The following is a 286,364-nucleotide window of genomic DNA, read 5'->3' as shown; positions in this document are numbered from 1 at the left end:
AGAGGTCTGTAATTTTTATCATAGGTACACTTCAACTGCGAGAGATGGAATCTAAAACAAAAATCCCAAAAATCACATTGTATGATTTTTAAGTAATTAATTTGCATTTTATTGCATGACATAAGTATTTGATACATCAGAAAAGCAGAACTTAATATTTGGTAGAGAAACCTTTGTTTGCAATTACAGAGATCATACGTTTCCTGTAGTTCTTGACCAGGTTTGCACACACTGCAGCAGGGATTTTGGCCCACTCCTCCATACAGACCTTCTCCAGATCCTTCAGGTATCGGGGCTGTCACTGGGCAATACGGACTTTCAGCTCTCCCCAAAGATGTTCTATTGGGTTCAGGTCTGGAGACTGGCTAGGCCACTCCAGGACCTTGAGATGCTTCTTACGGAGCCACTCCTTAGTTGCCCTGGCTGTGTGTTTCAGGTCGCTGTCATGCTGGAAGACCCAGCCACGACCCATCTTCAATGCTCTTACTGAGGGAAGGAGGTTGTTGGCCAAGATCTTGCGATACATGGCCCCATCCATCCTCCCCTCAATACGGTGCAGTCGTCCTGTCCCCTTTGCAGAAAAGCATCCCCAAAGAATGATGTTTCCACCTCCATGCTTCACGGTTGGGATGGTGTTCTTGGGGTTGTACTCATCCTTCTTCTTCCTCCAAATACGGTAAGTGGAGTTTAGACCAAAAAGCTCTATTTTTGTCTCATCAGACCACATGACCTTCTCCCATTCCTCCTCTGGATCATTGGCAAACTTCAGACAGGCCTGGACATGCGCTGGCTTGAGCAGGGGGGGACCTTGCGTGCGCTGCAGGATTTTAATCCATGACGGCGTAGTGTGTTACTAATGGTTTTCTTTGAGACTGTGGTCCCAGCTCTCTTCAGGTCATTGACCAGGTCCTGCCGTGTAGTTCTGGGCTGATCCCTCACCTTCCTCATGATCATTGATGCCCCACAAGGTGTGATCTTGCATGGAGCCCCAGACCGAGGGTGATTGATCGTCATCTTGAACTTCTTCCATTTTCTAATAATTGCACAAACAGTTGTTGCCTTCTCACCAAGCTGCTTGCTTATTGTCCTGTAGCCCATCTCAGCCTTGTGCAGGTCTATAATTTTATCCCTGATGTCCTTACACAGCCCCCTGGTCTTGGCCATTGTGGAGAGGTTGGAGTCTGTTTGATTGAGTGTGTGGACAGGTGTCTTTTTACAGGTAACAAGTTCAAACAGGTGCAGTTAATACAGGTAATGAGTGGAGAACAGGAGGGCTTCTTAAAGAAAAACTAACAGGTCTGTGAGAGCCGGAATTCTTACTGGTTGGTAGGTGATCAAATACTTATGTCATGCAATAAAATGCAAATTATTTACTTAAAAATCATACAATGTGATTTTCTGGATTTTTGTTTTAGATTCCGTCTCTCACAGTTGAAGTGTACCTATGATAAAATTTACAGACATCTACATGCTTTGTAAGTAGGAAAACCTGCTAAATCTGCAGTGTATCAAATACTTGTTCTCCCCACTGTTGCTGAGAGATATTTAAATAATTTAGCAGCTGCTTTTTTCCCAGAGCATCTTACAGGATGAACTAGGGTTAAGTGCCTTGTTCAAGCGCATAGACAGATTTATCACCTCGTCAGCTCAGGGATCCGAACCAGCAACCTTTCGGTTACTGGCACAAAGCCTCTTAACCGCTAGGCTACTCTGCCCCGGACTTGGATCTGCTACACTCCTCCTCTCACCGGACATCAAGGGTGTCTGACGCACCGGCTCCTTCGTCAGCCACAATGGGTTTTTCCTTCCAGCAAGAGGCACAAAAACTGCCGGACCTCCTCTGCCATCTCACCAACCGTTATCATTGGCAAGTCTATGGTGACAAACATCTCAGTTTTCAGGCAAAAACCTTGTGCTCTCCTGGGGCTCGGGTACAGGACATTACTGGGCTGCTTCCTACTGTTTCTTGCCAGAACACGGGGGATGTCGCTGTCGTAGTCCATGTGGCATCTAATGACATTAGGGTGGCTAGCTCAGAATGGCTGAAACAGGATTTTATAGAACTGATTGGAACTCTGAAAGACTCCAAAAAGCGTCCAATTATTTCAGGCCCAGTGCCATCGCTGAGTCGTGGCAGCGAAAGATTCAGTAGGTTGCTGGCATTACATGAAATGTGAGGACAGGGTCCAGTACAGTAGACTCACTGAGACATTGACCTTTCCACAACTCAAGTTCCGGGCAGGTAATCCCAACCATAAAGGATCAGCATTATCATCATACTGCAGGCCCGCAACAGGTAACCCTCATTGACTCTTGTTTTAATCCACATCCTCATTCAAAGCAAAGTCCCAATTGTACAATTCTAGACAATCTTGTATCTATACCAATTCAAGCTAGCCCTATGGTATTTTCAAATAAAGGGTTACCTACCGATTATGGTATGCTTGTATTAGACTCTGTCTGATCTGAAATCCCATGGCATTGGACTAATTCATGTAAATGCCAGAAGTTTGATATCGAAAATGGATGTTATTATAATTCTGGCCTCTTAAACCAACATGGACATTATTGTAATATCTGGCTAAATAAGACTGTACTGAAAACTGATGTATCTGACTGGTTATAATGTTTATAGATCTGACAGAGTTGGCGGAGGTGGAGCTGTCGCCATATTTACAAACAACAATTTAAATGTTTCTGTAGCAATTTGAATGTCTAGTCCTAAATCTGGGCCTTGGTAATAATGTCCAATTTACGCTAGTGGGAATTTATCGCCCTCCCTCTGCCTCAACATGTGCTCTTAGCCAAATGTCTGACTTGCTATCTAACTATGCTAAATCGGAATTATTAATTTTGGGTGATCTTAATCCTGATTGGTTGATGGCAGCTTCTGATATGCTGAAAAATATCTACATTGAGCTAAATCTAACTCAGATGATAACTGAACCAACTCATGAAGTATCAGAGAAAGTTAAGGACAGAAATGTAGCTTGGGCTAAGGCTGACTGATTTTAAGTCAGACTGACAGTCCTTTAGAAATAGATGTCGATCCCTGGTTAGAAAAGCAAAATAGACATACTTCTTGAACTGTGCATCCGAGAATGGTGGGAATCCAGCTGCCTTCTGGAAGGTATCCAATCTCAAACAAACTCCATCCCCTCATTACCCCAACAGGTTATGACAGTCTCTGGTCCCATAACAGATAATATGGACATTTGTGGTGCTTTTAATAACCACTGCCTCAGCGTACCTACTAAACTCAGCAAAAACAGAAACGTCCCTTTTTCAGGACCCTGTCTTTCAAAGATAATTCGTAAAAATACAAATAACTTCACAGATCTTCATTGTAAAGGGTTTAAACACTGTTTCCAATGCTTGTTCAATAAACCATAAACAATTAATAAACATGCACCTGTGGATCGGTCGTTAAGACACTAACAGCTTACAGATGGTAGGCAATTAAGGTCAAAGATATGAAAACTTAGGACACTAAAGAGGCCTTTCTACTGACTCTGGAAAAACAGCAAAAGAAAGATGCCAAGAGTCCCTGCTCATCTGCGTGAACGTGCCTTAAACATGCTGCAAGGAGGCATGAGGACTGCAGATGTGGCCAGGGCAATAAATTGCAATGTCTGTACTGTGAGACGCCTAAGGCAGCGCTACAGGGAGACAGGACGGAGAGCTGATTGTCCTCGCAGTGGCAGTCCACGTGTAACAACACCTGCACAGGATCGGTACATCTGAACATCACACCTGCAGGACAGGTACAGGATGGCAACAACAACTGCCCGAGTTACACCAGGAACGCACAATCCCTCCATCAGTGCTCAGACTGTCTGCAATAGGCTGAGAGAGGCTGGACTGAGGGCTTGTAGGTCTGTTGTAAAGCAGGTCCTTACCAGACATCACCGACAACAACGTCGCCTATGGGCACAATCCCACCATCGCTGGACCAGACAGGACTGGCAAAAAGTGCTCTTCACTGACAAGTCGCGGTTTTGTCTCACCAGAGGTAATGGTCAGATTCGCGTTTATCGCCGAAGGAATGAGCGTTACACCGAGGTCTGTACTCTGGAGCAGGATCAATTGGGAGGTGGAGGATCCGTCATGGTCTGGGGCGGTGTGTCACAGCATCATTGGACTGAGCTTGTTGTCATTGCAGGCAGTCTCAACGCTGTGCATTACAGGGAGAGGTTGCATCCTCCTCCTTCATATGGTACCCTTCCTGCAGGCTCATCCTGACAATTCCACCAGCCATACTGCTCATTCTGTGCATGATTTCCTGCAAGACAGTAATGTCAGTGTCCTGCCATGGCCAGAGAAGAGTCCAGATCTCAATCCCATTGAGCACGTCTGGGACCTGTTGGATCGGAGGTTGAGGTCTAGGGCCATTCCCCCCAGAAATGTCCGGAAACTTGCAGGTGCCTTGGTGGAAGAGTGGGGTAACATCTCACAGCAAGAACTGGCAAACCTGGTGCAGTCCATGAGGAGGAGATGCACTGCAGTACTTAATGCAGCTGGTGGCCACACCAGATACTGACTATTACTTTTGATTTTAACCCCCCCTTAGTTCAAGGACAGATTATTCAATTTCTGTTAGTCACATTTCTGTGAAACTTTTTTTTGTTTATGTCTGTTGTTGAATCTTGTTATGTTCATACAAATATTTACACGTTAAGTTTGCTGAAAATAAATGCAGTTTAATTCCAGCAGAGGGAGTTCTTTACTCACCTCAAGCCAGGTTACAGAGAACAATACATTCCCAGATACACATCCTGATTTTCATTTCAACCATTTGATTAACCTATATTTTCACTTGACAATTGAGGTTCTTTCTGGGGTTATCCCTAAGATCTTGAAAACTGCTCATGTCCTCCCCCTACACAGAGGTGGAGATCCTTCTGACTTGGATAACTACAGTCCAATTTCCAAGCTATCTTACCTTGCTAAAGTTTTAGAGTCCCTAGCCAACTCGGCTTAGAACTTTTAAACTTTTCATTCTATTCTTAATGAGCACCAATCTGCTTTAAGACCTCCACATGACACTGTTTCAGCGACTACACTTAGATTATGTGCTATGTTGTTTAGTTTAGACCATACAAATCATTGTGCTGCCTTATTTAGTGACCCGTCGAAGGCATTTGATACGGTTGACCATTTCTTACTTGTTCAAAGGCTGTCTGAAATAGGCCTAGATCAGGCATCTTGCAATTGGTTCAAGAACTATCGAACGGAAAGGAAACAGTGTGTGCTTACTGATGGTATCAAATCTAGTTTCCTTAATGTTATGAAAGGTGTACCGCAGGGGTCGGTACTGGGACCTGTTCTCTTCACTATTTATATAAATAATATTAGTGTATCTGTTCAAATCTGTAACATTAATCTCTATGCGGATGATACAGTCATTTAGTCCTGTGCCTCCTCAGTACAGCAGGCCATTCATGACCTTCAGCATGGGTTTGATGTATTTCAAAAATCTCATATTGATCGAAAACTACTGCTAAATGCTAATTAACCAAGTTTGTTGTTCTCTTTGTCTCATAATATTGACCCTGAGGACCTGCATATTTCCTCATTGAAGGGATCCCAAATGGTGCAAGTTCCCCATTATAAGTACTTGGGTATTTAGATTGATGATAAGCTCTCTTTTTAAAACACACATTAAGATCGTTTGTTTAAATATATATAAAGAAAACGGTCTCGCTTTGGAAAGTAGAAGGAATATTTTTCAAGCAAAGCTTCTCTCAGTACTTGATTACGGTGATATAATCTAAATGCCTGCAGCAACCTCTGCTTTAAAACCTTTCGAATCAGTCTAAATGTTCTGATTACCAGAATGGTAGACAGCACTGTTTTTTTTTTTATCACTGGGGAACATTTTCGTTACATCACTGCATTTTGTCTACAATAGTTCTGTTGGCTGGGAGTCTGACTACCAGGAGGGCCCAGCATTGTCAACTTATTGTATATAAAGCGGTTCTTCGGAGACGACTTATGCTCACTTATTAACTGGAGATCCAGCAATTTTTAGACCCACTCTCTGATCTGGCTGGTTCTGGAGGTCCCGCGGGTCTCCACTGACCTGGGGGAAAATGCTTTTAGTTTGTATGCCCACAGCTCATGGAATAGCCTTTAGGCCATCTTGAAATTAGACTTGCTTGTCTCCATTGGACAGTTCAGATCGAGTTTAACCTGTAGTGACACCCCATCCCGTGAACGGGACCGTTGTCATCATCTGACACTAATTACCATAACGTAACAGACATAAATCTTCCTAGAAAATATTCCTATTCATGAAAATCACAAGTGAAATATATTGGAACACAGCTTAGCCTTTTGTTAATCACCCTGTCATCTCAGATTTTCAAAATATACTTTACAGCCAACGCTAGACAAGCATTTGTTTAAGTTTATCATAGCCTAGCATAGCATTATGCCTTGCTAGCAGCAGGCAACCTTGTCACGGAAATCAGAAAATCAATCAAATTAAATTGTTTACCTTTGATGAACTTTGGGATGTTTTCACTCAGGAGACACCCAGGTAGACAGCCAAAGTTAATTTTTTCCCAAAATATTATTTTTGTAGGCGAAATAGCTCCATTTGTTCTTCACGTTTGGCTGAGAAATCTCCCGGATATTGCGGTCACCACAAAGCTGAAAAATATTCCAAAATATTCCATGATATTGACAGAAACATGGCAAACGTTGTTTAGAATCCATCCTCAAGGTTTTTTTTCTAATATCTATTCGATAATATATCCGTCGGGACAATTCGTTTTTCACTAGGACCGATTGGAGTAATGGCTACCTCTGTATTTTACACGAGAATCTCTCTCGGAGCCAGCATGTGGCCTACGGCTATTCTTCAACAGGAATGCGTAAAATTACATCACAATGCTGTAGACACCTTGGGGAATACGTAGAAAGCGTAAGCTCGTTGATGGTACATTCACAGCTGAATAGGGAGTCATTGGAACGCAGCGCTTTCAAAACCTGGGGCACTTCCGGATTGGATTTTTCTCAGGCTTTCGCCTGCAACATCAGTTCTGTTATACTCACAGACAATATCTTTACAGTTTTGGAAACGTTAGAGTGTTTTCTATCCAAAGCTGTCAATTATATGCATATTCTAGCATCTTTTCCTGACAAAATATCCTGTTTAAAACGGGAACGTTTTTTTTCCAAAAATGAAAATACTGCCCCCTAACATCAAGGGTGTGAGAGTTGTGTTTGTTTTATTACCTGTGGTCTAATCAGATGGGATATTTACCTAAATCTAATGAATTCTAATAATAGCAGGTTTATATTTTGAATAAATTAATGCAACAGGTTGCAATAATTAGTTTACTGGTTATGAATATGGGTTAGTGCCGAGGTATCTTAAAGGAACACAAACATGGATTTTTTTATCTTTTAATTGAACACATGTAAATTCTTTGGATAGGAAATGTACTGGAAACTTACTGTACACCTGGGATACGATATGTATGAAATATTTGACTGTTTTTCATTAATTCGTCTAATTTAGTAAGAAACACTTCTTTGAAGGGTTTGTATGACCTCTGACCTCTGCCCTCTGCCCTGACTTTCCAGTGTGGTTTGATCGCCCTGAAGGAAATGCCATTCAGATGATGAATTTAAGGTAACTTGTAATACTGATTTGAAGGTGATTTATAATACTGATAATTCTGATGAAGTTTAGAGTTCATATCGATGTTTGTGAGTTGGACCAACAGGAAGAAGGAGAGGGCGTTTGAATAAGAGCAGGCTGTCTTGTCTATTTTCCTATGACCGTATGGGTGCAATATATATATTTTTAACCTTTTGACCCATTCCATACATTTGTCAGGAGGATGTACTTTGCTATAAAATGCTGTGGCTCTGATTATTTCCACGACAAAAGTGAGAGACAAGAATTAATAAAATAAATAATCACAGCAAAGTAGTTTGTGAGCTAGAAAATGAACATCCTGACAGTCTGAGGCAGGGTGCTCTGCAATCATCCTACTCCAACTATTGACAGGGATAATGTGGCATTTCTTATTTGTCAGTATGAATGAAATGAGTGTGTCCTGCCTTGATGACCGTATTAGATTTACACCACTTGTCCTTTAGATTTTTGTAATCCTGAATTATTAGTGAAAGCTAAAACGCTCCTTGTCCCAGAATGACATGCTAGCTATAAAGTTATCTGTTCCTGCTAGCTAGTAACAGATCAACTCATTGTAACTAGCTAGCTAACTAGCAAGATAGCTACATTACTAACGTTGCTGTGTTTACATCTTGCATTAATGGCATCACATTTCTATAACAAAATAAATTGATTACAAATTAATAAAAAATACTTTACATAATAGCAGTTTATCAGACGGAAATCTCTCTCTTGAGATGTCACCTGCTGTCTACTACCTTAGATATGGATAACGGGATTAGCAGATGTGATCAGCAGAGATAGTAACATGGATAGTACAGTGTAGTACTCTGAGGCATTTGCCTGTCCAGCTAGCGAACATAAAAGTAAGTATAATTTTTTTTTTGCAAGATTTGACATTGCCAACCAACTCAAATGTGTTCAGAAGAAATAAATATACACAATACGTAAAAAACAGCTTCTCCCTCAACAAAGATGGATCATCTCGAAAACTAAAGTAGATACAGTAGCTTGCAAAGGCCCACCACCTAAGGAGTTTACAGAACTTGTCTCAACCTGCCCTTCTGCAACCTGCGTGCAATTGGCATGCAGGAATGTCCCCCAGAGCTGTTGCCAGAGAATTTAATCTGAATTTCTCTACCATAAGCCGCCTCCGTCGTTTTTAGAGATTTTGGCAGTACGTCGACCAGCCTCACAACCACAGACTACGTGTATGGCGTCGTGTGGGCGAGCGGTTTTCCAATGTCAACATTTTCAACAGAGTGCCCCATGGTGGCGGTGGGGTTATAATATAAGGTAGGCATAAGCTATGGACAACGAATACAATTGCATTTTATCGATGGCGATTTGAATGCACAGAGATACCGTGATGAGCTCCTGAGGCCCTATTGTTATGCCATTCATCCGCCACCATCACCTCGTGTTTCACTATGATGTATTCCCAGTCACGTGAAATCCATAGATTGGGATCTAATGAATTTATTTGAATTGACTGATTTCCTTATATAAACTGTAACTCAGTAAAATCTTTGAAATTGTCGCATGTTGCGTTTATACTTTTGTTCAGCATTTGAATGTCTCCTTGCTCTTCTCCTCCATCATCACTCTCTCTCCACCTCATTTTTGTTCCTTTTTGTTCTCCTTCATATCCAATTTGACTGTCAAAAAATGTTGTCCTACTTTTTCCAATAGTGGCTCATTTTTTCAGCATAATGATAAAGATATGGATAATCTCATAAAGAAAAACCTACTTGGCCAAAAAAGATACATTTACTATTAGACTACATATCCCATAAGCCCACACAAGGTCGAAATATTGGGCTCGTTTGTGTAATAAGGTGAACACAACAGACTGTAGACGAAAGTCCAGGAGTGAAGTCGGGGGAGGTGCATCTGCGACAGCTGAAAGTCGGACACATAGTTTTCCAACAGGAAGGCTCAGTGCAACATGGAGGTGTTGCAGTTGTTTACAAACATTTTTCTTTGTAATGTCGAAATAACAAGTGTCCAACTTCCATATCACACACGCACAACTGTAAATATATATGTGTACATTGTAGGGTACTAGGGGGTAACTGCCCCCCCCCCCCGTAATTCACATCAAATTATTTCCCCAAAACTTTCTGTGGCTGCCACTGGTCTTGCTCAACAGAAAATGTACTCTGTGTCATCACAACTTTTGGAGATGTTTCAACAAAACTAATTTTTGGTAAGTATATCAAAAAATGTATCATTGAAAAAGTTGATTATATATTCCAATGAAGTTAGATCTATAATTGATTTTTATATATACAAGTAGGAAAGCATTAAGATAAATAATCCACTTGTTTAGAGAGAAAAATTTAGATTTTTGTTGTTGTAAACTAGTAATATGTTGCATGAGTGTGTTGGGGCAACTCACCCCCCCCCTACGGGGTAACTGGCCCCTGGGGGCTGGTTACCCCTTCATGAATATGAATGTGTTTCTACCTGTCATTAGACAATGACTAACCAAGTTAGGGCTAGTTTATGCTAACTTGGTAGCTAGCAACTTCACTGCCAGATTGTCTGAGATAGAATACTGTGGCGATCTGCAGAAACAGCTGTGTGTTATGAGTTATGCTGTTCGTTTGTTGTGTTGGTGGAGCGGCTGGGGGTGGAGCACCGCAAGTTTAAGACCATGCTTAGCCATTGTTCTCTCTCTTACTTTTTTTCTTAACAAGAGATGGTGACGGTTGTTTTATACTGTTATCCTTGGTTTATTTCGCGTGGGCTACACCCAAACAGTAGCCTGTGTTGAGTTGGGTTAATAAATGACTGATAGATTACAGTTAATGTTACTTTATAGCCTTTTAGCAATTTTACATAGCATTCCATGTCATATTCCTGGATAGCTAGCTAAACATTTTTAATGAGAGCTTTTCAATTGCATCTCCCCCTGTTTTCAGTCACAGGTGGCGACTGGATTAGGTGTGAGCAGTGCTGGAGGTGGGCTCATGAGTTGTGCTCCAATTTTAGTGGGGATAGCTTTATTTGTGACCTATGCTCCCGAATGTAATTTGAAAGTCTTGCATTATTCAAACAATATCTAGTGCAATTATACATTATACAATCCATTATATAGAAAAGGAACTACTAGAAAGAACAAAGAAAATGTAATTGCAGGTGAGTTAAAAAGACTACATCAAATAGCCCCATAGTGCAGCTACTAATGGTGATAACACCCCCCCCCCATATTTTATTTAAATAATTTAAATAAGACAACTAGACTTAGATTTTAAGCATTACTTACTAAATAATTTCCAAATAAAACTGATTCAATGGATTTTAACACACCACTTTTTTGTTTTTGTCCTGGCACTACATAGCTAATTCAAATAACCAACTCATCAAGTTTTGATTATTTGAATCAGCTGGGGAGTGCTAGGGTAAAAGCCAAAACGTGGGGCCCCAGGACCGAGTTTGGGAAACACTGCGCTAATGCGACACACTTTGGAAGGAGACTTGACAAAGTGTATTTGTAACGAACGCGCCCATTATCACCCCATTTCCTGTCCGACGGAATCAAGTATTTCCGCTGTTTTCGAGTGACAGTTTAGTCTTCCGCATAATATGCCAAAGACAGCAGGGTGTAAGAACAAAACGACAGGTAGCTAGCTATACAATTAAAGGTAAGATAACAATTTCACCACAGCCTATTGTCATTTGCATACGCTCATTAATCGTTATTAGAATATTTCCAGTTTCGAAAACATATGCACCTATGGAGAATCATTTTCTTGGGCGCAATACTGCCTGCTCACGAGCAGATATCGGTGGACTGTCTTGTTTTTTCCTCCAGCGTCGGTCGGGTCTGTATATGTTGTTGTTGTGCTGAATTCGATGCCATATATGGACATCTATTTAACCAGTTTAACGGATCATAATGATTTAATATCACTAACCCCAATTTGCATTAGGTAAAGTAACTGCACATTTGTGATTAGTTGATGTATTTGGAACAGAACTTGCAACAATGTAGCCAAATGGCCAATTACAAGAAACTCACATAGCAACATTAAGCACAACCGTGAGTGGTTAGTTCCAGTAGTCTCGCGTTGCGATAACTCAAATCACGTCGTTGCCTCGTTTTATAGACGTTGTCTATACTCAATATGCCCCAAACCTAATGCTAGATTTGCATGTTTTCACGTAAAATGTGGCATTTATAAAAACTGAACTAGACGTGAGAATTTGCTTGTCCTCCAGCAAACTTAGACCATGCTTAGGACAGTTTCTAGTGGTTGAAGTATTACATTGCAAGGAGGCTAAAGTAGCCCAGTTCATGAATATGACACTTATTCATAACAAAAACGGGTAGCTAAATTATAAGATGCAAACATTTGCCGTTAGAGAGAAGAGCGAAAATCGATGCATTCTAAAATAAAGGCATTAACGTTACATGTTATATTTCAGTAATTTGGCCTTATCCAGAGCAACTTAGTGCATTCGTCTTAAGATGCATAGGTGGAACAACGCACAGTCAAGTCATAGTATGCACATTTTTCCTCAATCAAGTAGACATCTAGTTCCAACTATTTATTTCATTTCCATGATCATTGCAGAATAAATGACTCACCTTTTCTGACTGATGGTTTCATACTCACGAAATAGCCTATAGCATATCTCATTTTTCCATTGATGTTTATAGGCTACGTCTGAATACTGTAATGTCATATTTCGAGTAGACTATCATTTATAAACATAATACATGCACTGAGTGTACAAAACATTAGGAACATCCCTTTTGGCCTCAGAACAGTCTCAATTCGTTGGGCATGGGCTACAAGCTGTCGATAGCGTTGACGCTTCACACTGTTGTCAGGATGTCCTTTGGGTGGTGGATCATTCATGATACACACAGGAAACTTGAGTGTGAAATACCCAGCAGCATTGTAGTTCTTTGACACACTTAAACCGGGGCACCTGGCATCTACTACCATACCCCGTTCAAAGGCACTTACATTTTTTGTCTTACCCATTCACCCACTGAGTTAACCACACACAATCTATGTCTCAAGGCTTAAAAATACTTAATTGACCTGTCTCCTCCCCTTCATCTACACTGATTGAAGTGGATTTAACAGATGACCTCAATAAGGGATCCTAGCTTTCACTTGGGTTCACCTGGTCAGTCTGTATTTGTATTTAATATGAATCCCCATTACCTGCTGCCAAGACAGCAGCTACTCTTCTTGGGGTCCAGCAAAATTAAGGCAGTTATACAATTTAAAAAAACATTACAATACATTCACAACAAATTTCACATTAAGTGTTTGTCCTCTGGCCCCTACTCTACCACACATATACAACACAAAATAATGTGTACCTGTGTGTGTATAGTGCATATGTTATTGTGTTTGTGTATGCATGTGTCTGTGCCTATGTTTTTTGGTTTCACAGGCCCTGCTGTTCCATAAAGTGTATTTGTATTGTTTTTTAAAATCAAATTTTACTGCTTGCATGAGTTACTTGATGTGGAATAGAGTTCCATGTAGTCATAGCTCTATGTAGTACTATGCACCTCCCATAGTCAGTTTGGGATTTAGGGACTGTGAAGAGACCTCTGGCTTGTCTTGTGGGCTGTGCATGGGTGTCTGAGCTGTGCATTCAACATGTCAATACCTCTCACAAATACAAGTAGTGATGAAGTCCATCTCTCCTCCACTTTCAGCCAGGAGAGATTGACATGCATATGATTAATTATAGATCTCTGTGCTGTTCTATTTTGTTGCACGTGACCAATTGACTAAACAGTTGTCCAGGTGTAACAAAACTAGGGCCTGCAGGACCTGCCTTGTTGATAGTTCTGTTAAGAAGGTAGAAACGAGGGCCTGCAGGACCTGCCTTGTTGATAGTGCTGTTAAGAAGGTAGAGTAGCGCTTTATTCCGGACATACTTCTCACTATCTTAGCTATTGTTATATCAACATGTTTTGACCATGAAAGTATTGCTCAATTTCCACATTATTTATTACAAGATTTAGTTGAGGTTCAGGGTTTAGTGGCACTTTAGTATTGTCAGTGTAACACTATAGCTTCCGTCCCTCTCCTCGCCCCTACCTGGGCTCGAACCACGAACACATCGACAACAGCCACCCTCGAAGCATCGTTACCCATCGCTCCACAAAAGCCGTGGCCCTTGCAGAGCAAGGGGGGAACAACTACTCCAAGTCTCAGAGTGCGTGATGTTTGAAACGCTATTAGCGCACACCCAGCTAACTAGCTAGACCTTTCACATCGATTACACCAGCCTAATCTCGGGAGCTGATGGGCATGAAGTCATAAACGGCTCAATGCTTGAAGCATTGCGAAGAGCTGCTGCCAAAATGCACGAAAGTGCTTTTTGAATGATTGCTTACGAGCCTGCTGCTGCCTACCATCGCTCAGTCAGACTGCTATATCAAATCATAGACTTAATTATAACATAACACACAGAAATACGAGCCTTTGGTCATTAATATGGTCCACTCCGGAAACTATCATTTCCAAAACAAAACGTTTATTTCAGTGAAATACAGAACCGTTCTGTATTTTATCTAATGGGTGGCATCCCTAAGTCTAAATATTGCTGTTACATTGTGAAACCTTAAATGTTATGTCATAATTATGTAAAATTCTGGCAAATTAGTTTGTAACAAGCCAGGCCGCCCAAACTGTTGCAAATACCCAGACTCTGCGTGAAATGAACACAAGAGAAATGACACAATTTCACCTGGTTAATATTGCCTGCTAACCTGAATTTCTTTTAGCTAAATATGCAGGTTTAAAAATATATACTTGTGTATTGATTTTAAGAAAGGCATTGGTGTTTATGGTTAGGTACAGTCGTGCAACGATTGCGCTATTTTTCGCAAATGCACTTTTGTTAAATCATCCCACGTTTGGTGAAGTTGGCTGTCTTTGTTAGGAAGAAATAGTCTTCACACTGTTCGCAACGAGCCAGGCGGCCCAAACTGCTGCATATACCCTGAGTCTGTTGCAATTTACCTAGTTGAAAGAAATTCATGTTAGCAGGCAATATTAACTAAATATGCCAGTTTAAAAATATATACTTGTGTTTTGATTTTAAGAAAGGCATTGATGTTTATGGTTAGGTACCCGTTGGCGCAACGACAGTCCTTTTTCGCAAATGCACCGCATCGATAATATGCAACGCAGGACAGATGGATAAACTAGTAATATCATTAACCATGTGTAGTTAACTAGTGATTATGATTGTTTTTTATAAGATAAGTTTAATGCTAGTTAGCAACTTACCTGTGCTTCTTACTGCATTTGCGTAACAGGCAGGCTCCTCGTGGAGTACAATGAGTCAGGTGGTTAGAGCGTTGGACTAGTTAACTGTAAGGTTGCAAGATTGAATCCCTGAGCTGACAAGGTAAAAATCTGTCGTTCTGCCCCTGAACAAGGAGGTTAACCCACTGTTCCTAGGCCGTTATTGAAAATAAGAATGTGTTCTTAACTGACTTGCCTAGTTAAATAATGGTGTAAAAAAATATAAAAAAATCTGCCAACTCGGTGTCCAAAAAATACAGATTTCCGATTGTTATGAAAACTTGAAATCGGCCCTAATTAATCGGCCATTCTGATTAATCGGTCGACCTCTAATCTGTATCGACACATGCTCCAATGATTCACTTAGCAACTGTTCTCTCTGCATGGTGTTTTGGGAAACGGCCGTTGTAGGAAAGATACATTGTTAAAACACTTGTAAGTTCCATCGCTATAGGGAAACCAGGCCCAAACTAGGGTTTGAGAAGTGAAAAATCCTTCCTTGTTAATTTTCTCTGAACACAAAGATTCAAGCTAATGTGTTAAGTAGTTGAACATGTTATTACTCCAACCTCTTGAAAGTGAAACACGTTTAAATTTGTTAAAAACAACTTTATATCGAAGGAGTGCCTTTTGATTTGATGACCGTTAGACCCGATGACATGTTTCTGTGCATGAGCTTAGCTAGCTAACATCAAAGACATCGCCAAACAGGGAAGCAGGTTCTGCCTATGTTTTGGGGGGCTATATCAGCTTTAATATGGCATATAGATTGTAGCTTCCATCAATGTAATTGTCTGCATCATGATGGGGTTAGGGGAACATAAAAGGAAAATATATTTGACATTATGTTCCCCTAACCCCACCACTAATTGGAGTAAACTAATTGAAAACAACACTTAGGCTTCTCCTTCCAGCTTATACACACTACACATTTTACGGACACATATTTTACAATAGTTATTTTTAATCCCATCCTTCAGCTGCTCTATTTCCCCTCCCATCTACAGTGCATTCAGAAAGTATTCAGACCCCTTGACTTTTTCCACATAATGACGGAACGAACAGGTTTTTGGAAATATCACATTTACATAATTCAGACCCTTTACTCAGTACTTTGTTGAAACACCTTTGGCAGCGATTACTGCCTAGAGTCTTCTTGGGTATGACGCTACAACCTTGGCACACCTGTATTTGGGGAGTTTCTCCCATTTCTTCTCTGCAGATCCTCTCAAGCTCTGTCAGGTTGGATGGGGAGCGTTGCTGGTTTAAGTCCGGGGTCTGGCTGTGCCACTCAAGGACATTCCGAGACATCCCGAAGCCACTCCTGCTTTGTCTTGATTGTTTGCTTAGGGTCGTCATCCTGTTGGAAGGTGAACCTTTGCCCCAGTCTGAGGTCCAGAGAGCTCTGGAGTAGGTTTTCATCAAGGATCCCTCTGTACTTTCTCCGTTCACCTTTCCCTCAATCCTGACTAGTCGATGCTGCCACCACCTTAGGGATGGTGCTAGGTTTCCTCTAGACGTGACGCTTGGTATTCAGCACAAAGAGTTCAATGTTGGTCTCATCAGACCAGAGAATCCAAGCAGGCTGTCATGTGCCTTTAACTGAGGAGTGGCTTCCATCTGGCCACTCTACCATAAAGGCCTGATTTAGTGGAATGCTGCAGAGATGGTTGTCTTTCTGGAAGGTTCTCCCATCCCCAGTCCCCAGCTCTGTCAGAGTGACCATCGGGTTCTTGGCCACCTCCTTGACCAAGGCCCTACTCCCCCGACTGCTCAGTTTGCCCGGGCAGCCAGCTCTAGGAAGAGTCTTGGTGGTTCCAAAGTTCTTCAATTTAAGACTGATGGAGGCCATTTTGTTCTTGGTAACCTTCCATGCTGCAGACATTTTTTGGTACCCTTCCCCAGATCCGTGCCTCGACACAATCCTGTCTCGGAGCTCTACGGACAATTCCTTCGACCTCATGGCTTGGTTTTTGTTCTGACATGCACTGTCAACTGTGGGACCTTATATAGACCGGTATGTGCCTTTCCAAAGCATGTCCAATCAATTGAATTTACAACCGGTGGATCAAGTTGTAGAAACATCTCAAGGATGATCGATGGAGACAGGATGCACCTGAGCTCAATTTGAGTCTCATAGCAAAGGGTCTGAATACTTATGTAAATAAGGTATATTTGTAATTCTTTTTCTACATTTGCAAACATCTCTAAAAACAAGTTATGCTTTGTCATTACAGGGTATTGTGTATAAATTGATGAGGGAAAAATGCACTTAATCCATTTTAGAATAAGGCTGTAATGTAACAATGTGGATAAAGTCAAGGGGTCTGAATATTTTCCGAATGCAGTGCATGTACATTATGTGTGCTGGGGTGTATGGATAGAATCTGTAGTATATCTGAAGAATAGTATATGTACAGCAATAGTTAAATATGTTATGTACAATATACATTCAGTCACACTTGAGGGAGGCTTTTAATGCAAGTAATGAGGATGAAAGGTTTTAAGCAGAGCCATAGATGTAAATAGATGGCTCTGGTTTCAAGTATTATTTTACATGGGGTAATATACTAAAGTAAATATAGGTCTACGGCCTGCATTTGAAGTAAAAGCAGGCAAGCAAATCGAATTGACCCTTTCCTTGATGTGAAATGTAAACCACATTTACTGAAGGCCTGGCTTTTTTCTTTTTCAGCTGAGGCAGGGATGCATCTGACATCCATCCGCAGTGATCGTCACTGGATGTGATAAGTAGGCGGGCCTTCTTCTGACCAGTCGACGGGGCCAATAGCTGCAAGCAGCAGTTGTGGGCACACCCCTTGAGTGGTGGGCGTTGCCAAAGCTACTCGGCCTTTACTATCATTGGCTGTGACTGGAGGAGCAACCAAGTAGCTGACTGACGCTTCATTAGTGGGTGGACCCAGTCCAGAGTGAAAGGCGTGGCCAGTTATGGAGAGCATAAGTGGTAGCAGCGTGGACTCGAGAAACACCCTTCGGGGCATAAACACCACACCTCTCTTGGCCCGCATAGAGTCTTATGAGGCTAGCGAGAAGAAGTGCATCTCCGATGTCAGGAGGACATTCTGCCTCTTTGTCACCTTCGACCTCCTCTTCATCACCTTGCTCTGGATCATTGAGCTCAATGTAAGTTGTTTTTTTAATGCATCATGAACACAAACTCCTGGTAAGTGCAGTCTGAACATGTGCGAACTCTTGCAATGAGGGTTTTCAGTCCCAATTCAATGACAACATGAATGAATGAATCGCTCCTGTTAACTTCATGCTCCGGTTTAGTGCACACTGTCACTACACGACAGTTGTACCAAGCTGTTGTATTTACCAGGCCCTTTCATAGCTTATTAACGTATTGATAGAGCTCAATATTGACCACTGTAGTTTAAGATAAATGTATCGATGTATGAATCATTTTGAAACGCTACCTTTTGTTACTAGGAAAATTTTTCCATTACTGCTAACGTGTATCCGAAGTGCACTTCATTTACTCTAACAGGATTTTAAAAGCTATATAGCTTTTTCTGAACTTCTACTTACAATATCAAAAGCACCCCCCCCCCCCCCCCATATTTTATTGTAGTCCTGCATATGGAGTTTACATAACACGGCCTTTTACTTCACAAACAGGCGTATTCATTATGCCGATTCGGTTGCAAAACGTTTTGCAACCGTTTACTCCAAATGGAAACCGTTTTGCAAAAAAATGGGAGTTTCAATTGGACAACTTCAATTTGGTCCCTTTTCATTCTGTTTGGTTCTTAAACAGTTTCCTTTGAAAGACTTATTGAATCCACTCCTGGTTTCAGTGTCTTTTCATTGTGGTAAGATAACACTTCTCATTGTTAAACAGAGTAGGCCAGTTGTAACCAGCATTGGCCACTAGACTATGGCCAGCTGATCTCTCCTTAACGTCTTGGATATAGGGGGCGCTCTTTTAATTTATGGATAAAAAACGTTCCCAAGATATTTTGTCACATTTGCTATCGAACTGAGTCTCCCCATTGAAAACATCTGAAGTTCTTCAAAGGTAAATGATTTTATTTGAATGCTTTTCTTGTTTTTGTGAATGTTGCCTGCTGAATGCCTGGCTTAATGCTATGCTAGCTATCAATACTCTTACACAAATGCTTGTGTAGCTATGGTTGAAAAGCATATTTTGAAAATCTGAGATGACAGTGTTGTTAGCAAAAGGCTAAGCTTGAGAGCTAGCATATTTATTTCATTTCATTTGCGATTTTCATGAATAGTTAACGTTGCGTTATGGTAATGAGCTTGAGGCTATAATTACGCTCCCGGATACGGGATTGCTCGACGCTAGAGGTTAAACCATCAAAACACACTAAAATCACCTGCACAGCTGATCTCAATTGCAACCATCATCTGCCACCGTTTCACCGCTCCATAATGCGAATGGCAAATTTACCAAGTTTACCATGGCAAATCTACTTGTAAGGCGTCTTTCTCAAACTCAACACTCTAATGTACTTGTCCTCTTGTTCAGTTGAGTGGGAGGCCCCGGTGCACTTTCTATTCTGGTTAGGGCCAGTTTGCGCTTTTCTGTGAAGGGATTAGTACACAGCATTGTACGAGATCTTCAGTTTCTTGGTAATTTCTCGCATGGAATAGCCTTCATTTCTCAGAACAAGAATAGACCAATGAGTTTCAGATTTTTTTTTGTTTCTGGCCATTTTGAGCCTGTAATTGAACCCACAAATGCTGATGCTCCAGATACTCAACTAGTCTGAAGGCCAGTTTTATTGCTTCTTTAAATCAGCACAACAGTTTTCAGCTGTGCTTACATAATTGCAAAAAGGTTTTCTAATGATCAATTAACCTTTTAAAATGATACACTTGGATTAGCTAACACAACATACCATTGGAACACAGGAGTGGTGGTTGCTGTTAATGGTTCTTTGTAGGTATTCCATAAAATTGGCCGTTTCCAGCTACAATAGTAATTTACAACATTAACAATGTCTACACTGTATTTCTGATCAATTTTATGCTATTTTAAGCACATTTTTTGTCAATTTTCTTTCAAAAACCCAAGACATTTCTAAGTGAAACTTTGGAACGGTAGTGTACATATAGATAGGGGTAAAATGAACTAGGCAATCAGGATAGATAATAAACTGCAGGTGTGTGTGTGGGTATAGTTTAGTGAGCGTGCATAGAGTCGGTCCAAGAGAGTCAGTGCAAATAGGCAGGGTGGCCATTTGGTTAACTTTTCAGCAGTCTTATGGCATTGGGGTTAACACTCTATAGGAGCCTTTGGGTCCCAGACTTAGTGCTCCTTGTGGTGCGGTAGCAGAGAGGACAGTCAATGGCTTGGGTGGCTGGAGTCTTTGAAAATGTTTAGGGCCTTCCTGCCTGGTCCTGGATGCAGGGAGCTCGGCTCCAGTGATGTACTGGGCCATATGCACTACCCTCTGTAGTAGCGCCTTGCGGATGCCAAGCAGTTGCCATAACAAGTGTTGATGCAGCCAGTCAAGATGCTCTCAATGGTGCAGCTGTTTAACTTATTGTGGATCCTAGGGCCCATGCCGACTGTTTCAGCCTCCTGATGGGGAAGAGGTGCTGTGCCCTGTTGGTGTGTTTGGACCATAATAGGTCCTTCGTGATGTGGACACTGAGGAACTTGATGCTGCCAACCCGCTCATTCATGTGAATTGGGGTGTGCTTGGCCCTACTTTTTCTGTAGTCCACAACACTGCCAGGTCACTGACCTCCTCCTTATAGGATGTCAAGTCATCAGTGATCAGGCTAATATATTCAACTTTTTCCAGCCCATGGTGTTGCGTGTGAATGTTTATCCTTTTAAGCTTGGAAAAGAGACATTTTCAGTCTGAACAGACTTGGACCACACAAAGTGATTGCTTTGTGTCACACACCCTCTCCACCAAATAGCAGACGGGAAGCAAAATAGTGATTGCTTTGTGTCACAGTTAGCCATTGATTCCTTCCTAACCACGCATGGTTGAATTAGCAATTTCCGCCTTGTGTAATATTTATGTCCAATGGCCGATGAGCACCAATATGTTTTATCAATAATTGAAAAGGATTTGCCAGTAGATTGTCAATGTGATAAATAATAACTGCTTGTCTAGTTAGCTAGCTAAGATTTTGATTTTGAAATGATCAGTCCAATCAAAGTTATGGTAAATATAACATTTGACGTCTTATCTGTGGCCAATTAATTCATGCTTTAGATGGGCACTTCTAATGTAAATCTATGGCAGCACCCAAGGGGGCTTGAACTGCCTAGTGCTCCCTGAAGATTCTGCGGCAGTGTAGTGTCCCCATGAGTGACAGAACACTGAGCCAATCACAGCGCAGCTAGAGAACATCGCCAACACCTACTCTCTGCTTCTGCTGGCTGCTCCTCCATCACAGAAAGCAGTGAGTTAGGTTGAAACGCCTGCATTTTGGAGCTGCCTTACTCGAGTCCATGTTTAAATGCAACTTTATTAACTCAACCATTTTTATTTTTTTACATTCCACGAATCGCTTTCTCCTTTGCTGGAGTCTCATTCTGCAGGAGTTTCCCCCTGAAATCATGTCAGTGGTAAGGACAACTTGGTTGCTGATCACATGTACAGCTGATTCTCAAGATCTTGCACACTAATGAGATGCTATTGAGCCCACAATACTAAACTGTCTGAGCCAATGACTACATGCTTTCTGGTAAATTTTGATTCTAATACTGGGTGGGGTGAATATATTTGAAATGACATGCTTTTTTTAACTAGTAAATAGTAGCCTACAGCAAAGTATTTAAGTCATTTCTATCTTGTTAACAATTTATGCTAGTTAGTTTTTGCTTCCATGTGGGTTTAGCTTGCTTGAGCCTGCTAACTGAGTGTTAATTCACCTGTTTCCATACATGTTTAATTTTAGAACATTTATTTTACAAAGAAGGAATTAGAATAAACTGCTTACCTATTTATCTGTACATGGAATTTTATATTTTTTTACTCATTTTTTTTTCTAGTCTTTACAGGAAAATGTCATGGCACTATCTGATGTGTGGAGACATTTCACTGCAGCTAATGTAGAAGGGAAAAGCTGTGTACATTTGCAAATACTGTGCCAAATCATATGTGAAGAATGCAACAAAGAAGCAGAATCATCTGGCCAAATGCATAAAGTTCCCTCAGCGCTCACAACAAGCAACCTCTGACAAAAATCCCTCTGCTTCTATTCGAGTTGAAAATGATGAATGACACCTTATCGATAGGAACAGCTCATGGTCCTCTTGGAATCAACGTTTTTTTGGCTCAATGGAAGAACGTAGTCAGAAATTATGATGAATGTCTTGCTCAAGCTGTGTATGCAACTGGTTCACCTCTGATGCTCACTGGCAATGTGTATTGGAAGAGATTTCTGAATGTTCTTCACCCAGCATACACCCCTCCAACCAGACATGCTTTATCTACTAATTTGCTGGATGCAGAGTTCAAGTGAAGGTCAAGCAAATCATATTGCAATCATCTCTGATGGGTGGTTGAATGTTCTACATCTCCACCCCTCAACCAGTATTCTACAAGAGCAAAGACACCGTGGACAACAGACACAAATGTCTCTACATTGCAGATGAGCTGAAGGCAGTCATCAATAACCTTGGACCACAGAAGGTATTTTCACTGGTGACAGACAATGCTTTGAACATGAAGGCTGCATGGTCTAAAGTGGATGAGTCCTACCCTCACATCACACCCTTTGGTTGTGCTACTCATGCATTGAATCTGCTCCTCAAGGACATCATTGCACTGAAAACAATGGATACACTACAAGGGAGCCAAGGAAATGGTTAGGTGTGTGAAGGGTCATTAAGTTATAGCAGCAATCTACCTCACCAAGGAAAGTGAGAAGAATTATAGCACCACCTTGAAGCTGCCCAGCAACACCCGTTGGGGGTGGTGTTATCATGTTTGACAGTCTTCTGGAGGGGAAAGAGTCTCTCCAAGAAATGGCCATATCATAGTCTGCCGATATGGACAGCCCCATCAAGAGGATCCTCCTGGAGGATGTATTTTGGGAGAGAGTGGTAAGCAGCCTGAAACCTATAGCAGTAGCCATTGCACGGATTGAGGGAGACCATGCCATCCGATCTGCTGTTCATACTCTGCTTGCAAATGTAAGAAATCCGTACTGCCCTGCCCACTTCACTGTTGCTCCAAGCAGAGGAAATTGCAGTTCTGAAATACATCAAAAAGCGTGAAGTCTTCTGCCTGAAACCCATACACACCGCAGCATATATGTTAGACCCCAAATATGCTGGCAAGAGCATCCTGTCTGGTGCAGAGATCAACAAGGCCTATGGTGTCATCACTACAGTGTCTCACCACTTTGGCCTGAATGAGGGCAAGGTTCTTGGCAATCTGGCGAAGTACACTCACAAGCAAGAGCTTTGGGATGGAGATGCAATATGGCAGTTGTGGCAATATATCGCATCAGCCACCTGGTGGAAGGGACTTTGGATCTGAGGCTCTTTCCCCTGTTGCCTCCTTCCTCCAAATCCCACCATCTCCCGCCTCAGAGCGCAACTGTTCCTTGTTTAGGAACACACACCAAAGCACGCAACAGGCTGGCCATACAAGGGTTGAAAAATTGGTGGCCATCCTCAACAAGGTTGGACAGTGAAGATGAGGCCTTGGAGTCTGATGTTCAAGAGGTGGACATTGAGGTCCAGGGAAAAGATATGGAAGCCTGAGGAAGACAACCAAAGTTTTTGTCTAGAAACTATCATTTTACAGATGTATGTTGAAAACATTTTTGGGAGATGCAATGGGTCATTGGGAATCATTCAATATTCCCTTTTGTTGTTCAGTGAAATCATCCCATGTGAAGAGTCAACTCATTTAATTAAAGTTCAATTCGTAACAAATATTTTTTCTATTGGAAGGATTTAATCATTTGCAATGTCTACTTATGATAAGGTGAAAGGTTTGTTTCTGTCTCCATATTATATATCCAATGCAAAAAACACTTTTTGAATGGTATGAATATTAATTCCTGTTATTTCCCATGGAAAGTTTCCACCTGAATATTCCCCAAAATGTGCAACCTTAGCAGCTGGCATGAGAGATGTTAGAAGAGCTTTACTGGTGTTCAGCGCTTCCTCATTGAGTTTGAAAAACAAAACCTTTTATCTTGTTTTCCCCCTTTACTTTTTACTCCATATTATACGTTTTTGTGGGTTTTGGTTGGATTTTCTGGGGCAAATTTAGTGGGCACACATGGTGGGTGTCTTTTAGGACCCACTTTCTTGTTGCTAGTCAACTTTCAGTGGACACCTAATGAACACTCCACTTGCTTCCTTTTGGTTGTTAGTGACTGTTAGTTCCCACTTCTGTTTTGAGCTGCTACATTTTTGGATTCTTTTTGGGGAACGTAACATGTCACAAGACTCGTGAATACAACCCTCATGAATACAACCAACTTATTGGGTCAGGGACCTCAACCCTCGAATTATTTTTATATTATCATTTTTTAAAACTTTGGTACTCTGGACTCTGTCCTGGCCTTTCAAGGCCGCATTGAGACAATGACTTATCAGTGACCCAAGACCTGCTCAGATAATCCCTACTATTGTGTCACCGAGCTGTCGTAGTACTGCTGCAAATGTAGATTTTCCCAGGAGTGTTGGCAGTCATAATGTAAGTAACCTAATTTGTTCTAAATGCCTGTCAATCCGACAGCTATTATCATCTGCCTATGATCCTGAGTTATACTGTTTAGCACGGAGATGTTTTTCCCTAGTAAGGTCGCCCACTGTGAGCAGTTCACCCTGTACTATCAGCTCAAATATAAATATCGCTGTCATATGTCTACCTCTAAACCTCCCAGTAAAGCAATAAAAACCAAGAATCCCAGAAAAGCGCCAAAAAACAACTATGTAGCCTAAAAAATAAGGTGCATTAAAGTGATCTTGCTAGCAACAGAACCTGCATATATTGGCTCTGAAACTCACTTGGATAATTCCTTTTGATACAGTGGTAGCAATATATGGTTATAACAGCTGCACTAGACACATGAATGCCAATGGAGGTATTGCTGTTTGAGTCATATTCCTGTAAAGATTAGAGGATCTCATGTCAAATGCTGTTGAAGTAATATGGCTTCATCTGCCTCGCCTAAAGCCTGTTCTTGTGGGAAGTTGCTATTTGACCACCAAGTGTTAACAATCCGTCTCTGGGTAATGTGTGTGAAATGCTTGGTAACGTATGTAATATCAATAGAAGCAGATTTTCTGGGTGATCTAAATATTGACTGGCTTTCATCAAGCTGTCCACAGAAAAAGCTTAACTGTAACCAGTGCCTGCAACCTGGTCCAGGTTATCAGTCAACCTACTAGGGTATTTACAAACGTCACAGGAACTAAGTCTATACAAGTGGATGATTACATCTTTACCAATGTTGTAGAAATCTGCTTTGAAGCAAGATCCACACCCATTGAATGCAGTGATCATAATATAGTAGCCATATCTAGCCATATCACAAAAACAATGTTCCTTGACTGGATTTAAAATGGTTTCTAAGCGATCATAGCGGTTTTAAAATGATTCCGAATGGAGAAGATGTGGAATATTTGTTGGTCTGTGTGTAATGAGTGACATCCTGATTCTGCACTTGAAGCATTTATGAAATTGCTTATTCCAGTTACTAATAAACTTGCACCCATTTAAGAAAAAGATTGTAAAAATTGGTTAAATTGTATGGTTGAGAAGGATGAGGCAAAAGGAATGGCACGCAAGTCTGGCTGCACAACAGATTGGCAAACGTATTGCAAATTTGAGAAATCATGTGACTGAACTGAACAAAAATTATACTATGAAACTAAAATGATATAAAGAATGATTTGTAAGAAGCTTTTAAATGACATTTTGGCCAAAAATGCAAACCCATTTTTGCTGTAGCGTTACGATTTCCCTTCACTGCAACTAAGGGACCAAGGCCAAACTATGTAAAACCACCCCAGACCATTATTCCTTGTCCATTGAACTTCATAGTTGGCACTATGCGGCAGGTAGCGTTCTCTTGTCATCTGCCTAACTCAGATTTGTCCGTCGAACTGCCAGATGGTGAAGTGTGATTCATCACTCCAGAGAACGCGTTTCCACTGCTCCAGAGTCCAAAGGCGGTGCGCTTTACACCACTCCAACCAATGCTTGGCATGGCGCGTGGTGAACTTAGGCTTGTGTGCGGATGCTTGGCCATGGAAACATTTCATGAAGTTTCCAACAGTTATTGTGCTGATGTTGCTTCCAAAGGCAGTTTCAAACCCTAGTGAGTTGCAACCAAGGACGGATGATTTTTACGCACTTCAGCTCTCGGCGGTCCCGGTCTGTGAGCTTGTGTGGCCTGCCACTTCGTGGCTGAGCCTTTGCTGCTCCTAGAAGTTTCCACTTCACAATAACAGTACTTACAGTTGACCGGGGCAGGACAAATGTTTCAAACTGACATGTTGGAAAGGTGACATCCTATGACTGTGTTGAAAGTCACTGAGCTCTTCAGTAAGGCCTTTCTACTGCCTATGTTTGTCTATGGAGATTGCATGGTTGTGTGGTTGACTTTATACACCTGTCAGCAATGTGTGTGTGGCTGAAATAGTTGACAGTGCATGACTGCGCAAAAATCAAGCCGTGAGGTCGAAGGAGTTGTCCGTAGAGCTCCGAGACAGGATCGTGTCGATGCACAGCTCTGAGAAAGGGTAAAAACAAATGTCTGCAGCATTGAAGGGCCCCAAGATCAGTGGCCTCTTCCATTCTTAACTGGATGAACTTTGGAAACACCGAGACGCTCCCTAGAGCTGGCCGCCCAGCCAAACTGAGCAATTGGGGGAGAAGGGCCTTGGTCAGGGAGATGATTAAGAACCTGATGGTAACTCTGACAGAGCTCTAGAGTTCCTTTGTGGAGATGGGAAAACCTTCCAGAAGGACAACCAACTCTGCAGCACTCCACCAATCAGGCCTTTGTGGTAGAGTGGCCAGACAGAAGCCACTACTCCAGTAAAAAGCACATGACAGCCTATTTGCCAAGAGGTGCCTAAAGGACTGTCAGACCATGGCCTGAATGGCAAGTTTCACATCTGGAGGAAACCTGGCACCATCCCTATGGTGAAGCATGGCGGTGGCAGCATCATGCTGTGGGGATGTCTTTCAGTGGCAGGGACTGGGAGACTAGCTAGAATCAAGGCAAAGATGAACGGCGCAAAGTACAGAGATTCTTGATAAAAACCTGCTCCAGAGATCTCAGGTCCTCAGACTGGGGTGACGGTTCACCTTCCAAAAGGACGATGACCCGAAGCACACAGCCAAGACAATGCAGGAGGCTTGGGGACAAGTCTTTGACTGTCCTTGAGTGGCCCAGCCAGAGGCCAGACTTGAACCTGATCGAACATCTCTGGAAAGACCTGAAAATAGCTGTGCAGCGACGCCTACCTGACAGAGCTTGATAGGATCTGCACAGAAGAATGGGAGAAACTCCCCAAATACCGGTGTGCCAAGCTTGTAGCATCATACCCAAGAAGACTCGAGGCTGCCAAAGGTGCATCAACAAAGTAAAGGGTCTGAATACTTATATTTAAAGTTTTTAATATACTGAGACTGAGGAAGAGAATGATAACCAAGAAAACATGTAGGCTAATTAACCTACCGTAGCAAAAATATTTGTTTAGTCCATGAGGAAAAAGTACAATTTGAGTCTTGTCTTAATCTCATTTGCAGCTTAATTTTGTCAATCTATTGGTTAAAGGTGTGTATCCAAAAATCACATTCCCATAACTATATGCATGTTTGTGGCATTGTTTTGTCGTATTCCAATCAAAACAATGTGAGAATAGTCTATCTACAGTGAGTGCTACACACACACATCACCTCACTATACACTATTAATGAACACAGTGATTACTTGATCTCTCTAAAGCACACCACAGGTCTTTGTTACAGGTGAGGCATTTGCGCGCAAAATTATATTATCGCTCGCTTTCTCTCCCAATTTTTTTAAAGTTCAATTTGCTTTATTGGCATGATGTAACAATGTATGTATTGCCAAAGCTTACTTTGGAGGCTTACAATATTAACATAATCAATATTGTCAACGGCACGAGTAACAGCAATAACCAAAGGTCAAAATAAGTATGGAGGACATGTGCAGGTATGTTGGTCTGTCAGACACTGTCCCTCAACTTATGGCAGGCAGCAATGTAGTGCGCTGCCAACCCACAGCTGTCTGCGTCCTCCCCCAACAGGACGGGTAACCTATCCTCATCAGAGAGGTCTGAGGAAATGGCACTCTTAATTGTTTTATATTTTTAGGCTCTGCTGTTGTGCAGTGGTTGCACAGCCTTTCCTCTAAATATCTAGCCATGGTGTACTGTCAATTTAGGGCCAGATAGCACTGCGCTTGTGTTTCCCTATAAGTAATGTAAACTCAGCAAAAAAAGAAACATCTTCTCACTGTCAACTGCGTTTATTTGCCGCAAACTTAACGTATAAATATTTGTATGAACATAAGATTCAACAACTGAGACAAACTGAACAAGTTCCACAGACATGTGACGAACAGAAATTGAATGTGTCCCTGAACAGGAGGGGGGAGGGGGTTAATCAACACTAAGTCATTATTTGGTGTGGCCATCAGCTGCATCACCAGATTTGACAGTTCTTGCTATGAGATGTTACCCCACTCTTCCACCAAGGCACCTACCTGCAAGTTCCCAGACATTTCTGAGGGAATGGCCCTAGTCCTCACCCTCCGATCAAACAGGTCCCAGACATGCTCAATGGGATTGGGATCTGGGCTATTCGCTGGCCATGGCAGAACACTGACATTCCTGTCATGCAGGAAATCATGCACAGAACAAGCAGAATGGCTAGTGGTATTGTCAGGATGAGCCTGCAGGAAGGGTACCACATGAGGGGGAGGATGTATTCCCTGTAGTGCACAGCGTTGAGATTGCTTGCAATGATGACAAGCTCAGTCAGATGATGCTGTGACTCACCGCCCCAGACCGTAACGAACCCTCCACCTCCAAATTGATCCCGCTCCAGAGTACAGCCCTCTGTGTAATGCTCATTCCTTCAACGATAAACGCGAATCTGACCATCACCCCTGGTGAGACACAACCGCGACTTGTCAGTGAAGAGCACTTCTTGCCAGTCCTGTCTGGTCCAGCGATGGTGGATTTGTGCCTATAGGAGACGTTGTTGCCGGTGATGTCTGAGGACCTGCCCAACAGGCCTACAAGCCAGTCCAGCTTCTCTCAGCCTATTGAGGACAGTCTGAGCACAGATGGACGGATTGTGCGTTCCTTGTGTAACTCGGGCAGTTGCCATCCTGTACCTGTCCCGCAGGTGTGATGTTCGGATGTACCAATCCTGTGCAGGTGTTACACGTGGTCTGCCACTGCGAGGATGATCAGCTGTCTGTCCTGTCTCCCTGTAATGCTGTCTTAAGCGTCTCACAGTAGGCAATGTATTACCTTGGCCACATCTGCAGTCCTCATGCCTCCTTGCAGCATGTCTAAGGGATGTTCACGCAGATGAGCAGGGACCCTGGGTATCTTTCTTTTGGTGTTTTTCAGACTCCGTAGAAAGGCCTCTATGGTCCTAACTGTGACCTTAATTGCCTACCGTCTGTAAGCTGTTAATTAATGACCGTTCCACAGGTGCATGTTCATTAATTGTTTATTGAACAAGCAGTGTTTTTAAACCATTTTTACAGTGAAGATATGTGACGTTATTTGAATTCGTAAAAATTATCTTTGAAAGACCGGGTCCTGAAAAGGGACTTTATTTTTTGCGGTGTTTTGTTTTGACTGCGTTTGTCGTTTTTGATCTGATTGGATGTTTTTGTCCTTAGGCTTCAGTGTGTTAGAGGTTTGAACTCAGGACCAGGTAGATGAGGGGACTTATTTACAATGACAGTCTACCGGGGAACAGTGGGTTAACTGCGTTGTTCAGGGGCAGAGCGACAGATTTTTACCGTGTCAGCTCGGGGATTCGATCCAGCAACCTTTCGGTTACTGGCCCAACGCTCTAACCACTTGGCTACCTGCCGCCCCATTGCAGGGTGTGGTAATGATATGAGAGGGGGTCACTGTTTTTTTAGATGTTTCCGAAACTTAATTGCTCTTCTTTGAGTTTGTATTATTAGTGGATATTGACCTAATTCTGCCCTGCATGCATTTTGTAGTTTTCCTTTGGACATGTAGGAGAATGGTACAGAACTCTGCATGCAGGGTTTCAACGGGGTGTTTGTCCCATTGGGTGAAATCTTGTTTTGCAAGTTGACACCACACCTCGTGCACCAATTTTGATGCTGCACGTATTACCAGTATACATTGATTAAATTATGTAATGTTTTACCCCCTACACCACTCTCAATAACTTTGTAGAACAATCCTGTATGCCAAATATAATTTAATGCTTTTTGGATGTTGATAAAGCAAGCATTTATTTTGGTGGACATGTTTTATCTTTCAAAGTGTGTAGGGTGTAAAATATGATCAGTTGTGAAGTTTTGGTATGAATCCATTTGGGCTTTTACTCAAGACATTGTTCTTATTAAGGAAGTTTATAACTCTTAATACTATAGCAAACCTTCCCCAGTTTACTGTTCACACAAATGCCAAATTTGTCTCTGTTCTAAACCTGTTGCGACGAGCAATCCCGTATCCGGGAGCGCAATTATAGCCTCAAGCTCATTACCATAACGCAACGTTAACTATTCATGAAAATTGCAAATGAAATAAATATATTGGCTCACAAGCTTAGCCTTTTGTTAACAACACTGTCATCTCAGATTTTCAAAAAATGCTTTTCAACCATAGCTACACAAGCGTTGTGTAAGAGTATTGATAGCATTAAGTCTAGCATTCAGCAGGCAACAATTTCACAAAAACAAGAAAAGCATTTACCTTTGAAGAACTTGAAGAGTTTTTCCAAAAATATTATTTGTGTAGGAGAAATCGCTCTGTTTTGTTCATCACGTTTGGCTAAGAAAAAAAACAGAAAATTCAGTCATTACAACGCAAAGTTTTTTCCAAATTAACTCCATAATATCGACAAACATGGCAAACTTTGTTAAAATCTATCCTCAAGGTGTTTTTCACATATCTATTCGATGATAAATCACTCCTGGCAGTTTGGTTTCTCCTTTGTTCAAAATGGAAAAATGCACGCACCTGGAGATTACGCAATAGTTTTGACGGAGGACACCGAGCGGACACCTGGTAAATGTAGTCTCTTATGGTCAATTTTCCAATGATATGCCTACAAATACGTCAATGCTGCAAACACCTTGGGGAAACGACAGTGTAGGCTCATTCCTTGCGCATTCACAGCCATATAAGGAGACATTGGAACACAGCGCATTCAAAATCTGGCTCACTTCCTGTATGAAATTTCATCTTGGTTTCCCCTGTAGCATTAGTTCTGTGGCACTCACAGACAATATCTTTGCAGTTTTGGAAACGTCAGTGTTTTCTTTCCAAAGCTGTCAATTATATGCATAGTCGCATCTTTTCGTGACAATCTTGTTTAAAATGGGAACGTTTTTCATCCAAAAATGAAATACTGCCCCCAGAGGTTCTAGAGGTTAAAGATTGGGGTTATGAGTCCTTGATTTCAGGGAAATAACCTACACTTGATCAAATTAAACAGTTTTTAATAAAGCCAATAGACATTTTGCACTAGTGAATTTGAGCATCTCATTTAGGGTGCCATCAGGTCCGCATGCTTTTTTAAATTTGAGAGCCTGAAGTTTCTTAGAGCTCCTAGTCAGTAATTGGGGAGTCCATTGGATTTTGATTGTCCTTTTTTATAGCCTTTTCTAATCCATTCAACTTCTCGTGAATTTGGCGTTCTGCGTTTGTCAATTTGAACGGTGTTGTAGAGTTTTAAAATGGGTTGTCCATATGTCCATTTTGTATTGCTAATTCCCCTTTTTTTGTGGGGGGGGGGGGGGGTTCTAATTTAGCCAGAAGTTGTTTTGTTTATGGACTCCTCAATTAGTGTCCAGCTGCTTGCTGTTGTACTGTGCTTTTTTGTGTACGTTAATAGTTTTTAATGTCTCACAGTAATGAAGGTGTAATTCACCATTTTTTGGGGGGGTTTCTGTGCTTTGGTTTGATAGTGTTCTGGTATTTTTTTTTCCCCCTCCTTTATTTTACAACTTGCATAAAACTAGCTGTCATCTGGTCTTTTTTGTTTTGTTTATTTATCAATTTCTGTTTTGCTGATTTTGTTTTTTTGCCTGAATATATGTATGCATTTCTGTTGTACAGTTTACTGGACTGTGAATGTGTGGTTGTTTCCAAGTCTGTTCTCTTGAGCAACAAGGTCATTTGGCTGTGATCAGACAGAGGTGTTAGTGGATTGACAGTGAATGAGCTGAGAGAGAAAGGGTCAATGTCTGTAATCGTATATTGTCTACTGTACTGTGTCCAAGAGGTGAGCAGTAGGTGAATCTCCCCAAAGAGTCTCCCCATAATCTACCATTGACAAAGTACAAAGCTGCAACAGATTCCTTTCTGTGTTTGTTGATGGTGCTGTCACTGTTGTTTCTATGGGGGAGATGAAGACTGTTAGAAACAGTATGGCCTGTAATAAAGCTGTCCCCTCGTGTGGTCGTTAGATCAGGTAATGTTCCTGTGCACGCATTTGTGTCCCCACAGATGAGCACATTTCCCTGCGCCTGGAAATGGCACGTCTCTTCCTCAAGGGTGGGGAAGATCTCCTCTGAATATTATGGGGATATATACACTGCTCAAAAAAATAAAGGGAACACTAAAATAACACATCCTAGATCTGAATGAATGAAATATTCTTATTACATACTTTTTTCTTTACATACATTGAATGTGCTGACAACAAAATCACACAAATGATCAATGGAAATCAAATGTATCAACCCATGGAGGTCTGGATTTGGAGTCACACAAAATTTTAAGTGGAAAACTACACTACAGGCTGATCAAACTTTGATGTAATGTCCTTAAAACAAGTCAAAATGAGGCTCAGTAGTGTGTGTGTGTCCTCCACGTGCCTGTATGACCTCCCTACAACGCCTGGGCATGCTCCTGATGAGGTGGGGGGTGGTCTCCTGAGGGATCTCTTCCCAGACCTGGACTAAAGCATCTGCCAACTCCTGGACAGTCTGTGGTGCAATGTGGTGTTGGTGGATGTCCCAGATGTGCTCAATTGGATTCAGGTCTGGGGAACGGGACGGGCCAGTCCATAGCATCAATGCCTTCCTCTTGCAGGAACTGCTGACACACTCCAGTACATGAGGTCTAGCATTGTCTTGCATTAGGAGGAACCCAAGGCCAACCGCACCAGCATATGGTCTCACAAGGGGTCTGAGGATCTCATCTCGGTACCTAATGGCATTCTGGCGAGCACATGGAGGGCTGTGCGCCCCCCCCCCCCCCCCCCCAAAGAAATGCCACCCCACACCATGACTGACCCAATGCCAAACCGGTCATGCTGGAGGATGTAGCAGGCAGCAGAACGTTCTCCACAGCGTCTCCAGACTCTGTCACGTGCTCAGTGTGAACCTGCTTTCATCTGTGAAGAGCACAGGGCGCCAGTGGCGAATTTGCCAAACTTGGTGTTCTCTACCAGTTTCTACACTGACCCTTTGACCTTTAAAAAAAATAGTAACTCACACACAAACTTCTCAGGCTTTTCAATCTATGATTTGAACTGATATCTTGTTCATGGGGCGGCAGGTAGCCAAGTGGTTAGAGCATTGGACTAGTAACCGAAAGGTTGCAAGATCAAATCGCCGAGCTGACAAGGTAAAAATCTGTCGTTCTGCCCCTGAACAAGGCAGTTAACCCACTGTTCCTAGGCCGTTATTGAAAATAAGATTTTTTTTCTTAACTGACTTGCCTAGTTAAATAAAGGTAAAAGAGTAAATATTACATATTTTTTATGTCTCCAAAGTAACATTTTGACTGGTTGCTCACCTACATTGCCAATGCCGCAAACACAGTTGTTAGAAAAATGCATGCCAATCATGGATAACATGGCAAGTCTCATATCTGAATGTTGGAATATTGAAAATGTTTGGTATTTTTAAGAATGAATTGAATCTATGACAAGTTAACTCGATATATCTTTTTTTTTTGTCTTCATAGGTGAATGGAGGAATCGAGACGCGGCTCGATAAGGAGGTCTTACACTATGACTACCACGCCTCATTCTTCGACATATTTGTAAGTCTGTTATGCTGCATCTTTGCTCAGAGTACAGTGCTCATTTGGTATCCAGATCAGGCAGAAATTATGACGTAAATTGCGACTGAATATTCCCTAGCTCCTGGCTGTGTTACGGTTTGCAGCCCTAATCTTGGCCTATGCTGTTTGTAAACTGCGTCACTGGTGGGCCATAGCGGTAGGTGAACCATCCTATGACTCAAACACATTTTCACATTTGCTACTCTTGAGGATGCTGTTTCCCCTGTGCAGGTCCTGTTTTACATGTTCATTGTGCCTGTTTTCAGTCGAGCAATGAATTGAATAGACAGTAATTGCATGGCAACACATTTTCTTTTCGTGATTTCATTTTTACTGATGTAATGTATTTAATGCCAACTACAAGTAGTAACTGTTTTCTGATCGGTCTTTCCATCACAGATAACCACAGCAACCACAAGTGCTTTCCTGATTGCAAAAGTCATTTTATCAAAGGTATGCATTTATTAAAGTACATCTGATGTAATTTTAACAAGAGGAATGAAAATATATTTCATAATTTGAATACAATAGGAGGGATATGCATCTTCTCTCTGACATAGTTGAAGGGTGGTAAGATGTTTTTGATTTTTCATGTTTGGATTGGGAATAAAATAATTTAAGCATTACTGTAGGACTTGGTGTTGGTACAGTGGTTCCTCCTTTAAAAGATGTGAGCTTATGCCGCGGGACTTAGAGGTACCCAGCGTCACGGCTTCATTGCTCCAGACCACCACAAGGGGGAGTTAGGGCACTCATTATGCATTTGGATCCCAAGGTTTTTATGACTTCATATTAATGAGGAATTTCACGCGAGCCACCCGTCCCTGGTGAATTTCTTCAGCAAAGTTGGCTGACATTACGGGGGAAGCAGATGTAAGTAGTTATAACGTCATAAGTTAAGCAAAAAATGTACAATTAAGAGAAATGGTAGTTAATGTAGAGACAAACGATTGTGCTTATTCTTTTGTCAAAGTAAATTTATGAAAATCGCTATTTAGCAATTTTGGTGTCATATTTTGGTGTCATATCTAATACCAGGTGTATCAAACTCCATTCTTTGAATGATGCTGTGTCTGCATGTATGTATTACAATTATACACTTCAACAGTGTTTACCGCTCCTGGGACGTCAATGATTACGCAGTGTAACTATGAAATAGACTAGAAACATGATTTAAGTAAAGGCTGATTTTGTAATTCATATATACAGAATAAAAAACAGCACAACCACCAGCATGCTGAATGACGCATTGGAGGAAGCGAGGAATTATATTGGAGTAACAATCCAGGCTATTTGCTCTGAGAACTGCATAATAATGTAATGAAACAAGCAGGGAGCAGGTTTCGAACCCTCAACATTCTAGCCCGAAGTCCAGTACGCTATCAACTGTGCCCAAATATATTAATTGGGGTTGGGGCCGACTGTGGCTAAAAACACTCAAGGGGAGAAAGTATTAGTTTTTCACAGGCATAGCAGGATGGGCTATTTAGCTGAACAATAGACTATTCAACCTTTTGAACTAAATTGTCTAATAGCTGAGCCAATATGCAACAAGTCATTAGGATCTACCTTTCCACATCTACCTACACACAGTTAATGTTCTGGGGGAAAAAATGTGTGTCATTGGTCCCGAGTGGTGCAGCGGTCTAAGGCACCGCATCTCAGTGCAAGAGGCTTTTTCTACTGTCCCTGGTTTGAATTCAGGGTGTATCACATCCGACCGTGATTGGGAGTGCCATAGAGCGCACAATTGGCCCAGCGTCATCTGGGTTTGGCCGGGGTAGGCCGTCATTGTAAATAAGAACTGGTTCTTACCTGACTTGTCTAGTTAAATATAGGTTCAATTTTAAAAAACTGGCCGCAACCGCAGCGCAATCAATAGGAGGTGAATAGTGGCTGGTGCTGAAAATATAGCAAACTTGTTGGTGTGCAATTGTTGCACACCAACAGATGGAGAAAACAGTCGAGCAATTCATTTCAACAATAATCTTCAATTAAGCCCTCTTGTTGTTTGTAGTCTATTTCTTCGGAGCCTAGACCTATATAAAATCACTTAGCCTACCTCAGCCAGTTATGAAGCTTAACAGCCTAATAGAAGTAGGATTTTTTTTTTTTAAGGGGCCTACTTACAATTGCAACTGGTCAAAAATGTGGCATATTAGCATTTAAAAAAGACTTCACTTTCAAACTAAAACAATGTAACTAATAATTAAAAGCACACATTTGTAAATCCCAAACTCTAAAAACAATTGGAAAGGTAGATACAAAACATGTGACATTTGTGGTTACAATAAAGAATGTAGCCCATCATGCAAATGTTTCCTATTAGCAGGACAATAACTTTCTATAGCCCGGCTACTGTCCCTCAACTTGCAATGTATTTGATGCTTAAGTACTGTAAAGTGTTATATTTCTAACTCAAAACACAATTTCTTCATCAACATCTTTATGCTTTCGTTAATCTTCTTGATCTTCTTTTTTTCCTGTAGCAATTTTGAGCAAATTGCTCAAGGGCCATGGTTGATTAGTCTGTGAAGATGACGTTTATTGAATGTCTCGCCAGCCTTGATCCATGCCGGGGCTTGCACGACGCAAAGTTCTTTGTTTGTCAGACGAGTTATTGGAATCATTGACTCACTCACGTGTTGAAAAGGGCGAGGAACAATCAATGCCAGGCACACCAGTGAGCTCTGGAACTCCACCTCCGACAGGCAGAGTCAACATACGTGATGGCTTCGTCAGGTCTTTGGTTCACACTGACATTTCCATTCCTCTTCTGACAACAGAACTTGACCAACTGCTTACCAGGCACAGCAAGGGCCGCCTGGACCGTTATGCTGTTCTGCCATTCCAAGGATGTGTAACCGAAGAGATGCCCGAGTGGGCACCGCTGTGCATGTCTATTTCAGCACCATTTCGCACTGCTCTGAGACAAGCATGGAGAAATGAAAATGTTCCAATATTCTTAAGATATGTGATGTCTGCTTTCTCCAGAAATCTAATGGAAAATGCCCCTTTAGATATTAATATAGTGTCCTCCAATCCTCTTAAGTGCAATTATTGTTGGAGAGTCAAATCATTGAAAATAATATTTGTAGATATACCGGTAAGTGGTGTAGGTCTTATTTATTTAAAGAGCATATTGAAGTTAGAAGCCTACAACTATTTTAGCACTGTTTTGCGTTGCTCTGAGACAAGCCTACTCCTTCCTCCCCATCGGCGATTTGAACCCCGGTCTCGTCTGCACGACATAAGGATTATTTAGCTAAATAGCCCAGTACTGTACTGCCGACCGCCATGTTGTACAGCGCCATATTTTCCATTCCAGCAGGTACCAGTCAAAAGTTTGGATACACCTACTCATTCCAGGATTTTTCTATATTTGTACTATTTTCTACATTGTAGAATAATAGTGAAGACATCACAACTATGAAATAACACATGTAATCAGTTAAGAACAAATTCTTATTTACAAGGACAGTACACAGCTTGTTCTCCCTTATGTAAGAAATTAGGCACTTTCCCATGTTTACTAAAGTATCTATTGTAGACTGCACAGTAGCCAAATAAACACATTTTGTAATAAAATAATGATAAATACTCTTTCAAAATGCAGATGTTATTTACTTATGGATCCATAATGAATTACTATGGGAATAAATATCACTGATTTACAGAAATATTGGAGCAAAGTTGAAGGCAAAAAAAATTCATCCTGTAGCCTACTCCCGACCGTCACGTTGTACAGCGCCATATTTTCCATTCCATCCTAACGGAAACCCTGAGGGTTATTATTTTTTTCTCTGAATAGGAACGCCATAATATTAATCAAATGAATTAAGCAATTTTTTAAAATCAATCCCATATACTATGTTATTACAAAAAAGGTTTTAAATTCTCTGGTAATGCCATTACGGAATACTATCAAATGCTTCTCAAAGATGCCCTCTGATGGTCAAACTAGCAATAATTTGCAGTAACAGAAAAAATGTCTGACAATTAAATGACGTGCCACAGACTGCTGCGGCAGCACGCAAGGTGTGCCGCAGTATGACGCAACTTTTAAAGGAGGAATCGCTGTACATGTTTAGTGTCTGTGCATGTCAGTTTTTTTGTCAGTATGCAAGTAACAACATACGTTTGCTTATGTGTGTTTTGCTATATGAACTAAGAGCAAATTCGTTTTTTGTGTGTGCATGTTCCAGCTCCTTTCCCAGGGGGCCTTTGGGTACCTGCTGCCCATCATCTCTTTCATCCTGGCCTGGATTGAGACGTGGCTACTAGACTTTAAGGTTCTACCTCAGGAGGCTGACGATGAGAACAGTGAGTATGGGAAACTCTCCTGAGGTGTACATCCGTTCACTACTTCCCACAAATCTAAAAGCATTGGATTGGTGGAGGTATGGGCTAGAGGGAGTCTTCACCAGATATTTCAACAAATAAGTAAATGAAGGGAAAGGAAAGTGAACAAGTACACACTTTGGGAGGAAGAGATAATTGGGACGGAGCCCTAGACAGTCTTCTAAATTGACTTATTTTGATTCATACTCACAGTTTACAGAAACGGAAGAAATACAGATTTTAAATCATAATGTAATATAAAAAGACAAATGGGTTACATATCCTTTTGTCTTGATTGGAGTCATTTGTATTGTTAAAAGCTCAAATTATTGTAGTGGGTCTCTTTTGAAAAACAAACGTGCAATTGTGCTTGCTGCCACAGTGTTTTCCTTCACCGCATTCAGCAAAACATGACCGCATCTGTATATACAGTGCGTCCGGAAAATATTCAGAATCATTCACTTTTCCCAAAAATTGTGTTACGGTACAGCCTTAAAATGTATTAAATACATTTCTTTCCTCATCAATCTACACAAAATACCCCATAATGACAAAGCGGAAAACAGGTAATTCAGACCCTTTGCTTTGAGACTTGAAATTGAGCTCCGGTGCATTCTGTTTCCATTGATCATCCTTGATGTTTATACAAATTGATTGGCATCCACCTGTGGTAAATTCAATTGATTGGACTTGATTTGGAAAGGCACAAACCGTGTCTAAGGTTCCACGGTTGACAGTTCATGTCAGAGCAAGAACCAAGCCATGAGGTCGAAGGATTTTGTGTTACAGCCTGAATTCAAAATGGTTTACGTTTTTTTTTCTCACCCATCTACACACAGTACCCCATAATATCAAAACATGTTTCAAGAAATGTACATTACTTCTAATTTTAATAAGTATTCACACCCCTGAGTCGATGCATTTTAGAATTACCTTTGGCAGTGATTGCAGCTGTGAGTATTTCTGGGTAAATTTCATGACAGCCTTTCTAAATTCTTGCCATAGCTTTTCAAGATGATTTTAAGTCAACTAACTAGGCCAATCGGGAACATTCAATGTTGTCTTGGTAAGCAAGTCAGGTGTATTTTTGGCCTTGTATTTTAGGTTATTGTCCTGCTGAAAGGTGAATTTGTCTGTTGGAAAGCAGACTGAATGAGATTTTCCTCTAGGATTCTGCCTGTGCATAGCTCTATTCTGTTTGTTTACTCCTGAACTTATTTAGGCTTGCCATAACAAAGGGGCTGAAGACATTTCAGCTTTTAATTTTTAGTTGATTTGTACAGATTTCAAAAAACAATTCCACTTTGACATTATTGGTGGTTTGTGTTTAAGCCAGTGACACAATCGCAACACATTTTTATACAGGGTATAACACAACAAAATGGGGAGAGAGTCAAGATTCGTGAATAATTTCTGAAGGCACTGTACAAGTGATACTATGTTACAGTGACACTTATGTGTCATTGTTTTCATCCCATCAGGATTTCTTTCTATAATGGACGTCCCTGAAAGGACCCCCTTCGTGCAACCAGGACCACTTTCAGATGGGCAGTTCTACTCCCCACCCGAGTCTGTGGCAGGTGAGAAAGATTCACACAAAGGTTTGAGTTGAAATTTTACAGGCCTGTTTGTGGATTGTTTTCCATAGAGAATGTTGTAGCTGTTTAAACTGGGTTTAATCTCTGTGTGGGATTCACAGTGTATAAGTAAGTGTCTTTTAAACAAAATTAATGAGAAATTTTGTTTTGGCACCAACGACTGGTATGACAAATATTGGAGAAGCGACCAAGACAGTATGAAGTGTCATCAGAATATATATTTTTTTCTCATATCCGTATACTCTGTCACCGCATGGTGATATTGTCATTTTCAAATCCATTTATTGCACAGCTTATTTACGCTATTTCCTATGTCTGTGTTTTGTAATTTTCTTAGATCTATTTGACTTTTTGGTGTTGCTCTTGCTCCGTTTGTAGACTCTGATGAGGAGCTGTTGGATGATAAACATGACCCGGAGAAGGCTCTTATTTAGCAGGTAACTATACTGTCGTTACCACTCAAACTAATGAGGCGGGTAACTGAATAAAATCAAAATAGTCTTGGTGTTTAGAATGGTGCCTATAACAGGTAGGATTTATTTATATCATTATAAATAAGCATTTATAACATTCAAGTGTTATGGATGTTACATTTGCACGCAATCACAACTTTAATCTCTCAGAGAATGGACAAACAAAATAGAAATGGACCTTTTGATGTGTCTATAGTACCATTTAGGGCAGTGGTATTCAAACTCAGCGGGGACCCCAGATCTAGTGACACAACCTTAAAATCTGTACATTTCGATTTTTACATCAACAAATAACCTTAAGAGATGAAAATGCAATGAATTTATCAAAATTAAAAGAAACAAGTAAAACATTTCTCTAAAATAGTATTTAGATATCTTTCTCAATTTTTGTATATGGTCCCATACAATCTGTACTCTAAATATTTTGTTCCCAAATTATTATTGTTATTTTATTTTTTGAAGTGACCCCACTGCAGTTCCCCCACACCCCGACTTTGAATGCCACTGCCTTAAGGCCTATGCATGCTTCCCAGCCGGAAGAGTTTGTGCATACACTGCTGTTAAAAGTTTGGGGTCACTTAGAAATGTCCTTGTTTTTGAAAGTGCCTACACACAATCTCAAACAGAGAGCAAACGTAGGTCATTCAAGTAGATACTCTTATCCTGACTCACAGTAAACGCACTGAGAAACAGTACAGGATTTTTTTTGTAGACAATTCTAACACTTACATCATAACGGATCTCAATCAATAACGCCAAGCAACCACACAGACTTAAGACTGGTCTTCTCCTTAGTGAAAGCATCCACAGAATTATGCTTGTTTTTTTTGTCCATTAAAATAACATCAAATTGATCAGAAAAATACAGTGTAGACATTGTTAATGTTGTAAATGACTATTGTAACCGGAAACAGCAGATTTTTAAAAATGGAATATCTACATAAGCGTACAGAGGCCCATTATCAGCAACCATCACTCCTGTGGTACATTGTTAGCTAATTCAAGTTTATCATTTTAAAAGGCTAATTGATCATTAGAAAACCTTTATGTAATTATGTTAGCACAGCTGAAAACTGTTGTGCTGTTTAACCTGTTTGGGCGCATGAACCGCTAGCGGGACACCTACGACAACATCCAGTGAAATTGCAGAACGCGAAATTCAAAATGCAAAAATCGTAATATTAAACATTCATGAAAATACAGGTGTCATACATCATTTAAAAGCTTAACTTGTTAATCCAACCGCATTGTCAGATTTCAAATAGGCTTTACTGCGAAAGCATACCATGTGATTATCTGAGGACGGCGCCCCACATCAAATACTTTTTCAACCAGCACAGGCGTCACAAATGGCAATTAAATAAATCACTTACCTTTGTAAATCTTCCTCTGTTTGCAATCCCAAGGGTCCCAGCTACACAATGAATGGTAGTTTTGTTCGATAAAGTCCTTTGTATCCAAAGAAATCTGTTTAGTTGGCGCCAATGATCTCGTTCAACATTCATACAAACAAATCCAAAAAGTTACCGGTAAAGTTCATCCAAAGAAGTCAAACAATGTTTCTAATTAATCCTCAGGTACTCTAATATCTAAATAAACGATAATATTTAAGACGGAGAATAGTATGTTCAATAGGGAAGATAAATAACGAAGAGCGCGCACACCTCATTCACGCGCCAACAAGACAACTTTTATGAGACAACTGGAAACTACAACTACTCACTAATTAAAAAAAAAAAACAAGCCTGAAACTCTTTCGAAAGACTGTTTACATCTAGTGGAAGCCATAGGACCCAGATTGCAGTTCCTATCGATTTGTATTTCCCATAGGCTAGCATTGAAATGGCCTGTGACTTCAACCCCAAAAAAATCCAGATGGATTGTCCTCTGGTTTTTGCCTGCCATATCAGTTATGTTATACTCACAGACATTTATTTTAACAGTTTTAGAAACTTCAGTGTTTTCTATCCAATGCTACCAAGTATATGCATATCCTAGCTTCTGGGCCTGAGTAACAGGCAGTTTACTTTGGGCACATCAGTCATCTGAAATTCTGAAAAATAACCAGTATGCTAATAAAGTTAAAGAAGCTATACGACTGGCCTTCTTTAAACTAATTGAGTATCTGGAGCATCAGCAATTGTGGGTTCGATTACAGGCTCAAAATGGCCAGAAACAAATACTTTCTTCAAACTCGTCAGGCTATTTTCATTCTGAGAAATGAAGGCTATTCCATGTGAGAAATTGCCAAGAAACTGAAGATCTCGTACAATGCCATCTACTACTCCCTTCACAGAACAGAGCAAACTGTCTCTAACCAGAATAGAAAGTGGGAGGCCCTGGTGCACAACTGAGCAAGAGGACAAGTACATTAGTGTCTAGTTTGAGAAACAGACACCTCACAAGTCCTCAACTAGCAGCTTCATTGAATAGTACATGCTAAACACCTGTCTCAATGTCAACCGTGAAGAGGCGACTCAGGGATGCTGGCCTTCTAGGCAGAGTTGCAAAGAAAAGCCATTTCTCTGACTGGCCAATGAAAAGATTAAGATGGGCAAGAGGAACTCAAAAAGACTACTGTATTTCTGATCAATTTGATGTTATTATAATAGATAAAAGCTGTGCTTTTCTTTAAAAAACAAGGACATTTCTAAGTGACCCCAAGGTTTTGAACAGTAGTGTATATCATGATGACGTTTATGTGCATTTTGTACTTCAATAAGGTTTTTTCTCGGTTGTTTGTGGGGGGTGTACATTTCTTTTCTCAAGGCCAGCTGAAGTTTTGGAGCTGACATATATGCCCCTTGGTCTGAGATTTGTTAACGGTAGGGATTCTTCAATAAAATGTATCATTCAATGAGAGATGACTCATTTTCATGCACCTTTATTCATTGAGAAATACTGCACCAACCATCTTAGTTAGATGTAGAATTGCACGACTAAGATCTCATCGGTAAAAATGTTAAATTTAATGACAACTTAAATCTTTCTTAGATTAAATCTGACTTTTTAGGAATTGTATACTGGCTACGGCATCTCAAAATGGACAAATAGTATTATATGCTGCTTTTTTTTCTCATTTTTCAAGAGAAGGTATTTAAGGGAGTTTGAGCACACTCGTCCGGTTTGCCTTGTAGACTTCGGCTGGCCAAACTGAAGCATGCTGACGCCTTTAGGGGGAGTGTATATCGAAAAAAGTTAACTTCAAAAAATATTGGTATGTTGGAGAAATGAAGCAGTATGGATGCTACATTAAATAGACAAGCTTTTTGAACATATTAGCAAAAGTCTTAGGTCAAAACATGGCCGTTCTCAAGGAATTCTAAAACTATAATATAAAAAATATGGCCGTTTCCATGATTACTTTAGAGAGCAAAAACAACCGTTATGGATGTTAGTCTGAAATCATGAAATCTATCATGTCATTTGGAGTGTTTTTAAGGAGACAGCATAAGGCATAGTACCTGCATAATTAGTTAGCCTTAATAGTATACACAGCCAGGCACCACACTAATAGGTTAACCAGTTGATTGTAGACCCAAAGATTTTTAAAAAAATTAAAAAATGTATTTGAAATCTGATATATTGTAACGCAAATGAGGCATTTGCCTGTACTGCCAATCCACTTTCTGGACACTGGATGAAGCCTGTATATTTTGGGGGGCTCATTTGAAAAAGACACTCCAGGACTATTCAGTTTGTTGATTAGCACTTATCTTTAGATCTAAAAAAAACTTGTACTGCCATGTATGAGATCAATTTCAGCATACGTTTTCCAAGATCTTACCTAGAACACATTTTCAAGATATCAACAATTGCGTCACTAAAAGTATGAAGAATATATTTCAGAACAAGCACATAAAATGTGGTGAATGCACAAGCTTCTGAAGCTAAGATATGATAATTCAATATCCATCACAACCATTATGGATCTCATAATGCTAAAAATGGATACGAAATTTCAAGAGAAACCAATTCCAGACAATATAAAATGATGGTGGTGATGATGAAAGTTGGCTTTACAGACAGTTTCAAGATCAGATGTAAGGTGCATGTTTTACAAAAACTTTTCCTAGAAAACGTGATGTACAGTTGACGTCGGAAGTTTACTTACACTTATGTTGGGGTCATTAAAACGCGTTTTGCAACCACTCAAATGTATTGTTAACAAACTATAGTTTTGGCAAGTCGGTTAGAATATCTAATTTGTCCAACAATTGTTTACAGATTATTTCACTTATAACTCACTGTATTACAATTCCAGTGGGTCAGAAGTTTACATACACGAAGTTGACTGTGCCTTTAACCTCTCTGAACCACCCATCCCGGATCCGGTATAATTGTCATCAGCAACGCTGAATAGCATAGCGCCACAGTCAAATAATATTACTAGAAAATATTCATGAAATCACAAGTGCAATATTGCAAAACACAGCTTAGCCTTTTGTTAATCCACCTGTCGTCTCAGATTTTGAAATGATGCTTTACAGCAAAAGCAATACAAGCGTTTGTAAGTTTATCGATCGCTCGACAAAACAATAAGTACACTTAGCATAAGGTAACTTGGTCACAAATCAGAAAAGCAATCGAACCAGAAAAGCAATCGAACCAGGCTATGTGGGGTGGCCAGTCCTCTTCTGGCTGTGCCGGGTGGAGATTATAACAGAACATGTTCAAATGTTCATAAATGACCAGCATGGTCAAATAATAAGGCAGAACAGTTGAAACTGGAGCAGCAACACAGCCAGGTGGACTGGGGACAGCAAGGAGTCATGTCAGGTAGTCCTGAGGCATGGTCCTAGGGCTCAGGTCCTCCGAGAGAAAGAAAGAGAGAATTAGAGAGAGCACACTTACATTCACACGACACCGAATAGGACAGGAGAAGTACTCCAGATATAACAAACTGACCCTAGCCCCCCGACACATAAACTACTGCAGCATAAATACTGGAGGCTGAGACAGGAGGGGTCATTTTCTTCAGGTTTTAGCAAAAATATAACTTTGTCCATAATGACCATTGTTATGTTTGGAGGAAAAAGGGGGATGCTTGCAAGCTGAAGAATACCATCCTAACCGTGAAGCACAGGAGTGGCAGCATCATGTTGTTGGAGTGCTTTGCTGCAGGAGCGACTGGTGCACTTCACAAAATAGATGGCATCACGAGGATGGAATATTATGTGGATATATTGAAGCAACATCTCAAGACATCAATCAGGAAGTTAAAGCTTGGTTGCAAATGGGTATTCCAAATGGACAATGACCCCAAGCATATACTTCCAAAGTTGTGGCAAAATGGCTTAAGGACAACAAAGTCTAGGTATTGAGGTGGCCATCACAAAGCCCTGACCTTATTCCTATAGAAATGTTGTGGGCAGAACTGAAAAGGCATGTGCGAGCAAGGAGGCCAACAATCCTGATTCAGTTACACCAGCTCTGTCATGAGGAATGGGCCAAAATTCACCCAACTTATTGTGGGAAGCTTGTGGAAGGCTACCTGAAACAAATAGTATTTGGTAGCATGTAAACTTCTGACCCACTGGGAATGTGATGAAAGAAATAAAAGCTGAAATAAATTCTCTACTATTATTCCGACATTTCACATTCTTAAAATAAAGTGGTGATCCAAATTGACCTCAGACAGGTAATTTTTACTAGGATTAAATTTGAGGAGTTGTGAAAACAGAGTTTAAATGTACTTGGCTAATGTGTATGTAAACGTCCGACTTCCAACTTCAATGATCCCTTATTGATGTCATCTATTAAATCCACTTCAATCAGTGTAGATAAAGGGGAGGAGATGGGTTAAATAAGGATTTTTATGCCTTGAGACAGTTGAGACATGGATTGTGTATGTGCCAGGCAAAAGATTTAAGTGCCTTTGAACGGGGAGTATAATAGTAGGTGCCAGGCGCACTGGTTTGAGTGTCAACTGCAACGCTTCTGTGTTTGTCACGCTCAATCGTTTCCCGTGTGTATCAAGAATGGTCCACCGCCCAAAGGACATCCAGCCAACTTGACACAACTGTGGGAATCATTGGAGTCAACATGGGCCAGCATCCCGGTGGAACGATTTCGACACCTTGTAGACCATGCCCCGACAAATTGAGGCTGTTCTAAGGGCAAAAGGGGGTGCTACTCAGTATTAGGAAGTTGTTCCTAATGTTTTGTACACTCAGTGTAAATTGTATTCGCAAAGAAATGGGGAAATTATATGATTTTATATCACCACAGTTGCTCATAGAAAGATTTTGTTCAAGTTAATAAAACAAAATCTCAAAACGGCAACTAGGCAAGTCAGTTAAGAACAAATTCTTATTAATGCTCCGGCACCTTCACCTTTTTGAGAGGATATAACCTTTTTTACAAAAGGTTTTATGAGATTGAAAAACAAATTTAGGAAGGATCGTAAGACCATTCCTCTGCATAATCTTTCTAGATAATTGATATCCTTGGTCTGCGCTTATGGACTACCCTCTTCAATCAAACCAACAGGTTTTCAATGGGGTTCAAGTCTAGAGACTTATTGCAGAATGTTTTTTTTTTTGTAGTCAATTGACCATTTCTTTGTGGATTTTGATGTGTACTTGTTTTTTGGGGTTTTTTTTGGGTGGAAGATCCACTGCGGCCAAGTTTCAGCCTACCTGGCAGAGGCAACCAGGTTTTAGACTAAAATGTCCTGGTACTGGGTAAATTTTTTATTTTTTATTTTTTTAAATGCCTTGACCATAACAAGGTCCCCAGGACCAGTGGAAGCAAATAAGCCCCATAACATCAAAGATTCACCACTATATTTTACAGTATGTATGAGGTACTTTTCTACGTGTGCATTCATGCCAGTGTTGTTTAGCAAATTCCAGGTGTTTCATGTTGGATGACATGAAAATGGAGCTCTTTGGCTAAGCACACCAGTGGTGGGTTTGGTGTTGAAAGAAAGATGCGTATGCAGAAAAGTACATCATACTTACTGTAAAATATTGTGGGGGATCTTTGATGTTATGGGGCTATTTTGCTTCCACTGGTCCTGGGGCTCTTAAAGTTAACGGCGTAATTAACTTTACCCAGTACTAGGATATTTTAGTCAACCTGGTTGCCTCTGCCAGGAGGCCGTTTCATAAAAATATAATTTAATATAGCAATATAATATACAATATAGTTAAGTATTTATTTTAAGAATGCCAAGAATTTTGGATCTGACTGTGTATATATGTTTCTAATTCCTAATATTGACTTACACCCCCCACCTTTGCCCTCAACAGCCTCAATTCGTCGGGGCATGGGCTCGACAAGATGTCAAACGTTCCACTGGGATGCTGGCCCATGTTAACTCCAAAGATTTCAGCAGTTGTCAAGTTGGCTGGATGTCCTTTGGGTAGTGGACCAATCTTGTGGGAAACTTCTGAGCGTGAAAAACACAGCAGTGTTGCAGTTCTTGACACACTCAAACTGGTGCGCCTGGCACCTACTACCATATCCCCCATTCAAAGGCACTTAAATCTATTGTCTTGCCCATTCACCCTCTGAATGGCACACACACAGTCCATATCTCAATTGTCTGCAAGGCTTAAAAATAATTCTTAAACCTGTATCTTCATCTACACAAATGGCGCAGAACGTCATCTCAGAACACACAACTCACCGGTCCTTGTCACGGATGGGCTGTTGCAGCAGATGACCATACCAAGTTCCACTCCTATCAGCTAAAAACTATAATCTGCCATAGTGGGCACGCGATCACCAACACTGGACAATTGAGTGGAAAAACATTGCCTGGTTCGACAAGTTCCTGTTTCATGTTGAGTCAGGATTTGGCGTGAGCAGTATAAATCCATAACCCCATTAAGCCTGGTGTCAACGGTACATGCTGCTGGCAGTGGTATAATGGTGTTGGGAATGTTTTTCTGGCACATTTTAGGTCCCTTGATACCAATTGAGCAATGTGTCCATGCCCTGAAGAATTCAGGCTGTTCTGGAGGAAAAGGGTTTTCTGACCTGGTACTAGATGGGTGTACTTAATAAACTGGCTGCTGAGTGTATGTGTAAATATAACATTTGAATGGCTATTGTCAAAATGTAATTTTGTGAATGTTGACATGAAAATACTTCCATAATACATTTCTGGTTTGATTAATTATGTAGGTCATAATATAATTGGTGTTTGTTTGCTTATAATATGCTTTGTTTTGTTTTTGAGAAGTACCAGTGGTCATCCTGGGAGGTGAAACCCATTTGAAGATTCACAACCCTGAGTGACTGCGTCTAAAGTTACTCAAGTGCTCACAGCAGCTGCCCCATCTAACCACGGGGAAGACTTACGACCACTGCATGTTCTTTATTCCTCCAATGAGAGCTCTGTATTCCTCAGCCTATCACCTTCTACACACCTGCTTCATGTCCCTTTGCCTCTTCACTCAAGCTTCCAAACAATTATTTTTAAGAACTGAGTGCATACTGATTTGTTTTTGTTGCCAGATATAAGTTCGTGATGTGCTTATTCTTGTATCTCTTGCTGATATGGTTAGAAGCTTCAAAATCAGTTCAGAATTGAAGTTTGAGAAGTCTGCATGGGCAGTGTGTGGCTATAGGGCTATTGAGCTCTAAGGATGGCACTTGAATATAAATAGATTACTCAGATTTTTTTTGTTGTTGATATTAAGCAAACTCCTTCGGACAGCTGTCAAGGGGGGAAATATAGACTACGTAACCAACACAGCTGTGCCTGCATATGTAACGACTTCAGTTGGTAATTATATATGTCTGAATGCATGACTTTGGGAACTCAATGACAATGTTTTTTGATTTCTACTTCTGACTACCCTCTCTTCATCATAGGAAAGGAAGAAATTGTATACAGCACATGTTTTTAATCACTGGAAAGTGTTATACCGTTTGTTTTCTCATCTGACCATTTGGAAGTAGAAGGGCATTAGCCCGGAAGCTTCTTAGTAAACTTTCCACTTGGCTTTGCAAAATGTATCAATACACACATTTTTTTTAAATGGCAGAATACATTTCCCATGAATTCATATTAGAGTTCAACACTGGTATATTTTACACCACCTGGAAGTTTCATACTTTTAATCAAAATATCTGCATGGTATGTTTTCAAAGTGAACCGTCCCAAAGCTTTTTATGCAGAAGCAGACTAATGGAGTTTGTGCTCTTATCATGGTGAATGCAGTTCCACACATGGGAATACACAAACAAACAGCTAACACAGAGGGAACCGTTTAATGTAGTTACTCCCACAATTTCCATTCACCATGACAAGACTATGAAAATGGCAATAAAACATGCTTCCTGGGACTATTACAGATCCCAGTTGTGTGTACATATCACCATGGAAATAACATGGGTAGGATGTAGATTTTACACTGAAATGTATATTTGATAACCTTTTATTAGGTTAACCTCTGAAAATGAATGTGTGTTGGCATGTAATGCTCTTAACTTGCATTCATAATTAGTGGATGCTGATGCATGGACCTGTAATCAAGAATTTCAATGCGATCAGTGGTAGATCCGCATAATAGTGTGCTTAACATTTTAAAGTGATTTCCGATTGAGCCTGAAAGAGTTTACCGCACTTACTATGCGTGATTGCAGTTTCTGTGAACATGGGAACATTGGCTTTTTATAAAAGGTGTAGACGACAAAGCGCAATCGGATTGAATACCCACGAAAGAGAGTATAGTCTTCACTTTTATTTAACTTTTAACTTGGCAAGTCAGTTAAGAACAAATTCTTATTTGCAATGACTGCCTACCCCGGCCAAACCCAAACCCGGACGACGCTGGGCCAATTGTGCGCAGCCCTATGGAACTCCCAATCACGACCGGTTATGATACAGCTTGGAATCAAACCAGGGTCTGTAGTGGCACCTCTAGCACTGAGACCGCTGCACCACTCAATACAGTAAAATAATAAGGTTCACCATTCAAGACACCCAAGTTCATTTTCACAGTGGCAAGCCTGTGTGCATTTAGGAATTAATGGTTGGTTACCACGTTTGATCAAGAATTACATTGCTTGTCAATTCAATTAAGCAATAATCTGTATCTAGCTTTATGAGTTATTGGTTTTACTCGTCTTTGTATTTAGTTTTGGATTAAAGTGAAAATTGTATGATTTGTTAATGATGGTATATGTTCTGTTTTGCATTTAATTCGATTTTAATACAAATAAATTGCACATTGTTAAAGGGCCTTCTTTGGGAGGTGTGTAGAGTTTTTGAAAATTTACATTTCAGTAGCACTTTACATTACAGCACGTAATAAATGCACGTAGCATGATATTAATATAGATTTACAGTGGCTTTCGGAAATATTCATCCCCCTTGGAATTTTCCTTTTGTTGTTGCCTTACAACCTGGAATTTAAGTAGATTTTTTTTGTATAATACAATACAATACTTTTGCAGCAATTACCGCTGCAAGTCTCTTGGGGTATGTCTATAAGCTTGGCACATCTTGCCACTGGGATTTTTGCCCATTCTTCAAGGCAAAACTGCTCCAGCTCCTTCAAGTTGGATGGGTTCCGCTGGAGTACAGCAATCTTTAAGTCATACCACAGATTCTCAATTGGATTGAGGTCTGGGCTTTGACTAGGCCATTGAAGACATTGCAATGTTTCCCCTTAAACCACTTGAGTGTTGCTTTAGCAGTATGCTTAGGGTCATTGTCCTGCTGGAAGGTGAACTGCCGTCTCAGTCTCAAATCTCTGGAGGACTGAAACAGGTTTCCCTCAAGACTTTCCCTGTATTTAGCGCCCTCCATCATTCCTTGAATTCTGACCAGTTTCCCGGTCGATTGCCGATGAAAAACATCCCCACAGCAATGCTGCCACCACCATGCATCACTGTGGGGATGGGAGTGGTTGGGTGTGCGCCAGACATAGTGTTTTCCTTGATGGTCATAAAGCTCAATTTTAGTCTCATCTGACCATAGTACCTTCTTCCATATGTTTGGGGAATTTCCCACATGCCGTTTGGTGTTCACCAAACGTCTTTGCTTATTTTTTTCCTTAAGTAATGGCTTTTTTTTCTGGCCACTCTTCCGTAAAGCCCAGCTCTGTGGAGTGTACAGCTTAAAGTTGTCCTATGGACAGATACTCCAATCTCCGCTGTGGAGCTTTGCAGGTTCTTCAGGGTTATCTTTGGTCTCTTTGTTGCCTCTCTGATTAATGCCCTCCTTGCCTGGTCTGTGAGTTTTGGTGGGCGGCCCTTTCTTGGCAGGTTTGTTGTGGTGCCATATTCTTTAAATTTTTTAATAATGGGTTTAATGGTGCTCTGTGGGATTTTCAAAGTTTCTGATATTTTATTATAATCCAACCCTGATCTGTACTTCTCTACAACTTTGTCCCTGACCTGTTTGGAGAGCTCCTTGGTCTTCATGATGCCGCTTGCTTGGTGGTACCCCTTGACTGTTTTATGTATGTCCATTACATTGAAATCCAAATAAAAATCCATTTAAATTACAGGTTGTAATGCAACAAAATAGGAAAATAGGAACTTGTACAAAGCACTGTACATAAATAATTACTCCAGCCATGATTTCATTTGATTTGTTTCAAGGTGAAACATAAACAAGCTTGTTTTGCCTTTGGCATACAATTCTGCAAATGTATGAACCATAAGCTCTGGTTATGTAAATACTATATTCTAGAGACTCGTACCCACAAATGGAGAAGAAAAAGATGAAAGCAAAAAATGAAGCATCCAGCAGCAATGAATAACCAACAACTCGTCACACGATTGAGCTGGGGTCACGCAGCTTTATCTTCTTTCCAGTAACTACCGTTTCACCTTTAATCAGAAAACCAAAGAAACATATTACACTAGACAACCAGTTCTTATAGCCTTTAGCCATACCCTTATCCTACTCCTCCTCTTCCTCTGGTGATGTAGAGGTTAACCCAGGCCCTGCAGCCCCTAGCTCCACTCCAGGCGCCCTCATTTGTTGACTTCTGTAACTGTAAAAGCCTTGGTTTCATGCATGTTAACATTACAAGCCTCCTCCCGAAGTTTATTTTATTCACTGCTTTAGCACACTCAGCCAACCCGGATGTCCAAGCCGTGTCTGAATCATGGTTTAGGAAGACCACCAAAAACCCAGAAATTTCCATCCCTATCTATTACATTTTCCGACCAGATTGAACTGCTAAAGGGGGCGGTGTTGCAATCTACTGCAGAGTTCAGAGTTCATACTATCCAGGTCTGTGCCCAAACAATTCGAGCTTCTACTTTTAAAAATCCACCTTTCAAGAAACAAGTCTCTCACCGTTGCTGCTTGTTATAGACCCCCTAAAGCCCCCAGCTGTGCCCTGGATACCATATGTGAATTGATTTCCCCCATGTATCTTCAGAGTTCGCACTGTTAGGTTACCTAAACTGGGACATGCTTAACACCCCGGCCTTCCTACAATCTAAGATAGATTATCATGGAACCTACCAAGTACAACCCTAAATCCGTAGCCATGGGCACCCTCTTAGATATCCACCAACTTGCCCTCTAATCTTGCCCTCTAAATACACATCTGCTGTCTTAAACCAGGATCTCAGCGATCATTGCCTCATTGCCTGCGTAATGGGTCCGCGGTCAAATGACCATCCCTAATCACTGTCAAACGCTCCCTAAAACACTTCAGCGAGCAGGCCTTTCTAATCAACCTGGCCCGGGTATCCTGGAAGGATATTGACCTCATCCCTTAAGTAGAGGATGCCTGGTTGCTCTTTAAAAGTCCTCACCATCTGAAATAAGTATGCCCCGTTCAAAAAATGTAGAACTAAGAACAGATGGTTCACCCCAGACTTGACTGCCCTTGACCAGCACAAAAACATTCTGTGGCGTTCTGCATTAGCATCGAATAGTCCCCGCGATATGCAACTTTTCAGGGAAGTCAGGAACCAATATACTCAGTCAGTTAGGAAAGCTAAGGCTAGCTTTTTCAAACAGACATTTGCATTCCTGTAGCACTAATTCCAAAACGTTTTGGGATACTGTAAAGTCCATGGAGAATAGGATCGCCTCCTCCTCCTCATTTCAATAAGTGTTTTTCTACGGCTGGCCATGCTTTCCACCTGGCTACCCCTATGCTTTCCACCTGGCTACCCCTACCCCGGCCAACATCTCAGCACCCCATGCAGCAACTTGCCCAAGCCCCCAGCCGTCTTCATCGACCTGGCCAAGGCTTTAGACTCTGTATATCACCACATTCTTATCGGCAGACTCAATAGCCTTATTTTCTCAAATGACTGCCTTGCCTGGTTCACCAACTACTTCTCAGATAGAGGTCAGTTTGTCAAATCGGAGGGCCTGTTGTCCGGACCTCTGGCAGTCTCTATGGGTCTGCCACAGGGTTCAATTCTCAGGCTGACTCTTTTCTCTGTATATATCAATGATGTCGCTCTTGCTGCTGGTGATTCTCTGATCCACCTCTACGCAGACGACACCATTCTGTATACTTCTGGCCCTTCCTTGGACACTGTGCTAACTACCCTCCAAACGAGCTTCAATGCCATACAACACTCCTTCCGTGGCCTCCAACTGCTCTTAAATGCTAGTAAAACCAAATGCATGCTTTTCAACCGTTCGCTGCCCACACCCGCCCACCCGACTAGCATCACCACCCTGGACGGTTCCGACCTAGAATATTTGGACAACCATAAATACCTAGGTGTCTGGCTAGACTGTAAACTCTCCTTCCAGACTCACATTAAACATCAAACATCACATCTAGAATCGGCTTTCTATTTCGCAACAAAGCCTCCTTCACTCATGCCGCCAAACTTACCCTAGTAAAACTGACTATCCTACCGATCCTCGACTTCGGCAATGTCATCTACAAAATAGCTTCCAACACTCTACTTAGCAAACTGGATGCAGTCTATCACAGTGCCATCCGTTTTGTTACCAAATCACCTTATACCACCCACCACTGCGACCTGTATGCTCTAGTCGGCTGGCCCTCGCTACATATTCGTCGCCAAACCCACTGGCTCCAGGTCATCTATAAGTCTATGCTAGGTAAAGCGCCGCCTTATCTCAGTTCACTGGTCACGATAACAACACCCACCCATAGCACACGTTCCAGCAGGTATATCTCATTGATCATCCCCAAAGCCAACAACTCATTTGGCCGCCTTTCCTTCCAGTTCTCTGCTGCCAGTGACTGGAACGAATTGCAAAAATCTCTGAAGTTGGAGACTTTTATTTCCCTCACCAACATCAACTATATAAATATCAACTATCTGAGCAGCTAACCTATCGCTGCAGCTGTTCATAGTCCATCTGTAAATAGCCCACCCAATCTATCTACCTCATCCCCATACTGTTTTTATTTTCTTTACTTTTCTGCTCTTTTGCACATCAGTATCTCTACTACACATCATCATCTGCTCATTTATCACTCTAGTGTTAATCTGCTAAATTGTAGCTATTCGCTCCTATGGCCTATTATTGCCTACCTCCTCATGCCTTTTGAACACACTGTATATAGACTTTATTTTTTCTACTGTGTCATTGACTTGTTTATTGTGTTATTGGCTTGTTTATTGTTTACTCCATGTGTAACTCTGTGTTGTTGTCTGTGTCACACTGCTTTGCTTTATCTTGGCCAGGTCGCATTTGCAAATGAGAAATTGTTCTCAACCAGCCTACCTGGTTAAATAAAGGTGAAATAAAAAATGAAATATTATATGACCCTGATGGTCATCTGCTAACGTTGGAACATCTTGAATAACAATAAGGGCCACATGTACAGTACTCTTAAATGTCCACTCAGCACAGCCCTTGGATCATGGTTCCTCTCTAATTTTAATTCTAGGTTTATGACGTTTAGGGAGTGCTTCCTAGATGCTGTGCTTCGGCATATGCATTGATGGGTCTTGGATTTTTAAACTGGGTAAAACACTGCTGATGCAAAAAGGGGTTTTAAGAAATACAGTTGGTTGGTTGACAGATTTGTATTATTAGAAAAATAATATAACAATATTATTATTATCATAATCATTATTATTATTATGTTACAGGTGAGACATACCCAGAAATGTCAACGTCTTGTCAAGTTCTCAAATCTTGTACAGCAGCCCCATATAATCACGTACAGTAGCACCAATTTACAAGAATGTGTTTACAAGGCAGTGATGAAAACAGTTTATATGAGTGCTAATTCAAACATACAATGATATATATATTTGATACAGTTACCCATTCAAAACTGTTGTTACAAAATCACTTCTCAATGTGTACATTTCATGGTTTCACAAACATAAAACAACTATCTAGTTAATGTTTCTCGGACTAACACATTGTTGAGTTTCCTATTTACTAAAGAACAATCATTAAGACAAAACACAAAGAGTTGTAATATAATCTGTATACAAGTCATTCTATACTGAAAACAGGTACATTCTGAAAGATTTTGTTGTTGTTGATGTGATAACACATGTTTAATTCATGTCTCATTTCAGGATAATACTGTTAATTTGTATTTTACTTCAATTGTATAATTTATGTTGTCTCATACCATGCTAATACACTACCAAGCAATGCAAGCAGATGTGGAATTAACCCCAAAACAGTTGTGTGTCCTTTTGGATCAAGAAAACCAATAGACATGATCAGATCCTCTTTCCTATTCAGGCATCATATAATATACAGAAAATCCATAAACTCCACCAATAAAACATTGAAAACCTTAACATGACCTCTGGCTATGTCATTATTTTCGTCATCATCCATCAATGATTGAATTGCGTGTTATCTTTCTTTGTACAAGCACTGAGCTTCCAATGGCTGGAGCCAATCAACAGGGTAAATGAAAAAGACCCAAATAAAATGTATGTGAAAAGTTGTGGTCAAAGTATAAATCAGTTTTTTGTGTGTTTTTGGTACAACAACCAGGTCTTCCTAACATTTTCCATAACTAGTAGGCCTTACATCCTGAATGTATATGTGCTATAAAATATGCACCTGGGCACACATGGGAGGGGTGGGACCACATGCCCTTCTAAGTAATTGCAGCGAGAAAATAATTGCTATATTCTAATTAAAATCATTGACCCATAAGAGAACACATATGACCATAGCAATGCATGACCCATATAGAATTAAAACAACATTATTCTTAATAGTAGTATAACTAGGGTACTGCACACACTACAATTACTGAGGTTTAAAAATAAGCTCAACTGGATACCTTAATGAGGCAGTGAATGAACTGAGAGAGAAAGCATGCAGGGCATTCTACACCATTAAAAAACAAATTCAAATTGAAATACCTATTAAAATGTGTCTAAAACTAATTGAATATGTCATTGAACCAATTGCACTTCATGGCAGCGAGGTTTGGGATCCACTTGCAAAAGAAGATTTAATCAAATTGGACAAACACCCCATTGAAACACTGCATGCAGAGTTCTGTAAGATTATCCTACATGTCCAGAGGAAAACTACAAACAATGTATTTGATGCTGCACGTATTGCCAGTGTACATTAATTTAATTATGTCATATGTTTTACCCCCTACACCACTTTCAATAACTTTGTAGAACAGTCCTGTATGCCAAATAGAATCAAATGCTTTTTGGAAGTCGATTAAGCAAGCATATTTTGGTGGACATGTTTATCTATCAGGGTGTGTGGGGTGTAAATATGATCAGTCGTGCAATGTTTTGGTATAAATCCAATTTGAATTTTACTCAAGACATTGTGCTTATTAAGGAAGTTTAGAACTCTTACATTTATAATACTACAGAAAACCTTCCCTGGGTTACTGTTCAAACAAATGCCTCTGTAATTGTTAGGGTCAACTTTGTCTCTATTCTCACAGATTGGGGTTATGAGTCCCTGATTCCAGATGTCAGAGAAATAACCTACACTCAGGATCAAATTAAACAGTTTTAATGAAGCCAATTGAAATGTTAAACTAATGATTTTGAGAGTCTCATTTAGGGATGCCATCAGGTCCGCATGTTTTTTAAATTTGAGGGCCTGAAGTTTCTTATAGAGCTCCTGGTCAGTAATTGGGGAGTCCAATGGATTTTGATTGTCCTTTATAGCTTTTTGTAATCCATTCAACTTCTCATGAATTTGGCCTTGCTCTGCGTTTGTGTCAACTTGAATGGTGTTGTAGAGTGTTTTAAAATGAGTTGTCCGTATGTCACCATTTTGTATCAATTTTGACAGAAGTTGTTTGTGTTTATGGACTCCTCAATTAGTGTAAGCTGCTTGCTGTTGTACTGTGCTTTTTTGGTTCTGAGTGTATGTTTCTAGAGTTTTAAAGTCTCATAGTAATGAAGGCGTAATTCACCATGATTTAGGTCTCTATGCTCTTGGTTGGATGGTGTTCTAAGTTTATTCCTTATAATTTTACAATCAGCATCAAACCAGTGGTCATCTGTGGTCTTTTTTTTTCTTTTTTTATAATAAATTTCAATTTGGCTTCTTTCGCCATTTGCCTGAATATATGTTGATGTTTTGTACTGCTAGATTGATGCCTTCTTTAGTGTTAGTGGATGTGGTATCCAGAAAGTTATCTAAGAGTGTTTGGATATTTTGGTTACAGGTTGCTTTCTGGTATTCTGTGCTGTTTTGGGCCCATCTGTATACATTTCTGATGTTGTACAGCTTACTGGACTGTGAACGTGTGGTTGTTTCCAAGTCTGTTCTCTTGAGCAACAAGGTCATTTGGCTGTGATCAGACAGAGGTGTTAGTGGTTTGACAGTGAATGAGCTGAGAGAGAAAGGGTCAATGTCTGTAATCGTATATTGTCTACTGTACTGTGTCCAAGAGGTGAGCAGTAGGTGAATCTCCCCAAAGAGTCTCCCCGTAACCTACCATTGACAAAGTACAGACCCAAGCTTCTACAGAGCTGCAACAGATCCCTTCCGTGTTTGTTGACGGTGCCGTCACTGTTGTTTCTATGGGGGAGATGAAGACAGTTAGAAACAGTATGGCTTGTAATAAAGCTGTCCCCTCGTGTTGTCGTTAGATCAGGTAGTGTTCCTGTGCATGCATTTGTGTCCCCACAGATGAGCACATTTCTCTGGGCCTGGAAATGGCACGTCTCTTCCTCAAGGGTGGGGAAGATCTCCTCTGAGTAATATGGGGATTCTGATGGGGGGGATATATATTGCGCAAAGGAACACATATTTTTCAGTCAGTACGAGTTATTTTTTCAGTTTTAACCAAATGTGATATTTACCCATTTTGAGGGGATTTGTACCAAATGATCAGTCCTCCAGAGTCTCTGCCTATATTGACAGAGCTGTGTTTCTGTGACGGCACAATTACCTCTCTGTAGCCTGTGGGACAGTGAGTGACAATGTCAGCCTTATACACCATGTCTCCTGCAGAATGATGACATCAACATCTTTAAGATTTTTGTTGAACTCCAGTTCTAAACTATTCAGTCCAAAGGTTGATGAGTTAGGCCCTGAATGTTCCACATGCTAACTGATAGTGATTTCATGTTGCAAAAATAAAGAATAGCAGTCAGAAATACAGTAACTACTAACTAATACGTTGTTAAGAGTGGGATAAACAGGATAACAGCTAACATTTTTCTGTTATATATATACAAATTCCTATTAGTTGAACAAGTAAACTTTTAGTACAATAGGTGTGTGTGTGTGTGTGTGTGTGTGTGTGTGTGTGTGTGTGTGTGTGTGTGTGTGTGTGTGTGTGTGTGTGTGTGTGTGTGTGTGTGTGTGTGTGTGTGTGTGTGTGTGTGTGTGTGTGTGTGTGTGTGTGTGTGTGTGTGTGTGTGCGCGCATGCGTCCGTGTGTGTTTAGTGCAGATGTATTGGAGATGAAGTTTAATCTCACTTAATCCTACAGGGTTCTCTTGTCCTCTGATGACCTCCGCGTAGCTGCGCTGTTGGGGCCTGTGGCGTGGCGGGAGTAGGACACACCCTCTGGTGATATCAGCGTTGACTTTCTGAATGGTATGGGGATGAAAGTCTTTGTGGGGCAGCAGAGTGGAGATGGTGATGTGGGGAACAACTCAGAGGCCCTCTCTTCTACTCTGTTGACCAGGCTGCCTACTCTCTCCTGCTCCACTCGCAGGTTGTTGGTGCCGGTGTGAATAATAATGTGGCCTGGTCAGGCTGGGACTCTCTATCCCTCCCTCCCGCCTGCCCTTGTAATGTCTTGAGGAATGAAGTGCCCATTTTCATAAATGTTCATGATGTTAGAAAAACTGCTGTACTTGTTTCATCATATCAAGACCTTTAAAATAATCTCTCCACCTAAAGCTAGCGACAGGCCCAAAATAGTTTACCTTAGTTTGTATGTATTTTCAAAAGCACTCAGGCAGACCTACCTATATACAAGGGGTCACAAGACACACAGCAGATCCATAATTTCACTACAAAATTTCCCAACTGTTTCACATTTTCTTTCAGTTCAACAAGTTCACTACATGTCAATCACCAGGACATTTTTATTGCAAACATTTGCTTTACCCAAAAGAAACAGCTGCACTATCATGTTACATAAGCAAACAGCTGAACTATAATTTTTACATAAGCACTCACTCCATAGCGTGAGAACATCCAGACCGGATGTCCATAAAAGGGCATAAACACAGGACACCCCAACAAAATCTTCAATAATTTTTTGACACATGCTGTCTACTGTATTCTCTCTATCTGCTGCAAAACTCTTTGCACATACAGTATTTGCATGAATTGAGTGTGAGATTGTGTTGAATATTGATATGGTAGCCTCCTTGTATTACAGGCAGAAAAGTTGGGACAACTTTTTTCACAGGGGTGTTGGGAAAATAATACACTTTTAAGCCAAATTTGTATATTTATCTGCTTATAATTTAAAACATGTGCTAACCGATTTAAGTCAACTTGTCTAGTCAAATAGGCCTTTCATTTTATCTTAAGTCATCATTTGTTGCCCTAGAAGACAAAAAATATATAATATATAATAAATAATCGGTGCTCACAAGAATAAATGTCTTAAATGATAAAATGAATGCATCAATCATCTAGCTGACATCTGTAAAGCTTTTTCTTTCAATGTTGCTGCTTTTGACGGGACCGGGGAGAAAACGCAATAGTTCTAAACGGTAGCAAACATTTTCATATTAAAAGCGGTGAAATTCTGTCAGCTGTTATGTAAAAGGATCAATCACTGAATAAGACACGCATTATTCACATTAGCTGAGATAGTAGCTAGGTTTCCATCCAATTGGCGACAGATTTTCTTACGAATATAAAAAGATCGGCATCAAATTTACTTGTTGCTGATAACAATTTGTGTGTGATGACGCACAATTTTAACTGCAAAATAACTTCTGCGGTTAAATTCCAAATTCCAGTGTAAGTTAAATGGGTTTCCATTGCATTTTCAACTCTGATGGTTTAGTCACAAAAAATGTTGCGTCAATTAGCGAATGTGCCCACTCTGGTATCGGCACTTGTGCTCTAGCCAACAGCTCACAGATTCAATGCGGGTATTATTATTATTTGTTCAAACGGCAGCCAAGCATCGAACATCATTGACTCATTGACTCTCTGCTAGACACTAACAAAAGACCCCCCTGTGCCCTCTCTGAATTGTGGCATTGAACGTTTTAGCAGGATTCTTTCTCTTCACAACTGGCTACGTGATTATTGCAGCTCAATGAGTGTAACGTTTGTTGACAATTTTGATACCTTTTGGAAACAAAACATGTTTTATAAGGAATCATTTGTGTACCTGGATCCTTTCACAGCATTATAAGGCTACATTGAGACAATGACTTATCAATGACCCAAACCCAGCTCAGTAAATCCCTACCATTGTGACGCAGAGTTGTCATAATGCTTCAGCAAATGTACATTTTCCCAGGGGCGTTGGTAGACACAATGTAAGTAACCTAATTTATGTCCCTCTAACAGTCCTGAATGCCTCTGTCGATCCTACAGCTATTGTATGAAGTAATCATGTGCCTATGAACCAGATGTATACTGTTAGCATTGAGCTGGTGTGCCCTGGGAGGAAGTCCACTGTGTGCAGCTCACCCTGCACTAACATAAATAACATGAGCATATCTACTTCTACTAAGTTTCCCAGTAAAGCAATACAAATACATAAGCATCCCAGAAGAAAAGCGCTCAAAATAGCCCACCTTAACATATGTAGATTCAGAAAGAAGATTAAAGAAATAAATAATTTGCTAGTAACAAATGACATCCATTTTCTGACTCTCTGCAACTCACTTAGATAATACCTTTGATGATACAGTGGTAGCAATACAAGGTTATAACATTTACATAAAATATAGAAATGACTATGGTGGAGGTGTTGCTGTTTATATTCAGAACCACATTCCTGTAAAGCTTATAGAGGATCTCATGTTAAATACGGTTGAAGTAATATGGCTACAGATTCATCTGCCTCACCTAAAGCCCATTCTGGTGGGAAGCTGCTATAGACCACCAAGTGCTAACAGTCAGTATCTGGATTACATGTGTGAAATGCTTGATAATGTATGTGATATCAACAGAGAGGTATATGTTCTGGGTAATTTAAATATTGATATAAATATAAATAAATATCAAGCTGCCCACTCAAGAAAAAGCTTCAAACTGTAAACAGTGCCTGCAGTCAACCTACCAGGGTAGTTACACACAGCACAGGAATGAAATCATCAACATGTATTGATCACGTCTTTACTGATTCCTATGTTGTTGATGCAAATAATATTTATTGGTCCGTGGTGTGTAATGAGGACCAAACAGACACTGCACTTGACACATTTATGAAATTGCTTATTCCAGTTTCTAATACGCATGGACCTATTAAGAAAATGACTGTATAAACTGTTAAATCCCCGTGGATTGATGAGGAATTGAACATTTGTATAGTTGAGAGGGATGAGGCAAAAGGAATGGCAAATGAGTCTGGCTGCACAACTGATTGGCAAACATATTGCAAATGTATAAATCCTGTGACTAAACTGAATAAAAAGAATGTCACGTCTGCTCCCGCTCTTCCCTCCCCTGGCGCTTGAGGGCGCCAGGCTGCCCTGCATCAAGCACTCCTGCCATCAATTACACCTGCCCTCCCTCGTCACTAGCTTCAGAGATATTGGACTCACCTGGACTCACTTATCATCTGTTTATTACCTCCCTTATATTTGTCAGTTCCCCTGCTCCGCATATATTGTTTTTTGTCTTTGTTTTCTTGTATGCTGATGCTGTTCCTGTCTCGTTCCATGTCCGTTATTTATTAAATGTACCTGCTTTGTCTCTCCAGCGTCATTCCATGTGACAATGTGACTCTGAAGGAGGATATGATCAAGTGATGCTCATTTCCCTGCATCTGTCAAACACAAGATGTGGCCATCAAATTGTCAATGGTATCTTGTCAGTAGTCTAACTCTTATTATGTGTGAAATTGGTTTCGGTGTAGTTTAGGTGTAGTTCTAATAAGCTGGCTGTGCAGGCTGACTGGAATCGTTTGTTTCCCGCTCATCAACTTGGATATGGTTTGTGTTATTCTAAAGGCCTACCCTCCCAAAAATCAAAAGATATTTGTCACGTGCGCTGAATACAGGTAAACCTTACTGTGAAATGCTTACTTACAAGCCCTTAACCAACAATGCAGTTCAAGAAATAGAGTTGAAAAAATTTGAATAAAAAGTAACAATAAAATAACAATAATGATGCTATATACAGGGGGTACCGGTACAGAGTCAATGTGCGGGAGTACAGGTTAGTCGAGGTAAGTTGTACATGTAGGTAGGGGTAAAGTCACTATGCATAGATAATAAACAGCGAGTAGCAGCAGTGTAAAAACAAAAGGGGGATTCAATCTAAATAGGCCATTTGATTAATTGTTCAGCAGTCTTATGGCTTGGGGGCAGAATCTGTTAATTAGCCTTTTGGACCAAGACTTGGCACTCCGGTACTGCTTGCCGTGCGGTAGCAGAGAGAACAGTCTATGACTTGGGTGACTGGAGTCATCGACAATTTTTTGGGCCTTCCTCTGACACCGCCTAGTATATATGTCCTGGATGGCAGGAAGCTTGGCCCCATTGATGTACTGGGCCGTATGCACTACCCTATATAGCACCTTATGGTCGGATGCAGAGCAGTTGCCATACCAGGCAGTGATGCAACCGGTCAGGATGCTCTCGATGGTGCAACTGTAGAACTTTTTGAGGATCTGGGGACCCATCCCAGGATCTGGGGATCCGTCTCCTGAGGGGGGAAGGTGTTGTCATGCCATCTTCACAACTGTCTTGGGTGTGTTTGGACCATGATAGTTTGTTGGTGATGTGGACATCAAGGACCTTGAAACTCTCGACCCGATACACTACAGCCCCATCGATGTGAATGGGGGCATGTTCGGCCCTCCATGTTTGGTAGTCCACAATCATCTCCTTGTCTTGCTCACGCTGAGGGAGAGGTTGTTGTCCTGGCACCACACTGACAGGTCTCTGACCTCCTCCCTATAGGCTGTCGGTGATCAGGCCTACCACTGTTGTGTTATCAGATAACTTAATGACGGCCACGCAGTTGTGGGTGACGCAGTCGTGGGTGAACAGGGAGTATAGGAAGGGACTAAGCATGCACCCCTGAGGTACCCCGTGATGAGGATCAGCGTGGCAGATGTGTTGTTGCCTACCCTTACCTCTTGGGGGCGGCCCGTCAGGAAGTCCAGGATCCAGTTGCATAGGGAGCATAGGGGTGTTTAGTCCCAGGCTCCTTAGCTTAGTGATGAGCTTTGTGGGCACCATGGTGTTGAACACTGAGCTGTAGTCAATGAACAGCATTCTTACATAGGTGTTCCTTTTGTCCAGGTGGGAAAGGGCAGTGTGGAGTGCGATTGAGATTGTGTCATCTGTGGATCTGTTTGGGCAGTATGCGAATTGGAGTGGGTCTAGTGTTTCTGGTATGATGGTGTTGATTTGAGCCATGACCAGCCTTTCAAAGCACTTCAGGGCTACCGACGTGAGAGCTACGGGGCAGAAATCATTTAGGCAGGTTAACGTCACTTTTTTGGTTACCTTCGCTTTTTTGGTCTGCTTGAAACATATAGGTATTACAGACTCGGTCAGGCAAAGGTTGAAAAAGCCAGTGAAGAGACTTGGCAGTTGGTTCACGCATGCTTTGAGTACACCTTCTGGAAGTCCGTCTGGCCCCGCTTTGTGAATGTTGACCTGTTTAACGTCTTGCTCACATCGGCTACCGAGAGCGTGATCACACAGTCATCCAGAACATCTGGTGCTCTCATGTATGCTTCAGTGTAGCTTGACTCGAAGCAAGCACAAAAGGAATTTAGTTTGTCTGGTAGGCTCGCGTCAGTGAGCTGCTCGCAGCTGGGTTTCCCTTTGTAGTCCGTAATAGTTTTCAGGCCCTGCCACATCAGATGAGCGTCAGAGCCGGTGTAGTAGGAATCAATCGTAGTCATGTATTGATGCTTTTCCTGTTTGATGGTTCATCTGAGGGCATTGCGGGATTTCTTAGAAGTGTCTGGATTAGTTTAGAATCATAAGATGTAAATGCATGAGCTATGTGATTCCAGGACAGAGTCCTGAAGTAGAAGCAAGAAAATATTCCTGTAGGTTAGATTTTTTTAAAGTATTATTATTTATTATTATTATTATTATTTATTATTATTATTATTATGAAAAATAATTAATTGATCAGTGGACTAGTAAGAGAATTGGATACAACACTGTGAAATAATAGTAACATAAATAATGGGTTAATAACAAAAAGAAAACATAAAAAGGTACACACACTATATATATATAAATATAAACTCAGAAAAAAAATAAACGTCCCTTTTTCAGGACCCTGTCTTTCAAAGATAATTCGTAAAAAATACAAATAACTTCACAGATCTTCATTGTAAAGGGTTTAACGTTTCTCATGCTTAAATGAACCATAAACAATTCATGAACATGCACCTGTAGAACGGTCGTTAAGACACTAAAAGCTTACAGACGGTAGGCAATTAACGTCAAAGAAATGAAAACTTAGGACACTAAAGAGGCCTTTCTACTGACTCTGAAAAACACCAAAAGAAAGATGCCTAGGGTCCCTGCCCATCTACGTGAACGTGCCTTAGGCATGCTGCAAGGATGCATGAGGGCTGCAGATATGGCCAGGGCAATAAATTACAATGTCCATATTGTGAGACACCAAAGACAGCGCTACAGGGAGACAGGACGGACAGCTGAGCGTCCTTGCAGTGGCAGACCATGTGTAACCTGCACAGGATAGGCACATCCGAACATCACACCTGCGGGACAGGTACAGGATGGCAACAGCAACTGCCCGAGTTACACCATTAACACACAATCCCTCCATCAGTGCTCAGACTGTCCGCAATAGGCTGAGAGAGGCTGGACTGAGGGCTTGTAGGCCTGTTGTAAAGGCAGGTCCTCACCAGATATCACCAGCAACAACGTCGCATATGGGCACAAACCCACCATCTCTGGACCAGACAGGACTGGAGAAAGTGCTCTTCTCTGACGAGTCACGGTTTTGTCTCACCAGGGGTGATGGTCTGATTCGCGTTTATTCGTCGAAGCAATGAGCATTACATCGAGGCCTGTACTCTGGAGCGGGATCGATTTGGAGGTGGAAGGTCCGTCATTGTCTGGGGCGGGGTGTCACAGCATCATCGGACTGAGCTTGTTGTCATTGCAGGCAATCTCAACGCTGTGCGTTACAGGGAAGACATCCTCCTCCCTCATGTGGTACCCTTCCTGCAGGCTCATCCTGACATGACCCTCAAGCATGACAATGCCACTAGGCATACTGCTCGTTCTGTGTGTGATTTCCTGCAAGACAGGAATGTCAGTGTTCTGCCATGGCCAGCGAAGAGCCCAGATCTCAATCCCATTGAGCACGTCTGGGACCTGTTGGATCGGAGGGTGAAGGCTAGGCCCATTCCCCCCAGAAATGTTCAGAGACTTGCAGGTGCCTTGGTGGAAAAGTGGGGTAACATCTCACAGCAAGAACTGGTAAATCTGGTGCCGTCCATGAGGAAGAGATGCACTGCAGTACTTAATGCAGCTGGTGGCCACACCAGATACTGACTGTTACTTTTGTGTTACTGTAATTTAATTATGCCAATGTGCTTCTATCAATTGAAAGCCCTTAATCTATTTTATGAGAATTTGTCAGATTTCTTGTTTGCATAAAATAGACGCAGACCAGTCTTTCAATAATAGGTAATAGAATTTATTCTCGGAGCGCGCTACCACTTAATCACGTGCAGCAGTTTATATACAGATCATGATGTCATTTCATTGCTTTAACAGAATCCCCTCCTCTCGACCGGGACAAAGTAAGGTGAAAAGTTCATTCTAACTTACTAACACACTCCCAGATAACTTTTGACCCCTCAACATTATCGATCACCACTGAACTGACAGTTTTAATTAACAGAAAACCTAGTAATGCACTCACTGCCTTATCTAAAAACCCCAGAGCTAAGTTTCTGTAGGGTCAACCATAGGCTAACGACCTTATCTGTTTTCACAGTCCACAACACATTCGTTTTATTCCTAGTTGGGATGGTGTTCATTAACTTTTTATTACTCCTTGTCCGTGTCACACGTTGTCACAAGTTAAAAACAATGTTAAAAAGCACTACACCCAACTTCAATAAAACCAAATGCTCATAATGGGGCAAATTGAAACACTGCATTCGATTTGTAAATTATTTTCTTTATTTTCCTTCTTATGAACTCATATTGTTAATCACTTATAAAACAGAGGATAAGTTTACTTAGTTACAATTCTATTTAAAATGGGGATATTGTTTATTCATTTATCCATAATAAAACCAACATTTTGATTTTGACCCTCCCTTTGTTCAGGGACACATTATTCCATTTATGTTAGTCACATGTCTGTGGAACTTGTTCAGTTTATGTCTCAGTTGTTGAATCTTGTTATGTTTGTCCTACAAATATTTACACATGTTAAGTTTGCTGAAAATAAATGCAGTTGACAGTGAGAGGACGTTTCTTTTTTTGCATTTATTTTTTATTTATTTTACCTTTATTTAACCAGGTAGGCAAGTTGAGAACAAGTTCTCATTTACAATTGCGACCTGGCCAAGATAAAGCAAAGCAGTTCGACAGATACAACGACACAGAGTTACACATGGAGTAAAAACAAACATACAGTCAATAATGCAGTATAAACAAGTCTATATACAATGTGAGCAAATGAGGTGAGAAGGGAGGTAAAGGCAAAAAAGGCCATGGTGGCAAAGTAAATACAATATAGCAAGTAAAACACTGGAATGGTAGTTTTGCAATGGAAGAATGTGCAAAGTAGAAATAAAAATAATGGGGTGCAAAGGAGCAAAATAAATAAATAAATTAAATACAGTTGGGAAAGAGGTAGTTGTTTGGGCTAAATTATAGGTGGGCTATGTACAGGTGCAGTAATCTGTGAGCTGCTCTGACAGTTGGTGCTTAAAGCTAGTGAGGGAGATAAGTGTTTCCAGTTTCAGAGATTTTTGTAGTTCGTTCCAGTCATTGGCAGCAGAGAACTGGAAGGAGAGGCGGCCAAAGAAATAATTGGTTTTGGGGGTGACTAGAGAGATATACCTGCTGGAGCGTGTGCTACAGGTGGGAGATGCTATGGTGACCAGCGAGCTGAGATAAGGGGGGACTTTACCTAGCAGGGTCTTGTAGATGACATGGAGCCAGTGGGTTTGGCGACGAGTATGAAGCGAGGGCCAGCCAACGAGAGCGTACATGTCGCAATGGTGGGTAGTATATGGGGCTTTGGTGACAAAACGGATTGCACTGTGATAGACTGCATCCAATTTGTTGAGTAGGGTATTGGAGGCTATTTTGTAAATGACATCGCCAAAGTCGAGGATTGGTAGGATGGTCAGTTTTACAAGGGTATGTTTGGCAGCATGAGTGAAGGATGCTTTGTTGCGAAATAGGAAGCCAATTCTAGATTTAACTTTGGATTGGAGATGTTTGATATGGGTCTGGAAGGAGAGTTTACAGTCTAACCAGACACCTAAGTATTTGTAGTTGTCCACGTATTCTAAGTCAGAGCCGTCCAGAGTAGTGATGTTGGACAGGCGGGTAGGTGCAGGTAGCGATCGGTTGAAGAGCATGCATTTAGTTTTACTTGTATTTAAGAGCAATTGGAGGCCACGGAAGGAGAGTTGTATGGCATTGAAGCTTGCCTGGAGGGTTGTTAACACAGTGTCCAAAGAAGGGCCGGAAGTATACAGAATGGTGTCGTCTGCGTAGAGGTGGATCAGAGACTTACCAGCAGCAAGAGCGACCTCATTGATGTATACAGAGAAGAGAGTCGGTCCAAGAATTGAACCCTGTGGCACCCCCATAGAGACTGCCAGAGGTCCGGACAGCAGACCCTCCGATTTGACACACTGAACTCTATCAGAGAAGTAGTTGGTGAACCAGGCGAGGCAATCATTTGAGAAACCAAGGCTGTCGAGTCTGCCGATGAGGATGTGGTGATTGACAGAGTCGAAAGCCTTGGCCAGATCAATGAATACGGCTGCACAGTAATGTTTCTTATCGATGGCGGTTAAGATATCGTTTAGGACTTTGAGCGTGGCTGAGGTGCACCCATGACCAGCTCTGAAACCAGATTGCATAGCAGAGAAGGTCTGGTGAGATTCGAAATGGTCGGTAATCTGTTTGTTGACTTGGCTTTCGAAGACCTTAGAAAGGCATGGTAGGATAGATATAGGTCTGGAGCAGTTTGGGTCAAGAGTGTTCCCCCCTTTGAAGAGGGGGATGACCGCAGCTGCTTTCCAATCTTTGGGAATCTCAGACGACACGAAAGAGAGGTTGAACAGGCTAGTAATAGGGGTGGCAACAATTTCGGCAGATCATTTTAGAAAGAAAGGGTCCAGATTGTCTAGCCCGGCTGATTTGTAGGGGTCCAGATTTTGCAGCTCTTTCAGAACATCAGCTGAATGGATTTGGGAGAAGGAGAAATGGGGAAGGCTTGGGCGAGTTGCTGTTGGGGGTGCAGTGCTGTTGACCGGGGTAGGAGTAGCCAGGTGGAAAGCATGGCCAGCCGTAGAAAGATGCTTATTGAAATTCTCAATTATGGTGGATTTATCAGTGGTGAGAGTGTTTCCTATCTTCAGTGCAGTGGGCAGCTGGGAGGAGGTGTTCTTATTCTCCATGGACTTTACAGTGTCCCAGAACTTTTTTGAGTTAGTGTTGCAGGAAGTAAATTTCTGCTTGAAAAAGCTAGCCTTGGCTTTTCTAACTGCCTGTGTATAATGGTTTCTAGCTTCCCTGAACAGCTGCATATCACGGGGGCTGTTCGATGCTAATGCAGAACGCCATAGGATGTTTTTGTGTTGGTTAAGGGCAGTCAGGTCTGGGGAGAACCAAGGGCTATATCTGTTCCTGGTTCTAAATTTCTTGAAGGGTGCATGTTTATTTAAGATGGTTAGGAAGGCATTTAAAAAAAATATCCAGGCATCCTCTACTGACGGGATGAGATCAATATCCTTCCAGGATACCCAGGTCGATTAGAAAAGGCCTGCTCGCTGAAGTGTTTCAGGGAGCGTTTTACAGTGATGAGTGGAGGTCGTTTGACCGCTGACCCATTACGGATGCAGGCAATGAGGCAGTGATCGCTGAGATCTTGGTTGAAGACAGCAGAGGTGTATTTAGAGGGGAAGTTGGTTAGGATGATATCTATGAGGGTGCCTGTGTTTAAGGCTTTGGGGAGGTACCTGGTAGGTTCATTGATAATTTGTGTGAGATTGAGGGCATCAAGTTTAGATTGTAGGATGGCTGGGGTGTTAAGCATGTTCCAGTTTAGGTCGACTAGCAGCACGAGCTCTGAAGATAGATGGGGGGCAATCAGTTCACAAATGGTGTCCAGAGCACAGCTGGGGGCAGAGGGTGGTCTATAGCAGGCGACAACAGTGAGAGACTTGTTTTTAGAGAGGTTTTTTAAAAGTAGAAGTTCAAATTGTTTGGGTACAGACCTGGATAGTAGGACAGAACTCTGCAGGCTATCTGCAACACCGCCCCCTTTGGCAGTTCTATCTTGTCTGAAAATGTTGTAGTTTGGAATTAAAATGTCAGAATTTTTGGTGGTCTTCCTAAGCCAGGATTCAGACACAGCTAGAACATCCGGGTTGGCAGAGTGTGCTAAAGCAGTGAATAGAACAAACTTAGGGAGGAGGCTTCTAATGTTAACATGCATGAAACCAAGGCTATTACGGTTACAGAAGTCGTCAAAAGAGAGTGCCTGGGGAATAGGAGTGGAGCTAGGCACTGCAGGGCCTGGATTCACCTCTACATCGCCAGAGGAACATAGGAGGAGTAGAATAAGGGTGCGGCTAAAAGCAATAAGAATTGGTCGTCTAGAATGTCTGGAACAGAGAGTAAAAGGAGGTTTCTGGGGGCGATAAAATAGCATCAAGGTATAATGTACAGACAAAGGTATGGTAGGATGTGAATACAGTGGAGGTAAACCTAGGTATTGAGTGATGAAGAGAGAGATATTGTCTCTAGAAACATCATTGAAACCAGGAGATGTCATTGCATGTGTGGGTGGTGGAACTAATAGGTTGGATAAGGTATAGTGAGCAGGACTAGAGGCTCTACAATGAAATAAGCCAATAAACACTAACCAGAACAGCAATGGACAAGACATATTGACATTAAGGAGAGGCATGCTTAGTCGAGTGATCAAAAGGGTCCAGTGAGTGGAGAGGTTGGTTGGGGGTCACGGCGATTTAGACAGCTAGCCAGGCCATCGGTAGCAAGCTAGCATAGGATGGAGGTCTGTTGTTAGCCACCTCTTGCGTTCCGTCAGTAGATTAGTGGGGTTCCGTGTGGTAGAGGGGATTAATCCAAATCACACAACAACAACAAAAATAAAAACAATAGATAGTTATAGAGGCCCAAGAAGAAAACATAATAATAATAAAAATAAATAAATTGTCCGATTGTCTATTCAGATAGCAGCCGGTAAGACAGCTAACGGTTAGCAGGCCGCAGATGGGTGTTCAGGTAACGTCGCGACGGAGGAGCCAGCCGGATCTCCTTCGGGTAGATAACGTCGGCAGTCCAGTTGTGAAGGCCCGGTGGGGCTCCGCGTAGGCAGTAAAACGGGTCCGGATAGGTGACTGCAGCCCAGGAGTGATTGATGGAACTCAGGAGTGATTGACGGAGCTGGCTAGGTCCGGAATAATTGATGTTTGCTCCGGAATCGACGAAAGTCACACGGATAGCAGCTAGCTAGCTGTGAGATCCGGGTATGAATGTCCAGAGAGCAGTTGAAATCCAGGGACATGGAGAGAAAAATTGGTCCGGTATGTTCCCTTCCGAGCCGCGCTGCGCCATACAAAACTGGCGATAGATTTTTGAGCTAAAGGATAGCTGATGACCACAAACCGTGGTTAGCTGAATACTAACGATTTGCCAGTAAAGAAGCTAACTAGCTTCTGAACTAGCTTCTGATTAGCTTCTGGGCTAGCTTCTGGCTAGTTTCAGGCTAGCTTCTTGGAGTTTCTGGCTAGCTTCTTGGAGGATTAAAGATTTGAGGTAAATAATACTTTTTTATAAATATAAATTGGTGAGGCGGGTTGCAGGAGAGTGTTTTGAAGATGAGTTGATGGAAAATAAAAATAAAATGTATGTGAAAAAAGTTGTAAATATATATATACAGGACACGACAAGACGAGGACAAAAGACGTCTGAACTGCTATGCCATCTTGGTTGTCAATGTAGAGCATGAATCAGGAAGCTATTTTAACTAGCTAGCTAGAGCGCTTCGGTGTCCTGACATTCTCATTGATAAAAAAACGAATCTTCATCAGATGATGACCCATTCCAGGACGTTCCTGTGAGCTTCCATATGTCCATGTTATCCTGAAATCATTTTCAGGTATGTGGGTTAATTCAGATAATTTCAGTCTGTCACTGTAGTTCATATTAGGGCTAACAATGTTAACAAGGTATCTTGGTCTTTTGCACAATACATTATAGCTTAGGCAGGTTTTTTAAATAGTAGCATGCCCCCTATTTTACAGCCAACATTTCCTTCCTCCTGTAGGGCTCAGAAAGCATATGTGATGGAAGACCTGCGCCTTTTTCGCATCCAAACAAACTGAGCTTCTGAAGAACTACAGGCTCAGGCATGGACACAGTCGATCACTGCCTTGTCTCTATTAACATTTTCTTCAAAACATGGAGTCACATTCGTCCAAACAACATCCAACTGACCAGTCAGTATGGCGAGGAGAGGTCTTCTCTTTTAGATGTGAAGTGTGCAACCCTCGCAGTTCCTCAACTTTTAGATGTAAAGTGTGCAGCCCTCGCAGTTCATCAACTTTTAGATGTGAAGTGTACAGCCCTCGCAGTTTCTCAACTTTTAGATGTGAAGTGTGCAACCCTCGCAGTTTCTCAACTTTTAGATGTGAAGTGTCCAGCCCTCGCAGTTTCTCAACTTTTAGATGTGAAGTGTGCAGCCTTTGCAGTTTCTCAACTGAGAATGCATATATACTGTCACACCCTGGCGATAGAGAGGTTTTTATTCTCTATTTTCGTTAGGCCAGGGTGTGACTAGGGTGGGCATTCTAGTTTCTTTATTTCTATGTTGGTGTGGTTCCCCATCAGAGGCAGCTGTCTATCGTTGTCGCTGATTGGGGATCATATATAAGTTATTTTTCGTTTGGTTGTTTTCTGTTTAGTGTCTGCACCTGACAGGACTGTTTCGGTTTCCCCTTTTTGTTATTTTGTTTGAGTGTTTTGAATATTAATTTATCATGAACACTTACCACGCTGTGTTTTGGTCCACTCCTTCATACGACCATCGTTACAGAACTACCCACAAAAAAGGACCAAGCAGCGTGTTCAAGAAGAGCAGGGATCCTGGGCCCGGGAGAAAAGAGAGTGGAGGACATCCTGGACCTGGAAGGAGGTTATGGCAGGGGACAAGACCCTGCCATGGAAACGGCAACGATACGAGGGGCCACGGCTAGCACGGAAACCCTCGAGGCAGCTCCCAATTTTTTTTGGGGGGGGGGGGCACACGAGGAGTCAGCGTTCAGACCTGAGCCAACTCCTCGTGCTTACCGTGGGAAGCGTGTGACTGGTCAGGCACCGTGTTATGCAATGATGCGCACGGAGTCTCCAGTGCGCATTCATAGTCCGGTGCTCTCTATTCCAGCTCCCCGCATTGGCTGGGCTAGAATGGGCATCCAGCCAGGACGGATTGTGCCGGCTCAGTGCTCTTGGTCTCCAGTACACCTCCTTGGACCAGGATATCCTGCGCCGGATCTGCGCACTGTATCTCTGGTGCATCTGCACAGCCCAGTGCGTCCTGTGCCAGCGCCCCGTATTTGCAGGGTGAAAATAAACATCCAGCCAGGACGTGTTGTGCCAGATTTACGCTCCAGACCTCCAGTGCGCCTCAACAGTCTCGTACGTCCTGTGCCTTCTCCTCGCACTCACCCTGAGGTGCGTGTCTTCATCCCGGTGCCACCTGTACCGGTCCCACGCATCAGGCCTCCAGTGAGCCTCCACAGTCCAGAGCTTCCGGCGACAGTTCCCAGTCCAGAGCTTCTGGCGACAGTTCCCAGTCTAGAGCTTCCGGCGACGTTTCACAGTCCGGAACCTCCAACGGCGTTTCACAGTCCGGAACCTCCAACAATGGGCCACAGTCTGGAACCTCCAACGACGGGCCACAGTCTGGAACCTCCAACGACGGGCCACACTCCGGAACCATCCAACGACGGGCCACAGTCCGGAACCTCCAACGACGGGCCACTGTCCGGAACCTCCAACGACGGGCCACTGTCCGGAACCTCCAACGACGGGCCACAGTCCGGAACCTCCAACGACGGGCCACAGTCCGGAACCTCCAATGACGGGCCACAGTCCAGAACCTCCAACGACGGGCCATCTTGGAATCCATCTTAAGAGGCACAAAACTGTCCTCTGCATATTTGACAAGTGTGTTTTTAGAACAAATGTTTATGTCACCATTGCATCTCATAGCAGCCGAAACACAATCCTCATAGTCTGAAATCTTGCTAAAATATGATGACCTGTCAAATACCCAAGATAATGACTAAGTCCTTGAAGAGGACGATACTTTAGAAGAATCAGAAGAACTGCAAAATGTAATTTTGCTGAAATTGGAGAGTATTTACAATGTGTCTAACAAGTGTATCAATGAAATGGTAGAGGAGTTGCAGTTCATATCAAATGTTAATGGTCACATACACATGGTTAGCAGATGTTATTGCGAGTGTAGTAATTCCGACAGTGCAGCAATATCTAACATGTAATCTAACAATTCCACAACAACTAACTAATACACACACATCTAAGTAAAGCAATGGAATAAGAATATTTACATATACATATATGGATGAGCAATGACAGAGCGGCATCGGCAAGATGGCATAAAATACAGTATATACATATGAGATGAGTAATGCAAGATATGTAAACATTATTAATGTGCCATTATTAAAGTGACTAGTGATCATTTATTAAAGTGGCCAATGATTTCAAGTCTGTATGTAGGCAGCAGCCTCTCTGTGTTAGTGATGGCTGTTTAACAGTCTGATGACCTTGAGATAGAAGCTGTTTTTCAGTCTCTCGGTCCCAGCGTTGATGCACCTGTACTGACCTTGCCTTCTGGATGGTAAGCGGGGTGAACAGGCAGTAGCTCGGGTGGGTGTTGTCCTTCAAAATATTGTCTGTGACATCGGGTGCTGTAGTGTGCCCCCTGTGATGCGTTGTGCAGACCGAATCACCCTCTGGAGAGCTTTGCTGTTGTGGGTGGTGCAGTTGCCATACCAGGTGGTGATACAGCCCAACAGGATGCTCTTAATTGAGCATCTGTAAAAGTTTGTTAGGGTTTTAGGTGACAAGCGCCTTCTACACCACACTGTCTGTATGGGTGGACCATTTCAGTTAATCCGTGATGTTTACACCGAGGAACTTTCCACCTTCTCCACTACTGTCCCGTTGATGTGGATAGGGGGGTGCTCCCTCTGCTGTTTCCTGAAGTCCACAATCATGTCCTTTGTTTTGTTGATGTTAAGTGAGAGGTTATTTTCCTGACACCACATTCCGAGTGCCCTCACCTCCTCCCTGTAGGCTGTCTCGTCGTTGTTGGTAATCAAGCCTACTGCTGTTGTGTCGTCTGCAAACTTTATGATTGATTTGGAGGCGTGCATGGCCACACAGTCATTGGTGAACAGGGAGTACAGGAGGGGGCTGAGCACGCACACTTGTGGGAGATATTGTTTCCTACCTTTACCACCTTGGGGCGGCCCGTCAGGAAGTCCAGGACCCAATTGCACAGGGCGGGGTTGAGACCCAGAGCCTCAAGCTTAATGATGAGCTTGGGGGGTACTTTGGTGTTGAATGCTGCACTATAGTCAATGAACAACATTCTTACATAGTTATTCCTCTTGTTCAGATGGGATAGGGTAATGTGCAGTGTGATGGCGATTGCATCGTCTGTGGACTTATTGGGGCAGTAAGCAAATTGAAGTGCGTCTAGGGTGACAGGTAAGGTGGAGGTGATATGATCCTTGACTAGTCTCTCAAAGCACTTCATGATGACAGAAGTGAGTGCTACGGGGTGATAGTCATTTAGTTCAGTTACCTGAACAATGGTGGCCATCTTGAAGCATGTGGGGACAGCAGACTGGGATAGGGAAAGATTGAATATGCCCGTAAACACATCAGCTAGCTGATCTGCGCATGCTCTGAGGACGCGGCTAGGGATGCCATCTGGACCTGCAGCCTTGCAAGGGTGAACACTTTTAAATGTCTTACTCACGTCGGCCACGGAGAAACAGAGTCCACAGTCCTTGGTAGCGGGCCGCGTCGGTGGCACTCTATTATCCTCAAAGCGGGAAAAGAAGGTGTTAAGTTTGTCTGGAAGCAAGACGTCAAGTGTCTGTGACGTGGCTGGTTTTGCTTTTGTAGTCCGTGATTGTCTGTAGACCCTGCCACATCTGTCTCGTGTCTGAGCCGTTGAATTGCGACTCCACTTAGTCTCTATACTGACATTTCGCTTGTTTGATAGCCTTGCGGAGGGAGTAACTACACTGTTTGTATTCGGCCATATTCCCAGTCACCTTTCCATGGTTGAATGCAGTGGTTTGCGATTTCTGGTTAGGGTAGGTTTTAATGGTCACAGTGGGTACAACATCGTCTATTCACTTCCTTATAAACTATTATTCTCTGAGACTACCCGGAACATATCCCAGCCAGCGGGATCAAAACAATCTTGAAGCATGGATTCCGATTGGTCAGACCAGCGTTGTCCTTATCACGGGTACATCCTGTTTGAGTTTCTGCCTATAGGAAGGGAGGAGCAAAATGGAGTCGTGGTCAAATTTGCCATAAGGAGGGCGGAGAAGGGCCTTGTCTGCATCGCTGAAGTTAGAGTAGCAGTGATACAGTGTTTTTCCAGCGCGAGTGCTACAGTCAATATGCTGATAGAATTGAAGTTGCCTTGCTCTCATATTTGATTTGTTGAAATCCCCAGCTACAATAAATGCTGCCTCAAATCAAATCAAATGTTATTAGTCACATGTGCCGAATACAACAGGTGTAGACCTTACAGTGAAATGCTTACCTACATGCCCTTAACCAACATTGAAGTTAAAAAAAACATATGAATAAGAATAGGAAATAACAGTAACTAGTAATTGTAGAGCAGCAGTAAAATAACAATAGCGAGACTATATACAGGGGGGTACCGGTACAGAGTCAATGTGCGGTGGCACCGCAGATAATATGTACATGAAGTTAGAGTATTTAAAGTGACTATGCATAGAAGATGATAACAGAGAGTAAGTCTGTATGTAGGCAGCAGCCTATGTCTGGGTGGCCATTTGATTAGATGTGCAGGAGTCTTATGGCTTGGGGGTAGAATCTGTTTAGAAGCCTCTTGGACCTAGACTTGTGTCGTGGAATTATCAGAATATGTTGTTAACATTTGTATGATGTTTAATATTCATCAAATGTGTGTAAGTTACTTCCCATCAGAATGGTATTTTTGTGTAATTCTGATGTGAGGTTGCAGTTATCTGTTCTATGTCAAAACTAAGTTGCCTGGGCCGATGAAAGGGGAGAGGTCAAAGTGTCATCATGTGTAAACATATCTTTTACTCCTTACCTTTCCCAGTGGGGAAAGGAGGGGTTGCAGTGTCTGGAATCATTCTATGCTCCCTCTTTGTTGACCTGTAGGGTCAGTCTCCTATCTGTGAGTTTGTCCAGGAGGTTGTATTTTGAGTTGGTTGTATATAAATGACAATTTGATATATGCCTGTTGATATCGAGGATTTGGTTTATGGTTCTGAGGTTTGCGAAAGGAGACAAAAGCTGAACGATGAATTATGTCTGTGCGGTCTGACTATGGGTGTCTTTGCTATTAAAGGAACTCAGTTGCATTGTAAGGGGACTCTCAGAGAATTCACTGGGGAGACACTGAATTTATCAGAGAGTCACAGGATTGTGATAGAGCTCATATAATTAAAGATGGAGTTTTATAACTAACTCTGACGTGTGTGTGTGTGGTTTGCTCCCATGATTTGATTAAATAGAGGAAATTTTCACGACACTTGGCACTCCAGTACAGCTTGTCGTGTGGTAGAAGAGAGAACAGGTGAATGGGTTTTAAAAAATTTTTTAGGGCCTTCCTCTGACACTGCCTGTTATAGAGGTCCTTGATGGCAGGAAGCTTGGCCCCAGTGATGTACTGAGCCGTACGCTCTACGCTCTGTAGTGCCTTGCGGTCGGAGGCCGAGCAGTTGCCATAACAGGTAGTGATGCTCTCGATGATGCAGCTGTAGAACTGTATTTTTCCTGTAGTCCAGAATCATCTCCTTTGTCTTGATCACATTGAGATAGAGGTTGTTATCCTGGTAACACACGGCCAGGTCTCTGACCTCCTCCCTATAGGCTGTCTCATCGTTGTCGGTGATCAGGCCTACCACCGTTGTGTCATCGTAAAACTTAATGATGGTGTTGGAGTCGTGCCTGGCCATGTAGTCATGAGCACAGGAGTGGACTGAGCATGCATCCCTGAGTGGCCCCTGTGTTGAGGATCAACGTGGCGGATGTGTTGTTACCTACCCTTACCACCTGGGGCAGCCCATCAGGAAGTCCAGGATCCAGTTGCAGAGGGAGGTGTTTAGTCCCACGGTCCTTAGCTTAGTGATGAGTTTTGAGGGCACTAAGGTGTTGAACACTGAGCTGTAGTCAATGAATAGCATGCTCACATAGGTGTTCCTTTTGTCCAGGTGGGAATGGGCAGTGTGGAGTGCAATAGAGATTGTCCAAGGTCATTGATGACTGCCTTCAGCTCATCTGCAATGTAGACTAGTGTGTCTGTTGTCTCTTGTGTTTGTGCACTTGTAGAATACTGGTTGAGGGGTGGAGATTGCATAGTTAATTATTCCCATCAGAGATGATTGCAATGCAGTGCTTTCTCTATGATTTGCTTGACCTTCACTTTAACTCTATTGAACTCTGCATCCAGCAAATGAGTAGATAAAGCATGTCTGGTTGGAGGGGTGTATGCTGGGTGAAGAACATTCAGAAATCTCTTCACCTCAGGATGGTAAGTTGGTGGTTGAAGTTATCCCTCTAGTGGTGTGGGGGCTGTGCTTTGGCAAAGTGGGTGGGGTTATATCCTGCCTGTTTGGCCCTGTCCAGGGGTATCATCGGATGGGGCCACAGTGTCTCCTGACACCTCCTGTCTAAACCTCCAGTATTTATGCTGCAGTAGTTTATGTGTCGGGGGGCTACGGGTCAGTCTGTTATATCTGGAGTATTTCTCATGTCTTATGCAGTGTCCTGTGTCAATTTGAGTATGCAACTTAAAGTATTACTTCAACTTGATATCGAAGGAGTGCCTTTGATTTGACGGGCTGCTCATGCGTAGGTCAGTGCGACACAACGTCGCCATAACATCACCTACAAGCGTGATCGGGCATTTCTATTGGAGAAGCCGTTTCTGGAGCTCTTTATCTACAGTGTATAGGCACTTTGATTTGGCATTGTCTGACTCTCGCAAGTGCAGTAAATTGAATGTCGATGACCCCGCCACGCTGTGCAACTCACAAGTTCCTGTTTTTCATGAACAACAAAAATCGTATTTGGATATTTTTCTTTGAAAAAAATACTATTTGTATTTTGGAATGTATTTGGAAATACACTTGGAAAGTATTGACATGTATTTTCAGATAGAAGTGTATTTCCAGATACAAATATTTAAATACTCCATGCATTTGTACCCCGGTCTGTTTGGTCCTCCAGGGTATTTGGAAACAAGTATTTGAAAATAGTTTCAAATAGTATTTAGTGGAAATGATTAGAAAAATACTTTCAAATACTTCAAATAGAAGTAGTTGATTTGGCCAGACAATAAGTATTTAAAATACAAATACTTAAATACGCATGTATTTGAACCAGATCTGCAAATAATTCCCAATCAACGAGGAGCTGTAACATATTAACTATTCTTTATTCACCTTTAGATAAATAATCACAGATATGTATATCACAAAAAAAGGTTATACAGTGAGGGCTAACTGTACGAAAACAGGAGTGACGTCATATTAATTGCTATACTGAACAGTTGGACTATTGTGACCCTACAGTATATAAACCAATTACATAAATTGCATATCTGATTTCTCTCCCAGCACCTTCCCAGTGATCTTAAACTTTAAAAATAAAATATAAAGTTAAATAAATACAATTTATCATAACATTTCATTCACAAATAAATAACTTCATATGTCTTTCCACTGGTTGACTTGGTTTCTTGTATATATGTAATTGCAGATATAAGGTATAAGGATATACACATTAACGTTTTATGTTAGGGAGCTACAGTGTTATTTTTTTATTTTACTTTGAGAAAGCTGCATCTGCCAGTTCCCGGATCTCAGCTTCATCACAAACATCATTTTTCATGCTGGAAACTCATCGGACGTCCCATTCCAATGCTCAGAATTTCAACGTCAATTATGTTGTTTCGGCAAGAGCACAGCATGTCTTGTCAATGAACAATGTCAACACTGAGTACTCCAAAAAAAGAATCACTACAGCCGCACACATACAGCCATGACACTACAAGAGAACACTAACAATGATGCAAGGTAACATTTATGGCTGAAATGTCAGAAAGAAAACACTTAAAGTAACACTCAAGAACAGTTAGATAGATCATAGCACTACAGATTCTTAGAAATTCCACTGCAGAGCAACAAAATCAATACAATACACTTGGTGCAGAGAAGATAAGGTAACTTTTTTTTTTTCTTCAGGAGGTATTTCTCATTTTAGTTTATCCTTGAAACAGATATGGATTTACATGTGGAGATCAAGGGATTTACATGTGGAGGTCAAGGGATTTACATGTGGAGGTCAAGGGATTTACATGTGGAGGTCACCACACTTCCAACAAAGCACACATCAATTCGCTGTTGCTTAAAGGTTAACAAACAAAAAAAGGGTAGACCATACTATCGCATCATGCTCATGTTATTTTTCGTTATGCTCCGAGCAGGTACTAGTGTTTATCCACACTTGGTTTGTTTTTTGTTGATTGTTTGTGTCCTTTCCTCTATCAGTGACGGCCTTGGTCTGTCTTGCAGACAAGGTCACAGACGGGTTAGCAGACGCTCGGCTAGACATTGTCTGGAGAACACAGGCCCCTTCACCTCCCCCACAACTCTTTTCTCCGGGCTCAGATGGTTACTCCAAGCGCTGTGTGAAGTTTTCTGGGAAGAGTCCTTTGTGGGCACTGGCCCCAAGGTGCGACCATTCGCTTTCCTTGATACCTGTAAGCCAACCCGCATCCTGGAAAACATAGAGAAAGTGAGGCAAGAGGTGAATTTCATTGGCCATGGATATGCCTGTGTACTAGGCTGGTAGCTAACATAAAGCTAAACTACTCTATTTGTGTATGTGTTAGGTAGACAAGGACCCAGCTCTATTTCGGTCCTTTTACTTCCTCAAAAGCCTATCCTTTCAGTGTTCACAGATCTATGAGGCATAAGCAATATGGTTATGGCTCCACCAAGTGGATCATCGGGAATACTGTTACATGGAATCTGGTCACTGTACTGGAGTGCTGTGTTAGTTTTTTTTACCAATGATCTGAGATCCACTCTATTTTACCATATTTATGATATTCTATGGACGTGAAGTGCTCAGTATTTGTACAGGATTAATATAGCATTTTTAGAATTTGAAAGCTGATTTAATACAGTGTGAATACAGAGTTTTTCCTCACCTGATCTTCTGCTGTAGCCGTGGGAACAACCAGAACCACGTCACCTTTCTTCAGCTCCAGCTCGTCTGAGTTTGCAGCTTCAAAGTCATGCAGAGTCTCCACCTACAGGATAGGAGTTCATAATACAGCATGAGAGCACGTGTGTGTGTGTGTGTGTGTGTGTGTGTGTGTGTGTGTGTGTGTGTGTGTGTGTGTGTGTGTATCCAAGTGTGTGTTGATAACGGTATACAACAAAATACAGTTATTCTATTTTGAGTGTTGCCAGTTTCACACTATAGGGCCAAACCTGGCAAAGCCCAGCTGTACTATGAATCCACCATAGTCGCTGGAAAGACCAACTGAAAAGAAAATATCCTACCTAGCCAGCACAGTGCAATTCAGGTCAGCCTTTTTGTGTGAATCAGGGAGGTCTTGTGGGTGTTTGTGTGCGTGTGTGTGAGAGGGCAAGAGTGAGAGGGAGACTGACACAAAAAAGGAGTATAATGGGTTAGTGTGTGTGTGTGTGTGGACCAGGGAAAACCTTGTAAAGGAAGCCAGGAGGGAGTCCTGGTGGGCCGTCGGAGGTGGTGATGTCTTTGGCCGTCTGGGTGTCCGCTGTCACTCCGTTGTCGCTGATGGTCGTTGGGGAAATGTCAATAATGTCGCGGTCATCGTCACCTTCGTTGCTGGAGGCTGGCTCAATCACCACTGAGGGAATAGGCATCTTCTCCTGGTGAGGAAAGAAACCCGTTAACGAGACACAATAACACACACAAATCCACACATTTATACATGCTAAAACGTAGCCATACAAGCAGTTAATATATTCTTCAAGAAATAAATAGAATGATTTTCACACCATAGATCCACATAGTTTCGAAACATGGTTTCATTGGATTAATATGTTGACATTTCAGTGTCTATTTTCATGAATACCATCCATGTTTACATCAATGGCTACAGTACATCCCAATAGTTCTAAAAAAGCTTCCTTTCCTTGTCTCTTTTCCTTCATGACCATTCATCACAAACATGATGACCTTGTGTAAACAACATGGTGGCAACCAAACCTCGAAGGTCATCAAGGAAAGTCGGTGAGGGATCAGGGGACATGACCAAGAGAAATTCTGGGCCCCAATTATATTTTTTCGTTGTATACTGACATACCGGTAAGATATTTAAAGTTTGCACCAACATTTTGTTACATTTACTTTTAAAAACATAATATGCAAAGGGAGTGGAGCTGTCCAAGGCCGCCGACAATAAGATGAAATAGGGGTGGGTAAGTTCAACAGCCGTGATGATGACCACCAAAAAGCCCTAATGCCAAGCAGTATTCTCATCCTGTACAATGGCGCCGGAGGTGATGGCTGACATTTTACAGTCCCCTAACCAATTATGCTATTGTGTGTGTTTTTTCGCGTTATTTGTAACGTACTTTTTTGTACATAATGTTTGTGCCACAGTCTCTTATGACCGAAAAGAGCTTCTAAACATAAGGACAGCGATTACTCACCTCGTACTGGAAGAAGTTTTTGTCTTTAACGAATTTACTTCAGACACCAGACAAAGCCTAAATCCCCGTCATTCACAGTAGAAAGAGAGATATCAGGGACGTAGGTCGGGGAGCCTTCTAAAGATCCGATGGCGACTGGGTAATCTGCCTTCATCATTGGTCCTATTAGCCAACGTACAATCTTTGTATAATAAAATTGACGAACTACGATCACGTACATCCTACCAACGGGACATTAAAAACTGTAATATCTTATGTTTCACCGATTTGTGGCTGAACGACAACATGGATAACACAGCTGGTGAGTTTTACACTGCATCGGCAGGATAGAACAGCCGCCTCTGGTAAGACAAGGGGTGGCGGGCAATATATATTTGTAAACAGCTGGTGCACAAAATCTAATAGTAAGGAATTCTCTAGGTTTTATTCACCGGAGTTAGACTATTTCATGATAAGCTGTAGACCACACTATTTACCAAGAGAGTTTTCATCTACAGTTGAAGTCGGAAGTTTACATACACCTTAGCCAAATACATTTAAACTCAGTTTTTCACAATTCCTGACATTTAATCCTAATAAAAATTCCCTGTCTTAGGTCAGTTAGGATCACCACTTTATTCTAAGAATGTGAAATGTCAGAAAAATAGTAGACAGAATTAATTATTTCAGCTTTTATTTATTTCATCACATTCCCAGTGGGTCAGAAGTTTACATACACTCAATTAGTATTTGGTAGCATTGCCTTTAAATTGTTCAACTTAGGTCAAAAGTTTCGGGTAGCCTTCCAAAAGCTTCCCACAATAAGTTGGGTGAATTTTGGCCCATTCCTCCTGTGTGATCATGCTCGCCATAGCCGATGTGAGTAAGACCTTTAAACAGGTCAACAGTCACAAGGTCGCAGGGCCAGACGGATTACGTGTACTCCGAGCATACACTGACCAACTGGCAAGTGTCTTCACTGACATTTTCAACATGTCCCTGACCGAGTCTGTAATACCAACATGTTTCAAGCAGACCACTATAGACCCTGTGCCCAAGAACACCAAGGTAACCTGACAAAATGACTAGCACCCGTAGCACTCACGTAGCACTCATGTCTGTAGCCATGAAGTGCTTTGAAAGGCTGGTCATCGCTCACATCAACACCATTATCCCAGAAACCCTAGACCCACTCCAATTTGCATACCGCCCCAACAGATTCACAGATGATGCAATCTCCATTGTACTCCACATTGCCCTTTCCCACCTGGACAAAAGGAACACCTATGTGAGAATGCTGTTCATTGACTACCGCTCCGCATTCAACACCATAGTGCCCTCAAAGCTCATCAATAAGCTAAGGACCCTGGGACTGAACACCCCCTCCGCAACTGGATCCTGGACTTCCTGACGGGCCGCCCCGAGGTGGTAAGGGTAGGTAACAACATTTGCCACACTGATCCTCAACATGGGGGCCCCTCGGGTAAGTGCTCTGTCCTCTCCTGTACTCCCTGTTCACTCATGACTGCATGGCTAGGCATGACTCCAACACCATCATTAAGTTTTCTGATGACACAACAGTGGTAGGCCTGATCACCGACAACGATGAGACAGCCAATAGGGAGGTCAGAGACCTGACAGTGTGGTGTCAGGATAACAACCTCTCCCTCAACGTGATCAAGACAAAGGAGATGATTGTGGACTACAGGAAAAGGAGGACCGAGCACACCCCCATTCTCATCGACGGGGCTGTGGTAGAGCAGGTTGAGAGCTTCAAGTTCCTTGCTGTCTACATCACCAACAAACTATCATGGTCCAAACACACCAAGACAGTCGTGAAGAGGGCACGGCAAAGCCTATTGCCCCTCAGGAGCCTGAAAAGATTTGGCATGGGTTCTCAGTTCCTCAAAAAGTTCTACAGCTGCACCATCGAGAGCATCCTGACTGTTTGCATCACTGCCTCCGACCGCAAGGCACTACAGAGGGTAGTGCGAACGGCCCAGTATATCACTGGGGCCAAGCTTCCTGCCATCCAGGATCTCTATACCAGGCGGTGTCAGAGGAAGGCCCTAAAAATTGTCAAAGACTCCAGCCCTAGTCATAGACTGTTCTCTCTGCTACCGCACGGAAAGCGGTACCGGAGGGTCAAGTCTAGGTCCAAAAGGTTTCTTAACAGCTTCTACCCCCAAGACATAAGACTCCTGAACAGCTAATGAAATGATTACCCAGACTATTTGCATTGTGACCACCCTCTTTTACTCTGCTGCTTCTCTCTGTTTATTATCTATGCATAGTCACTTAGACTCTACCTACATGTATATATTTCCTCAATTACCTCGACTAACCGGTGTCCCCGCACATTGACTCTGTACCGGCAGCCCTGTATATAGACTCGCTACCGCTATTTTACGACTTCTCTTTAATTATTTGTATTTATTATATATTTTTTTAAACTGATCTATTTTTTACTTAACATTAACATTTTCTTAAAACTGCATTGTTGGTTAAGGGCTTGTAAGTAAGCATTTCACAGTAAGGTCTACCTACACCTGTTGTAATCGGCGCATGTGACAAATTCAATTACTTGATTTGATCAACGAGATCAACGAGCATCTCAGCGCATGAGGACAAATGAGTTTGCTCTTATTCTTATACCGTTTGAAAATATGGGGGATTATTCCGTTCTATGGTATTCAGAAAAGAGGCATTTATAAAGGTGGGAATAGATTCCCACTCAAATGGAATTAGATTGTCATCGATCTACATGTGTGTATAGCATTTGATAGGAAATGTAATTTTCAACAAATACAGTATGGAAGTGATCACCACAAACGAATACACAGTAAAAAAATAAAATATATAAATAATAATAACACTAAACACCAGTGCAATAAGGTGACAACATTATTTTACAGTTCAGAATGTGAGAAGTTTGGGAGATTTTTGGTATTTTCTCTACTGCTCAAAGACTACTTGAAACTAGGCAAGTTATGTACATCTGTCTCCTAATCATTCATACCATTTATCGGTCTGTACATGAGACCGTCAGATCACAATATTGATTCTAGTCCAAAAAGTCTGGACGTTACAATTCTTCTGGCACGGGGAAAATTTAACAGTAGCTGGGGTCAAATGTCAAATAAATCAATCATATAAACTCACTTAACTTAAAAAAAACATTCAAGTTTATGAATGATCATATCATAGACATACAGTATGGAATGATTTTGCAATAAATATAAGTATTTCTATGTGCGTAACTAATATTTACCGTAACAACCCCATTCGGTTCTGCTCAAAACATCTTGAATAGTTTGATGTTGCACAGGTCATATCTGTTTTCAATTATTTGGCACTCTACAGAACCCCAAGGCTATTTTAAGTTAGTATTTGTATAATTGATACCATCTTAAAGTAAAATCCCTTGTTTTCAACATTTGGCTGCTTGTAATTACAATTGCACCCCAACCCTAGCAGCCATGACAAAACATTATGTGTCTAGCAAGAGACACGAATAGTGACACTTGTCAGTGTTAAGCCAACATATAGTGATGAATTATTGGACATTAATGCCCAGGAGAGTAGAAAAACATATACAGGTTGTGGAAAAAACGACTTTCACCCCTAAAAACCTATGTTCAAACAAGCTAATAGTGAGATGTTTGACTGAACAATTTCAAGCAGGGAGAGAACTTAAACATTGGCATATACTGTTTCATCACACTAGCTGGTTTCTGTTTGAAAAAATGTAATGTGTTACAATTACCCCTGGTCTCCCCTACTAGCAGCACTGCAAAAGATAGTTTAACCACCAGAAAACAACACAATATATACATTCAAAATATATACGGCAAAAACAGCACTATTCAATATATGAACATAAAATATGATTTAACAACAAAACCGTCGCGTGCGCAACTATAGGGCAAAACAGACGGGGTTGGCTTAGGTTGTTGACAACTTGTAAACTATATTTCGTCTCCAATGTTATTGTTGGTTAGCTAGCTAATGCATTTTTTTGCCATATTAGCATAGACGTGACATCAGTCAAGACACCTCAAAACAAGACATAGTATCAAGAACAAGATACAACTAGCTGGAAAGAGCCACCTACGATTCCCCACACGGGAGCTTCTTGTCATTGTTGCTATCTGGCCATACAGAATCACAACATACAGACTTCTGCCATTGGAGCGTACGCATCGTTTCCGTGACGTTGCCAGCTAACCCGTCTATAACGACACGGAAAACATAATTGTATCAGAACTGCTATTTGAATTTAAGGGTTAAAGTTATAAGTGATAATAACAATGTATGTATGAACAAACAGGATCTGGAAGAATTACACAACAAGGTTTATAACACACCATAGAAAATACATTTACTTCAAACATCGGAATCTACTATCTGCCCAAATCATCATCTCCCACTGGGCACAGATGTCATTTCAACGTCTACTCCATTTTGGTTCAATGTAATTTCATTGAAATGACATGGAAACAACGTTGATCCAAGCAGCGTGTGCCCAGTGGACTAGGTCTTTGATAGTGCTACTGGTGTAACACCCACACTTGTAAACCTACTTGCTACTGTTTGTTTCAAGTAAAGTCATGTGAAAAGGAGGCATTTGATAGAAAATATTAACAGCAAAAAGCTTGTTTTCGATGTGTGAAAACAGTATCCTATAAAGGAGATCCGTTTTGAGGACAAGTCTGATACCAAGCTTGTAGATGATATATTCATAATGTTGAGCATTGTGCAGCAATCCGGATACCATGCTGCTGCAACATTTCCATCATTCAGTAACACTTTACCTAACCTTCAAATTATATAGCAGCAAACTTAAATAACAGTACACCCTGTAGCCTAGTGGTTAGAGCGTTGGACTAGTAACCGGAAGGTTGCGAGTTCAAACCCCCAAGCTGACAAGGTACAAATCTGTCGTTCTGCCCCTGAACAGGCAGTTAACCCACTGTTCCCAGGCCGTCATTGAAAATAAGAATGTGTTCTTAACTGACTTGCCTGGTTAAATAAAGGTGAAAAATAAATTAAATTAAATTTAAAAAATCTCACAGATCAGGTAGCGGAAATCAGATGCCACAGCTTTTTGCGACGTTCGCTTTGTCATGTCATCATAATGATCACATTATGTAGGCAGATTCAAATAAAGTGTTAGCAATAATGCTGGCACTGGTATCAGATACATCACCACGATGAGGATAACGGGGATGCAACTTTCAGTAGTCAGTTTGTTACCAGTGTCTTCCTGAGGAGAACCTTTAGCATCCACAGGTGCCTATAGTTCAGACAAAGAGATGTTATTGATGCAGACCAACCACCATAAGGCTACGGATCAAAAAAAAAGAGTTAAGACAAGTGCCTGTTCTCCATTACAAAGTACAATGTCTGTTCTTCACCAAATAGTTATCCATCTGAACGCTCACTAAAGTTGCAACCTCCTACATAAGAAAAAAGATTTTGAAAAAGATTTTGTCATGGCGGTGTTAAGGCAGCATTCACAAGAAATGTGAGTTATGATTATTGCAGTTGTTTGTGGTTCAGCAACAATTAATGACAGTTCACAATACTAAATGGGAAGCAATTACGTAACGTCTACCGTGGAATGGGGGGCAAAAAAAAAGAAGCTAAGTGAACAATTGAAAAGCAGTTTCAATTTAAAACATTCGACTGACATCTGCCTATAGCAAATGCATATACATTTTAGTTGGCAGTAGAAACATTTATTGCGATGCGATCATGGTTGTGGTATTCCCATTTTTTTGTGGATTAACTGTCGCCTTGTTCGTTTGGCTTTGTTTGGTATAGCCCTTTTGTTTAATTTCGGAATAGTTAAACACCCACACCAGTAGAAATCCACTTTTTTTGAGCTGAGAGACGATGGCCAGAGCTTACCCAGGCTGTTGCACATCGATTTAAGACAATAAGTCATAATTTTAGTCAATGTATGATACAGTGGGGAGAACAAGTATTTGATACACTGCCGATTTTGCAGGTTTTCCTACTTACAAAGCATGTAGAGGTCTGTCATTTTTATCATAGGTACACTTCAACTGTGAATCTAAAACAAAAATCCAGAAAATCACATTGTATGATTTTTAAGTAATTAATTTGCATTTTATTGCATGACATAAGTATTTGATCACCTACCAACCAGTAAGAATTCCGGCTCTCACAGACCTGTTAGTTTTTCTTTAAGAAGCCCTCCTGTTCTCCACTCATTACCTGTATTAACTGCACCTGTTTGAACTCGTAACCTGTATAAAAGACACCTGTCCACACACTCAATCAAACAGACTCCAACCTCTCCACAATGGCCAAGACCAAGCAGCTTGGTGAGAAGGCAACAACTGTTGGTGCAATTTTTAGAAAATGGAAGAAGTTCAAGATGATGGTCAATCACCCTCAGTCTGGGGCTCCATGCAAGATCTCACCTCATGATCTCACCTCACCACTGATAAATCCACTATAATTGAGAATTTCAATAAGCATTTTTCTATGGCTGGCCATGCTTTCCACCTGGCTACCCCGGTCAACAGCAACTCGCCCAAGCTTTCCCCATTCTCCTTATCCCAAATCCAGTCAGCTGATGTTCTAAAAAAGCTGCAAAATCTGGACCCCTACAAATCAGCCGGGCTAGACAATCTTGACCCTTTCTTTCTAAAATTATCTGCCGAAATTGTTGCCACCGCTATTACTAGCATATTCAACCTCTCTTTCATGTCGTCTGAGATTCCCAAAGATGGGAAAGCAGCTGCAGTCATCCCCCTCTTCAAAGGGGGGGACACTCTTGACCCAAACTGCCACAGACCTATATCTATCCTACCTTGCCTTTCTAAGGTCTTCGAAAGCCAAGTCAACAAACAGATCACCGACCATTTCGAATCTCACCTACCCTCTCTGCTATGCAATCTGGTTTCAGAGCTGTTCATGGGTGCACCTCAACCACGCTCAAGGTCCTAAACGATATCTTAACCGCCAACGATAAGAAACATTACTGTGCAGCCGTATTCAATGATCTGGCCAAGGCTTTCGACTCTGTCAATCACCACATCCTCAACGGCAGACTCGACAGCCTTGGTTTCTCAAATGATTGCCTCGCCTGTTTCACCAACTACTTTTCTGATAGAGTTCAGTGTGTCAAATCGGAGGGTCTGTTGTCCGGATCTCTATGGGGGTGCCACAGGGTTCAATTCTTGGACAGAATCTCTTCTCTATATACATCAATGATGTCGCTCTTGCTGCTGGTGAGTCTCTGATCTACCTCTACGCAGACGACACCATTCTGTATACTTCTGGCCCTTCTTTAGACACTGTGTTAACAACCCTCCAGGCAAGCTTCAATGCCATACAACTCTCCTTCCGTGGCCTCCAATTGCTCTTAAATACAAGTAAAACTAAATGCATGCTCTTCAACCGATCGCTGCCTGCACCTGCCCGCTTGTCCAACATCACTACTCTGGATGGCTCTGACTTAGAATACGTGGACAACTACAAATACCTAGGTGTCTGGTTAGACTGTAAACTCTCCTGCCAGACCCACATCAAACATCTCCAATCCAAAGTTAAAACTAGAATTGGCTTCCTATTTCGCTACAAAGCATCCTTCACTCATGCTGCCAAACATACCCTTGTAAAACTGACCATCCTACCAATCCTCGACAAAATAGCCTCCAATACCCCACTCAACAAATTGGATGCAGTCTATCACAGTGCCATCCGTTTTGTCACCAACGCCCCATATACTACCCACCATTGCGACCTGTACGCTCTCGTTGGCTGGCCCTCACTTCATACTCGTCGCCAAACCCACTGGCTCCATGTCATCTACAAGACCCTGCTAGGTAAAGTCCCTCCTTATCTCAGCTCGCTGGTCACCATAGCATCACCCACATGTAGCACGCGCTCCAGCAGGTATATCTCTCTGGTCACCCCCAAAACCAATTCTTTCTTTGGCTGCCTCTCCTTCCAGTTCTCTGCTGCCAATGACTGGAACGAACTACAAAAATCTCTGAAACTGGAAACACTTATCTCCCTCACTAGCTTTAAGCAACAGCTGTCAGAGCAGCTCACATATTACTGCACCTGTACATAGCCCATCTATAATTTAGCCCAAACAACTACCTCTTTCCCTACTTTATATATTTTATTTATTTAGCTCCTTTGCACCCCATTATTTTTTATTTCTACTTTGCACATTCCTCCACGGCAAATCTACCATTCCAGTGTTTTACTTGCTATATTGTATTTACTTTGCCACCATGGCCTTTTTTTTACCTTTACCTCCCTTATCTCACGTCATTTGCTCACATCGTATATAGACTTGTTTCTACTGTATTATTGACTGTATGTTTGTTTTACTCCATGTGAAACTCTGTGTTGTTGTATGTGTCGAACTGCTTTGCTTTATCTTGGCCAGGTTGCAATTGTAAATGAGAACTTGTTCTCAACTTGCCTACCTGGTTAAATAAAGGTGAAATAAAAAAATTAAAAAAACATCATTCTTTGGGGATGCTTTTCTGCAAAGGGGACAGGACGACTGCACCGTATTGAGGGGAGGATGGATGGGGCCATGTATCGCGAGATCTTGGCCAACAACCTCCTTCCCTCAGTAAGAGCATTGAAGATGGATCGTGGCTGGGTCTTCCAGCATGACAACGACCCAAAACACACAGCCAGGGCAACTAAGGAGTGGCTCCGTAAGAAGCATCTCAAGGTCCTGGAGTGGCCTGGCCAGTCTCCAGACCTGAACCCAATAGAAAATCTTTGGAGGGAGCTGAAAGTCCGTATTGCCCAGCGACAGCCCCGAAACCTGAAGGATCTGGAGAAGGTCTGTATGGAGGAGTGGGCCAAAATCCCTGCTGCAGTGTGTGCAAACCTGGTCAACTACAGGAACCGTATGATCTCTGTAAAGGTTTCTGTACAAGATATAAAATGAGGCTTTTCTGATGTATCAAATTGATTGCAAATTAATTACTTAAAAATCATGCAATGTGATTTTCTGGAATTCCGTCTCTCACAGTTGAAGTGTACCTATGATAAAAATTACAGACCTCTACATGCTTTGTAAGTAGGAAAACCTGCAAAATCGGCAGTGTATCAAATACTTGTTCTCCCCACTGTAGTTGTACAATTTAAATAATGCATTGATATATAGCTAGCTAGCTTGCTGAAATGATAACAGAGAGAACAAACAATATAGCTATTTGATCATGTCCGTGTGCAGTGGTGGAAAAAGTACTGAATTGTCATACTTGAGTAAAGGTATACAGTGGGGCAAAAAAGTATTTAGTCAGCCACCAATTGTGCAAGTTCACCCACTTAAAAAGGCCTGTAATTTTCATCATAGGTACACTTCAACTATGACAGACAAAATGAGGGAAAAAAATCCAGAAAATCACATTGTATGATTTTTTATGAATTTATTTGCAAATTATGGTGGAAAATAAGTATTTGGTCAATAACAAAAGTTTATCTCAGTACTTTGTTATATACCCTTTGTTGGCAATGACAGAGGTCAAACGTTTTCTGTAAATCTTCACAAGGTTTTCACACACTGTTGCTGGTATTTTGGCCCATTCCTCCATGCAGATCTCCTCTAGAGCAGTGATGTTTTGGGGCTGTTGCTGGGCAACACTGACTTTCAACTCCCTCCAAATATTTTCTATGGGGTTGAGATCTGGAGACTGGCTAGGCCACTCCAGGACCTTGAAATGCTCCTTCATTGCCCAGGCAGTGTGTTTGGGATCATTGTCATGCTGAAAGACCCAGCCACGTTTCATCTTCAATGCCTTTGCTGATGGAAGGAGGTTTTCACTCAAAATCTCACGATACATGGCCCCATTCATTATTTCCTTTACACGGATCAGTCGTCCTGGTCCCTTTGCAGAAAAACAGCCCCAAAGCATGATGTTTCCACCCCCATGCTTCACAGTAGGTATGGTGTTCTTTGGATGCAACTCAGCATTCTTTGTCCCCCCAAACACGACGAGTTGAGTTTTTACCAAAAAGTTATATTTTGGTTTCATCTGACCATATGACATTCTCCCAATCTTCTTCTGGATCATCCAAATGCTCTAGCAAACTTCAGACGGGCCTGGACATGTATTGGCTTAAGCAGGGGGACAAGCAGAGTCCCTGGCGGCGTAGTGTGTTACTGATGGTAGGCTTTGTTACTTTGGTCCCAGCTCTCTGTAGGTCATTCACTAGGTCCCCCCGTGTGGTTCTGGGATTTTTGCTCACCGTTCTTGTGATCATTTTGACGCCACGGGGTGAGATCTTGCGTGGAGCCCCAGATCGAGGGAGATTATCAGTGGTCTTCCATTTCCTAATAATTGCTCCCACAGTTGATTTCTTCAAACCAAGCTGCTTACCAATTGCAGATTCAGTCTTCCCAGCCTGGTGCAGGTTTACAATTTTGTTTCTGGTGTCCTTTGGCAGCTCTTTGGTCTTGGCCATAGTGGAGATTGGAGTGTGATTGTTTGAGGTTGTGGACAGGTGTCTTTTATACTGATAACAAGTTCAAACATGTGCCATTCATACAGGTAACGAGTGGAGGACAGAGGAGCCTCTTAAAGAAGAAGTTATAGGTCTGTGAGAGCCAGAAATCTTGCTTGTTGGTAGGTGACCAAATACTTATTTTCCACCATAATTTGCCAATAAATTCATAAAAAATCCTACAATGTGATCTTCTGGATTTTCTTTTCTCATTTTGTCTGTCATAGTTGAAGTGTACCTATGATGAAATTACAGGCCTCTCTCATCTTTTTAAGTGGGAGAACTTGCACAATTGGTGGCTGACTAAATACTTTTTTGCCCCACTGTAGATACCTTAATAGAAAGTTACTAAAGTAAAATAGCACTTGAGTAAAAGTCTAAAAGTATTTGGTTTTTAAATATACTTAAGTATCAAAAGTATATGTAATTGCTAAATATGTAATTGCATTTGTGTTTAGTGAGTCCGGCTGACCATAGGCAGTAGGGATGACCACGTGTTCTCTTCATAAGTGCGTCAATTTCACCATTTCCCTGTCCTGTTAAGCATTCAAAATGTAAGGAGTACTTTGGTTTGTCAGGTAAAATGTATGTAAAAAGTACAATATTTTATTTAGGAATGTAGTGAAGTAAAAGTAGGCAAAAATATAAATAGTAAAGTACAGATACCCCAAAAAACGACTTAAGTAGTACTTTAAAGTATTTTTACTTAAGTACTTTACACAACTGTCTGTGTGCAGTCCAAATATTAATGATGATTAGAATCTGACTTGGTTTCACTGGAATTATCAAATGGCAAGAGTCAGACAAACGTCAACCCTCAACATTTCAACAGCTCGTATAGGCACAGTTTAGTTGAGATCTCTTGACCGGTAGGTTGGTCTTCTTATTATGAAATCATTATTTTCACCTGTGCTAACTGAAAATGGTGCTCACAATAACGTTCATTCGCTGGCTAAGGTTAGCATGCTAGCTAGTTAAACTGCCAGCTGTCAGTCAGTGACTTATTTGTTGTTATTTCTCTACTACATGTGGAAATCACCACAACGTTCCCACCCCCAATTTCTAAATATGTATTAACAGCCTGCGTCAGTTTTCGAGGTGGAACCTTAAACAATCATTTCTGATCTAGGACAGGAATTACTCTAAATAAGTGCGGCAACTTCCTCTGAGGTGGGCCTTTACATTCGAACACCTCATGTTCTTAGAACATATACCTTGTAATATGAAAGTATAACAACAATCACTACTATTTTCTGGAGCCTATTTCAGGCTTAAGTGACTCAATGGACTTTCGGACAGGTCCCAATAGGTCCCAGTTACTGAGCTTTGTTGAATAAGGCAAATGTGGGATCGTGGACATTAGGGTTTTGGGAATGGGGTTTGGGAATCTTGGGATAATAATTACCGGAGTCTCCTCCACAGGGGACTCCTTCATTTCCTCCGGGGTCGGAACGGATTCCTACGTACAAAAGAGAGTTGATTCACAATCACATCTGGGGAAAAAAATATTTTCAAGCCTCGAGGATGGCCTCTCTCGACTCTCCAGATTTAGTTTGGTTATTTCAAGTTATTTGGTATGTTTCCTTTCATTTTGTGTACTCCTATGTCACAGGTGGATAGCTCATAATAAATGGTTGGAATGGAATGGTATCAACCATGGAAAACATGTTTGACGTGTTCGATACCATTCCATTTATTCTGTTCCTGCCATTACTATGACCCTGTCCTCCCCAATTAAGCTGTCACCAACCGCCTGTGACCTATTTGCTATACTTCTAAATAAATATAGCATTTTGATATTTCAACTCATATACGAGTGTACGAGAGTATATAACATTGTTATAAAAAGGTTGAGACTTCTGATGGCTGATGATACATTTACATTTCACAAGGCATTGGTTCCTTTGCTATAGGGACCTGGGTCCTGCTTTATTTAAAGTGCATCTTATGAAGGCTTCATAAGCACTACATAGATGCTTCACAAATCATCTATAACCGTATATCATGCTCTATAAAGATTTGTAATGTGGCATAACTGTGTGACATAACTATCAATTTATGTTAGATTCTGGGATTTTAAAGCATGGAGCTTTATGTGGAATACATGGAACAGGGGTTTGGGGATATAGCCAAGCTCATATGAGACTGGGTGCTATTCACACAAACCCAGATTTTGGTGAATACTGTTGTCTGGAAAAAACATTATTTACCCTGCCACACGTTAATGATGGAAAGTGACAATTTATGTCACAGTATACATTGAGTGACATTTCTACAGTATAAATGCTAATTTCGAATGGCACATGAAATCCAAGGTTTGGGTTTGTTTTAATAGCATCCTCTGTGTACTTTGGAGTGAGTCAGACCTCAATGTCATACCACTCTGTCCTGTATGACTCAACCTTAAAGCTTGTCTGAGACACTGTGTCAAATACAATTGAATGTTTAAGATTCTACAAAACATTGTAAAATATGACTTGAGGTTCAAACTCACACAAGATACTCGGCCAAATATGATTTTAGCTTCCTTTTTTGCCAAATTTGGCATAAGTTATAGTTACCGGGGGAGCTGTTTCGCTGGGGAATGCTTTTTCAGCCTCTTCAACTGGGAGGATCTAAGCGCAGAAAGAGGTTTTAATGCACCTAGCTAGCTACCTAAGCTTTTTCAGTACAGCCTTTAGCATTGAGTTTGCATTTGATATATTGAGATTAATCTGCATAAATTACATACATAACAGCGGTTCTCCTTTTTATTAATATTGTTAGTATAGCATTCATGCAAGTGCAAAACGTAAAGTACTGAGATGCAGGCTTTGAGGAATCGTTGCATCCAGTCATTGCTGTGTTGGCAAGGAAATGTTTGGTCCATTCTTTCAAGGTACAGGCTATCTTGGTGTATCAAGATTCTGCACAGATTCTGTGGTTATTATATTATTATTATATTTAGTGGGATATACTCTTGTTCAAGGAAATTATTTAAAAAAAATGAGAATCTATATCAAGGAAATATATATATCAATCTAAAATCCAATGAATGAAAATAAGGCTACTCATCTTTTTTAAGTTGTTTTGATACATGGTTGGCACATGGAAGAAAGTAAATGGATATACAGACATTTCCTCCACTCCCATGTCAAGCATGACAATAAGAGTCATATACACACAGCAATTGTAATTACCCTTCGTAAATGAGCAACTCCCCAAGGCACATACCCAATATATACAAACGTATGTGGACACCCCTTCAAATTAGTGGATTCGGCTATGTCAGCCACATCCGTTGCAATCTCCATAGACAAACATTGGCAGTAGAATGGCCTTACTGAAGATGTCAATGACTTTCAACGCGGCACCGTCATAGAATGCCATCTATCCAACAAGTCAGTTTGTCAAATTTCTGCCGTACTAGAGCTGCCCCGGTCAACTGTAAGTGCTGTTATTGTGAAGAGGAAACGTCTTGGAGCAACAACGGCTCAGCCACAAAGTGGTAGGCCACACAAGCTCACAGAATGGGACCGCAGAGTGCTGAACCGCATAGCTTGTCAAAATCGTCTTTCCTCGGCTGCATCACTCACTACCGAGTTCCAAACTGCCTCTGGAAGCAACATCAGCACTAGAACTGTTTGTCGGGAGCTTAATGAAATGGGTTTCCGTGGCCAAGCAGCCGCACACAAGCCTAAGATCACCATGCACAATGCAAATGGTCGGCAGGACCAATCTCTGGAGTGATGAATCACGCTTCAGTATCTGGCAGCCCAACGGACTAATCTGGGTTTGGTGGATGCCAGGAGAACGCTACCTGACCCATTGCTTAGTGCCAACTGTAAAGTTTGGTGGAGGAGGAATAATGGTCTGGGGCTGTTTTTCATGCTTCGGGCTAGGCCCCTTAATTCCAATGAAGGGAAATCTTAACGCTACAGCATTCAATGACATTCTAGATGATTCTGTGCTTCCAACTTTGTGGCAACAGTTTGGGGAAGGCCCTTTCCTGTTAAAGCATGACATTCCCCCTGTGCACAGAGCAAGGTCCATACAGAAAGCCTTCCCAGAAGAGTGGAGGCTGTTATAGCAGCAAAGGGGAGATCAACTCCATATCAATGGCCATGATTTTGGAACGAGATGTTAGACGAGTAGGTGTCCACATACTTTTGGTCATGTAGTGTATCTCTTTGCCATGTGTCTAGTGCTTGCCCCAGGTTCCAACCTGGAGTAGGATTGAACAGCTCATACACTCTAATATAACAAGTATGTCACAATGTATAAAACTACACATACCAGCCTCATAGGAACAGAACATGAGCATATTTTGGAATACACAAGAATAGTATGTGCATGCATGACATCCCAACAGAAACATATAGTAGATCATTAAAAATGCCACCCTAATTCTTCAATCACATTCCGACACAGACACACACACATTTCCCACCCAAGATGACTATGATGCACTCAATACAATCAGTTATTCACAAAGTCTCGACACGGACAATCTCTCAACCTCATGACACTTTGACAATGGTGATGGTAGGGTTTGGGCCCGGCTACTGAAAGAAGATGGACTTCAATGTAACACTCACAGAACCGAGTCACAGAACAGTAATGGGAGGGCGTGAGTGGACAAAGGGGAGGATCTTACACATACCTCAGTTGGTGAAGCCCCCTCAGGCTCTGCAGATGTCACTGGAGACCCCACAGTGGACTATACCAAGAGTGAGTTAGAGAAGAATGTAATATTTAAGACTTGAATCCTGTCATAATGTACAGATGTGTTATAAAACAATAAATGGTTGTTGTGGAGTTGTGGAGTGGATTGAGGTCAAAACAAAAAGTACCAAGTTTAAAATGGTAAGTTTTAAAATCAAGGAGAACATAATTGAATGACAAGGAAGGTGTCGATAATTGCAAAGTAAAATTTTTAAAACATAGGATATCAGAAAGCATCTCCACGGATATAATGAATGGGATGATAACGATGATCATGATAATGACAAAGGTGAAAACACTGATGATGATGACGATGATGATTATGACGACGATGATGATGATGATATTGACAATATGAAAATATTGATGATGACGATGATGATGATAATAAATACGATGATGATGATGACGGTGATGAAAAGGTTCCCTTAAACAGAGGGATACAACTATGCCTATAAGGATGACTTGGACCATAGATGGCTGGGGAATGACCCATGCTTGTGATGATGAGCGTGCTATTTCACAGTTACTGTATATAATAGCTAACTGTCACTCACATCAGGCTTCTCCTCTCCAGGGCTGGTGGCACTCTCGGCTGCCTCAGCCTCACTAGTTGGGGAAGCAGGCTCCTGGATTTCCCCTGCCTCGGCCGCTGCCTCTGTGGCATCTGAGGTCTCAGTCCCAAGGACCTCCGGGGCCACAGCAGTCTCAGCTGTTGCCTCCCGGGCCACAGCAGTCTCAGCTGGGGGTGCAGCAGCTTCAGGGGCCATGGTGGCATTGCTTTCATTCTTTCCACAAAGACAGGCGAGGGAAGAACTGATCAACATCCCCTGTCTTACAGCAGCCCCCACAACCCCCCTGTCCCAACTCACCATACCTCTTTTGTACTTTTTGATTATGCTGTTGCACCTTGGGTGCATTACCGTTAAAATGAATTATTATCATCATCATCATCATTATTACCTGGATAGGTATGGCTGGTTAGCCCTTTTACCCTCTGTATAACTATACAACATAAACATTCAGAGTGGAACTGCAGCGCAGTTTCCTTTAATCTGCAAATAATTGAATCAGTTTCAACAGAGAATACAATGTGTTTGAAGCTCTTAAAGGCAGACTTAATAATATGACATCATACAAGGCAACCTTACAGATACCACAGTACTCAAATCAGAAAAGATTGTCACGGTTGCCTCTTTCCAGTGTGGAAATACCTCAAGGGAGGGCAGAAATTGGGAAGAGCTAATAGGGGCAGTCTTGACAGATTAAAATGTTGTTGTTGTTGAGGTCTGTATGCAGGAACTTGTTCCTCTATGTACAGTATGATGATTCAATATTGCTGGGTATAGTTTAAACGTTGCTTCAGAGTACAGTTTGAGCATTTTGGCAGCAACACAAAAAAACAAAAAACATAAGTGTGAACACATCCAAAACTGCACTTAAAGATGCACTATGCAGAAATCACTCAGCCATTTCCTGGTTGCAAAATTTCAGTCATTGTGTCAAAAAACATTGTACTGTCTAAACCGCTGTGAAATATATTTTCCATAACCCAAAATATTTTATTTTCAGCTGTTTGAAACTGGTGTACAAAATCGAAAATAAAAGTGGCAAAACATTACCGTAGGAACGTGAAACATAGAAATAGCGCACATCAGAACAGATCTAAAGCGTCATAGACTTGCTTTCAATGAGAATGACAGATCTATAACTCTCATTTCTATGTGAATTTGGAGGGGTCAACCAAAAACTAACATATTGCAGCTTTAACAAATACAACTGAATGAATGTGAAGATGGCGCCGAAGAACATGGCTGACGTTTTACATTCTCCCAACCAATTGTGCAATTCAGGTTTTTTTTTGCTTTTTGTGTCACTTATTTTTTTACTCATTGTGTACATAATGTTGCTGCTATCGTCTCTTATGACTGAAAATAACTTCTGGACATCAGAAAAGCGATTACTCACCACGGACTGGAAGAAACTTTTTCCTTTAACGAGTCTGACGAGAAGGATATCCTGCTTTCACTAGAACAGGCCCAGATCCATGCCTTTTACATGAAGAAAAGACGCCGGAAAAGAGGACGCAGATTGGGGATCCTTCTGAGAAGTCGGAGGCGAGCGAGTAAACTCCCAATGCCTTCCATTCTCCTTGCTAACGTGCAATCGTTAGAAAATACAATTGATGACCTACTATTAAGATGATCCTACCAACGGGACATTAAAAACTGTAACATCTTATGTTTCACTGAGACGTAGCTGAACGATGAAATGGACAATATAGAGCTGGCGGGATTTTCCATGCACCGGCAGAACAGAGACTGGTAAGACGAGGGGCGGGTGTGTGTGTCATTTTGCCAATAACAGCTGGTACGCAATGTCTAATATTGAAGAAGCCTCGAGGTATTGATGTATTGCTTGCCTGAGGTAGAGTACCTCATGATAAGTTGTAGAACACACTATCTAAAAAGAGAGTTCTCATCTGTATAATTCGTAACCGTCTATTTACCACCACAAAGCGAAGCTGGCACAAAGACCACTCTCAACCAACTCTATAAAAAGAGAGTTCTCATCTGTATTATTCGTAGCCGTCTATTTACCACCACAAAGCGAAGCTGGCACAAAGACCACTCTCAACCAACTCTATAAAAAGAGAGTTCTCATCTGTATTATTCGTAGCCGTCTATTTACCAACACAAAGCGCAGCTGGCACTAAGACCGCTCTCAACCAACTCTTGCCATAAGCAAAGAAGAAAATGCTCACCCAGAAGCGGCGCTCCTAGTGGCCGGGGACTTTAATGCAGGCAAACTTAAATCGGTTTTACCACATTTTTACCAGCATGTAACATGTGCAACCAGGAAAAATAAAATCCTAGACCACCTCTACTCCACACACAGAGAAGCATACAAAGCTCACCCCCGCCCTACATTTGGCAAATCTGAATACAATTCTATCCTCCTGATTCCTGCTTACAAGCAAAAACTAAAGCAGGAAGCACCAGTGACTCGCACAATACAGAAGTGGTGAGATGACACAGATGATATACTACAGGACTGTTTTGCAAGCACAGACTGGAATATGTTCCGGGATTCATCCAATGGCATTGAGGAATACACCACCTCAGTTATCGGCTTCATTTTAACTGCATCGATGACCTCGTCCCCACAGTGAGAGTATGTACATATCCCAACCAGAAGCCATGGATTACAGGAAATATCCGCATCAAACTAAAGGCTAGAGCTGCCACTTTCAAGGAGCTGGAGACTAATCCGGACGCTTATAAGAAATCCCGCTGTGCCCTCAGACAAACCATCAAACAAGCAAAGTGTCAATACAGGATTAAGACTGAATCCTACTACACCAGCCCTGACGCTCGTCGGATGTGGCAAGGCATGAAAACTATTATGGACTACAAAAGGGAAACCCAGACGTGAGCTGCCCAGTGATGCGAGCCTACCAGACGAGCAAAATGCCTTTTATGCTTGCTTTGAGGCAAGCAACACTGAAGCATGCACAAGAGCACCAGCTGTTCTGGATGACTGTGTGATAACACTAACTGTAGCCGATGTGAACAAAACCTTTAAACAGGTCAACATTCACAAAGCTGCTGGGCCAGACGGATTACCAGGAAGTGTACTCCGAGCATGCGCTGACCAACTGTCAAGTGTCTTCACTGACATTTTCAACCTCTCCCTAACAGAGTCTGTAATACCAACATGTTTCAGGCAGACCACCATAGTCCCTGTGCCCAAGGAAGCGAAGGTAACCTGTCTAAATGATTACCGCCCTGTGGCACTCACGTCAGTAGACATTAAGTGCTTTGAAAGGCTGATCATGGCTCAAATTAACAGCATCCTCCCGGACAGCCTAGACCCACTCCAATTCGCATACCGCCCCAACAAATCCACAGATGATGCAATCTCAATCGCTCTCCACACCGCCCTTTCTCACCTGGACAAAAGGAACACCTATAAGAGAATGCTCTTTATTGACCAAAGCTCAGCGTTCAACACCATAGTGCCCACAAAGCTTATTATTAAGCTAAGGACTCTGGGACTAAACACCTTCCTCTGCAACTGGATCCTGGACTTCCTGATGGGACGGCCCCAGGTGGTAAGAGTAAATCAAATCATATCAAATTTATTTATATAGCCCTTCGTACATCAGCTGATATCTCAAAGTGCTGTACAGAAACCCAGCTTAAAAACACCCAAACAGCAAGCAATGCAGGTGTAGAAGCACGGAGTAGGCAACAACACGTCTGCCACGATGATCCTTAACAATCTGGGGCCCCTCAGCTGTGTGTGCTTAGTCACCTTCTGTATTCCCTGTTCACCCACGACTGCGTGGCCAAACACGACTCCAACACCATCATTCAATTTGCTGACGACAACAGTGCCTGATCACCGACAATGATAAGACAGTCTATAGGGGGAGGTCAAAGAACTGGCAGTGTGGTGCCAGGACAACAACTTCTCTCTATATGTGAGCAAGACAAAGGAGCTGATCGTGGACTACAGGAAAAGGCGGGCCGAACAAGCCCCCATTAACATCGACGGGGCTGTAGTGGAACGTGTCGAGAGTTTCAAGTTCCTTGGTGTCCACATCACCAACGAACCATCATGGTCCAAACATACCAAGAGAGTTGTGAAGAGGGAACAACAAAACCTTTTCCCCTCAGGAGACTGAAAAGATTTGGCATGAGCCCTCAGATCCTCAAAAGGTTCTATAGCTGCACCATCGAGAGCATCCTGACCGGTTGCATCACCACCTGGCAACTGCTCGGAATCTGACCGTAAGGCGCTACAGAGGGTAGTGCGAACGGCCCAGTACATCACTGGGGCCAAGCTTCCTGCCATCCAGGACCTATATAATAGTCGGTGTCGGAGGAAAGCCCATAAAATTGTCAGACTCCAGTCACCCGAGATATAGACTCTTTTCTCTGCTACCGCACGGCAAGCGGTACCGGAGCGCCATGTCTAGGACCAAAAGGCTCCTCAACTGCTTCTCCCCCAAGCCATTAGACTGCTGAACAATTCATAAAAATCACCACTGGGCAATTTCCATGAACCCCCTCTTGTACAAAGCTGCTACTCGCTGTTTGTTTGTTACCTATGCATAGTCACTTCGCCCCCACCTACACATTACCTCAATTAGCCTGTACCCCTGCATACTGACTCGGTACCGGTGCCCCGAGAAGCCTCGTTATTGTGTTACTTTTTATTATTACTTTTTATTTTAGCCTACTTGGTAAATATTTTCTTCTTCTTGAACTGCACTGTTGGTTAAGGGCTTGTAAGTAAGCATTTCACTGTAAATTCTACACTTGTTGTATTCGGCACGGGGCAAATAAAGTTTGATTTGATGACAGTACACAAACACAACACTGTAATGGAATGGGGTCACCAAAAAATGTAAATAAATATCTGAAGTGAAGCCCTAATTGACTCATTAAAATACTATTCCCTCAACAGTATTACATATATATCTACAGTTGAAGTCGTACGTTTACATACACTTAGGTTGGAGTCATTAAAACTCATTTTTCAACCACTCCACAAATTTCTTGTTAACAAACTATCTTTTTGCAAGTCGGTTAGGACATCTACTTTGTGCATGACAAGTAATTTTTACAAAAATTGTTTCCAGACAGATTATTTCACTTAGAATTCACTGTATCACAATTACAGTGGGTCAGAAGTTTACATACACTGAGTTGAGTGTGCCTTTAATACAGCTTGGAAAAATCCAGAAAATTATGTCATGGCTTTAGAAGCTTCTGATAGGCTAATTGACATCATTTGAGTCAATTGGAGGTGTACCTGTGGATGTATTTCAAGGCCTACCTTCAAACTCTGAATTCAACTGTGTGTATGTATATCTATATAATGCTGTTGAGGGAATAGTATTTTAATAGATATACACACGCAGAGGCAGGTTTATTAGGTACACGCATCTACACTGAACAAAAAATATAAATGCAACAATTTCAAAGAATTTATTGCGTTAGAGTTATATTTAAAAAAATATGTCAATTGAAAAAAATTCATTAGGCCATAATCTATGGATTTCACATTACTGGGAATACAGATATGCATCTGTTGGCCACAGATACTTAAAAAAAAGGTAGGTACATGGATCAGATAACCAGTCGGTATCTGGTGTGACAACCATTTGCCTCACGCTGCGAAACACATATTTTTCACATAGAGTTGATCAGGCTGTTGATTTTGGATTTTGATTCTGGGGCCTCACACTCCTCTTTCTATTCTGGTTAGAGCCCGTTTGCGATGTTCTGTGAAGGGAGTAGTGCACAGCGTTGTACGAGATCTTCAGTTTCTTAGCAATTTAGTCTCACCAGGGGTGATGGTCAGATTTGCGTTTATCGTCGATGGAATGAGCGTTACACCGAGGCCTGTACTCTGGAGCGGGATTGATTTGGAGGTAGAGGGTCCGTCATGGCCTGGGGCGGTGTGTCACAGCATCATTGGACTGAGCTTGTTGTCATTGCAGGCAATCTCAACGCTGTGCGTTACAGGGAAGACATCCTCCTCCCTCATGTGGTACCCTTCCTGCAGGCTCATCCTGACATGACCCTCCAGCATGACAATGCCACCAGCCATACTGCTCGTTCTGTGCGTGATTTCCTGGAAGACAGGAATGTTAGTGTTCTTCCATAGCCAGCGAAGAGCCTGGATCTCAATCCCATTGAGCACGTCTGGAACCTGTTAGATCGGAGCGTGAGGGCTAGGGCCATTCCCCCCAGAAATGTCTGGGAAATAGCAGGTGCCTTGGTGGAAGAGTGAGGTAACATCTCACAGCAAGAACTGGCAAATCTGGTGCAGTCCCTGAGGAGGAGATGCACTGCAGCACTTAATGCAGCTGGTGGCCACACCAGATACTGACTGTTACTCCCCTTTGTTCAGGGACACATCATTCCATTTCTGTTGGAAAAAGTCACATGTCTGTGGAACTTGTTCAGTTTATGTCTCAGTTGTTGAATCTTGTTATGTTCATACACATATTTACACATGTTAAGTTTGCTGAAAATAAATGCAGTTGACAGTGAGGATGACTTTTAATTGCTGAATTTACACACACACACACACACACACACACACACACACACACACACACACACACACACACACACACACACACACACACACACACACACACACACACACACACACACACACACACACACACACACACTGTATATAACAAAGCAAATATAAGGACATAAAAGTTAGTAATGGAAGAGCAAAAACGTCTGTCATATTGACACTTGACTTACCAGCTTATCAAAATCCGCAACAAATGTTGGGGCTGTTGCTTCCATCTTTAAGATAAGTTGGTGGAAAGAGAAAGAGAGGGAGAAAGTTAAAACTACACTGGCAGCAAACCAGCAGTAATAAAATATCAGAGCATATAAAATGTTAGTTTTGAAAGGTAAGTTATGATGGGATCATTTTGGGTAGAGTATTAGTGAGGGATTGACAAAGTGTTTGTAACCGGGATAGAGTGGAGGGTAAACTCATGTAAGCATAGTTTATCCACCTTTTTAAACAGTGAAGAGTTTTTGCAGCAACTACACTATATTCGCGTTGTTAGCAAATTTGCCCAACTACATTATTGTTGTTAGCATAAGTTTACCCAACTTGTTTTTTTTACATACCTGGTTAGTTTACAAAACTGTAGTTTAGTTCTCATTTATTGTAATATCCCTAAATGCTACAACCATGTAAACTTCATACTATTCTACTACTAAGACAGTCTTTAGCTTCTTTATGCACAACAGGAACTGCTTTTTATATATCTGGAAGTTCTATGTTATGGGTCAATTGCAAACAGTATTCGTGGTAATGTGTTACATTAGTAACGCGTTACTTTTTCAAATTGGGGAATATTATTGAAGTTACTTTGTTATACAACGCGTGCGTAACTAATCCCAACAACTAGCAGCATCAGGAGATAAGCTTTTGCGGCCTACAATCTTCTAACGTCACTTTATACCTAATTTAAATACTTCAGTTGTTTAAACTAATCTGCAAGTAAGTAAACTACATGACAAAAAGTATGTGAACACCTTCTCGTCGAACATCTCGCTCCAAAATCATTGGCATTAATATGGAGTTGGTCCCCCCTTTTGCTGCTATAACAGCCTCCACTCTTCTGGGAAGGCTTTCCACTAGATGTTAGAACATTGCTGCGGGGAGTTGCTTCCATTCAGCCACAAGAACATTAGTGACGTCGGGCACTGAAGTTGGGCGATTCGGCGTGGCTTGCAGTTCGTGTTCCACTTCATCCCAAAGGTGTTCGATGGGGTTGAGGTCAGGGCTCTGTGCAGGCCAGTCAAGTCCTTCCACACTGATCTCAACAAACCATTTCTGAATGGACCTCTATTTTGTGCACAGGGACATTGTCATGCTGAAACGGGAAAGGGCCTTCCTCAAACTGTTGCCACAAAGTTGGAAGCAAAGAATCGTCTAGACTGTCATTGTATGCTGTGGAGTTAAGATTTGTCTTCACAGGAAGTAAGGGGCCTAGTCCGAAGCATGAAAAACACCCCCAGACCATTATTCCTCCTCCAACAAACTTGACAGTTGGCACTATGCATTCGGGCAGGTAGTATTCTCCTGGCTTCCGCCAAACCCAGATTTGTCTGCCAGATGGTGAAGTGTGATTAATCACTCCAGAGAACGTGTCCAATTGCGGCAAGATTTACACCACACCAGCCAATGCTTGGCAACACGCATGGTGAGATTAGGCTTGTGTGGGGCTGGTCGGCCATGGAAACCCATTTCATGAAGCTCCCGTCGAACAGTTCTTGTGCTGAAGTTGCTTCCAGAGGCAGTTTGGAACTCGGTAATGAGTGATGCAACCGAGGACAGATGATTTTGACGCGCTACGTGCTTCGTGAGCTTGTGTGACCTACCACTTCGCGGCTGAGCTGTTGTTGCTCCTAGACATTTCCACTTCACAATAACAGCACTTACAGTTGACCAGGGCAGCTCTAGTAAGGCAGAAGTTTGACAACTGACTTGTTGGAAAGGTGGCATGCCACATTGAAAGTCGCTGAGCTCTTCAGTAAGGCCATTCTACTCCAAATGTTGTCTATGGAGATTGCATGGCTGTGTGCTCGATTTTATACAGCTGTCAGCAACGGGTGTGACTGAAATAGCTAAATCCACGAATTTGAAGGGGTGTCCACATACTTTTGTATATATATAGTGTATAATATTTATGGTCAGTTTTAACAAGTAATTCCATTCACAGGATGAAAAATAAATAAATACGCGACACAAATGGAGATTATCTTAAACCAAAAAATGGTAACATCTCCTCCTAATGATCTGTTGCAACTGATCCAACTTGATCCTGTCCTCTACCATATTACATTTTAGTTTTTTAATGACAAAGCATCTGCTCTAACTAACAAGGCAGTGATGAATCCTTTTCTCAATATCATCTTGTGATCACTAAAATAGAATTTTGGTCGAGACTAATTACCTGGGGAAATCCGTTAAATGCATTGTTGGTCACCTAAATCAAATCACAGACACACAATTAGTATGGGAGGCTTTTGGCATGGCTGCTTTGAAATGCCTTTTAATTATGCGGCAAGTGATGGAATGTTTTTTTATAAAATTGACAAAGTGGAACCGACAAGCAGACAAGCAAGCAGAGGAGAGAGAGGAGAAGAGGACTGGGATTCTGTGGCGCTGCAGGATCCAGGTAGGGTTGCGGGACAGCACTTTTTATGTTATTATTTGTACATCTGTGGGAGGGAAAATAAGGAAGAGGGGATTCTGTTTGCTCTAGACTACTCTACGCTATTCTCTACGTAGAGGGGGGAGGAAGTCAGGTACCTCTTCCTTCTCTGTATCTATCTCTTGGTACAACTTTCCGTATCTCCTGTTCGCGACCTCGTCTTCGGACAGGTCCGAGTTATCAGGCTCTTTGTGAGCTCGGCGGACGACTCCTTCCTTAGCTACTGCTTCGCTTCTTGGCCCGGGAAAGGAGGCGAAGAGGTCTCCTGCCTGGCTGCCGTCACCCCCTGAGGAGAAGAAGCCGCTGCTGTCGCTGACTTCCTGCCAGGACCCGCTGTCGGTGGTGGCGCCCCCTGTCTCTGCGGAGGGAGCTGGGAAACCTGCCCACTGGACTGAACCATTGTTAGCGAAAGGGTCTGCCGCCCACCCTGCCCCAACTTCCCCGGTCGTCTCTGCGAATGGATCTGTCGCAAATCTAACTTCCCCACCTCCCCCTTGAGTTACGGCAAAGGGACCAGACTCAAATCCCCCTCCCACATGAGTTTCCGCAAAAGGATCAGACACAAAATCCCCTCCACCGCCTTCCCTCTGAGTCTCTGCAAAAGGATCTGAGGCAAATCCCCCAGGCGTCTCTGCAAAGGGGTCAGACTCAAAACCACCTTCCCCAGGGATCTCCACAAAAGGATCGGTCCCAAAATGGATCACCTGATCACCGGTTGAGCCCTGTTCTGGGACACTGGCTGGATCCGCAAATGCTGTTCCTGTGTCGGCAGACTGCGTTGGTGCCTGTTCTATTGGTTGGGCCCAGTCAGCTGCGAACCCTGCATCGCTTGCCAGAGCCTTCTCCTCCTGTAAAGGGGTGGCCCGATCACTTGAAGCCCAGTCTGCGAAGCCTTCCTGGGCTGTGCTATGGTCTGTGAAACCCTGGTCTGCGGCGGAATCCAGTTCATCGTCAGTGCTGGCCCATCCTCCGTTCTGCCCCACTGAGTCCCCCCACTCCTCCGTTGTCTCATATTCTGAGCCGAAACCTTCTCTGCCGGCCGGCCGGATCAGGTACAGGCCAGGTTCGCTGCCTTCAGGGGTGTCCTCAATAATCTGGCCATGCTCGTTGGTGATGCGCAGGCCCGGTGTGGATTTGCGACGATCTCTCCAACCTGCCTCGTCTCCCTCTGAATCTGCCTGACCTGCTCCCCACCCTGCCCCCCATCCCTCTCCTGACCCTGCCTCCCCTTTCCCTGCCTCCCCTGCCTCTCCCCATCCCCATGATCTTGCCTCTGGTGGCCCCTTCCCCGGCTCCTGCTGTTCGCCCCCCACTGCACAAGGATCACAGTTGGGGGTAAGTTGGGGGTTGGGATCCCAGCCGCTAACCTCGTCTCCAGCTGCGGCCGTTTCGGCCCCCTGTGGCTGCTCTGCTGCTGCTGCCTCCCCTGCCTCCCCGCCCCAGCCGTCCGCTGCAGGCCAGCCTTGGGCCTCGTCCTGCCCTGTGGTCGCTGGAACCTCGCCGGCTGCTGCCTCGGTGGCAGACGGGACAGAGTCTCCTTTTGCCGGGGCCGAGCCGAAGTCAGCAGCCCAGTCGGTGGCGAAGCTGGGGTCTCCCGCCTGCTCGGGGAATGCGGGGAACCCAGGGTTAAAGTCGGCAGTGTTCGGGGCCTCGCCACCGCCGCCCCCATCCTCCTCCACACCCACAGTACTCATAGACCCAGAATCCATCTGGAAGGACCAAGCCGGTGCGTGAAGGTAAGGTAAAGAGAGCACAGAGAGTGTTTATCACAAGAGGACAGAGAGAGAAGGTGAAATAATTGACAGAGGTAAAGAAAGAAGACAAGGCATAGACACAAAAGAAGACAATTGTGACTGTGGATTGTGGCTAATGGATTGGTCTGTGGTGGAGTCTAGTGAACAGTTCTGGATTGTGACGAAAAGAGTGAAAAACATACAGGTATCAAACAACTGGCTTGATGACAGGTACGACCAGAGGTCACAGATATTAACATTTTGAAATCAAGGCACGTAAATATTTTCCGAAAGGGATTTTGATTGGTGATTTGGAAGTCAGGTGTGGATGTATTACGTACAGGCTGCGCAGGTTCAGCATTTCCCTGGGGGAAAAAAAAAATGTATTTAATGTCAGATTCATCAGTATACTACTGTAAAAGTAGTATACAACTTTTTTTTATCAATAAGAACAAAGTTAAATATAACTTTCATTCATCGTTACACATACAAATTGTAATACAAATGGAGTAGCATAAAAATAAGACAGGGGCAAGTTAATTGCTTGGAACTTAACTTGCAATCTGCTATTTGGTAGTCTTAAATACTGTTGCATGGGAGAAAAAACATTTGGCATAACAAAAGCCACAAAATGGCTACTTTGTTTTTATTTAGTCTACTGAGCATGCAGATCACCATGCCAATCAAAGCTAGTAGAGGTCAGGAGTCCTACGTGTTGAGACTGATAGCTTTTGCTCAATGTTTTTTCTTAATTTTTCACTTGATTGAAACACTTTAATAAAGATCCGTGCTAAATGGGGAAAAATGTAAAATGGGTTGTAGTCTTGTATTTTTCAAAACTCAGAGACTACGACCGGTCAATTTTATAAAAAGGAATGTATACTTGATTCTCTAACATATATAGGTATAATATATATTATTATAGTGTATTGTAACTAACTAATGACTATCTCATACATCAAGGTTATAAATCCCATCAAGCAACTAATCAACCAACGAATCAATCAAGGAGGACATTACTGTACTTACTGTCCACAAATCCCAGGGTAGTTGCTGTAGAACAAAACACGTGATTATTCACTATGAATGACGAGCACTCTATGTGCTCTATTGGTGTGCACGTATATTACTAGAGAGAACAGAGATATACACCATCTAGTGTACAGAAACATTTTAAGCTGAATATAAGATACATTTAAGACGGATAACATAGCATTGTGGTATAATAGATGAAAATGGAGATAAATGGACCTGTGTTATGGGTGGTGCAGCCTGTCCGATAGTGGTGTTGCCGTCAGGCTTGAATGGATCAAAGTCCAGATCCAGGAGAGATTCTCCGGGTCTTTCATTTGGCTGAAAATAATAGAATTCAAGTGTTGGTTGAGTTAACAGCTCTCTAACACAACCGTACTGAAAGGCTGAACATTTGAGATCAGGAGCAGTATCTGACATACATCTCAGAATAGGAGTGCTGATCTAGGATCAGGTTCATCCTCCCTGTCTTTGTAATCTTATTCATTGTGATCTCAAAGGCAAAACTGATCCTAGAACAGCACTCCTACTTTGAGACGCTTCATATGGCCCCAGGTTATTTGTATCCTTTGTAGTTTATAAAGGATTTGTAATCTTGACGGCACTCTCTTAATAAACCCTTGACCCCTCCCCTCTAAAACAATACATGTTTAATATATCCCACTCCCACTGGTGGAAAACCTGCAAACACTGTGACCCACCAGGACCAGGAGCAAACAGTACTGTAATAGATGGAATAATGACGGGGCATGCTAGTGGAGACCTCTGCGTCTCAGGTAGTTGTGGAGAGTAGTTTAGTGCCCAGTTTGAACACTTTGAAAAAGCCAGATAGTTGCATGCACAAAGCCAAGTATAGACACAAAAGAAGACAACTGTGACTTGTGGCTATTGAAGTGGTCCATCAGTAGAACATTCGTAGGAGCATCGTTAAATCTGTGAGCTGTTTCCCCAAAACCATAGTTATTAAAGTTGCACTTGAAAATGTTAGTTATTTACCAACTGCCTCAGAACATTCTTAGAATAGCTAAGCGTGTCCTTAGATGCGTTTTTTCCCTACCGCGTCACTTTATACACAGAAGAGCACCGCTAAACATACAACACATGACTAAAATGATGTAGACACATGCTGTTCGAACATCTAATTCCAAAATCATGGCCATTAATATGGAGTTGGTCCCCTTTTGCTGCCTATGTCAATCTACAATCCCCATAGTACAAAATCGACCCATTCTATTCTGTGCGAGAAATAAATATTCCAAACATAGTCTGGGACAGTTGTGGGATGCGATAGATCATGCAACACATCAGAACGTTTATCTTAAAATGTTAATAAACTATTAGGTTATTTCTTCACATTATAAGTGCTTTTATTATAAAGGTGCATTTTTATGGTGAAATTATTTTCCCCAAGCTTGACTCTCACGCACTGCTTATGTATCCCAGTTAGGCTTTACACCCCAAGCGGAATAATGTGCTTAATTTTAAGAAGTTATTTGGCCACTTTAGTTGTGATACAAACCTTATTAAAACATATAGGCCTATGGGCTAGGCTAAATGACTATGATTCATGTCATCTATCCATTTAAATAGCGAATGGAGGACATTTTTCCCATTTTTATTTTTCATGCCAGCCAGGTAGGCTATACTCCTGTTGTATAGATAAGCAATGTGCTTAATATAAGGAAAGTTGAGAAATAAATACAGTGCCTTGCGAAAGTATTCGGCCCCCTTAAAAAAGTTTGAAATATCCAATAAATGTCATTCCACTTCATGATTGTGTCCCACTTGTTGTTGATTCTTCACAAAAAAATATTTGAAGCCTGAAATGTGGCAAAAGGTCGCAAAGTTCAAGGGGGCCGAATACTTTCGCAAGGCACTGTATAGTAGGCCAAGCCTATAGAAAGCTGATGGGATCCTCCTATTTTTAATAGAGGCCATCACTGTTTTCTCGCTCAATTGCATAGCCTATAGAAATGTTGCACAACATGACCTCATGGATTCTCGTTAAGTGTTTGATTGGATTTTTGAAAACATTTACATTGATGTCAGTGATTAGAGGGACATTAGAGTGCTGAGTACCAGGTAGTTATGAAGTTTGGTAGGCTACTAATGACCATCAGCAGCATCAGAGCTTGGAGAAGCCTAATTACCGTGACTAAATGGTCACATTGAATTTGACTGCCTTCATGACTCGTGGCCGTAATACGGTCACCGCAACAGCCCTAGTAATAACACCCATTTGACTCTAGTGGGAATTTATCGCTCTCCCTCTGCCTCCTTATGTGCTCTTAACAAATTGTCATTCCTGCTGTCTAACTATGCTGAATTCAAATGATTAATAGTGGGTTATCTCAATCTGTATTGGTTGATGCCAAGTCGGATGGGCTGAAAGATATTTGTACTGCGCTAAGTCTAACTCAGCTGATAACTAAACAACTCGCCCCAATTTTAATGAGCAACATTTTTTGTCTGAGCTGCGACTGAGTGACTGGTGGGTTGTTTTAACTATCATTGACATGGATCATGCCCTCTAATTGTTTGAGTTCCCTGTTTAACACTAGAAGCGCCTGGCCTTTCAGAATGAAATGACCCGCTAGAGTCAGGCATCCGCTTCAGCGTACGCATCAGATGCATGTCAACCTGCAAGATGTGCAAACATGCTTGATAAATAAATGCTTGCTAAATAGAGAATAAACTATTGTAAATGATTAATTGCATGAATAAATATTTGTGAAAATATATTAATGACAACATTTGTTGATTGTATCAGATACTGTATTGTTCCTTTATCGCCGTTTCTTTACACATGAATCAATCGCGTCTTCTCTTTTTGCTTCTGGTCCACAGTCAGCGTACAGCTTTGGGGCTGTGTGTGAACAAGCCCCACAAACAAAACGGTTTCACTGCACACAGATTTCATGGACCTTGTTTTGTGTGCACCTGCCGACTTGACATTGTGACTTATTTTTCCCCGAGTGGGAACTGTGGTGCTTGGAGAAGAGGGAGAGCAGGACCTGCTGCGTTTGCAGCCTGTTTGGCGGCTGTAGCTTCTTTCATGTGGTTCTCATGAAGCTCACGTGCCAGATCCAGTGGGATGCATGGTGCTGAGGATGCAAACACGTCTTTATTTTAAATCTGTACACCGTGAGTGCTGCTTTACCACTCTTTTGCACAGAGGGGGGGCAGCTCCCGCCTTTGTTTGTTTACTGTTCCGAGCAGGCTAGTCTTCTTTGCAATCAATTCTGTGCAACTTCCAGCGCTTTAAGTTACAGTTTTAACAGTAAATAGGCTACTGTGGCTATTTGATCATAATGTAGACCTACCAGAGTGGACTACCATCAAAAGCAATGGAGAAAATGCACCGCGGAACATTTTAACATGGAAATAGCTGCTCTATAATTCAGCCTACAGTAGCAGTCAATGTATGGAGCTCAATGCAAATCAAATCAAACTGTATTGGTCACATACCAGATGTTAATGTGAGTGTAGTGAAATGCTTGTGCTTCTAGTTCCGACAGAATACTTGTTAGATATTACTCCACTTACAAATTCACAACGACTATCTTATACACACAAATGTAAAGGCGTGCATAAGAATGTGTACATATACATATATGAATGAGCGATGGCCATGCGGCATAGGCAAGATGCAGTACATGGTATAGAATACAGTATAAACTTTTGAGATCAGTAATGTAGGATATGTAGACATTATTAAAGTTGCGTTATTTAAAGTGACTAGAGATACCTTTATGAAATGTATTAAAGTGGCCAGAGATTTGAGTCTGCAGCAGCCACTCTATTTTTAATTTTACCTTTATTTAACTACGCAAGTCAGTTAAAAACAAATGATTATTTTCAATGACGGCCTAGGAACAGTGGGTTAACTGCCTTGTTCAGGGGCAGAACGACAGATTTGTACCTTGTCAGTTTGGGTTACTAGTCCAAAGCTCTAACCACTGGGCTACGCTGCCACCCCTATGTTAGTGATGGCTGTTTAACAGTCTGATGGGCCTTGAGATAGAAGCTATTTTTCAGCCTCTCTGTCCCAGCTTTGATGCACCTGTACTGACCTCGCCTTCTGGATGATAGTGGGGTGAACAGGCAGTGGCTCGGGTGGTTGTTGTCCTTAATGATCTTTTTGGTCTTCCTGTGACATTGGCTGCTGTAGGTGTCCTGGTGGGCAGGTAGTTTGACCCCGGTGATGCACTGTGCAGACCGCACTAACCTCTGGAGAGCCTTGCGGTTGTGGGCGGAGCAGTTGCCGTGCCAGGCGGTGATACAGCCCGACAGGATGCTCTCGCTTGTGCATCTGTAAAAGTTTATGAGCGTTTTAGGTGACAAGCCAAATTTCTTCAGCCTCCTGAGGTTGAAGAGGCGCTGTTGCGGCTTCTTCACCACGCTGTCTGTGTGGTGGACCATTTCAGTTTGTCAGTGATATGTACGCCCAAGAATTAAAAACTTTACACCTTCTCTACTGTCCCGTCGATGTGAATTGGGGGGTGCTACCTCTGCTGTTACCTGAATTCCACAATCATCTAATTTGTTGACGTTGAGAGAGAGGTTATTTTCCTGATACCACATTCCGAGGACCCTCACCTCCTCCCTGTAGGCTGTCTCGTCGTTGTTGGTAATCAAACCTACCACTGTGGCGTTGTCTGCAAACTTGATGACTGAGTTGGATGCGTGCATGGCCACGCAGTTATGGGTGAACCGGGAGTACAGGAGAGGGCTGAGAACGCACCCTTGTGGTGCTCCAGTGTTGAGGATCAGCGGGTAGAGATGTTGTTTCCTACCTTCACCACCTGGGGGCGGCCCTTCAGAAAGTCTAGGACCCAGTTGCACAGGGCGTGGTCGAGACCCAGGGTCTCGTGCTAAATGACGAGATGAGTGTACTAGGGTGTTTAATGTTGAGCTGTAGTCAATGAACAGCTTTCTTACATAGGTATTCCTCTTGTCCAGATGGGATCGGCAGTGTGATGGCGATTGTGTCATCTGTGGACCTATTGGTGCGGTAAGCAAATTGAAGTGGGTCTAGGGTATCAGGTAGGATGGAGGTGATATGATCCTTGACTAGTCTCTTGAAGCACTTCGTGATGACAGAAGTGAGTGCTACGCTTGTCGATAGTCATTTAGTTCAGTTACCTTAGTTTTCTTAGGGACAGGAACAATGGTGTCCATCTTGAAGCATGTGGGTACAGCAGACTGGGATAGGGATTGATTGAATATGTCCGTAAACACACCATCCAGCTGGTCTGCGCATGCTCTGAGGACGCAGCTAGGGATGCCGTCTGAGCCGGCCGGCTGCCTTGCGAGGGTTAACACATTTAAATGTTTTACTCACGTTGGCCACGGAGAAAAAGAGCACACAGGCTTTGGTAGTGGGTGACCAAATACTTTGTAGGTGACCAAATACTTATTTTCTACCATAATTTGCAAATAAATTTATAAAAAATCCTACAATGTGATTTTCTGGATTTTTTTCTCTAATTTTGTCTGTCATAGTTGAAGTGTACCTATGAATAAAATTACAGGCCTCTCATCTTTTTAAGTGGGAGAACTTGCACAATTGGTGGCTGACTAAATACTTTTTTGCCCCACTGTATACCTAATTGGGTCCTAAAATGTAAATTCCTATAGCAAAATGATCCATGGTTTGACCATCTTTAAAAAATTCCATGTCAGCTTAGACCCCCTCCCCCAAGATAAAAAGCAAATATTTTTTTTAAATAGATATGGCCACTCCCTAAGCAGATTGTACAGTCAACTTCCTGCCAGTTCTTGACTATGGTGACACAATTTACCAGAATGCAGCAGCCACTACACTTAAACCTTTGGAAAGTGTCTACCATAGTGCACTTCGCTTTATCACAGGTGACAGTTTTAATACTCAGCGCTGCATCCTGTATCAAAAGGTTGGCTGGTCCTCATTAAAGTAGCCAGGGCGGCAGGGTGGCAGGGTAGCCTAGTGGTTAGAGCGTTGGACTAGTGACCGGAAGGTTGCACATTCAAATCCCTGAGCTGACAAGGTACAAATCTGTCATTCTGCCCCTGAACAGGCAGTTAACCCACTGTTCCTAGGCCGTCATTGAAAATAAGAATTTGTTCTTAACTGACTTGCCTAGTTAAATAAAGGTAAAATACAATAGAAAAGTCCCATAGATCACTTCATTATTCCTTTTTGTTTACAAAGCTCTAATACACAAGCTTCCAACTTTCCTAACTTAATTGCTAATGTATAAAAGAATGAGCTACCAAACCCACTCGCAGGATTGATTAACTATTGAGGTTCCTCAGGTCTCCACTGAATTAGATCAATTCCACGTTGAGTTTTAATGCACCTCACTGCTGGAGCAATTTGCAGAACTCATTACAATTAGATGTTCTGGTGCCGCTTGGGTAGTTTAAGGTGTTAAATTGAGGACGTATTAGCTGAGGACTAAATGTTTCCATAAATGTTGTATTGATTGCTGTTTGTGATCAGTAAACCCTTGGGAATGAGACCCTGTTCTCAATGGGTTTCCCTGAATAAATATAGAATAATAATAATACAAATGTAATAAAAAACGAGATGACTGCATTAAAAGATACATAGCCTACCTCCAGGAGAGGTTACATAGGCCTATATATGTAAATGACATTGAAATAATAAATTTTGTATTCATTCAATTGAATTTGATTTAGCTATTTGGCTAATGTCTATAATTTTTGCCTGAATATATTTCATGTTGTGTAGCCTAACAGGTGCGCAATGATGTGCCAAATCTTGATTTAGTGCATTATTATAGGGTATGCATTAGAATAAGCCGTCTCAATATTTGCAGCCAATAGGTGACAATTCCTCTCTGAGAGCTGATCCGTAATTAGTATTATGTAATAATTCAAATACTAAAGTAAGATTTGAATGGAGAAAGCTGATCCGAGAGCAGCGTTGCCTTTCTTTCGATCCTATCAGTATCGACACATACGTCAATAACGCACTTAGCGAACCTTCTCTCTGTGTGGTGTTTTGGGAAACGCATGTTACATCTTAGGCCGTTGCAGGAAAGATGCAACGTTAAAACACTCGTAAGACTAAGTTCTGTCAGGGAACCGGGCCCTGGATTGTGATGAAAACGCTCTCTCTAAGGTCATCTAGACAGATGGGAAAGTTCCACTGCATAGCTTTCACAAATACAATCATGTCAATGAGAGCATAAGAATCCCTTGTTAAAATGGTGAAATTGGACCCAGGATGTGACTGACCTGCGAGGGCGTAGCCGCGGGTAAGAACTGGCCCCCAAACAGGTCGATTATCTGCTCCTGGTGCAGCTCCTTGGTCGGGGTCTTGGGTGGCGGGGGCACTGGTGGTCCCTTTTTGAACTGGGGAGGTGGAGAAGGGTGCCAGAAGCATTAGAGTTTTGGTGTTGGGTAACATAGATATCCTATGAAGTGTTCTATTTAGTTCCGTGGTGGATACATTCTTGGGGTTGTTAATGCCACTCCATGTCAGACATACTGCAATTCACTGATTCACCTGTATCTCACATCATCATTGACTGTGCTGTACATGTATTCAACATGTGACTATACTATGGCAATCTAGACAATCATAGGAGAGTGACCAGATTTGTTTATAACCACGGAACCTTATACAACTTGCTCTTGGAAGATGTTTTACAGATATATATGTATGACTTGCATGAGTACTTAAGGGAGAATTTGGTTGCCAAGGCAATATGGCATTACAAATTAAATGGGCTCACAGAACATATCCATTTTTATCTTATGTGAATATATAAAATATAATTGACTGTAGTAAGTAAACTGTATACATTCTGGTTGGTTTTAATCAGAATATGAACAATGGTTAGATAACCATGAAGTAGATACTGTAGTGTAGTAGATACTAGAGTACCTCTGAATGCCTTAGGAAACACTGATAGGTGAACATGCTAATGCTAAATATGTCTACTACTCATACTAGTCAGGGATCTACAAACTGAGTGTGACATGCTAACTTACCATGGCACATCACATGCAATGTGCAGGGAAAGAGACAAAGCCAAGGACAGGTGAACATGAGAAGACAACTAAAATCGTTTCCAAAAAAACTGTGCTGTGTTCAAATTTGATACAGGAAATACAGGCAATATTTGATTGGATTGGTCCTTGTAGAGTTAAAATTAATATTCAAAAGTAGTCAGGTGTGGAAAACAGAAACTATACATCAAAAGCACAAAAAATAGTTGGTACAACTGTACAAAATAAATGTTAGTCTGGTGGTGGTGTATGTATCGTAGAACCGTCGATGCACAGAGAGTTCTGCAGTCTATACAGTGCCTTCGGAAAGTGTTCAGACCCCTTGACTTTTTCCACATTTTGTTACGTTACAACCTTATTCTAAAACTGATTTAAAAAATATCCTCATCAATCTACACACAATACCCCATAATGACAAAGCGAAAACAGGTTTTTAGAAATGTGAGCTAATTTATAAAATAAAAAATACTGAAAATATCACATTTACATAAGTATTCAGACCCTTTATTCAGTACTTTCTTGAAGGATCTTTGGCAGCGATTTGTGACAGAAAAGTTATGTATTTACCTGGTTTGTTTGATATTAATAGTTAGCAATTAATACTTAACAAATAGGAAGACATTTTTGTCCTGATAATGCTGTGTTTTTATGGTCTGCTACTCCTAAGGTATCTCCAGTAAAACACATTCTTGTCTATGTAATGCAGTCTTTAACTCATTTGTCAGCTCAAGCCATCTCTAGTGACCATACGCCTAGATTAGCTGCAGGGAACTAGAGTGAACAATCCATCATTGTCTCAAAATCATCCTTGCATCTGAGAAACTAAGCCAGTGTGAGGATAAGACAACACCGCCTGGTGCAGATAAAGACAGGATAAACCCAGAGTGACATATGATGCCCCAATCTGCATGGGAGGTGTGGAACCAGCCATGACTAAGCATTGTTAGTGTCAGATATATAAAGAACTCTGCATGTCTGTAAAGGTTAAGCTCTCGGCAACACACACTTCAAAGTGTGTGGTCGATAGTTTCATTATTGCAATAATTAATCGATGTTAAATAAAGATTGATTGCTTGAATAATTGTCCAAGTCTCTCTCAGTATACATTAATTTCCACGACAGATTACAGCATCGCTCCTTCATGGGTATGATGCCACAAGCTTGGCACATCTGTATTTGGGGAGTTCTTCTCATTCTTCACTGCAGAGCCTCTCATGCTCTGTCAGGTTGGATGGGGTGAATTACTGCACAGCTACTTTCAGGTCTCTCCAGAGATGTTCGATCGGGTTCAAGTCTGGGCTCTGGCTGGGCCACTCAAGGACATTCAGAGACTTGTCCCGAAGCCACTTCTGTGTTGTCTTGGTTGTGTGCTTAAGGTCGGTGTCCTGTTGGAAGGTGAACGTCCTGAGCGCTCTGGAGCAGGTTTTCATCAAGGATCTCTCTGTACTTTGCTCCGCTCATCTTTGCCTCGATACTGACTAGTCTCCCAATCCCTGCCGCTGAAAAACATCCCCACAGCATGATGCTGCCACCACCATGCTTCACTGTAGGGATGGTGCCAGGTTTCCCCCAGATGTGATTATTGGCATTCAGGCCAAAGAGTTCAATATCGGTTTCATCCGACCAGAGAATCTTGTTTCTCATGGTCTAAAAGTCTTTAGGTACCTTTTGGCAAACTACAAGCGGGTGGTCATGTGCCTTTTACTGAGGAGTGGCTTCCATCTGGCCACTCTACCATTAATGTCTGATTGGTGGAGGGCTGCAGAGATGGTTGTCCTTCTGGAAGATTCTCTCATCTCCACAGAAGAATTCTGGAGCTCTTACAGAGTGACCATCAGGTTCTTGGCCACCTCCTTAACCAAGGCCCTTCTCCCCCGATTGCTCAGTTTGGCAGGGCGGCCAGCTCTAGGAAAGGTCTTGGTGGTTCCAAACTTCTTCCATTTAAGAATGGAGGTGACTGTGTTCTTGGGAATTTTCAATGTTGCAGACATTTTTTGGTATCCTTCCCCAGATCTGTGTCTCGACACAATCCTCTCTTGGAGCTCTATGGACAATTCCTTCGACCTCATGGCTTTGTTTTTGCTCTGACATGCACTGTCAACTGTGGGACCTTATATAGACAGGTGTGTGCCTTTCCAAGTCATGTCCAATCAATTGAATGTACCAGAGGTGGACTCCAATCAAGTTGTAGAAACATCTCAAGGATGATCAATGGAAACAGGATGCACCTGAGATCAATTTCGAGTCTCATAGCAAAGAGTCTGAATACTTATGTAAATAAGTTATTTCTGTTTCTGCCATTATGGGGTATTGTGTGTAGATTGCTCAGGATTATTTAAAACAAATCAATTTTTGAATAAAGTTGTAATGTAACAAAACTTGGAAAAGGACAAGGGGTCTGAACACTTATTGAAGGCACTGTTCTCCATGTTGGCATCCAAGAACAACAATGTTGTTGGGAAACAAAAATCATCTGGGTTTTGGGTTCCTATAGGGAGATTTGCATGGGGTAGTGTGTTTTGGATTGTTAAGACACTCCTCTTCGCACGAACACACACACACACACACACACTCACAAACAGTACCTTCATAACTATCAACACATCGCAACCTAAATATAACACTACTCTTAGTATAGTTAAACCATGGTGTTTAAAAATGAATGTGACACCATTATTACTCACCATTATAACTATACATACAAAGTGTGCGGGAAAGAAATATAACAAGTCAATATGATCTCAAACTGCCTCTACAACTACAGTGGGTTAAACAAATCTGATTCTCAAATGAACAGGCTGTCATTGATTAGCTTGACTTAAAATTGAATTATCTCTTGTTGAACCAGAATTAGCTGGAAATGAATATAAACTACTGAACAGGTGTTTGGTTAGCATACGTCAAAGGAAGACTTGCGGTGGTGTAATTGTACATGGATAGTGTACAACTGAGTAGACTAGAGCGTCACACAGTATACTGAAACACTTTGGTCTGGCGCTACATGCGTTTGGTTAGAGCATGTTACCAACAGGGGTGGACTTTGTTGATCTAGCCAATGGAAAACACACGATTCAACTAATCAGCCAATCATAAAGGCTTTGATTAGTTGAACCAGGTGTGCTAGTGCTAGGGTGGAACAAATACCTGCATCCAGGACTGAAGTAGGAGATTCCTGTGGCTGTCAATAGGAGTGTATTGGGGTAAGGCATACCTGGCCTGAAGGAGATTTGGGCCGGGGCGGGCCGGGAGAGGCAGGCGCCAGCATGTGGTTAGGAGTGTCCACTGGGCTCTCGTCACTGTCGCTGTCCGGTGGCGAGGGGGCCCGAGAGAGTCGCAAAGGTCCTGAATCACTGAGGTAAAGAGGATAAAACAATGAAGATATATATTTTTTTTTACTCATTAACACATGCGCCAACAGGAGAAAGGCTAACTCAAGGAATATGGCTTGTCTATATTTGTGGTGTGAGGGGGTAAAACTGTTATTGTCATTTAAATTAAATGTGAAAAGTGCACAATGGTGAGGGTGCAAATGCTGGGATATGATATGCTATTTGTGTAAATATACTCTTAACTTGCTGTCCACAGATAGACACATAGAAAGCAGCTATTTAGTTCATTTGCAAAGTTTAAATTAAAATACATTTAAATGTTGCATATGTGAGAAACATTCCCTGTGCACATAATCCTTTGGATGTTGGGTTGCAATTTATATTTTAAATCAATTAACATAATGGAATGAGGTTAAATAGAATACATTATCCATAGACGACTGGAATTGGGTGTGGACCTTCTAATTGCGACCCCTGGGAATCAACACAAGATCAATGTTAACAAATGAGCTAATGCTAATAGGTTTGTCAAAGAGGTTTAAAATAAATAAATATTTTAGCTTCATATTACCAGGTTAGTCTCATTGAGATTAAAGATCTATTTTTTAAGAGAGACCTGGACAGAATAGCAAATAAAGATGTTTATATTGTCACATACATCGGATAGGTGCATTGAAATGTGTTGTTTTACAGGGTTATCCATAGTAGTACGGCACTCCGGGAGCAAATTAGGGTTAAGTTCCTTGCTCAAGGGCACATCTGATCCAGAGAATGTTTGGGATGCTCTGGATTGACGTGTATGACAGCGTGTTCCAGGTCCCGCCAATATTCATCAACTTCGCACAGCCATTGAAAAGGAGTGGGACAACATTCCACGGGCCACAATTAACAGCCTGATCAACTCTATGCGAAGGAGATGAGTCGCGCTGCATGAAGCAAATGGTGCTCACACCAGATACTCTGATCCACGCCCTTAAGTGTTTTTTAAAGTATCTGTGACCAACAGATGGATATCTGTACTCCCAGTCATGTGAAATCCATAGATTTGGGCCTAATTTATTTATTTCAATTGACTGATTCCCTTTTTTTTAAATTTTATTTTACCTTTATTTTGACAGGGAAGACATTATTATTGAGACCTCGGTCTCTTTTCCAAATTGTATAATACAATATAAAAATACATATTATACACAAAATAAATATATCTACACATTAAAATACAGAACCTTCGTAAGCACAAATAAAACATCACAAATCACCCAGAAAACATTCATCCACAAATAAGTTCCCAGTCAATACTTTAAAATAGCCAGAATGGCACCAGGTCATCAAGATGAAATGTAGAATTTTGTTCCAGCAATACAGTGCATTAAAACTAAAAGCGGATTTACCTAGCTCGGTGCAGACCCTAGGAACCAATCCTGTAAATGGATCAGGCAACTCGGGTGTCTATACTTCAACAGCACAGTTAGATGGAAGTTCATGAAGTAGGGCATAGGGAGTAATGTAGAGATCTATGGGTCTTTAGTCCAGACAAACTTTTCTGCTTCCTACTGCTTAGAGAAAGGCACAATCTGTTTCTGTAGAACAAGCCTACTTTAAATATTAGCTTCTTAACCAGCTCATCTACAATGCATTTGGAAAGTATTCAGATCCCTTGACTTTTTCCACACTTTGTTACGTTACAGCCTTATTCTAAAATGTATTGAATTGGTGCAGCGGTCTACGGCATTGCCTTTCAGTGCTAGAGGCGTCACTACAGACACCCTGGTTTGATTTTTTAACCTTTATTTAACTAGGCAAGTCAGTTAAGAACAAATTCTTATTTTCAACGATGGCCTAGGAACAGTGGGTTAACTGCCTGTTCAGGGGCAGAACGACAGATTTGTACCTTGTCAGCTTGGGGATTTGAACTCGCAACCTTCCGGTTACTAGTCCAACGTTCTAACCACTAGGCTACCCTGCCACCCCAGGCTCTATCACAACCGGACATATTTGGGAGTCCCATAGGGCGGCACACAATTGGCCCAGAGTCGTCCGGGTTTGGCCGGTGTAGGCCGTCATTGTAAATACTGACTTGCCTAGTTAAAAGAAGAAATTAAGATGGGCAAAAGAACACAGACACTGGACAGAGGAACAATGTCAAGAAGGCCAGCATTGTGGTGTTTTGGGGGTACTATTTAATGAAGCTGCCAGTTGACGACTTGTGAGGCATCTGTTTCTCAAACTAGACACTAATGTACTTGTCCTCTTGCTCAGTTGTGCACCGGGGTCTCCCACTCCTCTTTCTATTCTGGTTAGAGACAGTTTGCGCTGTTCTGTGAATGGAGTAGTACACAGCATTGTACGAGATCTTCAGTTTCTTGGCAATTTCTCGCATGGAATAGCCTTCATTTCTCAGATCAAGAATAGACTGGCGAGTTTCATAAGAAAGGTATTTGTTTCATAAGAAAGGTCTTTGTTTCTGGCCATTTTGAGCCTGTAATCGAACCCACAAACGCTGATGCTCCAGATACTCAACTAGTCTAAAGAAGGTCAGTTTTATTGATTCTTTAATCAGGACAACAGTTTTCAGCTGTGCTAACATAATTGAAAAAGGGTTTTCTAATGATCAATTAGCCTTTTAAAATTATAAACTTGGATTAGCTAACACAACATGCCATTGGAACACAGGAGTGGTGGTTGCTGATAATGGGCCTCTGTACGCCTATGTAGAAAAATCAGCCGTTTCCAGCTACAATAGTCATTTAAAACATTAACAATGTCTACATTGTAGTTCTGATCAATTAAAAAATGTCAAAAACAAGGACATTTCTCTAAGTGATCGCAAACCTTTGAACGGTAGCGTAAATATAAAATAAAAAAATGTGAATCACATTTGTATTTGGCATACCCCCGACGGCATTGCGCGTACCCCGTTCTCCAGTTTGGGAATACCTGGTGTAGAGCATCTTTTGTTTCCAAAAAGTGTTCAAATTGTCAATAGAAGTTATGCCAACAGAGTGGCACTAGTCTTTAAGCCAGATATGAAGTGCTAAGAGCCTGCTGAAACTTTCCCAGCCGTGACCCAGCGACGGCATGGGACCAGAGATAATCGGCTGCTTTTCAGGGCCTTTTAGGGTGTTGAACAGCTCAATAAAAACCTGTTTCATTAGCTCCGATTGACCCTTTTTGATATCATTTGATCCCACATACATTACAACAGCCCTCTAGTATGTATAAGCTGGAAGTAGAAACCTACGTGTTGTTGTCCATTAGTTTACATCAATTAAGGGATGGGTGGTAGGGTTAGGGGAAATTAATAAATATGTGGGAGTTTGGAAATGATGCAGACAATTACATTGATAGAACGCATAATCTATCTGCAATATAAAGCTGACTTATGGAAACTGCTCACCTGGGCGCTCCCTGTATGGTGAACATTTTGTCAGAGTGTTGCTCTCCCAGCTTGGTCATCACTTCATACAGCTGCTTACAGAGCTACAACAGCCAGAAGAGAGAGATAGAGGAAAGAGAGAGACAAATGTTGATGTGATAAAAGTGTTAAAGGTAGAACATCCAACTCCTTTCTTTACATGTTAGCATGGGCCTCGCACGTATCGCAATACCATATCAATATCATTTATATGAGGGGGGCCAGTTACCAATAGTGAAATACTACTTTTGTCATAGTGCACCAATTCCGCCATGTTGCCTCGTTCCTTCCCTGTCCCATTCAGTTCAATCATAAACAACAGCCAGAAAAATAAAGTCTGTAACCACTAAATATCAGCATGAAGTAGTCACTGTTATTTATTATTTTTATGAACTTTTATTTGTTTAGCTTAGCCCAATTGAGACCAAGGTCTCATTCCCAATGGTGCCCCGGGTACAAACATTTTCTCAGAAACAGGGGAGAGTTTTTGTAACAAATAAACCACTACAATCAATCAAAACAACAGCCATCCTCAATGAATTCATTCAACACCAGAATCCTAAACCGCCCTAGCGGCACCAGGCAATCAACATGCAAGGAATTTTGTAGGTTATTCCAACAATGGGGGGCACAAAAACTAAAGGAGGATTTACCTACATTTGTAGAAACCAGAGGGACCTCAAGAGTTAACCAATTCTGCGAGTGGGTTCGGTAGCTCATTCTTTTATATGTTAGCAATTAAGTTAGGAAAGTTGGAAGCTTGTGTATTAGAGCTTTGTAAACTAGAAGGGAATAGTGAAGTGATCTACGGGACTTTAATGAGGATCAGCCAACCTTTTGATACAGGATGAAGTGATAAAGCGAAGGGAGCCATGGTAGACGGCATCCAAAGGTTTAAGAGTAGTGGCTGCTGCAATCTGGTAAATGGTGTCACCATAGTCACAAACTGTCAGGAAAGTTGACTCTACCATCTGCTTCCTGCTACTTAGGGAGAGGCAAGATATTTTTCTAAAAAAGAAGCTTTGCTTTTTAACTAGCTCATCCATGTTCTTTAAACATTAAATCTTTGCTTTTTAACTAGCTCATCCATGTTCTTTAAACATTAAATCTTTGTCAATCCAGATGGCCAGATATTTATAGGTGGAAACCCAATCAATGGGAGAACCATTCAATGAATAAATATGTCTTTCATCTGAAACATATTTGCGAGAACTAGAGAACAATGTATATTTAGTCTTGCCGCATTAAGTACAACTGTTAAACCAACCAAGGCAACAAAGTTACAAAGACTGGTTAACATTTGGGGCAATTGCAGACATAACAGTGTCATCTGCGTACAGATGAATATTACAAGTTTCAACAGATAGACCAATATTATTTATATAAATAGAAAAGAGGACAGGTCCCAATAACGTCCCCTGCGGTACACCTTTTGTACTATCCAGGAAACTAGACTTGACACCATCAGAAATCACGCACTGAGTCCCATCTGACAGATCATTCTCAAACCACTTGCACGAAGTCTGATCCAGGCCTATTTCAGTCATCCTTTGAATGAAAGTGTGATGGTCAACAGTGTCAAAGGCCTTGGAATGGTATATAAATAAGGCAGCACAATGCTGTTACATGCTGACTCGATGGCCAAGTTGTGTACGTGAACGTTACAAAATAAATTAACAAATACATGTTATTCAATCATTTCATCCAAACTGCTTGTGCGGGTCAACATCTATGATGCAAAACGCTAAAATAGATGTCCCGCTTCTACCACAAGCTTCCAACTTACCTAACTTCACAGGGTTGGTTAACTCTGGAGACTCCTTTGGTGTGTCCAGAGTTAGGTAAACCAGCCTTTAACTTCCTTGCACCCTATGTTTGGAATAATCTCCAAAATGCTTTGGTGTTACTAGGGCAATTGACAGAGAATTTTTATAATGAAGAAAGTTAGTTTTTTATGTTTTTGTGTTGTGCGGGGCTCATTTGCATCCCTATTTGCATCCCTGCATCCCTGACATCCCTGTTGAAATAAAGGTTTAAAAAAAAATCCCATCTCCTTATTGGTTTTCACAAAGATACAGCCACACGTGGTTGCTTGAAAGACAAACGAGATACTAATTTGAAACTACAAACTAAAAACTAACTAGGTTTTCCTTTTTATCTGCGGATTAATCGTCTGAGTAAAGAAATACAAGATTTTTGTATGAGCCAAGTCAAAATTCTACAAGAAAACAGCTAAGGGGACAATACATGATCAGGTAAAATAACAACCCAATGTTCATCCCTCAGGACAAACTGCTAGCAACAGCTATCTAGCTTTTAATGTCCATTCATGTTTTATGTGCGTTTCCACCTGTCCCCAAATTAATATAGTTGGTTCATAGTTGGTTTTGGTATTTTAACCTGCATGTCAGGATCTCGTCTGGTCGGGATTGACAAAATCAACATGCGCACAATGGCCGGTGTAGCGAGTACGAACTAACACCCTGATCTTGGGAGCTTTTATAAATATTTGTAGGTATTTTCTGACTTGATTGAACAGAGAGAGAGGATGACAGTGGGGAAAGATAGAGAGAGGTTGTGTCAAAGGGCAGTGTTCCGGATTCAAACATATGTCGACACCGTAGGCTGCGGCACAGACCGCCCGACCACCTTAGGCCACCTGCCCACTCCCTTCTGACACAAACCCTCTTCCAACTTTCCTGTCTCTCTCTCTCACTCTCTCTCACTGTCGCCATTCAATAAGATGAAAAATGTTGGACTACACCACTCTACAATTGTTTTTCTTCTACATTTCTAGAGACATCATACAGTGACTAAGTCTCTGATCTCGCGGATCCGTGTAGCTAAACATATGTATTAAAAATGAAGGCTGTGGGCCGTATCCCATGCCACGCCGACACAGTATGTGTTCTTGCAGCAGCGGCTAAACCACCCCAGACTACATCTCTTCAGAAATCTTGACCCCAGTGACCACTCCTATAATACAGTATAAGCAACCGGTGACTCGGACTCATTTTTTATCTTTATTTAACGAGGCAAGTCAGTTAAGAACAAATTCTTATTTCTTATTTCAATGATGGCCTAGGAAAAGTGGGTTAACTGCCTATTCAGGGTCAGAACGACAGATTTGTACCTTGTCAACTTGCAACCTTCCGGTTACTAGTCCAACGCTCTAACCACTAGGCTACCCTGCCACTCCATACTCAGAATCGGCAAATGCTACGTCCTTCCAACAACAACATGGAAAATATGAAATATCTAAAGTCAGTATCAAAAACATGGATTTCATCTTGAGATACAATTATCTTTAAAATTAGTCTCTTGTGGACAGACGCATGCCAAATCACATTTTATTTGTCACATGCACTGAACACAAAAAGTTACAGTGAAATGCTTACTTAAAAGTCCTTAACCAACAATGCAGTTAAGAAAAATAAGAGTTAAGAAAATATTTACAAAATAAAATTAAAACTATAATGAGGCTATATACAGGGGTACCGGTACCGAGTCAATGTGAAGGGGTACAGGTAAGTCAAGGTAATTACGGTAATATGTACATGTAGGTAGGGGTAAAGTGACTATGCACAGACAATAAACAGCCAGTAGCAGCAGAGGTCAATGCAAATAGTCCGGGTAGACATTTTATTAACTGTTCAGCAGTCTTATGGCTTGGAACCTTTTGGACCTAGACTTGCGCTCCGGTACCGCTTGCCATGCGATAGCAGAGAGTCTATGACTGTGGTGGCAGGAGTCTTTGACCATTTTCAGGGCCTTCCTCTGCCTTGGCGTTCTTGGGCACAGGGACTATGGTGGTCTGCTTAAAACATGTAGGTATTACAGACTTACTCTGGGACAGGCTGAAAATATCAGTGAGTACACTTGCCAGTTGGTCAGCGCATGCTCTGAGTACATGTCCTGGTAATCCGTCTGGCCCTGCGGCCTTGTGAATGTTGATCTGTCTACAGATTGTGTTCGTTCCATGTTAATTAATTCTGTGTTCCCGGTTCAAAATGACCGCCCCATTATAGCTGATTATAAATACATAATAATACATATATTATCACCTAATGTTGTGTTAGATCTTTTTTATTTTTACCTTTATTTAACTAGGCAAGTCAGTTAAAAACAAATTCTTATTTTCAATGACAGCCTAGGAACAGTGGGTTAACTGCCTGTTCAGGGGTAGAATGACAGATTTGTATCTTGTCAGCTCAGGGATTTGAACTTGCAACCTTCCGGTTACTAGTCCAACGCTCTAACCACTAGGCTACCCTGTATGCCTCATTGACCTGAGCTCATTCAACTCATTTTTGGGTTTTAAAAAATTCATAATGTATGGATTATTTTGACTATAACAAATACTTAGATGAAACATATTGTGCTATTTATCACAGACTACTTTGTGTCAAAGTTGAACAAGAACTCTCTCTTCCTCACCAGTGTCATGATCAAAGATATGATCAAGAGCCTCACATACAGTATATCGTTTGGTCATTGTGCTGCCACATAATGAATTGTGAGCAAGGCCTCAAAAAAGCTTTATATACCAAAGCTACGAGAAAAGTTCTATATATTCTTGAAACAATGTTGCGATTGTTTGTGAGAATGCCAACAGGTGTGGTTCTCGTGGGGGAAAGATTATATTGTGGAAAGGTTCCCTTGGGGGTTGCCATGGAAGTCAAGAAGGGGAGTGAGGTGTAAGTGTGTGTGTTCAAACACACATGCATGTGGGGGTCTGGGAGAGGAAGTCCATCTAATGAATGGGCATGTGACTGAACTCAATTTTGTATACAGTAATTGTAGTCACACCCACTCATTTCTAATGACTGGTCATTTTTTACCGGGAACACCACAGATGTACAAAAGTTCAATAAAACACCATAAAGTATTCTGTGTGTTCAGATGCCCTGTGTGGACAAAATCATGGAACCTTATGACAATCAGATTAAATTAACTACATTTTTCAAAGAGAAAACTTGTCAAATCGGTCCAATTCGACCGGAACACAGCAGGAGTGTTATTAAAGGTCTTACTCACATCGGCTATGGAAAGCATGATCACACAGTCATCTGGAACAGCTGGTGCTCTCATGCATGCTTCAATGTTGCTTGCCTCAAAGCGCAAATTGAAGTAATTTAGCTCGTCTGTTAGGCTCGCGTCACTGGGCAGCTCACGGCTTGGCTTCTCTTTGTAGTCCGTAATATTTTGCAAGCCCTGCCACATCCGACGACACCAGAGCTGGTGTAGTAGGTTTCAATCTTAGTCCTGTATTGACGCTTTGACTGTTTGATGGTTCGTCCTGAGGGCATAGCGGGATTTCTTATAAGCATCTGGGTAAGTGTCCCGCTCCTTGAAAGCGGCAGCTCTACCCTTTAGCTCAGTGCAGCTGTTGCCTGTAATCCATGGCTTCTGGTTGTTATATGTATGTACAGTCACTATGGGGATGATGTCATCAATGCACTTATTAATGAAACCAGTGACTGATGTGGTATACTCCTCAATGCCATTGGATGAATCCCAGAACATATTTCATACTGTGCTAGCAAAACAGTCCTGTAGCTTAGCATCTCCGTCATCTGACCACTTCCGCATTGAGTGAATCGCTAGTACTTCCTTCTTTAGTTTTTTTGTTGTAAGCAGGAATCTGGAGGATAGAATTATGGTCAGATTTGCTAAATGGAGGGGGAGGGAGAGCTTTTTACTCATCTCTGTGTCTGGATTAAAGGTGATCTAGAGTTTTTTTCTTCTGGTTGCACATGTTACATGCTGGTAGAAATTAGGTAAAATGGATTAAAGTTTTCCTGCATTAAAGTCGGCCAATAGAAGCACCGCCTCTGGATGAGCATTTTCCAGTTTGCTTATAGCCTTATACAGCTCTTTGAGTGCGGTCTTAGTGCCAGCATCGGTTTGTGGTGGTAAATAGACAGCTCCTAAAATTCAGATGAAAACTCTTGGTAAATTGTGTGGTCTACAGCTTATCATGTGATACTCTACCTCAAGCGGGCAAAACCTCAAGACTTCTTTAATATTAGATTTTGCGCACCAGCTGTTATTGACAAATAGACACAGACCCCCACCCCTCGTCTTACCGGAGGTAGCTGTTCTGTCTTGCCAATGTATGGAAGACCCAGCCAACTGTATACTCTATTATCCATGTCGTCGTTCAGCCACGACTCTGTGAAACATAAGAAATTACAGTTTTTAATGTCCCATTGGTAGGATAATCTCGAATGGAGCTCATCCAGTTTATGCTCCAATGATTGCATGTTGGCCATAGGATGGATGGTAGAGGCGGGTTACTAACATTCCAACGAATTCTCACGAGGCAGCTGGATCTGCGTCTCATGTATCAGCTTCTCCTCTTCATGTTAATGATGGGGATTTGGGCCTGGTCTGGGAGCAGAAGTAAATCCTTCACGTCCAACTTGTTAAAGAAAAAGCTTTGTCCAGTTCGAAGAGAGTTATCGCTGTTCTGATATCCAGGAGCTCTTATCGTTAATAATAGACGGTGGCAGAAATATTATGTACAAAATAAGTTACAAACAACACGAAAAAACACAAAATAGCACAATTGGTTAGGAGTCTGTAAAACGGCAGCCATCCCCTTCGGCACCATTCTCAATCAAAGGCCTAACATTATTGGTAGCAGGATCTGTCGACAGACTGTGGGATGACACGACTAATGAGGAACTTCGTTCCAGTACGCACATTTTTATTCACTGATCATTTGGACAAATCACGATTTCGCAGGTGCTTGCTGGGTGACCGAGAGTACTCAAAAATAAAGGATCAATTAAATAAATACAAATAAATCAGGGTTGTGGTCAATTCCAATTGAAGGTAGTCAATTCAGGAAGTGATTTAAATGGAAAATTCACAAATGGAAACACTTTTGAAATAAATAACTTATACTTTTCAGTTTATTCAGATGCCATAAAAAAATGATATTGATTTGTAATTTCAGTTCTCTTCCTGAATTAACTGCCTTTCACTTGAATTGACCCCACCCTCTGCGGGTCAGTGCGAACCAAATGCATTCTTACAAGGCGACACTCTATCTTAACTACACATTTACTGGATTGGTTGAACGGTGCAGAAGGATTAGAAAGAAAAAGGCCATCAGAAGCGTTTATTTTACATCTGCAACTTTAGGTTAAATTGACTCAAACTCTGAAGTAAATGAAAAATGAATTAATGAGGCACAATTTATACTTTTCCCTGCAGAGGGCAGTCTAGAACCAGAAGCTAAAATGGATGTCTGTCACCGCAAATGTTGAACTTTGAGATAAAAATGTCAGGACACACACATACACACGATGTGGATGGGTAGTGAGGATAGGAATTACAAGAGGCTATAGTTTAGGGAATAGGGTACCATTTGGGACACAACAGAACTCATATTATATTTCCATTGCCTAAAACGTCAGCTCAAATGAGTAGTGTAAGATTAATACTTTGACACACCTTAGTAACACAATGACCTTTATATTCACCAGTAATACTGCTGACAGCCAATACAAAATGATAGGCCTAATATGTGGCATTTACTGTAGTCCTTTCCCTAGACCTCAGTAAGACAATTACAATCTTACATAACAGTGCTGTCCCTGCTAGTTGGAAATGCAGTACCTTTGAACACAGGATAATAAGGTTTAAGTTGGTAAGTGTGAGCGAATCATGTGCTGGCCTAAAGTTATTTCAGGAAGTCAAATAAAAACATATAGTATTTTCCTCAGTGCACTTCATTAATGGAGTTGAAATAGCATAGAGCCAAACACAGATTGAGTCTGTAATACCTTCATGTTTCAAGCAGACCACCATAGTCCCTGTGTCCAAGAACACAACGGCAACCTAACTAAATGACTACATACCCGTAGCACTCACGTCCGTAGTCATGAAGTGCTTTGAAAGGCTGGTGATGGCTCACATCAACACCATTATCCCAGAAACCCTAGACCCACTCCAATTTGCATACTGCCCAAACAGATCCACAGATGATGCAATCTCTATTGCACTCCACACATCCCTTTCCCACCTGGACAAAAGAACATTTATGTGAGAATGCTATTCATTGACTACAGCTCAGCATTCAACACCATAGTACCCTATGGTACTAAGCTAAGGATCCTGGGACTAAACGCCTCCCTCTGCAACTGGATCCTGGACTTCATGATGGGCCACCCCCAAGTGGTGAGGGTAGGTAGCAACACATCTGCCATGCTGATCCTCAACAGTGGAGCTCCCCAGGGTTGCGTGCTCAATCCCCTTCTGTACTCCCTGTTCAACCACGACTGCATGGCCAGGCACAAAGCCAACACCATCATTAAGTTTGCAGACGACACAACAGTGATCACAGACAACGACGAGACAGCCTATAGGGAGGAGGTCAGAGACCTGGACGGGTGGTGCCAGAATAACAACCTATCCCTCAATGTAACCAAGACTAAGGAGATGATTGTGGACTAAAGGAAAAGGAGGACCAAGCATGCCCCCATTCTCATCAACAGGGCTGTAGTGGAGCAGGTTGAGAACTTCAAGTTCCTTGGTGTCCACATCAACAACAAACTAGACAAAAAGGCTTCTCAGTTTTTACCCCCAAGCCATAAGACTCCTGAACAGGTAATCAAATGGTTACCCGGACTATTTGCATTGTGTGCCCCCTCCCAACCCCTCTTTTACGCTGCTGCTACTCTCTGTTTCTCATATATAGAGTCACTTTAATTATACATTCATGTACATACTATCTCAATTGGGCCGACCAACCAGTACTCCCGCACATTGGCTAACCGGGCTATCTGCATTGTGTTCCGCCACCCACCACCTGCCAACCCCTCTTTTACGCTATTGTTACTCTCTGTTCATCATATATGCATAGTTACTTTAACCATATCTACATGAACATACTACCTCAAATCAGCCTGACTATCCCGTGTCTGTATGTAGCCTCGCTACTTTTATAGCCTCGCTACTGTTATTTTTCACTGTCTTTTTGCTGTTGTTTTATTTCTTTACTTACCTATTGTTCACCTAATACCTTTTTTCACTATTGGTTAGGGCCTGTAAGTAAGCATTTCACTGTAAGGTCTACACCTGCTATATTCGGCGCACGTGACAAATAGACTTTGATTTGATTTGATACCCCTGAACCAGTATTCCTCAGAGGACACAGGGTTGTAAATTCAGTCCAACATAGTACTGGCATGTTTCTTTCAGGTTAACGAAAATGGCGTTAGCAGTTTCTGTCACTCCTGTCTTGCCTTAGTAACATGTTCACATTGGTATTCTGAAGCTCTACGACTATGTTCAGAATTCAATATTTCAATGGCAAACCAGAGACAAAGAGAGCTGAGTTCTGGTTCACAGGCTTGCCTTACCTCTGATATTTCCCACACACAAACAAATTATGATTGACTAGCATTTCTGAAGGAAAGAGGAAGGCCTAAATTATAATGTTTCACTCTTGATCACTGACAGGATGAGAGGTGTTATTACAGAAACTGCAGGAGCAAATTTGAAGCTATAATGCTAGGTTTTCAGCCCATATTTGAAGTGAAAGGATTTTAATGTTCTAATTACAAGTGTTAAGCGCAGAAAAATCTTAATATAAACCCTTTATTTCTAGGTAAATAATTCTACATTTGACAAAAAAATTTATTCTGCTCAAGGAGACACATGTAAACGTCTTGTGTATTGACGTTTTCAATTCCACATTAAGTCATTACCATCGTGAGCTGTAATTTTCATGCTCCTTGAATCAGCAATTTGTCCATTTCCATTTGAATAAATTGTTGAATTAGTAATTTGGTGTATGTCTTAGTGAATGGTGGAAAGATATCAGAACATTTAAAAAGTAGGCTATATGATCAAGGCTAATGTGATATGATGTAAGCCCACGATTAGGCTATAGAAGTAAAGAGCGGTGATGATTGTTTTGGAAAACAAGAATTACAGTTACTTGCTCATCTTCACTGTCTGGTGCTTGAGGTTGGTCAAGCGGTTAGGGCTGCCTCACTGAGAATGTATGCAATCTCCTGCCTGTGTGGGATCGAATCCCGGCCCCACCGGTCTAAGACAGGTAGCCTAGTGGTTAGAGTGTTGGGCCAGTAAGCGAAAGGTTGCTGCGTCAAATCCTTGAGCTGACGAGGTAAAAATGTGTCGTTCTGCTCCTGAACACTGTTCCCCAGTAGGTTGTCATTGTAAATAAAAATGTGTTCCTAACTGACTTGCCTAGTTAAATAAAGGTTACACACACTATGTTCCCTCTGTCTCCCAGCTCTCTTCTGTATAAAATGAACTTCAAAAAAATAGTGGGAAGAAAAGTATGTGAACCCTTTAGAAATACCTGGATTTCTGCAAATTGGTCATAACATTTTATCTGATCTTCATCTGAGTCACAACAATAGACAAACACAGTCTGCTTAAGCTAATAACACACACATAATTATAATTTTTCATCTATTTATTGATCACACCGTGTAAACGTTCACAGTGCAGGTTGGAAAAAGTATGTAGACCCATGGTTTTAATAACAGGTTGACCGTCCTTTGGCAGCAAAAACCTCAAACAAACGTTTTCCGTAGTTGCGGATCAGACCTGCACAACGGTCAGGAGGAATTTTGGACCATTCCTCTTTACAAAACTGTTTCAGTTCCACAATATTCATGGGATGTCTAGTGTGAACCGCTCTCAAGGTCATGCCACAGCATCTCAGTCGGGTTGAGGTCAGGACTGACTGTGCCACTCCAGAAGGCGTATTTTCTTCTCTTCAAGCCATTCTGTTGTTGATTTACATCTGTCAAATAGGTTGTTGTCCTGTTGCATCACCTAACTTCTGTTGAGCTTCAATTGGCGGACAGATAGCCTTACATTCTCCTGCAAAATCTTGATAAACTTGGGAATTAATTTTTCCGTCGATGATAGCAAGCTGTCCAGGCCTTGAGGCAGCAAAGCAGCCCCAAACCATGATGCTCCCTCCACCATAGTTTACAGTTGGAATGAGGTTTTGATGTTGGTGTGCTGTGCCTTTTTTTCTTCACACATAGTGTTGTGTGTTCCTTCCAAACAACACAACTTTAGTTTCATCTGTCCACAGAATCTTTTGCGAACATCAGACATGCAGCAATGTTTTATTTGGACAGCAGTGGCTTCTTCCATGGTGTCCTCCCATGAACACCATTCTTGTTTAGTGTTTTATGTATCGTAGACTCTTCAACAGAGATGTTAGCATCTTCCAGAGATTTCTGTAAGTCTTTAGCTGACACTCTAGGATTCTTCTTAAACCTCATTGAGCATTCTGCACTGTGTGCTCTTGCGGTCATCTTTGCAGGACGGCCACTCCTAGGGAGAGTAGCAACAGTGCTGAACTTTCTCCATTTATAGACAATTTGTCTTATCGTGGATGGATGAACATCAAGGCCTTTAGAGATACTTTTGTAACCTTTTCCAGCTTTATGCAAGTCAACAATTCTTCATCTTAGGTTTTCTGAGATTTCTTTTGTTCGAGGCATGGTTCACATCAGGCAATGCTTCTTGTGAATAGCTAAATCAAATTTTGTGAGTGTTTTTTTTATACGGCAAGGCAGCTCTAACCAACATCTCCAATCTCGTCTCATTGATTGGACTCCAGGTTAGCTGACTCCAATTAGCTTTTGGACAGGTCATTAGCCTAGGGGTTCACATACTTTTCCCAACCTACACTGTGAACGTTTTATTGATGTATTCAATATAGACAAGAAAAATGCAACAATTTGTGTGTTATTAGTTTAAGTCTATTGTTGTGGCTTAGATGAAGATCAGATCAAATGTTATGTCAAATGTATGCAGAAATCCAGGTAATACCAAAGGGTTCATATACTTTTTCTTGCCGCTGTATATATGTTTGGATACCCTAAGCATACTGTAGATGAACATTCAGAGACACCCATGGTAAACCTCATGGTACATCATCACCCTGTATGGAACTTTATCCCTTGTGTTGATGCAATGTCAGACTCGAAAGCACCACCCACAGCATAAAGCAAATCGCCTTGAGAATTTCTATTTTTTTACTCACCACAGAGATTTCCCGGTGGAATTTGGCCTCCAGGTTCGTCACGTTCTTGAATGTGTTCACGTAAAAACCAACTCGGCTAGAAGGGGGGGAAACACATATGTTACCATGGTGATGTTTTGTCACCAACAAACATCTTCATTAAAGCCCTAAAAGAGCTCTTAAATGGACAGCCTCAGCTGTAAGGCGAATGCTGTTAGAATGAAGAATTCCATACATTCGAATGAACAGTTACCATAACGATATACTTTTCAAAAAAATTAAACCATATCAAACTGGTAGTCAGAGATACAAAACGCTGTTTAACTACAGTCCCATATAGATGGTTATTGCTTTCTATGGAGTTTCCTGGCCACTGTGCTCTTTGGGATTTGAGGCTGGTTTTCTGTAAAGCACTTTGTGGCAACTGCTGATGTAAAAAGGGCTTAAAAAAATACATTTGATTGATTGATACATTGTTTAACAACTACTTTGCAAAATGTTAGATATGTATTTTAAATTGCGATCTGTTGCTGCTATTTATGTGAACTCCTAGCACATCTTCCTGCTGAACATATAAGCAACAAGTGCCAATTTCAGACAAAGGTCAACCAAAGTGTACAGCAAACATTGTGTTGACCTTGTGAGGATCCTCTCTCCGCAATGCCCTCTAGCACTACTCACAACTCTTGTCATTTTGCAATGAAGCAGGCAGGAGACCTGTGGTCATTCATTCACACACAAGCACAAACACATACAGGGGTTGAATTGATTCTGACACATATCCTGAACACATATACTGTAGCTCAGCAGTTGAAGCAGATGTTTTAACAAAAGGATGACTGTCATTATAATGATAGGGCTAAAAATAAAAGCACTGCAATTCCCATCCATGAGTAGAGCAGTGCTAGAGGGCATTGTAGAGAGGATGCCTTCTCATTGGACAGATTAGGTAACCACGGCTGCAAGCATTCTTCTCCAGTGAGCAGCCAGTGTGCTCAAGATGGCAACACACATACAGTGTACACACACACAAACACACACAGGGGCGGACTTTGGAATTTGTAGGCCCCCATGACTGTTCAACAAAATCATGGCTACTGAAAGAAGAGCTGTTCGGAACTGGCCTTTTTTAGTTGAACGAAGCAGACTGAAAGGCTTCCTGAAAATAGTAAAGGTCTTTACATCACCACATCATTTCAATGGAGGGACAAACCAATTTTTTTGTTATTGAAAGCAATTTGTGGGCCAGAAGAAAGGCAGTTATTTTTGAATATGATAGAATGTATTTAGAAATTATAATGGTCCTATCTGGTTTATTTCTTATTCATATATTTAAACAGCATTGTTGGTTAGGGGCTTGTAAGTAAGCATTTCACTGTATTCGGCGAGTGTGACTAATAAAAAGTGATTCGATTTTTGATTTTGAATATCAACCAGTACCTATATTTTGGAAGATTTTTAACCATTCTAGCACAGATACAAACTGCAACCAAGTTTCTATGTTCATAAGGCTAATAAGAAAATATGTCAAATTACTTGAATATGGGAAAGGTGTAACAATTTTTTATTTGCTTCCAAAAGTGTGTGAAATGCATCAGAAAAGGTATTGGAAAGACTGCCAGGTAATAATTGTGTGTGTAGAATAAAATAAATGCATTATTTTCAATTTGCGGTTTTGTCACACTCCCTTCTAATGTGTCCTGCGCAGCTTGTAAGCGTTGTAGAGGGAAATAGAAAGAGTCTTAGCTCTTCTATTACTGTACGTATCATTAAATGAAATTATGCCAAGCTCACGAGGCCCCCTGATGATGTGAGGCCCTAGGAAATTGTCTGAGTTGCCTAATGGTAAGTCTGCCACTGCGACGCACAACCACACAACCATACAGTGCATTCGGAAAGTATTCAGAACCCTTCCCCTTTTCCCACATTTTGTCACGTTTCAGTCTTATTCTAAAATTGATTAAATATCTTTTCCCCTCATCTCTACATATAATACCCCATAATGACAAAGCAAAAATAGGATTGTAGAATATTTGCCAATTTCTAAAAAATAAATGAAATATCACAGTATTCAGACCCTTTACTACCTAGCACCTTTGGCAGCGATTATAGCTCTAAGCTTGGCACATCTGTATTTGGGGAGTTTCTCCCATTCTTCTCTGCAGATCCTCTCAAGCTCTGTCAGGTTGGATTGCTCAGTTTGGCAGAGGCGTCCGGCTCTAGGAAGAGTCTTGGTGGTTCCAAACGTCCTCTATTTAAGAATGAAGGAGGCCACTGTGTTCTTGGGGACCTTCAATGCTGCAGAAATGTGTTGGTACCCTTCCCCAAGATCTGTGCCTCGTCACAATCCTGTCTCGGAGCTCTACAGACAATTCCTTCGACCTCATGGCTTGGTTTTTGCTCTGACATGCACTGTCAAACCTGGGACCTTATATAGACAGGTGTGTGCCTTTCCAAATCATGTCCAATCAACAGTTGGACTCAAATCAAGTTGTAGAAAAACTGTTTTCGCTTTGTCAATATGGGGCATTCTGTGTAGATTGATGAGGGAAAATAATTATTTGAAACTTTAATGAAGTTCATTCATGAATAATGAGTAATCTTCAGTACAGTAATTGCATTTTAATTAAGGTCTTCAACTTATTGTTAACCATTGAGATCCGTGATCTAGAGTCCAGATACGCAAACATCTTTAACTTAAGAACAATCAGAATCAACTAAAAGCACAGTGTGCTGTATGTGCTTTGATAATGCTAGACAGTCACACCTAACAATGTAAACCTGACAATTACATAAGAGGCAGCATGTGACCATCCTAATGGCAAAAACAGATTATAGTAACCAGTTGTACAGTCATTGCCTAAATTAAATCAGAATGCTTGATGTTAATCACTACTCCAATCTCCAGGCATTCAACGTTCAAAAAGATCTAGAATGAAAGTTTCCCCAAAGATTTTCACTTAAGGAAATCCAATCCCACAGCTTTCGTATATTTAGAATATGGTCCTCCTCGTGTATATTTGTTAAAGGATTTTTGTCAGTACAGCGGGAGATGTAGAGAGGGTGGCCGAGATGGGGCTGGGACCTCTGTCTACAGGGAGCATATGTGGTCTGGTATCGGGAGCTTAGACCGCTACACTGGATCCACTACACATGCAGTTATTTTTATTGGCCAGTCTTCAATTTGGATATGGTGAACACCTCTTAACTTCTAGAGAGATTTTGGAAGACAGGTCTCTTTTGTTAAATAGACAGCTATATTAACAGTCCAATTCATTGCACAATAGCAGTTGGCTCCAGTTGGCAACCTAGCTAGTCACCATCTGGTTAGGCGTTTCCCTTGTCACAAGGCAATTCTGCTTAGCCTTCTGTGTGAGACTGGCTACCTCGTTGATAAGGAGGAAAAACAACATGTTATATGAACATTGAGGACACCTGCACACACACACAACAAAATTGACAATATCTCTCCCCCAAAACAGATCAAATTCCCTAACACCTTATCTCACCACTAGTTTAACTGCATGTCCCTCTATCTGACAGAAACAGAGATCGACTGAAAGGAAATCTGATTTTATTATTGTGATTCTGCACATTTTCAGGCAATCCCCTAAGTCTGAATGCACCATGATATTATTATGCTGTGTTGAATTCTATTTTTCATCCTAATGGTGGTGCTTAGACTGAATCTCTCAATCTAGGAAATACTCACATTTAGGGCTTTCTATAGCTGTAAAGCCACAATTCATTGTTTCCATTCACATTTCATTATTAAATGTACATTATTCTGTACTGTCATTCACACATATAGGAAAAGTAAATCAGTATAATATACTATTTTAAACAAACGTACGATAGACAGACAAACACAAGCTAATACCTTGGCTACAATAATGATCATATCAATCGTTTTGATCGTTTTAAACTAGTGCTTGATCGTTTTAAACTAGTGCTTTTTCTGGGAATAATCTTCTGGTCTAGGCATATCTATGGAGACTTGTTGACCCATGGATATACATGGACTTCATCACAAGAGACTGACAGAGAGAAATAAAAGTATCTAGAGTCACATCTCGACTGACAGTCACCTAAGAACTATAGAAGAAATCTTGGGTTGCGTCCCAAAAGGCACCATATTCCCTATTTAGTCCACTACTTTGACCAGGGCCCACATGTAGTGCACTATGTACTGAATAGGGTTCCATTTGGGATGGATGTAAAATGATTAACACATTTTCATTCACAACTTTAAAGGATTTATATGTTAAAGCACCTAGAATAGAACAATAACAATAAAAAATAACACTGCATAATAGTACTGTAGTATATATATATATTTTTTTTTTTTTACAGTACCCGAAACCATTAGTTTTGATTTGTAATTGACCATGGGAAGAGGAGCTACAGCATAAAGACCACAACGTTGGTTTATATATACGTTTGAATTAGGGTCGTATTAATTAGTGCACATCGTACCAAAACGTTTTGCAACGGAAAACAAAAACAGCGCTTCTTATTGGACAAATCAGGTTAGGCCCCTCTCCATGTTGGCCCATTTCCTTCCATTTGGTGCCTAGTGAATGTGACCCAGGTGTTGATTTTAGTTTACCTGTCCCAGAGAGTTGGTAGCTCGTCCTGCAGATCAACATTGAGCTCATCAAACACCTTCTGGGCTTTTTTCAACTCGTCCTCTGCCTGAAGAGACAAATACATAACAAGGGGGGAAATATTAACATCTCTTTCCTGCCATAACCCGCACCTTGAAGATTAACTGCTTGGCACAAGGATCCTCTTTTACACTTGAGACACAGTACTTTACCCGTAGTGTACTGTCGTGATGCTCTTAGAAGACTGCCATAAGAATGACATAACCTGACGTACAGTATGTTAATGAACACCCACTTTCAATTATGGTTGGAGACTAGGCTGTTGTTAAACGGCTCTAGTCTGTTGGGTTTACATCACAAAACTATTGAAAAGGTGAACTATTATAGCATATGAGGTATTTTCGTTTTAGTAAAAGAGTTGTGTTTCTCAATCATTCTTCACTACAATGGTAAAGGCGGACAGAATATCACATTGTTGCATAAGACTTACCTTGGAGACCTTCCGATCACTTCTATTGACCACCGCCTGAATGGTCTCGAGATGGTGCCGTGCACTATCGTAGTCAATTAGCTTTCTGCTTCTTTTCGCCACACGGATCTGACGGTGAGTAATTACCACATGGACCGGTCTTTAATACAATACAGTAGTACACAAAGTCCTTCCCCTAAGCAAAAGTTCCAAGCATAAAGGTGTCAACTGTTCTGAGGCTGCGTCCCAAATGGAACCCTATTCCCTTTATAGTGCACTACTTCTGACCAAGGCACATTGGGCCCTGGTCAAAAGTAGTGCGCTACATAGGGAATAAGGTGCCATTTGGGATGCACACTGGGCCACAGGGACAAAAGCCTGAAATCTCTCTAAGTCTTTGAGACCGTGAGCATATTACGAATATGCCGGAATAGCTAATAGCTAATTTATTACAAATAGTGCTGTACTATAAACAATATTGGATAAATAAATGACAAATACATAGCTAGTGTTTCAACATTTATCAATTTGATTGAGTTGGTCAAAGGCAAGAGTCAACTCGTATAGCCAAGGACTGCTATTAGTTTCTATGACGACAGAGCCAAGGCTAAGCTGTTTTTATGCAGTACACTGTACCTTGAGGTCGGGGAACTGTTGCAGGTACGTGTCCAGTGTGATAAGTGATGAATCAACCAGCTTCTGATGGAAGTCCTCCCATAAGACATCACAGTTCTAAAAGAGAGACACAGAGAAACATTTCAGTTAGCCAGATGCTGAACAAGATGAGAACAGGCATATGGTGTAATATACAGTCTACCTACATTTAAAGGGACATTTGAAAGGGACTCTTTCAAATGAAAGTTTTAGACATTATTAGAACACTAAAGTAGTCTAATGTCCAGATGAAACCACATCCCATAACATCGGTTATGTAGATCCAGCCATATGCCTCCACCACAAATGAATAGAAAATATAAATAAACCAGGAAGTTAAGACGGCGCCAATCTTTTCCATTAATTTGGGATTGAGGCATATACAGTTGCTGCGTCTACACAACAGATAGTCTGGAATGTTGACATATCGCAACATTTGTCTACTTTTGAGATCTGAAAACATCTGACAAACTTTAATTTAAGAGTGAAATGTCCCTCAAAAGCAGTATCTGTATTATGCAAAGGTTCAGTAGTGCATTTAGCTTGCAATAGTGTACATACATATTCAAATAATGTCTCTATTTTTGTCTCATGTTCAGCATCACACACTCAGTGTCCCTGTTTCCACAGACTCCCAAAGGGTTTGTCTTCATGTATGTTGTCGAGCCGCTTTATGGGGTGATATCAGTGCCAATAGAGTCAACACCATCACAGTGATGGTATCCCATCACAGTGATTGTATCCCTATGATAGAGAAAACCATCGGCACAGAGGACTCGGGAGAGAATGACATTTTAATTCGGTTTTTGTTTACAGTGATGAAGGGGGTAAATGGATGCTAAATACATGATGTTCTTCCTGCAACAGTTGTGAGTGAGATTAATTAACATACAGTGCCTTCAGAAAGTCTTCACACCTAGGGCTGTTGCGGTGACCATATTACCGCCACCCCGGTGGTCACGAGTCATGAAGACAGTCAAATTCCACGTGACCGTTTAGTCACGATAATTAGGTTTCTCCAAGCTCTGGTGATGCTGATCGTCAATAGTAGCCTACCAAACGTGCTAACTGCCTAGTACTCAGCACTCTAATGTCCCTTTAATCAGTCTGATATCAATGCAAATGTCATCGAAAATCTAATCAAACACTTCATGAGAGCCCATGAGCTCATGTTGTGCAACATTTCTGCAGGCTATGCAATTGAGCGAGAAAACAGTGATGGCCTCTATTAAAAATAGGAGGATCCCATCAGCTTTCTATAGGCTAGGCCTACTATATTTATTTCGCAACTTTCCTTATATTAAGCACATTGCTTATCTATACAACAGGAGTATAGCCTACCTGGCCTGCTTGGAAACAAACTACAGGAAAAGAGTACTTCATTTGCTATTTAAGTGCAGAGATGACATGTATTTTTCCCCTGGCCCTGTTTCAAGACAGGTGCATGATAATGGTCCATTCTAAATCAAAACAAATTTCACACATATATTATTTAGTATATGTAAAGACAAGATTAAATCGAGAATAGTCTGATATTAGACTATGACTTGTGAATTTTATATTATCACTTGTGAATGACGCCCAGCGTAAGGCAAGAAACAATGCCATTTTTTTCTAAACTTTTTTGAATCATAGTCGCACACCTCATGTAGCCTAGCCCATAGGCCTATATGTTTTGATAAGGTTTGTATCATAACTAAAAGAGGCCAAATAACTTCTTAAAATTAAGCACATTGATCCGCTTGGGGTGTAAAGCCTAACTGGGATACATGAGCAGTGCGCGAGAGTCAAGCTTGGGGAAAATAATTTCACCATAAAAATGCACCGTTATAATAAAAGCATTACATACATAAACACATTTATGGTCACTTTTGATAATGGTGTTTTCCTGCTAATGGAACATATGCTTATAGCCTACTGCCATGTGTACATTGATGCACTTATAATGTGAAGAAATAACCTAAAAGTTCATCAACATTTTAAGATAAACGTTCTGATCTGTTGCGTCAGCCACAGGTAAAAACATATTTTTCTTATTATATATTTGAGATCTATCGCATCCCACAACTGTCCCAGACTATGGCTGTGTTCGAATACCCAAACTAACATACTGTAGGCTACATACTTATCTTGTTAAGGCTGCATCCCTTGTTCTCAATTTCCACCTGAAGACATACCCTAATCTAACTGCCTGTAGCTCAGCCCCAGAGGCAAGGATATGCATATTCTTGGTATCATTTGAATGGAAACATTCTGAAGTTTGTGGAAATGTTAATTGGATGTAGGAGAATATAACACAGTAGATCTGGTGGAAGAAAAGAGAAAGAACGAGCATACGTTTTCTGTTTTTTATTGTTGTAGCATAATCTTTCACATGTACTAGAATAGCCACACAGTCAGATAGAATGCTGGTGATAATTTTGATGGATAACACAAGAGGGCAACTGTAGGTGTGCAAAGTTTGACTGATAACTTCAGGAATGGGTGAGCTACATGACATTTAGCATGAAGTCACCCAGGTGTCCCACACAAGTTGCCCAAATGTACCCAAGTGGCCAAATTGGTGAAATGACCTATAACTATATACAACAGTGCAAATAACTGCATACAACATATCAAAAATAAAATTTAAAAAACAGGAATAGACCCTTTGGAAGTCATCTACATAATATTTAGCTGCCTATGCCATGTCCCATAGCAGTCTCTTTCTGATGTAAAGCAGAGGCAAACTGAACAAGTTGTTCAGGTGATTAGGGACATCATGCGACACAGAACACAACGACGCCTCCATGCTGTGCTCTTTTGGCCCTGAGGCACAGTCATGCCTGCAGTAATGAACTGTGGCATATGAACACCACTGGAGGCAGGAGTAGAGGGGGCAGAGGTAGAGCGGGCAGCTTGGCACCGGGGGCTCCCAGTCGGAGTCGCTGAAAGAAAACATAAAAAAATATTTGTATTGTATGAGCCTTTTATCATCACAAAAAATAAACAGATATGTATTGTATAGAGCAGAGGGAACAGTTACTAAGGTGACTATAGCCAATGTGTACTTTACACATTTCATCACACATTTCATTGCAAATTGCAAAAGAATATATATATATATTTTAGCAAAAAATATATATATATTTCATAAAACGGCATTAGCACTTACCCATCCAGAAGTTCGTCCTGTCTTTGCAGAAACAGCTCCTCAATGTTTGAATCATAGCACTCAAAGATTCCTCAAACAAAAAATCTGTCTCACTTTCCCCATCAACCTCTTCTATAATCTGGTGCAAATCTGTATACTTAGACTTGGACTTTGCTTTTCCTGATTTATTCTCCATGATGTCTTCAATGAAATCGCTGAAAAAACACTTTCCAAAATACTACTTTCCAAAACACTGCTGTGCGTAACAAGCGTGACTGCAACTGCTCTGATGGTCAATGGCGAGAATGAAGTCCGTTACGCGTGCGTTTACAAACAAGGGATGGTGGTCCAACCCATAACCATCACATACTGGTGTTTACCTCAGCTATTTGGCTATCTACCCAGCTAGATTTCAAGAAGATCAGTGGTCATTGGGCAGAAATACAGTCAATCAACGAAGCTTCGCTAATATTATTGGTGCGCAATGAAGTTATTGCTCGTTGTCTTCAAATCAGTTCACTTCGGTCAAAACTCCCCGCAAAAAAAACCAATCATGTTTGGCTGTGTTGCAAACATCTAGAGGATTGCAATGAAACCAACTATGACTAGATAAACAATTGTCAATTCAGAGCGTTGTCAGATTGTCCATTCGTCAATTCAGAGCCTTGTCAGATTGTCCGTTCGTCAATTCAGAGCGTTGTCAGGTTGTCCGTTTGTCAATTCAGAGATTGTTTTGCACTCGGAGCGCACACTGGAGGCTCGGGCCGAGGCGGTGAGATCCGAGTCTGACTGTACAACTGCAGTCAAGCACCCAAGCTAACGTTGGTTAGCTTGCTAGCTACTTCAAGACACAAATGAGAGAACACCTTATCTGACCATTTTACTTGCCCTAGCAGAGCTGGCTAGGCAGTTTTCATGTATTCCAGAGGGTTGGTGACTAACTGTGCTGCTGGCAACAATTTAATTACGCAGTTTTGCCAAAGTTTACTGACACTGGCCATATTCAACAGGTGTTGAGCGCTCATAAAGTCATCAGTTATGCTGCGCTCTGGTACACTCAGACTTGGGAACGCAAGACGACTTTACCACTTAGCTAAGATAAGAATGACAGGAATTATCAAGTCAATAAACGTTGGGTAGTTAGTTAGAAGGCACATAGTTAATATACTGGCAAGTTTGTTGTAATAGTAGCTAACATATTGTCTGCCAATATAACGTGTAAAGTAACTTATTTGAAAAGTCATTACATTGCTCAACATTTTCTTAATAGTTGTCATAATTAGTTAAAGCAATCAATTTGTTTCCGCTCTCGTTGGATGTCGGCTGCATATTTTCCGCCATTTTCCTCAAATCTGAAAACGATGTGAAGCCACGCCCATTTTCTGAAGAATTGCATTATGGGCCCTAAAAGCACGGAACTAGTTTTTTTTGTTGTTGTTGTTAGTAAACCAAATATGTATTATGGTCTTTACAACAAATCAGCTGTGCATGTGGTAAAAGGCCAGAGTTCAACTCTAGCAGTAGTCAACGGCCAGGCGTCATTGGCAGAGTAGAGGGCTGGGTAGGCAGGATCTGTCCTTCACACCAATGAAACCGGCTTCAGCTCTTTGCAAATCATGGACCGCTGGCTTCAAACGGAGTTCTTGGAATGGGTGGAGAAAAAAAATCACAGCGGTAGGGGAATGGGCCAGTCTACTTGGACCTCTGCCTCATCTTTCACCTTTGCCTGCGCATACGCTACTTCCTCCACTTTGCTCTCATCTTGTGGAGGTGTGTCTCTACAGCAAGGACACCAAATTGAAAGAGCACGGAAATAGTGTCTACTGCTTGTATACTTCGTATTTTGGCGAATGTAGGATGACATCCGAGAACTTTTGGCATACTAAACTCAGCAAAAAAAGAAACGTCCTCTCACTGTCAACTGCGTTTATTTTCTTAACATGTTTAAATATGTGTATGAGTGTAACCGATGTGAAATGGCTAGCTAGTTAGCGGTGGTGTGCGCTAATAGCGTTTCAATCGGTGACGTCACTCACTCTGAGACCTTAAAGTAGTTGTAGTAGTAGCCGTGGCTTTTGTGGCGTGATGGGTAACGATGCTTCATGGGTGTCAGTTGTTGATGTGTGCAGAGGGTCCCTGGTTCGAGCCCAGGTCGGGGCGAGGAGAGGGACGGAAGATATACTGTTACATGAACATACCAAGCTTCAACAACTGAGACATAAACTGAACAAGTTACACAGACATGTGACTAACAGAAATGGAATAATGTGTCCCTGAACAAGGTGGGGGGGGGTCAAAATCAACAGTCAGTATCTGGTGTGGCCACCAGCTGCATTAAGTACTGCAGTGCATCTCCTCCTCAGGGACTGCACCAGATTTGCCAGTTCTTGCTGTGAGATGTTACCCCACTCTTCCACCAAGGCACCAGCAAGTTCCTGGACATTTCTGGGGGAAATGGCCCTAGCCCTAGCCCTCACCCTCCGATCCAACAGGTCCCAGAAATGCTCAATGGGATTGAGATCTGGGCTCTTCGCTGGCCATGGCAGAACACTGACATTCCTGTCTTCCAGGATATCACGGACAGAACAAGCAGTATGGCATTGTCATGCTGGAGTTTGAGATTGCCTGCAATGACAACAAGCTCAGTCCAATGATGCTGTGACACACTGCCACAGACCATGACGAACCCTCCATCTCCAAATCGATCCCGCTCCAGTGTACAGGTCTCGGCGTAACGCTCATTCCTTCGACAATAAACGTGAATCCGACCATCACCCCTGGTGAGACAAAACCGCGACTCGTCACTTAAGAGCACTTTTTGCCAGTCCTGTCTGGTCCAGCGACGGTGGGTTTGTGCCCGTGGGTTTGTGCCCTGATGACGTTTCCGGTGAGGACCTGCCTTACAACAGGCCTACAAGCCCTCAGTCCAGCCTCTCTCAGTCTATTGCGGACGGTCTGAGCACTGATGGAGGGATTGTGCGTTCCTGGTGTAACTCGGGCAGTTGTTGTTGCCTTCCTGTACCTGTCCTGCAGGTGTGATGTTCTGATGTACCGATCCTGTGCAGGTGTTGTTACACATGGTCTGCCCCCACGAGGACGATCAGCTGTTCATCCTGTCTCCCTGTAGTGCTGTATTTAGGCGTCTCACAGTACAGACATTGTAATTTATTGCCCTGGCCACATCTGCAGTCCTCATGCCTCCTTGCAGCATGCCTAAGGCATGTTCACGCAGATGAACAGGGACCCTGGGCATCTGTCTTTTGCTGTTTTTCAGAGTCAGTAGAAAGGCCTCTTTAGTGTCCTAAGTTTTCATAACTGTGACCTTATTTGTATGAGTATTTGAACACAGCTTATGTTTGGAATGTATATTTCTCGCATAGAATAGGGCAACGTTTGGACTACGAGGCATACTAGATTGACATGGGCTAGAGCTTTTGCTTTTCGTTATTTCTACTCATCGGCTGATGAAAACTCAATGTGAAGAGTTCTTCCAATATCTTCAATATGCACCTTGCAATTGGGGATGCCACTGGGAAAGGGGATGTCGCCGGAAAATTTGAGGCATTAGCATGCGCAAGTCAAATTCTGAATGAGAGACTGATGAAGTGTGTACAACCTGCGCAGAAAAAACAAAGCAGAGCTCAACCCTTTCATGCAACTTTTTTCAAATCATCTTTAGTCACATCATACTGCCTTAGAATGTATTACAAATCAAAACATATAGCCCAATGTTTGTAGAACAACTAAAGTTACATTACTCTAAACTCTAAATTAAGGATAAAGGAGTATCTGTTTCTTTGTTAACTGCTCAACACAGAATAACGACATGTGCGCACTACCTCAAATTGTTTGGAGAAAATGTCCTTTCTATTTAATTCAGCTTTGTTCAATTGTATTCTTCATAATATAAAATAATATAAAAATAATTCCATGGTATTCTAAGCAAATCTCGTCTGCTAAATGAACTAGTGTAGCCCACAGCCATATGGCATAGCCACATCAGGAACTAACATAAGGACAACTCAGAGTATGCTATTCTGTTATTCTGAAATAGACGACATTTTCTTCATATCATGCTCCTTTAGACCTGTCTAAAATAAAGAATGGCTTTATTGGGAAGGCGTAGGCTCTATTACATGGATTAATTAGACTTTTTCAAATGTACATGTGTGAAAGCCAGGAGATGCTAAATGTGTTTATGTTAATTAATGGCCAATTACCGGGAGACAGTTATTTCCTTGACAATCACCGGCTGACGAAATTTCGTGACCGCCAACAACTCTATTCACACCCCTTGTCTTTTTCCATATTGTCGTGTTTCAGCCTGAATTAAACATGTATTAAATTGAGATTGTGCGTCACTGGCCTGCACACAGTAGCCCATAACGTCAAAGTGGAATTCTGTTTTTAGAAATGTTTACAAATAAATGACAAATGAAAAGCTGAAATGTCTTTAGTCAATAAGTATTGTTATTGCACGCCTAATTATGTTCAGAAGAGAACATTAGCTTAACAAGTCACATAATCAGTAGCATGGACTCACCCTGCGTGCAATAATAGTGTACATTAACATCATTTTTTCATGACTACCTCATCTCTGTAACTCAAACGTACAATTATATGAAATGTCCCTCAGTCGAGCAGTGAATTTCAAACACAGATTTAACCACAAAGACCAGGGAGATTTTCCAATGCCTTGCAAAGACGGGCACCTACTGGTAGATGGTTAAAAACAAGTAGACAATGAATATCCCTTTGAGCATGGTGAAGTTATTAATTACACTTTGGATGGTGTATCAATACACCCAGTCACTATAAAGATATAATCAGTTGCCGGAGAGGAAGAAAACCGCTCAGGGATTTCACCATGAGGTGACAGTGATTTTAAAACGGTTACAGAGTTGAATGATGAAAACTGAGGCTGGATCAACATTGTAGTTACTCCACAATACTAACTAAATTACAGAGTAGAAAGAAGGAAGCCAGCAGTACGGTACTAAAGTAAAACTGCAAAAAAATGTGGCAAAGAAATGAATAAAAAGTGTTATGTTTGGGGAAAATCCAACACAATACATCACAAAGTACCACTCTTCATATTTTCAAGCATGGTGGCGGCTGAATCATGTTATGGGTATGCTTGTCATCGACAAAGACTAGGGAGTTTTTGGGGATACAAAGAAATGGAATAGAGCTAAGCACTTGCAAAATCCTAGAGGAAAACCTGGTTCAGCCTGCTTTCCAACAGACACTGGAAGACAAATTCACCTGTTAGCAGGACAATAACCTAAAGTACACACTAGAGTTGCTTACCAGGACCACATTGAATGTTTCTGAGTGGCCTAGTTACAGTTTTGACTTAAATTGGCTTGAAAATCTATGGCAAGACTTGAAAATGACTTCCTAGCAATGATCAATAACCAACTTGACAGAGCTTGAACAATTAAAAAAAATTATAATATGTAAATATATGTAAATATTGTACAATCCAGGTGTCCAAAGTGCTTAGAGGAATACCCAGAAAGACTCACTGCAGTAATCACTGCCAAAAGTTATTCTAACATGTATTGACTCAGGGGTATGAATACTTAGAGTACCATTCAAAAGTTTGGACGCACCTAATATTTCAAGGGTTTTTCTTAATTTTTTTACAATTTTCTACATTGAAGAATAATAGTGAAGACATCAAAACTATGAAATAACACACATGGAATCATCTAGTAACCAAAAAAGGCAGAACGCCAAGAGTGTGCAAAGCTGTCATCAAGGCCTTCGAATGGCTACTTTGAAGTGTATATAAAACCTATTTTGATTTGTTGAACACTTTTTGGGATGCTACATGATTCTGTATGTGTTATTTCAATAGCTGATGTCTTCACAATTAGTCTACAATGTAGAAAATAGTAAAAAAGAAAAGAAAAGGAAAAACCCTTGAATGAGTAGGTAGGTGTGTCCAAACTTCTGACTGGAACTGTACGTTTTCACTTTGTCATTATGGGATATTGTATGTAGATGGGTGAGAATAAAAAAATAAAAATATTGAATCCATTTTTAATTCAGGCTGTAACACAACACAATGTGGAATAAGACAAGGGGTAAGACTACTTTCTGAAGGCACTGTATAAAGGCGTTTAAAAAAATAAATAGATGCAGGGTACATGAAAATAGAAAATGGCATCACACACAAACAAATACAGACAATGTACTTTTTATAGTCCAACTTTACTGTCAAACCCCATAGACTGGGCAGAGGTACAAAACATTGTCATACTTGTTGACCAGTCTTGAAACAAGTCTTGAAACAAGACGCAACATGTTTCAGACCCTATTTTTGGGTGCCCTAAAATAAAATACATATTGGGAACACTCTCATCCTTCATCTCATAACAGACTCCTTGTATTAAAGGAAGAGTGAGTGGGTTTTTTCTGCTTGATAATATACAATCTAGGACGTGAACATTCAACAAGTGCGATCGAACTGTAGAATCCAATCCAAAACCAGCCTTGCCTTTTCAAAAAACACAAATGCAAGAGGCATTTGATATGCAAACTCGACTAGCCTGTACCCCCGCACATTGACTCTGTACCGGTAGCCCTTGTATATAGGGCATGTGACAAATACACATTCATTTCAACTCAATGATAGAGACAGATGCTTTGAACATGAGCCTTGGTTGACACCTTCATCAATCTTGTTTTTTGTTCAAGTCAGCCTTCAATTTCAGAGCTTTTATCAGCAACACAATGCATTATGCTCTGTACTTCATTTGACTGTGGCCTATGTTCTCTGTTAAAGGGATAGTTTAGCCAAACTTGGTTTGGGTCAAATTCCTCTTACCTCTAGGCCAGTAGTGGCAGCATCCACAGTAATCCATTGTTTACTTTTCCACAGCCAGGAGTTAGCATGATTAGCATTGTAAAAAAAAAAGAATGTAATCCATGGTACCGATGTTTACAAAGCTTCATTCCAAGATAAAAATATTTAAAAAACACATGTCTATGTTTGACAATTGGTGGAGTTTGCAGGGATTTTTTTAACCTGCATATTTGTGAAATAGTCACTGGAAGTGTGTTACTCAAAACTGTAACCGTTTCCTCATGTAGTCTCACAGCCACATCTGTTTCTGTTGATTGCTGTAATATGAACAATAAAGTTATATTGAATTATATTGTATTCCATTGGGCCCTCAGACGTGGATTGATTATCAGCTGTGAACAAATTCACTGGTGACTTGATGGAACTATCAGAGAATTTCAATTTGGCTAAGATGAATTTGACCGAAACATAAATTCTGGTTGAACTATCCCTTTAAGGGTGGCAGGTAGACTAGTGGTTAGAGCGTTGGGCCAGTAACCGAAAGGTTGCTAGATCACATCCCCGAGCTGAAAAGGTACAAATCTGTTGTCCTGCCCCTGAACAAGGCAGTTAACCCACTGTTCCTAGGCCGTCATTGTAAATAAAAAAAATGAAGGGGCACTCTGGTCTTTTAGTTAAACAATCACTACTTTCAATGACTAGATCATAACTCCCCACATCTCAGAGAACAATTAGTATATTAATTAGTATATTAAAAAGTGGAACTGACAGCTTTTAAACTACTTTGCAGATATGAAACAAACAGACCATCATAACATCAGTAAAACATATCAGATTCCCAGTTTATGCTGCAAAACCAACTTCACAAGAGGTTTTAAAAATAGGTTATATTTGACTCAACGTTCCATGATGTACACTAAGCCATTGTTGGTAGAATAGATGGATGCAGTTCAATGCATAATTAATATAATTCACCAATACATTTCTTGGTTGTAAATAATGGCTGGTCTGGTCTTTGTATTTCATATTTATTAAGGATTCCCATTAGCTGCTGCCAAGGCATATCTACAATACAAAATCCATGTGATTGTCTGTGTAGAGTGCGTGTGTTATGTGTATGTGTATGTGTGTGTCTGTGTGTGTGTGTCTCGTCACAGTCCCTGCTGTTCTATAAGTTGTATTTGTATCTGTTTTTTAAAATCTGATTCTACTACTTGCATCAGCTACCTGATGTGGAATAGAGCTCCATGTAGTCATGGCTCTTTGTAGTACTGTGCACCTCCAATGGTCTGATCTGGACTTGGGGATTGTGAAGAGACCTCTGGTGGCATGTCTTGTGGGGTATGTATGGGTGTCTGAGCTGTGTGCTAGTAGTTTAAACAGCAGCTCGGTGCATTCAGCATGTCAATACTTCTTGCAAAAACAAGTAGTGATGAATTTAATCTCTCCTCCACATTGAGCCATGAGAGATTCACATGCATATTATTAATGTTAGCCCTCTGTGTACATCCAAGGGCCAGCCGTGCTGCCCTGTTCTGAGCCAGTTGTAATTTTCTTCAGTCCCTCTTTGTGGTACCTGACCACATGACTCGACAGTAGTCCAGTTGCGACCAAACTAGGGATGTAGGACCTGCCTAGTTGATTGTGTTGTTAAGAAGGCAGAGCAGTGCTTAATTATGGACAGACTTCTCCCCATCTTAGCTGCTGTTGCATCAACATGTTTGTACTATGACAGTTTACAATCGAGGTACATTGTTTGCTGCCTCCATCCATTCAGGATGCACTGTTTCAGTTTCAATTACTCAATATAAAAATGTAGAAAATGGATGACTGTAAATAAGTCTGGGAATGTCAATACAATCAAACTAGCAAGGGCAATGACCCAAGTCAGTCATAACGTGGCTAAAAGGCTAGTGCACGTGTCAAATACAAGAACACACAAGTCAGTATACTGTAAATGAGTCAACAGTTGAGTCCTCTGCTTCATGAAATCACAGCCTGATGCGCTCGCATCGGTGAATAAAGTTCAATTGCGCTGCTTTCTTGTGTCCTTACAGCGCTCAGTGGAGGGACAGTGTACAGACACACGCCACAGTTCTAGCTAGGCTACTAAAATGTTGCAGTCTGGCTTCAGTTTTTAAAGCTTGACAATGAATAACTAAAAAACAACACCTGCAACAACACACCATGCAAAGGAGATGTAGGCATATTGCAGCAACATTTGAGCAGTAGCCCGGGCTACTCAACTATAATACATTTTGAGTTCACCATATAGCAATGCTGCATTCAACCGCACTGGTGCAGTGCAAAAAAAATTTAAACCGTGATTTTAAAGTTTAAATGTTACAACAACCATTTAGCTACATTTTTGTTATTTGGAGTTCTAAAATACTTTTTGATTAGGGTCGCAGCATACACTACATGACTCAAAGTATGTGGACACCTGCTTGTCATCAAACATCTCATTCCAAAATTATGGGCATGAATAAGGAGTTGGTCCCCACTTTGCTGCTATAACAGCCTCCACTCTTCTGGGAAGGCTTTCCAGTATATGTTGGAACATTGCTACGAGGACTTGCTTACATTCAGCCACAAGAGCATTAGTGAGGTCGGGCACGGATGTCTGGCAATTAGACCTGGCTCGCAGTCGGAGTTCCAATTCATCCCAAAGTTGTTCGATGGGGTTGAAGTCAGGGCTCTGTGCAGGCCAGTCAAGTTCTTCCATACCGATCTCGACAAACCTTTTATGTATTTAGCTCACTTTGTACATGGGGGCATTGTCATGCTGAAACAGGAAAGGGCCTTCCCCAAACTGTTGCCACAAAGTTGGAAGCATAGAATCGTCTAGAATGTCATTGTATGCTGTAGTGTTAAGATTTCCCTTCACTGGAACTAAGGGGCCTAGCCCGATCCATGAAAAACAGGCCCAGACCATTATTCCTCCTCCACCAAACTTTACGGTTGGCACTATGCATTCGGGCAGGTTCATCTGTCAGACTGCCAGGTGGTGAAGTGTGATTCATCACTTCTGACAACGCGTTTCCACTGCTAAAGAGTGGCGGCAAGCTTTACACCACTCCAGCTGATGCTTGGCATTGCACATAGTGATCATAGGCTTGCGTGTGGCAGTTCAGCTATGGAAACCCATTTAATGAAGCTCCCAACGAACAGTTCTTGTGCCAACGATGCTTCCAGAGGCAGTTTGGAACTCGGTAGTGAGAGTTGCAACCGAGGACAGACAATTTTAACGAGCTACTCGCTTCAGCGGTCCCATTCTGTGAGAGTGTGGCATACCACTTTGTGGCTGAACCGTTGTTGCTCCTAGACGTTTCCACCTCACAATAACAGCACTTAGGTAATTGTGGCAGCTCTTGATGGGCAGAAATCTGACGAACTGACTTGTTGGAAAGGTGGCATCCTATGACGGTGCCTCGTTGAAAGTCACTGAGCCCTTCAGTAAGGCCATTTTACTGCCAATGTTTGTCTATGAATTTCATACATTGGTCAACAACGGCTGTGGCTGAAATAACCAAATCCATTCATTTGAAGGGGTATCCATACTTGTGTATATACTGTGTAGTGTATTATGTACATCTGCATGCATAGCATGAAAGTTCTAACAAATATTATGCATCTCTGCTTTGTTTTAATATGTTAAAATGCTACATACAGCATCCTATGTACAAAAGTGGGCATTAAAAAGGGCCATTCATAAAAAATATAAAAAATTGGCAGTTTGGGTCGTTATCTAGCTAGCTAACTAGCTGCTGCGAGGATGTGATGCCATTGGAGGAGTGGGTAAGTGACTTGACTTTTTCCCCTCGTAACGTTTTTCAGTGGCTACAGAGTAGTTAGAGATGCAGGTGTCATTAGGTTAGCTAGCAAGAAATGTGAATTGCTTTGCAAGCTAGCTATGTTGAACTTGAAAGACTGTTATCCACAGTTAGCATATCTCTCAGTTGTCAATCAAATGTATTTGGCATTGATCAAATGGGCGGGTAGGCAGGCACGTTCCCATTCGGTTGTCAAAACATAGGTTGGGACAAGCATGCATTGGCAGGCAAGCTGCAGAAGCACGGGCAGGCTACTTACTATTCCCTATCGTTTCAGTGCATGTCTGATGGCCAACAAGCTTAAAGTTTGAAAGGGTTTATCTAATGTTCCCTCGTTAGAGTTTAGCTTATCTCGCCCTGGCTAGCTCTAGTTGATCTTGTTGTTGTCGATTTGCATAGGCAATTGAGGGAGAGACAGCCTACCTTTTCATGGTTGTTTGATCAATTGGACTGAAGTTCCCAAATGTAAGAGGACTCCCGTGGTGTTTACATTTTAGCAGAAATACATTCAAGTGGCTTTTGTAAAATGCGTTCTAATGGTCTAAAGTCGCGCTGTTGCTATTGCCTGTAAACACCCAGTCCAGTTCAAAGTGAATGATGGCAAATGGCTTATTTGCATATAGGCCTACTGTAGCTCTGGTTGGCTATGGTGCACTGGTCTGCGCAGACTCCGGTCCTGGACAAGACAGATGTTTTTATTATTTCTTGCAGTGTCTATTTATTATTCAAACGCATGGCCGTTTTCCCACTGTATACTGCTATAGAATGTTCACATTCCCAAACATTCTATGAATTTACGAAAATGACCATATGTAAGTGCTCGTTCTTCCTGTGGGTGTATATGACTTTAATACAATTTCATGTTGCTAAAACTAATTTATTCCTCCCATGATCAATATTTATGGATATTGTCAGGGTGCTATTGTCCTCTTGACTTGACTCAGTTCAGGAAATGGGTCAATGTCTAGTATGCTCTATTGTATGCTGTTTATGTACACTACCTTGACTCAGTTCAGGAAATGGGTCAGTGTCTAGTATGCTCTATGTATGCTGTTTATGTACACTACCTTGACTCAGTTCAGGAAATGGGTCAGTGTCTAGTATGCTCTATTGTATGCTGTTTATGTACACCACCGTTCAAAAGTTTGGGGTCACATAGAAATGTCCTTGTTTTCCATGAAAACATACATGAAATGAGTTGCAAAATGAATACGAAATATATTCAAGACGTTGACAAGGTTATAAATAATGATTTTTAATTGAAATAATTATTGTGTCCCTCAAACTTTGCTTTCGTCAAAGAATCCTCCATTTGCAGCAATTACAGCCTTGCAGACCTTTGTTATTCTAGTTGTCAATTTGTTGAGATAATCTCAAGATTTCACCCCATGCTTCCTGAAGCACCTCCTACAAGTTGGATTGGCTTGATGGGCACTTCTTACGTACCATAGGGTCAAGCTGCTCCCACAACAGCTCAATGGGGTTGAGATCTGGTGACTGTGCCGGCCACTCCATTATAGACAGAATACCAGCTGACTGCTTCTTCCCTAAATAGTTCCTGCATAGTCTGGAGCTGTGCTTTGGGTCATTGTCCTGTTGTAGGAGGAAATTGGATCCAACTACCACAGGGTATGGCATGATGTTGCCTTCCTTCTTCAAGATCCCTTTTACCCTGTACAAATCTCCCACTTTTACCACCCCCAGACCATCACATTGCCTCCACCATGCTTGACAGATGGCGTCAAGCACTCCTACAACATTTTTTCTGCATCTCACGAAAGATCTTCCTTGTGATCCGAACACCTCAAACTTGTATTGTCCATAACACTTTTTTCCAATCTTCCTCTGTCCAGTGTCTGTTCTTTTGTCCATCTTAATCTTTTATTTTATTGGCCAGGCTGAGATATGGCTTTTTTTTCAACTCTGCCTAGAAGGCCAGCATCCCAGAACCTCTTCACTGTTGACGTTGAGACTGATGTTTTGCTGGCACTATTTAATGAAGCTGCCAGTTGACGACACTAATGTACTTGTCCTCTTGCTCAGTTGTGCACCGGGGCATCACACTCCTCTGTCTATTCTGGTTAGAGCCAATTTGCGCTGTTCTGTGACGGGAGTACAACACAGCGTTGTACGAGATCTTCAGTTTCTTGGCAATTTCTCGTGTGTAATAGCCTTCATTTCTCAGAACAAGAATAGCCTGATGAGTTTCAGAAGAAACCTTTGTTTCTGGCCATTTTGAGCCTGTAATCGAACCTACAAATGCTGACGCTCCAGATACTCAACTAATCTAAAGAAGGCCAGTTTTATTGATTCTTTAATCAGGACAACAGATTTCTGCTGTGCTAACATAATTATAAAAAGGTTTTCTAGTGATCAATTAGCCTTTAAAAATGATAAACTTTGATTAGCACAACGTACCGTTGGAACACAGGAGTGATGGTTGCTGATAATGGGCCTCTGTACGCCTACGTAGATATTCCATTTAAAAAATCTGCCATTTCCAGCTACAATAGTCATTTACGACATTAAACATGTCTACACTGTATTTCTGATCAATTTGATGTTATTTTAATGGACAAAAAATGTCATTTTCTTTCAAAAACATTTCTAAGTGACCACAAACATTTGAACGGTAGCGTATGTTCTGTGTATTTATTTATAGGGCATAATGCACATGAATCAACATCAATATTACAATAATGCAACAACCATGTAAATGTGCTGGGGTTTAGCCAAAAGATCATTTGCACCCGTAGTCCCAAGGCATCTAAGGACAATTACACAACCACAATACAAATACTCACTAAAACAATACACCATACCAATAATATATAATTCAAACAAAAACAACAACACTATCATCAACTGTCGTTTTACATAGAGGAACCACAGATAACTCATGTGTACAGGTTTGGATAGATTTTAGCCATGCTTTCAATTCAAATTTAAACCTAACTTTGGATAATCCAAACATAACAACCTTCTTCAGATGTTTCTTAAATGTCAAGTCCGAGTCCAAAATTACACCAAGATACCTGAAGTTAGACACAACTTTCAGATGATCCCCCATTAATAACATGAACAGCTGGTTGGGAAGAATCAACGGATTTCTTACAGAAGTACATACAAACAGTCTTGTCGATATTTAGATGCAGGCAAGAATTAGTCATCCATTTAGAAACATGTACCATAGCATCAGTTAACTTGTTAACAACCAATTGTCTATTTTTTTTGTGTACATACAGAACCGCATCGTCTGCATACTGCATGTTAACTTGTGGGCAAGCAAGTGGGAGATCATTTATATAGATGGTAAACAGAAGAGGGCCTAATATTGACCCTTGTGGGACCCCAATTTTATAGTAAAGAGAGTCTGACTGAGTGTCCCCCAAACAAACAGTGACCTATGTTTGTCATAAAGGAAAACATCCAACTAATGACTTCAGTGGACACATTAAGGGAGGATAGTTTGGATAGTTGAACCTTATGATTCACAGTATCAAATACCTTTTTAAGATCCAAAAAGACTGCACCGACTTCACCAATGGTTAGATCTGAATCCAAATGGCATTTTATGTATGGAGTTGCCCTCAATGTGGTGATCAGTCAGATGATCAGCCACTTTCAGCTACTTTTGATAGCACTGTAAGAATGCTTATATGTCAGTAAATTTCCACCAGTGTTGGGTCACCAGATTTAAAACACATATCACTGCAGCAGACTTCCAAGCATTGGGGAAGAACCCATATTTGACCAGACAGATTAACTAGATGTACAGTTGAAGTCGGAAGTTTTACATACACTTAGGTTGGAGTCATTAAAACTCGTTTTACAACCACTCCACAAATTTCTTGTTAACAAACTATAGTTTTGGCAAGTCAGTTAGGACATCTACTTTGTGCATGACACAAGTCATTTTTCCAACAATTGTTTACAGACAGATTATTTCACTTCTAACTCACTGTATCACAATTCCAGTGGGTCAAAAGTTTACATATACTATGTTGACTGTGCCTTTAAACAGCTTGGAAAATTCCAGAAAATGATGTCATGGCTTTAGAAGCTTCTGATAGGCTAATTGACATAATTTGAGTCAATTGGAGGTTTACCTGTGGATGTATTTCAAGGCTTACCTTCAAACGCAGTGCCTCTTTGCTTGACATCATGGGAAAATCTAAAGAAATCAGCCAAGACCTCAGATAAAAAATTGTAGACCTCCACAAGTCTGGATCATCCTTGGAAGCAATTTCCAAATGCCTGAAGGTACCCCGTTCATCTGTACAAACAATTGTACGCAAGTATAAACACCATGGGACCACGCAGCCGTCAGACCGCTCAGGATGGAGACTCGTTCTGTCTCCTAGAGATGAACGTACTTTGCTGCGAAAAGTGCAAATCAATCCGAGAACAACAGCAAAAGACCTTGTGAAGATGCTGGAGGAAACAGGTACAAAAGTATCTATATCCACAGTAAAACGAGTCCCATATCGACATAACCTGAAAGGACCCTCAGCAAGGAAGATGCCACTGCTCCAAAACCACCATTAAAAAAAGCCAGACTACGGTTAGCAACTGCACATGGGGACAAAGATTGTACTTTTTGGAGAAATGTCCTCTGGTCTGATGAAACAAAAATAGAACTGTTTGGCCATAATGACCATTGTTATGTTTGGATGAAAAAGGGTGAGGCTTGCAAGCCCAAGAACACCATCCCAACCGTGAAGCACGGGGGTGGCAGCATCATGTTTTAGGGGTGCTTTGCTGCAGGAAGGACTGGTGCACTTCACAAAATAGATGGCTTCATGAGGCAGGAACTGGTTCTTCCAAATGGACAATGACCCCAAGCATACTTCCAAAGTTGTGGCAACAAAGTCAAGGTATTGGAGTGGCCATCACAAAGCCCTGTACTTAATCCTATAGACAATTTGTGGGCAGAACTGAAAAAGCGTCTGCGAGCAAGGAGGCCAACAAACCTGACTCAGTTACACCTGCTCTGTCAAGAGGAATGGGCCAAAATTCACCCAACTTATTGTGGGAAGCTTGTGGAAGGCTACCCGGTAGCAATGCTACCAAATACTAATTTAGTGTATGTAAACTTCTGACCCACTGGGAATGTGATGAAAGAAATAAAAGCTGAAATAAATCATTCTCTCTACTATTATTCTGACATATCACATTCTTAAAATAAAGTGGTGATCCTAACTGACCTAAGACAGGGAATTTATCCTAGGATTAAATGTCAGGAATTGTGAAAAACTGAGTTTAAATGTATTTGGCTAAGGTGTATGTAAACTTCCGACTTCAACAGTCTCATTCCAGACCTCACAGGCCGTCGGTCGATAAATAAACAAGCAAGCCGTCTGGTGAGTATCAATTGACCTTTGATCCATAAGACATTCATATGGAGTTGGTCTCCCCTTTTTTTATGCTGTCTATGTATTCTCTATGTATGCTTGGCCGAGATAATACATACTGTATGTGAGCATGTTTCTATCTACCATTTTAGATCATTTTGGACTACATCGTGTGGAGCCGTGGTCCAGTGGTAACACTCCTGGTTCTATGCACATATGCAATTTTCTGCCTGAGACTGGGGTTCAATCCATTTGTACTTACTTCTCACTGCGTCTCCACTGTTTCTAATATTTTTGTCAATAAAGCATAACAAAATATGAAAGGAGAGTGACTCTCCTGTCTCCTTTAAAAATTGTAATAAAAATATAATTATGGACCACAAGACTATAGCGATTGCTGTGGCTTCGGCTAATGGAGATGCAAAAAAATAAGAAGGAATTTAGGCTAACATGATTCATTTCAGACTAAAGCAAAATCATAAATACTGATAAGTGATCATGCCTCCCCCAATATAAATTACTGACATACAGGTATGAAAACCCCAGAGAGAATCATGACTTTTGAGTGAACCCTCCTAGCCTCCGAGTATCTGGAGTGAGCCCTCCTAGCCATTCACATATGTTCGCATTGAAAATCGACCATTACCAATGAACGAAAGACTGAAAGAACAGAGGGATATGAGAATGAAAGAAGAAGAAAAGTAGCGCTCACCTTCCCGATGCTCAAGACATCGTCCTTCCCGTGCCAGTCCGGCTCGTAGACTTCATGTAGGGACTCTGTCAGGTTCATGGAAGCCTGTTGCATTGCTAGAAGACACCATCAACATGATAAGAGCTTCAAACAATCCATTGGACCAGGTTCCCAGACACAGATCAAGCCTAGTTCTGGATTTAAGAGAACTTCAAATGAAGATTATCCATTTTGAACGCTCTTGGAATCCAGGATAAGGTTTAAAGCAACCCAATAGCGCTGTACTGTCCTACCAAACAAAAAAAAAATGATGATCAAATCGCTTTGAGCAGATGATGGAGATCAAAGTGCACAATCAGCATCAAAAAGGAAGACTGAACACTGCCATGTTGACCTGGGGCTGTATCCACAAATCATCTCAGAGTATGAGTGCTGATCTACGATCTGTCCATATAATTGTATTCATTATGATTGAAAAGGAAAAACTGATATTAGATCAGCATCATAGTAAACATCATTTTAGTCTGTAAAAATAGAATAGTTGCGCGAAAATATCAGCTTGATTCCCCTTGCAGCAGCTGACTAGTCATAATGAAAAAAAAAAGTTCATTTGTATATTTTACGTTTTAGTCATTTAGCAGACATTCAGTTAATGCATTGAGGTACGACAACCACTTGTGCATTCTCATTTCAATGCCAAACCCACCATTGGTATGCTTGGCCAAAGAGCTCTAGTTTCATGTCCTCCAATAAATGTTAACACCTGGAGTTTGCTAAACAGCACTGACACTTGGATTGGAACCAGTGCTTTAGTCATATGACATGAAGATTGAGCACTTTGGCCATGCATACCAACGGTGGGTTTGGCGTTGAAATGAGAATGCATGAGCAAAAAAAAAAAAACATACCTACTGTAAAACATGGTGATAGACCTTGATGTTATGAGGCTATTTTGCTTTGCCTGGTCCTGGGGAACTTGTTAAGGTTAATGACATCATTAACTTTACCCAGTACCAGGACATTTTAGCCAAAAACCTGGTTGCCTCTGCCAGGTAGGCTGAAACTTGGCCGCAGTGGATCTTCCAGTAAGACGACAATGTCCCCAAGCACACATCAAAATCCACAAAGAAAAGGCTAATTGGCCACAAAAAAATCAACATTTTGCAATGGCCACCTCAGTCTACGGACTTGAAACCCATTGCAAACCTATGGTTTGAATTGAATAGGGCAGTCCAAATGCACAGACGAAGGATATACAAGGATCTGGAAGGATTCTGTATGGAAGAATGGTCTAAGACCCCACCCCCCCTCACAATGTGTTCTTCAACTCATAAAATATTTTAGAAAAATATTAACCAAAAGGTTATTATAGTCTTGTGTTTTCATATTTGTTTTTTTTTATTTCTATTAGTTTTCAGATTTTTGTTTAGTTTCATTTAGTTTTCTGATCCACATTACTAGTTTTTATTTACTTTCAGTTTTATAAAAACCTTTCTATTTCATTTTGATATTATTTAGTTTTAGTGTTTGAGACAGAAAGTTGACCATGCTTGGGAGGCTAGGAGCCATTTAAGTGTTGCATATTTTTTGTGCTTTTGGTGGTCACTTTCTGCCAGTGTGGGGCAGTAACGCAGGTTTAAAGGTAGACTCAGTGAGATGACGTACCGTAGATGCACAAAGTATACAGTTGTAGTGGGTAGACAACCAGGAGCGTTCTCCACTCTTTTGGTCCCGTAGCTACCACGTGGTAGCAGCGTGCTCATACGCAGACACTCCGTGTGAGAGCAAAGTTTAGCCTTATGCTCATCTCAATGGGCGCGTTCCAGCAGATCAATTTTGTCAAGTCGCCACCTCCTTTCAAAGTGTGTTGCATTCTGGGGATAGATTTTTTTCCTAACTTGCGCCTACATGTCAACTGCATGAACTTTACAAAAATCGTGTGATCAAAGGTCAGGAAGTTGACTGCAGTTGACTGCATTTGCTCTTCACCAACTTCATTCTGCAGCTATTTCCTACATTGTGTACAAATGGTGTTATTCAATGCGTTTCAATGGGCTATAGCAGTAAAGGCCAATTGCAATGTTTAAAATGATTGTGTATATACACTACCGTTCAAAACTTTAGAGTCACTTAGAAATGTCCTTGTTTTTGAAAGAAAAGCAAATAAAATAACATCAAATTGATCAGAAATACAGTGTAGACATTGTTAATGTTGTAAATTACTATTGTAGCTGGAATATCTACATAGCAAAACACCAGTCTCAACGTCAACAGCGAAGAGGCGACTCCGGGATGCTGACATTCTAGGCAGAGTTCCTCTGTCCAGTGTCTGTGTTCTTTTGCCCGTCTTAATCTTTCCTTTTTATATGGCTTTTTCTTAGCAACTCTGCCTAGAAGGCCAGCATCCCGGAGTCACCTCTTCACTGTTGACGTTGAGACTGGTGTTTTGCGGGTACTATTTAATGAAGCTGCCAGTTGACAACTGGTGAGGCGTCTGTTTCTCAAACTAGACACTAATGTACTTGTCCTCTTGCTCAGTTGTGCACCGGGGCCTCCCACTCCTCTTTCTATTCTGGTTGTAGCCAGTTTGCGCTGTTCTGTGAAGGGAGTAGTACACAGCGTTGTACGAGATCTTCAGTTTCTTGGCAATTTCTCGCATGGAATAGCCTTCATTTCTCAGAACATGAATAGCCTGACGAGTTTCAGGAGAAAGTACTTTGTTTCTGGCCATTTTGAGCCTGTAATCGAACCCACAAATGCTGATGGTCCAGATACTCAACTAGTCTAAAGAAGGCCAGTTTTATTGCTTCTTTAACCAAAACAGCAGTTTCTGCTGTGCTAACATAATTGCAAAAAAGTTTTCTAATGATCAATTAGCCTTTTAAAATGATAAACGTGGATTAGCTAACACAATGTGCCATTGGAGCACATGAGTGATGGTTGCTCATAATGGGCCTCTGTACATCTATGTAGATACTCCATAAAAAAATCTGCAGTTTCCAGCTACAATAGTCATTTAAACATTAACAATGTATTTCTGATCAATTTGATGTTATTTTAATGGACATAAAATGGACATTTCTAAGTGACCCCAAACTTTTGAACAATAGTGTATATTTTTTTATATATTTAATAATTCCATATGTTAGCTTAGTAGATATTGTGATCTAAGGGCTTAGACCTACAGAAGTTAGGGTGTTTTTACGAGACTCTCGAGAAATGTGACCAATGACATGACAGTGGATATATACAAATAAATGTGACATTTACACAACAACAACAAAAAAGCTTGAAAACCCCATTGGAAAATACACCCCCCCACCCCCCAGAAAACGAAGACTGAACATAATTATTTCATTTTGGAGTCAAATATAATCGTTTCAGTATATATACATTATTTTATATCAGTTTACTAAATAGTTGTTTGTTGTTGTTTTAGTTTCTAATAATAATCTTGAGACGAACAACCACCGATATAAACAAAAACTTCTGACATTTTTAGAACTGTATTGCTAGCATTTTAATGTAGGGCTATAGGGAAGGCTGGTCATGTGGGGATGTTCCTATTGAAACATATATATATATATATTTACGTTGCTAACTTGTTTAATTAGCTTAGTAAAGATTATAACTCAGTCAGATCAAGAATATAAGCATTCTGAACTTTGATCAATGCTGGGAGCAATATTAAGATGTTGACCTGTAATTTATTATCTTTATTGTGTAGAAAATAGATCTTTTTTTTAATAATATATATTTTTTTATAATTAGAAAAAGAATACCAAGGTCTGGACGTCGGTGTCCTCATGTTGACCCCTACCTTTTAGAGAGAAAAGGTATTACATGTTCAACAAAATCTCTTTCTCTGAGCAATTGTATTACTCTAAAATAATATCATTTTCCCATTTATTGGAGCAGACAATATAGCTCAGTTTTTGAATTATGTAATACAGTCATTTTTGCTCATCTTTATCAAAGGTGTCAATCATTTTGGGCCCCACTGTAGGTAAATAGGTTACTGTTCATGAAAGTACATGTGAGCATCATACACAATATGGCAATGTGAGGGCTTTCGGTCTTAATACTTTGTTTTTCTGTTGATCACACAATTTGACATGTGCAGACATAAATCACAGATCTTTCAGAAGTGAAAATAAAACCATCTTCCAAATTAAAGCAGTTGCTATTCATGTTTACTTTCCACTGTAGGTGTTTAGATATATAAGTCTTGTGGGAGGGCACATATGTTCAAAGGACTAGACGATTGCCATGCTCTAGCGTGTGCGTATGTGTTTGTTTGTGTGTGCGAGTGTGCACATGTATGGTGCATTCGGAAAGTATTCAGACGCCTTGACTTTTTCCAAATGTTGTTACGTTACAGCCTTATTCTAAAATGGATGAAATTGGTTTTTTCCCCTCATCGATCTACACACAATACCCCGTAATGACAAAGCAAAAAAAGGTTTTTAGACATTTTAGCAAATGTATTCAACATTTTTAAAATGATATCACATTTACATAAGTAAATGTCTTCTTGGGTATGATGCTACAAGCTTGGCACACTTGTATTTGGGGAGTTACTCCCATTCTTCTCTACAGATCTTCTCAAGCTCTGCCAGGTTGGATCGGGAGCGTAGCTGCACTGCTACTTTCAGGTCTCTCCGGACATGTTCGATCGGGTTCAAGTCCGGGCTCTGGCTTGGCCACTCAAGGATATTCAGAGACTTGTCTCGAAGCCATTCCTGGGTTGTCTTGGCTGTGTGCTTAGGGTCGTTGTCCTGTTGGAAGGAGAATCTTCGCCCCCAGTCTGAGGTCCTGAGAGCTCTGGAGCAGGTTTTCATCAAGGATCTCTCTGTACTTTGCTCCATTCATCTTTCCCTCGATGCTGACTAGTCTCCCAGTCCCTGCTGCTGAAAAACATCACCACAGCATGATGCAGCCACCACCATGCTTCAATGTAGGGATGGTGCCAGGTTTCCTCCAGACGTGACGCTTGGCAGTCTGGCCAAAGAGTTCAATCTTGGTTTCATCAGACCAGAGAATCTTGTTTCTCATGGTCTGAGAGTCTTTAGGTGCCTTTTGACAAACTCCAAGTGTGCTTTCATGTGCCTTTTACTGAGGAGTGGCTTCCGTCTGGCCACTCTACCATAAAGGCCTGATTGGTGGTGCAGCAGAGATGGTTGTCCTTCTGGAAGCTTCTCCACAGAGGAACTCTGGAGCTCTGTCAGAGTGACCATCGGGTTCTTGGTCACCTCCCTGACCAAGGCCCTTCTTCCCCCAATTGCTCAGTTTGGCCAGGCGGCCAGCTCTAGGAAGAGTCTTGGTTGTTCCAAACTTCTTCCATTTAAGAAAGAGTGAGGCCACTGTGTTCTTGGGGACCTTCAATGCTGCAGACATTTATTGGTACCCTTCCCCAGTTCTGTGCCTCAACACAATCCTGTCTCGGAGCTCTACAGACAATTCCTTCAACCTCATGGTTTGGTTTTTGCTCTGACATGCAATGTCAACTGTGGGACCTTATATACATAGGTGTATGCCTTTCCAAATCATGTCCAATGAATTGAATTTACAGCAGGTGGACTCCAAGTTGTAGAAACATCTCAAGGATGATCAATTGAAACAGGATGCACCTGAGGTCAATTTCAAGTATCATAGCAAAGGGTCTGAATACTTATGTAAATAAGGTATTTCTCTTTTAAATGTTAGAAATTTGCAAAACATTCTAAAAACTTGTTTTCACTTTGTCATTATGTGTAGATTGAAGAAAAACATTACATTTAATCCATTTTAGAATAAGGCTCTAATGCAACAAAATGTGGAAATAGTCAACGGGTCTGAATACTTTCCCAATGCCCTGTATATGTGTGTTTTGACCTATGAGTGAATGTGTATCTTGCGTAAACATTTGCTCTGCTGAGGCTTACCTTGTACATCTGCCAGGTATGTGTGTGTACGTGTGTGTGTGTGTGTACGTGTGTGTGTGTGTGTGTGTGTGTGTGTGTGTGTGTGTGTGTGTGTGTGTGTGTGTGTGTGTGTGTGTGTGTGTGTGTACGTGTGTGTGCCTCACCTTTCACTGCCGCCAGATATGCCTTCATCTCCCTCTGCAGCCGGGAGCCCTCCGTCTGTAAAGAGAACAGCAGACAAATGCATGAGGGCTGAGTGTCACACACACGCACACGCACACACACACACACACACACACTTTACTGGAAGAACAGCTACCCACATGCATCACACAAGTTGTGTAACAAAACTAATGGTAACATAATGTAAAATGTCACACATCCTTCCAGAAGTAATAGGCTGTACCAAATGGCATCATAAATTTACTCCCAAGACTGATCTTCAAACCAGTCGCAAAGATAAGCAATCTTTCAGTTTGATTTAGCGTCAAATCGATTTGTCTCAGAAAACAATAAGCCATCATTCCATTTGTTTATTATTATATTATTAATGTTTGGTTCTGTAAATGTATTTTAAAGGAGGTGCATAATGATTTTACCGAGCTGAACATTTTGGAAGAACTGATTGCAAACATTCCATTATGGCCATGGTAGGTAAGTAATGCTGTAATTTTGGGACCATGGACAGGGGATGGCCAGTTGAGGGCTGCTCGTGCCTACACACAAACATTTTGTCCATGGTCCTGAAATGACAGCACTGCTTGTACAATTGATGCAGTGCTATGGGAGTAAGGGGGTTAATGATATTTTATGAAGATAACAGTGTCCCATAGCTTTTTTTCTCATTCAGACTTTGCGTGGCATAGCATATCATCATGATTACATCAGTGGAGCTGGAGGCTTGTAAATGTCATGTATTTCAGAAAGAGCTTGCTCTCATTCTGTGAATGTAATGTTATACAAACTTTGAACTTATGCTGGAACATGTGTCGGATATTGACAGGTTGGGATCGGGACCCTGTGGGTATAACCAGATACAGTAAGAAATATTGAATCACTAGTCCTTGTAGTGTAGTAATCCTTGTAGTGTAGTAATATAACTTAATATGCATGTCATTTAGTTGTACAGTGCTTTTCAAGCCATCTTAGATTTGCCTGGGACTTACCATTATGACTTCTAGGTTATAGCTTTTCCTAGCTTTGCATGGCATTTAGGTTTGGCTATTACAATCCTTGAAATATTTGCATACTGTCACTGAATCACACATTTTGTGTGCTCTACATAGCTTTGAGTGCTATTAACCATACATTTTGGGGTTAAGACTTCAGCCTTCCTTGCTTTGCATGCCATTTGTTCCCATTTGACACATGTATTGAATTAGTTTTCCCTAGCTTTGAACCGTTCTCTGGTATCAGCCTCCCTTGTTGTAGCTCACCCTCGTATTTACCATATGAAACATTCTGTATTGAATTCACAGCTTTTCCCAGCTTTGCATGGTATTCCCCGTCTGACACATTTTTGGGGGTTTGGACCGCTGCCTTGTTAGCACGGCGTGGTCCGTGTGTGGGCTTTGCAAAACCTGGCTGGTGTAGCGTTAGCAACAGCAGATGTGGCGGTACCAGCCGCTGTAGTGCCAGCCCTCCAGTTTGACACAGCGCTCACGTGTGAAGTTTCTCCTAGGTACAGATCTAGGATCAGCTTCTCCTCCCCCTAACCTTAACCATTAGTGGGGAAATGCAAAACTTCACCCTGTTCCTAGCAAAGTGGTGGTGGTGGTACCAGCTGCTGTAATGCCAGGGCTGATTCATGATGCTTTTACACAGCGGAGTGAATCAATCTCAGGCTACTGCGGGGGAGCTGGGAATTTAGCACCTAGTATCTCCCCTCTGGACTGCTGCCGCTTAATTTGCATACACACACAGACACACTAGAGAGTGCATAAGTAGGTAATCTTGCTATGCACACCCCAACACAGACACAGACACACACACACTCCCTCAAAAAAACATACACGTGTAACGGGGGTTAGTGTGCTGCTAACAGCTTAGCTTCCTCCACTGTCCGACTGACCCATACTGGGCTCGAACTAGTGATCATCTACTTCACAAAACAATGTGCAAACCAATTGAGCTATACAAAATGTACCTTTTGGATGACTCCATTGGCAAAATTTCAAGCTAGCTGTGGAGTGAGCTTACGGTACATTCTTAACTCCACTACACATGCATAATAAATAAGATGTGATATATGCATGTGTGCGCGCACTCACACGCACACACACACACAGTCTCGCTCTGAAAAACCCATCACAGCAACCTATGGATATTTACCATTCGGGTCTAAACTGACACAAATTAACCACTAAATGTCACTTTTGGCTATGGCTGTATCCTACACAGCAGAGAGATACAGCAAAATTCTCCAGCTGCCATTTTGATCTACTGCTCAGGTCTACCAGTGTCATCAGTATTCGGAATTGCATCAGAATGCAACGAGCGCTACAATTTATCACAGTGGAGAGGAGGAACTGGGAGTGGACAGATGGATGGGACAGAGTTAAGGCATAGATAGGGACACCCCTTTAACGAATGTTTAACATTAAATGTTCACAGGGAGAGATTTAAAAGAGGCAAATGTAGAGAGCGGAAATAGAGAGCAGTGAGGGAGAGGAAAAGAGGGAAGAGCAAAAGGGAGGAGGAGAAAGGGGGAAAGAGTAAGGAAGGCCAGTTTACTATGTAAAACCACCCTGGTGTTATTAAGCACTCTAATCGGGATTATATAGGACAGGTGGGGAGACCGGGAGAGAGAGGTGGGGAGACGGAGAGTGAGCTTTGTGATTTCAAAAAAGCTTTCGACTCGGTATGAGGGCCCGCTATACAAATTGATGGAGAGTGGTGTTGGGGGAAAAACATAAGACATTATAAAATCCATGTACACAAAATTGGCAAAAAAAACGCACACATTTCTTTCCACAGGGCTGGGGGATGAGACAAGGATGCAGCTTAAGCCCCACCTTCTTCAACATATACAGTTGAAGTCGGAAGTTTACATACACCTTACCCAAATACATTTAAACTCAGTTTTTCACAATTCCTGACCTTTAATCCTAGTAAAGATTCTCTGTCTTAAGTCAGTTAGGATCACCACTTTATTTTAAGAATGTGAAATGTTAGAATAATAGTAGAGAGAATGATTTATTTCAGCTTTTATTTCTACCCTCAATTAGTATTTGGTAGGATTACCTTTAAATTGTTTAATTTGGGTCAAACATTTCGGGTAGCCTTCCAAAAGCTTCCCACAATAAGTTGGGTGAATTTTGGCCCATTCCTCCTGACAGAGATGGTGTAACTGAGTCAGTATTGTAGGCCTCCTTGCTCGCACACACTTTTTCAGTTCTGCCCACAAATGTTCTATAGGATTGAGGTCAGGGCTTTGTGATGGCCACTCACACACTTTGTTGTCCTTAAGCCATTTTGCCACACCTTTGGAAGTATGACCATTTGGAAGACCAATTTGCGACCAAGCTTTCACTTCCTGACTAATGTCTTGAGATGTTGCTTCAATATATCCATATAATTTTCCCTTCCTCATGATGCCATCTATTTTGCGAAGTGCACCATTCCCTCCTGTGTCACACACTGACCATAGAGAGCATTTATTCTCTATGTTGGTTAGGTCGGGGTGTGATTAAGGGTGGGTTGTCTAGGTGAATTCTATTTCTATGTTGGCCTAGTATGGTTCCCAATCAGAGGCAGCTGTATATCATTGTCTCTTATTGGGGATCATATTTAGGTAGCCATTTCCCCATTGTGATTTGTGGGATCTTGACTATGTTTGTGTGTAGTTGCTTTCTGCACTGCATGTAGCATCACGTTTTGTTTATTAGATTTATTGTTTTTGTGCTTTAAGTTTTCTCTTCCAAATAAAAGGATGGAAATATACCACGCTGCATCTTGGTCCACTCCTTATAATGATTGTGACATCCTGCAGCAAAGCACCCCCACAACATAATGCAGCCACCCCCGTGCTTCACGGTTGGATGGTTGGTTCACAGTTGGGATGGTGTTCTTCGGCTTGCAAGCCTCCCCCTTTTTCATCCAAACATGGTTAGCATCATTTTGTCTGTCATAGTACAAGTGTACCTATGATAAATTACAGGCCTCTCTCGTCTTTTTAAGTGGGAGAACTTGCACAATTGGTGGCTGACTAAATACTTTTTTGCCCCACTGTAGGACTCGTTTTACTGTGAATATAGATACTTTTGTACATGTTTCCTCCAGCATCTTCACAAGGTCCTTTGCTGCTGTTCTAGGATTGATTTGCACTTTTCGCAGCAAAGTACGTTCATCTCTAGTAGACAGAACGTGTCTCCTTCCTGAGCGGTATGATGGCTGCGTGGTCCAATGGTGTTTATACTTGCGTACTATTGTTTGTACAGATGTTTGTACAGACCTTCAGGCATTTGGAAATTGCTCCCATGAACCAGACTTCTGGAGGTCTACAATTTTTTTTCTGAGGTCTTGGCTGATTTCTTTAGATTTTCCAATGATGTCAAGCAAAGAGGCACTGAGTTTGAAGGTCAGCCTTGAAATAGATCCACAGGTACACCTCCAATAGACTCAAATGATGTCAATTAGCCAAGACCAGAAGCTTCTAAAGCCATGACATCGTTTTCTGGAATTTTCCAAGCTGTTTAAAGGCACAGTCAACTTATTATGTTGTAAACTTCTGACCCACTGGAATGATGATACAGTGAAATAATCTGTCTATAAACAATTGTTGGAAAAATGGCAAGTCCTAAACGACTTGCCAAAACTATAGTTTGTTAACAAGAAATTTGTGGAGTGGTTAAAAAACTAGTTTTAATGTCTCCAACCTAAGTGTATGTAAACTTCCGACATCAACTGTATATCAACGAATTGGCGAGGGCACTAGAACAGTCTCATCCTACTAGAATCTGAAGTCAAATGTCTACTGTTTGCTGATGATCTGGTGCTTCTGTCCCTAACCAAGGAGGGCCTACAGCAGCACCTAGATCTTCTTCACAGATTCTGTCAGACCTGGGCCCTGACAGTAAATCTCAGTATGACAAAAATAATGGTGTTCCAAAAAAGGTTCAGTTGCCAGGACCATTCCATCTAGACACCGTTGCCCTAGAGCACACAAAAAAACTATACATACCTCGGCCAAAACATCAGCGCCACAGGTAACTTCCACAAAGCTGTGAACGATCTGAGCGACAAGGTAAGAAGGGCCTTCTATGCCATCAAAGGGAACATAGAATTCCACATACCACATCTGGCTAAAAATACTTGAATCAGTTATAGAACCCATCCGCTCACCAACCAAGAATTCACAAAATGGGACAAACACCAAATTGAGACTCTGATTGCAGAATTCTGCAAAAATATCCTCTGTGTGCAACGTAAAACACCAAATAATGCATGCAGAGCATAATTAGGCCAGTATCCGCTAATTATCAAAATCCAGAAAAGAGCCGTTAAATTCTACAACCACCTAAAAGGAAGCAATTCCCAAACATTCCATAAGAAAGCCATCACCTGCAGAGAAATAAACCTGGAAAAGAGTCCCCTAAGCAAGCGGGTCCTGGGGCTCTGTTCACAAACAGACCAGCAACATAATTAGACCCAACCATATCATGAAAAAACAAAAAGATAATTACAGTACTTGACACATTGGAAAGAATTTACAAAAAAGCAGAGCAAACTAGAATGCTATTTGGCCCTAAACAGAGAGTACACAGTGGCAGAATCCCTGACCATCGTGACTGACCCAAAATGAAGGAAATCTTTGACTATGTACAGACTCAGTAAGCATAGCGTTGCTATTGATAAAGGCCGCCACACACTGCCACAAAATGAGGTCTGGTGATTTCACCATTCATGCCATGTCTTGAACACGTGTGTGTGTGTGTGTGTGTGTGTGTGTGTGTGTGTGTGTGTGTGTGTGTGTGTGTGTGTGTGTGTGTGTGTGTGTGTGTGTGTGTGTGTGTGTGTGTGTGTGTGTGTGTGTGTGTGTGTGTGTGTGTGTGTGTGTGTGTGTGTGTGTAATGAGCTGGCAGTAGTGTGTGCATGTGGGAGCAAGCCTTTCACACTAGTCATGTCACACAATAGGATTGCAGCAGTAATCCAGACCATATTAATTGATTTTAATTGACTAAATACTTCTTCTGTTTTATCTGCTTGCAGGTTTCACTGTGTACAGTCTTTGCAATGTCTGTTGTACATTGTGATATTTCTCTGCTTTCTTGGGCATAAAGCGATTTGAACAGTTATATGCTATAGAAATAAAGTTATAATTATTATTGTGTTATAATAATATATCAATACCTTAATGATATTATAGTAATGGTAATATGATAAATTGATTACGTGAACCTAATCCAAAGCAACAGAGCTCAAATGTACTCCGTTGCTATTCAAATCAAATCACATTTTAATGGTCAAGTACACATATTTTGCAGAGAAAGGTGCAAAGAAATGCTTATGTTTCTATCTCCAACAGTGTAGTAATACCTAACCGTACAAAACAATACACACAAATTCCCCCCAAATTAAAATAAATATCAGAACGAGCAATGTCAGAGTCTGGAATACATATGACCAATGTTGGAATCAAATTCACAACCCTGATGTTGCAAGTACTGGACCATGCTCCAACTAACTGAGCCATAATTTGATGAACAATGTTGCATTAGTAAGTAAGCCCTGTCCAAGCCAAATGGCCCATAGGGCAGGAGTTTATCTCCTGTTTCTGCAGCGTGAGGCAGCTATGTCCTTGTCACAAGGCCTTACCCCAAAACCTTCAGAAAGTACTCATACCCCTTGACTTATTCCACATTCAAAATAGATTAAATATATCATCAAAAAGAAAGGAGGACCAAGGCACTCTTCATATAATTAGTTAAAATGCCTTTATTAGTATGGCATGTTAAATAGAAACAAAGTTGTTTTTTAAACCGACTCGTTTCGGCTGCAGGGCCTTCGTCAGGGAGTGCAAAAAAAGGAGTACAATGTCCTCTTTTTAACAGCTTTTCCAATTAGCCCTAATTGGAAGAAGGAGTGGTTACAAAATTGATTGGACACACCTAGTAGATCTGTTGGTCGGGGTAGGGGTAGCCAGGTGGAAAGCATGGCCAGCGGTAGAAAAATGCCTATTGAAATTATCGATCATCATAGATTTATTGGTGGTGACAGTGTTTCCTAGCCTCAGTGCAGTGAGCAGCTGGGAGGAGGTGTTCTTATTCTCCACGGACTTTACAGTGTAGTGTCCCAAAACTTTTTGGAATTAGTGCTACAACTTTAACTTTCCTAACTGACTGAGTATATTGGTTCCTGACTTCCCTGAAAAGTTGCATATCGCGGGGGCTATTTGATGCTAATGCAGTACGCCACAGGATGTTTTTGTGCTGGTCAAAAGGCAGTCAAGTCTGGGGTGAACCAAGGGCTATATCTGTTCTTAGTTCTACATTTTTTGAATGGGGCATGGTGATTTAAGATGGAGAGGAAAGCTATTTTAAAGAGCAACCAGGCATCCTCTACTGACGGGATGAGGTCAATATCCTTTCAGGACACCCGGGCCAGGTCGATTAGAAAGGCCTGCTTGCTGAAGTGTTTTAGGGAGCGTTTGATAGTGATGAGGGGTGGTCGTTTGACCGCGGACCCATTACGGATGCAGACAATGAGGCAGTGATTGCTGAGATCCTGGTTGAAGACAGAAAAGGTGTATTTAGAGGGCAAGTTGGTCAGGATGATATCTATGAGGGTGCCCATGTTTACAGATTTAGGGTTGTAACTGGTAGGTTCCTTGATGATTTTTACAGGAGCAGCCAACAAGTGCTCAGTATATGTGGGAATTCCTTCAAGACTATTGGAAAAGCATTCCTCCTGAAGCTGGTTGAGAGAATGCCAAGAGTGTGCAAAGCTGTCATCAAGGCAAAGGGTGGCTACTTTGAAGAATCTCAAATATAAAATATATTTTGATTTGTTTAACACTTTTTTGGTTACTACATGATTCCATGTGTGTTATTTCATAGTGTTGATGTCTTCACTATTATTCTACAATGTAGAAAATAGTTTTATAAAATAAAGAAAAACCCTTGAATGAGTAGGTGTGTCCAAACTTTTGACTGGTACTGTACCTTCAAATAAAAAGGTGAAATTCTGTACTGTTGCCTCATATAAAACATTTGATCTCAAATCAGTGATCCTGTAGCCAAATGATGTTTATGAGAAATGATCTAGTTTGATGGGATGGGCAGTTTGTTATATTTAAAGTTACAAGAGAGAAAAGAGAAACACATTTAATATAAAGTAATTAGTTAAAACATCAATCAAAAGGGCACTTTTTATGTAGTAGGGCAAAATGGTAGGTGCTTCAGCACCCTTAGGGCTCCATCTGCTGTCCAAATACATGTATGAAACAAGGGTGTCTGGAGAAGGAATCCGTTCACCAGGCATCATAATATTGTTTTTAATTTGTATGCAATCAGAGAAACATCAGGTCCCATTTTGAGAGTCTGGGAGAACTGGACTGGGGATCAAACTCCCAATCTCAGGGTGGACACTCTAAACAAAAGGCCACTGAGATGGTAACTGACAAAAAATATGTAATATAATATGATCGAACAAAGACATTGGCCTTCCTCACCTCCTGTCGCTTGAAGTTCTGGACGGCTTGATCAAAATGGTCATCTTTCGTCTCATCCGCCTTTCCCAGTTTCTGCAGTACCTGGAACCAAAATAACACAAGATGTTTAGAGACAGTCTGTGAAATAAGCATCAATTAGCCATTATTAGTTAAAGGTCCAATGCAGTCGTTTATACCTCAATATCAAATAATTTATGAGTAACAATTAAGTACCTTACTGTGATTACTTTCAAATACAAATGGTCAAAAATTAACAAAAATAGCTTCTTAGCAAAGAGCAATTTCTCAAGCAAGAATTTTGCTAAGACTGTCTGGGAGTGGACTTAGCGAGGGACTTATTTGGACAAGCCACATGTAACCCGAAAACTAGTTGTTATTGGCAGAGAGGTTTGAAACTCTGTTATTGGTCTACTAACTTATACCGCCTGGTGATGTCACCAGGTAGGCCAAAACAGGCTGAAATGTCAGGCAGGCGTTTCAAACAGCTCTTACACTAAAAGGACATTATCATTATTTTCACAATTTCACAAATATTCCTACCTCAGTGTGGAAATATATGTAAAACATAGGAAAATCCTGTTTCTGACTGCACTGGGATTTTAAAATGTTCGGATTGGGGGAGGAGAAGCTGATCCTTGATCTGCATTAGGGGAAACTCCACCCCGGAGTTTAGTACACACTCATCTATTTATAATCAAATTTCATTTAAGTTGCATTTAAAATCACAACAACAACAACAATAGCACAACAATAAAATAAAGGCAATAAAAAAACAACAGAAGGCAGCAAATTACAGACTAGATTGAATGCCAACTGAATTGTATTCTAGTTGAACTGGGTACTGAGTACTGGTTGCTAATGAGTAGAGCATTTTCAAAATATACACTATATGACCAAAATTATGTGGACACCAGCTCGTCGAACATCTCATTCCAAAATCATGAACATTAATATGGAGTTGGTCCCCCCTTTGCTGCCATAACAGCCTCCACTCTTCTGGGAAGGCTTTCTACTAGATGTTGGAACATTGCTGCAGGGAGTTGCTTCCAATTCAGCCACAGGAGCATTAGTGAGGTCGGGCACTTGGCATTCCAATTCATCCCAAAGGTGTTTGATGGGGTTGAGGTCAGGGCTCTGTGCAGGCCAGTCAAGTTCTTCCACACCCATCTCGACAAACCTTTTCTTTATGGACCACATTGTGTGCATGGGGCCATTGTCATGCTGAAACAGCAAAGGGCCTTCCCCAAACTGTTACCACAAAGTTTGAAGCACCGACTCGTCTAAAATGTCATTGTATAGTGTAGGTTAAGATTTCCCTTCACTGGAACTAAAGGGGCCTAGCCCGAACCATGAAAAATAGCCCCAGACCATTATTCCTCCTTCACCAAGCTTGTGTGGGGCTGCTCGGCCATAGAAACCCATTCCATGAAGCTCCGCCGAACAGTTATTGCGCTGACGTTGCTTCTAGAGGCAGTTTGGTACTCGGTAGTGAGTGTTGCACCAGAGGACAGACCATTTTTATGTGCTGTGTTTCGCGGTCCCGTTCTGTGAGCTTGTGTGGCCTACCGCTTCGCAACTGAGCCGCCGTTGCTCCCAGCAGTTTCCACGGGACAGCTCTAGCAGGGCAGAAATTTTATGAACTGACTTGTTGGAAAGGTGGCATCCTTTGACGGTGCCACGTTGAAAGTGACTGAGCTCTTCAGTAAGGCCATTCTACTGCCAATGGTGTCTATGGAGATTGCATGGCAGTGTGCTCGATTTTATACACTGGTCAGCAACGGATGTGGTTAAAATATCAGAATCCACTAATTTGAAGGCGTGTCCACATATTTTTGTATATATTGTGTTTCTGCTGCCTTGTTATACTTCAGAAAAATGTAATCATGTGTGAATGAAGGCAAAATAAATAGCGTTTTCAATAGGATTCTCCACTCTTGAATGACCTCAACTGTTCCCAGGCATTCCCAAAGCTCCGTTCACACTACACAATTGTATAATTCCTATAATCGTATAACTTTTCACGCTACACTACACTTGATTTCTATGATCAAATTTGCTTTCATGTTTACTGGAACCAAGGATGTCAGACATTTCTAGAATGTGCATTGGAGATAATCAATATGAAGTTTGTTTTCATTTAGTTCCTCAAGCCTGTATGACCATCGAGAGCCTGTACACTGCGCTCGTACACTTTCAGAGCATGATCATAACATTTGTGACGAATATCGTGTAGTGTGCAAGCAGTTTTAATTCACACAATCTGAAAATAGGGTTTGATAGGCTGCGCAAATGTATAATGTAGGCCTGTGTGCAAATACAGAATGTGCATGCTTTCATGACAGGAGAATAGAAATGATTGACAACTTGACATAATCTGAAATGGTTGACAACTTGACATAATCTGAAATGGTTGACAACTTGACATAATGTGAAATGGTTGACAACTTGACATAATGTGAAATGGTTGACAATTTGACATCATGTGAAATGGTTGACAATTTGACATAATGTGAAATGGTTGACAATTTGACATCATGTGAAATGGTTGACAACTCGACATAATGTGAAATGGTTGACAACTCGACATAATGTGAAATGGTTGACAACTCGACATAATGTGAAATGGTTGACAACTCGACATAATGTGAAATGGTTGACAACTTGACATAATCTGAAATGGTTGACAACTCGACATAATCTGAAATGATTGGAATTTGAGCGATATAGGCCTATGGACTATCTCCTTTGGCTATCTGCGATGGACTATTTATTTTCCACCTTTCTGCTAAACAAATTGCTCATTCTGTTTGTGCATATTCTGAATCAAATCGGACTGATGATTTATCATTTTTGTCAGTGTCATGGCCTAGGCCATTTGACCATAATTTATTTAATTAATCTGAAGGGAAGCACTTCATTTTGAGAGAATATACCATTATATTCTACATTTTGCAGTTGTTGTTTTGTTTCCCTATTGTATGGATATCACAGGTATTGTTCTGCTGAAATTGATTGTATATATTTAATGGTATATTTAATCTTAAAGGAAAACCATTTTAGAGGGGATACTTTTATAAGTCTTTTCTATCCTTTTCTATATTTATAATGCGTTATTCATAATTTGGGGTATTGTAGTTAATATTGGGATATTGATATTGATTGTCTCGAGTGAATTAATTAAGATGAAGGGAAGGAGTTCATCTGGAGAGGATACATGATATATTCCATCCTCGATATTGTCACGTTGGCATAAATGATTCGGGACGAGACCAGTAATCATCTGCGCAAACGGCACAAAAGCCAAAACACACAGCACACGTACTCACACGCACCAACTGGACATAGTAACAATAAAGGACACCCCAATGGAAACCAAAGGGCACACTGATACAAGTATTAATCAGTGGGAAGAGGGGACAGGTGTGCGTAATGAAAGTTCCGGAGGGATCCGTGACACTATATTATTTTTCCTCTTGCATTCTCAATTCTGGGTATTACTGTCAGCTAAAGGTTTGCTAATATTGATTGCATTTGTTGGCCTCTGTGTTTTTTCATCCTTTTTCAAATGTATTTAGAACTGTTAATGCTGGTCTCTTTTCTAGACAGTTTATCATTTCTTGTTTTGTTATATCTTGCTAGTTATTTGCCATCTCTATTGACCAATCCTATGAACTAAAATCAGCTATCTAGGTTATAATGACCATAGAGTAGACGCTCTTCCCACCTCCCACCTCAGGCCTCTTTAGGTTTTAGGCTGAGGGGCGTCGGGAGTGCGAACGTTGTATGTAAGTAATTCATTATGGTAAGTATACTTGAAACTTGAATCTCATTAGTCTCAAGTGGTGACAGAAGTATTGATTGATGAAATTGTGTGGAAAATGACTGGGGTGGCGAAATGTACTTCTGTCACGGGCAAAGAAATAAAAAATAGCTGATGATTGTTAATTAATAATAATTTCAATCCGAATGTGCAAACTGTCTGTCACGTCCGTTGTTGGAGCGTGGTGTAGCGTGGTAAGCGTACATCTTTCTTTATTTTGATGAACACCAAAAAAACAACCAAGGATAACACAGAGTGCCTGGAGTGCCTGGATACAGCCCTTAGCCGTGGTATATTGGCCATATACCACAAACCCGAGGTGCCTTATTGTGATTATAAACTGGTTATCAAAGTAATTAGAGCAGTAAAAATAAATGTTTTGTCATACCTGTGGTATACGGTCTGATATACCACGGCTGTCAGCCAATCAGCATTCAGGGCTGATGAGAGGGACTATATGACACACTGAGGAGTCCACAACAGGGGGGTAGGGGAAACACGAATGGTAGGGAACGCCCTCCTGGGGAGTGACTGTCAGAGACAAACACCCTCCTCCTCTCCCCCGCCTCTCCCTGTGTATCATGTTCCCCTCTTCCAAACAACCAGGGAGATGACACAGATAGTCATGTGACATAAGCAGACACCACTGCTGTATTTGGTTACTGGCCCAATGGTCTTCACCTCTAGGCTACCTGCTGTCCTGTAACAAGGTAGAGGAATACAGACTGCCAACCATACCGTACCAGTCAAAAGTTATTCTACAATGTAGAAAATAGTAAAAATAAAGAAAAACCCTTGAATGAGTAGGTGTGTCTTAACATTTGACTGGTACTGTAGTTCCTCTCTGTTGTATGTGTGAGTCATACAGTTCGCTTTGTTCTTCTCTCTCTCATCCCCACTATTCCAGCAGTGCTTAATTGAGCCAGATCCTGCTGGAACAAGACTTCTCAGATTTGACTTTGTTTGTTCCGGCACCTATTTGCCCAGATCCGGTACCCCTCGTGGCATGATTTATTCATTATTTCACTGTTCGCACTGTAGACATTCTAATGAAAGCCATCAGCATTAAATCAAGTTGCCTGCTCATTATTTTTCCCGCCCCCACCCAGAAAGACCATCATGTAAAAGCGTGGTGATCCTTCTGTGTAATCATCCTATCCTGCCACACTGGTTCCAGACCTGCTCTCTTATTTGCACATAGACGTTATGGGGAGGGCTGGTGGGGTAAGTAACTGATATTGACACAGGTCTTGGTAGTGGTGGTCAGCTAGTGAAGAGGTCCCTACATAAATCGGTCTCCCTACTTGAATTTGAATCGTGGGAAAGCCAAATAAAAAATGTATAAGAAAAGGCAATCGAGTTTGACATTTTTCAAGTCCAAAAATCCAGAGAAAGATGGTGAATCAAACCCAGGACGAGCTGTCCGTGGCGGAGGAGAGGAGTGAGGTGCAAACTGTTATTGATGGCAATGCTAATCCTGACAGTTCAGCAATCACCACCAGCACCTCCACTAGCTAGTAGGCTACTAGCAAGTCAGACTCAGAGGGAGACCGGGAGCAGTGCATCCACCGACTAAGTACTCGGAGGAGGTACAATTTGCAGTTCAAGAACAAGCAAACGTATAACCCCTGGCTTAACATGAAGAATTTAAAGTTGGGCTGTACAACATGCCAAAAGGTAGTGAGCTTCAGTCTGGAAACAACTGGAGGGATTAAACTAGCAAAAGAGTGGGTGGAACGTACAATAAATTAACATCCTATGCATCAGAAGTAAAAAATAAAATAAAAAAACAACAAAGAGCCCTCAGAAAAAAGGTTTTTAAACATGCCTGAACCAAGGTGCATTTGGTGGCAGCAAACCTTGTAGACAAGGCTAAAGAGGACACCCAGGTTAACACTTAAAATGAACAAAAAACATAGACACTATGCCAGAGTCTTCAGAACAGCCTTAGAATGTTGAACATCACAGCCACATGCCACATATTGATGTCTTGAAAAGTATATGAAATTGGGGTCTCGTAAGCCCCACAGCTGAGTATGTGTTCTGCAGTGTCGTCTAAAAATGTTGCTGTACATTGATGTCTAGATAATAAGGCTATAAGAAATCCGGACCTGTGTCAGCCCGCAGCTATACTCAAGTACGTGGGCATACTGCATACTACATCTAAAATGCTTTGAACTAATTAGCACCTTGGAGAGTGCTGACCGTTTCACCACCATAGATAGTCGGCTACTTGGATAGTGCTGACCGTTTCACCACCATAGATAGTCGGCTACTTGGAGAGTGCTGACCGTTTCACCACCATAGATAGTCGGCTACTTGGATAGTGCTGACCGTTTCACCACCATAGATAGTCGGCTACTTGGAGAGTGCTGACCGTTTCACCACCATAGATAGTCGGCTACTTGGAGAGTGCTGACCGTTTCACCACCATAGATAGTCGGCTACTTGGATAGTGCTGACCGTTTCACCACCATAGATAGTCGGCTACTTGGAGAGTGCTGACCGTTTCACCACCATAGATAGTCGGCTACTTGGAGAGTGCTGTCCGTTTCACCGCCATAGATAGTAGGCTACTTGGAGAGTGCTGTCCGTTTCACCACCATAGATAGTCGGCTACTTGGATAGTGCTGTCCGTTTCACCACCATAGATAGTAGGCTACTTGGAGAGTGCTGTCCGTTTCACCACCATAGATAGTCGGCTACTTGGATAGTGCTGTCCGTTTCACCACCATAGATAGTAGGCTACTTGGAGAGTGCTGTCCGTTTCACCACCATAGATAGTCGGCTACTTGGATAGTGCTGTCCGTTTCACCACCATAGATAGTCGGCTACTTGGATAGTGCTGTCCGTTTCACCACCATAGATAGCCAGCTACTTGGACTACTCCTTTAGTAGTGGTTAATTTACAGCAATTCGAAGGCCTGATTCACGCAGTCTCCTCTGAACCGTTGATGTTGAGTTGTGTCTGTTACTTGAACTCTGAAGCATTTATTTGGGCTGCAATTTCTGAGGCTGGTAACTCTCATGAACTTATTCTCTGCAGCAGGTGGATCTTCCTTTCCTGTGGCGGTACTCATAAGAGCCCATTTCAACATAGCGCTGGAGGGTTTTTGCAACTTTTTATATTTTTTTATTGATTTTATTTCACCTTTATTTAACGAGGTAGGCCAGTTGAGAACAAGTTCTCATTTACATCTGCGACCTGGCCAAGATAAAGCAAACCAGTGCGACATAAACAACAACACATGGAATAAACAAACCTACAGTCAATAACACAACATAATAACACAACACAAAAGTCTATATACAGTGTGTGCAAATGAGGTAAGATAAGGGAGGTAAGGTAACAAATAGGCCATAGTGGCGAAATAATTGCAATTCAGCAATTAAACACGGGATTGATAGATGTGCAGAAGATGAATGTGCAAGTAGAGATACTGGGGTGCAAAGGAGCACAAAAAAATAGCAATATGGGGATGAGGTACTTGGGTGGGCAATGATCTGTGAGCTGCTCTGACAGCTGATGCTTAAAGTTGGTGAGGGAGATATGGGTCTCCAGCTTCAGTGACTTTTGCAGTTCGTTCCAGTCATTGGCAGCAGAGAACTGGAAGGAAAGACGACCAAAGGGGGAATTGGCTTTGGGGGTGACCAGTGAGATATACCTGCTGGAGCACGTGCTACGGGTGGGTGCTGCTATGGTGACCAGTGAGCTGAGTTATGGCGGGGCTTTCCCTAGCAGAGACTTATGGATGATTTGGAGCCAGTGGGTTTTGGCAACGAATATGAAGCGAGGCCCAGCGAACGAGAGCATACAGGTCGCAGTGGAGGGTAGTATATGTGGCTTTGGTGACAAAATAGATGGCACTGTGATATTGGTATTTTACCAAATAGGGCTATCTTCTGTACACCACCCCTACCCTATCACAACACAACCGATTGACTCAAACCTAGAATGGTAAGAAATAGATTATATGGACCTTAGAGTGGTTTAGGTATTGTCTAACCAGGTTTTTCAAATATTGCACCCTTTCTCCCCCTGTTACTGTGTATAAAGCACTCAGTAGTCAGTACTGCTTACTTGACAAGCATGTAATATACCATATGTCTGTCTATTGTTGGGGCTGTAAACCTGTCCAACAATAATCAAATCGAATCATAAGCAACATTCCATATAGGACCCTCATATAGGACCACATAGCCAAGATGCTCCATCTCAAAAGCCGGAGATAAAAATATAGAATGTGACTCTAGTTAAATCGTCCTTGGTTTTTAATCAGGCGTAGCTACTAGTTTCAGAATGGTCACATTATCTGTTATTTTTCATTCGTACAAGGTGTGTGTACAGTTTGAGCAAGGTTTTTTGGTTTGTCAACCTCTAACCTTAAACTCACATTTTGCTCCAACTGTAGTTAACCACAACCCACCAGCCTTCCCCGAAGGCTGAAAAAAAAGACATGAGAAGCTGAAGAAAATATTGAAAACATTGCATGGATATTATGGAAAATACACTTGCATTTTCTTACTTGCGTGCCAATGGTATACAGTCAAAAGGAGACTGTAAATATAGGGCAACTGCGAGGGTTCTTTGTTGGTTCATTAAGCAAATGCTAATAAGAATGATGCGTCAGACAGACATCCCTTAGGTACCCTCTTTTGAACAGCTCGTCAGCTGTTTCACGGGTCAGTCACTCCACTGAAACACTCTACTGCACCAATAGAATCACATTCTCAACAATAGAACATGCAAGTAGTGGAGAAAATAACCAAGTAAAGCATCTACATACTGTGGACATATTCGACTACGGTCCTGGAGTGCAGAAACACATCTGGTTTCATTCTTTGCTTCTAAACATGGACACTTGGGCTGTGTTAATTAAGATATGGCATAGTAGATCAACATTTTGCAACGTTACCTCCTTTTTTCACTTCACCTCAAAAAGCTTTCTGCCAATGACAATTAACTAGGTAGGAATGAAAACCAGCAGTACCTAAGCCCTGGAATAGTTGAATTACCCTCGCATACAGATGTATATTGAATTTGGGTGGGGAATCTATTAACAGAGGGTGGTCAGAGTCGGGTAGTCTACTTCTTCTGTAATGTTGTTCTCTGATCCTTCCGAATGTGACAAAACATCACAACCTCCAGTCCCTGGTTTAGGCTAATGCTCTGAGTCACTGCCTTTACTCTATAGTCATGACCTGTTCTGTGATAACTCTATGAATTCTCCCTTGGCTGTAAAATCTGAAATATGTACACTATCCTTCAGAGTTGTTCGCTCGAGTCACATGACTTGGACTCCAGTTACAAGAGACTCGACTCGACTTGACTTGGAGCCTCAAGACTCTGGACTCAACTTTGACTTGAGAGTGATGACTTGACAGGTTTTAGAATGTCGAAATTATATGGCTAGATTTTGTCATGTTTTGTCACTCATTTTCTGGCACAGAGTCTACATGGATTACTTTTCACGCAGCAAGAGACAGTAGCTGCAGCATAGCCCTTGCAAAAATCAACACCGGTCGGGTGAGCTAGCGAACAGATTGCTGATTGGCAGTAGAGCTATAGGATCGGGTGCAGCACAAAATGTCAAATTGCCATAATGGATAAATATGTAACTCCAAAAATAGTTCAGTGATCAAGAATACTAACTGTTTACTTTGCTAGCTCACCAGCAATTACTAGCATAGGCCTACTGGTCTTTTGGTATTTATAATAGCTTGAAATTGATCATTTACTTATGAAGCTTGCATTTTGAATTTGTTGTTAAAATTCATTATTACTATGGCTAAGACTCACCATAGGCGCAGCTTTCCACTTGCGCTCTCCAAACTCCAACCAGTGGAGTGCTTTTTTTCTCTTGTTGAAATGTTTACTGTTGCTTTCACACATTTAAAATGTATATGTGGTAAACCTATATTCCATGTAATACTACGATAATTGCTAGTGTTTCATCATTCCACCCCGTACCATTTATTGCAACACTTCGACATTTCTGTTTTCTGTGTAATGCTTTCACCATTGGATCACCAAGATCTGTAAATAAATGTCCACTCTGAGCATGTCAACCTGCCTTGCCTTCTGCTGATTTCCTGCCCTTACGGACTGCTACAAGGTCCCTATTTTAAAATTTGCCTACATAGGCTAATCAAAATGTGTTGTAGACAAAACAAGATTTTTTTTATTTGACTTGAAAAAAAAACAACGTGGCTTTCTTTTAGACAACTTGTGACTTAAAACATGCTTGTGACTTGGTCCCACCTCTGCTGTCCTTGCTCAATAAAATCACAAAAACAAAGTAAGGGTCAATTCCAATGAAGATCTTCAGGAAAGAATCAAACAGAAAAGCTGATGAGCATTCTTTTAAAGGTTATAATCATTGAATATGCCACCACTATATGGTCAGGTAGCTGCATTCATTATCTAGTCAATTTTACCAACAGGCTTACGTTGCAGATTAACTAGCAATTGGTGATTAATTGGTGATTATTTCAAGCAAGCCTTGACAATGCTCATTTCAATTGACCAATGGAGGCTGGTGATTATTTTAACACCCCAGGCTATTTCATCCAGCTAAGGTGTCAGTCGGCAACACAAGCACCCAAACCCCATTACTATGTGGGCTACCTGTATTAGTCCCTGAGCTCTGTTTACACCCTGGACACAAAACCTAGAGGGGAAACGCAATCCAGCAGAGACAGCTAGCCTATCAAATATTAACCTCTCGGCTAAGCCAGGAGTCTCAGTCTCACAGCACAGCAAAGTCACCAAAAGCCAGACATTACAAGAATGCTATTCGCAGCAATGCTAGCTAAATGGAATGCTATCCTCAACACACACTAGCCATGCTAGCCATTAGCGACCTGCTCTGCTAGCTATATCATAAACTCAGCAACAACAAAAAAGAAACGTCCCTTTTTCAGGGCCCTGTCTTTCAAAGATAATTTGTAAAAATCCAAATACCTTCACAGATCTTCTTTGTAAATGGTTTAAACACTGATTCCCATGCTTGTTCAATGAACCATAAACAATTAATGAACATGTACCTGTGGAACAGCTTACAGACTGCAATTAAGGTCACGGTTATGAAAACTTAGGACACTAAAAAGGCCTGAAAAACACCAAAAGAAAGATGCCCAGGATCCCTGCTCATCTGAGTGAACGTGCCTTAAATCATGCTGCAAGGAGGCATGAGGACTGCAGATGTGGCCAGGGCAATACATTGCAATGTCCGTACCGTGTGACGCCTAAGACAGCGCTACAGGGAGACAGGACGGACAGCTGAATGTCCTCGCAGTGGCAGACCATATGTAACAACACCTGCACAGGATCGGTACATCCGAACATCACACATGCAGGACAGGTACAGGATGGCAACGGCAACTGTCTGAGAATCTCTCCATCAGTGCTCAGACTGTCCGCAATAGGCTGAGAGACGCTGGACTGAGGGCTTGTAGGTATGTTGTAAGGCCGGTCCTCACCAGACATCACCGGCAACAACGTCGCCTATAGGCACAAACCCACCATCGCTGGACCAGACAGGACTGACAAAAAGTGCTCTTCACTGACGAGTCGTGGTTTTGTCTCACCAGGGGTGATGGTCGGATTCGCGTTTATTGTCGAAGGAATGAGCGTTACGCCGAGGCCTGTACTCTGGAGCGAGATCGATTTGGAAGTGGAGGGTCCGTCATGGTCTGGGGGCGGTGAGTCACAGCATCATCGGACTGAGCTTGTTGTCATTGCAGGCAATCAACGCTGTGTGTGACAGGGAAGACATCCACCTCCCTCATGTGGTGCCCTTCCTGCAGGCTCATCCTGACATGACCCTCCAGCATGACAATGCCACCAGCCATACTGCTCATTCTGTGCGTGATTTCCTGGAAGACAGGAATGTCAGTGTTCTGCCATGGTCAGCGAAGAGCCCAGATCTCAATCCCATTGAGCACGTCTGGGACCTGTTGGATCGGAGCGTGAGGACTAGGGCCATTCCCCCCCAGAAATGTCTGGGAACTTGCAGGTGCCTTGGTGGAAGAGTGGGGTAACATCTCACAGCAAGAACTGGAAAATCTGGTGCAGTCCATAAGGAGATGCACTACAGTACTTAATGCAGCTGGTGGCCACACCAGATACTGAATGTTACTTTTGAACCCCCCCCCCTTTGTTCAGGGACACATTATTCCACTTATGTTAGTCACATGTCTGTAGAACTTGTTCAGTTTATGTCTCAGTTGTTGACTCTTATGTTCATACAAATATTTACACATGTTAAGTTTGCTGAAAATAAATGCAGTTGACAGTGAGAGGACGTTTCTTTTTTTGCTGAGTTTACATGTTAAACTTTTGAGTTAATAGTTTTGACAATGGATACCCCATTATTGTGAAAGAGACAACAAGTGGAGTACATTTCTTAGCCAAGATACCAGATCATATCCCTTTGTTAAAACATTACTATGGATGGAGCTCTAGTGCAGGATTTCAACACTCCGACTAGTACACCTCATCAGCATAGTGGTCTTAACAGGTCAGCCACTGCCAAAATGTGTATGTCTCTTCACGGCAAATCACTGTTGAAGTGGGTGGAGATGAGGTGGCGATATACACTTACTGTTGTGTATTTTATCTGCAAGGTTATATTGTTACACATGAATCACAATCAAACCTGACCAACCCAACTGTTCCACAGTAAAGATTAGATAATAAAGAAAAACACTGAATACAGGACCAGCACAACACTAACATAATTGATTGTGTCAACAGGAGGAACTGTGACTACACTGACAATACACAGGAGTCCTTCTAAAATATTTTTTTTTTGCCAGAATTGGAAACCAAGCAGAGACTTTAATATTGTAACCTTTGACAAGGTTTTAATGTCTCATAAACCCTTGTAGCAGTTGAAAATCCATTATAGGTGTTTATAATTGGGACATGATGTGTCTTGTCACTTGGGATCGGCATTGGTTGTTTCTTTTACCCTACTTCTTCATCATGTGATCCATCCTGCCCTAGGATCTCATATCAGGGCCAGGCTACATCCAATACCTTCCCCCTGATAACAAAGGACTCCTTGTCCTTTCTCTTATTCCTGCAGGTCTTCTCCAGGTTGAAGTTTCCCCTAGATGAAGATCTAGGATCAGCTTCACCTACCCAATCCTGACCTTAAAATGAACCCCTTACACTCATGGGAATTAACCTATAGGGCAAAATTGAAATGTTTCTTACAGAAGAAATATAAAATGCATAACCAAGGTAGCATTTAAAAGGGAACAGTTTGGAAGTTATGGGGAAATGATTACACTAAAAGGTGAGGACTCAACACTTAACTGATACAAGACTGAATCCAAACATGAACACTGTTGATTTTATGTTCATTTGACAATTACTGCACTTTTCTCTGCATTTGTTGATAATAAAATCTGAGATACTCTGGATACATTCAGTAACATGATAAGATTATTCTTGGAAAATTGGGGGTTTGAGTGAGAGGTCTAACTGGTGTTTCAAAGTGGCCATACACCTCTCCAAAGTGTGCACAGTTCCCAAATCATTTAAATGCACTTTTATGACTCAAAAGAAGAGACCTGAACTTTAAGGTGCTTTTTTGAGCTGTCCTAGCTGGGCAGTTGCAGAACTAGAAAAAGCACACTTGTAGTTGTTTGGAACACGAGACCTGCATCCAAGCCTTCACACAATTACTGTTGTGATTTACGCAATCCAAAAACGGTCCATAATAAAATCGGAATCTGGGTCAGGTGGGCATAATTGAAAAGATTGTTCTATTGCCAACATGCCTAGCTAACTTAAAACATGCAATCTTACAGTGTCAGGCTTTCACAGGGCAATTCAGAGAAGATCTTAATTTTCTGCGTATAGAATGGAGTCATGAATGCATTCAGATATGCATTCAGATGCGTGGTCCGTGACAAATTGTCTTCACAACACAACAAACAGGCTCATTCTGTTCAGGACAACCAACGGTAGAACACCATGTCATCATGTACATCAAACACAGTGATCATAAACATTGACACTGTGTATGACATGAGTTTAATGATATGGAAATGTGAAGTGCACATTTGGACTCACGGGTGTTTGACATCGAAGCGGCATTTAAAAAAAAATCCTCAACGTCTCATCTTTCAAAATAATTGAGTCCTCATAATTTAAAGCATTTTCCTTACTCAGACAACAAAACATTTGCAAAAGTTGCCCAATTAGCAGAGTGATGGGGCAACTTCTTGTTGCGCCGTGCTGAAGTTCAGAACGGCTAAACCTAAACAGAGCTGTTAAGCGGAGACCCTGAGCTCTGACGGCACGTTACTGTAAAACCACTGCGTTACAATTTAAGAGCTTATCAGTGTCCAAATCTGCCATTTTCAACCCATAAGCTGCATTTGGAAAGTATTCAGTCCCCTTGACTTTTTCCACATTTTGTTATGTTACAGCCTTATTCTACAATGGATTAAATAAAACATTCCTCAGCAATCTACACTATACCCCATAATGCCAAAGCGAAAACAGGTTTTAGGAAATTCTTGCAAATGTATTAAAAATAACAAAAACAGACATACTTTTATTTACATCAGTATTCAGACCCTTTGCAATGAGACTCAAAATTGAGCTCAGGTGCATCCTGTTTCCACTGATCATTCTTGAGATGTTTCTACAACTGGATTGGAGTCCACCTGTGGGAAATCCCATTGATTGGACATGATTTGGAAAGGCACACACCTGTCTATATAAGGTCCCACAATTGACAGTGCATGTCAGAGCAAAAACAAAGCCATGAGGTTGAAGGAATTGTCCGTAGCGTTCCGAGACAGGATTGCATCGAAGCACAGGTCTGGGGAAGGGTACCAAAATGTTGAAGGTCCACAAGAGCACAGTGGCCTCCATCATTCTTAAACAGAAGACGTTTGGAACCACCAAGTCTCTTCCTAGAGCTAACCGCCCGACCAAACTGAGCAGTCAGGGGAGAAGGGCATTGGTCATGGAGGTGACCAAGAACCCGATGGTCACTCTGAATGAGCTCCAGAGTTCCTCTGTGGAGATTGGAGAACTTTCCAGAAGGACAACCATCTCTGCAGCACTCCACCAATCAGGCCTTTATGGTAGAGTGGCCAGAAGGAAGTAAAAGGCACAGTAAAAAGCACATGACAGCCCACTTGGAGTTTGCCAAAAGGCACCTAAAGGACTCTGACCATGAGAAACAAGATTCTCTGGTCTGGTGAAACCAAGATTTAAATCTTTGGCCTGAGTGCCAAGTGTCACGTCTGGGGAAACCTGGCACAATCTCTAAAGTGAAGCATGGTGGTGGCAACATTATGCTGTGGGGATTTTTTTCAGAGGCACTGGGAGATTAGTCAGGATCAAGGGAAAGATTAACGAAGCAAAGTACAGAGAGATCCTTGATGAAAACCTGTTCGAGAGTGCTCAGGACCTTGGAAAGTGAACCTTTGCCCCAGTCTAACAGGACAAAGACCCGAAGCACACAGCCAAGACAATGTAGGAGTGGCTTCAGGAAAAGTCTCAATGTCCTTGAGTGGCCCAGCCAGAGCCCAGACTTGAACCCGATGGAACATCTCTGGAGACCTGAAAATAGCTGTGCAGCAACGCTCCCCATCCAACCTAACAGCGCTTGAGGGGATCTGCAGAGAATTATGGGAGAAACTTCCCAAATACAGGTGTGCCATGCTTGTAGCGTCATACCCAAGAAGACTCGAGGCTGTAATCATTGCCAAAGTACTGAGTAAAGGGTCTGAAGATTTATGAAAATGGGATATTTCATTTTTCTTTATTTCTAATAAATTTGCAAACATTTCTAAAAACCTGTTTTTGCTTTGTCATTATGGGGTATTGTGTGTACATTGATGAAGAAAAACAAAAATTGAAACCATTTTAGGATAAGGCTGTAACCTAACAAAATGTGGAAAAAGTGAAGGGGTCTGAATACTTTCTGGATGCATTGTATACGGGTACGAGTGTAAAGAGCTACAGGGAAAAATACAAAACCCAAGATCAGTTTCTAGAGGCATCTTCACCCCGGAGCTAGCAAACAACGTATCGTCTTTTCCTTATTTGCTGCCTTGGTCTGTTGTCAATCCACTTATTTGCTGCCATGGTCTGTTGTCAATCCAGACCCAGAATGAAATAGTTGGATGGGAATTTGGTTTCCATGGGTGGGCCCGTTTTTTATTTTCTTTACAGGAGGTCCCAACAGCCTTCTTTATTGAGATGTAAAAACACAATTTATACAACAGCTGGGGTTAGAATTAGAATTCCAAGGAGTGGGAATGTTCGATGTGGGTGGGCGGTTATTTGAATGAATCCATTGAATATACATCATCACAAAGAAATCCATTAGTCATTGGTTTAGGCAGGTCCTAAAAAACACAAGACTAATAAAAATGCATTTTCAAAAGAATAGAATTGCATATTTTGACTATGTTACTTGTCTTTTGCAGCCAAGGCTACATGGCTGCGCCACGCAAATGAAACCGTTCGAACGCTACAGACAATTTTGCGAGAAGACCGATTTTTTGAGATGTCTCATGGTCTGACAAACAGTTCTGTCATCTTTCACCACAGATGTGGAAGTGCGACATAGGTGGATGCGGTGGATTGAGATGCAGCAAATCAAAGAAATCTCTAGTTTAAACGGACCGATTTTTAAGGGGATTTTTGTATTATGCTATTTCATTAGACATCAACCTTGGGGGGTTAAATGGTAAGCCCAGATAATAAAGTCTGATTTAATTCACGGATAGGAACACTAGGAACAACTGGATAAGAAAAATTAAAACAGATTTTTCCTGACCTGTATCGAAACCCCATCTCAAACCACAACAGACAAACAAATTTGACTGTACTAGCCTGTTTGTTGCATTACCACTATATTTATAGGGTAAAAACATCTTGGTACAAAATATCTCCCATTTTAAATCAGGTTTTCCTTTCGTTCTTGGTCCTCCATTTTTTCACAATCATCAACAATGATTACATTGAAACAAACTACAATTTAAACACTTCAATCTAGAATTTTACTTCCATGCAAATTCAGCTTGGTTGTATACAATGCGTTGTGGAGAGAAACAAACCTTTAGTCCTTCTACCAATCAGTCAGTCAGTATCCGAGCACTTTATTCCACGTTTCTTCATTTTAATCGTAAAAAATACAAAAGTAGAAAGTCATCCTAATTAATTAATAGCTTTTGTCGGTGAATAAAAATTATTAGAGAAAAACAACAGTCCACTCCGTTAGCTCACGGACTGGACCAGTAGAGATGGGTTGACGAAGTCCGTCAGTCTCTCTCTGGCTTGTCGGCGCCCTCGTTTTCTCCCTCTCGTTTCTTTACTGTCCTTCCTTACAAAAATATGAAACAACTAAATAAAAACGTAGTCTTTAACATTATAATAAACATGATCGCTCAACAGCCAATAATGAGACTCAGCACTATTGAGTGGAGTCTACAGCTCTTGAATGAGGACAAAGCATTTGCCATAACATTGAATCAAATCTTATACAATAAAGTAATACTAATATTAAAGTATTATTTTTAGGCCTACCTATGCCTATAGCCAAAACAGTCACAAAAGCACCACAGTGTGCAAATAACAAGCAAACCTTAAACAGCACCATGGACAGCACCACTCTGCACATTGCAGACAAGAAAAACATCAAAACAATCTACTCACACTCTCTGCCTCTCCTTGTTGGGTCTAATAAAGCTGGAGATGGCATTTCTCTGCGGAATGGAATCTCCTCACCACATATTCCTTCCACTCATTCCTGCATTTCCTTGTGAGGTCATTCTCGACGGAAAGTTGTATAAGGTGGGCTCTGCGAGGGTGAAGCATGCTCCTTCGGGGATCACTGAAAATATTTTTCAATGTAGAAAAAGAGTTCTCACACATGGCAGTGGAGGTTCCAAACTTTCAAGCAGACTTCATCGCTACCATGAAACTTAGAAATGCCTCCATGGTCTTGTGGAAGATGGTCAGAAGAGTTTTGTGTCCATTTCCAATCCTCTGCAGGCGTGGACCCATTCACTTGTGTGTGGAGGAACTGTTGGGCAACAGCATACTCAGCAACAGCATACTCCAAGAGGGACTTGACTTTGGCTGTATCCAGAAACATGTGCCATGCTGGATCAAGTGAAGACAGCAAGTCCATAAGTATGCTGTTGCACTCCCCAAAGCGCCCGTTCATCTCTCCACGTAGTGCATCTACGCCACTCCCGTTGCTCGCCTCCTCTTCATCATGGTTGTGTCCCACTCCCGTTGCTCGCCTCCTCTTCATCATGGTTGTGTCCCACTCCCGTTGCTCGCCTCCTCTTCATCATGGTTGTGTCCCACTCCCGTTGATTCTTCAACCACATTTTTGTTGGTTGTGTGTCTCCTCTTGTTTGGCCCTTGGCCTGTTGCGTCAACGCACTGATTCCATAGCTCCAAAAACTTGGAGACCATCAACACACCGATGCACTGTTCACCAGTGACTGGAGCACATTGTTTGGTGGGTCAAAAAGTAACAGGATCTTCTTTTACCATGAGAGCGATCAACCTGAAGCTGGGCTTTGATATGGCAACCTCACTGGCTCGACTTCCACATCTGCGGGAAAAGCTTGTGTGTTTTCAATCTGTGCCAGCAACTTGGATATATCCTTGGAGGACTTGAAGATGACTTGTACAGTGGCCAGGTGACCGGTCTAGCAGTGGTCGAGCAGGCGTTTCAGTGTCTCCCCCTTGTAATGAACTCTAATGGTGGGCTTTCTTACAAATTTGTAAAGAAGATTACAAATGTTGAAAGAAATCTCAGATGGCATCCTTGGAGGAAATGGCATGTCCCACCACCAGATGAAGCTGGTGGTAGAAGTTTCTGCACTCACCCATGCTTCCCCGACATCACAGAGGCTCCGTTGTAGACTTTACTCAGGATTTTGCCCGTTCTCAGTCCAGCCTTGGTCTGTTCTGTGATAACAGTTTCTGTGAGAGTTTTGGCATCACCTGCATCTGCAGTGGCTATGGTTAGAATGCGCTCTTTTATTTCATAGTTTCCATCAACAAACAGAAGTACGATTGAAATGTTTTCACAGCCGTGGAGTCTCTTGTTCGATCCACTTTATAGAAGAAAACGAGTCCCCTATTACTTCCCCGACAATATGCTCGGTCACTAAGTTGCTCATTTGTTTTATTCAGTCGTTCTGGACGTCGTGGCTCATGTAGGTTGCGTTGTGCGGAATGGTTGGTGCTATCTTGGCCACTTCTGGGTCATTTTGGGGGGTATACTCAAACAATGACAACACCCCACTGCCTTTCTCTGTCATGCGTCATGATCTATTCTTAGAGGGAGTTTATTAACGGATAAAAATGCAATAATGTCAACAACAGAGCCAAGGTAATATCTACAAAGGTCAAGCTGATCCATGTTAGCGCAGGAAGTATCCACACTGGTTGTCTCTTGGTGCATTTCTCTCTCCCTCTACATAGCCCTTACATGTTAAGTGTTCTTTCGAGGTGGCAGGTGTGTTCTTTTTCTGTCTCTAATGCATGCTTCCAATAACAGAACCCTTTAATGGTAAAGGTGGAGTCTGATGACACAGACGTGCTGGACTGAAATTTGCGGCGGGGGAAACAAAAGACTAAGTCAGTGTAACACTCGTCTTCCTCCTCTTCACAGGAGGAGTAGCAAGGATCGGAGGACCAATGCAGCGTGGTACGTGTTCATGATGAATTTATTAAACACAGAACACTAAAACAAAAATAACAAAGAGGACTGTTTCGTTTCGTGTCATTTGGTCTGGTGACATACACAAAGACAGAAAAGAATCACCCACGAAACACAGGTGGGAAAAGACTACCTAAGTATGATTCTCAATCAGAGACAACTAACGACACCGGCCTCTGATTGAGAACCATACCAGGCCAAAAGCAAAACACAACATAGAAAAACGAACATAGACAACCCACCCAAATCACACCCTGACCATACTAAAACAAAGACATAACAAAAGAACTAAGGTCAGAACGTGACAGTCAGCTTGTACTGAATATTCTAGCCAATCTCGATTATGGAACCATGTATTAGCAAAAGACTGCTTCTTCCCTGAATACAACTTACTGGAAACACATCTAATATCACCCGATTGGGCTTCTCAACCCCAAGGTAATTTGGGGCTGCTTCTCTGGATGTGGCTCTGGCTTGTGTGCTTTAGCATGGCTATCAGCTGCTGCTGAGCTGGGTGGGGGCAAGGAGGCAGGTGGCGGGACTGGGAGGGGGGCTCCGCTAGCTTCACCATTGACAGAGACTAGGCTAGCCCAACTCTGTGGGCTGGCCACATTGCCATGATCGCCATCAATTGTAGCAGTGATTTCAACGAGTGGAGTTTCAGCGCCACTTGTTGCGGCAGATGATCCATTATTTTTAAACCAATTTCTAGTATCCATTTTGAAGGTAGCCAGACCTACTGATCACTGAGGCACACTGTTGTGTTTAACTAACGCTCCACCCACTACTAACTCGAAATGTAAAACAATAAATACGCTCATCTAAGTGGGCCAACACCTATTGACGTACCGCCATCTTATTAAATTGAGTGTTGAAATCAAAATGGCTACCTACGCTGATTAAGGGACGATGAATAACCTGGATACTGTACATACTTATTACTAGGAAATCCACTAAAATGTATTTTGTCTAACTTAAGGGTTGAATATACAGAAGATTAAAAGTATAAATGAAAATGGGGAACATTTACCCAAAGAGAAAACATAGGCATCATCCTTCAGGATTAAAATAAATCGTTATCATCCACAGAGGCCTTTCCAGTAAGGAAGGCAGTGTATTGGAAATGTGTTGAAAGTCTAGGGCTGTGTCTCAAATAGCACCCTATTCCCTACATAGGGCTCTTGTAAAAAATAGTGCACTTTGGGCCCTGCACTACAAAGGTAGTGCACTATATAGGGAATAGGGTGCCATTTGGGACCAAGCCTAGATGGATGTCAGTATAAACGAGACCTGGGTATACTCCATTTGGATGGCGGCTAAAATTAACACTGTAATTGGTCCATTTCAGAGAAAATTGTGCTCTGATTCATGGTGTCCATTGATACGTGTGTGTGTGTGTGTGTGTGTCCTTCTTCAAACCCCTCTGCCTTCGCCTGACCATTGCAGCTAATGCACAGTAAGAATTTATGGTGTCATGACTATGCTAAAATTGCACACAGAAAAATAACCAGTGCATTCACTTTTAAGGGCAAACACTGTTGTAAATGACAATCAAATGTGGTATTTTATTAGGATCCCCATTAGCTGTTGCAAAAGCAGCAGCTACTCCTCCTGGGGTCCAACACAAAACATGAAACATAATACAGAATGACATAATACAGAGCATCATTAGACATGAACAGCTCAAGGACAGAACTACATACATATCAAAGCACACACACAAACTATCTAGGTCAAATAGGAGAGAGGCGTTGTGCCACGAGGTGTTGCTTTATCTGTTTTTTGAATCCAGGTTTGCTGTTTATTTGATCAATATGAGATAGAAGGAAGTTCCATGCAATAAGGGCCCTATTTAATACTGTACGTTTTCTTGAATTTGTTCTGGATTTGGGTACTATGAAAAGACCCCTGGTGGCATGTCTGGTGGGATAAATGTGTGTGTCAGAGCTGTGTGTAAGTTGACTATGCAAACAATTTGGGATTTTCAACACATTAATGTTTCTTTTAAAAGAAGAAGTGATGCAATCGGTCTCTGAACTCTCAGCCAAGAGAGACCGGCTTGCATTGTATTTATATCAGCCCTCTGATTACAATGAAGAGCAAGACGTGCCGCTCTGTTCTGGACCAGCTGCAGTTTAACTAGGTCTTTCCTTGCCCCACTGGACCACACAACTGGACAATAATCAAGATTAGACTAAACTAGAGCCTGCAGAACTTGCTTTTTGGAGTGCAGTGTCAAAAAAGCAGAGCATCTCTTTATTACGGACAGACCTTTCCCCATCTTTACAACCATTGAATCTATATGTTTTGACCATGGCAGTTTACAATCGAAGGTAACACCAAGTAATTTAGTCTCCTCAACTTGTTCAACAGTCACACCATTCATTACCAGATTTAGCTGAGGTCTAGCACCAACCTCTTGAAGCTAGGGGGCACAATTTTTGTTGTTGTTGAAAAATAACGTTCCCAAAGTAAACAGCCTATTTCTCAGGACCAGATGCTAGAATATGCATATAATTGACAGCTTAGGATAGAAAACACTAAAGTTTCCAAAACTGTAAAAATATTGTCTGTGAGGATAACAGAACTGATATTGCAGGCGAAACCCTGAGGAAAATCCAATCAGGAAGTGCCCTTCTGCTCCTTTGCATGCCTATCCTCCATTTAACCTCTTGCGACGAGCAAACCCGTATCCGGGAGTGTAATCATAGACTCAAATGCATTAGCATAACGCAACGGACATAAATACCCCTAGAAACTTTTCCTATTCATGAAAATTGCAAATGAAATGAAATAAATATATTCAAACACAAGCTTAGCCTTTTGTTAACAACACTCATCTCAGATTTTCAAAATATGCGTTACAGCCAACGCTAGACAAGCATTTGTTTAACTTTATCAAGGCATAATGCTATGCTAGGCTCTGCTGGCAGCAGGCAACATTTTCACGAAAATAAGAAAAGCAACCAAATTAAATCATTTACCTTTGAAGAACTTCAGATGCTTTCACTCAGGAGACTCCCAGTTAGATAGCAAATGTTCCTTTTTTCCAAAAAGATTATTTTTGTAGGCGAAATAGCTCCCGTTTCTTTATCATGCATGGCTGAGAAATCGACCGGAAAATGCTATAACTATAACGCCAAACTTTTAAAAAAATTTGCTCCATAATATCGACAGAAACACGGCAAACGTTGTTTAGGATCCGTCCTCAAGGTGTTTTTAACATATATATTCGATAATATATCCGTCGAGGCAATTGGTTTCTCATAAGAAACTATTGGAAAAATGGCTACCTCAGTATTTTACGCAAGGTTTTCTGCGGGAGACACCATGTGACCACATGCTATATATGGTCCCTTACAGCCATTCTTCAATGGAAATGCCTAAAAAGACGTCACAATACTGTAGACACCTTGGGGAATACGTGGAAAACGTAAGCTCATTCGTAGCTCATTCACAGCCATATAAGGAGTCATTGGCATGAGGCGGTTTTAAAAAATGCGGCACTTCCTGGTTGGATTTTTATCTGGGTTTCGCCTGTAACATCAGTTCTGTGGCACTCACAGACAAGAAGAGTGTCTTCTTTCCAAAGCTGTCAATTATATGCATAGACGAGCATCTTTTCGTTACAAAATATCTTGTTTAAAACGGGAATGTTTTTCATCCAAAAATTTAAATAGCGCCCCCTAAATCCAAGAGGTTAAAGGGATATCAACCAGATTCCTTTTTCTACGTCTTCCCCAAGGTGTCTACAGCCTTTAGACGTAGTTTCATGCCTTTGTTGAAGAATGAGCGTAAATGAGCGCTATTTCCGGTGGATTTCTGAAAATAACTTGACAAACGGAGGTATTTTGGGTATAAAAATAATCTTTATGGAACAAAACAAACCTTTGCTGTCTAACTGGGAGTCTCGTCAGTGAAAACATCCGAAGATCAAAGGTAAACGGTTAATTTGATAGCTTTTTTGATTTTCGTGACCAAGCTTCCTGCTGCTAGCTGGACATAATGCTATGCTAGGCTATCGATAAACTTACAAACGCTTGTCTTGCTATCGCTGTAAAGCATAATTTCGAAATCTGAGACGACAGGGTGATTAACAAAAGGCTAAGCTGTGTTTCGCTATATTTCACTTGTGATTTCATGAATATGAATATTTTCTAGTAAGATTATTTGACCGTTGCGCTATGCCAATTAGTGTAGTTGCTGACAATTCTCCAGGATCCCGGATGGGTAGTTCCAAGTTTAAGGAATGATTTGTACCAAATACAATGCTCTTAGTTTTAGAGATGTTCAGGGCCAGTTTATTACTGGCCGCCCATTCCAAAACAGGCTGGAACTCTGTGTTAAGGGTTTCAGTGACTTCATTATCTGTGGTTGCTGATGCGTATATCGTTGAATCATCAGCATACATGGACACACATGCTTTGTGTGTCCACATATTCAATCAATCCTTATCCCAGTCTGCTGTTCCCACATGCTTCAAGAGGGCCTCCATTGTTCCAGTTCCCAAGAAAGCTAAGGTAACTGAGCTAAATGACTATCGCCCCGTAGCACTCACCTCCATCATCATGAAGTGCTTTGAGATTCTAGTCAAGGATCATATCACCTCCCTCTCCTTGACACCCTAGACCCCACTCCAATTTTGCTTACCGCCAAAATAGGTCCACAGATGATGCAATCACACTGCCCTAACCCATCTGGACAAGAAGAATACTTATGTAAGAATGCTTTTCATCAACTACAACTCAGCATTTAACCCTGGGTCTCGACCCTGTCCTGTGCAACTAGGTCCTGGACTTCCTGACGGGCCACACCCAACTGGGGCCCCACAAGGGTGCGTTCTCAGCCCTCTCCTGTACTCCCTGTTCACCCATGACTGAGTGGCCATGCACGCCTCCAACTCAATCATCAAGTTTGCATTACCAACAACGGCGAGACGGCCTACAGGGAGGAGGTGAGGGCCCTCGGAGTGTGGTGTCAGGAAAATAACCTCACACTCAACGTCTACAAAACAAAGGAGATGATCGTGGACTTCAGGAAACAGCAGAGGGAGCACCCCCTATCCACATCGACGGGACAGTAGTGGAGAAGGTGGAAAGTTTTAAGTTCCGCACGGACAAACTGAAATGGTCCACCCACACAGACAGTGTGGTGAAGGCACAACAGCGCCTCTTTAACCTCAGGAGGCTGAAGAAATTCGGCTTGTCACCAAAAATACTCACAAACTTTTACAGATGCACAATTGAGAGCATCCTGCCGGGCTGTATCACCGCCTGGTACGGCAACTGCTCCACCCACAACTGTAAGGCTCTCCAGAGGGTAGTGAGGTCTGCATAATGCATCAACGGGGGCAACTACCTGCTCTCCAGCACACCTACACCACCCGTTGTTACAGGAAGGCTAAAAAGATCATTAAGGACAACAACCACCCGAGCCACTGCCTGTTCACCCCGCTATCATCCAGAAGGCGAGGCCAGTACAGGTGCATCAAAGCTGGGACAGCGAGACTGAAAAACAGCTTCTATCTCAAGGCCATCAGACTGTTAAACAGCCATCACTAACATTGAGTGGCTGCTGCCAACACACTGACTCAATCTCTAGCCACTTTTATAATAAAAAACTAGATGTAATAAATGTATCAATAGTTACTTTAAACTATGCCACTCTATATAATGTTTACATACCCTACATTACTCATCTCATATGTATATACTGTACTCTATACCATCTACTGCATCTTGCCTATGCCGTTCGGCCATCGCTCATCCATATATATTTGTATTCTTATTCATTCCTTTACACTTGTGTGTATAAGGTGGTTGTTGTGAAATTGTTAAATTACTTGTTAGATATTACTACATGGTCAGAACTAGACCGTTCTCAGATTATGCTTTTTCCGTAAAGTTTTCAAAAAATCTGACACAGTGGTTGCATTAAGGAGAAGTCTATCTTTAATTATGTGAATACCAGTTGTATCTTTTATCATTGTTTATTATGAGTGTTTCTGCAAAAATCACCAGATGTTTTGGAATCAAAATATTTCTGCACGTAACGCGCCAATGTAAACTGAGATTTGTGGATATAAATATGCACATTATCGAACAAAACATACATGTATTGTGTAACATGATGTCCTATGAGTGTCATCTGATGAAGATCATCAAAGGTTAGTGATTAATTTTATCTATATTTCTGCTTTTTGTGACTCCTATCTTTGTCTGGAAAAATGGCTGTGTTTTTTTGACTTGGCTTTGACCTAACAATCATATGCTGTGCTTTCGCTGTAAAGTATTTTTTTTATTTGACACGATGGGTAGATTAACAAGATGTTTATCTTTCATTTGCTGTATTGGACTTGTTAATGTGTGAAAGTTACATATTTCTAAAAAACATTTTTGAATTTCGCCTTTTCAGCGGAATGTTGTCGAGGGGTTCTGCTAGCGGAACGCCTGCACTAGAAAGGTTATGTTTTTTCAACAACAGGTTATGGTCAATAATATCAAAGGCTGCACTGAAATCTAACAGTACAGCTCCCACAATCTTCTTATTATCAATTTCTTTCAACCATTCATCAGTAATTTGTGTCAGTGCAGTATGTGTTGAGTGCCCTTCTCTATAAGCAAGCTGGAATTCTGTTGTTAATTTGTAAACAGAGAAATAGCATTGTATTTAGGCAAACACCATTTTTTCCAACGGTTTGCTAAGAGCATACATAAGCATGCTGAAAGTCTGTTGTTAATTTGTTTATAGAGAAATAGCTTGGTCAAACACAATTTTTTCCAACAGTTTGCTAAGAGCTGGCAGCAAGCTGATAGGTCTGCTGTTAGAACCAGTAAAGGCCGCTTTACCACTCTTGGGTAGTGGGATTACTTTGGCTTCCCTCCAGGCCGGAGGACAAATACTTTTCTCTAGGCTCAGATTAAAAATATGACAGATAGGAGTGGCTATAGAGTCAGCCACCATCCTCAGTAGCTTTCCATCTAAATTGTCAATGTCAGGAGGTTTGTCATTATTGATCGTTAACAATCGTTTTTCCACCTCTCCCACACTAACTTTACAAAATTCAGACTTGCACTGCTTTTCTTTCATTATTCATTTTTTTTTATACATGAATATAATTGTTCACAGTTTGTTGTGGGCATTTCCTGCCTAAGTTTTTCCACTTTGCCAGTGAAATAATCCCAAAAAATAATTGACGACATCAAATGGTTTTGTGATGAATAAGCCATCTGATTCGATGAAAGATGGAGTTGAATTTCTGCCCATAATTTCACTTAAAGTACTCCAAAGTATTTTTCCCATCATTCTTTATATCATTCACCTTGGCTTCATAATAAAGTTTCTTCTTCTTTTTGTTGAGTTTAGTCACATAATTTCTCAATTTGCAAGAAGTAAGACAAATGTACAGCCAGACTTATTAGCCACTCCTTTCGCCCCATCTCCTTCATACAGTTTTTCAATTCCTCATCAATCCATGGAGCCTTAACAGTTCTAACAGTCAGTTTCTTCTCAGGTGCATGTTTATGAATAATTGGAAGAAGCAATATCATAAATTAATCAAGTGCAGCGTCTGGATACTCCTCATTAACCTCTCTTGGGTAGGGGGCAGTATTTTGATGTCCGGATGTAAAGCGTGCCCAAAGTCAACTGCCTGTTACTCAGGCCCAGATATGAAAGGATATGCATATAATTGGTAGATTTGGATAGAAAACTCTAAAGTTTCTAAAATGGTTAAAATGATGTCTGTGAGTATAATAGAACTGATATGGCAGGCGAAACCCCGAGGACAAACATCCCAGAATTGTTTTGGGGCCTATCACTATTTTCAATGGCTATCACTTTTATTATAAGGCCAAATTCTCCCAGATTGCAGTTCCTAGGGCTTCCACTAGATGTCAACAGTCTTTAGAAAGAGGTTCAGGCTGGTTTTTGGAAAAATTACCCAGAAGTTGTAGTTTTTCTAGGTGGCTCACATTTTGGCTGTAGTGTTTCCAAGCGCGTGGAAGAAAGCACGTACTTTGGTATTTTTCTCCGGTAAAGACAACAACGATTCTCTGTCTTAAATTTGATTGTTTATTTACCTAATGTTTGATTATAAACGTTGTTTGACTTATTTGGAAAAGTTTATTATTAGTTTGGGATTCAATTTGTATGCATTTTGATGGAGGGAAACTGGGTGGATTGTTGACTGAAGCACGCCAGCTAAAGTGAGTTTTGTATGGATATAAAGAAGGACATTTTTTATATTGCTATTTCTGACTTTTGTGTCGCACCTGCCTGGTTGAAATGTTTTTCATGTGTTTGTATGCAGGGAGCTGTCCTCAGATAATCGGATGGTTTGCTTTCGCCGTAAAGCCTTTTTGAAATCTGACACAGCGGCTAGATTAGCAAGAAGTAAAGCTTTATTTTGATGTATAACACTTCTGATTTTATGAAAGTTAAATATTTATAATACTGTAGTTTGAATTTCTCACTCTGCAATTTCACCGGATGTTGGCCAGGTGGGACGCTGCCATCCCACCTGCCCATAAGAAGATAATCACATCAGACCAACAAATATTTTTAACATCATCCACATAAGAGTCACAGCAAAATCTTTTGTATGATATCTTATCCACTATTTAAGGCCCAGCTGTTGAAACTTTGGCTTTCCTGTATATAGCCACTATATTGTGATCACTGCATCCAATGGGTACAGATACAGCTTTAGAACAGTATTAGTAAAAATGGGATCAATACATGTGGATGATCTTGTTCCTGTAGTGTTTGTAAACAACCTGGTAGGTTGATTAATAACCTGAACAAGATTACAGGCAGTGGTTACAGTAAGAAGCTTCCTCTTGAGCAGACAGCTTGATGAAAACCAGGTCAATATTCAGGTCCCCAAGAAAGTAGACCTCTCTGTTTACATCACATACATTATCAAGCATTTCACACATATTATTTAGATACTGGCTGTTAGCACTTGGTGGCCTATAGCTAAGCAAAGAAAAGGCTTTAGATGTGCCAAGTGAACCTGCAACACCTGAATAACACATGACATAAGATCTTCTCTAAGCATTACAGGGATATGGCTCCTCCCCCATCAGCATTTCTGTCTCTTCTATAAATGTTATATATATATATATATATGTATAGCTACTGATGTATCAACAAATTAATTATCTAAGTGAGTCTAATATGGCTAATATATGAATGTTATCTGATGTTAGTAAAGTTATTGATTTCATTAACCTTATTTCTAAGGCTACATATACAGTTGAAGTCTTAAGTTTACAAACACTTAGGTTGGAGTCATTAAAACTCATTTTTCAACCACTCCACAAATTTCTTGTTAACAAACTATAGTTTTGGCAAGTCGGTTAGGACATCTACTTTGTGCATGACGCAAGACATTTTTCCAATAATTGTTTACAGACAGATTACTAAACTTGTAATTCATTGTATCACAATTCCAGTGGGTCAGAGGTTTACATACATTAAGTTGACTGCCTTTAAACAGCTTGCAAAATTCCAGAAAATTATGTCATGGCTTTAGAAGCTTCTGATAGGTTAATTGACATCATTTGGGTCAATTGGAGGTGTACCTGTGGCTGTATTTCAAGGCCGACCTTCAAACTTAGTGCCTCTTTGCTTGACATCATGGGAAATCAAAAGAAATCAGCCAAGACCACGGAAAATAAATTGTAGACCTCCACAAGTCTGCTTCATCCAGCAATTTCCAAATGCCTTAAGGTACCATGTTCATCTGTACAAACAATAGTACGCAATATAAACACCATGGGACCACGCAGTCGTCATACCGCTCAGGAAGGAGAAGCGTTCTGTCTCCTAGAGATGAACGCACTTTGGTGCGAAAAGTGCTAATCAATCCCAGAACAACAGTAAAGGACCTTGTGAAGATGCTGGAGGAAACAGGTACAAAAGTATCTGTATCCACAGTAAAACAAATCCTATATCAACATAAACTGGTCCAAAACCGCCATAAAAAAAAGCCAGACTACGGCTTGCAACTGCACATGGGGTCATACTTTTTGTAGAAATGTCCTCTGGTCTGATGAAACAAAAATAGAACTGTTGGCCATAAATACCATCGTTATGTTTGGAGGAAAAAGGGGGATGCTTGCAAGCTGTAGAACACCATCCCAACCGTGAAGCCCGGGGGTGGCAGCATCATGTTGTGGGGGTGCTTTGCTGCAGGAGGGACTATACTATCAAATACTAATTGAGTGTATGTAAACTTCTGACCCATTGGGAATGTGATGAAAGAAATAAAAGCTGAAATAAATCATTCTCTATTATTATTCTGACATTTCACATTCTTAAAATAAATTGGTGATCCTAACTGACCTAAGACAGGTAATTTTTACTAGGATTAAATGTCAGGAATTGTGAAAAACTGAGTTTAAATGTATTTGGCTAAGGTGTATGTGAACTTCTCACTTCAACTGTATTAATATGGTCTATTTTCAGCCCTTTCCTGTGTAGCTTATCAGAGATAGACATCATATTGAAAAGAGCAGACAAAGAAAGAGTAAATATATACATTCAGCAGTCCATTAATAAATTGGTGTGTGTGCTGCGGGGTTGAGGCTACGAACCCATAGGCTTGGCTCTCTCATCCCTTCCAGGCTTCTGGGAGGGTGGAAAATGAGCCTGTCGTAGCGGATGTACGCCCTCATGCAGCTATCATGGCTGGGATCAGTTCTTTCCTCTTCTGGCGCACAGCTTCAGGATAGTCCTCGTTGAGGAAGATATACATTCCTCTCAAGTCCTTGGCTCTTTCCAGAACAGCTACCTTGTCCTTGAACCTCAGGAACTTGACCACTATCGGCCTGGGCCTATCACCTAGACCGGTGGTGAATTTTCCAGTCCAGTGGGTGCGCTCTACCTCAATCTTCCTGTGGACCATCTTCAATTTCTCAGAGATCATTTTCCCCACTTCGTACTCAGACTCCATCCAGGTCTCATGTGGAGATTCTGCAATTCTGTCCACAACCATGTTGTTTCGCCTTGATTGTCCCTCTGATTTTATCTGTCATTGTTATCAAGGATTCACACACAGAACTGATGTCCTCTCTCAATGACTTACAGATTGCTGTCATCTTTCCGTTCTCCTGTTTCAACTCATCGAGCTGACCCTGGGAGAACTGCAAATTGTTCTTCAGGTCCTGGACCTCTCTGCTCAGGTCGTAGAATCCACCAGTATTTGGACGAAACACTTGAAACTATTTTCTTGTTGTTGTAACAACTGCTTATAGGTCTCTTTTTGTTTCTTTAAAAGATCCTTCACGTGTGATAGAGAGACACCACTGACACTGTCCTCAACGGTACTCCCGCCGGCTTTGGTCTTTGTCATGGTAGCTAGCAATGTATGTTAGGCTGTTACCCTTTGCAGTTCCAGACAGGGCAGGTCACGGGGAAAATTGAAAACAATAAACAGCAGGGATCTAGACGGCCACAAACCCGGGACAATCCGCGGTCCCTGCCACAATGGCTAACTGCGTCGCAGGCTGCGTTCAAGAACACCTCGCTAACTTGGCGTCCAGCTGGCTAGCATTTAGGCTGCCAAATAGCTTCTCAGACCCGTCCTTGGTCAGCAGGATCCCTGGAAAGATACAAGCAGTCCCAGCAACTGGTGCCAACTGCGTCGTGGGACCCAAAATAAGAAGCTAGGTAGCTACCAAGAACTTTCCAATATATTGTAAACAACAAACTTCACAATCAAACAAAACCGAGCTCTTCCTCGTTCCGAGTGAAGATCCAGTGAAGGGGGCTTTACCATTCTTGGGTAGCGGAATTACTTTTGCTTCCCTCCAGGCCTGATGGCAGATTCTCGTAGGCTTAGATCGTAGATATGGCAAAAAGTGGGTGTAAAACATTTGTTGGTATAAAGTAATACTGGATTGTGGTGGTAACATCTAGGGTAAAGCTGATTATAGAATATGAGCAGGCCTGATGTTGACAAAAAGGTGCATTCATTCAATAAAGTTTTATTGAATACTTATGATGAACTTCAATATGCATTCAAATGGAAGGTTCGTCTTAGAATAGAATAAGAATAGCATATTGAATATCAAATGAAAAAGCACTCCGAATGTAAGTGTAGTATACTGCAAGCCAAAACCTTTCATAAATCTTACACGTCCCTTACTTAGGCAAAAAAAAACGTAACACCAGAACAGTGGTGATTTCAGCACCATGGACAGCACACTCAGAGGTAGACGGTCTACACGTCTTGCCTGCCACCCCACAGATTTTAGACATGTTGATTGCAGCTTTGTCATATGGCAGACGCACCTCCAGGAAACAAATGTATGTTCAATAAAAATGTTGACCGCGTGTCATCGTGAATTTCCCCGGCAAAAAGCCCATGTGTGTCTGTCAACGCTATTGAATTTAGAGGAGAGGTATTAAACTAATGTTTCCACCTGTGCTTGAGTTCAGAAAACATTTGGTTGGGAATACTGTGGGTTTAATAACTAGGCTACCGCATACACTTGGGCCAAGCAATAGGTGTAATTAAAAAGCAGTTTTGGCTGTAATGTATATATTAACTAAGACTGTTCCGCACGTTCTTCACCTCGAGTCTGCCATTAGGAGAACAGTAGCACGAGGGGATATTAAAAGAAAGACAATCCTCTTACTGCGGTTTGTGTCTGTGTGCGCGTGTGTCTGATCTAGAACCAGGGAATACTCTCTTTACCAGCTTCACAGGCCGTTGATTTTTATTTCGACCTGACCATCAGCTAGTTGAAAGAAGGGTGATAGGTGGTCGGTGTGCAGTCTTTTGTCATGGTTGTAGATACAATTGTATTATGTCTAATAGACTGTCTGTAATTGCATCTGTGAATTGCATCTGTGTTCATGTCAACGTCCCATTTCATATCAAACCAAATTTGCTCTGCATGTACAATTTAAATGAGGCAGGCCAAAACAGGTTGTAAAAACAACAACTGGCTAAAACCATTCAATATTGCCCTGTAAAAATGACTAGCTTGCCTAAAGATATAAGCCATAATAAACATAGATCCAATTTTCGGTAAGAAAAAGCCTGTAAAACAATAGATTAAAATGACTTTACAAGGTCCAACCAAAATTTGACTTCCGCTTTGAATCCAAACCCTCTGAAAGACACATATAGACATGTTTTTGGAGCAGAACTCACACTGTGCGCCCAGGGAGCTGTTGTTTTGGTAAGTGCATTGCTCAAGGGCACAACGGCAGGCAATGGCATCTAGGATTTGATAACAGCAATAACAGTTGCCTCATTTCCGAGGGATTTTTCCCATCGGACCCGGGATTCAAACTGGCAACCCAGTTGTTGGCTCGCCTCTCTAACTGCTAGGCCGCCCCTAGCCTAGGCAGTTTCCCTTTTTCAAGCTTTTGGCCAAAATTCCATTATTAGTCTACCTGGAGTCTATAAATACAAGCAAGGCCCTAAAAATACCCGCTCTTAAATAGAAAGGATTGGCTGAGTATTATCTCTACTACTGTAAACGCAGGCATATAGGCTACGCCACAGCCTAAAAACGCATCGTTGAGCACGAGTAGGTAAGAGAATCACCGCTATATCGTTCGTGCTGCAGTGAGCAGGGCATTCCCCATCTCACCATCTCCCCTTCCCCTGACCTTGCAGAAAAACACGGTTTTGACACACAACTTGAATTAAGGTTATGTATTTAATTGGGCTATGAGCGAAATGTAAATGAAACGACACAAGCATGCCTCGAAATGGAGGAGGCTGATCTTTAACACCGAATGAAATGTTTCAGACATCGATATGACATTTAGTTGACGTGTTATTCCTTATAAGATTGATGTAGGCTCATTCCCATTTGACAGGCTTCATAAAAGCAGTGTGTTGGCCTCTAACCTCAAAAAAGGCCCAACCTCCGTTCTAAGGGCCTTCCGTTCATTTAGTTCGTATATTAAAGTGGATACTGTAATGGAGCCTTCAAAGCCTCGCTGTGAAATGGCAGTAGGGGATAATATTGCATTCGCGACATTACAATTGTCGCCATGCATCTAGCCTAAATGCAGAGGCTAGAACATAAATGCTGTTATAGTCAAGCAAAATATATCAGGGAAGGTATTTTAATCATGAGACATATTCACTTATCCGTGCACGATTAGCCTACGCCGACTACAATTTCTACACACATCCATCCATACACCTGCTCCTCCCAGCTACCCGAGAACAATCCTTGGACCGCTCCTCTGGGCACAAACGCGGTTTAGCACAAAGCAAAAACAACTTGATACACAGGATGTCGATTTGAAATGTGTTAAACGCTTTACCTTTTCCTGCGCCCTGCTTAGCCGTTTCTGGACGTTTTTGGCGAAAATCCCCGTCTTTATTTCGGCCATGGCTGCTGATACTGCAACGGGATGAGCGTCGCTTCAGTTTAGCACCTAGGACAGAGAAATGATGACGGACTAGGAAGGAGGGGAGGATCAATTCTTAAAGCCACAGTACAAAAATGCACACACTCAACCAAACGTCCCAGTTTAGTATAATGATTATTATATGTTCTGGTTTGAATATTACGATTAGTTATAATGTATTTATCATGACAAGATATCAACATGATGCCTAGCTGGACCAGGATATTGTTATCCCGTTTCTGCTTCAAACAGACATACAATGTAGCCTATAGGCGCAGACTTGCTCCAACCCTGCCCCCACTGTACATGTCGCTTGCTTGTGAACAGCGAAAACACTTCTGGGTTGCGTCAAAGCTTTCGTGGACATGAGCCCATGTGGATAGTCTTATGTAGAAAACATACAGTACATGAATGAGTGGTAGGCCTAAACAAATACCCCTCTGCCTATATGATTAAATACATAGGCACTACTTTCACATTCCGTGCCTTTTAAAACATGAAAAGTCAACGCCAAAAGCTGAAAATATCGTGCTACAATAATAGCCTACATATAATTGCAGTTGCAATTGTAAATGTAGAATGTGTACATCAGATGTGTATGCAGTGATACAGAAGGCATATGATAAGGTAATATTATATTAAACTTATTCTGAATGTGGCATAATAACTTGAATAATTTGTTATTATTCGTTCTATTGGCACCCCATTCCAAGTACTGTAGGTTCCCAATTAAGATGACTCTAAAACTTGAGCTGTGTGTGTGTGTGTGTGTGTGTGTGTGTTGGGGGAGGCCTGGGGATGGTGTTGGGGGAGGCCTGGGATTCCACATCAATCCCTATCCTAGCCCCTACCTAGGTGGAGCATGGTAGCTCCATCTTGCACTCTGATAGACCAAGTGGAATTGTTTCCATATTTTGGACACCTGTCCAATCCTTTCAGATATCCACACGTGGTCAGGGACGTGACCATGAACCCGATGGTCACTCTGATAGAGCTCCAGAGTTCGTCTGTGGAGATGGGAGAACCTTACAGAAGGACAACCATCTCTGCAGCGCTCCACCAATCAGGCCTTTATGGTAGCGTGGCCAGACGGAAGCCACTCCTCTGTAAAAGGCACATGACAGCCCACTTGGAGTTTGCCAAAAGGCACTTTAAGACTCTTAGACCATGAGAAACAAGATTCTCTGGTCAGATGAAAACAAGATGACACTCTTTGGCCTGAATGCCAAGTGTCATATCTGGGGAAAACCTGGCACCATCTGTACGGTGAAGCATTGTGGTGGCAGCATTACGCTGTGGGGATGTTTTCAGCGGCAGTGACTGGGAGATTAGTCAGGATTGAGGCAAAGATGAACGGAGCAATGTACAGACAGATCTTTGATGAAAACCTACACCAGAGTGTTCAGAACCTCAAACTGGGGCAAGGTTCACCTTCCAACAGGACAACAACCCTGAGCACACAACCAAAACAACGCAAGGGTAGTTTCAGGACACGTCTCTGAATGTCCTTGAGGGCCCAGCCAGAGCTCAGACTTGAACCCGATTGAACATCTCTGGAGAGACCTGAAAATAGCTGTGCAGCAACACTCCCTATCCAACCTGACAGAGCTTGAGAGGATCTGCAGAGAAGAATGGGAGAAACTCCCCAAATACACATGTGCCAAGCTTGTAGCGTCAAGGCTGTAATCGCTGCCAAAGGTTCTTCAACAAAGTACTGAGTAAAAGGTCTGAATACTTATGTAAATGTGATATTTCAGTTTTTTTTATATATCATTTTGCAGAAATGTCTAAAAAACCTTTTTTGCTTTGTCATTATCGTGTTTTGTGTGTAGATTGATGGGGGGAAAAAACGATTGAATCCATTTTAGAAAAAGGTTGTAATGTAACAAAATGTTTAAATACTTTCCGAATGCACTGTATACGTGTATTAAAGTAGTTGTCACGACTTCCACCGAAGTCGGCTCCTCTCCTTGTTCGGGCGGTGTTCGGCGATCGACGTCACCAGCTTTCTAGCCAACGCCGCTCCATTTTTCATATATCCATTTGTCTTGTCTTGTTTCCATACACACCTGGTTTTCATTTCCCCAATCAATCTACTTGTATTTTACCCTCTGTTTCCCATCATGTTTTGTGTGTAATTGTTTCATGTTATTTGTGGTGTTTTATTACGAGCTTTACTTTTGTTATGTTCCTTGTTTTGAGCGCATTTGATTTATGTAGTGCTCTCGTTTTGGAACAAAAATAAAAGTGTGCCTGTTTACATCACTCTACTCTCCTGCACCTGACTTCGCCTCTTATACACCCGATGACAGTAGTAAAAAGTTAAGTATTTGTTCCCATATTCATAGCACACCATTACTATACTGTATAAAAATATAAACGCAACATGCAAGAATTTAAAATAATTTGCAGTCAACTGAAATTAATTCAGTAGAGACCCTAATCTATGGATTTCACAACTGGGAATATGGATATGCATCTGTTGGATACAGATGTGACCACCATTTGCCTCATGCAGCGTGACACATCTCCTTCGCATAGAGTTGAACAGACTGTTGATTTTGGCCTGTGGAATGTTGTCCCACTCCTGTTCAATGGCTGTGCGAAGTTGCTGGATATTGGTGGGAAATGGAACATGCTGTCGTACACGTTGATCCAGAGCATCCCAAACATGCTCAATGGGTGACATGTCTGGTGAGTATGCAAGCATAGAATAACTTCAGCTTCCAGGAATTGTGTATAGATCCTTGTGACATGGGGCCATGCATTATACCATAACACCTCATGTTGATCTTAAATTGTAGGCAGCAGAAGATTTGGGCAAATGGAAAATCTTTGTGTTACAGAATAATTTTCCGCCCAAAACATTAACATCAAATAATGGACACTGGGACATTATATTTACACATCTGAATGTTGGGAATGATGAGAGATTGAATATGGAAAATGAATGTCTATTTTGTGATTAAAATTGTTATAAAGACATTTATAACGAAAATATTGTAACTTCAAGAGCTTTTACACTGTGTATATCAGGTTTACATTCTTTAAGTTTTGTAGAAAATATCAAGGATAAAGAGAATGTTTTTGTGACGATAGGATTGTGACTTTATTTCTCTAACGAGATCATACTAATTCTGATACCTTGCCTTGAAACTATCCACACCCCAGGGAGCCCAGAGAGTGTGTGAGAATGACAAAATTCCCCCTGTTTTACCCGAGGATATAAGAAGATTGAGTTAATAATTAACATATCAGACTAAAACGGACCACAGCTGCAGCGAGGTCTACGATAGTCACAACGCCGGAACGCAACACAAGTTTGAAGAAGACAAAGGAACCTCTTAACAATCAATGTTACGGCTGAGTAGCTGTTCTAAGCACTGTATTTCAGGAGATTAATTTAAGTAGGACCATTCTGTTATTCTCTTCAAATCATCATGTCCTAAAGTGCTCTCATCACCACTCTGGGGATCATCGACATGGCTGATTAGCCATCCTCAGGAGACCACTCTTCCAGAACGAGTGCAAGTAAACAGACAACTAAGAAGGACATTGTGACCTCCTGTGGACAATCAGAGACTTACACCATAGAATGAAGGAGAAGGCCATCCGAAATAAGTGGAACCCTTTCCACGAAGGCCTGGGTCCAACAGAGATACCTGACGAAGACATTCAACACGTAAATACATGCATTACTTCTTACCCAAAAGAGCAGCAGTTCGGGGCAAGGTATTAGTGTTATTGCGAGTGTAGTTCTCAAATGTATCCAAGTGTTGCTTCTCTTTCTCTCTTGCTCTTTTTCTCCCTTTAAATCTCCATCTTGTGTAACAAGTGTCATATTGTGCTAGTCCGCTACGGACTTGTCATCGTATTAAGTTTCCAATCAATAACCTATACTGTGTGTGTGTGTGTGTGTGTGTGTGTGTGTGTGTGTGTGTGTGTGTGTGTGTGTGTGTGTGTGTGTGTGTGTGTGTGTGTGTGTGTGTGTGTGTGTGTGTGTGTGTGTGTGTGTGTGTGTTATGTTATCTTATGTTATCATTTAGCTTGTTAGTAAATAAATAATCAAATAAATTTGTGTGGTATGGAATGATCAGTGAGACCCTGGTTTGTGCAGATTTACAAAGTCTACGACGTTCAGAATGAGACTAATATGAGGGAATTATTCATTAGTGACTGTTATGATATCTACATATTCTTGAATTAATTTGGGAGACACTAACTCATTAAAAAACTTTTCCCATGGTGCCGCCAAATTCCTAATGAGTTAATTGTTACATTATTAATTTAATCGAGTATCAATTAAACACATTTAATTGATCAAATAAGTCATCAGATTAATGATAGTCACTTCACAACATATTGGAGCCCCGTGCGAGGAATCTAAGATAAAACTAGGCTTTACTGTTGAATTCAGTCTATAGGAATTGTGTAGCAAGATACGTTATACACCAATAGTGCTGTAGGCAGGAGATGGCATGTGTGGATTGACTCCGGTGTTGTATATCTGACGAAAAGTCAGTGTGTAGGGGATTTAATGAATGCTACGAGCTAGGAAGTATGGGCCAGCCGATGTTGAGGTATTCTGAGGAATAGACTAGTTGGGCCAAACGTAGTACTATTTCTGTCTCTCGCATTTCAGGAGTGAGTAGATTCGGTCATAAATTTATTTCTTGAGCGAGGACAAATGGGCCAGCCAATTTTGTCAATTTTAGTAGATATAGTCGTTTGACCGAAACTGACTTATTATCTCTCCATCAGTAGTGTGAGTAGACCAACGGCAGGTATTTTCTGTTACCTCGTGTTCCGGTACAACAGTGCTAGTGAAGGAAATGCCAAAAAAGGTTGAACGTGACACATCACTCTAGTGGTGTGGGGGCTGTGCTTTGGCAAAGTGGGTGGGGTTATATCCTTCCTGTTTGGCCCTGTCCGGGGGTGTCCTCGGATGGGGCCACAGTGTCTCCTGACCCCTCCTGTCTCAGCCTCCAGTATTTATGCTGCAGTAGTTTATGTGTCGGGGGGCTGGGGTCAGTTTGTTATATCTGGAGTACTTCTCCTGTCCTATTCGGTGTCCTGTGTGAATCTAAGTGTGCGTTCTCTAATTCTCTCCTTCTCTCTTTCTTTCTCTCTCTCGGAGGACCTGAGCCCTAGGACCATGCCCCAGGACTACCTGACATGATGACTCCTTGCTGTCCCCAGTCCACCTGGCCATGCTGCTGTTCCAGTTTCAACTGACCTGAGCCCTAGGACCATGCCCCAGGACTACCTGACATGATGACTCCTTGCTGTCCCCAGTCTACCTGGCCATGCTGCTGCTCCAGTTTCAACTTCCACCTGACTGTGCTGCTGCTCTAGTTTCAACTGTTCTGCCTTATTATTATTCGACCATGCTGGTCATTTATGAACATTGAACATCTTGACCATGTTCTGTTATAATCTCCACCCGGCACAGCCAGAAGAGGACTGGCCACCCCACATAGCCTGGTTCCTCTCTAGGTTTCTTCCTAGGTATTGGCCTTTCTAGGGAGTTTTTCCTAGCCACTGTGCTTCTCCACCTGCATTGCTTGCTGTTTGGGGTTTTAGGCTGGGTTTCTGTACAGCACTTTGAGATATCAGCTGATGTACGAAGGGCTATATAAATAAATTTGATTTGATTTGATTTGATTTGATTTGATTTGATCATTAGTAAACCCATTCCCTGTTAAAGTGGACCCTAATTTTACTCAGAAGGGAGATTCCGGTACAATTAGGTCTAGCTTGCACTAGATGCTAAGCTAACAAAGGAAGAGTAGCCATTTTCCTTTGTTTACGGTGAAATCCCGCTTGATCCCTTTCTGGGATCAGTGACCTTTGGGCGACAGAAGTTCCGCCTTTTCGGGACTCCCGTTTTCGATCAGTGACCCCTGGTGGTAATTAATCCCCAATATTATTATTATTTTTAAATACATTCCATTGATGCCCAACGTTGTCTCACATTTGGAACAAGTGGTTACTCTTCTGATATCCAGCCAATCACAACTGATTAGATATCGGTCTCTCGTTCAATTTAACAAAGGGATTCAAATGGCCAAACTTACCTTTTCAGGTTAATCATTTGGATAATATCCAAATCGATTTGTTCTAACCAATGAGACATTTTTCCACATTGACCTAGATACAGCGCTTTCAGGTTAATTTAAGTTTAATTCCCAAATAACCTATACAGGTTTGATTCATCATTAAAATTGATGAATCAATTCAAGTTGCTTTTGCAAGCTCATTGGAGCCAACTCCCACATTACTGACCTAGTATTGTTGGAAGTCCCACCTTTGCTGGAATCCTGTGTGGTTTGAGCTTTGAGGGAGAAGTGGCCCCTGGTGGTGACATATCGCCAGTACTTATGGGGGGGGAAATTCATGTAAAACCACTTGTCTTCTCACACCTATTACAATGATTGGATATCATACAGTTTACCCCAATCTCAACTGATTGGATATCATGTTTCATTCAATTTAAAATGGCCAAACTTACCTTTTCAGGTTGATCAGTTGGATAATATCCAAACTGATTTGTTCAAACCAATGAAACATTTTAAACTTTTCCACACTAACCTAGATGCAACACTTTCAAGTTAATTAAAGTTGAATTCCCAAATAGCCTACACATTATTATGATTATTATCCTAAATGTTAGATTAGGATGACATAAGCAAAAAAAACTGCAGAAATTGTGATAGACCATAAGGCACAGGCCTTGTGAAGGTTCTCTCCAGTTTATCCCTAAACTATGCCCACCAGCAGAGATGGACAGTGCTCCAATACCTCAGTGCCAAGCAGAGACACGAGCAGGAATCTGTGGAGATGAAGGGACAGGTGGAGAGAACCAGGAAGTTATCGATTAAAGCCGACAAAGACGATACAGCTAGCCGAGGAACTGCATTTGAGAACAGAACAATTGAAAGATCTGGCAAGCACTTACGATTAAGAACTTGCACAAACTCTTGAACAAATCCGTATTCTACAGGAACAACTCGATTTAGCCAAAAATAAATACGACAAAGTCCACACAAAACTTGATGAATCTGACGAGCTAGCTAAAAACAATGGCGAGCAACTTGATGCCCTTCAAGCAGTTTTGAATGACCCTCAAAGCAATAATGTTCTATTCCAAAACAGGACAAAACAGCAGAACTCATTGAAGTCGCTGATCTAATGAACGATGAGAGAACCCAGGTGACAACGTTGGGAAAAGTGACCTCTAAGCAAGTGGAGGACATCTCATCATTGAATCTCCCGCTCCGCACTCGAGACCTCTCCCTGCAAACCATAACAGATAAGTATGAGGCCGAACAGAGCAAGTGCGACATTCAAGTGTCTAATATAAATACCCTAAGCTCCCAGGTGGACTCTGCGATGCAGCAAAATACCACCCTAAGGTACCTTCTGGAGCAGTGGTTCCCAAACTTTTTATAGTCCCATACCCCTTCAAACCATCACCTCCAGGTGCGTACCCCCTCCAGCACCAGGGTCAGAGCACTCTCAAATGTTGTTTTTTGCCACCATTGTAAGCCTGCCACACACACCCACTATACGATACATTTATTAAACATAAGAATGAGTGTGAGTTTTTGTCACAACCCGGCTCGTGGGAAGTGACAAAGAGCTCTTATAGGACCAGGGCACAAATAATAATAGAGAAATAATCAATCATTTGAAATTTAATAATCAAGTCTTGCTCTTTATTTAGCCATCTTAAAACTTTATTTGTTCATCAAAAATGTTGAATAACTCACCACAGGTTAATGAGAAGGGTATGCTTGAAAGGATGCACATAACTCTACAATGTTGGGTTGTATTGGAGAGAGTCTCAGTCTTAAATCATTTTCCACACACAGTCTGGGCCTGTATTTATCTAGACACTGATTTCACCCCACCCCCGTGTGACATAGCTCCGCCATTGCCTTCAAACTACTTCGAAGAGAACGTGTGTCTTGGCATGCTGATGGCATTTGTGGGTGGCTGTTCTTACCGTCATCTAGACCACTTGCAAGATGGTGTTGGATTGGTATGGCACAACGACATTCCGTGCACACCATTTCAATTTCAGCTAGGTAACAAGACCAGCCAGTTCGCAGAAGTTGCTGGCGTACTGATCACACTGCAAACAGCGATGAAATATGACTTGTCAGAACTGGTAATCTGCACCGACTCAAACTACGCCAGACTCACCTTCGTATGCCACTTGTCGTTTTGGAAACAAAAGCACATGACTACTTCAAGTGGCAAAGAAGTTAAAAACAAAGAGCTCATTCTAGCTTGCGATGACCTCATAACCAAACACGGCATATAGGTGTATTGGAAGAAAGTCAAGGGACACTCCAAATCACCTGGTCGTGACAAACTTGGCAACGACCATGTCAACAGCATGGCGAAATCTGGTGCAATTCACAGCACCCCTTGGGTGTTTTGATGATCAAGATGCAATGATCACCGAGGGGCCCATGGGGTCTGCTGTAACGCTATCCATGTACCACCAGAGGAAATGTCTTTGCACGAACATAATGTGTTGCTAACGCATTCATTCCTGAATGGTGACCTGGTATCAATGCAACACCAAGATGAGTTACTCGCGACTTTGATGGCTTTCTTGTCTGATCCAGTGTATGAACTGGCCTTGGCAGGCTCACACGACTTGCGTTCGCTGTACGCAACTAAAAAGCACCTCACACTTGTAGGGGGGATAATGATAGCTCATGCCCACGCCGAGCCATGTGGAGGCCATAGGGGGGTCAAGGCTACATGTAAAACATTGTGACAGGTGGCACACTGACCTCATATGGAACAAGATGTGGCACAATACATGGGGGGGTGTCTAGTTTGCTGTCAGTTTCAACCCTCCAACTACTTCACAGAGTGCCCTTGCAGCGCAAGGGTGTGTCCTACCCCTGGAGCTCGATCCAGATCAACTGGATCGGCCCAGTTGCCAGGTCGGCAAGAGGCAACAAGTATCTCCTCACAGTGACTTGCTCATTCACAAAGAGGGTGGAGTGCCTGCCCGCAACCAATGACACAGCGGAAACCAGAACAGTACTTTTGCTCAACCACGTTTTCAGTCTATTTGGCCTGCCAGGAGAAACCTGGACAGTGACAGAGGAATTCATTTTTCGGCAGCTGTACTGACCAAACTGTGGCGGCTCCTGGGAGTCAAAGCTAAACTCCACATCGTGTACCATTGATTTGATACAATATAGCATTTCAATAGCTCAAGACAAGACAGATAGAAAGGGAGGCAGACAGGCTAAGTAGAGAGATACATGTGATTGAATGAACCAGAATTTTCATCTGTATATTTTCTACTGTTTTTATTTGTCGGCTTTATGTATTTTTAGTAACAGTAGTTGACAATGGAAGTTATAGGCCAAAGGTTGCCCTGGCCATCTTTGAGTTCCATGCGCTCATTTAGGCTATGTAGCCATGGTCGGAGACATGCCTCATGATGAAGTAAAACATTCAGGTTTCAAACAATTAACAGTTTTCAAAAGGAATAATGCCTCCAGCTCACATTGTAAAGTGGTTGGTGACGCGCTGATAGCCCGCCTACAGTTTTTTTTCTACTGTTCAATTTGGGCGGCATCAATTTTATCTATCTGCTTTTCATTTTTTTTGCAGCCAAAAACAGCCAATTACTGGCTTATGGAAACCCTGGTAGTTAACTAGTCTAGCTAGCTAGCTAAGTTAGCTAAACAACTACAAGTAGCATATCTATGACTAAAAATAGAAGAGGTTTTACATTCAGAGATTTATTGTATCCCTATTGTAAGACCTTTTCTCTTTTCAGTTGTAGATATGGCTACTAAACAGCAAGCTACAAAGTTACAACCAGCCACCTAAAGCTAGGTTAATCAGCAAACCGTTAGCACATGACTGGTGAGAAGTTATCAGGGGAAGTATGAAGCGAGTGAACAAAGACAGCTTCGCTCTATCCAATCACAGGGGTACAGCCCGCCCTTCTCTTCTCTCTACAGACATGCAAACTAGCCAGTTGAGTTATTTAGAGCATGGAGCATGATCCTGAGAAGGAAGATGAAGCTAGTGATCATTAGAAATATTATCTATGTCATTCCAGGTCGTCCAGGGAAGCATTCTGGATCTTAACGCTAACTGTTCGGTCAGAAATCACGGGAATTTGTCGAGCTATTAAAATATTGTCTCCCTCCTATGAAAATATTGTCTCCCTCCGAGGCACGTGTTGCTAGGCAACAGTTGCCTTGGTAACCCTGCTCCTTCCATTGCTAAAGCCAGTGAGAGAAACATGCAAAAAGTTATTTTCTATAAAACAAAATAAGCACTGCACTTGCTAGATTCATGTTAGATAATAGATAAAGCAAGGAAAGTGAACTTCAAAACTTCAATTTAGTTTTATTGGAATGTGCAGCTGTTGTTGGTTAGTAATAAATCTAGTACTAAACAGCTCTATCTATTGATTGTTAGCAGCTAACAGTTGTGTGGTTGAGGTCAGTAGTTGTGGTCAGTAGTGGTCAGTGGTTGTGGTGAGTTGCTGTGATGTTGTGTTTCAGTAGTTGGTTGGTTGTGGTCAGTAGCTGTGTAGTCAGTAGTTGTGTGGTTGTAGCCAGTTGTTGTGGTCAGTAGTGGTCAGTGGTTTTGGTAAGTAGGTGTGTGGTTCAGTATTTGTGGCCAGTAGTTGTAGTCAGTAGTGGTCAGTAGTTGTGTGGTTGTGGTCAGTAGGTTATGTCAGTTCGCATTGCTGCAGACATTGATCAGATAAGGCAGCTAGTATTTCTGGAAAGCAAAGACGCTGCACAATACAACGTGAACATGTGCATTTTCAGGGTTTTCTACAGTAGCAACAGTGGACTCCGCAGGAGGATACAGAATGGACCAGGAGAGAGGGAGATCTCTGTTACCCGGGAGCGACAGGACGACCTACGTGGACCAATAGCAGGGCCTGTTGGCACTGTGGTTGCACATTGCACATGAAAAAACACTGTCGTTACATGGAAAAGGACAGCGCAGCATGGGCTTCAACTACATACACAGCTGACCAGTCCACAGCCAGGATTACTTCAAGTGTTGTGGGGAGTGGGGTATACCTGCAGTGCAAAATGGCTGATATGGCACCCTTTGGTGGACTCGGGGGTCCAGGTTTCAATGGTACACAAACAGGTATGGAGAACTGCTACTGGAGGTAAGAGTGGTACACTGCAACCATACCACAGCACAATTAAAGTAGCAAACGGACAGTTTCTCTCAGTCCTGGGGAGCTGGTCCATGAACATCGACAGTTTGAATCTGACCTGGGATTTTGTAGTCACTAGCGACGCAGACCAGTGTGCACTGATAGGGACAGACTTCCTGGTAAAATACGGGGCTGTACCTGATTTGAGAAAGAAAACATGTTGTGTTTTGGGGAAGCAGATTCCGCTGATTTTCAGGGGAGCGCCAGGGGGAAGGTGTAAAGTGATGATGATGAATGACACGGTAATCCCTTCCAGAAGTTAAATGTTTATAACTGGTAAAGTTGAAGGGACAGTAAACAACTACAAAACGGAGGGTCTTCTTGAGCCCTGTGTTAAAGTCACTGATACAAGTAACCTGTTGGTAGCATGTAGCGTTTGCAGCTCAGTTAAGGAGAAACTGCCAGTGCGTGTGATGAATCCGGATTCACAGTTACTGAGGGAGGGCACTGAACTGGGGCGTTTCTCTATCTGGGAGAAGGGTCGTGAAGATTGTATTGTTGCTAACCTACAGGATTCTAACCAGCCAACATATTTGCCCACCACAGCAAAGTGGGACGTAGAACAGTTAATGCAAGAGCTGGGCATAGATTGCAGCCAGCGAACTGAGGTGCAGCTGAGAGTTGTAAAGGAAATGGTGGGAAGGTATGTGGGAGTGTTTCGATTTTGACTTGGGCTGCACAAAACTAGTCCAGCATAGGATTGACACAGGGGACACCAGGCCTATCAAACAAGCGTTGAGGTGGGTGTATGTTCATCTGGAAGCAGAGTTGGACAAGCATTTGCAGGACATGGTAGATAGGGGAATAGTTAACCCATCCAGCAGTCCATGGGCAGCACCAGTGATGTAGTAAGAAAGGACTGCTCAATCAGGTTCTGTGTGGATTACAGAAGGTTAACCGAGAACACTGTTAAAGATGCTTATCCACTTCCTAGTCTCTTCCTCTTATTGGTGTCCTTTAGTAGTGGTTTCCTTGCAGCAAATCGACCATGAAGGCCTGATTCACGCAGTCTCCTATGAACCGTTGATATTGATATGTGTCTGTTACTTCAACTCTGTGAAGCATTTGTTTGGGCTACAATTTCTGAGGCTGGTAACTCTGATTAACTTCTTCTCTGCAGCAGAGGTAACTCTGGGTCTTTTTTTCCCATGGCAGACCTTATGAGAGCCAGTTTCATGATGGTTTTTGCGACTGCACTTGAAGAAACTTTCAAAGCTCTTGACATTTTTCAGATTAACCTGCTCCAGAGCACTCAGGACCTCAGACTGGGGCAAAGGTTCACCGTCCAACAGGACAATGACCATAAGCACACAGCCAAGACGACACCGGAATGGCTTTGGGACAAGTTTCTGAATGTCATTGAGTGGCCCAGCCAGAGCCCAGACTTGAAACTGATCGAACATCTCTGGAGAGACCTGAAAATAGCTGTGCAGCAACACTCCCCCATCCAACCTGACAGAGCTTGAGAGATTCTGCAGAGGAGATACAGATGTACCAAGCTTGTAGCGTCATACTCAAGAAGACTCGGGCTGTAATCGCTGCCAAAGTGCTTTCACAAAGTACTGATTATTGGGTGTGGATACTTATGTAAATGTCATATTTCAGTTTTTTATTTATTTTTTATAAATGTACAAAAAATGCTAAATAACTGTTTTTGTTTTGTTATTATGGGTTGTTGTATGTAGATTGATGGGGGGGAAACAATTTCATCCATCTTAGAATAAGAATGTAACGTAACAAAATGTGGAAAAAGTCAAGGGGTCTGAATAATTTCCGAATGCACTGTATAAGTACCATTGACTTGCATTGGATTTGTGCCACAAATGCTAAAAAGTTACCATTTGAAACGGTGGACCACAAAACCAACGCATGGGTTTTGTTGTCATACCTTGTCCATAGACTGCTTACGCGGCCAAAAGGTCGCTGGTTTGAATCCCCCAAGCCAACTAGGTGAAAAATCTGTAGATGCGCCCTTGAGCAACGCACATTACCCTACTTGCTCCTGTAATTCGATCTGGATAAGAGCGTCTGCTAAATGACAAACATTAAAAAACCATTTTCTTTTTAAAATTATCACCTGGAACAGCACCATCTAGTGGTCAATACCTGATCATATTAGAATGTAGGATGGGACATAAACCTAACAACCTCCATGACTAATTTCACTTAGCGGGCTAAAAACCATCACAAAATTCATTAGGAATACAAGGCATAGGATGAAGAAACAATACTCTGAGCCGCAGCTCCATACTACTTGTCAGACATAGAGAAGTGATACTATCAACTTGTTGTTGGGGATTGGCATGGAGTATGGAGGTTCTGTGGGTGGTTTTGACCATTTCTTTGGATTCTTCATGTCTAACTCTTTGCTAGAATCAGAATCAATCACTGTTAGAATCGTCTAACTCATTGTTAACTTCCAAATCAGATGTTTGGTACCATATAGCTCGCCAATTTACACGGATGGTCCCTGGAGTGTGACTGTTTGAATCCCTGCTGTTTGTTGCTGTTGCCATCTGTGACCTGCCCTGTCTAGAACTGTGTGGACTAACAGCAATGCCTACATTGCTACCATGACCAAGACCAAAGCCGGTGGGAGTATCATTGAGGATAGTGGTGTCTCTCTATCAGAGGTAAACAATATTTTAAATGAACAAAAATAGTTCCACAAGCAGTTGTTACAACAACAAGAAAATAGTCCAATACTGGTGGAGTCCACTAATAAAATAATGGACAATCTGACCAGAGAGGTACAGAACCTGAAGAAAACAGATGACCGCAATATGTAAGTCATTGAATCCATGATGGCCATGATGGCAACGACAGAGAAATCAGATTATCTCGAGGGACAATCAAGGCGGAACAACATTGTTGTGCACAGAATTGCAGAATCTCCACGAGTCCTGGACCGATTCTGAGGACAAAGTAGGGGAAAATATCACTGAGAAACTGAAGATGGACCACAGGAAGATTGAGATCGAGCAAACCCACAGGACTGGAAAACCTACCACCAGCCCAGGTGACAGGCCCAGGTCGATAGTGGTCAAGTTCTTGAGGTTCAAGGACAAGGTAGCTGTTCTAGAAAGGGCCAAGAACTTGAGAGGAACGTACATCTTTCTCAACGTGAGCCAGAAGAGGAAAGAACTTATCCCAGCCATGAAAGCTGCCAGAGTGCATAGGGACATTGCTAACATCTGTTTTAACAGGCTCATTATCCACCCTCCCTCCCAAAAGTGTGGAAGGGATATCAATCAATCAATAAAATGTATTTATGGAGCCCTTTTTTACATCAGCAGATATCACAAAGTGCTTATACAGAACCCCAGCTTAAAACCCCAACAGCAAGCAATGTAGATGTAGAAGCACTGCGGCTAGGAAAACTCCCTAAAAAGGCAGGAACTGAGGAAGAAACCTAGAGAGGAATGAGGATCTGAGGGGTAGTTAGTCCTGTTCTGGCTATGCCCGGTGGAGATTATAAGAGTACATGGCCATGAAGGCCAGATTGTTCTTCAAGATGTTCAAACATTCATAGATGATCTGTGGGTTCAAATAATTATCACAGTGGTTGAAGAGGGTGCAATAGGTTATCACTTCAGGTGTAAATGTCAGTTGGCTTTTCATAACTGAGCATCCAGAGGTCGAGACAGGTCCGGTACAAGGTAGCACGTCCGGTGAACAGTTCAGTGCTCAGGTCCTCCGGGAGGGGAGAGAAAGAGAGAGATGGGAGAATTAGAGGGAGGATACTTAAGTTCACACAGGACACCAGATATGACAGACTGACCCTAGCCCCCCGGCACATAGATTATTGCAGCATAAATACTGGAGGCTGAGACAGGGGAGTCGAGGGACACTTTCGCCCTGTCCGACGATACCCCCGGCAGGGCCAACCAGGCAGGATATAACCCCACCAATTTGCCAAAGCACAGCCCCCCTATGAGAGCAAAGCCTGTGTGTTCGTAGCTTTAAACCTGCAGCACACACACATACACACGTCAACTGATCGCTGGACTGCTGAATGTATCTCCGACTGGGCAAATAAAAAGAAAAGATTAAGATGGGCAAAAGAACACAGACACTGGACAGAGCAACTCTACCTAGAAGGCCAGCATACCGGAGTCCCCTCGTGACTCGTGATTTCTGGGTACTATTTAATGAAGCTGCCAGTTGAGGACTTGTGAGGCATCTGTTTCTCAAACTAGACACTCTAATGTACTTGTCCTCTTGCTCAATTGTGCACCGGGGCCTCCCACTCCTCTTTCTATTCTGGTTAGAGCTAGTTTGCGCTGTTCTGTGAAGGGAGTAGTACACAGCATTGTACAGTTTCTTTGCAATTTCTCAACAAGAATAGATTGACGAGTTTCAGAGTAAAGTCTTTGTTTCTGACCATTTTGAGTCTGTAATTGAACCCACAAATGCTGATGCTCCAGAGACTCAACTAGTCTAAAGAAGGCCAATTTCATTGCTTCTTAGTCAGAACAACAGTTTTCAGCTGTGCTAACATAATTGCAAAAGGGTTTTCTAATGATCAATTAGCCCTTGGATTAGCTAACACAAAGTGCCATTGGAACACAGGAGTGGTGGTTGCTGATAATGGGCCTCTGTACGCCTATGTAGATATTCCATTAAAAAAATCAGCCATTTCCAGCTACAATAGTAATTTACAACATTAACAATGTCTACACTGTATTTCTGATCAATTTGATGTTATTTTAATGGACAAAAAATGGGCTTTTCAGTCAAAAACAAGGACATTTCTAAGTGTCCCCGAACTTTGAACTGTAGTGTAGGTCCATTATCATGTCTACAATGTTTCTATTGGTTTTTAGTCATTTTAATGTAGATTGAAGAACCCTGGAGTCTATACAAATATTCAATGCTATTAATGTCTTGTTAGTCTTACCTTTTTACCGGTAACGCTTCCTTTAAAGGGGTCCTTATTACAGTGTAATGACACTAAGTATCGTAGTTAATTGTAATAACTTATAGTTACACTGTAATAAGGACACGGGGAAGGACATTCAGCTTTGGCACAAGATGGACAGTATACCAATAGCGTGTCGTTAAGCCATCAAGCAATCCATTTATCAACTGACAATCACTGGGCGCATGCCGACTATATGAAATACCCATGAACAACGGTAGCCAATAGGATTACAGGGAACATGCCAACGCGCGCACACACACACACACACACACACACACACACACACACACACACACACACACAATCACTACAGTAGGCTATAATTAATTTATTCAGAACAAATATATATGTAGCAATCGCAGATTGCACGTTTAATAGTCTCTTCAATCTGTAAATGCTTGTTGCCATGATTGTTGCAAGTTTCCACTAAATTCACCAATTTGGTGTTGAGTTTACTCTCAGCTGCATCTGATTCAGTAATAACTGTCACAAGGTTGTAATCTCTTGTGGATGCGCTGCGATTTCAAAGGTTGGGAGGCTCAGTAGGCTCTAATTACATACCCGACACGTGAATGCACACTCTTCGAAATCTCAACTCAGTGTTGTTGCTCGCACCCCCAAAAAGGGTACCATCTGGGTTAACTTGGTTGAGTTTCTAATAACAGATCACTGAACAAAAATATAAACGCAACATTCAACAATTTCAACGATATTACTGACTTACAGTTCATATAAGGAAATCAGTCATTAGGCCCTAATCTATGGATTTCACATGACTGGGAATACAGATATGCATCTGTTGGTCACAGATATCTTTATAAAACAGGTAGGGGTGTGGATCAGAAAACCAGTCAGTATCTAGTGTGACCACCATTTGCCTCATGCAGCGCAACACTTCTCCTTCGTATAGAGTTGATCAGGCTGTTGATTGTGGCTTGTAGAATGTTGTCCCACTCCTCTTCAATGGCTGTGTGAAGTTGCTGGATATTGCGGGAACTGGAACATGCTGTCGTACACGTCGATCCAGAGCATCTCAAACATGGTCAATGGATGACTAGTCTGGTGAGTATGCAGGCCATACTCACTGGAACATTTTCAGCTTCCAGGAATTGTGTATAGATCCTTGCGACATGGGGCCATGCATTTTCATGCTGAATCATGAGTTGATGGTGGTGGATAAATGACATGACAATTGGGCCGGTATCTCTGTGCATTCAAATTGGCATTGATAAAATGCAATTGTGTTCATTGTCCTTAGCCTTGCCCATACCATAACCCCACGTCCATCATGGGGCACTCTGTTCACAACGTTGACATCAGCCAACTGCTCACCCACACGACACCATACACGTGGTCTACGGTTGTGAGGCCGGTTGGACTAAAATGACGTTGGAGGCGGCTTATGGTAGAGAAATTAACATTAAATTCTGTCAACAGCTCTGGTGGACATTCCTGCAGTTAGAATGCCAGTTGCATGCTCTATCAAAACTTCAGACATCTGTGGCATTGTATTGTGTGACAAAACTGCACATTTTAGTGAAGCCTTTTATTGTCCCTCATGCTGTTAAATCAGCTTCTTGATATGCCACACCTGTCAGGTGGATGGATTTTCTTGGCAAAGGAGAAATGCTCACTAACAGGAATGTAAACAACTTTGTGAAAACAAATTGAGAGAAATACACTTTTTGTGCGTATGGAAAATTTCTGGGATCTTTAATTTCAACTAATGAAACATTGGACAAACACTTTACATGTTGCATTTATATTTTTGTTCAGTGTAGTTACCTATGAGCAATTTCTATAAAATTACATTTAGTAAAAACATTTAGTAAAAAACAACAGAAATATTCCATTTACATAAGAATTCAGACCCTTTACTGAGTACATTGTTGAAGCACCTTTGGCAGCGATTGAAGCTTTGAGTCTTGGGTATGACGCTACAAGCTTGGCACACCTGTATTTGGGGAGTTTCTCCCATTCTTCTCTGCAGATCCTCTCAAGCTCTGTCAGGTTGGATGGGGAGCATCGCTACACAGCTATTTTCAGGTCTCTCCAGAGATGTTCGATCCGGTTCAAGCCCGGGCTCTGGCTGGGCCACTCAAGGACATTCATAGACTTGTCCCGAAGCCACTCCTGCGTTGTCTTGTCTGTGAACCTTCGCCCCAGTCTGAGGTCCTGAGTGCTCTGGAGCAGGTTTTCATCAAGGTTCTCTCTATAGTTTGCTCCGTTCATCTTTCCCGCAATCCTGACCACTGTCCCAGTCCCTGCCGCTGAAAAACATTTAACTCACCTTTCCCCCGATTGCTCAGTTTTGCCGGCGGCGAGCTCTAGGAAGAGTCTTGGTGGTTCTAAACTTCTTCCATTTAAGAATGATGGAGGCCACTGCGTTCTTGGGGACCTTCAATGCTGTAGATATTTTTTGATACCCTTCCCCAGATCTGTGCCTCAACGCAATCCTGTCTCGGATCTCTAAGGGAACAATTCCCTTGACCTCATGGCTTGGTTTTTGCTCTGACATGCACTGTCAACTGTGGGTCTTTATACAGACAGGTGTGTGCCTTTCCAAATCATGTCCAATAAATATAATTTACCACAGGTGGGCGATCAATGGAAACAGAATGCACCTGAGCTCAATTTAGAGTCTCACAGCAATACTTATTTAAATAATAAAAAAATAAAAAAATGATATAAATTTGCCAAAATTTCTAAACCTGTTTTCATTTTGTCATTATAGGGTAGTGTGTGTAGATTGATGAGGGAAAAAAATATTCAATCCATTTTAGAAAAAGGGTATAACGTAACAAAATGTGGAAAAGGGGAAGTGGTCTGAATACTTTTCGAATGCATTGTTGGCCTGCTCAATAACATAAAAAATTACGATTCTAGTGGTGACTATAGTAGCTAGCTATTTTAGAAACATGGGATTGTCGTTTTCTTCCCTTTTTAACATTTCAAGTAATAATTGAAATCGACAACTCGACAACAAGTGTAGCACTTCTATCATCGTTTAAAAACAAGAAATGGACAGTGACAGGGATAAGGGGGGGATACCTAGTCATTTTTTTGTCTTCATTGTTGTTAAGAGAATTCTGTCCTCCTGTTCATTAACCAATTCAATTATATTACTCTCCGTCTGTTATATCAGGATTTGTAAGATACTGATAGAAATTAAAACAGACAGACGCCCATTCTACCAAAGTTTAATGTTTATTGACGGAATGGCCTGACGTGCACAGTACAAAAACCTTCAATTTATAGTGACACACATACTTCCACACAAACCATCAAATCCTGCCCTTCCCTAAGATAGGGAGAGACCTGAGACTGGGAAGTTCTCAGTGTCCCAGCCAAGGTCGGTCCAGAATCTGGCTCAGACAGACAGTCTGTTATCAAAATACTAGACACATTGTTCCCAAAACGTTGATTCTGACTAAGAACTACACTCCAGGATATATTATTATTCCACTGACTTAAACCACACACAGTATTATAATATAATAATCGAATGATTCTAACACTTACACACATGTATTATGATAATCTAATGATTCAAATTACACACATGTATTATGACAATCTAATGATTCAAATCAATTTCATACAATCACATGGTTTCAGACTTATGGTTTAAGGAGTGTAATATTCTAATCATTTATTAATACACATTTCCTTATCAATTGCATGCGATCATCATTCTCAAAGCCGCTGTTTACTTCTAAGATCACTTTAGCACCGCCTTAAAACCCTGATTCAAATTCGACACAACCTTCCAATAGGTATGTAATGACACATTATATAAACTCTTTAATAGGTATGTAATGACACATTATATAAACTCTTTATAGTGTTTTATTTACATTTTAGAGGCAATAAGGTGATAAGTTGGACAGATCGAGTGAAAAAAAGCTATTTTCCCACACAACATCTCTCCTTCTCACTATCACGCATTAGTTTCGCTTCCCCACCTGCCATTTTTAAAAAGACCCGACAGGGCTCATTGCCTGCTTGAATTATGCAGAAATGGGCAGTGTTTAGGTCATGTAATTGATTCTGTTGGAAAGGGGAGAAATTGTGCTTTACAATGGTATTGACATTACAGTTGATCTAGAAGTATTACGTTTTTGGGGCGCTAAAATAAGGGCAATTGTACAGACCAAGGCGATGTACGAGTTTATGTGAGTTTACATTAGTTCCCTAACTGGTCTGGGACTGGACTGTTGCCAAGCACCACATATCCATTCTCTACTTTGTGTAGGTCTCTACACGTTACCGTCCTCTCCTGGCGACCATTCATAATTTAACTCAAATGTTATTTGTGGAAATATGTGCATCTTTGCGGTGCGAAGTTTGTTACAATTTAAGATAGATAAGGATCGTTAATGTAATTAACGGTTATTAGAGTGATACATGTATGGTTAAAGGTCCCAGTGCTGTTGTACTCTACTCCAATCAAATGACTTGGTCGTATTATAAATACCTGTGAAAATCATTTTCAGTTATTTCCGGCCTTTTCACCGAAAGCAGTGAGAACGTTTTACTTGTGTTTGCTTTTAGTAACGTTCAAGATGCTTTGGCGGTGCGTCATCTGCTGCGTTTTTAGTACTTTTTAATTGATACTGTTATTGAGCCATATCAGTAGATTGCACAGTCGCAGCCCTGATTTCTGGTTGCTCTGTGGTATTGACGGATGCTCTGAGGAAAATAGAGTGTACAATTCCTTCTATCATCATGTGAAGAGAAACCACCTTCAACACCTACTTGAAGGCACCCGACCAGGTGAACAGCCATCGGAGGAAAACCAAGCACCACCGGAACAAGTAAGTAACTAGCCAGCATTTTGTTTTTGTTCTCTGGATTTAAAAATAACAATTTAATGAACGGACGAAACACAGACCAAAGTCATACTGTCCATTAGGCTATTCGATAATTTTAGCCATAATGACTCTTATGGCTAAAGCTGGGTTAATGTGAAAATAATCAATGATAAATTGGAACAAAACACTTAAATAGCTCTATTGGTGAAACTAAATACAATTTCAAATAATAATCTGTTTCTTTGCTGTGTGGTACACAGGACAACATTCAACCCAATCAGCTTCTAGCCAACTCCAGCATCACTGATCAGCAACTCCATACACCTGACTCCGATGAAGGGCAAGGGGCATTGACCAACATGGAGCTGTCACAGTGCAACAAGTAAGTTACTCGGTTGGTGGCAATCTACTGAAATTGACCATATTTTTTTAAGTACTTAGATTTACTAATAGCATAGTCACTCTTCGCAACCACTTCTCCAGTCACAAACATTATTCTTGTCATGAACTAGTAGTGTCCAGCCTCAGGATACTACATTCAATGTAAACATTTTTATTTATTTATCTGACAACACATGCCACTGCTTTTGTGATAAATGCCAGAGCCAAGCATCATCTCTCACAGGTAAGGTGCTTTTTCTGAACAGAGCAAAGCATTTGGTTTGTTACATTATGCAGAGCATTTTGTAGTGGTTCAGTGATGGTTGAGTTCATTCTCAGTGCTAGGTTGTCCACCTTACTATTGTTGATCCCTTATGTCCTTATGTTAATGAATATCTTCCCAAAGATTGGAAAGCAGCTGCGGTCATCCCCCTCTTCAAAGGGGGGGACACTCTTGACCCAAACTGCTACAGACCTATATCTATCCTACCGTGCCTTTCTAAGGTCTTCGAAAGCCAAGTCAACAAACAGATTACCGACCATTTCGAATCTCACCATACCTTCTCTGCTATGCAATCTGGTTTCAGAGCTGGTCATGGGTGCACCTCAGCCACGCTCAAGGTCCTAAACGATATCTTAACCGCCATCGATAAGAAACATTACTGTGCAGCCGTATTCATTGATCTGGCCAAGGCTTTCGACTCTGTCAATCACCATATCCTCATCGGCAGACTCGACAGCCTTGGTTTCTCAAATGATTGCCTCGCCTGGTTCACCAACTACTTCTCTGATAGAGTTCAGTGTGTCAAATCGGAGGGTCTGCTGTCCGGACCTCTGGCAGTCTCTATGGGGGTGCCACAGGGTTCAATTCTTGGACCGACTCTCTTCTCTGTATACATCAATGAGGTCGCTCTTGCTGCTGGTGAGTCCCTGATCCACCTCTACGCAGACGACACCATTCTGTATACTTCCGGCCCTTCTCTGGACACTGTGTTAACAACCCTCCAGGCAAGCTTCAATGCCATACAACTCTCCTTCCGTGGCCTCCAATTGCTCTTGAATGCAAGTAAAACTAAATGCATGCTCTTCAACCGATCGCTGCCTGCACCTACCCGCCTGTCCAACATCACTACTCTGGACGGCTCTGACTTAGAATACGTGGACAACTACAAATACTTAGGTGTCTGGTTAGATTGTAAACTCTCCTTCCAGACCCATATCAAACATCTCCAATCCAAAGTTAAATCTAGAATTGGCTTCCTATTTCGCAACAAAGCATCCTTCACTCATGCTGCCAAACATACCCTTGTAAAACTGACCATCCTACCAATCCTCGACTTTGGCGATGTCATTTACAAAATAGCCTCCAATACCCTACTCAACAAATTGGATGCAGTCTATCACAGTGCAATCCGTTTTATCACCAAAGCCCCATATACTACCCACCATTGCGACCTGTACGCTCTCGTTGGCTGGCCCTCGCTTCATACTCGTCGCCAAACCCACTGGCTCCATGTCATCTACAAGACCCTGCTAGGTAAAGTCCCCCCTTATCTCAGCTCGCTGGTCACCATAGCATCTCCCACCTGTAGCACACGCTCCAGCAGGTATATCTCTCTAGTCACCCCCAAAACCAATTCTTTCTTTGGCCGCCTCTCCTTCCAGTTCTCTGCTGCCAATGACTGGAACGAACTACAAAAATCTCTGAAACTGGAAACACTTATCTCCCTCACTAGCTTTAAGCACCAACTGTCAGAGCAGCTCACAGATTACTGCACCTGTACATAGCCCACCTATAATTTAGCCCAAACAACTACCTCTTTCCCAACTGTATTTAATTTTAATTAATTTATTTATTTTGCTCCTTTGCACCCCATTATTTTTTTATTTCTACTTTGCACATTCTTCCATTGCAAAACTACCATTCCAGTATTTTACTTGCTATATTGTATTTACTTTGCCATCTTGGCCTTTTTTGCCTTTACCTCCCTTCTCACCTCATTTGCTCACATTGTATATAGACTTGTTTATACTGCATTATTGACTGTATGTTTGTTTTTACTCCATGTGTAACTCTGTGTCGTTTTATCTGTCGAACTGCTTTGCTTTATCTTGGCCAGGTCGCAATTGTAAATGAGAACTTGTTCTCAACTTGCCTACCTGGTTAAATAAAGGTAAAATAAAATAAAATAAAATAAATAAAAATATGTCATTAGCAAATCTTAATATCATAGGTATTACATGATGGTGTGTTCCAACCTCCATGATTGATGACATCCCCACCTCTCTCTCTCTCTCTCTCTCTCTCTCTCTCTCTCATTTTCAGAAAGGCGTGAATGACATTGTTGCTGGGCTACAGCAGTATCAATCATCACTATTGGACAACCTCAGGAAGCAGATGGAGGCAGTGCTAAAGAAGCATTCAGGATGCACATCAGGTCAACTTGAAAAAGATGCAATGGATATATTTGACTATTTTATTGATCCTTTTGCTGGTGTGGCAACAACAGTTAGACAGGGCAGTGTTATTAAAAAGCAGTTTAGCTGTTTGGACGCAGAGGAAATTCCAAATGCTCAAACCATATGCAGGATGAAATGTGGAGGATCAAAGACATTTTCATCAAAGACAAATTATTTTATTTATGTACCATTAGTCAAAAGTCTAGAACAGTGCTAATCACACCCAAGGATGTTGTCTATTGTTGAAAAGGGACCCCAGGTGTGCAGGGAGAGTTTTTTTCGTGACATTGTTGATGGTGCTCTTCTAAAATCGCATCCCTTATTTTCAGAGAAACCAAATGCATTGCAGATTGTTCATGGATGAAATACACGGATGAAATAGAGATCTGTAATCTACTAGGATCCTTTGCATCAAAAAACAAGTTGTTAATGGTGTACTACACCCTAGGAAATATAAATCCAAAATGCAGGTCTAAACTGGCTGCTATCAGGGATGACATGGATGCATTCATTGTACAGTGGGGTTAAAATGCTAACTATTAACAGAGAGAAAATTATATATGGACACCCTGACACTACATGAACTAGCAGGGTTCAAAGAGGGTGTGGGCTTTGCCTACAGTAAGTGCAGACACTGTGAGTGTTCTTTTGAGGACATGCAGTCACACTTCAATGAGGATGCATATACTAAAAGGACATTGGAGAAGCATGTCAGTGTGATGAAATAGAAAAGGCACAGACGGACTTGCTTCGCAACAGCCTGAGAACAACATATGGGATCGATAGAAGGAGCAAGCTTGTTGAATTCCCAGTCTTTGATATCATACAACAAACTCTGCAAGACATTATCCATGTAATTCTGGAGGGCATAGCCCCATAGGAAATCAAATGTGTTTTGAATCATCTTGTTGTGTCAGGACAGATTGATCTGGACTCGGTGAATTCTGCTATTCTTGGTTTTTCTTATTCCCCTCTAGATGTTAGAGATCGGCCATCCCCAATTTCTGTTAGTACATTAACATCAAGTGATGGTAAACTAAAGTAGCCATCTGGGCAAATGCTTGTCCTGCTAAGGATATTGCCATTTGTTTTGGAGAGTTTGGAAGTCAATGCATATATACGACTGACAATTGAGCTAATAGAGATTGTACAGATAGTAGTTCGAGTCTAAACATTGTTTCTTTAAACAATGGGCTTCCAAGCTCAATTTGAATATTTCCAATTAGAACCAAATATATGAAAGTTGCCAAAATGTTGACAGTACAATACACCCAATTTTTTCAAATGAAAGGGAGATGGAACCTATATCAGAGGTTAAAGATCTACAATATTTACGTGGAAAATGTAGGGACTTCCTAGGTTTCAATGAAGTAACCCATGCTGTATCACTCAAATGGCTTGTAATCAATACTAATAAATACATAACTTAGGAGTCCATGATCTTTGCCAAAGTACTGAATGGTAATATGCCAGGATTTAGACTGGTCAAAAACATATTTATTGTTGATTCTATGCTTTATTGTTTGGAATATCAACCATTTCAAACTATACGCTTTGATAGAAAGGTCATGGCTTATCAAGTTGAGGTCCCACACTTTGCACAGGCCACTGAGTTAGTGGATGTTGAAAAGCTGGTTGATTTTACCTCTTATTATATAATTAGCCACAAGAGCCAAACTTATGTACAAGTAAAATACCATCTTGGGGATGTAATAGAATTGCACAACAGTTCAAATGACTCAGTGTGTTCCCCAGATCTGAAAAGTGTCTTTGTTCTGTACTGTATTTTGTCTACATGATTGCTGTGCTGTGTGTAAGATAATACAGTGAATTCCATTTGGTCATTATCTGTTCTTAATATGTGAAGAGCTGAAAAGGATAAGATGATTTCTGACTTTGACAAAGCAGTTTTGTACTTGTCAGTGTTGATCAAACAGCTTTATAATTCTGGTAATTCTAGTTTCGAGCATAAAGTTACTCAGAACCAGTAATACAATCTCAGTAACAAGTCATATTATCTTATTAAGATAATTAAGGACAAAAAGTTTCAAACAAGTGAAATGCTCCAACATAAACTGGCTGATAAGAAGAAATATCTTGTCAGACAAAAAACAAGCATATATTGCTTTGATTTAAGATATTTAATCTGACTTAGATTTTCATTTTTGCAGTGTTGTGGGAATCTGTGATGTAGAAGAAAAATATATGACAAAGACCGACGCCGGAGATGAGAAGCAGGTACAGGGAGTCAATCAGGAAACAGAAAAGACCAAGGCAAGAACGTCAGCACAAGGGTACAAAACGACAAACAACAATTAATGCTGAAGCAGGGAACAGAGCGGGGAACCAGACAGATATAGGGGAGGGGATTGAGTCCAGGTCCAATAACCACTGATGTGCGTGATGGGGGGGAGGCAGGTGTGCGTAATGATGGTGGTAGGAGTGTGTAATGCTGGGGAGCCTGGTGCTTTCGAGCGTCAGGGAGGGGGAGTCGGGGCAGGCGTGACAGTACCCACTCCTCTAGGGGCGCCACCCGGCGTCCCACCTGGGTGAGCCTGATGGGCCGGCAGAGGCACAGGCGCTGGACAAGCCGGCTGGGCGTAAACTCCCGACGAAACGGCTGAGGCATAGGAGCCCGATGATCCAGCTGGGGCGTGAGAGCCTGTCGATCTCACTGAGGTGTAGGAGCCCGATGATCCGGCCGAGGCATAGCAGCCTGACGAGCCGGCTGGACGTAAAACCCTGATGATCCGGCTGAGGCCTGACATGGGATAGGTAACTTCCCGAGTCAATCTGGGGCAAGAAACCTCTTGAGCCAGCTAGGGCGTGACAGCCCGACGAGCTGGCTTAGGCACCCCCAGTTCCATCGGTGGCGATCCCCGGACCCGACGTCACCACCAACCGGAAAGCCAGCACTTCCCGATGCTTCGTTTGGTGGCTTCAACATTCTGTAAAGACCGACGCCGGAGATCAGAAGCAGGTGCAGGGAGTCATCATTTAATTAGGAAACAGACAACGACTAAGACAAGAACAGCCTCAGCATACGGGTACAAAACAACAAACGACAATTAATGCTGAAGCAAGGAACAGAACGGGGAACGAGACAGATATAGGGGAGGTAATGACAGAGGGGATTGAGTCCAGGTGAGTCCAATAATCGCTGATGTGCGTGACGGGGGGAAGGCAGGTGTGTGTAATGATGGTGGCAAGAGTGCGTAATGCTGGGGAGTCTAGCGCCTTTGAGCGCCAGGGAAGGGGAGCGGGAGCAGGCGTGACAGGCATATACTATTGCTAGCAAGGCCTAGCTGGCTACCTAGCTAGTTGTTGTGTTATCCAGCTAGCAAAAATAGTGCTTGTGTTGACACAAGTAGCTAGCTAGCTAATGTTAACATGCTGGGTGTGTCTCCGTAATACCCCTGGGGTCATACCTTGTGGGATAAGTAAGAATCTGTGAAAGATTTAGGGAGTCCCATTGCTTTAGGAATTGGTCAGGTGGTTTAAGCATATCCCAGTTTAGGTCACCTAGCAGGACGAATTCAGACTTAGTGTAAAGGGGCCAGGAGAGAGTTTAGGGCAGGTAGGGTACAGGCCAGTGCTGATGGAGGACGATAACTCCCAGGGACAGTCAACAAAGGGCTATTTGAAAGATGAATGCTTAAAACTAGCAAATCAAATTGTTTGGGGACAGACTTGGTGAAGACAACTGTGCACTGAAGGTGATCCCTGGTAAAGATTGCCACTCCCCCACCTTTGGAAGGCCTGTCTTGCCGAAAAAGGTTATAACCAGAAAGGTTAACATCAATATTCAAAAAACTCTTTCTTAACCACGTCTCAATAATGATCAACACATCTGGATTGGAGCAGTGAACCCACACTTTCAATTGATCCATTTGAGGTAATAAGCTTCTAATGTTAACGTGCAGAAAACGAGAGCAGAAATCAGGGGATTGAGTCCAGGTGAGTCCAATAATCGCTGATGCGCGTGACGGGGGAAGGCAGGTGTGTGTAATGATGGTGGCAGGAGTGTGTAATGCTGGAGAGCCTGGCGCCTTCGAGCGCCAGGGAGGGGGAGCGGGAGCAGGCGTGACAGGCATATACTATAGCTAGCAAGGCCTAGCGAGCTACCTAGCTAGTTGTTGTGTTATCCAGCTAGCAGAAATTGTGCTTGTGTTGACACAAGTAGCTAGCTAGCTAATGTTAACATGCTGGGTGTGTATTTCGTGGTACGGATACCATGAGAACAATGTTCAGGGAAAATAAGACCATTGAGCCCAGCTAACATTAGCTAGCAATTAGCGACCATAGCATATTTGCCAGCTTTAGTTAGCTAGCTGAGAAAACTGTTTCTAGCCCCAATTCTGACGTGTGCTCTGCTTCACTGATTTCTGCTCTCGTTTTCTTCATGTTAACACTAGAAGCTTATTAGCTGCAGGCTAAAGTTAAATCTAGACTTGGTTTCCTCTATCGAAATCGTTCCTCTTTCACCCCAGCTGCCAAACTAACCCTGATTCAGAAGACCATCCTACCTATGCTAGTTTACGGAGGCGTAATTTATATATCAGCAGGTAAAGGTGCTCTCGAGCGGCTAAATGTTCTTTAACATTTGGCCAACAGATTTGCCACCAATGCTCCTTATAGGACACATCACTGCACTCTACACTCTTCTGTAAACTGATAATCTCTGTATACCCGTCGCAAGGCCAATTGGTTGATGCTTATTTATAAAACCCTCTTAGGCCTCACTTCCCCCTATCTGAGATATCTAATGCAGCCCTCATCCTCCACATACAACACCCGTTCTGCCAGTCACATTCTGTTAAAGGTCCGCAAAGCACACACATCCCTGGGTCGCTCGTCTTTTCAGTTCGCTGCAGCTAGCGACTGGAACGAGCTGCAACACTCAAACTGGACTGTTTTATCTCAATTTTCTTAATTCAAAGACTCGATCATGGACACTCTTACTGTCAGTCATGGCTGCTTTGCGTGATGTATTGTTGTCTCTATCTTTTTTCCCTTTGTGCTGTTGTCTGTGCCCATTAATGTTTGCACCATGTTTTGTGCTGCTACCATGTTGTGCTGCTGCCATGTTGTGTTGCTACCATGTTGGTGTCATGTGTTGCTACCATGCTGTATTGTTGTCTTAGGTCTCTTTTTTATATATATATAATATCTTTATTATTTTCCAATAAAAATGTTAAAAGACAGCAATACAAACATTGACATTCATTGTACTGTTGATGTCATGAACGTTTGAAGCATACTTGGACCAAGTGAAGCGTGATCTGGGTTCCACATCTTTTATTTTAAATAAGTCAACTACACAACAAAACAATAAAGACTAAACGAAACGTGACGACAATGGAGTGCTAACATGCAACTACACATAAACAATATCCCACAAAACACAGGTGTAAAAAGATACCTAAATATGATCCCCAATTATAGACAACGATTACCAGCTGCCTCTAATTGGGAATCATACAAAATCACCAACATAGAAAAACAAACTAGAACCCCACATAGAAATAATAAACTAGACTAACCCCCAGCCACGCCCTGACCTACTCTACCATAGAAAATAAGGGCTCTCTATCGTCAGGACATGACAGTACCCCCTCCCCCCCAAAGGTGTGGACTCCGGCCGCAAAACCTGAAACCAAAAGGGAGGGTTAGGGGGGGTGTCTAGTATCGGTGGCGGCTCTGGTGCGGGGCGAAGTACCCGCTCATCCGTCAGCATCGGGGAGGCTCTGGTGCGGGACGAAGAACCCGCTCAGCTCGCGGATCCACCAACTTTGGTGGCGGCTCTGGTGCGGGCCAAAGAACCCGCTCATCCCACGGATCCAGCCATGGACCCTGGACTGGACATAGGTGCATAGGAAGACTCCTGCCATGGAGCTGGACTGTACGCCGTGCTCGGACTGGGCATCGGCACAGAGGAAGGCTCCTGCCCTGGAGCTGGAGGTTCTGGACCGTGGACCATCGCAGGAGGTTCCGGACCGTGGACCGTCGCAGAAGGTTCTGGACCGTGGACCGTCTCAGCAGGTTCCGGAACGTGGACCGTCTCAGGAGGTTCCGGAACGTGGACCGTCTCAGGAGGTTCTGGACCATGGACCGTCTCAGGAGGTTCCGGACCGTGGACCGTCTCAGGAGGTTCCGGACTGTGGACCGTCATTGGAGGTTCAGGACTTTGAAACGTTGACAGAAGCTCTGGACTGTGAACCGTCGCCGGAAGCTTTGGACTGGGGACCGCTGCCGGAAGCTCTGGACTGGGGGTTCCGTCGCCAGAAGCTCTGGACTGGGGATAGTCGCCGGAAGCTCTGGACTGGGGATAGTCGCCGGAAGCTCTGGACTGGGGATAGTCGCCGGAAGCTCTGGACTGGGGAGGCGCACTGGAGGCATAGTGCGTGGAGCCGGCACAGGTGGTACCGGACTGGGGAGGCGCCCTGGATGCCTACTGCGTGGAGCCGGCACAGGACGTACCGGATTGGGGAGGCGCACTGGAGGCCTGGTGCGTGGAGCTGGAACAGGATGTACTGGGCAGTGGAGGCGTACTGGAGACCTGGTGCGTATAGCCGGCATCAATGGTACCGGTTCGATGTAACAACTCGCACGACAAGTGCGAGGAGCTGGCACAGGACGTACTGGGCTGTGAAGGCGCACAGGACGTACTGGGCTGTGAAGGCACACTGGAGATCTGGTGCGTATAGCTAGCATCAATTGTACCGGAACTATGACACACTTCGCACGGTGAGTACAAGGAGCTGGCACAGGACCTACTGGGCTGTGGAGGCGCACTGGAGACCTGGTGCGTAAAGCCGACACACATGGCACCGGACAAATGACACGCTCCTCAAGGCGATTGTGGAGAGCTGGCACAGGACCTACTGGGCTGTGGATGCGTACTGGAGACCTGGTGCACAGATTTCACCAGACTAATGGCACGCTCCTCAGGACGAGTACGGGGAGCTGACTCAGGTGGCATTAAACTAATTACACGCTCCTTAGGGCAACTGTCGTGCATCTTCCACCAACTCAACAGCTCTCTCCGCTCTTTCTCCTCCAATACCTCCATCCACTCTCTGACGGTCTCTGACTCTCTCCTTTCACTCTCCTCCAGTTTCTCCCTCTTCTCCCAGACTGGCTCTGGTTCACTCCTCGGCTCCGCTGACTACCCCATGTGCCCCACCCCAAAACAATTCAGGCCGTCTTATGGGCTTTCACTGTGGTCGCGAACCCCGGCGTCATCTTTGTCCTCCCTTTTCTCCTTGTGTCTCCCGCCAAAGAAGGCGGTCCAGGATTTCCTCCCAAGTCCAGGATCCCTTCCCATCCAGAATCTCCTCCCAAGTCCATGTTACCCTCTCCTCCTGGGCACGCTGATTGGTCCTGTTGTGGTGGGATATTCTGTCACGATCGTGTGTAGAGACGGACCAAGACGCAGCGGATGTTGAGTTCCACATAATTTATTATAAAGTGAAACTTAGCAAAACAAAACAATAAACAATAGAACAACGAACCGTGACTACAGAGGTGCTACGTGCACTAACTCAAAACAATATCCCATAAAACACAGGTGGAAATAATGCTACTTAAATATGATCCCCAATTAGAGACAACAATAGCCAGCTGCCTCTAATTGGGAATCATACCAAACACCAACATAGAAAAACTAAACTAGAACCCCACATAGAAAATAATAACTAGAAAACCCCCCAGTCACGCCATGACCTACTATACCATAGAAAAACAAAAGCTCTCTATGGTCAGGGCGTGACAGTTGAATGGAATGGCCAATTTAGAGGACAAAACAAAACTTAACTCACACATACACACAATAAAACAAAATCCTATTTGGTGGTACATGTATAAGAAGGCAGTATATAGTCATTACAAGCAGTGTAGTTAAGCCAAAAATAAATATTGAGTGGAGTACAGCACAGAGTAGCAGCAGATCATCAACCCAGTTATGAAGCTGGACTAGACCATTTATCCAGTATCGGCTGCCATATTTTGGAAAAACAATGGACTTCTATTGGAGGTATTCTATCGAATCTTTTCCATATGTGGAAAGAACTGAAAACTGCTGTTCACAAATGCTCTCCATCCAACCTCACTGAGCTCAAGCTGTTTTGCAAGGAGGAGTGGGAAAAAATTTCAGTCTCTCGATGTGCAAAACTGATAGAGACATACCCCAAGCGACTTACAGCTGTAATCGCAGCAAAAGGTGGCACTACAAAGTATTAACTTAAGGGGGCTGAATAATTTTGCACGCCCAATTTTTCCGTTTTTGATTTGTTAAAAAAGTTTGAAATATCCAATAAATGTCGTTCCACTTCATGATTGTGTCCCACTTGTTGTTGATTCTTCACATAAAAATACAGTTTTATATCTTTATGTTTGAAGCCTGAAATGTGGCAAAAGGTCACAAAGTTCAAGGGGGCCGAATACTTTCGCAAGGCACTGTATTATAATTTCAGACATTTGGTAGGCCATATTATAATTTTAGACATTTCATAGGCCATTTGTTTGTCAACTATAGTTTGATACATGCAGCTTCTCTTCTGTCATTACTTGTTGCTCCAGAAGACTAAATAAAGTAGTGCTCACCAGAATAATGTCTTACATCGATAGAATGAATGCATTGGTAATCTAATGGTAAAGTTGTCTGTTTCATTTGGGGACCGGGGAGAAAACGCAATAACTCATAAACAGTGGAATGATTGGTCCAAAATGTCTAAATATTATCAGCTTGACCAGTTTTAAGGAAATCAAATGCTGAGAAAATGGCTAAACACATATGGGTGCATATTTTGTGTTTGAAATACTGTCTGCTTGCATAACAGTGTTACGCTGCATGTGAGCGGTTATAGGTTTAGTGTCAGTGTCAATATTTCAGTTACTATTCCATTTAACCAATTTACTTAACTGAGGAATATTCTGATTATTCATGGTTACTCATGAGGGGGATATCAACGGTGCATGTAAATGGCTTATCCCGAATGCGACCTTAAGCGGGATATGAGCTACTACCCGGAATACTGTGCACATGTAATCGTGGTCACCTGCAGTATATAGTGGTTGGTTGGTTACCAACAAAACCAAAGTGTGGGCAACTATGCTTGTTTGTTGTATATTTATTCAACCCTTTTTGTGTATTTCTTCCCTTATATTTCCAAGTACATCTCTGCAACACAAACTCCAACACAGTGTTTTCATTGTTTGTCAATGCAGATAAGTTTGATTATATGTAAATTATTTATACTAATGTATATTTTGTTATTAAACTGTTGTAAATATGTTGTTGAATAACTATTTTTACGAGTCCACATGAGGGCGCACGGGGTTAAGCAATAAAAAATTGACCAGCAAATTAATTTCTTTCAACTATCCAGTAAACACTTCGGAGATGTGGTTGGTGTGGGGTTTTTGTTGAATAAAATTTAACGGATATATCTTGTAATTTAACAAAACAGTAAGGTGGCCAATAACTGGGAACAGTATGCCGATTATTAGGCACCAAGGCTGCTGTTTAAAACTTTTATTTTGAAAACTGAGTGTTGGGTACAGGAAGTATCTCTTCTTCGCCCCTTCCCTATTGTTTGTAGCTTAGCCAGCTAGCAAGCTATTCTCCCGATGGACGAACTCTTCACACATCGGTATTTCCAAATCCTTAGTACCACCCAAATATTATGATATATTTTCAAGTATCAATAAACGATTAACTGTAACTACAGACTAGCCCTGAAAATGAGCAGAATACCCGGACCCATGTGGAATTCCAAGGCTTTACACGAGCAGTTAGCGTCCATCATGGGGGCGTTGACCAATGCAGCGGTGGCGGACATATGTGAAGTCGTGGATGAAGGTTATGCGATTTTGCAATTAGAAATATCAAGAAGCTACAAGGAAAACGAGGACCTCAAGAAGAAACTGCATTTGATTGAGTCTATAATTGCGCGAGGAATCGATGGAAAAGCTGGAACTCAAGCTGTTGTTACTGAACCCGTCCCATTAGGTGAAGGTCTTCATCCAAAACTGTCGCAGCAGGAGGACACATGTCATAAAAGTAATGGGATAACAATAACGTCTGGAGATTGCTACTTTGTAGAAGAAGAAGAAGAGGAGGTAAGTTTCCATATTCAAGCCTTTCAGAAGCTAGCTATATCCCCAGTGTGTATTGTTTATCGACTCAATTCTCATTGAACAATAATACAAAATTGTACATTATGTTAATTTTTGTTTGCATTCAAATTATGATTTGTTGCAGTTACCCGATGTGGTACTTATCAAAGATGAGGACTCCGAGGACAGTGACACACATGAGGAAGGTAAATAGAGTGCAGATCTGTGGTGTTGTTCTAGAATGATGAAGAAGGTATGTTGATCAGTTAATCTCTCGAAGACAGACACACTTAAAGTAACTGGCATCTGATACAATTACGCAAGAATTTAGTTTTGGGTTTCCCAGATTCGTTAGTTATAGCAAAGACAGTACAGTATGAAGATGCTGTAAAACTTCAATTAATAGCCCTGGCATTTATTTGTTTAAAGGGATAATCCACTTCAAACCACTAATTCATATTAGGTAACAGTGTTAATTAAATAACACTAATATGTGAGAATTTTTTTTTGTGAACAAATGTTTCATTCTGTTGTAATAACAAGATTGGTAGAAATGTGAACATATTTTGTGAAATCTGTTGCAGCTCAAGTCTACTACAAACCCACAATGCAATGTTCTCTCTCTCCCAGGCTAGGTATTTAGCTAGAAAACATAGCTACACACAATAATACCAAAGTCAATTTCAGCATGTGAAGTAGCTAGCTAGCTGTAAAATCACCTAAACAAACTGCACTATCTATTTAGGACTCCATCACACAGAGTTCAACTTGCAGTTAGTCTTTGCAACTGAGCTATAACGGCATATCTGCCCAGAGTGAGAGCAGCGTTGCTTTCCCGCCCTGTCTATTCATTTATTTTTATTTAACCTTTTTTTAACTAGGCAAGTCAGTTAATAACAAATTCTTATTTACAATGACGGCCTACCAATAGACAAAAGGCCTCTTGCTGGGATTAAAAAATAATAAAAATATAGGACAAAACACACATCACGACAAGAGAGACAACACTACATAAAGAGAGACCTAAGCCGACATATGGCAGCAATACAACATGACAACAACATGGTAGTAACACAACATGGACTTGACAGTTCATGCAGCTTTAGTATTTTGATCATAGAGTTCTGTTCATAGAATTCCAAATGCGTCATGCATCTACACCAACATTTAAATGTGTCCACAGTGTGTCTGGATTCCCTATTCCCATGCTATATTAAAATGCCACTATGCATTCTACAAACGGTGGAATAGGCAAAATATGATAACACAACAACTGAAGGCAGTAGCTAACTATTGTAGCTAACTAGCCAGCTGACCTATGTAGCGAGTAAGCAACGCCAAAGGAATTGCAAACAGGTTAGCATAACTCTAACCCCAAATATATATATATATATATATATATATATATATTAGCTAGCTGGCTAGAAATCATGAGGCCAGCAAGCATGTTCGTCACACGCTAGGAACGTATTTCCTCCAACATTATAATTAAAAGGTGCCCCTCTGTCCCAAAACACATCTTCTGGAGACTTGTGGGAGGAGTGCTGTTGACGTCTCCCACTGTATGCGCTTTCGGTAGCCTGATTGCGTCTAGACTGAGGTGAAATCCGCACACAATACATCCCTGACCACCTTCTGAAGAGGTCAAACAGATCTGAACATATTCAGACCACCAAGCGACTTTTGTGAGTCTAGACCCGTCTTTTCAATGCGATATTCGTATCCTTAGGGCAAAAGTCGGATGTAAGTATCAAGTGCACACAATTTCCTGATTTCCACAAGCAGACCACTTAGAAGTTAAATCATGGGGAAAATTTGTATTTAGGCTTTTTTATAGGCTTTCGTCAAATTGACAGAGGAGTTTCATGTTTTTTTATTTCTGGGGGTAGATTAACCTTTTAAATCACTGAACACAACAGGTGCTTATTAGAGACAGGCATTTCCTTAATGAATACTACTTTACTCATTTGCTCATTTGTTTAATTCTAACATTCACTTCCAGCATTTTAATACATTTCTTAATTTCCTGCGCTAGTGTGTTATCATTTACACACGGTGTCACATTTCTTTTGTCTTAGTATGCCTCTATTTCTGGAGGGGAAAAAAATCCTTGGCAGAATAATTATTCTCCTCCTTGACTATACATTTTCTTCACTTCAACATTTCAGATTTGGAGTCCTTAAGGTAAAAAAAAATCCCTAACCAAAAAACATTTTGTTCTCAAACATAATTAAAATCCCAGTGCAGTTATCACAAAACATTAATTTCCGTGTTATTGCCGAACTAGACTATATGGTTATAAAAGCCTAGGAAATAATTTTAATAAAACCAGAGCGGAAGAGGCTAACACATGGAATTGTTTTAAGATGGTCATACCAAGGATCAGTTAGCTATTTGATTTATAATTGTATGTATAAAAAAAATATCTTAAAAAATGTATTTGATGAAACATTGAATTTGCCCTTACTGCTATTAGCCCATAGAAACGCATTGAATAACAGCTTCATACATGGATAAAAAGATAGTCAACAAAAAAAATCTGAAGAACGTTTGTTCTGAAGGGTCAGGAAACTATGATATATAAGAAAGATCAGGAAACTATGTATTTACGTTACAGCCTTATTCTAAAATTGATTCAATTGTTTTTTCCCTCAACAATATACACACAATACCCCACAATGACAAAGTAAAACCCTTTTCTTTTCTTTTTTGCAAATGTATAAAATACTAAAAAACTGATAAACATTTACATAAGTATTCAGACCCTTTATTTAGTACTTTGTTGAAGCACCTTTGGCAGCTATTACAGCCTTGAGTCTTCTTGGGTATGACGCTACAACCTTGGCACACCTGTATTTGGGGAGTTTCTCCCATTCTTCTCTGCAGATCCTCTCAAGCTCTGTCAGGTTGGATGGGGAGCGTCACTGCACAGCTATTTTCAGGTCTCTCCAGAGATGTTCGATCAGGTTCAAGTCCGGGCTCTGGCTGGGCCACTCAAGGACATTGAGTCTTGTTCCGAATCCACTCCAGCATTGTCTTGGCTGTGTGCTTAGGGTCGTTATCCTGTTGGAAGGTCAACCTTTGCCCCCAGAGGCCCTGAGCGCTCTGGAGCAGGTTTTCATCTTTCTCCAGACGTGACGCTTGGCATTCAGGTCAAAGGTTTCATCAGACCAGAGAATCTTGTTTCTCGTGGTCTAAGAGTCCATTAGGTGGCTTTTGGCAAACTCCATGCGGGCTGTCGTGTGCCTTTTACTGAGGAGTGGCTTCCGTCTGGTTACCATAAAGGCCTGATTGGTGGAGTGCTGCAGAGATGGTTGGTCACCTCCCTGACCCAAGGCCCTTCTCCCCAGATTGCTCAGTTTGGCTGGGCAGCCAGCTCTAGGAAGAGTCTTGGTTGTTCCAAACTTCTTCCATGTAAGAATGGAGGAGGCCACTGTGTTCCTGTGGAACTTCAATGCTGCAGACATTTTTTGGTACCCTTCCCCAGATCTGTACCTCGACACAATCCGGTCTCAGAGCTCTACGGACAATTCCTTCGACCTCATGGCTTGGTTTTTGCTTTCACATGCACTGTCAACTGTGTGACATTATATAGACAGGTGTGTGCCTTTCCAAATCAAGTCCAATTAATTGAATTACCAATCAAGTTTTAGAAACATTTCAAGGATGATCAATGGAAACAAGTTTAGTCTCATTGCAAAGGGTCTGAATACTTATGCAAATAAGGTATTTCTGTTTTTTATATTTAATACATTTGGAAAAAATCTTAACCTCTTTGCTTTGTCATTTTGCGTTATTGTGTGAAGATAGTCTAATTCTAAAATGGATTAATTAAAATATGTAACAAAATGTGTAAAACGTCACAGGGTCTGAATACGTTCCGAATGCACTGTACTTCCATATATATTTTTTTACTGGTACCCTGCTACCTTCAGACTAGTCTTGTGAGGCTTGTTGGCATCTTAGAGCAAAATGACTGACATGTTTGTGAGAGACTCACCTTCCCATAGAGGGGTCAGTGTGTTGCCCAAACTGTTCGGACGCTACAGTCAGAAGTTGGCCGATCGGCTGTACCGACTTCAAAAGTCCCTTGGTGCTTGTGGGGGTTGTAAAGCAAAACGGAGAGCCTCATCGTGTTCGTGAGAGTCTCCTCTTTTCCATAATAGCTTGAAAGGCTAAACCGTTCTGACACTACAGACGTTTTCATGAGAAGACCGATTTTCGGGATGTCTCATGGTCTGACAAACACCACTCTAGCTCTGCCACCTTTCACCGCAGACGTGGAAGGGCGACATCGGCTGATGCGGTGGATTGAGACGCAGCACATGCAAACAAATCTCTAGCTTCAACTGACAGATTTTGATGTTTTTTTTAAAATTATACTTGTTAGATTTCCGTAGGGGTGCGACATCGACTTTTTAATTGTCTGAAAACCTATCAATTATCAACATTTTACTCTACTGTGTTCTATGTCTGTAAAGGGTCACGGTAGAAATAACCGCGGGGGGGGGGGGGGGGGGGCAATAGCAATTTAAACGTTAAGAAATATTGTCCATTTGTCACGTCCCTAATCTGGTCTCACGGTCATCTCGAGGTGAGCTGTGCATGTGCAGGCGGTCAAATCAAAGGCACTCCTTCGATATGAAGTTGTTTTTGCCGAAAATGAAAACGTCAGTTTGTCACTGTCCCGAGGTTGGAGAAATAACATGTTCAACTACTTAAGACATTGGCTCGAATCTAGGTTGTGCCTTTAGATTTTGAGAAAATTAACAGCTACGGTATAATTCTTCACTTCTCTCATTGACTTCTTAAACCCCGGCCTAGTCTGCTTGGTCTGTTTCACAAACATTCCTGGAAAGTCTTGTGACTTTCATTCCTGGAAAGTCTCGTGACTCTGTGGTTATATATACGTACGTACATACATACATACATACATACAGACAGACAGACAGACAGACAGACAGACAGACAGACAGACAGACAGACAGACATTACCAGTACCAGTCAAAAGTTTGGACACACCCACTCATTCAAGGGTTTTTATTTATTTATTTATTTTTCTAATTGTAGAATAATACTGAAGACATCACAAATATGAAATAACACATATGGAATCATGTAGTAACCAAAAGTGTTAAACAAATCAAAATATATTTAACATTTTAGATTCTTCAAAGTAGCCACCCTTTGCCTTGATGGCAGTTTTGCACAATCTTGGCATTCTCTCAACCAGCTTCACCTGGTCTGCTTGAAACATGTAGGTATTACAGACTCGGTCAGGGAGAGGTTGAAAATGTCAGTGGAGTACACATGCTTTGAGTACACATGCTTTGAGTACACATCCTAGTAATCCGTCTGGCCCACCGGCTTTGTGAATGTTGACCTGTTTTAAAGGTTTTGTTCACATCGGCTACCGAGAGCGTTATCACACAGTCATCCAGAACAGCTGGTGCTCTCGTCCCTGCTTCAGTGTTGCTTGCCTCGAAGCGAGCATAAAAGGCATTTTGCTCGTCTGGTAGGCTCGCGTCACTGGGCAGCTTGCGTCTGGGTTTCCCTTTTGTAGTCCATAATAGTTTTAAAGCCCTGCCACATCCGACGAGCGTCAGAGGCGGTGTAGTAGGATTCAATCTTAATCCTGTATTGACGCTTTGCTTGTTTGATGGTTCGTCTGAGGGCATAGCGGGATTTCTTATAAGCGTCCGGATTAGTCTCCCGCTCCTTGAAAGTGGCCTTTAGCTCGATGCGGATGTTGCCTGTAATCCATGGCTTCTGGTTGGGATATGTACGTACAGTCACTGTGGGGACGACGTCATCGATGCACTTATTGATGAAGCCGATGACTGATGTGGTGTACTCCTCAATGCCATTGGATGAATCTCGGAACATGTCCCAGTCTGTGCTAGGAAAACAGTCCTGTAGTGTAGCGTCCTCGTCATCTGACCACTTCCATATTGAGTGAGTCACTGGTACTTCCTGCTTTAGTTTTTGCTTGAGAGCAGGAATCAGGAGGATAGAATTGTGGTCAGATTTGCCAAATGGAGGGCGGGGGAGAGCTTTGTATGAATCTCTGTGTGTGGAGTAGAGGTGGTCTAGGATTTTTTTCCCCCCTGGTTGCACATTTAACATGTTGGTAGAAATGAGGTAAAACAGTTTTAAGTTCCCCTGCATTAAAGTTCCCGGCCACTAGGAGTGCCGCCTCTGGATGAGCATTTTCATGTTTGTTTATGGCCTTATAGAGTTGGTTGAGAGCGGTCTTAGTGCCAGTTTTGCTTTGTGGTGGTAAATAGACAGCTATGAATAATATAGATGAGAACTCTCTTTTTAGATAGTGTGTTCTACAACTTATCATAAGGTACTCTACCTCAGGCGAGCAATACCTCAAGACTTCTTTAATATTAGACATCACGCACCAGCTGTTACTGACAAAAAAGACACACACCCCCACCCATCATCTTACCAGAGGTAGCGTCTCTGTTCTGCCGATGTATGGAAAATCCCACCAGCTCTATATTGTCCGTTTCTTCGTTCAGCCACGTCTCGGTGAAACATAAGATGTTAGTTTTTAATGTCCCGTTGGTAAGGATAATCTTAATAGTAGGTCATCAATTTTATTTTCCAACGATTGCACGTTAGTAAGGAGAATGGAAGGCATTGGGAGTTTACTCGCTTGCCTCCCACTTCTCAGAAGGATCCCCAATCTGCGTACCCTTTTCCGGCGTCTTTACTTCACGCGAAAGGCGTGGATCTGGGCCTGTTCCAGTGAAAGCAAGATATCCTTCTTGTTGGACTCGTTAAAGGAAAAGGTTTCTTCCAGTCCGTGGCGAGTATTCGCTTTTCTGATGTCTAGAAGTTATTTTTGGTCATAAGAGACGGTAGCAGCAACATTATGTACACAATGAGTTTAAAAAAAGAAGTTACACAAAATGCAAAAAAACTAAATTGCACAATTGGCTGGGAGAATGTAAAACGTCAGCCATGTTCTTCGGCGCCATCTTTTCTCTCATTTTATTTCTCTCATTTTTTTGCACAAATTTGTTTACGGCCCTGTTAGTGACCATTTCTCCTTTGCCAAGATAATCCGTCCACCTGAGAGGTGTGGCATATCAAGAAGCTGATTAAACCGCATGATTATTACACAGGTGCACCTTATGCTGGGGACAATTAAAGGCCACTCTCAAATGTGCAGTTTTGTCACACAACACAATACCACAGATGTCTCAAGTTTTGAGGGAGTGTGCAATTGGCATGCTGACTGCATGAAATGCCACCAGAGCTGTTGCCAGAGAATGAAACGTTTGTTTCTCTGCCATACTACCAATGTCGTTTTAGAGAATTTGGCAGTGCGTCCAACCGGCCTCAGAACCGCAGACCACGTGGAGGTCCTGGGCTGGCGTGGTTACACATCTGGCTTCTTCACCTGCGGGATCATCTGAGGGCTTATTTCTGTCTGTAATAAAGCCCCTTTGTGGGGAAAAAAACACATTTTGATTGACTGGCTCCCCAGTGGGAGGGCCTATGCCCTCCCAGGCCCACCCATGGCTGTGCCCTTCCCAGTCGTGAAATCCATAAATTAGGACCTAATGAATTCATTTCATTTGACTGATTTCCTTATATGAACTGTAACTCAGTAAAATCTTCAAAATTGTTGCATGTTGCATTTATTTTTGTTTCAGAGAGAGCGAGAGGGTGATTTTGTTGTTTATGCACTCAGATTCAGATAGTGGGGTAAAATGAGGTAATCATAACCCCCTCCTACTGGTATAATGTGTCCTATAAAACCATTCAGAAAGTTAGCTACCACCATGCAGTTCTACTCTATGTAGTTATTAATCTTTAACACAATGGTTTTGTTTGATATTTTCCTCCAGGTGTTAATGTGTCATCCGTGGGAGGAGATAGTGTGGCTCCCCATACATCCCCCAATGCAAGAAAGGAAGGGAACAGTCCAGCACAGTTCAGGAGCAGGAAGATTGACTGGCAAAGGAATGAAGATAACAGTATCTTCCAGGGTGAGCAAAGGAAAGAGACATTGAAGCACAATCTCAAACGCCCTGCATCTAGATTAAGTATTGGGAAACGGGTGATCTTGGGCCCTCAATACACACTGCATGAAACCCCCAATCAGCCTGGTTCCTCTGGCAACTTAGGGGGCAATGGGATGGAGACAGCAGAGCTGGTTTGCTCCTATGCCTCAAAAACAGACTCTGATGTGCTTGTGGTCCACCCAGAGCCTCCGCTTGTTCCCACTGTATCAGCTGTCACCTTTAATAGTCAAGTAGGGACTCACAGCGATAGGAGGGATATCGACATGATTGACTCTCAGCCTATTGAATTAGAGATGGACATGTGCTCTACGTGGAACAAACAGGCTAAGCCAGAGATTACTTTCTCTCAGCTCCAACAAAACCTCGAAAATATCTCAGGCATGAGTCCCGATCACTGTCAACTGACACAGGGAATGAACACAGCATCGAATTTTGATGGACCCGACATGATGAGTTTTGCCATGTATGAGAAACAGTCTAACCATCCCCAATGGAGCGAGGTCCAAGGGAGCGCTGACAGCAGGGAGAAGCGTTTTGTTTGCCCTTTCTGTCACAAGTGTCTGATGACGTCTCAGAACCTCGAGGTGCACATGCGGATTCACACAGGAGAAAGACCGTTCAGTTGTGCCCAGTGCGGGAAAAGGTTCACCCAGTCAGCCCATCTGAAAACTCACCAGAGTGTACACACAGGAGAACGGCCGTTTGCGTGTACACTTTGTGGGAAAAGTTTCATAGTGAAATACAGTCTCACGTTACACCTGAAGAAACACCACTCAAATGTGAGGCCTTTGTAAAGTTAAAACAAATGTGACATGCATTAGAGTGCACTTCTAACCATTTACTGTTCAAAAGCATACAAATCAATGGGAAACTGAATGAAATTGATTGGATCACAATTACATGTTTTATCTATTTAGGTATTAGAATATTGAATTTTGTATTATGTATTTGGGTACATCTTGCCATTCTAAATAAACTTATATGGCAGCATAATGACAAAATAATTTGTACCATTATGATTACACTGTGTCCTAAGAAAAATCGAAGACAATAGCGAATCAGTATATCAACATAATTGTTTTCTAAAACACCCTGTTAAAATCAACAATGGTAAATCAATGCGTTAATTTGTAGACAAGAGATACATTGAAGCCTTTAATCAGCTGTCAATGCATGGGAATGTTACCTGGGGAGTGTAAATGCTTGTTTTCACTTTAGTGTCGTTTTCAATTTATTTGCATATTTAGCCACACCAATTTTAGGTTTAATGTTTAGACTTTGAAAACATGTAAGAAAAGATGACCATTTCATGTTCCATTATGATATTGTTATGTGTAGGTCAATCCACAGAATTAAATAGAACAGTATTACATTGTATCTCTTGACAACAATTGTGTTTAGATGTTGTTTGGATCCAAGGTTTTGTTGAAATAAATGGCGATAATCATCTTTATCTCACATCTCTATATCTCTGTATCCTCTATTCAAAAATGCTAAGAGACCCTCATATGCATAGTAACCTAAATGTACTGTTAGTTATAATTTCATTTCTATGGATGAATTATTATTCGAATAACCATTTTCAGACTGTGGTGTATGTCTCTGGTCCATGGTGGATGGGCACGTGCGCAGTATATGCAATGATTTTCAAAAACAACTGCGTTGGCTAACAATTTTGAAACGTGGTTGACGTAATACTGTCGCGCAGTCTTGCAGTGCGGAAGGCTTCTTCGTTTAGATTAGGTTGGAGCCTCTGTCACAACTGTTATTGATCTGACAATAGAAACCTTATAACAACATCAACTGACTCGTAGACAAATGCTGTTTGTCTGTGATTAGGTTAGAAAGTTGTTATAACAAGATGTCAGTCTTTTCGCCGGCCAGAACGTCGACTTCAGTTCCTTTTCACAAACCGCCCACCTCCGTTATGGAGGTCTTGGTAACCGCCGCCGTGGCAAATGTGTGGAGGATGGATACGCCATTTTACACTAGGAATTAAGTCAAAAAGTAAACACATTTTTTTAGGCAGAGGATACAAATCATGGAGAAGCGTAATGCGCAAGGACATGGAAAGGAGTCAGTAGCTCACAAACACTCCGTCAGAAATCACCTCGACCCCTGTGAGACCAGTCATCAACTCAGGGAACCTGGCTGTTTACAATTAGCCTACAATGATTTAACCAATGTATTTATATCACCACTATTCTACTAGCCACTGTAGTTATTTCTATAGTTTTCATGGGTTTTCTCCTCAATTCTGTATTGCCACTTAAAGCTAAACACCAGGTCAATGTTTTACTCTTGTGTTTTTAGAGGCTGATGACCACTGGAGTCCAGTTGGCAAAGAGTTGATTTTTGTTGTGATGGAGAGCATCCAAGCAAAGAAGAGGAAGAATCTGTTAAATGATATTGTCTATAGTATATTAGCAAAGCTAGGAAGATGACTAAAAACTTGACAAAATTTATAATATTGGTTCTTGGAAATTTTAAGTATGATTTCAGGCACCCTAGTTAAAAATGCAGCACTGGTATGAGAATAATATTGAGTTCTTCCTAATGTGTCCTTACATTATTGTTACTTTATGGAATTGAGAGTTACATGCTCTTCTTGATATGGTATTGAAAGATTTTAAGAAAGGATGAATCTGGTTCCCTACAGTCTATGGTGAAGGCAAGCCGGACACCGTAAGCCTACAGGATACATAGGGAGAGTAAGTGCAACGGAGGCCTTGAATAAAATTCAAATGGAATGGATGGTTTATCTATACTAGAAAATACCAACCCCATCATAGAAAGATTTCTCCAAAAGGCAATTATCCACTATTTCCCCCTCCTATAGGCAGTTTTGAATCAGGTGATGATGATGAAGACAAAAGGGATGTGATTGATTCGCACATCAACGCAGAGGGAGGGAGGGAGAGCACGATCCCGAAGTTTCAGCATATGAACGCTGCACACTGCGTACGGAAGGAGGGATACTCTTGTGGACACCAAGTACTGAAACAGCCAAACGCATTCCTTACCCCAGGATACTTCAACTGGTGACTTTCCGTGAGAATAAAGAAAAAGGAGCACTCTGAAACAGATTCTGAAGATCCAGCTTGCTCTTATGCTACAGAAATGAGCTCACCCAAAGCAACAAAATAAACACCTCTCTTTCAGGACCCAGTATTTCAAAGATAATTCGAAAATTCAAATAACTTCACAGATCTTCATTGTAAAGGGTTTAAACACTGTTTCCCATGCTTGTTCAATGAACCATAAACAATTAATACACATGCACCTGTGGAATGGTCGTTACGACACTAACAGCTTACAGATGGTAGGCAATTAAGGTCACAGTTATGAAAACTTAGGACACTAAAGAGTCATTTCTACTGACTCTGAAAAACACCAAAGGAAAGATGCCCAGGGTCCCTGCTCATCTGCGTGAACGTGCCTTAGGCATGCTGCAAGGAGGCATGAGGACTGCAGATGTGGCAACGGCAATAAATTGCAATGTCCGTACTGTGAGACGCCTAAGACAGTGCTACAGGAAGACAGGACAGACAGCTGATCGTCCTCGCAGTGGCAGACCAAGTGTAACAACACCTGCATAGAATCGGTACATCCGAACATCACACCTGCAGGACAGGTACAGGATGGCAACAACAACTGCCGAAGTTACACCAGGAATGCACAATCCCTCCATCAGTGCTCAGACTGAGGGCTTGTAGGCCTGTTGTAAGGCAGGTCCTCACCAGACATCACCGGCAACAACGGTGGGCACAAACCCACCGTCACTGGACCAGACAGGACTGGCAAAGAGTGCTCTTCACTGATGAGTCGCGGTTTTGTCTCACCAGGGGTGATGGTCGAATTTGCGTTTATTGTCGAAGGAATGAGCCTTACACCGAGGCCTGTACTCTGGAGCGGGATCGATTTGGAGGTGGAGGGTCCGTCATGGTCTGGGGCGGTGTGCCACAGCATCATCGGACTGAGCATGTTGTCATTGCAGACAATCTCAACGCTGTGTGTGACAGGGAAGACATCCTCCTTCCTCATGTGGTACACTTCCTGCAGGCTCATCCTGACATGACCCTCCAGCATGACAATGCCACCAGCCATGCTGCTCGTTCTGTGCGTGATTTCCTGCATGACAGGAATGTCAGTGTTCTGCCACTGCCAGCGAAGAGCCCGGATCCCAATCCAATTGAGCATGTCTGGGACCTGTTGGATCAGAGGGTGAGGGTTAGGGCCATTCCCCCCCAGAAATGTCCGGGAACTTGCAGGTGCCTTGGTGGAAGAGTGGGGTAACATCTCACAGCAAATCTGGTGCAGTCCATGAGGAGGAGATGCACTGCAGTACTTAATGCAGCTGGTGGCCCCCCCTTTGTTCAGGGACACATTATTCCATTTATGTTAGTCACATGTCTGTGGAACTTGTTCAATTTTTGTCTCAGTTGTTGAATCTTGTTATGACCATACAAATATTTACACATGTTAAGTTTGCATTTCACAATGTGAAACCAGAGGCTGCGATGCTTGATTCTGGACCCAATGAAGAAAACTATGAATCTAGCAGTAATGATTATTATTATAGGGATTCTAGTAATGATTTACATCCACTTAACCTGCATTTCTAACGAGGCTAGAGTGAAGCCTTTGGATATCTTGCCGAGAGGCTTTTCGCTAACAGTCAAGGAAATATGAGAGAGAACATAGCAAGGCCAAAAGTGGCCATAGTCCAACGCTACATGTCAGTGCAGGACATACAGTGCCTTGCGAAAGTATTCGGCCCCCTTGAACTTTGCAACCTTTTGCCACATTTCAGGCTTCAAACATAAAGACATAAAATGTATTTTTTTGTGAAGAATCAACAACAAGTGGGACACAATCATGAAGTGGAACGACATTTATTGGATATTTCAAACTTTTTTAACAAATCAAAAACGGAAAAATTGGGCGTGCAAAATTATTCAGCCCCCTTAAGTTAATACTTTGTAGCGCCACCTTTTGCTGCGATTACAGCTGTAAGTCGCTTGGGGTATGTCTCTATCAGTTTTGCACATCGAGAGACTGAAATTCTTCCCCATTCCTCCTTGCAAAACAGCTCGAGCTCAGTGAGGTTGGATGGAGAGCATTTGTGAACAGCAGTTTTCAGTTCTTTCCACAGATTCTCGACTGGATTCAGGTCTGGACTTTGACTTGGCCATTCTAACACCTGGATATGTTTATTTTTGAACCATTCCATTGTAGATTTTGCTTTATGTTTTGGATCATTGTCTTGTTGGAAGACAAATCTCCGTCCCAGTCTCAGGTCTTTTGCAGACTCCATCAGGTTTTCTTCCAGAATGGTCCTGTATTTGGCTCCATCCATCTTCCCATCAATTTTAACCATCTTCCCTGTCCCTGCTGAAGAAAAGCAGGCCCAAACCATGATGCTGCCACCACCATGTTTGACAGTGGGGATGGTGTGTTCAGGCTGATGAGCTGTGTTGCTTTTACGCCAAACATAACATTTTGCATTGTTGCCAAAAAGTTCAATTTTGGTTTCATCTGACCAGAGCACCTTCTTCCACATGTTTGGTGTGTCTCCCAGGTGGCTTGTGGCAAACTTTAAACGACACTTTTTATGGATATCTTTAAGAAATGGCTTTCTTCTTGCCACTCTTCCATAAAGGCCAGATTTGTGCAATATACGACTGATTGTTGTCCTATGGACAGAGTCTCCCACCTCAGCTGTAGATCTCTGCAGTTCATCCAGAGTGATCATGGGCCTCTTGGCTGCATCTCTGATCAGTCTTGTATGAGCTGAAAGTTTAGAGGGACGGCCAGGTCTTGGTAGATTTGCAGTGGTCTGATACTCCTTCCATTTCAATAGTATCGCTTGCACAGTGCTCCTTGGGATGTTTAAAGCTTGGGAAATCTTTTTGTATCCAAATCCGGTTTTAAACTTCTTCACAACAGTATCTCGGACCTGCCTGGTGTGTTCCTTGTTCTTCATGATGCTCTCTGCGCTTTTAACGGACCTCTGAGACTATCACAGTGCAGGTGCATTTATACGGAGACTTGATTACACACAGGTGGATTGTATTTATCATCATTAGTCATTTAAGTCAACATTGGATCATTCAGAGATCCTCACTGAACTTCTGGAGAGAGTTTGCTGCACTGAAAGTAAAGGGGCTGAATAATTTTGCACGCCCAATTTTTCAGTTTTTGATTTGTTAAAAAAGTTTGAAATATCCAATAAATGTCGTTCCACTTCATGATTGTGTCCCACTTGTTGTTGATTCTTCACAAAAAAATACAGTTTTATATCTTTATGTTTGAAGCCTGAAATGTGGCAAAAGGTCGCAAAGTTCAAGGAGCCCGAATACTTTCGCAAGGCACTGTAAAATGCAACGGAGGGTTCGAAAGCGGACTGTTGTTTGTTTGTGGCTTCTGCAAGAAAGAGTTTTACATGTCTATAGTATCTTCAGGTTCACCAGCGGGTTCACACAGGAGAGAAACCCTTCAGCTGGCCAGGCTGGTTATCTGAAGAAACATCAGAATGTCCACACGGGAGAGAAACCATTTTGATTGATCATATTGTGTCTGTAGTTGGCTATCCCATATTGAAAAAAATATACTTCAAAAATATATTTTTAGATGCATTTTCAGGAAACGTGAAATTATAAGGAATTGGCCAAATCATTCATTTAAAAGTACAGTACCAGTCAAAAGTTTGGACACCAACTCATTCCAGGGTTTTTCTTTATTTTCTACATTGTTGTCACGCCCTGGCCTTAGTGTTCTGTGTTTTCTTTATTATTGTGGTTAGGCCAGGGTGTGACATGGGGGATTATGTGTTTGTCTTGTCTAGGGGTTTTGCAGATTGATGGGGTTGTGTTTAGTGTAGTATTCTAGGTAAGTCTATGGTTGCCTAGAGTGGTTCTCAATCAGAGGCAGGTGTTTATCGTTGTCTCTGATTGGGAACCATATTTAGGCAGCCATATTCTTTGGGTATTTCGTGGGTGATTGTTTCCTGTCTCTGTGTTTTGCACCAGTTAGGACTGTTTCGGTTTTTCCACGTCACCTTTATTAAAGATGTTCAACCATAACCACGCTGCATTTTGGTCCTCCTCTCCTTCCCAGGAAGAAAACCATTACAATTGTAGAAAAATACTGAAGACATTCAAACTATGAAATAGCATATGGATTCATGTAGTAACCAAGAAAGTGTTAAACAAATAAAAATATATTTTATATTTGAGATTCTTCGAAGTATCCACCCGTTGCCTTGATGACAGCTTTGCACACTCTTGGCATTCTCTCCACCAGCTTCATGAGGTAGTCACCTGGAATAGATTTCAATTAATAGGTGTGCCTTGTTAAAAGTTATTTTGTGGAAGTTCTTTCCTTCATAATGCGTTTGAGCCAATCAGTTGTGTTGTGACAAGGTAGTGTTGGTATACAGAAGATGGTAAAAGGCCAAGTCCATATTATGGCAAGAACAGCTCAAATAAGCCAAGAGAAACGACAGTCCGTCATTGCTTTAAGACAAGAAGGTCAGTCAATCCGGAAAATTTCAAGAACTTTGAAAGTTTCTTCAAGTGCAGTCGCAAAAACCATCCAGCGCTATGATGAAACTGGCTCTCATGAGGACCGCCACAGGAAAGGAAGACCCAGTGTTACCTCTACTGCAGAGGATATGTTCATTAGAGTTAACTGCACCTCAGATTACAACCCAAATAAATGCTTCACGGATAAATGCTTCATCCCAACATCAACTTTTCAGAGGAGACTTGCTTGAATCAGGCCTTCATGGTCGATTTGCTTAAAAGAAACCACTACTAAAGGACACCAATAAGAAGAAGAGACTTGCTTGGGCCAAGAAACACAAGCAATGGTCATGAGACCGGTGGAAATCTGTGCTTTGGTCTGATAGGTCCAAATTTGAGATTTTTGGTTCCAATCACAGTGTCTTTGGCAGACACAGAGTAGATGAACGGATGATCTCTGCATGTGTGATTCCCACTGTGAAGCATGGAGGAGTAGGTGTGATGGTGTCGGGGTGCTTTGCTGGTGACACAGTCTGCGATTTATTTAGAATTCACACAACCACTTAACCAGCATGGCTACCACAGCATTCTGCAGCGATACGCCATGCCATCTGGCTTGGGCTTAGTGGGACTCAATTGTTTTTCAACAGGACAATGACCAAACACACCTCCATGCTGTGTAAGGGCTATTTGACCACGGATAGTGATGGAGTGCTGCATCAGATCCTCCACAATCACCTGACCTCAACCCAATTGAGATGGTTTGGGATGAGTTGGACCACAGAGTGAAGGAAAAGCAGCCAACAAGTGCTCAGTATATGTAGGAACTCCTTCAAGCTGGTTGAGAGAATGCCAAGAGTGTGCAAAGCTGTCAACAAGGCAAAGGGTGGCTACTTTGAAGAATTTAAAATATATTTTGATTTGTTTAACACTTTCTTTGGTTACTACATGATTCCATATGTGTTATTTCTTCGTTTTGATGTCTTCACTACAATGTAGATGTCATACCCTGACCATAGTAAGCTATTTCTTCTCTGTGTTGGTTGGGGCGTGATAGTAACTTGGGTGGGTCATCTAGGTGTTTTTGTATTTCTATGGTGGCCTGATATGGTTCCCAATCAGAGGCAGCTGTTTATCGTTGTCTCTGATTGGGGATCATATTTAGGTAGCCATTTCCTCATTTGTGTTTGTGGCATCTTGACTATGTGTAGCTGCCTTTCAGCAGTATTTTGTATAGCTTCACGTTTCGTTTGTTCATTTTGTTGGTTTGTTCGGTGTTCATTCATTAAAAGAGAATGTACGCCTTCCTCGCTGTGCCTTGGTCTCATTCTAACGACGGACGTGACAGTAGAAAATAGTCAAAATAAAGAAAAACCCTTGAATGACTAGGTGTGTCCCTTTTGACTGGTACTATATAGGTAATACATTTTAGCATATATTGCAAGATGCATTTGAAATGTATCTGAAAATCTATTCATAAATGTATATGAATATGTATTTTTATATATTTTATAGCTCCAAAGAAATTCTGTGACAATACAGAGGCGGATGCAAGATGCAAGCAACGATGGTTTAATGAATACAGTTTACAGCAGCAACAGGACAGACAGACTGTACTCAGACGGAACCCGACCCAGGGACTAGGGCGCATCTTCCGATGATAGCGTGCTGAGAAATCCAGGGGAGTGTGTCCGGAAGGGTAGGGGGGAGCACAGCAGATAATCCACACAAGGGCGGTGAGAGATGAGCACGGACACACGACACAACCTCAGAGAAGTAACAACGATCTGACAACAAGAAACACTGGTTACAGAACATATAAAGGGAAGATAAGTGATTCCAGCTGGCACAGACAATCAGGCAGAGATTGGGAACCACGCCCACACAAACACGGGAGAGAGAGAGAGAGAGAGAGAGAGGGAGGCAGTGGATTCATGAACCGTGACAATACCCCCCCCCCCCTAGGAACGCCTCTTGGCGTTCCCAGGCGAATTTACCTGTCGATTGAAATCATCGATAAGGGAGTGATCCAGAATGTCCCTAGCAGGTACCCAACTTCTCTCCTCCGGGCCGTAACCCTCCCAGTCCACCAGGTACTGGAATCCGCGTCCCCTCCTTCTAGAGTCCAAAATACGATTGACAGAAAAGGTGGGTTCCCCATCAACAAGTCGTGGCGGCGGGGGAACCGGGACCGGCGGGTTAATGCGTGCCTGAAACACAGGTTTTATTTTAGACACATGAAAGGTAGGATGAATTCTCCTATACGCCGGAGGAAGCTTAAGCCGGACCGCCACCGGACTAATGATCCTGGTGACTTTGAACGAGCCGATAAATTTGGGGGCAAGCTTGTTCGAAACGGATCGGAGTGGAATGTTCTTAGTAGAAAGCCACACTCTTTGGCCAACGACGTATACCGGAGGCTTCGACCGGTGGCGATCGGCCTTAGCCTTGGTGCGCGCCCCCACCCGGAGAAGAGTCTCACGGGCTCTGCTCCATGCGTGACGGCACCTCTGGATGAAAGCGTGAGCGGAGGGAACAGTGACCTCGGACTCCGTACTGGGAAAGATAGGTGGCTGGTAACCTAAACTACACTCAAACGGAGAGAGACCCGTGGCTGCCACTGGCAACGAATTGTGAGCGTACTCAACCATAGAGAGTTGTTGACTCCAGGAAGAGGGATTCTTAGAAACCAAACATCGCAACACTCTCTCCAAATCTTGGTTGGCCCTCTCCGTTTGACCGTTGCTCTGGGGATGAAACCCTGAAGACAGGCTGACACTCGCTCCCAGTAACCTACAAAACTCTTGCCAAAACTTGGACACAAATTGGGGCCCCCTGTCAGAAACTACGTCCATCGGCAGGCCATGTAAGCGAAAGACGTGATCCACGACAGTTACCGCTGTCTCCTTGGCAGATGGTAATTTAGGCAAGGGAATAAAATGAGCCGCCTTCGAGAACCGGTCCACCACGGTCAAAACAACCGTCTTGCCCTGGGAGGGCGGTAACAAAATCTAGCGCGATGTGGGACCAGGGTCTCGAAGGGACCGACAGCGGTTGGAGTAACCCATCTGGGGGTCGATTAGAAGTCTTCCCAGTGGCACAAACCGAGCAAGCCAAGACAAAACTGTGAATGTCACGAGCCATCAGTGGCCACCAAAAGCGTTGCTTAACCAAAAAGCTAGTGCGGCTGACTCCTGGATGACACGCTACGTTGGAGCAATGCTCCCACCGAATAACATCGGACCGACACCCCTCCGGCACAAACAACCGATTAGGCGGGCAACCGGGCGGAGGCGTTACCCCTTCTAAGGCCGTTTTGACCCTCGATTCAACCTCCCATGTGAGTGTGGAGACCACCAGGGTCCCGGGTAGGATGCACTCGGGAGTGGATGGGCGTTCGGAATGGTCAAAAATGCGAGAAAGGGAATCGGGTTTGACATTCTTGGAACCCGGGCGATACGAGAGAGAGAAGTCAAAACGTCCGAAAAAGAGTGCCCACCGCGCCTGCCTGGAGTTGAGTCGCTTGGCGGTTCTGATATATTCTAAATTTTTGTGATCGGTCCAAACTATAAAAGGTACCCCCGAACCCTCTAACCAATGGCGCCACTCCTCCAGTGCTAACTTCACTGCCAACAACTCTCTGTTGCCAATGTCGTAGTTGCGTTCCGCAGGTGATAACCGATGGAAAAGGAACGCGCAAGGGTGCATCTTGTCGTCAGAAGAGGAACGTTGGGAAAGTACCGCACCTACCCCCACCTCTGAAGCATCCACCTCCACCACGAACTGACGCGAGGGATCGGGAGCTATGAGGATGGGAGCCGAAACAAAGCGGCTCTTGAGTTTGGCGAATGCAGCCTCGGCTGTATTGGACCACCTGAACGTCACTCTGGGGGAGGTTAAGGCGGTAAGAGGAGCGACTATCTGGCTAAAGTTGCGAACGAAACGCCGGTAGAAATTGGCGAATCCCAGAAACCTCTGTAGGGCCTTACGGGAATCTGGGCTTGGCCAATCCACCACAGCCTTAACCTTGTCAGGATCCATGCGAATACCTTCAGTCGAGACGATGTAACCTAGGAATGGAACGGATTGTGCATGAAAAATGCATTTCTCCGCCTTGACAAAAAGTCCATTCTCCAACAACCTCTGAAGCACTCGTCTGACGTGCTGAACGTGTTCCTGGAGAGAAGAAGAAAAAATTAGTATGTCATCCAGGTAAACATATATGAACTGATCAATCATATCTCTCAGCACGTCATTGACGAGTGCCTGGAAAACCGCTGGGGAGTTGGATAGCCCGAAAGACATGACCAAATATTCGACGTGCCCTCTGGGGGTGTTAAACGCGGTCTTCCATTCGTCCCCCCCCCTTATGCGAACCAAATGATATGCATTCCGTAAATCCAACTTAGTGAACACGGATGCTCCCTGTAACCTTTCAAAGGCTGAGGACATCAACGGTAAGGGATAGGTATTCTTCACTGTGATGTTATTCAACCCACGGTAATCAATGCAAGGACGCAGAGAACCGTCCTTCTTCCCCACAAAGAAGAACCCCGCCCCCGCTGGAGAAGAGGAAGGACGAATGAATCCAGATGCCAGAGAATCAGAGATGTATCTCTCCATAGCCTCCCTCTCAGGAACAGAGAGTGAATATAACTTGCCTTTAGGCGGAGACTCACCTGGCAATAATTCTATTGCACAGTCATAGGGACGATGCGGAGGAAGAGAAGCAGCACGGGACTTACTGAACACCTCCTTCAGGTCGAGGTATTCAACGGGCACGTTAGACAAATCCACTGCCTCCTCTAGAAACACAGAATCAGACACAGACGAACAAGCAGACACCAAACAGGACTCAAGGCACTTGTTACTCCACATGGATATAGAGTTATGACCCCAGTCAACTCTGGGGTTGTGTTGGGTGAGCCAAGGGTGGCCGAGAACTAATGGTGCAAGGGGTGAGTCCATGAGTAGAAATGATAGTGTCTCAGTGTGATTGCCAGAAGTGATGAGTGTGATAGGTTCAGTGGTGTGAGAAATGTTGGGGAGTTCTTGACCATTGAGAGCGTTGACGGATATCTTGTGCGAGAGTGAGGTGATAGGAATCTGGAGTTTGTGAGCGAGCTTGAAGTCCATGAAATTACCCTCTGCTCCTGAGTCCAGTAAGGCTTGGGTGTCGTGCGTGTGGGTGGCCCATCTTAGTCTTACCGGGAGGAGAGTAGATGATGAGGTCTTCTCTGTGGTGACACCACCCGATAGTAGCCTCATGCTTACTACCGGGCCTGATCTTTTACCGGGCAGGAGTGGATAAAGTGGCCCGCTCTACCACAGTAGAGACAGAGTCCTTGGGATCTCCGCCTCTCCCTCTCTTCCCGGGAGAGGCGAGCTCTCCCCAGCTGCATGGGTTCGTGAGCGGAGGCTGAACTGGCCGTGTTCCCGCCGCTGGCATGCCAGCCCTCCGTGTCGTTATACGGTCTGTTAGGGCATGCTCGGCGGCCAATACGACTCAGACGAGCGTCGACCCTCAAGGCTAGTTCCACTAGTCCATTTAAATTCCTGGGAAGGTCCAGAACATAAATCTCCTTCTGGATCCGGTCCTCCAGCCCATGCAGGAACATGTCCCACTGCGCCTCCTCGTTCCACTGACACTCTGCGGCCAGAGTGCGGAATTGGATGGAGTATTCCGATACTGAACGGTCTCCTTGGCGAAGGTCAGCGAGTAGTCTGGCCGCCTCCCTACCCGCCACGGCCCGATCGAAGACCCTTCTCATCTCCTCGGAGAGTGTCTGGAAAGAGGTTCGCCCACACCGCCGTTCCCCAAAGAGCCGCTTTGCCTGATAGCAGTGTGAGTACGAATGCTACCTTAGACTGTTCACGGTTGAAGGTCCGTGGCTGCAACGAGAATTGCATGGAACATCTCGTAAGAAAAGCTCTGCAATAGTCAGGATCACCTGAATAACCCTCTGGTGTCGGTAGCCGTGGCTCTAGCTGGGAGTCCGGCTCTGGCGGGGCGGGTTTAACTGCCGGTGTAGGTGGCGCAGCGAGACCCCTCAGATGTTGTAATTGTTGGGTCAGCTGGGATACCTGCGTCGCAAGGGCTTGTACTGCCCGACCTGTGCTGGAGATGTTCTCCTCTTGTTGATCCATTCTCGTGACGGGAAATGAATTCGGTCAGACTCGTTGAACTCGCTGCATCCATGGTCTGGTCAGATCGTTCTGTGACAATACAGAGGCGGATGCAAGATGCAAGCAACGATGGTTTAATGAATACAGTTTACAGCAGCAACAGGACAGACAGACTGTACTCAGACGGAACACGACCCAGGGACTAGGGCGCATCTTCCGATGATAGCGTGCTGAGAAATCCAGGGGAGTGTGTCCGGAAGGGTAGGAGGGAGCACAGCAGATAATCCACACAAGGGCGGTGAGAGATGAGCACGGACACACGACACAACCTCAGAGAAGTAACAACGATCTGACAACAAGAAACACTGGTTACAGAACATATAAAGGGAAGATAAGTGATTCCAGCTGGCACAGACAATCAGGCCGAGATTGGGAACCACGCCCACACAAACACGGGAGAGAGAGAGAGAGAGAGAGAGAGAAAGAGAGAGAGAAAGAGAAAGAGAAAGAGAAAGAGAAAGAGAGAGGGAGGCAGTGGATTCATGAACCGTGACAAATTCAATGTGTGTTATAGATCTGTCATTCTCATTAAAAACAAGTCTAAGAAGCCCAGATCTGTTCTCTGTCTGCTATTACTATGCTTCCCATTCTGAAGTTTTGTTAAAGCATTTCACTTTATCTACACCAGCTTCAAACAGCTGAAAATGCAATATTTTGGGTTCTGGAAAATATATTTCACAGCAGTTGAAATGGTACAATGATTCTCTGCACTATACTTGCTTGTTTTGTCACATAAACTGAAATTAGGCGAATTATTCGAATTTCTGAAACCAGGATATGGCGGAGCGTTTTCTGCATAGGGTATCTTTAAGAATACATTTCAAACACATATTGAAATGCAGGGTAGAATATATGTTGGAATAATTTTTAAATGCATGTGTAAGAAATATATTTTCCATTAAAATGTATGGCAAAATAACACATATGGGACAAATCATATCAAGGCTTTTGTTGTTGTTATACTTTACATATTTTTTCCCCTAATTATTATCACAATTCTGGGAAAAAAGCAGAATATAAAGTGTCCTAGCTATGGCATGTTCCAGGATGACTGTTTACAGCATAATTATATCAGATTATTGGGCCAAAAGATTCTGTCGCAGGCCATCTATTCCTCTTCCAGTTGGATCTGTCTGACATCAGTCTGACATTGTTACAACTTATAGGCAAGCAATATACAGTAATTGCCTACCTAGACGGGTGTGATATTGTATCGCTGTGAAATCATAAAACAGCAAACAGTCTTATGCATGTGCCAGGTGCCACTTTCAAGGCACGTGTTATGGCCTCAATTAAATTCAGAAGCTGATAAAGAAACAATAAGCTGCCAAATACAGCATAGTGTCACGCTCTGACCTTAGATATCTCTGTTTTCTTTATATTTTGGCTAGGTCAGGGTGTGACGAGGATGGGTATGCTAGTTTTTGTATTGTCTAGGGTTTTTGTATGTCTAGGGGTTTTGTAGGTCTAGGTATTTGTATGTCTATGGTGGCCTGATATGGTTCCCAATCAGAGGCAGCTGTTTATCGTTGTCTCTGATTGGGGATCATATTTAGGTAGCCATTTTCCCTTTTATGTTTGTGGGTTCTTGACTATGTGTAGTTGCCTGTCAGCACTCATTTGTATAGCTTCACGTGTCATTTTGTTATTTTGTTCAGTGTTCATTCTTAATATAATAAACGCATACAAAGCTGCGCCTTGGTCCGATTCATACGACGAACGTGGCACATAGCCTATATTAAACAGTCATTCCGTGTCTATAGCAATGGTACAATTCTGCCGCAGACGATCTATTCCTCTTCTGGTTGGAACTGCAACAGAGAAAAAAAGGTTAATCTATAGACTACTTCCAGGATGTAAGGACATAGATATGTTTTGTGATTAACTTACCATTGCTTTCAATTTAAATAGGAGCTCTGCAATTTTCACGTTTTCATAAATTCTTAGGATGTTTGGGAATTACGTATACTAAGGAATTTGTGAAAATTCTGTTGCAATATATAGAGAGAAAGCGGCCATGCATTTGGACAATTAATAAACACTGCAGTAAATAAAATAAAATAAAAACAGTTTTGTCCAGGACTAGTGCGCAATAGCCAATCAGAGCTACAGTAGGCCTTTATACAAATAAGCCATTTGCCACACAGGCCTGCCATCATTCACTTTGAACTGAACTGTGTGTTTACAGGCAGTTGCAACAGCGTGACTTTAGATCATTAGAACGCATTCGCCTAAAGCCACAAAATACACCTGAATGGATTTCTGCAAATAAAAAAACACCTCTTACATTTGAGAACTTTACAGTCCTATTGATCAAACAACGATAAAAAGGTAAGCTCTATCTCCGTTATGCACATCAACAACAACAAGATCAACAACTAATGCTAGCCAGCGCAAGATGAGCTAAAATCTAACAAAGGAACATTAGATAAATCCTCTCAAACTTTTTCAGCTAGTTGGCCGTCAAAATTGCACCAATAAACGATGGGGAATTGTAGCCTCCTCAACTTTCTGCAGCTTGCGTGCCAATGCATGCTTGTCCCAACCAAGCACCCAAGCTAACTGGCTAAAGTTGGCTAGCTTTCTAGGTAGCTACTTCCAGACACAAATGAGAGAACACCTCAGTCTGACCATTTTACTCACCGTAGCAGAGCTGGTTAGGCTGTTTAAATGTTCTCTAGAGAGTTCTTGACTAACAATTACTTTTTTGTCTACGTTTACTGACACCGGTCATATTCACTGGGTGTTGCGTGTTTGTAAATTCATCAGTTGTTCTGTGATCAAGAGTGCTCTGCAATCGGAGTAGATAGCCAGAGTGAATTTGCGAACGCAAGAGATATGTTAACTGGATAACAGTTGTTCAAGTTCTTGCTAGCTAACCAAATGACACCTGCATCATTAGCTGTGTATAGCCAACAAAAACCGATATGAGGGGAAAAAGTCAGTCACTCACCCACTCCTCCAATGACATGACATCCTCCTACTTAGCACCTAGCTAGCTATATAGCTAATGTTAGGCTCTGTGTTTTTAGCTTGCTACATAAATAGATACGCTAGTCTATTAGCCACGTTATGACTGACTGATCATTGCCCTTTCTAGTTTCATTGTATTAGTTACATTCGTCCGTTTTTGTCCAGAATATTGAGTCATTGGTAACTGAAATAGTGCATCCCGAACAATGTACCAGGCCAGCTGTGATTTACAACCTGATAGCAATATTTTTTAGACTACCAAGAAATGTATTGGTGAATTATATTAATTATGCATTGAACTGCATCCATCTATTCTACCAACAATGTCTTAATGCACATCATGGAACGTTGAGTCAACTATAACCTATTTTTAAAACCTCTTTATGAAGTTGCTTTTGTAACAAACTGGGAATGTAATATTTTTGACTGATATTATGATTGTCTGTTTGTTTCATATCTGCAAAGTAGTTCATTAAAAGTTCCACATTAAACTTTCGGTCACCGGTTACTTTGTGTGCTTAACCTAATTTTGTTTAGCAATGGGAAATAATAGTTGTACACTTCGATTGGGAAATGCTTAATGGCTGTGTTTTTGTGTTCTTATTATTGGGACCCAGTGGCTCATCATGTCCAAGTGAATGGACTACTTATCCTTTAACATCATGCTGTGTATGACTGCTGTCTTTCTATCGGCCCTATGCAGTGTTGTAGTGTGTTGTAGTGTGTTTACAATTTTTTTTCGAAAAAGTTTCCAAACGGCCTGCCCAGCGAAGGAAAGGCAGCCTGTGTGAAACATTTCTTTTTTCCCTATAGGTTTTTCAGATTTTCACTCTCAAAATCACTTCTTTCTTTTATAGAAAAAAATTACAAAATGTGATGGTGTAAGTCTACAACAATGCTTAAACCACATCAATCTGATTGGGTAGGCCTGTTAGGGCCTGGCCCATCCATGTCTATGCCCCTGATGCAAACAGCACATGACAACAATTGCACATCACAAATAGCCTACCAACACTTCGGACTAAACTTTTGCAATACCTGGTTTTCATACCCATTGTTGCCTTAGCTAGCATTTACTGGTCTATATTATCAGTTGAAACATCTTTCCTACCCTACCGGCTACCAATGTCATTCTTCTGTGAGCTGCTCCATGCCAAAACCAGTTGAGAGTTGCACTCTTGCTGCCTGCAGATAATATTCAGCTGAAACTAGGCTGTGTGCGTAGTGCATGGATTTTTGTAGGCTACCTTGTGCATGATTTCTCAAAGTGCACTCTCCTTCATGAGTATGCTGGTATTCCGGTTGCTATCCTTTCAGAATCACAAACTTGTCACACACTGAAGGCCTGTTGGTTCACCACTGCGAAAACATGTCTATAATAGATATAAAGGCTGTTATGATACTGTATTAATGTTTCAAGAAAGAAGTGTAAAAATGTTGCCTGGCAAAGCAGTTTTATGCGCTGACTGAATGGAAGCTGATAATTATGAGTTTTTTACTCTGCTGGTCTCGAGAAGAAATTACAAGTCATTACTGTCTGACACTGAGTCAATCCGACACCGAGACAAGACCCGAGACACTCGATATGTGGTCTCGAGACCTGACTCGTCTCAAGTACTACAGCACTACCTTCCTCTGACACCGCCTGATATAAAGGTCAGGGAGCTCAGCCTTTGTGATGTACTGGTGCTGACCGTACCACCCTTTGTAGCATTTTGCGGTCAAGGGCGGTGCAATTGCCATACCAAGCGGTGATGCAACTAGTTAAGATGTTCTCGATGGTGCAGCTGTATAAATCCTTTTGAGGATCTGAGGACCCATGCCAAATCTTTTCAGGCTCCTGAGGGGGAAGAGGTGCTGCCGTGTCCTTTTCATGACTGTGCAGGTGTGTGGTGATGTAGCTCTCGACAGCCCCGTCAATGTGGAGGGGGGTGTGCTTTTCCCCCTCTTTCTCCTGTAGTCCACAATCAGCTCCTTGGTCTTACTGACGTTGAGGGAGAGGTTGTTGTCCTGGCACCACACTGCTAAGTCTCTGAACTCCTCCATGCATGCTGACTCATCACCTTGTCCTCAGAAAACTTGATGAGGGTGTTGGAGTCGTGCACTGCCATGCAGTCGTGGGTGAACAGGAATTACAAAAGGGTCAGCGTGGCAGAGGTATTGTTACAATCTCTCCTCTCCAGTAGAAGAGAGATTGACTTCGTCACTACTTATTTTTGTGAGAGGTATTGACATGTTGAAAGCACTGAGCTGTCTGTTGAAATGACTAGCAAACAGCTCAGACACCCATGCATACCCCACAAGACATGCCACCAGAGGTCTCTTCACAGTCCCTAAGTCCAGAACAGACTATGGGAGGTGCATATAGCACTACATAGAGCCATGACTACATGGAACTCTATTCCACATCCGGTAACTGCTGCCTTGGCAGCAGCTAATGGGGATCCATAATAAATAAAAATACACAATGTGGGGATTACAGACTGGGACAAGGAGATGTTGAAAATGACCATGAGTATGCCTGCCAGCTGTTCTGCTCATGCTCTGAGAACGTGCCCTGGAATATTGTTGGCCCGCAGCCCTGCTGGTGTTGATCTGATTAAAGAGTCTTCTCACGTCAGCCTCGGAGAGCGAGATCACCCAATCCTCTGTGTCGGTGACTGCCCTCACACCCAGCTCAATGTTGTTGTTGTGAAAGCGTGCATAAAGCAGGGAACCCTCACCGTGGGTACAACATCACCGATGCATTTTCTTATGAAGCTGGTGACGGAGATGTTTAGCCCGTCAATGTTATCGGTGGAGTCTTGAAACATATTACAATCAGCACTTGCAAAGTAGTCCTGTAGCATAACTTCTGATTCTGTTGACCATTTCTCAACGGAGCGAATTGCTGGTACTTCCTGTTTCAGATTCCACTTGTAAACAGGAAGCAAGAGTACGGAGTCATGATCTGATTTGCCAAATGGTGGGCGTGGGAAGGCCTTTGTATGCTTGCTTGTGGGACTTTATCGCCCCCAGTGATGTTGGAGACGTGTTGATGGAAGTTGGGCATCACATGTGAAGCCGAATTAAAATCACCTGCAACCAGAAAGGCAGCCTCTTGGTATAGGTTTTCCTGCTTGTATATAGCCTTGTACAGTTCGTTAGCGCCACCTTGTTATTTTTGTTGTTCTAAGTTAAGATAACAGCTGAAAACTCCCTCGGGAGTTAGAAGGGTCGGCATTTGATCATCAGGTATCCCAAGATGAACAGTGGGTCAACACTTCCACCGCGCTGGAATTAGCACACCAGCTGGTGTTGATGAAGAGGCAAACCCCTCCCTCCCTCGAATTCCTCGACTCCACTGTCCTGTCCACCTGGTGAATGGAGAATCCATCGAGTTGGATAGCCGTGAGCGGTAACTTGTCCGAGAGTTATGTTTCTAAAAAAACGAAGAATATTGGTAGCAAATCCGCAATCGGATGTCATCCATCTTATTATCAAGTGGCCAGTAGAATGGACAGAAGAGGTTTTCCCCTTAACCAGGATCACCCCTCTCTTGCCTCTTTAACTCTGATGTTTCATCATGGGTAGCCCAAAAATTGTGTCGGAATTACAGAAAGAGCCCAGGTGAATGGAGAATCCATTGAGTTGATATGTTGTCCGAGAGCCATGTTTCTGAAAAGCATTGCAGTTCCGTGAATCCCGTTGGTAGCAAATCCGCGATTGGAGGTCATCAGTCTTATTGTCAAGTGACTGTACATTAGCCAGTTGAATGGTGTGAAGAGGTGGCCGGTTTTCACTTTGCATTAATCTCACCAGGATCTCCCCTCTCTTGCCTTTGTAATGCCGGTTTCCTCTTGGGTAGCCTGAAAATTGGGTTAGAATTACAGAGAGAGCCCAGGGCAGATGATTCGAAGTCAAAGTAGAAGCTGGAATTGGGTTTTAGTCCGGAGTGGCTAGAACTTATTAAGATCTCCATGCAGGGATCCAGATTGCGGACTTAAGAAATAACTTGAGGCATTGGCATACATTGCCACATTATTTTAACCCCTGGAATTCTTTGATGTTTCTCCTTGATGTTCTTGTTGAATCTGATTTTAACAGCCAGCATTTCGTTGCCCATTATAAATAGATATGGAGACAATGGACAGCCTTGTTTTACTCCTCTTAACAGCTCAATACTTTGTGAGAAGTAACCATTATTTACTATTTTACACCTGGGGTTGCTGTACATAACTTTAACCCATTGTACAAGAGATTCACCGAAATGAAAGCAGTCCAGGCATTGACAGTTGAAGTCGGAAGTTTACATACACTTAGGTTGGAGTCATTAAAACTTGTTTTTCAACCACTCCACAAATGTCTTGTTAAAAAACGATAGTTTTGGCAAGTCGGTTAAGACATCTACTTTGTGCATGACATAAGTATTTTTCCAACAATTGTTTACAGACAGATTATTTAACTTATAATCACTGTATCACAATTCCAGTGGGTCTGAAGTTTACATACACTAAGTTTACTGTGCCTTTAAACAGCTTGGAAAATTCCAGAAAATGATGTCATGGCTTTAGAAGCTTCTGATAGGCTAATTGACATCATTTGAGTCAATTGGAGGTGTACCTGTGGATGTATTTCAAGGCCTACATTCAAACTCATTGCCTCTTTGCTTGACATCATGAGAAAATCCAAATAAATCAGCCAAGACCACAGAACAAATATTTGTAGACCTCCACAAGTCTGGTTCATCCTTGGGAGCAATTTCCAAACGCCCGAAGGTACCACGTTCATCTGTACAAACAATAGTACGCAAGTATAAACACCAGGGGACCACGCAGCTGTCATACCTTTCAGGAAGGAGACGCGTTCTGTCTCCTAGAGATGAACGTACTTTGGTGCGAAAAGTGCAAATCAATCCTAGAACAACAGCAAAATACCTTGTGAAGATGGTGGAGGGAACAGGTACAAAAATATCTGTATCCACAGTAAGACAAGAAGAAGAAGAAGCCACTGCTCCAAAACCGCCATAAAAATGCCAGACTACTGTTTGCAACTGCACATGGGGACAAAGATCATACTTTTTGGAGAAATATCCTCTAGTCTGATGAAACAAAAATAGAACTGTTTGGCCATAATGATCATTGTTATGTTTGGAGGAAAAAAGGGGAGGCTTGCAAGCCAAAGAACACCATCATAACAGTGGAGCACAGGGGTGGCAGCATCATGTTTTGGGGGTGCTTTGCTGCAGGAAGGACTGGTGTACTTCACAAAATAGATAGCATCATGAGGTTGGAAAATTATGTGGATATATTGAAGCAAGTCAGGAAGTTAATGCTTGATCACAAATGGGTCTTTCAAATGGACAATGACCCCAAGCATACTTCCAAAGTTGTGGCAAAATGGCTTAAGGATAACAAAGCCAAGGTATTGGAGTGGCCATCACAAAGCCCTGACCTCAATCCTATAGAAAATGTGTGGGCAGAACTGAAAAAGCGTGTCTGAGCAAGGAGGCCTGACTCAGTTACACCAGCTCTGTCTGGAGGAATGGGCCAAAATTCAGCCAACTTATTGTGGGAAGCTTGTGGAAGGATACCCGAAATGTTTGACCCAAGTTAAACAATTTAAAGGCAATGCTACCAAATACAAATGTAGTTTATGTAAACTTCTGACCCATTGGGAATGTGATGAAAGAAATAAAAGCTGAAATAAATCACTCATCTATTTTTCTAAAATGTCACATTCTTAAAATAAAGCGGCGATCCTAACTGACCTAAGACAGGGAATTATTTACTCGGATCAAATGACAGGAATTATGAAAAACTGAGATTAAATGTGTATGGTGTATGTAAACTTCCGACTTCAACTGTAGGCCTATGGTCTAGGCTACATGAGGTATGCGCCTATGATTAGAAAAAGTTACAAGTGATAGGCTAATATTGTAACCCATCAGACTATTCTAAATAATATATGTGTGAAATTTGTTTTGTTTTAGAATGGACCATTATCATGCACCTGTCTCAACAAGGGCAGGGGAAAAAATACTATCTATGCACTTCAATAGCTGTAACGGTTTTCTTCATCTGAAGGAGAGGCGGACCAAAATGCAGCGTGGTGGTTATTCATGTTTTTAATAAAGACAACTATACATGAAATAACTAACAAAACAAGAAATGTGCAAACTCAAACCAGTCCTATCTGGTGCAAACACAGAGACAGGAACAATCACCCACAAACACACAGTGAAACCCAGGCTACCTAAATATGGTTCCCAATCAGAGACAATGACTGACACCTGCCTCTGATTGAGAACCATATCAGGCCAGACATAGAAATAGACAAACAAGACATCCAACATAGAATGCCCACTCAGATCACACCCTGACCAACCAAAACATAGAAACATACAAAGCAAACTATGGTCAGGGTGTGACAATAGCAAATGGAGGATGCTTTTCCCGTGGTTCATTTTCATGCCAGCCAGGTAGGCTATACTCCTGTTGTAAAGATAAGCAATGTGCTTAATATAAGGAAAGTTGAGAAATAAATTTAGCAGGACAAGCCTATAGAAAGCTGATGTGATCCTCTTTTCAATAGATGCCATCCCTCTGTTTTCTCATGCAATTGCAGAGCTAATAGAAATGTTGCGCAACATGAGCTCATGATCTCTCATGAAGTGTTTGATTCGATTTCTTATTACATTTGCATTTATGTCAGAGTGATTAGAGGGACAATAGAGTCCTGAGTACCAGGCAGTTAGCAAGTTTGGCAGGCTACTAATGACCATCAGCAGCATCAGAGCTTGAAGAAGCCTAATTGCTGTGACTAAAAGGTTACGTGGAATTTGACTGCCTTCATGACTCGTGACGGCCAGTAATACGGTCACCACAACAACTCTAGTAAGGAGGTTGTGTAAGGTAAGGGGGCAGAGTGAGTGTTTCCCAATGTGCTTTCTAGAGGTTATGTATTTGAAGGCTCTAAGGGAGGGGGGGGGGGGGGGTGGTAAGTGAGAAGGCGGACTGTGTTTTACCCTCTGCCCTCTCTGAATGGGTTAGTGTGTGAGGGCTCTAGCCTGCTGCTTCTGATGCTGTGCCCTCTGAGGAAGGGCATCCTGAAAAACATGACCTTCCTTTCACCAGGACACACATATCAACCTCCACATATGTGGGTGTGTCCGTTGATTTAGTCTGCCCTACTCATAATACTCATACCAGTTTTTTTTATTTTTAGATTAGTGTGTTCACTGTTCTATGAAGTTGATGTGTGTTCTCAGTTTGATTTCATCTCATTCCCAGACATTTCCGCCCAAATGCGTGAAGAGTCTGGTTGACCAACGTGTCAAACTTGGCCTTCGTTAGCCAATACAGAGTGCCAGGAGAATATCCCAGCACATAGGCATTGGCTTAATCGCCTTGATCTACCAACCAATCATCTCCCATAACAACTTCCACCTAACCATCCCCCGTATGCTAGCACACCATAAGCAGAGGTACACCTCACCATTCTGTGATTAAATGACAAACACTTTACTCAGTAGGTCCCATAGAATTCTATGGTCACTCCCAGTAAGGCCAACTTTGAGTGGTTGATATCCCAAGCTTATATGCGCTGTGTGCAATAGCCTGGGGATGACCATGTTTGTGTGGTTAATGTGTGATCTGTGGTCAAAGGGAGCTGGGGTGCAGGCGGTGGGAGTGGTGCTCTTGGAGGTGTTTGGGGTGGAGAAGACAGTGGACTCAGTGGAAGACATCCCAGCCACTTGGCAGTGTTGGCACTGCTACTTCCTACATGATGGGTAAGTGGACATCCACTTACACAATCAATCAAGCGAAATTAAATATGGCCTTTTTCTTTTGACACAAAATGCTTTTACAGTAACCCTGCCTAGACTAGAGAAACCTGGGACATACAGGGCACCACTGGTCTTCTCATCTCTTTCTCCTTGTGTGATATCACATCCTGTTCCTGTTTAGGCACCTGGCCAGCTGAGCCCCAAATACACAGACACACACTATTAGGAATGTACAGGAGGAGTTGAAGGCAAAGCATGCCTCATACCTGTCCCCCAATTAATATAATTAGTTCAGAGTTTGTTTTGATACCCAACCTGCATGTCGTGATCGCGTTTGGTGTGGGGGGACAAAATCCATTTGCAGACTTTGGGCATGGTGTCAGACTGAGGTATGTAGCGAACATAGAGAAGCGGAAGAATATTCAGTTTGCCTTGTCAGAGATATCGCCTGTGACTAATTTACATATGTAATAACGTACAGACAAACATAGTTCCATGTTAAACAAAACCAAGTCAGATATATTTTTGAGATACTCCAAGGCTTCCTGGAGCCCAACTACATTAATCAATGTGTCTGTGTATCAAGGCCCCCTACATTTTAAACACTGGTTAGATGGGAAGAGCCATTGCTACACGCAGGCCTTGTATCCGATGATTGTCTTGCAGCATTGGCCCAGGACTGTTTCTTTCATTGTTGCTGTATCAACAAAAAAAGGGAGAAAAATCCATATAAGTATATTTAGGCCAGAGTGAAATTGAATGGCTTAAGGGCTCCAGGGTTGATTTAAATCACATGGTAGTATTTACATAAAGTATAACATAATGTTAAAGAGTAAAACAATTAGAAAATCTTATGTTTGATTCATTAGCAAACAACTTGTCACGTTCTGACCTTTTATTTCTTTTGTTTTGTATTTATTTAGTATGGTCAGGGCATGAGTTGGGTGGGCAGTCTATGTTTGATTTTCTATGATTTGGGATTTCTATGTTTCGGCCTAGTATGGTTCTCAATCAGAGGCAGGTGTCATTAGTTGTCTCTGATTGAGAATCATACTTAGGTAGCCTGGGTTGCACTGTTTGTTTGTGGGTGATTGTCTATGTTAGTGGCTTGTGTCAGCACAGGTGTCATTTGTAGCTTCACGGTCGTATTTGGTTTATTGTTTTTTTTTTTACTCTTTTGGTATAGTGTTCAGTGTTCACTTTATTAAAATTCACTATGAACACATACCACGCCGCATTTTGGTCCGCCTCTCCTTCAACTAAAGAGAACCGTGACCCAACTGAACGATACACTTTGTGTTTTAAAAGCCCTTATGAATCCTATACTATAGGGGTGCTGCAGGCCTACACACAACTAGACACTGGAACTCCTCGATTAACAATGCTGATCGGTATTTATAATACACAAAGACCTGCAATGCTACACTTTTACAGTCAATCACGCTTTTAGTCAATCAATGGATATAAGGATAGGAATAAAGAATAAAATGTATATTTGTTACAAATTGAAAACTAGTGGGCAACAGTTACCGTCTTTTTTGCCTCGATCTCCCCAAGTCCAGGAGCATCTCTTCTGTTACCGTAATGATCTTTCTTGATGGTATTTTGTAATAGGATGAACCTGTGGAGAGAATATCTTTTAGTTGAAAATGTATTAACATTTTAAGGAGGCTTTGTCATTCACCAGTTTTGACACATTTTTTTATAGTGTTCGATGTGCGCTACCGTAGGGAGACAACAAACAGCATATCACAATGTTATAATAAGCAACATAAAATCTAGATGTCCGGCCTTGGCCTATTCAGGGACTTCAAGTGATTAGAGTACACTCCATGCATAATGTAAACTGTTGTGAAAAAGTGAATACACAAGGAGAAATATGTGGCTTTAGATTCTGACTGTAAATAAAGGTAAATATGTACACAATAACACTTTTTGGTATTAAGACATTTGGAATTAAACATAGGCCTACTGCAAATATCACGTCTATATTACCGTTGAAAATGTTCCCTAATAAAATAGTTGCTAGACGAAACATGCAGCATCCTCAGACTGTGACCGAGCTTCCCACCTGCAGCACACCCACCACAATGTTCCTTTTGGGAAAACATGATCGGATACCATTTAAACACATCATATCTATGTGACATTAATGTCACAATTTAATGTATGAGAATGACTGTCAGTCACTCTCATAATGACAACACCAGTTTCCTTCATGTATATGTCACATGGGAGAAAAGCCACCAGGCTCTAGGATCTGTGTTTAGCAGGCAGTGTGAAGTAAAGGCAGACACAAATAAACATCCATTCAGTGCAGTAAAGAATGTGATATTCCGTTTTGTTTAATGATATTTCCAAATTATGAGGTACCCTGTTCAGATGGGATTGAACTTTTGGCCCACATCATGACATCACAATGTTATCTGATTATAATAGACCATTGACTGTTCACCTGGGCAAGTGGGTGGGCTGTAGACAATCCTATCAGCCAGTCAACGGCCACATTTTATCAATGGCAATTTGAATGCAGAGAGATACCGTGATGAGATCCTGAGGTCCATTGTCGTTCCATTCATCCGCCGCCATCACTTGATGTTTCAGCATGATAAAGCACGGCCCCGTGTCGGAAGGATCTGTACACAATTCCTGGAAGCTGAAAATGTCCCAGTTCTTCCAAGGCCTGCATACGCACCAGACATGTCACCCATTAAGCATTATTGGGATGCTCTGGATCGACACGTACGACAGTGTGTACCAGGTCCCGCCAATATCCAGCAACTTCGCACAGCCATTGAAAAGGAGTGGGACAACATTCCACAGGTCACAATCAACATCCTGATCAACTCTATGCAAAGGAGATGTTTTGCGCTGCATGAGGCAAATGGTGGTCACACCAGATACTGACTGGTTTTCTGATCCACGCCCTACATTAAAAAAATATATATCTGTGACCAACAGATGCATATCTGTATTCCCAGTCATGTGAAATCCATAGATTAGGGCATAATTAATTTATTTCAATTGACTGATTTCCTTATATAAACTGTAACTCAGTAAAATCCTTGAAATTGTTGCATGTTGCCTTTATATTTTTTTTCAAAGGGTGTAGATGGCTTCAGCTCTAAGATTGTAGGCTATGCTACAATGACAGTTTAAAACAACCTTGTCATTTATGATGTCTAAAGGTGGAAGTGTAAAGGTAAGTAAGCTGTTAGGTAAGCACAACAAGATGGCATTCACACAAAAATAATATATTCCATTATCGTTCACAATGCCATTTGGCCTATCGTTGAAGAAAGGGGAAAACATTCTCTGTAAAAAACATACAGACATTTTTTTTGTATGCAGTTCAAGAATAGTACAGTAGAGGCGAAATCCATGCGCTAACAACTTGAGGTGAGGATTGGTTTTAAATCAAAAACTTGTGCATAGTGGCGTGACTCTCTCAGTTCCAAGTAAATCATATCTTCTTCAGATAAAAACATGTCATGTATGTTACTGAGAGAATGTACAGCCTCTCTATATGTAGTCCAAGAACAATTCACCCCCCGCCAAACCCCAATAGCACTTCTCTCTCATACTTGCAGAACACATTGATGGGGTTCAGCTTGGGGTTATGATAGGGGTTGCACCAAATGATTGATATATTATAAGAATTGATTATGCGTATGTTGTATTAATAGAAGGGGAAGGGCTATAAGACCCCTCCCCCACTACATTTATAGGGCCCTGGACTACAGATTAGCAATATATATGCATTATAAGGTTGAATTTGTTCAACAGTTATTTTCTAGTCTCTGCTTCTTATAAGAAACGGTCTGAGAGATGTGTGAGTTATTGCAGTCAAAACAGGGTGTCTGTGAGAAAGCGCCTCAAGGCTAAAAGAGATTCATAGACACAGAGCCCTGCAGGGGAGTGAAAGAGATAGGAGACTAGTCAGACATACCACTATAAAGCAACTTGGGGAGTGGAAAATTACTGCTGAGCACTTAGAAAACACTGGAACTATTGTCTCTCCTGATGCATGGGATTGGTCTCATGAGTAGAAGGTGTTAACGTATCGAAAATCAAATCAAGAGTCGGCTTTCTATTCCGCAACAAAGCCTCCTTCACTCACGCCGCCAAGCTTACCCTAGTAAAACTGACTATCCTACCGATCCTCGACTTCGGCGATGTCATCTACAAAATGGCTTCCAACACTCTACTCAGCAAACTGGATGCAGTCTATCACAGTGCCATCCGTTTCGTCACTAAAGCACCTTATACCACCCACCACTGCGACTTGTATGCTCTAGTCGGCTGGCCCTCGCTACATATTCGTCGCCAGACCCACTGGCTCCAGGTCATCTACAAGTCCATGCTAGGTAAAGCTCCGCCTTATCTCAGCTCACTGGTCACGATGGCAACACCCATCCGTAGCACGCGCTCCAGCAGGTGTATCTCACTGATCATCCCTAAAGCCAACACCTCATTTGGCCGCCTTTCGTTCCAGTACTCTGCTGCCTGTGACTGGAACGAATTGCAAAAATCGCTGAAGTTGGAGACTTTTATCTCCCTCACCAACTTCAAACATCAGCTATCTGAGCGGCTAACCGATCGCTGCAGCTGTACATAGTCTATTGGTAAATAGCCCACCCTTTCTCACCTACCTCATCCCCATACTGTTTTTATTTATTTACTTTTCTGCTCTTTTGCACACCAATATCTCTACCTGTACATGACCATCTGATCATTCATCACTCCAGTGTTAATCTGCAAAATTGTAATTATTTGCCTACCTCCTCATGCCTTTTGCACACATTGTATATAGACTCCCCCTTTGGTTTCTACTGTGTTATTGACTTGTTAATTGTTTATTCCATGTGTAACTCTTTGTTGTCTGCTCACACTGCTATGCTTTATCTTGGCCAGGTCGCAGTTGCAAATGAGAACTTGTTCTCAACTAGCCTACCTGGTTAAATAAAGGTGAAATAAAATAAAAAAATAAAAAGTTACATCACTAGGGGTTGACTGCAAGCATATTAAAGCAACTTGGATCCTTTCCTATTTTGCAGAGCTTACTCTGAAACATGCGTGCTATGTACCAGTTGTCAACTTCTGTCTGCAATTGCATTAATAAAGGTTTTTGATTGATTTACTTAAGATATTGTCTGAATGCTGATTTCACCAATAAGCAAATGATTGACGAGGAACCAACTGCAACAACATGCACATACTTTGCTTGAGTTACTTTCTTCACATTTTTTTTTACACTAATTCAGCATTTTTCACACAAAAACACACACACCACTACTTCATTTTATTACACTTTCGGTCTCCTCACTGCATTTACTAAAACGTTTCTCAATATATTTATCACTGTGAATAATTAAAAAATAATAGTTCATACAGTAATTGCTTTTGTGATGAGGTTAGCAGATGTATATATTCTTCTGGTGAACAGAATCACACAGTTGAACAGATGTGGCCAGAGATAAACGCATAAACTATCCTTTGAAGGATGTGCAGATGCTTGACCAAGAGCTACTACCCGTGCAGATGCTTGACCAAGAGCTACTACCCGTGAAGATGCTTGACCAAGAGCTACTACCCGTGCAGATGCTTGACCAAGAGCTACTACCCGTGAAGATGCTTGACCAAGAGCTACTACCCGTGCAGATGCTTGACCAAGAGCTACTACCCGTGAAGATGCTTGACCAAGAGCTACTACCCGTGCAGATGCTTGACCAAGAGCTACTACCCGTGAAGATGCTTGACCAAGAGCTACTACCCGTGCAGATGCTTGACCAAGAGCTACTACCCGTGAAGATGCTTGACCAAGAGCTACTACCCGTGCAGATGCTTGACCAAGAGCTACTACCCGTGCAGATGCTTGACCAAGAGCTACCCGTGCAGATGCTTGACCAAGAGCTACTACCCGTGCAGATGCTTGACCAAGAGCTACTACCCGTGCAGATGCTTGACCAAGAGCTACCCGTGCAGATGCTTGACCAAGAGTTGCTGGACATGAACAATGACCTGGTCAAATATTATGTCTCCAAACTGACCTGTGGAGTAAACAAAATAGTCTTAAGACGCATAGTCGAAGCTTGGAATGCACACAGAATCCCAGGTAGGATATACATTGCAATTGTTAATTAGTACAGGGTCATTTTACATTAACCTCAGTAGTGCTCCTACACCCAACTTCATTCTACACCTAGTCAATCCAGTCAGTTAATAACTGCCCATGCCTGCTGATCATGGCTTGCTGTCTCTATCTGTGACATTTTCATAGATGCCATCCTCTCTTACCTGTTTTCTTTGGTGTCTTGGGGGACGTTTCTGCATACATCTTGTTGGCATGTCGGACTTTAATTTCTAGGTGGTTCTGGGTTCATTCTGCCACCTCCTCCTTGGTAGCCGTAATTAGTCTTGCAGACTTAATGGTGGGGTGGGTCTTCTATCTCCTCATTATGAAGTCTATGGAATCTCAAATCAAATCAATGTTTATCACGTGCGCCAAATACAACAGGTGTAGTAGACCTTACAGTGAAATGCTTACTTACAGGCTCTAACCAATAGTGCAAAAAAGGTATTAGGTGAACAATATGTAGGTAAAGAAATAAAACAACTGTAAAATGACAGGCTATATACAGTAGCGAGGCTACAAAAGTAGCGAGGCTAAATACAGACACCGGTTAGTCAGGCTGATTGAGGTAGTATGTACATGAATGTATAGTTAAAGTGACTATGCATATATGATAAACAGAGAATAGCAGCAGCGTAAAATGAGGGGTTGGGGTGGGCACACAATGCAAATAGTCCGGGTAGCCATTTGATTACCTGTTCAGGAGTCTTATGGCTTGGGTGTAAAAACTGTTGAGAAGCATTTTTGCCCTAGACTTGGCACTTCGGTACCGCTTGCCATGCGGTGGTAGAGAGAACAGTCTATGACTGGGGTGGCTGGGGTCTTTGACAATTTCACCGCCTGGTGTAGAGGTCCTGGATGGCAGACAGCTTAACCCCAGTGACGTACTGGGCCGTATGCACTACCCGCTGTAGTGCCTTGCGGTCAGGGCCGAGCAATTGCCGTACCAGGCAGTGATGCAACCAGTCAGAATGCTCTCGATGGTGCAGCTGTAGAACCTTTTGAGGATCTCAGGACCCATGGCAAATCTTTTTAGTTTCCTGAGGGGGAATAGGCTTTATCGTGCCCTCTTCATGACTGTCTTGGTGTGTTTGGACCATTCTAGTTTGTTCTTGATGTGGACACCAAGGAATTTGAAGCTCTCAACCTGCTCCACTACAGCCCCGTCGATGAGAATGGGGGCGTGCTCGGTCCTCCTTTTCCTGTAGTCCACAATCATCTCCTTAGTCTTGGTTACGTTGAGGGATAGGTTGTTATTCTGGCACCACACGGCCAGGTCTCTGACTTCCTCCCTATAGGCTGTCTCGTTGTTGTAGGTGATCAGGCCTACCACTGTTGTGTCGTCTGCAAACGTAATGATGGTGTTGAGTTGTTTATGGTGAGTCATGCCTGGCCATGCAGTTGTGGGTAAACAGGGAGTACAGGAGGGGATCCAGTGTTGAGGATCTGTCTGGCAGATGTGTGCTACCTACCCTCACCACCTGGGGGCAGCCCGTCAGGAAGTCGAGGGTCCAGTTGCAGAGGGAGGTGTTTAGTCCCAGGATCCTTAGGTTAGTGATGAGCTTTGAGGGTACTATGGTGTTGAACGCTGAGCTGTAGTCAATGAATACCATTCTCACATAAGTGTTCCTTTTGTCCAGGTGGGAAAGGGATGTGTGGAGTGCAATAGAGATGGCATCATCTGTGGATCTGTTTGGGCAGTATACAAATTGGAGTGGGTCTAGGGTTTCTGGGATAATGGTGTTGATGTCAGCCATTACCAGCCTTTCAAAGCACTTCATGGCTACGGACGTGAGTGCTACGGGTCT

At 41.9% G+C, this 286,364-nt stretch overlaps 3 protein-coding genes across 23 annotated transcripts; 2 read left to right on the top strand and 1 right to left on the bottom strand.

The window, feature by feature from the left end:
* Positions 1-11,093: 11,093 nt before the first annotated feature.
* stard3nl (STARD3 N-terminal like) lies at positions 11,094-50,821 on the top strand. 8 transcript variants are annotated; one of them, XR_002252714.2, is made up of 10 exons: positions 11,156-11,301; positions 17,642-18,090; positions 34,109-34,186; positions 34,287-34,364; positions 34,607-34,660; positions 38,413-38,530; positions 40,030-40,128; positions 40,525-40,583; positions 43,394-43,444; positions 48,814-50,821. XR_002252714.2 is itself a non-coding variant. In XM_020466529.2 (9 exons), exons 2-8 carry the CDS (start codon positions 17,896-17,898, stop codon positions 40,578-40,580), a joined length of 678 nt encoding a protein of 225 aa, XP_020322118.1. In that variant the 5' UTR covers positions 11,094-11,301; positions 17,642-17,895; the 3' UTR covers positions 40,581-40,583; positions 48,814-50,821. The 8 variants fall into 8 exon arrangements, 3 of the variants coding, with proteins under 3 accessions (XP_020322118.1, XP_020322120.1, XP_020322119.1); XR_004206341.1 differs by having other exon boundaries at positions 48,811-50,821; XR_002252712.2 differs by having other exon boundaries at positions 11,157-11,301; positions 43,389-43,444.
* Positions 50,822-80,099: 29,278 nt separating this feature from the next.
* On the bottom strand, positions 80,100-212,043 carry amph (amphiphysin). Of its 14 annotated transcripts, none has more exons than XM_020467690.2 (24): positions 211,905-212,026; positions 178,059-178,139; positions 169,552-169,606; positions 163,506-163,600; positions 143,642-143,737; positions 143,027-143,134; positions 142,539-142,624; positions 137,951-138,026; positions 125,881-125,963; positions 122,366-122,504; positions 118,378-118,494; positions 111,352-111,453; positions 111,130-111,153; positions 110,442-110,465; positions 109,735-110,076; positions 108,107-108,139; positions 105,891-105,935; positions 99,150-99,380; positions 98,531-98,587; positions 96,450-96,503; positions 95,294-95,347; positions 82,420-82,608; positions 81,900-82,001; positions 80,100-81,463 (listed from the first exon to the last, which is right to left on the bottom strand). In XM_020467690.2, exons 1-24 carry the CDS (start codon positions 211,971-211,973, stop codon positions 81,359-81,361), a joined length of 2,367 nt encoding a protein of 788 aa, XP_020323279.1. In that variant the 5' UTR covers positions 211,974-212,026; the 3' UTR covers positions 80,100-81,358. The 14 variants fall into 14 exon arrangements, with proteins under 14 accessions (XP_020323279.1, XP_020323283.1, XP_031666611.1 ...); XM_020467694.2 differs by having other exon boundaries at positions 109,735-109,965; XM_031810751.1 differs by lacking the exon at positions 108,107-108,139 and having other exon boundaries at positions 211,905-212,036.
* Positions 212,044-245,339: 33,296 nt separating this feature from the next.
* LOC109875024 (zinc finger protein 16) lies at positions 245,340-255,430 on the top strand. Its single transcript, XM_020467152.2, has 3 exons — positions 245,340-245,928; positions 246,071-246,131; positions 253,794-255,430. Exons 1-3 carry the CDS (start codon positions 245,551-245,553, stop codon positions 254,762-254,764), a joined length of 1,410 nt encoding a protein of 469 aa, XP_020322741.1. The 5' UTR covers positions 245,340-245,550; the 3' UTR covers positions 254,765-255,430.
* The last annotated feature ends 30,934 nt before the right edge of the window (positions 255,431-286,364 follow it).

This window comes from Oncorhynchus kisutch, linkage group LG30 (genome assembly GCF_002021735.2).
Source record: "Oncorhynchus kisutch isolate 150728-3 linkage group LG30, Okis_V2, whole genome shotgun sequence".
Classification (NCBI taxonomy): Eukaryota; Metazoa; Chordata; class Actinopteri; order Salmoniformes; family Salmonidae; genus Oncorhynchus; species Oncorhynchus kisutch.
The sequence above is the reverse complement of the archived record's forward strand: the minus strand, read 5'-3'. Positions and strand labels throughout refer to the sequence as shown.

What these genes read in the sequence shown, in the direction of transcription:
- amph (XM_031810750.1), bottom strand. Translation starts at nt 211,973, where the DNA reads ATGGCCGAAATAAAGACGGGGATTTTCGCCAAAAACGTCCAGAAACGG. An exon ending in TAGATACAGAGAAGGAAGAG is followed by an intron (nt 108,140 to 108,465) that starts GTACCTGACTTC and finishes GATTTGATTTAG; the next exon opens with GTGACCAACAATGCATTTAA. An exon ending in CTCCTGGCTTCCTTTACAAG is followed by an intron (nt 82,002 to 82,419) that starts GTTTTCCCTGGT and finishes CCTATCCTGTAG; the next exon opens with GTGGAGACTCTGCATGACTT.
- LOC109875024 (XM_020467152.2), top strand. Translation starts at nt 245,551, where the DNA reads ATGAGCAGAATACCCGGACCCATGTGGAATTCCAAGGCTTTACACGAG. An exon ending in TAGAAGAAGAAGAAGAGGAG is followed by an intron (nt 245,929 to 246,070) that starts GTAAGTTTCCAT and finishes GATTTGTTGCAG; the next exon opens with TTACCCGATGTGGTACTTAT. An exon ending in CAGTGACACACATGAGGAAG is followed by an intron (nt 246,132 to 253,793) that starts GTAAATAGAGTG and finishes ATTTTCCTCCAG; the next exon opens with GTGTTAATGTGTCATCCGTG.
- stard3nl (XM_020466529.2), top strand. Translation starts at nt 17,896, where the DNA reads ATGGAGAGCATAAGTGGTAGCAGCGTGGACTCGAGAAACACCCTTCGG. An exon ending in GGAGGCTGACGATGAGAACA is followed by an intron (nt 38,531 to 40,029) that starts GTGAGTATGGGA and finishes TCATCCCATCAG; the next exon opens with GATTTCTTTCTATAATGGAC. An exon ending in CCCACCCGAGTCTGTGGCAG is followed by an intron (nt 40,129 to 40,524) that starts GTGAGAAAGATT and finishes CTCCGTTTGTAG; the next exon opens with ACTCTGATGAGGAGCTGTTG.